Consider the following 250865-nt stretch of genomic DNA (forward strand, 5'->3'; position numbering starts at 1 on the left):
CATCCACAAACCCTCCCAGATGAGGTGGAAGTAACGGCGCAAACTCACGCCAGGACTCGCGCGCCTAGAGGGCTGAGGGCGTGGGTATAAATCCGCACTTCCGGTCCGGACGGGCTCGGGTTTTCGGCCTGCTCCAAGGTTTGGGCACTGCAGCCCGCTTTTCGAACCTGACGGGGGATTCCCGAAGCCGTACGAGCGCTCCGGTTCCGGTTTCGCTCCTCTCCTGACGACCGACGTTGTATGTCGGGCCACATTGCCATGGGGATGGGGTCCCGAGCAAACGTAGACACGGAATAACTCTTCGTCGCAGCGAGAGCAGGCACAGATCAGGGCGCTCAGGATACGACTCTTGCTCGCAAAAGGGAACAAGTAGTAACCAAAAACGAACTCGGGTGTTTTGAGTCAGAATCGAAGTTCTAACAGAATCTAGCTCACCTTGACTCTTCGCGAGCTGTAGAACGTTTGATGCGTTTTGAATTAAAACCCTATCAGGTCCTAAGTCTTCATATTTCTATCATACCTAAATCATCACACCACCCTTTTATGTATTTCTCTTCCATCGACTCCTAACGTGCAATACATATAAACACTGACTCGCGCAGTGTAGGGTCGGTTTCCTCATTTCAATTCCACCTTTAGAAAAAGTTTGGTTCCAACTTTACTCTTTTGGCTGACGCCTTAAAGTCTGCGTGTTTTGTTTATCTTCCCATTTTCGTAGTGAAAAATACATCGTAAGCATTTAAACAAACCTTGAATTCGTCAGGGTTGTCCCTACTTTGAGCATCTCGAAGACGGTGGTAGTTTTCTGCAGATTAAATCATGTAGTATTTTAATACCCACATTCACAACAACTTAAAAATATTGGCTCAAAAATGGGACATAATCTAACATCTGCCTTGATAGCTCACGAATAACTCGATTTAAAAATGTCTTATACTGTCATCTTCCTCAGACACGTAAGCAAACTAAATGAAATCGAAATTGAATTATCTTAATTGCAATAACATTAGTAAAAGGACACAAAACGTCACACTTTCGTGTTAAAATATAAAAGATTGGTTCACCAAACAAGTATAAAAGAGATCAGCATAAAAATAATACTAAAGAAGAGGAAAATTCACAGAATAGTTTAAGCATACTGGACATGGATTAGCAAAACTAAATGCACAGCACATTTCCAAATATAGTTGTATTAAGCGTTAGTTTTTAGCTGCATTATGCAATTTAAAGCAAAATAAAGAATATAATACATTAAGGATTGACAGAGAAAACAGGATAAGTTACTTATACCTAATTAAACCTTCAAATCAGGTAAGTTTTCCTCCCAATAGTTCAAGCTATTACTATTGTTGAAATAAAGTATTTCAATCAAGCAGACATCAGGGGGTAATATGCACCGACTACCGACTGTAAACGTTAGATAAACTCTTGTTCTCAATTTAAAAAGACTCTGATGTCTCTGATAGTTTGTCTGTAGAAGAGAGGGTAAAGAATCGATCTGTGAAGTATGTTATGGCCTCACCTTCTCCTAAATCCGGTCCGGAGCGTCCTGGTAACCATGAAAATAGATTAAACATCTTCCGCTGCCCCACTCCATAGTCGTATTTTGCAAGCACACCGAGATATAGGCTTGTCCCAAGGATTTCTCAACGTAAATACGGATACGGAAACCGGCAGAACAGAGAACGCAGGACGTTGATGATGTTGTTGCCGCTGGCTCGGGAGGTTTTTGTTTGAGCGCCACCCTACCATTGCGTCTCCATACCAATCTCCCACCACCAAGGATCGCTTCCGGCCGCTCCCAAAAAACAACAAAAAAAAAAACAACCACCCAACCCCCACTCCCACCTCCCCCTCACGGGGAGATAATGTTTATTTTTTCCACTCTTCCGTTTACGTAACGTCGCTGCGTGCCGCTCCCAAATGCAATCCTTCAGCCTTCGCCTGCGATTGCGTAGCCTCCCTTAGCTGTTTGCGTGTGTGTTGGTGCACGTGAAAACTGGGAAAGGGGGAGAACAAACGTGCCAGGACGACGTGCAGCTATAGGACGTTGAACCGTTTTTTTTCGTCGAACGGGGAGAAACCGAGAAGGACATTAAATGTGGAGACAGAGTAAACAGACCTCGCGTGTGCTCATGTGTGTGTGTGTGTCGGTTCTGGCAGATCCCAGGGCCACAAGGCTCGATCGAATCTTTCGATCTGTGCGGAAGGGTGTCTTCCTCCTGCCCCACACCCGCCTATCCTTCGTGATAGGCAGGATTCGTTTGAGAAGGGGTCCTGCTTCACCCAAAACATCCTGCCCGTTGAAGAGCGAGAGAGAGAGAGAGAGGGGAGGAGAGCGAAAGAGAAAAAAAGTGGGAGAGGGCGAGGGCCGAAGTGGACAGAAACAAATTATCCTCGGGGCGACGGATCCTGCCAGACGGACTCTTGCAGACGAGGAGCACCTGAGCAAATTGGTTCAGGTCAGGGGGGGGGGCCCTCCTCGCTCATGTGATAACCACCCCTGCTCGATACCGCCGAGGGACCGGGGGGGGGGGGGGTGCAGGTGAAGACGAGGGTGGTTACGGTTCGTTTCGATTTTACCGTTTCCAGGCCGACAAACCTTAGAGGCTACATGAAGGGTCCTCTGGCAACTGTAGTGTTCAGAATGAAAATAATTTATTTAAACTTTTCCATTACGAAGAGATTGTCGACGGACGGGGGGGAAGCACAGGGAAGGGACCCATCTTTTAGGGCTAGGTTTCTCTTCGAGTCCATTGATTTACGAAAATAAGAAAATGTTTCTTCAGATCGATTTGAATAAAATATACCTACGTACGTACTCAAATCTGTTACACTTACGCAACAATGGTACAAAAAAAAAGCTGCAACCACAAGCAACTTGTTAAACATTACAGTAATTCTCTACCTAATAATCAAACATTAACGTCCTTCAAATTAAACTACCCAGATAAAATAACAAACTCGAGTACTGTATTTTATTTCCTGTTTTATTTCTTTTCTTTATTAAAATTTTAAGAGTTAGTTTTTTTTCGTTACCTTAAAAAAAACTGAATGACACAAGCAAGTCACTGCAATCCATACGTAATGAAATAATGAAAGAATACAATATCTTTTAAACTGTGAAGAACGAAGGAACGAAGAACAAATCGGGACAAGCAGGTAAACATATGATGTAAGTCACTGTATTTTATGTTGCTTAGAATAATATCATACAATAAGTGGAACATGCAATAGAAAAATATGAGAAATGACTGATATATTCACAGATTTTCTCTAACAAAACAAAAATGTCACAGCTCTCTAACAGATATCCAATCAATGGTTTCTATAACATGAACAAAACGAATAGATCAATAAACTTGTACCGTTTATCTAACGGGATTGTGCCGACGTTGTAACGATGTTGAAAATGTAGCTAACAATTCCAATTTGAAATGTTTCGGGCGAACGATCGTTTTGCGTTTTAAAACAAATAGTTTCATGTTTAGACTAGTGTTATTATTCGGAACTCAATGCGGAGAAGAAAAATTAAACAATTTAGCTATTTTATATGTTGTACAAGAATTGTTGCGCAAAATTGGTATAACCTGCAAGCTTCACCAGGTCTTCCAGAAACCTTATTGATTATAGAATACAAAGCTCTAAACGACATTTAATTTGTTCGATAAAATATAATTATTCATGTTGAATTTATCTTAGAAAGATGACAATTTCCAAATGTTCAGTAAGGTTGAAGACATGGCCCAATTGACCAAAAGTTCATAAAACGAACATAAAGATGGCTGTCAAAAATTCTTCTCGGTGTCGTAACCACCAAACGAAATGCTCTACAAAACCCATCACCGTCCAAACATACAGTCAGTTTTACGATTCCGTTCACGCATCGCATCCTTCCCTTCGCCTTACCATTGTTCGGGCCCCGCCGGTGGTCATCGGATTGTCATCTGGCGAGTACGTTGGCCACGGGCACGTCTAACGGCTGCGAGATGATTCCTACCTGCAGACGACAACGGCGAAGACGGCGACGCCACCGTGTTGCATCACGCCGTTTTGCATTAAAAAAACGAACCCAACAGGAAGAGAAGACATGCACAGACAATAAAAATGACAGTTGCTGTTGGTCGTCACAGTTCACTGCTGTGCTCTTTGAAGACGTCGAGTACTGGAAGGTTAGAGACACTATGCACCTCCTAGGCGAAATATAAGAATACATTCTTGCCGACAAAGGAAGAAACAACAACAAATGTTGATAACATAATTCTGTTGATCCAATCATATTTGATAACTCCCGATTTTAAAGATTTATGTTGATTTTAGCTCTACTGTGGTTTATGGTATTAGTTATAAAACCCGAGTGCTTTACTATTCATTTTATGGTACCAAATTTTGAGACCCAAATTAATTGAAATGCTTTGTTGAGCTGTTTGATAGATATCATTTCTATTAGAACATGCTCATTGGATACGTTAAGTTCCTCAAAAATGTTACAAGATCTCTACCTCAACGGGCTTATTACTATATTCGTGAATTTAGGAATTCCATGTCGCTATTTTGGATTGATTTCGAAATTCGCTTGTTGTTCGTTTGATCCTGACAGACTTTTCGTGCAATCTGATTTGCAAACACGGGAGGTCAAAGTGAGGAACATGGAATGGAAAACTTCACATGTTGAATACATTTTGACAAAGTAATATTCTTCGCTGTTACGATGTAATTTGTTTTGTTTTTTTTTTGTGTTAATGTTTGTGAATGATTCAAACGAAGAAGAAATTAGTGAATAAATCGGATGAGAGAGAGAGACTAGCCGTTCCAGAGCTGACTTTCGGCCAGTCGATCTTTCAGGCCGGGTGTTGTTATGTGTGGGTGTGTGTGTGTGTGTGTGTGTGTGTTTGTCGACTGCGAATGACACGAACTCCAATGTCGCACGCTGCGCACGTCCACATATTTTATGAATGCGATTAGCGCAAATGTTTTCATTCATGCGGAGCCAAAGGCAGGGGGGGGGGGGGGGGGGGGGGGGAGAAATTACGCGGATCGTTACACGATCGTCTGAGGGGGTGGCGGGCCCCCCGGCGGGGGGGGGATTAAACGGGACGAAGGAGGATGATGGGGTTCGACTTGATTCGGTGATCTGTTTGCTGCAAGCTCGTACTCCTTCTCTCTTAACATCCGGTATTTACCCTTTCACCATCATTCCCCCTTATTTCTGCCAAACACTTCCTGCCCTCTTCCCTGCTGAAGAGTCCCACATGACACAACCACGACCAACGGCTCATTCCACATTGATGCGTCAGTTGGCTACCGTTGGCTCTGTTTTCTTCCGGCCTACGTCCGATCGAGGTGACAGCTCTACTCAACCAATTACAAGATTATTGGTAACCGCGGGATCATACTAGCACGCGGCTCTTAAGACATCGGGAATTTGACGTGACGACATATTCAGCAAGGTCCACCTGAAGATTACAAATCTCTGCTATACACATCTCCCGTAATCGTTGGCGTAATACCTGACCTGGTTTTGGACATCGTCCCTAACCTCACACGCTTGCAGATTCCCTCCACGTCCAGAACAGTAGGCGACAACGACCTGAGGTCGAAGGGGTTTCGCAGCCTCGAGGTTTCTGACGAGGGGGGGAAACGCAACATCCATTAGTTTGTGCCAACTGGAAGGGTTCTAGCGGCGGGAAACAACGGGGGATGCGCATACAGGCAACACACAGACACACTCTCCCTCGTATAGTTGGTTCCACAACTAACACCTGCTGCAGTTCTGATGTTGCACCGGCTGCGGCGAACTGCTGCTAACGACAACGATCGACACAACACACGAGAACGAGAAGTAACCCGCGGTGAAAATAAAATGAAAAAAAAAGCAATCCCGAATCGAACGGAAGAACTTATAATTCCGTCATGAACCGCTGCGAAGTGTCTATCCTCTGAAGCGCGCAGTTGTGCTCACCTGCCCCGAAGCCGGGAGATCGAAACACCGGCACGCGCGCTCGCATGTGTGTGTGTGTGTGTGTTTGTGTCGAGAAGGAGCATCCTTAACCGCGAGGCTGCGCTGCTTCCCTGCGTTCGAACACTTGATTACATTTTACCACATTGCTGGAAGATCTTCCATGTGTGCTCTTCCTCTTTACGGATCGGTTTATTAGTCTTTACTTTGGTACAGCCTTAATTCGTTCGGCAAGCCCCATTCCCAGCTTCAGAGGTTGTCAACCTTAATCGACAAATTAAAAGCTATACTAGAGTTTTGTACACATGAATGTTTCATCTGATATTCATTCAAATTGATGCATGAATCTTTGTGATTCACCTAATATTCTAGAACCTCGAGGTGTGTATGAACTAGGTTCAGATCTCCATGGGACCGAAACAAAAATTGGAGAACCTTAAAAGATTAATCAATACAATAAATGGTAAACAGATAAATACAATGGTCGAAACAGTACAACAATGGATTGAAACAAATTATTGCCCCAAACAAGGACTGTCATGAAAACATCTGCGGTAAATTACAGAACCCTTTTTTTCCTCCTTTGTGCTAGCTTTGCACTTGTGCTCATTATACAGTGTGCCAATCTGTAGAAGTGCATTTGAACAAGATAGGAAGAGTACCTTTCAACATAATGCCAAAATCATCGTCCATATAAGGTTTTGAAAGGTAAAGGCGTTGTTTGAGGGTTCTGCGGGTATGTTTGGAACCTTCTAAATACTTTCATTGTTTTATTAAATTCTTAGACATCTCTAATAGAGCAAGCATTCAGTTGGGGTTTTAGTGAATCTCACATCATCGTCCTTTAAGTTTATGGTAAGATGATCTATTTCATGTTATATTTTTGAATATGGTCATTTTTATCGATTGTTGGTGTACCGCAAAACAGTAACTTTGGTTAAATTGTTAAAACCAGATAACCTTCGGCATTTTTATCGATTTATGTGATAAAAAAGATAACATTTCATTCCTTTCAGTGGTGTAACATATTTCAAGCTCAAAGTGTAAATAATTTATCAAAACTCAAACTTTTGTGTACATATAACAATGGTTAAGTATATCATAGGTCATCAGAAAATGGTTTTACGTGCCTAAGCTAGCTTCCACCACACTTAAGCCGCAGAAATTCTTAGGAATCCTAATGTGTCCAACTTTACGTTTGGCTGGTAAAATGATTACTTTTTGCACTTTTTCGATCATTGCGTTGCTTGGTGACCAATTTTTACGCTCTCTTTTTGCACATGCTTCGTAGAAAGATAGACAAAGAAGATGTGATGAGCGAAATTCATTGCTACCAATTCGAAGTACCTTAAAATTGATCGCAACGTCAGACAAGTGTTCTTTTTACGACCGTCCCACTTACCGATTGGCACACTGTATGTCGATCAAACAACAGTTAATTGCCTGGTTGTGTATATAATTTAACATCTGATTGTTTACTTAAAAAGATTCAAAACAGAAGTTCATCCAGCCTATAACGAAAAGTTAAGAAGCCCTGGCATTGACGAAATCCTTTTCCAGCCGTTCGAAACCATCTCTTTCTGTCCACCAGACGCCAGAGGTCAAGAGCACAAATGAACAGACAGCGAGCAAACAGGGAAACGCGAGAAAGGCAACCGTCAAAACTGGACGAAAGTGTGTGCGCGCGCACCCCCAGATCATCACAATTCATTTATAATTCAATAAACACCTGTACCCGTGCGCCAGCTGATCGTCATTAGGACGGGTATAAGGCTGGCGCGACCCGGGGGATCAGCGTGTATAACGACCGCACCGTCATCCGAATGCGCGTTGTGTCGAGACGGCGAGAAGAAAAACATCAACAACGCAGACGCAGCGCGCTGTCAGTGGAGATGAACAGCAGCCGGCAGAGCGAGCAAGCGAGAGAGCGAGCGAGTGGTGCACGGCCCGCATCCCGGTCCAGCGGAGCCTAATGGAATAGTGGCGCCCAACTCTGGTGCCCAGTGTCAGATGAGGCTGTGACGCTTGGTGTACCCCGGTTAGTACTGTGCGTGGGATCGGTCGAACCTTGGCAATGTATGGGATGCAGAGTGTCGCCTCCAGAGGATAATGACCTGGCTGCGTCGGGACGGGACATGGCATCGTCGTTCATCAAAAACGTGGTACCAGCGTCGTTTGCACCACAATGTGTGTGTTCGATGTATAGCTTAAAAGGGGGAAACTCACCGGTGGATGGAAAACACCCGCGAGAAAAAGCTACACTGAAGCTACACAAATTGAATGGAGTGAGAGAGAGAAGGAAGCCCCCATCAGCGAAACATCCATGAATCAGCTGACCGTGAAGGGGAACAGATGAACGATCAGCATCAGCAGATCGTTCAGCAGAGGCGAGCCGGCGCGTGCGCACCGGATTCAGCTGCAGGCTTTACGACGGGCTTTTCGACCCGAACGCGAACGAGATCGAGCAGATGAGGATGGTAGCAGGTGCAGACGCGCCAAGATAAAATAAGCGAGCAACAGAGGCGAGAGCCATTCGCTGGAGAGTGCAGAGCCGAGGCCGAAAGGAGTGAAAGATGGACAGGCGGGTCAAAGGAGCGATGTTTTTTTCCCCCGTTTGTTGTTTGGGTTTCCTTGGAAGAACACAAAGAAACAGGCAATTGATCGAGAGATCGAGCACGTGCCCGGCGCCGGTTGTTTGATTGCGTCGTGTTACATCCTCATCTTCGCGGTCCGCGTCATCTTTACGTCAGGTTTTGTTTTTTCAGACTGGATCGGCATCCTGACGGCCTTTATTACTAGCTAGACCAGTTGTGACCTTCAGCATATCGCTCTTCTTGCACCTTCACCCAACCTGAACTTTTTCCGAAATAAAACTAAGGTGGAGAACTTCATAAACCAGCTCCATGATCGTTTGAAAATCTCCATGCATGCAAGTATTAAGTATTTTGAGCAAGCGGATCACTCTTCCTTCACTCACCTGCTTCAGATTACGGTCTTACTCAGCAGGTTTCTATCCCTTCATCTTCCGTTACCATCTTGCTATCATCCAGAACCTCGCTCTAGCCGACGAAACTGGACCCACACAACACGAAGTCGTATAAAGTTGTATGAATTGAATCTCATATTAGTATATTTCGAATCGGAATCGCATTATGCATAGACAATGTACGAGCAATGTATATTCTTTGTTGCATATGATGCCGATTAAGAATGTAATACGATTTTCTTTATGCATACGTATAGATATACGAACAATGTACGGCTGATGAATATCGTAAGTCGTATATGATGCCGACTTAGAAAATATACGACTAAACATATACATTTTGAACAATGTACGGTTAGCGCCTCCACTTTTGTATGTATAGGCATTATTTTAGCATCATTTACGATTCAATCATATTGCATAGAAGTACGATTATTTCAAGTTGATATTCCTTAGTTGATTTACATTTCCCTTAGTTGATTTACATACATATGTGTTGTGTGGGGAACCACTTTGGCTCACTCTGTAACCTGGGAAAACTGTACTTCATTTTCGTTCTGCCGGCCTGCAACACTACCTTTGCCATCAGGTTGATTATCCTGGACCTTGGGATTTAATAAAGACGTAACATCGCTTATTTGGGACACTTCTACATAGCAACCTGGTGTCGCATTGGCTAAACCGAAAAGTACCTAGACACTTTTCAACTGCTCCAGCTATAGTTTGTGAGTTTCACTGCATCTCAGAGTAATTCAAAGCTAGTTGGAGAATCCCTTCCTAACGCCAGCTTTCAATTAGGCTCAGAGCAGACAGCCCGATAGTAGCGATAAGCCAAAACGGGATCTTCAATGAACAGCTCAGTGAGTTTTGAGTCTTTGCTCATGTTAGAACCAGTGTTGGCTCATGTGCAACTGTGCTACCCAACACACACAGCACAGTGGAGCAGTGTCAACACACACACTGACTTTGTGTTATGAGTATGTTTTGTGAGGACCTTAATGAATCTTCATGAATCTTTCATGGATCTTTCACAAATCTCCGTGATTCTTTCGTTGGCGCAGATCATTCGACCAAAACAAAAAACAAGGGGTCCCTATACCCAATTTTTGCTCATCAGTTTTCGTTTAATTGTTTAATCTTTGGGATTCACGATTTAAAAGATTCATGAACCTCTAAAACCCAAACAATCACTCAGATTCATCAAATCGAAAGATGTTACTGAACAAATAGTGACGTTGTATGACAGTTTACTTGGCTACCACAAAAGTACAATAAACTATGTCTGGTACTACAGTACGATACATCAAAAACTGTTACTTAACTCAACACTAGTTAGAATGAGCTCTAACAACTAGTCTAGCATTTTTTAGGATAAAGACATTATTCTGGAGAGATCTGTTCTCATGTTTGGTTGGGAATCTCAGATATCATGCTTCTAAATAATCCAAGGTTTTGTTTATTTTAGTTTTCTGAAGAGATGCCAATCATTGGTTTGCGGTCGTTCCTGTACGGAAGCGGTGATGGTATCCTGAGACCAGTGTAGCCAACCTTGATCCATGTCTTACTAGAGTTTTTGACCGTCTACTCCAACATTGCCTGACAGATCGATGTCAAACACGGCGCTTTCGGGACGATTTAGTCTTAATCCTCGCCCGACTTTCTAAAAGCTTCTCGCGTATCACCCAACTACTACTACCCGAGCTTGGGTGAAGGAAGAGGAACAAGGGAGGGGCGTGGAGTTGACCTACAACACCTCAGCATCACGCACCGTCGCGATTTCTCTCTTTCGAAATCGGAATTCTGGCCACTTTGGTTTAGCTTCGATTTTGGGGTTTCGTTTATTACAGGCGTCCCTCCCTCCACGTACCTCCTTGGTATTTTAAATGGATGGAGGCGGGTGGGGGAGAGAGAGAGAGAGGGGAAGGAAAAAAGGGTAAAACACACCAAGCCAACAATGTCGGATGTTGGATGTCCGCTTGGAGAGCACTATAGTGCCGTATCGTTTTAATTACCGTTACCGACCGATACTGCCGTGTCCTCTGCTGGTTTGGTCTCCATCGACAACCACCACCATCTCTACCACCTCCACCACCACCACCACCAGTGGACGAGGGAGAAAATTGAAGCATAAAGCAAAAGGCAAACAATAATCGTCTCCCTCATTACTCATTCATCATCGGATCAATCAGTTTTCACTCCCGTTCGGCCCGTCCCCGAGTGCGTGACCGGCAACCCCATGGGAGGCCAACCATACCCCCCACCCCCCCCCCCTCCCAATTGCTCCTGAAGAGCGGCAAAGATGAATGGTCCACGTCCAAGCCTCCTCCCCCTTGTCCGCTTCGGGAGTCGTTGCGTCGTTTTTCCGTCGTCGTAAAAGGGCCTGAGGATGGAACCACCGGGCCCGGACCCGGGTTTGCCAGGGGGGGGCTCGTATCTGTACATATTTTCTCCCTTAAAAACGCCCGTCTAGGTGGCGTCCCCATTTCCCCGGGAAAGGTAATCAGTGCTACGGGACACACCGACCCAGCCAGCGGGGGGACGGAGGCACAGGTGGCACGATGACGACGACGACGACGACGACAACATAGACGGCATCCAACTCCTCGTGCGGTGGCCATTCCCTCGCTTCCCTCGCTTCCCATTTCTGAGCCGAGCAAGGGAAGGGCGGATAGAGAGTGATGGCGAGCGGGACGGCCTGCGGCTTTGGCCAGATTCCGGAGAAATAATAAATAAACCTATTAAACCACGGGGCCTGGCGTTGGCGTACGTGGACCATAATACTAATGAGCGGTAGTCATCCCTACGCGGCTTCCCAAATCGGACACCGCTTACCGTCCGGAGCATAGCCGATTCGGAACATTCAGAGGCCACGGCAGAGAGCGGGTACCCCGGGCGGGGGGGTGTTTTGGGGCTACTTATGAAGGTTATGCTGAGCAACGTCGTCGTTGTTGGGGCGCAAACAAGCTTTCTCCTCACGCCGGGGGCTGCTGAAGATTCATCACAGACATCAGCATGCCACGCCCAGTGCGCAGGGATGCGAGCCATGATTGGAGCGGTCTCTCACGAGATCTCATTGGGATGCTGCGCCGGGCTCGGATGCTGATTGGCTGAGTTCCCCTCCCAGTGTTCTCCCAGTGCACGCAAGCGCAGGGCCTGCCAACCCTCTACCCTCGCTTGATACCTACGACCGTATATCCGGTCTAGATTTTTTGTAAATTTAAATAGTTCATATACAGTGTCGCATCGAAATTAAAATAACATAGCATATTAAAATAACAATATTCTGAACGTGATACAAGAGAAATTTTACGTGATACACTAGGAATTTTTAAATTGACCAATAGTGTAAATACAATTGAAAAAGTCCAAAAAAGTATATGAGGAAGTCGCCGGGTAGTGATCAAATCGTTAAACAATGTAGATTTAAAAAAACAAGTGTAATATTGTGAACAAAGTTGGACCTGTTGGTTTTTATCTCAAGTTGCACACTCACCATTCAATTTTATATTTTAAAATTTATTAAATGTCAATTAAGACTAAACCACGCATATTTTAATTAATAAGGAATCAAATGTAAGTGTAGTAAGGAATCGAATGGAATATAACATGGAATCAAATGTAGAGGAATAGGGAACAAATGTAGAATCAAAAGTAGATAAAACTACAAATTTCGTTAATGTTATCGCTAATTTTACTAACAAAAAGTCATTTTTTCAAAACCATATTTCATGCGAAACCATTTCCTTTACGAATTTTCCAAGAGAATAATTTTCCTCGAATAATTTAATAACTTTTCAACTTTAAAATTTTCGAAAAAGAAAAAATTGTCCTTGCCCAGTATCACCAAACTATGCTGAGAATTTTCCTCTACTTTAAAATTATCTTTTTATTATCTCTTTTATATTTGTTAGTGCAACAATCTTTTATATTTTAAAATGTGAAGTTTTGTGTCGTTTTCATATTCTAAATGCAATTAAGATAATTTAGTTGCAGCAATGGCACATTTTTATATTTTTATATTGCACGCCGATACTAAAGGTTTAAAACTTTCCATGTATTGTTTCAACGGGGTCGCGGGCCGCATCCAATGTTTCAGTTCAATGGAAAGATGCTAACCTTTTTTTTTTTGCATAAGAAGGCTTTGAAATTTGTTTATTTCTCACATATATCTCACGTATTTCTCACATTCCTAGGTTGATTAAGGTAAACGAAAGCAAGGCAGGGTGGTGCTTCCAAAAAGTTTTAGTAAAGTGCACCATTAAATTTGTTTGTAAAATCAAATATTTTAAATTTTTCGCTTCTACGAAAAGAATTAGAGCTTTACCATACAAAAAAAGTACCGTCCGGAAATATTTTCACTTAACGAAACATTTCATTTTCGTCAAAAAAAACAGTGGCGCCCTCTGTGGGAAGAAACAAATGAAAAAATCTTTCAAGTTCTCCCGGGAGAGTGCGCGATGCTTACTTTTCGATAAATTTCTATTGTGTTCAAAAACAACGTGAACGCAACGAGAAACGAGTGTTTAATTTGGTTGCCTTTATTTAAACGATTAATAAAAAGCTGGAATTATACATGCTTACAAGGAGTCATACAGCGGGAAGCTAACAAAAAACAAATGGAACTCGGTACGCTTCGACCGTGAAGAGTGACAAAGTAGTCTCCGGACCGTTCCAATAGCGTCACAATGCGGAAAGAGATTTAAAGATTGAAACAGTAATTATACACCTTACAGTATGTACATTGGTGGCCCAAAGCCAAGCACAATATTGTTTTGCTGTCCTGACGTCTTTAAATCATAGTTGAAACAATTTTTAAGACTTATCATATAATAACATATTGAAACACTGCTTAATATGATATACTCCCACTATCATATATCATCCCACTAGATAACATCCTTAATAGGAGATAATATTTAAATAGAGATATACCAGTACAGGTATTACTACATTTTTTTCGTTATGAGTACGTGTGTAGGATATTCTCTTTTATTAAAGACGTTTGATACTTTTTCGTAGCATTGAAAAAAAATGACCATAGCAAAACAAATGTGGTGCTCGACTTTGGGCCAGCACTGCAGTTTGCTAGCGCCTGTTCCAGCTGATACATAGTAACGAATTAGGAGATATGATTGCTAGCTAAATTGGGAAGGATTGTGGTGTGGCCCTTTCGGCGACTGTTTGCTTAGTCCCATTCACTGTTCGCCTGCTGCCAGTTTTCGACGAACGGTTTGTCGAGCGCGTTGATCATCAGCTCACCACAGTAGAGACACTCGGAGGAGATGATGGCATCGATTTCGCTCTTCAGCTTTTCCTTGTGCGAAACGGTGCCAGGGGCGACGAACTCGGCCGTGCCGGAACCGTTCGGGTCCGTGGCCGTTTGCGTCGTGGCGAGGGTATGCTTCAGCTGCGCTAACCGCTCCGCCGTGTCGGGACCTGGGGCGGGCAAGGAGAGAGAGTAGAGAAGCGCTGAGCAGAGGTTTTTTTTTTGCGTGACTCGAAGGGAAACGATACTTACGTAACGATGGTACGACGGCGGCTTCGAGACAATCGGCATGGAACTTGTGGCCACAGTGAAATATGAAGAAGGGTTTGAGCAGCAGATAGACGGCGCACAGCAGACACTGCTCCTGGGCCCCGATCGTCACCGACCGGTTGCGGAACGTCTCCAGCTCCTGGCGTACGCGCGCCGCCGATTTGGCCGACTCCTCCATGTCGCGCCGTTGCTCCTGGATCTTGACATTGTACTCCTTCAGCGAGCGGCAGATCGCCTCCTTGAAGTGGTCGATCTTCTGGAAGTCGGAGAAGTACGGCAGCAGGTCCTCGATGCGCAGCAGGTCGCACTCCTGCAGGATGCGCAGCGCCCGCTGGACCTCCTCGTCGCGGGTTCCGCGAATTTCGTGCTCGGCGATCAGCAGCCAGAGCCGCTTGCGGAGGTTCCGATCGGCCGGTTGGGCCGCCGTTTGGCGCGCCAACGTGCGCCCCGCCTCCGCGTCTTCGAAGGTGAGCGCCAGCCGGACCGCCGGTACCCACATCTCGAGCAGGCAGTGGAGAAACACGCTCGCCGGCTGGATGCCGTGGCGGAGGCTGATACGCAGCGCGTAGTGCGGATCGTAGTGCACCATCGTGGTGTCGCGGCCCTGCGTCTCGAGGAAGGTTAGCAGCTGGTCCGGTGCGTACGTGCCGTACAGCTGGATCACGTAGTTGTGTATCGCGGGTTCCGCGCAGCCGCGCGAGTGAATACAGAACTCCAGATAGCGCACCGTTTGCTGCGCGTGCAGAGGCGACTCGAGGCACAGCAGCGTCGACATCAGCCGCATCGGGTCGAGCCGGTGGCCCTGAGCGATCAACATGTCGACCGTGCTGGTCGGCAGCATCTCCATCACGATCGGCGCGTACTGATAGACGAGCTCTGGCCGGTTTTGCGCGCTCAGCACTGCCAGTGCGTCCTCGTACCGACTCTGGTTGATGTACTGATTGATTACTGACTCGTAGTCCTGGTTGATGGTGGTAAGCGCGGTCAGGTTGTGCGTGTCGCCGTACGCCGCCATCAGGTCGTAGATGGCGGCCCGGTACTTGCGCACGCACCCCATCACCGCCCGACTTGCCATGAAGCTCTCGAACTGCTTCTGCAGCTCACGGCGCGACTCGTCGCCCGCACCACCCGGCCGCTGGTGCGCCAGCTCGATCAGATAAAGCTGTACGATCCACACGGTCAGCATGGTGATCTGCGTTTTCTCGTGCGGCTTCAGCTGCGCCAACCGGTTGCGCAGGTACAGCAGCAGCGCCTGGTTGCAGTTTTTCTGCAAAAACTTCAGGCACACCTCCTCGAAGCTGAGCTGCGTCTCGGAGAAGATGGCAGCCGCCTGCAGGAAGTCGCCGGCGAAGAAGTGGGACTGCGCTTGCTTTACCAGCACGATGTCACGATGGGCCGGGTTTTTGTTGCAGTACTGTAGCGCAAGCTCGAACTTTTGCCGGTCGGCGTACAGTCTCCATGCGTTCCGCTGCTCGTTGACGATCTACGAAATGAATACAGTTTTGGCAAAACACATAAGACAATCTATTCAGTTTTTGATGAAAATATTAGGAAAATATACCCAGAACATTTTTTATATTCTTCACAAAAATTCAAATTGAAAATGTACAGTGATACAAGAAACTATCAGTAGCCATTAAGTTTAACCGTAAGATTTATTTCCGTCGAAGGTTGAAATATATGACCTATGACAAACATTTAAACGGCATGGTGTAGATAAACTTCTATTCTATCCAAGGTGTACTTAAAATTTCGACAAAGTTACTGGAAGGTAGTAACTTTATTTTGAAGAAAACGACAATTAAAACCGATGAACATTATTGTCATATCATGCATGATTTTTTTGTGTATCGTGGTAAGTATTGTGGTATTTATTGGGCAAATATGTTGCACTTAATGCTTGATGTGGTCTCTGCACGGGTAATCCTTACCTTGTAGCGAAAGATGAGTTTGTTGCTGTAAACCAGCGTTACGTTGGAGCGAATGTCCTTCACGATGTTCAACAGCCGGCCGTACTGCTCGACGAAGTACTCCTCGTACACGACCTGATAGTCGAGCAGCGAGATGGCGGTCACGTGATCGGGAAAGAGTAGCAGCGCATGAAAGTCGGTCAGAACGAAGGACAGCGGGCAGCTCGACTTCGGTGCCACCTTGTGCGAGCTGCTAGCGGGAGCCGGCACAAAGCGGGGCTCCGGATAGGTGATGAGCTCTTTCTGCACGACGAACTGTGGCCGGTTGATGGAGGGATCGATCTCTTGATAGTTGATGCCGTTCTCCGTCAGGCAACCGAAGCTCTTTGGAAAGTCTTCCTCGTAGTTGAAAACTAGCTTGGGCCAGGACGCGTTCGGGCCCACCATACCACCACCGGGCGCGCCCGCCTTGCCCATACCCGATGAAACCGTCAGCTCTTCGAAGTCTTTCAGCTGCTCGGGAATGTTTTGGTACGAGGCGAACACCTTCTGCAGATAGCCGCTAGTTTTGATTTCCTGCGCAGCAACCGTCGTGGCTCCCGTGCCGGCCGACCGGATCGTATTGTGGAACTTGTACAGCCGGTCCACGGTCAGCACCAGCACGATGCAGTGCACGTTCTTGCCTTCCGTCTTGAGATAGAACTCTAGGCCGGTAATGGGCCGCGGCTCGCCCTTGCTAACGTCGAAAGCATGCCGCACGTTGTACTGCACCAGCTTATCGCCGCTCTCGAGGCCCACCTCTGCCTCCCAGATGACGCCGTGCGCCGTGCCGAACAGGATAGGGCCGGTGTTCGTCTCCGAGTCGTTCGCGTGATTGAACCCGACGGCCGTAATCTCCTGGTCCTTCAGCTTCGTGACGAACTTGGGCTTGAAGCTGTTGCGCTGCAGATACAGCACCTCTGGCGTGAAGCCGGGCGATTTGGGTAGAAAGGTGAGAAACATGTGCGCCCCGAGCGGATCGACGTAGATGTTCGACGGTCGCAAACCACCGATGGTCTTGTCGATCGGTACTTCGGTGAACTTGTCCGGCTGCTTCAGGTTCATGCGCAGCACGGTCAGGTTGGTCATCAGCATCATCAGCCAGTCGTTCTGTACCGACATATGCATGATGCCGGACGGCAGGTTGAGGTTCATCTTTTGCTTGGTGAAAATAGGCACCTCCTTGCGCGTCCGCACACTCACGTAGCCGGAAGTTTTCGGTCCCGCATTTGCATCGGCATCGGACGTCGAGTTTTCCCTTATCAGGGCGCTCGAGTATTGGTCGAACATGGAAGCCATAACGGGGCGGATACGGACAACTCCTCGATCCTCCTATACTGGATGGTTCACACGCGAGCACGCTCGTACACCTTCCTTACAGCCTCAGTGTCTGGATGGTGCAGCATAAAATCGAACGGAAAGTACAATCCAACAGACCATGAATCACCATTGCAGTCGATAACTTTGGCTGCGAAAAACAACACTCGATGGTGGCTTGTCATCAACACCAACAAACCAAAGTAGGGGGTAGTGTTCACGCACCGTCAAGCATCTGTCAAAATGAAAATCAAAGCAACTTTGAGATAACCGTTACCTACTCCACTCAATCGTAAATAATAAATAATTTTGAAAACTCCTGCAATAAAGGTGTTTTTATCGGATTTATAATCAGCATAAAATTTATAATTTTCTATGTGAAAACATGGTGATACTTTCCTATCTCGTTCAGCTGGTCGACATCCTTGCAACTGTTGATTGGGACGAGCGTATGGCAGTAACTCGAGCGACCCTTTTGATGACCTGCTGCGTCAGGATGGAACCAACCGGAGTGCAGTCCTGAGTTGAGTCCTGCATCAGCTGCCGTGCAGCCGAATATTTTATTCTGTTTGAACTTGTCTTCATGTAACGGGATTTCCTTGTTACGCATATAGTAAGTATATGAAGAATCAAATTTTACATTAGGAGAGTTACAAACAATTCAGAAGAGTGTCTAATAAAAAAAAAAGAAAAAAAATGAGCCAAAAGCTCGATGAAACTGAAGTACGTTTTGTATTCGAAATATACTTGCATCTCAAGGTGTATAAATTAGAAGGTGAAGTCGTCCAGTGTAAAATGACATTTCATGACTTGACATAACACTTCTGGGGTATTCATATGGATTTTGAGGGGGGGTATCGGAAAAGGATTAGGCTTTTGACATAGCACTTCTCAAATATGGCACCCCTTCCAAAGCGACATAAAGTCACCTTCTATATTTATACACCTTGCTTGCATCTAACTTACAGGGAATGCCGTTCGTTTGACATTCGTGAACACCACTTTAACGTTTTCGCTCAGATAGATTTGATAGCCAACAACGACTTGTAAGCATCGGTCAACGTAATGGCGTGTCGGTGCGGATAGATCTCGTTCTGACATACGACTTGCAGGCCATTATCGCTTTATTGCAAGTACAGTGGTTCAGTGCATTTTGCGCGATGGGATCACAAACATTTATATTCATGTTTTACAATATACGATACAGCTATATAACGAAGTTGATTATGAAAATTCAAATTTGACTTTTCCTGGTATCAGCTTAGAGACGGCGCCAAGAGACGCCTATTGGAAGGCATCGTTCTTTTCAGCTCATTGGGTTGAAGCTCTTGGCGTGCAGCGTCAATTCCTCAAATTCTTTTGCGGGCGCCTTCGGGCGCACCTGGAGACCACCCGAAGAATGCGTCTAACGTGATCTCGGTTCCTGGAAGTACCTTGTTTCTTCTTCTTCTCTTTCTGCTTTCCCATCGTGAGATACTACAGATGCGCGATCATGATCGACATGCTGTTCGCAGGCGGGATATATACGGCAGGGCAAGAGTGTGAGTGAAGCAGCAGCATGCGCATCTGAGATCAGCTACGCGGCTGCTGCGTCGTTGTTTGCCCGTCTCGTTGTCCGTGTGATTGAAAGCGGTTAGCGCTCCCTGTACCGACGATCAGTGCACCTCGATCTACCAAAGTCGCTGGAACGATCGATGAGCTTAGGTTAGAGAGCGGTGGTGATCTCAGTGGGCTTACGTGTGTGGAGTACAAACAGCAGTGTTATTGGATCTTGTGTTTGTTGTTTTTCTCATACCCACTTTCAGGGGCAGAGGCGAAGATTCATCGAACGAGCGGGCAAAAGCGCTAGCAGGTAATCGAGGGGTAAAGGTAACAGAGCACGATCGCCACTTCCTATGGCCCGTTTATAATATCTGAAGCAGCAGTAGGGAAAGGGAAGCAGAATGTGCCAGCGGCAGCACGGCAGGGTGCTCTCGTACCGAAACAATTCTGGCTCTCAGATATAAACCAGATCCCTCGTAGGCCACCAGTCACGCACACTCGCCCATCTCGGATGCTTTTTTGACGTGTTTCAACTACGGGCGAAAGTAATTGATACCTAGGCCGAGCGAGTTTTGTTCGATTCGGTAAGAAATAGCATCCGTCGGAAAGGAGTGAAACTGGTGACCCAGGGCTGGTGGTCCGTTCCGTCTTCGAGCAGCAGCAGCCTCCCGGTGCTCAAGGTTGTCTGATCGCGTGCCTCGTGCATTCCAGGACATAATCCACCGTCCTCAACCACCGATCAACAACCTGTCCAGTGTCAAGCAACGATCAAACGCAGCTACGCATCGTGATGAGATTGTTGCGTACGCACGTGCGCTGGCAAGGAAAGGATTAGTTAAGGCGGGGGCAGGAAATTGCCACGAAATCTTGTTCCATCCCCGAAACTCGGCGTGTTAAACGCTGTCCAGCAAAGGCAGGTATTCGCACAATTCTGCGTTCGGGTGTGTTTGTGTGGTTTTGACGATTGCGCCCAAATCACTCACGCGGGCACTGGAAGATCGCGATCGCCAGCACGAGTGGTGAGTGACGAGCGTGTTGAGAGCATTTTGTTTACATATTCATTAAAGGCTTTCCGGGCCGCCAGTACCGAGCGCGACCCGCACCTGCCCTGCCCGGGGGAATGTTGTTTGACTAAACAACGGGTTTTACGAGCAATTCTATCGGGGATGTTGCTATTTCTGTAGTACCGCCCGATTTGCTGTGCGAATGCCGAGATGATAACATCGTCGGCGAAATTATTATTGAACGCAAGGGGTAAACAAGAAACCGACCGACAACAGAAGGGAAAACTATTCATTGCCGGGAAGTGGCGAACGCAAGGCACAATTAAATTCCCGACCGTCCAGCGCGTGGGCAAACAAGTCGTAAATTGAGCCGGAGAAACAGCAGTGTAAACTATCCAGGTCGGCGTGGTGAGGTGGCTTGAGGCAGGGCCAACTTTGATGGGCCGCCCGATCAAAGGGGAAATCAACGAGGAAAACAAGGACATTTCAGTGCACCGAACAGCAAGCCGAACTCGTCGCCGTATCTCATGTTATTGGTTTTAGAAACTGCACTCCCTGTCGGACAAGCACAACAATGGGTACTTATGGCATTGTCGTTTGCGTCCACTTTCCAGAATCCTCCAACGGGGCACCCAGAGTAGACAGCATGGAGCACACCAAACGCACGCGAACGGTCAGCAAAACGTTCACCTTCCTGCTCGGCACCATCGGGACACTGCTCGCCTGCGCCCAACTTGCGACTGGCTGCAACGAGATGGTGTGCGCCAGCATCGTCTCCAAGTGCATGCTGACGCAGAGCTGCAAGTGCGACATGAAGAGTTGCACTTGCTGCAAGGAGTGCGCAGAATGTCTCAGTTATCTTTACACCGAGTGCTGCAGCTGCCTGGAGATGTGCCCGAAGCCGAACGAGACCTCCAACGAGTTGTCGAAGCAGTCGCACATCGAGGACCTGGAGGGCTTCCCGAACCTGTACGACGTGATCACGTCCGAGCAGGACGCGCAGGGTCGCTGGAAGGTGATCTCGTTTCCGATCGACATCGATGCGGCCCTGTACGGGCCCAAGGCAGACGGCGGTACGAAGTATATTGTCCGTAAGTGTTGTGACCGCAGCTTGAGGGCGCATATGTTTCCACCTCCTATACCACCTTCTAATGCTCGTCATCTATTTCCCCGCAGACTCAACTGATATGGATCTAAAGCAGAAGTACGACGATCCCAACAAGGTCACGGTGAACTGCACCGTTGCGTACCAGGCACAGTGCATGTCCTGGAACAAGTGCAAGGAGAGCTGTCGAACGATGGGGGCCAGCAGCTATCGGTAAGAGCCCCTACCCCTAAACCCTCCACCCTCACCATCAAGCGAGGCGTATTACTAACGGTCGATTCTCGCCGATTCCAGCTGGTTCCACGATGGTTGCTGCGAGTGCATCGGCCAGAACTGCCTTAACTATGGCATCAACGAGTCACGGTGCCGCGACTGCCCCGAAAACAAGGAGCACGATCTGGACGATTTTGCCGGCGAGGACGAGCTGGACTACGGCGACAGCATGGGCCCGCTCGACAATGCGGCGATCGAGTCGACCAATATATGAATCGTACTCGGTTCGCTGGCGCTCTTCTTCCTCTGCCGGTACAACACGTTGGCCGCGCTGTGGGTCGTTTAAATATGTATGATTAGACGCCATTCACTGATGGGTGGCTGTTACTCTCTCTCTCTCTCTCTCTCTCTCTCTCTATCTCTCTATATCTCTATCTATGTCTAATATTTCCATCGCCTTAGCCGGGCGTGCTGCGGACATTACGTTTCGCAGAACGTAAATTCAGCTTTGGTACAGCACCTTCGGTACACATATCGCACGACGTGATAGCTAAAACACAAACAAGCATGTAAACGAACAAACTAACTCCCTTAATGGTTGGTAGGACTTAAAACACTCACTTTTTAACTACTCGGCTTCTTTAAAGCATGGAAGAGCTTTTCCATAGGTAATTTTATACAAAAAGGATTATTTTTTATACTTTCTTCAATGTAAATTAACTAAGTAGTACTGGCAGAAGCGATAGCAAAAGGTTTTGTTTGATTAGATTGATTTTCCGTCGCTAACGAACTGCATAGCCAGCAATCGTCGCAGATTGGCAGGTTCGAATAGGCTTTATCACATCGTACGTACCCTTATCTTCGTGGTATTAGAAGGAATGGAAAACTAAATCTGATTTCCTTTGGGCCGTTTTGAAAAGCAACACTTTATCTAGATCTTTTGTAACGAAAGTATATTAACTCTGGGACTGATTGGAAACGAAATCCTCGATCGCTTCACCTGTCACAAGGACGCCTGAAACAAGAAAAAGGGGAGGAACATGGGCGAACGGTACAGACTCTGTAGTGGGTTTATTTTAAAATAATGGCTAGGCTTAAGGAAACCGTTTTATGTTGACATGAGCGATCAAGTCTCGGTGTAACAAATGGCAACTAAAACTCGCAATATGGTCAACAAAGGAGAAAACAATGTAATGTAATGTATAACGAAGCAGCTATGTGTCAATAAAATCGGTGTAAAGAAATCCAAACCGTACGGTAGTTGTGTGTTTCGATCGACGAGCTTGTTATTCTTAGCGAAACCCAATGCGCTTCCTTACGTCGACTAACTCGTGAGATAAAAAGGTGGAAACGATTGCTTCAGAAAGGGCCACGACAAACGAACATATTGTTACATGTTCATGATAAGAGCAACTGAGGCTATGTTCTACTTCATTGACGGAACCTTGTTTCAGAATCGAAACCGGGCAGCTTAATGACAATACTACCGTGATCCTGTGTGCTAAAACAAATCTATCGAACCACTTGCTTACCAGATAGTACATACTTTATTATAATTTTCGTATTTTCTCGTGTATAGAATCATTTGAATTCTTTTGGAACGCATCGCTAATAAGTGTTGTTTGACATTATTCTGTTTGGAGATTGCTTTCAGTCATTTATCTCATTACCATTTTCATCGTCATTCATTAACAGCCATATTTAGTTCATTTAGAAATTGTAAAACCTAGCTTAGTTCCAATGAGGTCTTATACTATGGAATGAAGAAATTGTACAATCCTTAAAATTGTTTCAACCCTTTTTGTGCCTCGTTAGAACTGGAAAGGATAAGGAATTCCACACGAAAACATAAGTTGCCCCCCTTACTTTTGGAAGCAATAGTCCCTTTCATTGTTTTCTGTACAAAAAGTTGGTAAACCAGCCATAGTTTTCCCATTACGGAGCCCACGAATGGAAAAGCGTTGTACAGGCAAAACTATAAACATAAGAAGTTACCAAGAATTAAGATTTTTCGCTTATCGACCTCAAACGGTTTCGATATAATAAGAGCTACAGTTGGCTGTGTGTTTAGGTGAACAAAACATATTGAAACAAAACTGGTCGGCGAGTGGAAATCATGCTAGATGCATGTCTCAACAATAACAATTTAAATGAATTAATAGCTTTCGCGCATGTCTGCTACCCGCCACGCACACACTCCATAATTACTTCACCACATTTTATCGCGCAAGCTAGGTTTAGTAAGTACATCAGCAGCTAAAACATGCCGTTAATTACTTTCCCAGCCAGCTAGGATCGCGTCCCAAATCTGCTTCCTCTCCGGAAGCGCGCAGCTAAGCCCGGTTTGGAAGTCGCACCATGGTCATAAGCGAGGGATAAGATCGCGCTGATTCCAGGAATCGCGCGCTCTTTAAGCCTGAACGGTTACATGCATATATGCTCGCAAGGTTCTCTCGTTCGCTCTCACTCTCTGCGTGACGGACATCCTGCTCATCTGCATGTACGATCCAGCCGTGCACCCGGCTAAGGCGATCTTAGTCGGCTAGTCTGACTGTAGCGATCGTGCGGATCGGACGTATCTTTCAACCGTGCACTAGAGAGTGGTTAGCTCCCCGGGAGTACTCCTGGAACAGTGTCAGTGAGGACTGCAAGGGTTGGTCCAACAATTGATAGTTATCCAAGACGGTGCAGTATCAACTAAAGCCACGAAGAAAGTAAGTACCGAGAACTCAACCTGTCTATGGCGCATTAGTCCAGGCTGTGGTTGTCCCTGGTCGGTGTAGTTTGCAAATCGCACCAGAAGCACTCCTCGTGGAGCAATCCTTAAATCGTGTCCGGTGCGAAATGGTGCGCAGCTGACCCGAATCCGTCTCAAAAGCGATGGCGACACATTTTGCAGCGACGATCGTCGCCAGTTTCTTCTTATCAAACCACGCAACCAGAAAGGAAGTCACAGCCACCGCAGCGCTTCTCTTATCGCACACACTGTTCGGTTCTGCGTGAGTTAGAGTGCGTTGGGGGGAGGGGAGGGGAAGGAAAGGAATCCAAAGACGAATGGTGCCCGTCTTAGCTCAAACCGGGCACAGGGAAGCCTTGAAAACCGACGGAAGAGAGTAAAAAAGCGCTCCACTTCCATCGTGTTACCATTCAATGTGTTGCCTGAGCCGAGTCGACGATCAACTGATAACCTCCTCATCCCGAGGGGCAACACAGACCGCTACATTGTGTAGTGCGCCGCATGTTACCTCACTTCCGGAAGCCAATCCGATCCGTGGAGACCGACAGCGTGTGCAGTTTTTGGTTCGAGAACATCTCTTGTCCATACCATTTTCTCGAATTGAAGCCAACCGCCTCTGCAGGACGTATGACTATGGGTATTTTCGACCGCCAAGCAACCAACCATCATCAACACCATATCCGTTACAAGACACAACACCAGTAGCATCCCTAAACCGCCCGTCCGTCTCCCACTGCGATCCAAGGGCAGATTGTTTACAGCTGCCTACACGCCTGCGTTTATAAATAGTCGCAAGAAGCAACGACTCCAGCGGCAAACACTCGATTCGGGAAAAAAGTGCGATTGCATCGTGATTGCACCATACGGGAAGTTGTCGGAAAAGACGGGTTAACGATGGTAGATTTGGAAGTAACAGCGGACTCAAACCAATCCATCTTCCCGCATTCTTTCGTCACCTTCTACAACTTTTCGGTGAGCTCTGAGTTATGTTTTTGGTCGGAAGATATTCCTCGTAAGGGAAGTTTTGTTATGTTTAAAAAACACGCCAACGGTTGCGTTCCTTGTGGTTTGAGATAAATTGAACCCTTACAATTTTCCAAGTACACCTCATAGTATGAGTATAGAGGAAGCGCATTCCGGCATTAGTTGGCAAGACGAGTTCTTTACTCGGAGTCCATGAAGCTCTTGATGTCTCACCAGAGTTTTAAATCGATACTTTACTCGGAATCACCGGAGTCTTACAACCATCGGATAAAGATTGTTCTAAATATCATTATGCGAACCTTGCAACGTAATCTTCTGCGGGTCAAGCGAATTCTAGTTGGTCCAACTAAGTAACAAAAAAAAAATCCATCCCGCCTACACCATACATGTGCGGCGCAGATGACGAGATGACATCAGCTCGAGTCGGTTTCCGCTTGGTTGTTTCCATACTTCCTTTCTCTCTCGCCTGCCTACTCTGCTGTATCTCAAACCGTAACGGATTTTGCATATGGTCTCTGGGTCGTAAAAACAAGTGTTCGAAACGTACGATCGCTGGCCGGAAGAAAACATCTGCGCAAGGCAGCAATCCGCCACTGCATAAGCGGTGCATGCGATTCGCCAGCACAAACAACTAAACGCATGACCCATTTTCAATCGAACATTTCGCCATCATTCCGGCTGAGTCGGTTCAGAAAAGACCGTTGGAAAAGCAGTCCACATACCAAAAACGATCCGAACGAAAGTACTGCACCGGTCAAATGTTCGCAAGCATACACAGTAACCTCTAGCACACATAATGTCCAGAGTTGCCGCCATGAGATCAGATTCACGATGCTATGACTGCTTGCGATGCGAATCGCTGCCAACCAACCAGTCGTTGCACTTCTGTGTGCAACGTCGGCTTATTTGCTGACGCCTCATAGTGTCAGCTGTCTGTCGGAACTCATCTCCACGCATCCGCACTACGTCGAGAGGTGGCACATCGTTTACGATCTTAACAGATTTTAATTGAAATTGAAACTCGTCAGTTAGCATATCTCGGCTGTGCGGTACTCGCTTTAAATGGTGCGCACATACGGATGCAAAAATGTAATCGCTGCACGGTAGCTAGGGCTGGCACAATTAAGGTTGCCGTCTGTGCCACACGACTCCAATATCACCCAGAGGTCAGCTTTTACTACGGTCGCTGCAAAATCTGGGATCCCCGCTTGTCGGCAGCGCTTTATGTTTTCCTTCAAATTAAAAAAGGTACGCTGTATCTGTTGTGTCTAGAATGTTGGACTCTCTGGCATCAGTTGACAGCATGGAGAGTTCTTAAACAATATGGGTACTTCTGGTATGAATTTACTCAGCATTCCTTTGTACAGAACCATATCCCAGTACCAGTCACCCTGCCATTCGAGATTCATTGGTCCGATCCTTTGGCAAGGCGAGTTCACCGATACAAATATGTTGTAAAAGATTTGGAAACTGTGTTGGAACTTGCGTGGTATCGAGCCCTTTCTACCGTTGCCCCCAGACCTGCCTGCCAGAACTCCAGTGAACTAACCTCCAGCCTACGCCGTCGCTGCTGGCAAACTCCAATCGCATCTGAAAGTAAAGGTGGATTGGGTATACCTTTTGTTCTGGAAAAGCTTCAGATATCCGTTTGATTGTCAAATTGACTCTATCACTTGTTCTTGCTTGTTATTTAGTTCTAATCGACATAGTTGGCTGTTTCGTCTTAGCCATCCTTTTAGCTTAGTATCCGCATACGCATCCATTTCTCTTGGGAAAAAAGGAATAGGACATGCGCAGCCTGGCGGAGTATATACATAGAGTGTTGTTCGTCGCACTCGAACAAGACTTGAGCGAAGGCGATATCTCGGAACTGGTACTACTGATGTGGTTACTGAAGAGTGGTTACTGAACCTACCAAAATATATACCTATGGGTTTCTTTAGTTTTGCTTTCTCTGTTTCTTTGTCTCTTTATCGATCCGTTATACATCCTAAAAAGAAGGTTCTGCTAACCAGAGGACAGGAGTGCGGAATTTTCGGCAAGGGGTGCTAGGATGGCCTCAAAGATGACGCTAAAGCTCACAGTGGCGTGCGTTGCACTTGTGGCGCTGCTGGCGACGCCGGCCCGGTTCGTCCAGGCCGACGAGATGGAGCTGGACGATCTCGAGTTCGACGACGACGACGAGGCAATGCTGCGGAACATCGAGGCCAAGCACGTGAGCCAAGACTACGAACGCGAGGACCGTATGGCGAAGGAGCTGGCGAGCCGGATCGTGGCGGAGCACCAAGCGCAGGCTAGCTACGGTGGTTACCCAGTGGAGGAGGACCAGGAAACCTACGACGCCGAGAGCGCGGTCGGACCAGACGGCCAGCGGCGCCCGCCACGTCTGATGGACCCCTGCAAGGGCGTACGGTGCGGCGCGGGACGCGTCTGCTCGGCCAACACCGCGACCCAGCACGCCGAGTGCATCTGCATCCCGGAGTGTCCGTACGAGAGTGATCCACGCCGCCGGGTGTGCACGAACCAGAACGAAACGTGGGACTCTGCCTGCGAGGTGCATCGGCAGCGCTGCCTGTGCAACACCAACGATCCGGCGTGCCGGGGCGAACAGGTACGCCACGTGCACATCGACTACTACGGCACGTGCCGCGACATGCCGGAGTGCTCCGACAACGACCTGGCCGACTTCCCGCGGCGCATGCGTGACTGGCTGTTCAACGTGATGCGGGACCTGGCGTCGCGCAACGAGCTGCCCGAGCCGTACATGGAGCTGGAGCACGAGGCGGAGACCAACATGACCAAGCGCTGGACGAACGCGGCCATCTGGAAGTGGTGCGACCTGGACGGCCACCCGCACGACAACACCGTCTCCCGCCACGAGCTCTTCCCCATCCGGGCGCCGCTCGTCGCCCTCGAGCACTGCATCGCGCCGTTCCTGGAGAGCTGCGATCCGAACCGGGACCATCGCATCTCGCTGCAGGAGTGGGGCAAGTGTCTGCAGCTCGACGAGGACGATCTGACGGCGCGCTGTGCCGAGATTACCAAGGACGACGAGTTCGAGAAGAACGACATCGAGGCGGGTGCCTAAGCGCCTCTGCACCTGTTAGTTCCGAATCTTTTTTCTTTTATCAATCTTAAGACGGCCGTACGCCAGCCATATTCTATCCGTTATAAAACGGCCGGATCTGCCCTACAACACCAACCACTAACGCTAACCCAAAGAATTCCTGCTGTTCGCCATGATTCCCCTTGGCACTCGCAGTTTGCAACCGAACTTCCTGGCTGAATGCATGGTAGCGATCCATTGGTGTAAAACAAATGTGTGTGTTTTTCTTTTTTGTTTGTCGCTCCCTCCACATTCAATAACAATAAACGCCGTCCGCCGAACGACGACGGTCAATTCGCTAATAATCGAACTCAAACAAAATGTATCTATCGTAAAGGTAGGGTTGTTCCGGCGGAAACAGCGGCTACACATGGTGCTGCCCCCGATCGACACCACCCACATGAAAACTTAATAAAAGAATTACGGAAAATTGTGAAAATGTGTGTTAAATGCCATTTGAATGCTACAGTAACGAAACGGGTAAGTTAGCTATCGCCTACTTTTATCGTAGACAAAAACCGTTGCTTGTGTTCCAAGTAGAACATTGGCTTCCTGATGAACCACAAACAAAGCGACAAAATATCCCAACGACCTCTGGCGTGGTGTATCCTCGCAATCAACCTAGGGGTGCGGTATTTCATAAAAATATAACAAACTCCCTTGTTCGGTACAGTTAGCGCGCCGCCGTTTCAAATTTTTTTTTTTAATACTCATGAAACTAAACTCATTGGTTCTTACTGTCCGTCCTGTGTAGTATAATTTACAAGGGTAATTAATATGTAAAAGTATATTACCCTGCATTCAACATAAACTTAAACACGTTAACGGTTTAGCTTAAACCGTTACGTACTTTTAAGCGACCTGTTAGCATTCAAATATTCGAAAAGAATGCATGCGTTGTGTTTTGCATAGCTTCAGGCGCAAATGTGAACCAACAGGAATAGGAGTATCTAGGCCGGGGCCTCATTTACCCTTATACCTTTCTTGGCGTAATGACCGTCGTTGGCCATGCCTTCGGATGGGATTCAAACCACGCCTTGATAGGCCATGTACATCTGCCCTTACAAAGAGTTAAAGCCTAGCGCCACATATTAGAATGGGTGATTCTGCCACATCTCGAAATTAGATCGACACCTGGTTTGGTACCAGATACATTCTAGCGTATATATCTCAAGCATATGAAATGTCAAAACTGTACGTTCGCCCGCTAGGCAGCTCGAAATATCGTTTTAAAAATGTCCTACGCGCGAACAAACGTATTACTTTTTTGTAAGGGGATGAAATAAATGCAGCACGTTTTCGAGCAGTCGTTCTTCTTCATCCTACTCACCATTCAAGACTGCTCGATGTTTGTTTCACGTAGGACGGTTTTTAGGACGATTTGCTCGAAATTTACGATTTGCGGGCGTTCGCTAGTTTAAGCTCACATCCCAAACCTAACATCTATGTAAAACAAGAGTTCGTTACAACTCTTTTTCAAATATTCAAGCAGTTTCGCTTGGTCCGCTTGGTACCGACTTGCCCATCACCAGCCGTAACGGCGAAGAATGTAACACTTCGCCCGCCACACGCTGTTAACACACACAGCAGCCCACAATGCGTCAAGCGCCACGAACACAGACGCCGTTGGAGGTGGCGTGACGTGTGAACATTTGCCCGCGCGCGGGAAATCCGCAGGTGGTGTGCGTGCCATATCGCACCCTTTCGGAGCAGCTGCCGATGGGAGCACTGCAGAAAGATGGCGGCTGTAGGATGGTTTGCCTGTGTGTGCGTGTATTCGTTGAAACACTGTATGGATATACGTGTGTAGACACAAGGCTCCTCGAACTGCTAGCTAGATCGTAGGGCAGCACGGCGAACCATTTTCGCTAGAGCGTCCGGTGTGAACACTTCGACATTCGGTAACTTCGCTGTAAAAGCTCGTGTAAGTGGAATATTTGCGTTGCAATAGTTAAAAGCGATATTAATAAAGTACAGGAGCTAGGTCATAAGTGTTATTTCGCGGATCGGATGTAAAGAATATATTTTCCGGGAGTTCCTTTTTTTTATTGTTGCGAATGTTGAGAGTGCAAGCGATAGCGTATGTGACACTGACAGAACGCGCGATTAAGTTATTACAAGGAGACGACGCGAGAACGAAATTGTAACGGTCGCGGTGGCAGTGGTTCTTAGCGGTCTGATAGCACAAACACACCACTTTCGGCGAATAGAAGCCATTACGTGTACCTCGAACCGTCGGTCGCCGCTGTAGCTTTCTGTTAGGCTTTTTATTTCTTATCGATTATGGTGCAACATGCAATGAACAGGCTCGATTAACTCAGCGTTTCTTGCGTTACTCTAATTCTTCAATTTACTGTTTTCTCTTTTTCCGGTGTGCGTCAAAATAGCAATCTCTAGTGCAAACGTCGACTAACCGCTACTACAACAAATTTAGCAATGGTAAGTACAGCTAACATAGCCTTCTTTTGCTCGTAGCAATTATCCACCATATTTCGTCCATCAAATTTGGCAACTGTACGCCGGACACGACGTCAATGACGCGCACGGCATCTCTGTTTCAAGCGAGCCGCTGCGTCTGAATCAATCAACAATTCAATAAAAATGCTCCCAATTCATGGCAGCATTACGGCCGCGTTAGATAGTGTAAAATCGATATTAAATTTGTTGCGAAGCTCTCCTGCACGGTAAAACACGGAGAGCATCATCGGTGCCTTCAATGTTAATGTGTGTGTTTGTGCGAGAGTATGTGATATAACCTCAATTTCCAGCTTGTGCGCGTCTATCGGAAGCCACCGGAAATTTGAATTTCGTTTCCATTCTACTGTTCCGTTAATCTAGAACCCACTAAATCCTAACCCTAAAATTAATTGATTATTTCTCATTTCGCCTAGGCCGGTGGAAAGGCAGGAAAGGACTCCGGGAAAGCAAAAGCAAAGGCAGTATCGCGCTCCGCTCGTGCCGGATTGCAGGTTAGTATTTTTGGCGGGAGTTTTGGCCGTCCCCTTCTGGCGCAAGATCCCACTCGCCCTGCTTGTGTCTTCTCACTCCTGCTCGCATCAGCATGGCGGTGTGTGAAGCGCACGGCGTGGTTAGCGAGCGAGCGTAAGAAAGAAAACAAAATGGTGACTCCGTAGCCCTAGCCTATGCATTTGGCGGCGTTTCGAGGCGTACCTTACCTGTCAAGCGGAAGCGACGCCAAGCATCGGTGCGGCACAGCGCCTCTTTTCCTCTGATTTGTTATGCTTAAAGTGAACACAATTTTCATGCTGTGCATTTTATTGTTCTATCCGTGTTTTCGTCTTCATGCCAACCATCCAGTTCCCCGTCGGCCGTATTCATCGCCACCTTAAGAACAGAACCACTAGCCATGGACGCGTCGGCGCAACAGCTGCCGTATATTCGGCGGCTATTTTGGAATATCTCACGGCAGAGGCGAGTATAAACGCAAACATAATGTCACAGCGATAATGCATAAGATTCCATCGTTCGAACTCCCTAATAACGTCTCTTTCCACAGGTACTCGAGCTGGCCGGCAACGCTTCGAAAGATCTCAAGGTGAAGCGTATCACTCCCCGTCACCTGCAGCTCGCCATCCGCGGAGACGAGGAGCTGGACAGCCTTATTAAGGCTACCATCGCTGGTGGCGGCGTCATTCCGCACATCCATAAATCGCTCATTGGTAAGAAGGGTGGTCCAGAGTAATCTGATAACGCTCCAATGGGTTACGAGAGATATGTTGTGCATTCCTCGGGAACGCGCACGCCGATTTCTTATTCAGAATGAAGAAAGAAACCAATTATTCAGCCCCTTTCTGCCCCCTTACCCCATTTTATTAGCAATGTAATTTTGCACTGATTAGGTTTTTTTTTCATAAGATTAACATTTATACGTTTATTATTGTACAAAGACATAATTGCTTATTTTTAAACACTACACATGTGTAGCGCACACCGGAGAGATGTAAGCACCTTCACATTTTCTAGGCTGTGCCAGGTGGATGTACGACCTCTCTATGAACTCCCTGTTACACGCAGAAATCTGCTAACTCATTTGAAAACACGCATCCACGCGGCGAACACGCGTTCAGATCTATAGAAAATGTCAGGCTTTTTGCATTATTTCGATGGGGTTGGAGGCAACCCAAATAATCAATTTTAATAATGAACGTTTATGAGGAATCCAAACACAATGGTGGTCGAATTATACATACAAGTATATATATATATTTTAAAGTAATATATATATATTTTAAAATAATGAGCGCCTTTCCTCCACGAGCAGCATACATTGCCGTTTTGATGGGGATTAATCGGATAATATATATTTTTTCCTTTATTGCATTCTTACATAACATGGTGATTCAACAGCAACACCAGATTTTCTTTTCTTTATTAAAATCTCGTTCGTAGTTGCAGATTATTATGATGATTAATTTCAATACTTACAAATAGTTGTTTTGCTCTACGGTAAAAAGTAACGTAATTGAGGCAAAGTGTAGTGAAATCACCACAAATCGTACCGGGTGACGAATGTAACGTAAGAGATTAATCCTTTTGGCAAAGCATAAAAAATCGGAGGTTTTTCTTCAGCCTCACCATATACATACGGTTCATGTACAAAGCATGTTGAGGAAAGAGAATAGAGTGTTTGTCTTAGCCGCCGATTGTAGTGTGTTAATTCTTGTCGCCACCCCATATTGCCGAAAGAAAAGATCCATTTCGTATCCGCTAGTACATTGAGCGAATTTAGAATAGTGCCACCATAGTTTTCATACAAATTTTTCTTTAAGCTTAACATTGATTTCTGTTTATAATGTTATTGCAATCAGTTTCAAAATATTCAACATTCATATTACTTTGAACCATTAATAACTGTTAATGCGAAATAATTCGTAACAATTTGAGCTAAATGAAAATAGTATCCTTCTAACTATTGATTAATTGCGTTTACAAAAATATTTTGCCATGATTTTGGTATGAGTGTACAAGTAATTTTTTCGAATCAATCTAATAGGCCGTGATCAATTCTACCATTTCTATGAAATTCGGAAACAGCATGCTTTAGGCTACACTCTAAGAGTGGCACATGGTGGTGTTATTCTAACTTCGTTATTGTAATAGTGTTGTATTTCGTACTTGTTATTAAAATAATTAGCTTAGCTACATTTTGCAAACGAAAACGAAAGCTTTTCTTCCGCTGCGCGTCTAGCCATGTTTGGTTTGAGATAAATGGGACTTCTGCCAGCATCGGCGGTTTTGTCGTCTTTCAATCATTTTCCGTATCCTCATGTTCGTCCTTATCCTTCTGTGTTCGTCCCGGTGAAATTTTCGTATAAATTACTCCGAAGGATAGTAACAAATTCATCCAATTAATAATATAATAATAATAATTGATTTTGTCTTAACGCATGATGACATCACATCAGTGCCGGTGATTCGTCGTGGTAGTCAACCCGCTCAGCCAGTTCTCCGATTAGCTCGTCTTGGTCATCAACGTAACTGAACTAGTGTTGTACCTTATGAGTCTTTAGGCGACATTCATTCCGATTGACTGATTCATGAATCTTTGATTTCGAATCTTGCAACAACTATGAATCTTTGGAAATTTTAATGAATTTTCAATAATCTTTCATGAATCTTTATGATTCTTTCATTGACTTGGAACAAGCGACAAAAAAGGGGTCATTGATGTTAAAAGATTTTCTGATTCTGAAAGTGATATCAATGAATCTCATTAATTAGATTCATGAATCTCAAAAACGAAGCAAATCGTCATTCAGATTCATATCACAAGTCTCGGTTGACAAAAATTTTGCAGCTGTTATGTAGTTACAGCAAGTTTTTCCAGTGGCAGATTGTTGGGACTCTTGCTGGAACTACATGATAGCAGCAGAAATTTAAATTTCTGTCAACCGGGGTTTAAAATAAACCAAGCTTAGGACCAAGGTTGGTCCTAGGAGAGGTGAGCTCGTAGGATCGTCGTGGCAGCCATATTTTAACCTTGAGGTCTACGACCAAAAATACCTACGTTAACGTACGACCGCCTACCCGGGTAGGCAATACGTTTTGTATGGGAGTTTGCATTTTGCTGTGCTTCAAAGCTAATATCTTTTGTTCTAGATGTGTTGTTTATACATCTTAAATTTCTGGTGTAGTAACTTCTTGGTGCCTTCCCACATTTTCGCTTATAAATTGAAATTTCAAAGATTTAGAAGTATTTTTCTATTAAATTTTACGTTTTGGAAATGTTCATGTTCCTCAGTAAATTCAGTGGCATATCTGGAGCAAATTCTTCATTATACATTGTTACATCTGATATTTAAATCTTAACATTTTAAAACTTAGCTCATTTACATAAATTCGATTGTTTTGTTTCAAACGATAACAGTTTCCTTTGTGTTTAATTCAACCCGTTGCATCATGGTTTTCTTGCAATTTGTAAATTATTATTTTGTGTAGCAAATGATGAAAGTTCGCCTAGTATGCTTTCGATTCCGCCATGTGCTCCAAAATGTCTCATGATTTGCATATTTGTAGATTGTCTTCAAATTTATCTCATTACTAATTGTTCGAGAAGTTGTTGCAAAACAGTCTTTTATAGTGTGTCTTAAATAAATTCGGATTGTTTTAAATATAAATTTTGAACGCTGCTACAAAACGTATGACTTACCCGGGTAGGCGGTTGTAGATTTAAGGGGTACAAGTCGGAAAATGGTGTAAAAAAATACTTAGAATAAAAATAAAAAAATCGGTTTTCGGCAAAACCATAGCAAACAATGTCGCTTTTGAGGCATTCCAGGAATTTCGAATCGATACAACTGTTCAATTCGAAGTAATTGCAAAATAAAAGAGCAAAACTTACCCAGGTATGCGGTTGTAGATCTGAGGGTTAAAACAATTGGTCCGCTTTTTTATGAACAAAATTACTGCAATTTTGAAACGGGTACCCTAAGAACATTCCACATTGTCCTCTACCCGCTAACTAACTAATAATCCTGAACCAAATCCAAGACCGATTCTTAAAAAATCGTTTATTTTTGTGAATGAATCAATGATTTGTTCCGGATTATCTCACATCCCTTAGAACCACCCCTTTCTAAGCACCCCTTATGTGCGCAAGGTTCATAGAACCACCCATTACAAAATGGAAGCCCAAACCCGCTACAAAAAATTGTAATTTATCGCACTCAATAGACACCCTTAATTTTTACGAGTTCTTCACATATTTTTTAGTGATGCGTAAACCAAAATTTTTAAAAGAATTGCTCATAATAATCACTATTAAGATTAAAACGAGCATGGTACGCAATGCTATTCGAGCTAGTACGCCCAATTGCGAGTGGTTGAACAAACTTTAAGCCATCTTTGCTAGTTAACTTCATTCAATGTATGCCAAATTGAACTATTTAGATCATTACATTGATTGAAAAAGATTATTTTAGATAGGCTTTGTTCTACTATCAATTTCTATATTTGTTGAATGCACTTTGACTGTCAAGCGTTTTTAGCAAGCAAACTAACAAAGTGAGTACAATCTTTTTGGATAAAATTGGTTTATAATATTCATCAAACCAACGATTTTCAAAAGCTAAGCAAAGACTTAGCTTCCCAAAGAGTTAGGTTTTAATATTACCATAATTTTAATGTTTCATTTTTGTTAATTTATGGGTCAACAACTTTTTAGAACTAATGACAGCTGGCTATCAAAAGTGATAGCCATGACAGTCAGCGTGTTAAAGAAATATGCAGATTTGTGCCAAAAAATTATCGAGAGCGAACTTATTTACCAAAATACATTCAGTGAAAATCGTGAAAATCAAGGTGGTCTTATAGCTTATACTGGACACAGTGTGATCTGTGCCGTACGCGCCCATCGACTTGGATTGACACTCTTTCATCTTTTACCCCAATGTGATGGTGAAAATTGGTCCCAAAGGTGACGCAGAATGCACCGCCGTAAACGCGGGGCAATACGGCCCAAAACAAACCGAAGAGCGGCCAAGGTTGCTAGACTACTTTCTTTACCAAACGTTTGTTCCTGCAACGTCACAAGTCCCCGAGGTGCCACACGCAGCTAGCAAACGAACGCGTACAACATATGTTTTACGGTGTATAACATATTTATAGCGGTGGGTCTGTTTTTTTTACCCGTACTTGGAAGGGGAACCATGCCCAAAAAAAGTGCCCGATTTTTGGTTATAATCACTCTATTTTGCATGAGAGCGTTGAATCATTCTCTTAAAATTCTAGCATAACTTTTGCAATCTCAACAACCCCACATTACGGTTCTACCTCTTCTCTTTATCTTTGCAGTTGAAGAACCAAAACCGGAAAAAAAACAAACGCGAGCCAAAAAACAATCTCGTCGTCACTCCCATTTTTGTTAAAGCGTGAGTATTATAATAAATGGAATTAGAAAATAAATAAAGCTGCTGGAGGACGGATGCATCACGGTTCCACCTTTCTAATTTATCTTTTTAGAAGGAGCTAAAACAAACGCCCTGCGGACATCATCATCGGTCATTGTTCTTCGCGAGGAATTGAAAGCGTGAGTATTATAATAAATCGAATTAGAAAATAAATAAAGCTGCTGGAAGACGGATGCATCACGGTTCTACCTCTTCTAATGTATCTTTGTAGACGGAGCTAAAAAACACCCCCTGCGGACATCGTCATCAGTCATTATCCTTCGCGAGGAATTGAAAGCGTGAGTATTATAATAAATCGAATTAGAAAATAAATAAAGCTGCTGGAAGACGGATGCATCACGGTTCTACCTCTTCTAATTTATCTTTGTAGAAGGAGCTAAAAAAAACCCCTTGCGGACATCGTCATCAGTCATTATCCTTCGCGAGGAATTGAAAGCGTGAGTATTATAATAAATGGAATTTGAAAATAGATAAAGCTGCTGGAAGACGGATGCATCACGGTTCTACCTCTTCTAATTTATCTTTGTAGAAGGAGCTAAAACAAACACCCTGCGGACATCATCATCAGTCATTATCCTTCGCGAGGAACTGAAAGCGTGAGTATTATAATAAATGGAATTAGAAAATAAATAAAGCTGCTGGAAGACGGATGCAATCTTGTAATGCAACCCGCCTGGCGATTTCGAGCAATTGTCCTAAAAACGTCGAAGCGTGTTACACGACGTCCGGACTACAACGCGACGTCGCCTGACAGGCGCTGAACTCCATACCAAAAAAAAAAACCTTGCGCGATGTCGCACAAATTGCTCGAAAAAGTAGGACGAATGCTCGAAAACGTCTTTTATTTGCTTCACCTTCATTCAAAAAATTAGGACGTTGGTTCCGCGCGTAGGACGCTTTTAGGACGGTATTTCGAGCTGCCTAGCGGGATTGCATTGAAAAATTACATCCACCTTCTATGCTAAATCCATCCATCCCTTTTTCCCTCTTACCCGTCCCATAATCATCCATTTTATCAATTTTTGAGTTGGTAGGCATAAAAAGAAAAACATTGTTTTAAACCAAATTTTATCCAACCAAAATTATTCGTGTTTTCTTCTTTTTATTTTCAGACCATCTTAAATTGACCAGATTAAAAAGAAATTAATTAGAAAACTTTTGTCTTTTAGTCTTTTTTCAAATTCTATTGGTTGCCTTGCACTTTTTCTTGTCGCATTGTTTTCCAATTGCGTTGATGTTTTTGTAGGTGGCATAAATGCCGCAAAATGTATTTAGCGTAGTGTGAAAAACGTAGTATTCATTGATTTAGTGAAAAGTATTCTTGTTGTGTAGGTCATGTGTAGTTGTTTATGTAATTCATACCGTAGCATATTGTATTTATAACATTAATTTTGAAAAGCATGTTAGTAGTTTCGTTTTGGCTTTGTTAGCATAACCCCCTACTCGGGATGTTTTTGTTTGTTTTAAAGATATTTCGCCTTTATTTTTTTATTTATTGTCGCCAAACACGTGATATTTATAAAAGATTTTTGAGTAACTTTCAAATTTCAAATTGATCCATTATCTAGTAAAGTATCGTAGTTTAGTAGTGCAAGAAAAGTAAAGTAGTTTAGTAGTGCAAGAAAAAGATCGTCAAGGCAACCTCCATTGAACCAAATCGGCCCTGTTTTCCTTTCGACAACATGCCATTCAGCTAGGAATCGTCCACAGGCGAACACAGTTGGTAATCCAACTCATGTTTTAGCGGCTTACAGTCTGCTATCGCTGTTGGGAAAGGCAACTAGATAAGCAAAGTGGATTGAAATGGGGGGATTCATTGAATTCCCGATTCATTAATCTTCTGCGATTCACTAGAGTTTAGGCATCAGCTCACATGGCTGGCGATTTGTCTACTATTTCTGCCTCATAGGAGAGTCTTCTATGAATAATTTCAATCACATTAGCGTATTTCAGGTTCTGAATTGCCTTATAGCATTTTGAAGTTGATCTTTCTGTAGGAACTGCATCAGTCGCTCTTGTGCAATCACGTGGCAGGCGCCTCGAATTCATCCATTGTTGATTTTTTCGACGCGACCAACTGTCTCACGGATAAGGTTTGCTTAATTTGCCAATCCTGGAAAGTGGTAACTCCCCTCCATATGTTGGACAAGGGAGATACCGGCTTCACGAACAGGAGAGAGCATTTTTTGGCCGTGAACTCCGGAGAGCTGGTTCCCCGATTTCTATCTTTTGGAAGTTGTGCTAACCGCTGTACGCAAGGAAAAGAGAGCCGACTGAAGGGTTTCGTGAAGAGTCACTTTTATCCCACCTCTTCGTGATTTGCTTTGAAGTTTGTAACAAATACCTTAAGATAACTCCGCCATTCTTAAACCTGTGTTGGGGTAAGAGGTGGGACTCATCATCAATATATAGCAGATGTTCCCTCGAAATTCTCACCTCCGAGTATGTAGGGCACGCATAGCCAAGACTTGATGACTGAAGTCGATGCTCGAAAGACGCCGACTTTGGTACCTATGATGGTTACGAGTGGATTCCGCTCGAAATGCATGTCGCCAGGAACATGTCATCATAGCTCAAGTCTTCTGTTCTAGCGTGAAATAGAATAAACAGGATTTAAAAAAAGACTCCAGTTTGTAGCGCAAACGTTTAGAGATCGAAGTACATAGTTGTATCGTAGGATGAGGAAAAACAAAAACAATTATGCGAAAATACGAAAATAGATAAACCACCAAGCTTTAAATGGAAACGATCTGTGATAAAAGAAATGTACTGTGATACTAAAGAAGTAATAAGTAATAAATGAATGTAAAACTGTTAACAACTGTTGTTTTTTTTTCTTCAATTTTGTTTGCTAGTACTGCTTTATTACACCAATAGATATTTAAGTACAATTTAACATATGCTCGTTACCCTGAATTGTGTCGACACTGGACCACGATGATGATGATGAAGAGATACCAACAGTTGGGATACGCATGTACCGAAGAAAGGGACTACCATGTGCTTATGTGGCGTTTCATCAGCGTTGTTAAGCCCCCCAGCTCCGGACTTGGTTCAGCGGGCATTACACTTACCGCTTCACCGTCCAAGTCGAGTGGTTGAAGCCATCGTTCATAGGTCCAGGTTCTAGGCGACCGCCGGGACGGCCGGACTGGAGTTCCGTCGCTGCTCGAGCGCCTTCATGTACTGGATGATGTACTCGAGCTGGTTGATCAGCTCGCGGTAGATGGTCCAGTCGCGCAGCTTGCGCTCGCTCTCGTCCAGGTACGAGTCGTTGATGTCGATCGCGTGGTCCTCCTGGAGCGTCTGGAACAGGAACTTCTTGTCGATCACCACCAGCACCTCGAAGATCTCGCACAGCACCTGCTGCAGGCTCTGGCGGACCTCCTCGCGCACCTGGTTCAGCAGCTCGATCTCGTAGCGCTTGTACTTGGCCTTGTTGTGCTCGTTCTCGAGGTCCTCCTTCATCTGCTCGATGCCCTTGGCCAGCCGGATGTAGCGCCGGTACGAGTCCTTCAGCAGCCGGTAGAAATCGCGCGTCGCCTCCTGGATCGACATGTACGAGATGCGCATGAAGATCGTGTCGACGATGTCGTTGCGGAACTTCTTCGGTATGCGCAGCCCGTCCTTGTAGATCCACGGCTCGTCCCGCCCCTCCCAGGTCGTATGGTGCCGGTCCATCGGAACGCCGAAGATGGTTTTCGTCTGCGCGCGTGGCGAGAGATACGGAAGCGTGGTGTGGTCGGTAAATAGCCCTACAATACTCGGCCGGGGGACAAAACACTTACGTAGTTCCGAATCGACACCTCCACCGTACCGAGCGAGGAGTTGACCTGGTCGCGCATCTTGGAGAGGTCCACGTTCTGGATCGGGGTGTTGACCTCGATCTCGTACGGTGACGGATAGCCGCAAGGGTTCAACCACATGCGCTGCTCGGGTGAGAAGCCACCGTAGGCATGCTGCTGCTGCTGGTACTGCTGCTGCTTGCCGTCGATTGACTTCGTGTCCACCGTAAGCACCGCCATGCTGAGAAAAACCGCCAGAAGAATATCGTGCACCGCTGCGGAGAAAGTGAATGAACGGCGTATTTTTCGCCCCCTTTAATAACGACGGAGCACTGCGCGTTGGAAATGGATAGTCCTGTTGGGGAGACCGGGAGTCGCCGACTGCGAAATGGACAAATTGGACCCGCAACAGCAGTAATGATGGATGGCAAATTGACACGTCGTTCACGCCCGGATCATGGTGCGAAAGAGCGCCAATTAAGCAGGCTGGTATGTCGCTCCGCTACATTCCGGCGAGCTGGGCGAGGAATTCAAGGCATTATAAACGTAGCTCGCCGGCGCCACCGCCGCACTGACCTTTCGGACCACGGACAGGATCATCGCACACGACGTGGTGGGATTGCAAACGCGGAGATTCAACCCTCCTCGGGTTGTGGATTTGTGGTGGGCACTATTTTTGGCCTACAACGCTCTTCCACACGATAAGCACGGTGGTTTGGGGAATGTTTGACTACAAGAACGACGACACCGTGGATCATACCCTTCTCTCCTTGCACCTTATAAGACTAACAATGTATTTTCTTATAGACTTTTTCTCAGGCTGGGAAATAATATTTAAGAGGAGAGTTATGTTTTGCAAACACCCATCACCAAATAGCAAAAGCATGAAATGTAGTCATTTCCATCTATCAGCAGAAGGCTGATAGAAACATTTCAAGTTCGTTTGCCGTGAATTGGTACAACACTTAAAAAAATAACTGTAACAGTTTGTTATAAGTTTGGCTAGGCTTTCCGCTTCGAATATCCTCAGTATTGCTGTACGTCATTTGATGCTCCATTAATTCCACTGGGTGAAATCAAGTGTCCTTGAAAGTCTACATCGATCTCTTTTTGCTGGAATCCGATTAATGTACTGTTGGCGTCCAGAAGAAGTTGAAGGTTGATTCGCCATATGGGATATTCCTCAAGAGTTGCCTAGACAACAGCCATTGGAATCCCGACTTCATGTTGAACTGAACAACAGGGAGTCGCTTGTTCTGTCTACCACTTGACTTACTTAAAATGGCGTTCAGTTTCAGCGCCTCTCACGGGGGAGATAAGCAAATAGGCTAGAGTAGGCTAAAAGTTGGTCGAGAATCCACCGGAATTTGGCGGGCTTTGGTCTCTACCCTTGTACCGAACGTTGTGGCGGCCTGTATTGGCAAGCTTGTGCTTGTTGGCACCCGGGAACCACATTGACGGAGCACCATTTCGGAGCCGAAAAACGGCAGAAAGAAAGGGGGTGTACTTACTCGTTGCACCGCCGCCCAGTGGCGGCCGGCAGCAATCCTTCCGAGGCGGCCGGGTACACTTACTGCCACCTCCAGCGTGGTTACGGAGTGTATGCAAATGTACATTTATATTGTCGTCTCGATGACGCACGTGCAGCACGACCAGTCGTATTCGCTCCGGTGCGACATCCGGTGCGGCAGCGGCGTCGGCAGAGGACCCGGAGGACGCCTCCACGAGGACGGGCGTGCTGGCGGTTTTGGTGATGGCGGCGGTGGCGGCGAACGGTGTGGGAGTGTTGCAAAAATCGAACCGCATCGTGTCGCCGTTTGGCGGCGTTGCAAATTGTTGGAGAGGGGGGAGGGTGGTGTGCGAGTTGGAATCGATTTTTCCGCGGCTTCCGGTCGGTCGGTCGGTCGGTTTCTCTAGCGGCTGGTCGCTGCTGATCGTCGCTTGCTGATCGTTGCTCTTCCTTCTTCCGGCCCGATCGCCGCTTCAGACGTGCGTGCTGCGATCACGCGTCCCGCCATGATGCCGACTCATGTCGCGTGTGTTGTGTTTGTTGTGTTTGTTTTTTTTTTTTTGTTTGGCCGTTCGTCCGTTCTTTCCCCTTTGGATTTTCTCCCTCGTTTCTTTTGCGGCTCACTTTAGCGCGAAAAGTTCGCGAGCCCACACCGGACGAACCTTTTTTTACCACCACTTGTATTTTTTTTTGTTTTAAAAAGCACACGTGCGAAATATTGAACCGGATCCCGACGGTTTTGCCAACTTCCACGAACACTCGGTGGATCACTCTAGGGATCTTGGGGATCTGTGGGTCAAATTCAAGTCCAAAATACTGGACACTGTTCTCGTAGACGCACTGGCACGTGGTGTCCCGCTAGTGCACTATCACACACGGAGCGCGACACAGCTCCAGCAGCACGTGGTCAGCAATCGGTACTACCGTGGCGATGTCACCGGTGTCAGATACAAATCATAACTAAGGAAGTTCCGTCCGCTGTCGATCGCATAAAATACTCGGACCGCCGGCTCCCCCTTGGCCCGGTCTGCCTAGGTGCTTCGGCATGCCTGGCACGACCCCCGTACCCTTCCGTTTACCCCCTCCTTCCACAGCTCCTTACAATCTTCACCCGGTTCGTTGCCTGGTGCACCGACACAGCGGCGAGTGAGAGGAAGTCTTCCATTCTTTATTCCATTTCTTTCCCCATCCGCGGAGGTGTCGGCCGGTGAAATGTCACCGGAGGGACACGGGGGTGGGGGGTACATACATGCAGCAAACAAGGCGCGAACACATTACGCACGGACGACGTCGCGAATGCGCTATTGGCTACTCTGATTCCTCTGCGTACGCTGTTGCCGCCCTGATGTCGTTCCACGTTACCGACACATGTTTTGCCGGCCCATATATCGGGTTTTCGAGCGCTTCTGCGTGGAGCGGTCCGACGAACCAACGCCGAAAGAAAAACTAACGCACGAACCGAGCCCCGTGCCATCGCGCACCTTAGGTTCAGGAGTTCCCCATCGCCTACGCTCGAACTGAGGAGTTGCACTAATTAGCGAGATACCCGACATCTTCTGTCATCCACGCTGGGGAGAGGGTCATGGGTCACTGCTCGTAAATAATCACTCGCCTCGGTGTCGATAGATTAGCGCTACTCCTGGAACTTGTATCCTGATTTATCCTGCATTCTGTCTCTTCAAAACAGCGCACAGTGTGTGGGAGGTATGTTATTTTCTGGGAAATCTAGTGCCGATACGCTAGGAATCATCCACGAACAACATGTTCAGTGAACCTCCGGAGAAGGACGGTAAACGGGACACAAGATGTATCCTGTCGGTAAAATAGAATTAAAAAAACATTGAATACTAATAGTAACACAATCACAGCGGTAATTGGGCTAAGACATGCCGAACTAATTGCTACCGGGACTGCCCATTTAATCCCCGGCACGGTGTGTGCTCGTTCAGGTGTAGAAAATAATTGTTGTGATGAGTCAGTTGCGGCGCAATGGCGCTGGTCTTACCCTTAGCAGCTTGTCCATTGGGAGAAATAATGCCAGGCGGATAATTTTATCACACCGTCACACGCCGGAATGTAACCGCCCCAAGCCCACCAACCACCTCGCCCGCCGGGGCATACATTTGTTATCACTAATTGCGAGCCGTCAGCAGGGAGAATTCGCCACAGACATTCTTATCGCTACTTCGCATCCACTAACGATCTGCTTTCCCGCGATCCTCCATCATTACATCCAAATCGCGCTCTTCCACGACCCCCACCGGATTTTCTGTTGCTGTTTAACCTCGCTTTTTGTGACGAGGGATTTTAATTACGGGCTAACATCTTATTAATCTCTCGCTGGATGGATGCTTCAAGGAAGTCACAGCCAAATGGAACTGAAAGAAGAAATCCTTTACCGTAGATATATTTAAGTTACTGCCATTTAACGTCACGAATCGTAGGCGTTCGCAGGCAGCCTTAAATGAAAAAAAAACACAAACAAGCATTAACGATATCTAATGAAACTTCTTAACCGATCAATATACCTGGGACTAGAGAAAAAGCCGCTAAAGAAAGTACCCGTAGTGTCGAAGGATGAAAACCTATTTCTCCAATAACGTACGAGCAAATTTAAAATAAACAATTTCGAAACATGTCGTGACGAAACTTTATATGCCGAAAAACTTTATATGACGAAAGCCAAATCTCTCTACAATATGAATGCAAATTAAAAATAATCCGAAAACCGAGAAGGAAAGATTTGCTTCACACGAAACATAACGCTTTGAAAGAGGGTAATGGCGTTTCTGGTATCAATGAATGCGTGTAATTCATTAACCTCTGCTTGTCAAAGCCATGGTGTGGCAATAATCGCAATTCGGAATATTTTCTTTTGCCGATAGAGTGGTAACTTGTGCAAAGTATCTATTAAAATTACCTTAGAACTAAACGCTCTAACTACCGGATGCTTTGACCAGCTTTTCCCACAAGCCCACAAATGGAGCAATTTACAGAAAAGAAAGGACACACTTTTTCCAACGGGAACCGTTTCACCAAATTTATTCATTACGCACATCGACTCCTGCATACACTGGTTACATGAGGAGCTTCAACCATCGCAATGTATTTGTGTGTTTTGTTTTATTTAATTAAAAATTCTATGGAGGGTCTATTCAGTCGCTCAGTTTGTTTGTCGTTAGCTACCATCGGTTTCAATCCTAGTTTCTAATGTGTTTTGCATCTAGAGCCCTTCGTTACGTCACTGGGAATGGTGGTTGTGTTGAAGTACGAGACGGAATCCCTTAGCCGAGGGGTCAGCCGAAAGACATTACCATCCGGATGCACTGCCACAACCATTCAATTTGTCGCGTCTGCCGGGACGTCTAATACTGAAACGGGGCACCATTGAACGAGCGTCTTCAATCCTACCGTTTTTTTCTTCTACTTCTCCTTAAAAATTCTTTCTATCCCCATGAGCCAAAAAAAACCGTTTGTCTAGGAAAATATAAAAATTACCCGATGTAAAAATGAACTATATCAAATAATTGGTAAAGTAAGGCACGAATGGCGGCGAAGCATTTGGAAGCATATGAAACTCCAACTCCTGTGGTGCGTGTGTTTCGGCTACGGCACCACGGCTGCTTTGTTGATTTCTTTCCACCCTCCCCTCCGTTTTTCTCTTTGACTACCCGACGCCCTTTTTTAAATCTATCATATTGGATAGTGCGTTAACATAAACATTTAAATTACATAAAACTACGCATAGACCAACGCTAAAGTACATATCGTAAAAGTTCGCATTCCCTTACAGCATTAATTGATAGGATTGGCATCTTCCCAAGGGCCATGTCCCTCTGATGATATTAACACCAAGTTCATTGATTAATGCTGCTCGGGGCGATTTTCAAACGCAATGGGCTAAACGTAACCTAGCCTAAATAGGACAAAATCCAGATTGTGGAGGCAATGTAAGGGGCAATGGAATATTTCTTTTGACGCTAACCGATTCGATCCACACGTCGATCATCATTCGTACGGTTTGGTTTTCGTTTCGAAAAGGCCGACCGGTTACTGGTTATTGGTTTCACTTTTGATTGGATTCGAGTTTGACTGACTTAAATGCTACACGGTTCTAAGACTAAGTACGATAGTTAATTGGGCACACGTTGCATGTTTTTTTCGGGTTGCGAATGTGGTATTGCGTTAAGTAACGGTGGCGCTGGCGGATGGTGGCAGGATTTGTTTGCTTGCTGGGTAAGAAAAATGGCACAATTGGTGTCCGCCGCGCGGATGTCCCTGTTCTAGTTCCTCCTCCCCCCCTCGTGGACCGTGACTCAGGTGCGCCGTCCAATGAACGGCTTCCGCTCCGCAGTGCTGCTGTTTCCGCCATTGGATTCGCTGAGCGCGTCGTACGCATCGCCACCGTTGCCGGAACCGCCGCCGCCCGGTCCGCGGCGTCGCTCGAGGTTGCCGCTGAGCGTCGGGTCTTCGCCGGTGTGCCGCTTGCGACGGAAAAAGCCGCATCGCGACAGCAGGTAGGTAACGCCTCCCAGCACGAGGATGCCGGCGGCGATCGCGACCACGATGATCCACCAGGGCACGTCCTTCGCCACGATGGGCGGACCCATCTCGGGGAACGCCTCGGTGCGCACGGTGAGCGTCGGTGGCGCCGCCGACGGGTCCTCGTCGCCCGCGTCCAAACCCTCGACGGTGAAGTGGGCGCTCGAGCCGATGCGCACCACGTCCACGAGCGAGTAGTCACCTACCAGCGTCGCGTTCCAAAGCCGCGCCGTGATCGTGACGAGTGCCTGGGCCTTGGGACCGAGGTCGTGGATGTCGCACACGATCCGGACGCACTTGGCCGTCTGGCTCGGGCAGTCCATCTGCACCGTGCCGTCGACGGGTGACGGGCGAAGCACCATCGCTCGATCGCGCCGCACGCGCATCGTACGAGCACCTTGCTGCTGAGTGCCGTTGAACGACGATCGGAGAAAGCCGGCGGTGGCCACACGGTTACTGCCAGCAACACCACCACCTTTCTCCCGCAGCTGGAGCGGATTCACCGGGGACGCTTCGGGTTCCCCGTTGACGCCGATCACGACCGCCCCTCCGGCGCTGGTACTTTTCCTCTGCACCTCGCAGTAGCTGGCCGGGCCAGGAGCGCCCGTGATCCCGTTCGACGACATCTCCAACATTGGCAGGGCATCCAGGTAGAGCAGCCATTTGCCCTGCGGTTTATTGTTTGCCACCTGCAGCGGCCAGTCAATCATCAACTTCACAAACGGTGCCCGCCACGGTCCATCGTTGTAAATCTGTCAAATGGAAGGAAGCGATTAGGAGAAGATAAATAGGAGACGCATAGGTGTATGCAACCCTCTCGAATCGTTTTCACATTACATTTTCTACACCCAATTTGCACCCCGAAGCTCATATTTTATAATTTACTTCCTGCTCACAGACAAAACAATTTAGGAGTATGCTTATATAAAGAGAAGATAGTTTCTTCTTCTTTCGATATGCGAGTCGGGGTATATCCTCCTACGCTAAGTCGAACAATTTGTTCCCTTACACGTAATCAGAGGCGTACCAACTCTGTCCGAACTCCTATGAAGGGGCTCGTCCTTTAGGACCGGCTATAATAGCCATATGTCCACCCGCCGTCCACGGGAGGGATAATTCCTTCCGTTGTCAGGACACAAGAACTCGTGGTCCGCTTGATTGTCTCAAACGGCACGAGATGTGCGGCAGCTAGGATTTGTCTGACCTGAGCTCCAGCTCGGCGTCACCACGCGGTCGTGCCGTAACCTTACTTTTCCGCTAACCCTTTCAGGAAACTTATGCATTGCTAACATCCGCTCTGATGCACTACCGAACTGGAACTGGGAGAAGATAGTTAACAATAAAAACAAATCGACTTTCGAAATGTAAAAGCCAATCAATAACAATATTTTGGATTTAAGATAACATCTCTATTGTGAGAATAGTCAAACTCCGGTATAGTAGGTTGTTTTTTTTTGTGTTTCTTTATAGCTTTGGGTTCAGCTAGTGTTCATAATCATTGATTTAAATGTTTTCAATTGGTAAAAAATACAAAAATGTATTAAAAATAAACAGTAATGGTTTGTAAAATGATCGGTCTGAATGTTCATAGGTGTTAGAGCTAAAAAGTTGTTCTCTAACGATGAGGGTTTGACTCGGCAATTACCGTTAGTCACCCACAAGAAAACAATTCCAGCACTTTCCAGAGAGAACTCCTTAGCAAAAGTACTTTACTAAATCGGACATTGAAATAGTTGATAATTGAATTGATAAATTCTAAAATAAAAATTGATGCTCAAGCAAAGCTCAAATTTGTTACCATCATTAACTTTCAATGTCCAAAAGGTTGAGGGCTCGTTAGGTGACGTGAGATAAATAGGCATGTTTTTAAAGCAACAAGAGCAATCTGCTAGATTGAATGCCAAAAGTGGATATATTGCTCTTCGAGATATTGTTAATTTGTTGCAGTTGATTCTATCGCAATAAAGTATTCTTCCATGCACTAAAAAACGGGTGTAATGTAAGCTTGTGGCGCGAAATTGCTGACAGAGGGCGATGAACATCGGTCGAGTAATTAATCCTTATTAGAACCATCTTCGAATGCGACCAAGCGAACGAATTACCTGGTAAACGTGCCGCACTGGCATGCCGATTTCGTCCAGCGTCTGGATAGCACTCTCGCCCAGGATCGCCGAACCGCCGCCACCGTAGAACACCTGTTCCGGGTGCGCCACCCCGCTGATACTCAGCTTCGCCATCCGGCGGATGCGCATGCTCAGCGTGGCATTCGTTTTCGTGCCCGAATCGCGTGACGTGGTGTTGACGAAAACGGCCAGCGAGAGCACCTGCGACGAGTCGGCGACCGCGCTGCGACTGTAGCCGTACTCCTCCAGCGAGCGAGCGTCGAAGCGGAGCGCTAGCTGCACCTCTCCTTGGCGCTTGACCGGGTTACCGATACTGCAGTCGACCACGGTCAGGTTGTGTGCGCCGCACACAGACGAACCCTGGCGGGTGAGGGGAATTAGAGAAAACGTGAGGTTAGAGCGGTTGTTTAGAAGTACTGACCGGCCACATCGTGTACCCTAACCTACCTTCGAGCCGGCGTAGGTGAGCGACGCGTCATGTTGGACGTACAGGTGCGTCTCGTAGGCGGAATCGGCCAGGTTCTGCACGGTCAGCGACAGTGTAAGCGTACGGTCACGACCAAGCACGAGCAGGTACTCGCCGGCACGCCCCTTACTCATCAGCCCGGTTAGCTGCGCACTTTGGATCGCCAGCGCCGACTGGCAGATACCGTCCGAGCCGCAATCCTTCTGGAACGGCACGGAGAAGGTGCGCTCGGCCGCGGTACGGTTCAGTATCGGCTCCAACCGGGGCAGGACCGCACTGTCGCGTCGTCCCGCTGTCCGACCACGTCTCGGTGCACCATCCTTATCGCTTTCCTTGCCCTCGTCCAGTGTGTAACTGATTCGGAACTGGATCGGATTTTGAATGTCACGCGTACCCTCTTTCAGATAGGCCGTCACCGGATGACAGTACGGCTTCCCATTGACCGGCAGCCGGAAGCGACGCTGAAATACGTTGGTACGGGGCACGTTCGAGGCCGGTGGCACCGCTTCCGAGCTTCCCGCCGCCGTTGGAGAGCCAAAGTAGACGCGCGAAAACTTGCGGTCGTTCAAGAACGTCTCGGCATTGATGGAGAGGCGAAGCTGCAGCGATGTGTCCGCCAGCGGATCACCCTCGTTCAGGGCAAGCGACGCGTCGTCGACGGCACTACAGGCGCGGAAGGTAAAACTAGAAACGAAAATGGAACGAGCAAGATAAACAAAAACACGTCACTAATGGCACTATTATAATGAAAATTCAAATGAGATATTTTGAACGGTGCAGATAAAGTGCAAATGTTGCAAACCCCGTTTCATAAGATACGAAGCAAACGACATATGAGCCACACGAAGGACCACCAAAACCATCAGACAGAGTTGTGCAATATCTAAGCTTAACTTAGCTATGATTAACAGGCAGAAATATGTGAGTACGACTACGAGATCGTATACTGATAGATGTTGTTGTGGCTACGTAATGAAAGTTTCTGTAAATGAAGCAAAACACGTACCAGGTCGCGTTGGTGGTCGTGTCGGCCGAACATCCAAACTTGGTCGGATCGATGGAGCCTAGCCCACCCTGCTGCTGCTGGTCCAGGCTCAGCTCCTCATACGTGCGAATGTTGATGATGGGGCGTGCAAGCAGTGCCGTTACCCGGTCGCTTGCGTACGAGCCGATGATCAGATCCGGGTACGAGTTACCGTCCAGATCGTGCCCGCCAGCAAGCGAGCTGCCAAAGGTGCGGAATTTGCCGGGCCGCTGGGGAAACAGTTCCACCGGATCAAGCACCTGCACTGGCTCCGGCGACAGGGCGCCACCCTGCGTGCCGAAGTACACGTACACACGTCCACTGCCGTCCGACTCGTACGGTGCACCGATGGCAATATCGTCCAGTCCGTCGTGGTTCAGATCGCCACAGTTGGCGATGGCGGTGCCGAAGCGGGACTCCAGCCGTCCGGTAAGCCGTTGGTCGTACTTCGCGTTGAAGCTTGCGCCGCGGTTCAGGTACACGTACACGGCGCCTCCGTCGGTCCGGTTGAAAAAGTTCGGTGCACCAACTAGCAGATCCAGGTGACTGTACGAAGCAACGAAGTGGGTATATTGAACGAACAAATCGAATCAAACCGACTAACCCGGATTCAAACCTACTCACCCATCGCCATTTACGTCGGCTGTAACGAGGGCGCTCCCGAAACCGGATCCAAACTGTTCGCCCCGCAACGAGATGATGTGATCGAAAGGATTCTTTCGACCACGCTGCGAGAAGATCACCACCTCGCCGTTGCCCTCAGCGGATCGCGGGGCACCCCCGGCGTACGACATGTACTCGCCGAAGTATCTACCACCCGTTACGGACATTCCTGCCAACGAGAAGCGACACGAATGTTACGTTACCTCCGTAATTCCGCCGTCCGAAAACATCCGTAGAGACACCGAGAAATACGCGGCTTTTTTTAAACGAATATGGTAAAAAGGAAAGGACAGTTTGAACAAGTATACTTTTTGCGAATGTGTGCACAGTGCGTAAATGGATTATTTTAAATTGCATGTGCCGTGCTTGCAAAACAAAAACATAAACCAAGGGAATCGAAGCTTGTGTCCCTTGGAGTTCAATTATATGTAACCAATATAGAGTGCCTTAAAGTGAAACTAGAATGAATTCCGAATGTTGACAAAAAATCCATTGCAATGATGTTTCATTTCGGACGAATACTACAAACTAATCGCAACCAAGAAATTAAAAGTCAACTGAGAAAAATGATAATAGCAAACCCGCTTTCGCACTCCGAAAGAATACTTACACACGGGGAGCATGCGGTACCCGATTGCTTTTGCAATCGAGCCCTTATTTTCAAACGTTCAAACGTTGTTAAACGTGGAAGAAAAGTCGCACACATGTTGTGAGATATTACTGAACCGATCATGCTGTCCCATTTCTCGGCATTCTCGGCTGGAAAAACCATGTCTCTAATTGGAATACTCTTTTTCGTCACGCTGCGTGAACTCTCGCGATGGTTCGTTTTGTACATCCCTTACCTAAATAGCTATAGTTCGGCACGGGCGAGTGAACGTTATCGTGCGGTGCAAAATACTGATACTTATCCCGCGAAAGGAAGTCGCCTTCGATAGCCACGTTGAATAACGTGCCCTTCCACGTCATGGCGCCGGGCGTGCCGATGAGCGCCGTTCCGTCCGGGAGCACCGCTCCCGACGTGCCCGACTGGCAGAACGCGTACTGCTGGTGTTCACGGTCGATCGATCGGCCCCTGCACACCTCCACCGCGAAGCTGAACGAAAAGTCCTCGTTCAGCACGTAACAAATGCCCTGGCCGAGGTAAAGGCCAGGCGAAGCGTCGGCGGACGCATTCGTTTGCGGCTTGGTGATCTTGATGTACCGATGGGCGCACACAAAGATCTACAAAGTAGAAAACAAACAACGATTAGTCCCGTGGCGGGCCATAGATGGGTTGGTGCTGCCACTCTCTCATACCTTGTTCTGTTGGCCGCCTGTTTCCACCGTCACCCCGAGCCACTGGTTGCTCTTGATTTCATCCGCTCCTGGTGGTTCTAGTCGCTGATGTAGCTCCTGGGGACTGTCCAGCTCGTTCAGGTCGCCGTCGTCGTCGACGTCGTCCGCTGCGAGCAGGCAAATTAAGTGTCACTTATTTTAGTACGACTCGGCGCAACGGCCTCGACCTCGGTTAGTAGATGCAAAATCAGATTGTCAATCCAAGCGATTACAAATATTACTTCTAACGCTTTGCAGCACAACATTCCTGGAGCGCAATGAAAATGACAACGAAGGATGCTGTTCAATTGCCCTTGCGCATTATGGATAAGCGATAAACTTACGCTATATGCTTCGAATAAAAATCCGACGAACGATGCGTTAGATGCGATTTGGAGCGTATGCGCAACCTAAACTATCAAGCATTTTTTAAGCGGAAAATATATACATATTCACTTACATTCTTCTATCAGGCAGTGAGCAATCACATGCACGCAATAACGGGTCGAATAAAAAACGTTAGTAAAACCAAATTCAAAACGAAAAAACAAAATCAAAGATTAAAAAAAATTAAAAGAAATTAAACACCTACCCACTCATTCAACGTGGCGTCTAATATGTGAACTTTAACATCAATCGGGTTCAACAATATAAAAGAAACAAACGATCTAAGATTTCATATCATAGACGCACAGTTTTTCTCTATCTGCCATGCGAAAAGCAAACACTGCGATGTCTAGTGGTAAGTTGGATTTTAGATGTTGTTGATTGTCTGTATGCAGGGTTTAGTGTGGCTATGTGTAGTTTGTTTTGTGTGAATGTGTATTTGTGTGTGTGTTTACCGTATGTATCATCCAAAGAAACTATAAACCCAACTTACGATCACCTAGTCTGCCGCGCAAAGGGAACTTTTCATAATTTCCAGTCGGTGCTTTTAAAGTGAAAATAATAACGTAGAAAAAGAGTATATAATATAATACTTAGTACATGAGCCAAACAAAACAAAAAACCTTCATAAAACACACAAGGGCAGAAGAGATAAGTTGTGAACAAAACAATAACATAATTCCCGCGCAGTAACGGAAATATGAACGAATGTTATACATTTCAAAGGGGTCTATACGATTGTGCAAACAGCATATAATAATCATTTTATTTCAATGCTTTTAATTTTTTAATAATAAGAAATCCGTGGTCTTCCGTCATCGGCTCTTTTTTGATAAGGAAAAGTTCCTATTTGCACTTACGATATGTATACAGTGCTGAGCAAATACTTGAATCCCCGGCGGAATGGGCAAGCCGCTATGTAACGCAAGAAATTACCATTCTTTCGGATATACATCCCTCCGACCAAAGGGTATACTGCAAAACGATAATACGCGATAACGGTGGCTGAGAATCGTGAGTATGATACAAAAACAGAAATAACGAAAGAAGTTAACCATCGAAAAGTAAAATTGTTATAACAAACAACCAAATGCACGTTTCCTTCCTATTCTGTTTAGAGTATAAACCAAGGCTTAGTTAATTATATCGAAGGTCGTTAAATTTAACCGCATATACAGCTGAGCATACGGCATGAAACATGATACATAATGTTTACCAACAATATGTTTATTCAGTGTATGGTTTCATTTTCTGACCCAATTCGCCACGATACTACCAAGAGTTGAGACCGTAACGTCTTGCGATAAAATGATAAAAATAAAACGTTCTTAATCGAACCAATAAAATATGCGCCAGGGCTGCACAGCTGTCCGAAGATTATTCATAACCCCCGACAGACGTGAAATGAAGTCTCAAACGCTCGGATCTGGTAAACATCTGGATCGCGTCGAACGCTTCTGCCGATGCTTAACGTGACATGAGATCATTTCGTTCAAGTGGCGCTCCGAGGGTCGGCACTTTTCGACGGAAACGTTTGGCTTGCATTGCTGATTAATGACAGTGATCTTGGATGTCTCGCCGCAAAACGTGTAGACCGCTACTGTCTTCCGGTTTAGTAGTTTTGCGAAAAACAAACATCTAGCGTACCGTGAGTCATAGAAAATTACTCTTTCTCACATCGTTATAGCTGTATACAAATATGCTGAAGCGAGTGGAAGATTGTTTTAAACCTTACGAATCAGTGAATCTATTTATCATTTCTACTGAATCCCATATCAACAACCAGTACGATTGTGTTGGACGCGGGCAAAACTAGCAGCAATAGAAAAAGAAAGAAATTTGCGGTAGTTAGTTTTTTTCCATTTTAGAACCCTTGCAAATGGGGTCACATTTCCTGCACCCGGCTCAGAAGCAAGCTTTGCTGACTTCCCCCTTTATACGAATTCCTAAGTGGTATCGCTATTGCCTTATTGAGTAGTCTAAATATAAACCGTTGCTTCCATCCAGTTAGGGTTAGAGCTTAAAAGTGTTGCTACCCCAGCTCCATTTTAAACTCACCAATTCTACAGTCCTCAAATACCCTACCGGCACCACAAGATATCAAGGATTGAGCTCGGCTGCCGGTGGCGGCCAATTAAAGTAATTCGAAAGAAACTTACTCCGAAGGCCGTCGGTCACGACCTGTGTACAGTCGTCTTGCCCGATAGTAATAGGACAGCGGAACAGGGCACCGGAAAAGTTGGATGCTGGCTGCAGATTTTGGCCTAACGGTGCGCCCACCAGGATCCTGTAGGATGAAAACGATAAGTAACGAGTACTTTAAGGCGGACTAGTCCTCGTCGGGGCCAGGGTCGATTCCCGTCACGCTTACCAGCTTGTTACATTTCCTCCGCCTTTCGATATTCGCTGACTGTGGCCGGCTACCGAGTAACCGAAATACGATCCCGGAATGCCATGTTTATCTAACAGGTGACTCGTTTCAAGATTAAAAGAGCAAACACTGCCCACTACTACAAGAATTACGCCCAGGCACAGCATAGTCCCACCGACGGTAGCCACCGTCATAAAAAGGCAAGCGCGTGATATTAAAACTAGCGACCGTTCAGTAAAAGTGATGGCTAACGGCACTACACAAAACCATTGCTAGCTAACAACTAAGCAATAAACTAACGATCAACTTTTCTGAAGCACCATACTATGTTGTTTTCTTTCTGAGTTCAAAACACGATCTACCGTCGACAATTTAATGAAGTTCGCTGCTTCTCGACCAGCCCAAACGTTTGTACTGTGTATATTTGACAGCCCACAGTGGCTGCGTTTGGTTTGCATGTCACAATGATGGGTATAGACCCAAGACACATTCGTGTATACAACGCCAACAAATTTCACAATATCGTGGGGTGAATGTAAATTACCCTTTGTGTTGTTGAAATTTCACGATAATAGTTGCATTTTCCTTATTTATTTTAGGCTTACGCTTTAAGAAATAAATCATCTTGATATTGAATTTAAACGGAAATATAGTTCGCGCCGATATAGACGTCGCGTTACGCGACGGATTGTCGCGCTGCAGTGTAGAGCTCTTGTTAGGGTAACCTTTTCAAAATAGAAGTAGCAATATTATAATTTTATCAATAAAAAACTCGGACCGATGGTCAAAGTGCATTGCAAAATGGCTCCCACAACGGTCCTATGAGCTCACCTTTCGTAAAACCCACCTTACTCGGGGTCCACACTACAGCGCGACGTCACCTGACAGGAGCTGAACTACATATAAAAAAAACCTTGCGCGATGTAGCGCGAATCGCGCTAGGTTTTTTTTGCATGGAGTTCAGCGCCTGGCAGGCGACGTCGCGTTACGCGACGGTGCAGTCTGGAAAGCGTGTTACGTCCAACCTTGTCAAGTTGACATCTTTCGTGCAGGGTTGCTTTGAGATCACAAAATGGGAAAGATTTACTGGGTGCAGGTGACTAATGTGAGTTTGAGTCCCTCAAATAACACAGGGCTATCAAAAAATAAAAACTTTGAATGGTACGGATTTGAATTTAATTTCTCACACTTTTCAAACGTAGTTAATGGATCTTTTTAATTACCCTGAGTATAATTACAAATATATCTCTATAGCAAGCTGAATGCTAAAAATGTCATATTAGGCCGAAGTGGAAATAATCATTTTTATTGTTTCCACATATTTACATAATGTATTAATCTTCGTTGATATTCACTTTATTATTGTTGGATTTAATTTGTTTAATCGCTGGAACTAAGTCCCCCTATCGGAATCGAGTCGGATTAACTCATTAGTTCCTGCTCCCGACTTGCATCCCTACTTTTAACCAAGCAACCCGTGCGTGTGCGACAACACATTTTCCGTGCCGCATTAGTTTGGCTAATTTTTGTCGGTTAGTTCTGCAGCTAGGCCGTTTAAAACGGAAATTTAGCTTAGAGTACGCTTGTTGTTAGATATTTATCTGTTCACAAGCATTGGCAGCGGCCAGTGAGAAGAAAACTGTCCAAGGCGGTCTACTCGCACCTCAACAACACGCGCCGGAAGAACCGGAAGAAGGCAATAGTTGATCAAAGCATCCTAAGTTCGTTGATAGTTTAAGTTACGATAAAACAGTTGAACGTAGGAGTCGTTCGTAAAATAGTTGATCAACGACCCTTGAGTTAATACAGATCGAAATCTACGTAAACCGTAAAAAAGGAAACTAGCTAGAGATCCCCAGCCGGTCTGCCCATCGGTAAAAAAAACCACAATCAACTATCCAACCAAGCAAAACACGCTACAATGAGCGAAAGCGTGCCAGCGGGAACGTCGTCTACAGCGTCAGCCAACGTATCCTCCAATGCAGAAGAAAATGCACGAAAGGTGCAAAGCTATAAGGACAATCTTATCAACCGTGCCGAAGTACTAATCACAAAAGAGTTCCCTGAACGCATACTGCGCCTGAACGCTTTACTAGATACGCCCAAGTTTTCCGAACGTAGTTTCACTGATGTTCACCAGGTAAGTGGCTGGGCACCAGATTACCTTTTCCAGCTCGCTTGCTAATGTATGTTTTTCACTCCCGCACCCGCAGGATCTGAACATTCCAGTACCGGAGCCAATTCTGCTCGACGGCGACAGCACTGCTGAAGATGATCTTCCTGCTAAGCGCGCTCGGATGAACTCGAACAATGTTGCTGAATCCGGCGGTGGCACCAAGGTTCATGCCCTACCAATGGGGCGCGTCGAGTGCAACAAAGAGATCAGCGAGCTTGTCTTCATAGTGAAGCCGATCATACGATCCCTAGTGGAGGACTCCAATCTGCTTAAAATGTGGATCTCTTTTATGATACCGAAGATCGAAGATGGCAATAATTTCGGGGTTTCCATCCAGGAGGACACGCTGGCGGAAATACAGTCGGTAGAAACGGAGGCGGCGGCCTTCTTCGACCAGATATCGCGGTATTTTGTGTCGCGTGCCAAGGTCGTCTCGAAGGTGGCCAAGTATCCGCACATTGAGGACTACCGTCGGGCGGTGGCGGAATTGGACGAGAAAGAGTTCCTGAGCCTCTGGCTGGTGCTGAGTGAGGTCCGAAATCGCTATTGCTCGCTGCACGACATTGTCATAAAAAATATGGAAAAGCTTAAAAAGCCGCGCTCGTCGAACGCAGAGAGTTTGTACTGAGCCCACGCGAACATTGTTCTTGTACTCTCAAATTTACTTTATTTCTCTCAAATTAATTTTTCCAACGTTTGCCTCCGTACACATACACTTTTCCCAATTGAGGACCATACCTTACTACCAGCTCAAAGTTCTGTGAACGCGCCGAGAAAAACCGGGTCATCCATGCAGAGCATGCTTCTACGCAGACTATTGACTATCTAAGTAATGATAAATATACTACTAATGAATTTCATGTAATGCCAGTTCGGCAATTACTTTAACCAACCAATCGAACAATCGAGGAGGAAGCTAAGGATAGGGCAAACAGTGTTCCAACCTGGTTCACAAAATTTGTACAATTTCCGTTACGCCAACCATCATCAGTCAGATGAGTCCCCTGGTCAGACTTTTTAGGCACCCACCACGGTTATGGTTAGTTGTGTGTTGGCAAAATAAATATGGTGTAGCGCGCTGGTACCCGAAAAATGTCATCGATAGGCGATCTTTGACGTACGATGTGTTAGAAGTCTTCTATCCTTTCCATATTTCGGTTTTCATTTTAATTTTCCGCGCTGTTCACTTCGTAAGAATTCACTGATACAATAAAATATGAAGAAAGACAAAAGATACTCGCCCATATATGTATATTATTATTATCATGTGGCACGACATGCCCTAGTGGAACAAGGCTTTTCTCTGAAGAGTTTCTGTGACCGAAAGATGGAATTATAATAGATCGGTGGTGATACCATATATGTAAACTTTAATGAAAAAACCTATCATGGATGATTTGTTGATTAAAAAACAACAAAGTTTTTTTCTCAATTAAGTTGCATCGAACATGTTCCCCAGTGTAATAGTATAAATAATTTAGCTTTGTTCGATAATCTACTATTACAGAGCATTCACAGATCGATTTCAAAATAATAGATACTCTGGGACGTATACTAGGGTTAACCTGATCAACACTGAGCCGGTGCAGCTCGAATCGAGCCAGATGCAGGAATGATTTGCACGACACGCGGTGGTTATAGTTGGTGAGTATTTTTGTATTTGTATAACAGGTATATGTAAATAAGTATAGCATCGGATTAGTTTTCATTTCACTGACATTACCGCTAAAAAATAGTATTATGCACTATTACTAAAATTGCAAAACGAGCGCGCACATTTCCTTCTGTCGGGAAAATAACGAGTTCCTATACTTTTTCCTTCTTGAAAACGTTTCAGAAGCTTGGAACGAAAACACTTACAATATGTATTTGTATATGGTTCTGTGTATAGAAAAAACAAAATTTATATTTATATATATCTCACAAGTATCCTACGGCAGTGGAATGGAATGGTTGTTTGTTGAATGGACGGAAGATGAAGAGTCTTAAAAACGTGCAAAAAATGCTATCACATCAGGACGCTTCGGCCAGGGCCCCTTTGTGCATCCTCGCCGCGGGTTGCGGCCGGGTGGCCACCATCGGGTTTTGCTGGTCGTCCTCGTACACCAGTGGAATGAAACGAGTGTAGTGCTGGCGGCCGCTGCCCACCAAACTTTCTGCCGAGCGCACGAGCGGTCGAAACGTTGGTAGCGCAATCCGGATCTCGGTGCTGCTGCTCGGTGGCGGCTCGGTGCTCGGTGACGTACCTGCTTCGCTCGTCAAAGCAGCCAAGCTTCCGGTGCTTTTACGTGCTACCGCCACAGGAGAAAGGAGTTCCAGGACGGACGTTGTTGTGGTACTCGTGACGGAGGTGGCGGTGGTGGTAGTGGTGGTGCTCGTGGGTCCATCTACGAGCTCGCTGGTCAGCGTGGACGAGTCGGAGAACGGAGTGACGGTGACGTTGCTGTTGAAAAGAGCGTCCCAAGTGCGGCGTGCGTACCGTTCGGCGCGCTCGAAAAATGAAACCAACCTGGAGGGAAACAGCTGCACGGTTTGTGTACCTCCGCCGGCCGGGCCCGTCGTTGCCGGAGCTGTGCCATCGAGCGGCAGATTCACTGCAGCGTCACGTGCCTGCGACAGCTGGCCATTCATCAGTGGAGACTGGGCGGCCAATTGATCCTCTGGGCGTAGGGAAGATTCTGAGAAGGAGCGCTTTTCGTTTATGTGCGGTTGCTGCTGCTGCTGTAGGTGCGAACGGTCAGCGTGCGGTTGCCGTGGAATGCTGATAGCAACCGGCGTCCAGGAGAAGTGATCATGGCGCCCCGGTTGAACCAACTCATCGATGGAGCTTTTGCCACTGCCGCTAACAACACTGCCCTCCGATATCTCCTGCGGTTCCACCTTCTTGCCCACTGGTATCGGAGGTCTCCTCGCTTCCGGCTCGATTCTCCTACAGTCGCCCACCTCATCGTCGTCGTCGTCGTCATCAGCCCCGTCGGCGCCTCGTTTGTCACGAGCGTCCTTGGGGGTTAACTGAACTTGGGCCAGCTCGATGCGTATCGGAACGTCCGCCTGGAGCGTGAGCGTATCACAGGAGCCGTACGTCTTCTGGTCGTCCGCCGTCAGCAGAATCGGCCCAATGCGCCACAGCTGCTTGCCAACGCTCGAGCGTTGCCACCAGCCACCCCGGTACGGCCGGTAGGTGATGGTGAGGGCACGCGGTCGATGCCCAAGCGCCGGATGTGGCACCAGGATCGTCGTCAGCCACTGGCCCGCATGAAACTCCCGATCTTCGCGTGCCTCGTCCAAGTGGAACGTTTCGTTGAAGGTGATCAACGCAGCACTCGATCGCTCGTCTCCCGAGGCCACGCCGTCGCCAATCCCGTTGCCCGTGTCGCCCCCCTCGAGCGTCAGCTCAAACCGGCCGACGGTGCGCAGCGGCAACTCGTCCGGCGCGTTACGCAACCGCAACCGGAACTGGTTCGCACAGTACGGTTCCTCATCGCGCGTGCGCAGGTACAGCTGCCCGTATCCACCCACCTCCCGGCTGGTGGCGTAATAGCCCATATGGCCGCAGGCGGACGCACTCGTCCCATTGCGGCGCCCTCCGGGTCCGCACTCGAAGCACTCTCCAGTCGCGAATTTGTCGTAGCTTTCGCACGGGAACGCCGGGAAGTGACAGCGCGGGGCGACCGAGTCTATAAAGAATTTGTACGCCCGCCGGTGGTTGCAGAGCGAGCGTCCTTCGACTGTTGTCGGTGGTGCTGGAAGAAAGCGATACAAATAAAGATAGCTCTGTTGATGATCTTTTGGGAAACACGCTGGTGTGGGTATAAGAAAGGGGATCTTCTCAAATTTAATATCTGTTTCCAATCCAACCTTGCTCTATCCGACCAATGATGACACTGATTGGGCGATTTGTATCAATTATCTTCGATTGTTGAAATAATAGGTGAACTTTTTTGTGAGATTCTTAGCAATCCTATGTCAATTCTTTAGCTTGAAGATTTCATAACATTCATTACTAACCATTTGACCACAACCGTAAATACTCATCAAAGGGATTTTAGTCACTTGTAAACCGATGCGGAACCATTTCCTTCCACCGATACTTCCATCTCAGGCCATTAATTTTGCATTACAAAATACTTTTAATAGGTAGATATAATTTCCTAAAATAAGTAAGTTCGACCCTCAGATAGGTTAACAAAAAAATCGCTTTAGGATGTTAGAATGCAGTTGAATGGATTCCTGGAACAGATTTAGTATCCAACGAGCACAAGGGAAGTTTTGAACACCTACCCCAGATAATATCGGTTACGGCACCGACGAACAGGTTGGTGCACCCGTGCTGGACGCGGCCTCCATTGGGATAGTAGTCGACGGTACCCATCGGCTGCCAGGAGCCGAGCCCGCCGAGGATAAGGTTTTCGCCGTTCGAATGAATCACGTCCACATACCGAGCGTCACTGGCATCCAGGCGAACCTCGGGCGGCTGTGCCTCGAACAGTGGACCGGCTGGATCGAGGCCGGTGATGCGCCACAAACCAGCGGATTTCACTGGTGCCTGGTTGGGTTGCGAGTCGTTCACACCGTCATCGTCGACGTCGTCGTCGTTCGCTGCTTCATGATCTTCCGGTCGTACGGTAGCACCGGTGGAAAACTCGGCCCCTGCAAACCCAGCCACGTGCGAACCCAGGCTAAAGCCGATCAGGTGGACGCGCGACAGCCGCAGGTCGTTGTGCGTGCGTAGCAGTCGCAACAAGAGCGCTAATTGACGCCCGACCAGGCGCGTGTTGGCGGCGGCGCGCACGTAATTGGGCAGCTTCGCCCCGTTTTCCCAGTCGACACAGATAACGGTGCAGTTTTCCTGTGAAAGTACCAGAAAGAAAAATTATCGCTAACCATCTTCGCTATGTCGTAATCGGGGTTTAGGTTTACTAAACTGTTTTGCAACGAGGAAGTGACAACGAACGCACGGCATGGCCCACGACATGTGCCCTTTTCTATCACTTACCACGGCCATTAGGGCAGTTCTCATTTCGTAGATCCACACCAACCCGCAGTTTGCGCCGAAACCGTGGACGATAACGCGTACCGTACGATCGCTAAGGTCGCCAAACGTTTTCAGCAGCGACGAGGACATGCCACCCGACATGGGAATGGACACGGTGTCGTTGGTTCCGTTGCTCCAGTACGCTGCTCCAAAGCCGGCGACCACTAACTCCTCGTAGGAAAATTCTATCAGCGGTTTTTCACTCCTACAAAAGATCGGAGAATGAAGTGTTACATGGATCGCTTATTCGTGTACCGTAGAGACGCAAAGCATACCTGTGCGTCGTGGTGTATACCAAAAAGCGGGTATTCACTTCCGCCGGCGAGGACGGTAGCATTTCTGGCAGATGGTCCGTCTCGTGGAAGCAACCCAGCGGGCCGTAGCAGACGACCGACGCCTCCACATCGTCCACATCATCCGGATCAGTCCCGGGTTCGTGTGGTGCCGTGCCATTTTTACCCTCACTTTTCCCGGACACCGCCGGTGCGGGATCCTTGCCGTAGATATCGTTGTGCTCGGCGCGCTTTTTTCTTCGCCGATGGGTCCTCAACTGGTCACTCAACTTCTCCTGCTGGTCCCCGTCGGGCTGCGTGCGACCGTGCTTGCGCAAACTTTCGCGCCAATCGGCGATGGATGTTTTCACCGCCAGAATTTGCTCGCGCTCCCGGGCCAGCTCGAGCTCGTCGCGTATTTGTGCAGCCGAAACGACCGGTCGCAGCATTTTGTTCAACGGCCTGAATGGGCCAAGGACGCTTTCCTGCGTTAACGTCGCCTCCAGGCTCCACACAATGCTAAGCAATACCACAGCGCAAAGCACCGTCATCCTTAGTACAATCGCTAGTACCATTCTTTTTCGATAGCGAATCAGAATCCACCTATCGCAATCGAGCCTCCACAATAATCCGTGTAGTTTTATCTTAAGTCTATTTGCTGATGGACATTTGGTAATAAAGATAAAATGGTAGCGAAATGCACCTGCCCTTGCAGAAAAGCGTGTTGTAATGGACTGCGAAATTCAATTGCAACTAACTCGTACTATACTTTTGAAACGGCTGCCTTAAGTAAGTGAAATGCAAATCAGGAGAAGCTTGAAGATTCTTGTTGGTTCTGATGCTAGAATATCTCTGTACTGTACAATATTTTTAACATTTTTTTTATCGTTATAAAATCAACCAATACGGGTCTTGCAATATAAAGATGAATATATTCGGCTGTTGCTTTTTTCCTAATCTATTGTTACATTCGCTTGAGCTGCCTGTTTAATTGGAATGCTGTTCGTAGATAGATCTACTATCGAGGTTGGCAATGTTGTCTTGTGTACTTTGTAAATTTCAGGTCATGTTGAACTAATTCGTCATGGTTTGTATCACTTCAACAAGCAACAGATTGTAATACTGTGGGTAACAGAAGTTCATGAACAATTGTCTAACCTATATAAAATAGCTTAAATTCTATAACGCAACAGCTTTCTGCCTAACGCAAAGTAGCCAACAGCAATAACAACATCACAGCAGTTTCAAAACTCGTCCAGATTCAATAGACCACGTTGAGATTGCACCGTACGATCAGATTTCTCGATGTTTTTGTTTCTCTGCAGCTCTCTGCCAACAAGCCAACCCTATTGTGTTACCGTTATAATATCAATTTAGCCAACACGGGCGCCGACGACCAACGCACCGAGGACTTCCAAATAACAGGACGGAACAATCGATCGAGTGTTGCAGCAATCGATCATACTGGACACACCAAATACCGAAGGACATTCACACTGCAACGTTCCGCCACCCCCGGGGTGAAAGATGGGTTTTCAGTTTAGCGCTTACGAGAGAGCTTTCACTTAACACAACGATTTGATTGAAGTGGCATGACCATACTAAATCAGTCGGTTTGAAGTAACAACACAACGGTATATTCCACACCGCACGGTTCCCACTCTTTCTCTTTCTGCTCTCTCCACCGACGACTCTTAAACGGTTACACACCTGTGGTTGTATATCCGGGCCTACCTATGCACAGCAATATGCTGTGGTAAATAAGAGACGGCATCTGAGGATAGGAGCGAACGGCGAACCTTTTGCGCGAGCTCGTGTGAAACCTCCGGATGGGCAGCTCCACGAATTCTCTACATCGTAGTGTAACTTCCCGTCACGATTCAAACGTGTTCAAATTTTAGACTGAAAACTTCGGTTCAAATAGTAAACCGCCTGTACCAAATAGACATTATGTAAAATTGGAACTCCAGCACGCAGCAAAATCTGGGAAGGCCACACAACGACGGCTTGTGGTCTCTTCCATTATTGGTGGGTCAGCCAATGAAAGCACAGCCGTGGGGCAACAAGTGGGGAAACAACCATTGTAGCGGCCCTGGATGTATATAGCCAAGGGTTCGGGAGTGCACCGAGAATCACAGTTGCATCAGCCAGGGTTCGCCAATTTCCTTTCGTAGCGTTGCACCGATGGAGACCCTTGCAACTATAGTACCCACGTCGATCATGACGAAGCATCCCACGTAATAGAAAATAACAGGTTGTAAAACAAACAAAGTTTCCCGTTTGGTTTTTCATTTAGGCCGTTTTCTCAACGGAATATCCGCGCTGGTTTGTGTGTAGGATTGAACAACCCTGGCGAAAGGCGAAAGGATTGTTTTTATAGCAATGTGACATACGCAGGTTTCAAAATAAATAGGAATTATAGCAAGACAACGAAATGAAAATGTGTAGAAAAAATCAACTGAGATATGGGCTAAATGATAGCCGGATTATCTTTGTCATACGTGTAGGATGCTTTCGTTCGACAGCTTCCTCGTGTTTCGCTTTTATTGTTGAAAAAAAGGTTGGTGGCTTTTTTAATTTCGATTGGGGCCACTATAAACCCTATACAGTCACATATATGCTACTGGCCACCCGTTGTCGTGTGCTGCAGTTGCTATATAGCGATCACTTCGCTAGCACCCGCATCTCTTGACAGTGACAGATCAGCGGAGACCTTCGCTTGCTGTGATGACAGTTTGGAGACTGTCGCAATTTCATCAATAAAGCTCGAAAGGTTTTGGCTGCCTGCATACAGGTTCCCTAGATGCAATATGAACGCCCGGAAAGGAAAGCCGAATTTAAAAGTGAAGCTGGAGCCGTCGAGTTCCGGAAGTGGAAGCAGTGTACCGGATAGTGCCGAGAACGCGACCCCCCGGAACCTGGACAAACGAGCAACACTGACCGTGGGCGAGCGATCATTTCTCGTCGAAGCAGATCACCTTCGGAAGCTGGCTGACTTGGGTCGCGGAGCATATGGCATTGTGGAGAAAATGTTGCACCAACCGTCGGGCACGGTAATGGCGGTGAAGCGTATTACGGTCACGAGCGGCATGGGAGCGGCGGGCGGTGCCGGTGGTGGCATACAGTCGCAGGAGCAAAAGCGATTACTGATGGACTTGGACGTGTCGATGCGAGCCAGCGATTGTCGGCATACGGTTCAGTTCTACGGCGCATTGTTTCGCGAGGGCGATGTCTGGATCTGCATGGAGGTGATGGACACGAGCATTGATAAATTCTACCCCGTAGTGTATAAGCGGCAGGGGCGTACCATTCCGGAGCACATCCTCGCCAGCATTGCGCGGGCTATCGTGCGTGCCCTGCACTACTTGCACATGAAGCTGAGCGTCATCCATCGGGATGTGAAACCATCGAACGTACTGATGAACCGCCGCGGGGAAGTTAAAATGTGCGATTTCGGAATTTCCGGTAAGCAACAGCGCGCTCTCTTGTCTTTTTGTGTGCGAGGGAGTTTACTAAGGTCTAGGATTGTTTTTTAAATGTTTCTTCCTCTTGCAGGGTACCTGGTGGACTCGGTTGCCAAAACGATTGATGCCGGCTGCAAACCGTACATGGCACCGGAGCGGATCGATCCGACGCGCAGCAAAGCGCAAGGCTATGATATTAAGTCGGACGTGTGGTCGCTCGGCATCACGATGGTCGAGATAGCAACCGGGAAATTCCCGTACGCCACCTGGCGGACGCCCTTCGAGCAGCTGAAGCAGGTCGTCACGGACGAGCCGCCGAGGCTGCCGCAGCGAGCCGCGCCGGGCTCGGACGAGTTTAGCGCCGAGTTTCATGCCTTCATCAACAGCTGCCTGCAAAAGGACTACCAGCAACGTGCCAACTATGAGCAGCTTCTTGCGATGGACTTCATGAAGCGCCCCGACGATGGCGACGAAATAAGTGATATGGCGCAGTACGTATGCGCGATACTGGACGAGCGAGATGGACCGCTCGGGGACGGTGGAAGCAGTAGTAACGGCGAGTAATGTAAATAACAACTTTTTCAGGATACAAATAAACATAGGGAAGTGTAAAAACCAATTGCATGCTAAAATAAGGAACTGATTTGTTCTATTTTGTTTGTTTCGAGACATGAAAAGCCCTATTTCGAAGAGGAAAGCTGTAGGAAGAAATCAATGTCAACACGTATTTGCAGACGATTCTGCAAGGTTTCAATGCTACATATATTATAACGCGTTCAGTTGTTACAAATAATCAAGAGAATTGTAAGATTATGCATTACTTTAATGTGTTTTTGTCATATTGGAAACATCCGTTCGAGTCAGTTTTATTTATTTCATTTATCATGATCGTACACCGATCAACAGTATTCCCCCCACCCGCCTGCTGGAAGGAGAAAGTAATCTTTGATGCTCGAATTTACATTTACGTTAATTTCAGCCTCCCCCTAGCGTAATATTGCCCGTTGTAGCATATATACCATAGCACTTCGATAGAAGCTAGAACTTGCCGCTTCTTGTGATAAAATGCCAGTGCTTGTATTCTGTTTCCCCCTCGTTCAAATATGATAAGCCGAAATCCATACTCCCGTCTCCTGTTCTAGTGTGATTGGCATAATTTGAAACCGAAAATGGAATGCCACCGCATCCGCGACGCTATTGTTGGACTAGGTTTCTGGTGTGAGTGTGTGCAAATAGAGAAACCTGTGGAATCGAGCTCGAGAGCGTGCTTTCAGCTGCAAATAGCTCCATCCCATCGGCTCCATGATACAAGCTTGCCTTGCCCCGCCTATGTAATGCCTATCGCTGTTGAACAATCACGCTAAGGGGATGATGATCGTGGTGATGGTGGTAGTGGTGGTGCTACCCCAAGAGGTAGCAGCCACAATTGTGCGATGAAAGTGAACCGTGGCCTGGCGGGCCTTTCTCGTCGCGTTCACTTTCAATCGACTCGCTAACGGCGAGGATCACGGACGTGGCTAACTGCTTGCAATCAACCAACAACTGGACTGTCCGCGGCTGTGCTGTTCCGTGACCGTGCGTGTGTGTGTGTGTGAGAGATAAAACAATTGTTGTTTTGGAAAGTGCAACCGCAACCGATCGGCGATCGCGCGTGTCACAATGGTGGAGAAGAACTTCGTGAACGTTTTTATCCTGGGCGGCGGGTTTATGCTGATCTTTACCTCCTTTCAAACGCTGGGCAATATTGAGGTAGGTTGGAAGAATGAGAAATCATATGAAAACTTCACTGGTAGCTTTTAAATGCTCCGGTGATTTAAATGCGTACAACATGTAAACAAGCTAATGTCAGATGACAGGATGTACGAGGGTAATCTCGGCACTTGATATGATTATCATATGGTTAACAACTTCCTATGTTCAATTTTGTACCAAAAGTACCTTAACACCTTTGCTTAACATGGATTGAATACAAAATTACGAAACAATGGTTTCACTATTACACAACGTTAAAGTATTGTAAATTCAAGTCACAATCGATTATTTGACCACTTCTCTTATCTGCCCTTGGACCTACTTAAAATTCCTTGTCGGAGTCAACCAACCTAATCTGCGTATAATGGAGCGTTAATACGATGACCGATTATAGTGCCATCCATAAAACTATCGAATTCAGGCTGTACCTAGTCGACGATAAGCGCCGCCTGTGTCATAACGGCCGCGGGTAGATGATAACACGTTCTCGATTGCATTTGAAGCATCCTGCATCAAATGATGTTGTTGTGATGTTTTCTGAACGGTACTCAGCAGAATAAAAAGCCAGAAGGATACAAGCAGGATCAACGTGTACTTTTATCCGATGGTTCATCGATCATTTCAATTCGGGTTGGTCGTACGGGGTTCGATAAATTGGTAACGGAATCTGAATCCCCTTCACGAGACGCAATTAAATGGCAGCCAACAGGTTTTCGAGAAAAGGAACTCTGAAATAAAATTATGCGCAGAAAAATGTTTAAACCCACGTACCAAGGATAACCGGGTTGCCGGCGACACGCCAAGGCGTGCCTCGTTCCGCTTTATCCCTCACTAGCGAGCCAATTTTGATACACGTGGAATCTTTGATGCGTTTCAAAATATAATTTAAAAACTAATTTAGCAATTTAAAACAAGGTAGCTGTTGCCCCCCATCGCTCGGTTTTATTTATTGGACTTTTTCAGCGATACGCTAAGAAACATTTTGATGAACTTCTTTTTTTTATTCTTGCCAATAAACCATGCGGGATATGTCACTGGTCGACCGGTTTCAACGTGGCTCGGGTTCTCGCCCACACTCCGAGGCCACCCCGTTGCTGAAACAAGACTCGATATCGATCAACAGTTTTTAACTGGCGTAATTTTAGGTCATGGTTGAGCAGATCGACACCAAGTCGCGTCGGCGGCGAATGATAGGATTAAGGCTCATCAATATGCAAAAAGATACCTCTTAAGTCGGTTAAATGTTGTTTGTTGGTTCAAGTCCAACTTCGTTTGCGCGCGGGGGATGGACTACCTTCACCAAGGCCAAAGTCGCTTCGTTTCGTCTCGCTGACTCGAGTGGTCTTTCTTGGGCGCGTTTGTGTTTGGCTTGATGTAATTGCCATGAAAAATATCCTGACCATTCCCGTTCCGCTCTGACAGCAAACCATCATCGACAGCATCAAGAAGGATCTACCCTCCTTCACCGGCGACGGATATACCAGCTTGGCCATTATCTATGCTGCCCTCTCTTTATCAAACTGGGTCACGCCGTCGGTGCTGTCCGCCATCGGGCCGCGCCTGGCGATGACCATCGGAGCTATCACCTACTGGTAAGTACGGTGCACACTGCTGCGTGTGCTTGAACCGATCCCATACCGACAATCAATCTCTTCCAATCGACAATCAAAACGCGAGGACACCAAGACGAATTCCAAACAAGTGCAACCAATATTCTAAAGCTTTCGAAATCTCGCGTCAATATTTACATCCTAGAAGCATCTAACGGACGATGGACTCTGTGACGCATGCAGTCGTTAGTCTTATTTTTCTCAAATATTATCAATAAATATCAAAATTATCTACAGTATCAAAAAATACAGCAAGAGTAATGGTTTACCGTTTCTTGAATAATGATCCTTTCAATTATAGTCAAAAGTCTTGACTCCTACAGATACACAGAGAGGAGCTTCTGAAGTTAATAAAAAACAATATAACTAGACAGAGGAATCGTGTAAGTTTTCCCGACTTATCATTTGTTACATAAACCTGCACTGTTTTTAATCTGATGTACAAATTGAGCCAGTATAATGGTGACATGATGATCATGATGGTTCTGAATAACTCTAATACAAAAAATGTAACAACAAAATATGATGGTGGCAAAATATTGTTATTTTTTTCACACAAGTGGCGATGCAACTGGTGGATACAGTGTATGCCACAAAAAGTCGTATTTAAAAGCCAGTGTAGAAATATTATATTTGTTTTAGTTTTCAAGCAGAAAATAGATAACTTAGAGGTTGATCACCAATTTGAAGACTCGATTTTGTAAACATAGCTGTAATCAATGTTAGTATTGATCAAAGAGGAAAAGACTATGTTTATGCATTAATATTTTCAGCGGGAAGCCACTGATGCTAGTAGCATGAGAAAACCTTTCAACGTAAATGATCGCCCACGTGTTTGATATTTAATGTGAAAAATAATATCGAAGGAGAACAATTTCTATAATAAGCAAACGGCCGCTAGCTAAATATTATTCCAAACGCCACGTGACTTTCATTCCTTCTCCTTGCGTAGCCTGTTCATGGCCAGCTTCTTCCTGCCGCACGTGGCACTGCTGTATGGATGTAGCATTGTACTCGGAGCCGGCGCTGCCCTCATTTGGACCGGCCAGGGCATGTACTTGTCCCAGTGCAGTAACTCCCAGACGATATCACGCAATTCGGGCGTGTTCTGGGCGATGCTCCAGCTGAGGTAAGCGCTTCAAGAACGAGACGGCCGGTTTTATTTGCTTGCCACCCCCAAGGAAACTAACCGCCCAAGGCACACACACACACACAACCAGCATGTTTTTTGGAAATCTGCTGGTGTTCTTTACGTTTCAGGGCAAAACGCACATCGACGAGCAAACACGGAACGTCGTATTTTCGGCGCTGATTGCCGTCGGGATCATCGGTCTGGTGATGCTCGCCTGCCTGCGTCATCCAGCAACGGATCGTGATGCCCCGGTTGAGGTAACTTCACCGGTACGCCCCAAGGAAGCGTTCCTCAACGCCGTTCGGTTGTTCCGAACGAAGCGCATGCTGTTGCTGTGCATCACTTTCGTGTACACCGGTACGTACAGCAACAGGAGATACCTCCCTCATGCGACTGCTCCATAATAGCGTTTCGCGGATATTCTTTCAGGGCTCTCGCTGTCATTCTTTAGCGGTGTGTACGGATCCAGCATCGGTTTCACAAACGCAATCGGCACCTCGGCGAAGCAGTTCGTCGGCCTGAACGGCGTTTTCATCGGCGTGGGCGAAGTGTTGGGTGGGGTGGCGTTCGGCCTGCTTGGCACAAAATTAACCGGGCGTTGTGGCCGCGATCCGGTCGTGATCGTCGGTGGCGTACTGCACCTCGCGTCCTACTTCCTGATTTACCTCAATCTCCCCAATGCGGCCCCGTTCGGCAATACGGATGCCGTCTCGTACATCCAACCGCCGAGTGCGGTCGCGGCCATGGCCTGCTCGTTCCTTCTCGGTCTCGGCGACGCTTGCTTCAACACCCAGTGCTACTCGATGCTCGGTGGCGTCTTCAAGAACGAGCCCGCAGAGGCGTTTTCGATATTCAAATTTACCCAGGTGCGTTACAGCTTCTTTCCTGGTGCCGGTTGGAAACTCGTACGGCAAATGGCAAATGTCATCGATTTCCAATCCTCCGAAACCCTTCGAGACCATGATATTGTTTCGTTCGTTTTATTCGTCATTTCAACTGCACCAACTGATCACTGCTTCACTTTTCCCCTTCCCATCAGTCCGTGGCCGCTGCCGCCAGTTTTGTCTACTCGTCGTACTGTGGCCTGCACGCTCAGCTGATCATACTTGTCGTACTCGGCATCCTCGGAACCATCTCCTTCTGTCTGGTCGAGTTCGCTGTCAAGAAAGAGCGGCCCGCGTTGGAGCGAGAGTATGAGAAATAGTTAGTTCCGGATGCTTGCCCTAAAAATAAAAACCAATGGGCACCGCTTCCTCTTACCCTGCTCACGCCGGTTGAAGTCCGCGACAGGAAAGTGCTGAATTTGCTTCCCGAACCGTCCATTAGCGGCAACGATGCCTCCAAAATACACGGGACTGTCTTCTAGGATAGAATACCAATGAAGGAGACAAAACAAGCTTTATATTTACGTACATAAATGTTTTAAATCGATTGAACAAATTATTTTACTTTACAACATTGTTATATTGTCCTGTGTTATCAAACTGATTTTAAATTGGCATATCCTAGAGCAGAATTCGATTAAGATAGGTACTCACCTGCCGCAAGCGGGATACGTGCAGCCTCAGAATGAGCCAAAAGGGCAAAAAGGGTCACCACCAGTACTACGAAGACGATGATGATGTTGCGCGCTGCGAACGGCTACCGGTGAGGAGTTGTTTAAATAAAAATAAATAAAATTATATATATATTGTAAGAAACACAAATAAATAAAGCAGCATCATCCACTGCCTCGTTCCATCGACAGGATAACAATGCATACGAATTGACTAACGGTAGGGAGGGGGTAGCGAACAATATATTCGTTAGTGTCTGCCACCCCTCTCCAGGGGGTCACATGTATCCGGTTGACCTTACCGGTTGTGAGAAGCCTGTGTAAAGCTAGATGACTAATCGTTGGGCCACACTGTATCCGCACGGACGAAGAAAGAAACCAGTTGAAAGCGAACGTTGAATCACGCGCCTTACCGTTTCCATAGAGCGCGACATGATTCATGCGAGTGTAATGCACACGGAAGGGGGCGGTACCGACTAGCTGTTAGCGTTTACGGTTCTAGACGAACAAAACGTATCTACATTTGTTTCATACACACAATATTTGCTAATAAAACAAAATTCTTATATCTATTGATGTAGGAATTGCTATCTCAAGCAATCCATAGAAGCCAAACACGGATACACTTAACAAGTTCGGAAAATTGCTGGGAACTGAAGCCACAACGGATTTAAACGATCATGCTTTTCTGCATCCGGTTTTCGCTAGCACGAATTCCGACAAAATTCGCAACAAACTAGTACACTATTTCATGCACCTTCTATTATATAGAGATAAAGGAGTCCACGTGCGCTCGTGGAAGCACATTTACACCTGCTACAATGCTCACCATTCGTTCGTGCGTGCGCTCGGGGTGCATTTTTCGACCAAATTTTTGCACGTTGAAATAGAAACGACGACTAGCGCACGGTGGGTGTGCGGAAGGGCAGGTGAGTATGAGTACGCGAAAAAACTAAATCAAATCTGACGATGCCACAGCATCGGCTTCTGCAACGGTTCGTGAACGTGTGAGGTACATGTTAAAAGGCCAATCCGTGCATACCTCAAGGTGTGCTGATCGTCGATGCTCGTGTCAAAACTTCTTACCCTCCTCAAACCACCGCGAAGGTCATCATGTTACTGCCGCAACACACATTTTTTTTCCAAACGTGATCTCCACGATCTCCCACCGGGTCGGCAGCCTCGTACGCCCGTTAGGCATTGGGTCATATGCATATGTTTGCGTTGAAACTACTATGTGTAAATATATTTCTTGCTTGTAAATATTGTTCCTGCATATCATTTGTCATTTTGTTTCCGACGGAGTCATGGGTCCAATCGAACTACGCTGATCTTATGCTCGCTGCAAAATCAGACACAGACCATCATCTGCTGCTGTCCGTGTTTGTGTTTGCTTTCATTTATCTCGACCTAAGATTTGCACCGTTCCCTAACTGTAAATTGGATTAACAAACTGCTAATTTGAATTATTTCTGCCAACAAAACCTACCAAAACGCGCCCTGCACGGGTACACTGTGATTGGTGGTAAATTCGATTCTAAAATTCTGTCGCGCGCACTTTGATTGCACATTAATTGGAGGTATTTTCGTGGCAATAATATTTGCTGTTTCAAGAGCTATTTCATGCTGTACCGGTGGTGGCTCGCTGGTGCATTCGGTAGCATTTATTGCAGGTTTTATCCCGGCGCCAACATTCGGCATGGTAGCACGTGCCGCACTGTTCGCATTTGAAGACCTTCGGCTGCCAGGGGAACAGTACGTGCTTCCCGTGCACCACCTTCTGCCCGATGCACTTCTCACACACGAAACCACGTGCCCGGCAAAGCTGCAACATGAAGTATATATTTATATATTAATCACGATTCACCCTTTTCCCTTACACATCGCGCTTAGCATGCAAACGAATACGAACCTCACAGCTAAGGATGTGCTTTTCGCAGCGCGCTACAATCGATTCGAGTATTCGCGCGAGTGTTCCGTTTTTCACGGCCAGAAAATCGGCCATCGACCACATGTCGAAATCGGAAGTGAAGTATTCAGGCACCTCTTGCAAAACGCTGCGTAGGCTTAACGGGGAAGAAATAGTTTCGTTAAGAGACGTCAGTCGGAAAACAGGGAGAGTTTGGCACCTTTACTCACCTTTCCGAGTGCCGGCAGTTCATGATGAAATCTTTGACGTATTTCATATTCACCCGGGCCTGACGTACGTTTCGCAGCATTTTCACGTTGCCATACAGCTCCGGGAAGAGATGGTTTACACGGTACAGCGGCGTGCTCCAGATGTCGCCAAGCACGCGGTAGGCGAACACGCTCACGGGCAGAGCGGCAAAGTCCCAGCTGAAAAGGAAGCAAAACAATTTAATGAGAGCTGAAGTCATATGAAAATAGTATTCCTCAATGATAAACAAAATGTGTTTATATTTAGCTACTCAACCCTTACGAAAATGTATGATGAATATACTTTGAAGAATACGTTTCCTAAATGGGTCCAGAAATTTTTCTATCTTACCGATGAATCACTCGGGCTGGGATGATGGCCATTTGATTCTTGTGGCACCCGGAACAGTTAAATTTGCCAGTGTAGTGGCAGTATCGGTAGCGACTCATGTACGTTTTGTTGACCTTAATGCCACACCCTTCGCATCGATTTCCTTGCTTTTTCATGTGCTCGCGACGTCTGTATTGAAGATGAGTTAATTTAATTGCTTGAAACTCTGCTGCCACTAAAACTTCAACTTCACTTACTCCAATGGCTGCGGCTTATAGGTGAAGATGACTTGCGCCCGAGGGGGAGCCCATTCCTGTGTGCCTCGGATCAGCGTACTCGTGTCGTACACCGGATGCACGTCGTCCGGATCGATCACCGCACCGCTGGGCATGGGCAGAATTTTTTGTGGCGCATCCTGCTCGGACACGAGCCAAAGAAAATCGCCCGCGGACGGAAGCTGCTTGTCCTGAAACTTATTGAGCAAGCTGATAGCAATCTCCTCTGCCGAATACGTTTTCAGGTCGCAGGTCGTTTCCTTCGCTTCGATCGCTTCGCAGCTTTCGTCCGAATTAGTGCTCGGATCGCGAAAGGAAACTGCTGACGTAGGACTGGGTTCGTTCGCCGAGTCCCAGTCCAGATTGCTGAGAAGTTGGCTTGACGAACGGCTTAGACAGCTCTTCCATTTCAACAACTCGAATGTCGATATCAATGCTTCCGCTAGCTTGAAGTGAGCGTTCTCCTTGTCCAGATCATTGTTGTTGCGCGTAAAGTAGACCGCCTTCAGTATGGGAATGCAACCCTGCTCCGGATGTATACGCTCGAGCGGAGAGTCTGGCCAGTAGCGGCACTGGCCCTCGAAGGGATCCAGCTCGGCGCAGTGCTTTCGGAGCCTGCGCCCCTTCTGTGGCACGAAGTCGTCCAGGAAGCTGATTGAGCCTCGCACTTTGATCGATGAAGGGGTGGCTTGGTACTCGCCGTACTCTACCACCGGGGACATCGTGGGGCACGTTGGAGGAGTTGATGATGACGTTGGTGGATTGTTGCAGTCATGATAGTTGAACTGCGGGATGTGGTAGCTGCTACCATAGCGATGTATCACAAAGGCCACTTCTGACTCATGGTCCACTAAATCGGGGGCACTGTTGGAGTTTTGTCTTGAGAATGCAGTGCGCGTAACGGTTAGGCATTCGGCGCTGCTGCACCTTTTCCCTAGCCGTCCCCTGCATTCGTAGCTCTGCATGCTGATAATACTTTTCCCTGCCACAGGCTTACCTTACTGGTATGCGATACTCATGGTATGCGATTAGAAAGGCCGTAATCTATCAATTGCCAGGGACCAGCACTAGGAACAACTATTATGTTTATGTTCCGCCGCCCCGAAAGTTGTTTGTCAACATGAGTACGGGAGACTTGTATATAAACCGTGAACATAAAGGCCAAACTGTCAAATTGCAGTGCAAGTTCCAATTTATATCTGCGATTTAATTCATGTGTTAATAACATAAAATTACAACCAATGTAACATGCTAAAATCACTGACGGTCTGCTCTAAATCAACCAAAAGAGATGCTATAACTTTAAGGTTTATTTGAAAATTAAAATCTAAAAAGCTAGGATGGACTAGGAAGTTAAGAGTTAAGAAAAAATATCAGACGCACGCAAAAGCGACGGTCGAGCTCAAATCTCATAGAAAAAGCCGCTTTGAGCCAAATACTGTTGTATTTATTCATAACTTGTACTTATCTATTGCCGTGCGCACCACAGCCAGCACTTATAAACGCGTCAGCAATCGGAAGACGTTCTATAAGACCCCCAACGTCAAGGGTTAAATGTTTGTAGCAACCTACGCTCTATGAGCATTGTAATTCCTTCTGTCATCGTGAGCGCAACGCATAATTTTTGTCTGAGGTTTATTTGTGTACTCTTGTGATACGTGTTTTACAGACGCAGGATAACAAGTGGTTCGCTGGTTTATCTTTCCAGCCGACAATCGATCCCAATACCATCGATCTAGGATGTCTCTATCGGCGGATATTGGTGAGCTCGATAAAGAATGGAGCGAACTTTCGGACGAATACCGGAGCCTGGAGGTAAAGGATAGGGCTGCTCGCGAATCATTTCCTGCTCTATATGCCTCACTTCAATCGATACTTTTTATTTGCAGTCGGCTAATCAATCCTACCTTGATCTGCACGAGCAGCTGGAGGCAATGCAGGAGAAATGCACAAAACAAATCCAACACCAGCGGTATCGCATGCAGCAAATTTCCAAAAACCTCAAACCGTAAGTGCTTAGACTAAAAAAAAGTTCAACCACTGCACCTTCTGAGCGTGCCCCTTCAAATTGGTCGCAATGGTATGCACAAAACAACAGGTGGGCGATAAGATAAACTTTGGACTCTAATCAAGGTGGAATTTGTTCCTTGTTCACCGCGTACGTGTATCGATGAAATTGTTTCTGCTTATCGCCGTTCTGCATTATTGAGTTGGATTGCAAAATGCGATGGAAAAGATTTTCGACACGATAGGCTTTACATCCCACCATTATCTTTGATCCCAGCCTATGACCTCGTCTAATCAAGCCGAATAGTAATTAGCCGCTAAACGCTTCTGCTGAAACGGACGGTTGTTTAATTATGTTTTATAAAAAAAGGCCATCGAACCGGTTTGCATTACTAGCACTAGCAGCCAACCGAATAGAATCAATTTTAATGTGGCTGGTTCGACCGTTTCTGTAGACATGAGAAAATCATACGCATACACAAAAACACACACATGGCTTGTTCTTCAGAAGTACACAAATAGTTTTACAATTTTACTTATCGCTAAGCTTGATTATTGAGAAAAAAAAATTAATAAAAGTTTTCTTTTATTGAAGGTATTTGCGAAAGGAAGCTTTGACGCCCGAGGAAAAGGAAAAGGCAGCACTGTTGGAGAAAAACATTATGAAACGAAGGGCGCAAATTCACGAGATCGAGCAAGGACTTCCTCAACAAAACAGTCGTTATTTGAAAATTATTCTAGGTGACGTGAACGTGTCGATACTGAACCGTAATGATAAGGTCCGGTACAAGGATGAGTACGAAAAATTCAAGTTAATACTAAACGTGATCGGATTACTCCTTTCGTTTTTGAACATACTATTTAATTTGCGGTAAGTTGGACTGAAGGCTAATTCAAAGCGAAGTGGTGATTTATATTATATTGCAATTCACCTTTTTTATTGCTATCTTTCACAGGGCTTTGGAGCTAGTCTTTCTTTTTCTACTTGTTTGGTACTATTGTACCCTTACGATAAGAGAATCTATTTTGAAGGTTTGTTGATTTTAGCTTTGATAAACTGACAACTATTGTAGGTGATTCAAATGCTAATTCTCTGTGTTTGTAGGTAAACGGTTCACGGATAAAAGGCTGGTGGCGCCTACATCACTTCATTTCAACCGTATGCGCCGGAGTGCTCCTCGTTTGGCCCCAGGGCGAGCCGTGGCAGTTGTTCCGCAGTCAATTTATGTTTTTCAACGTATACATCAGCTTGGTGCAATACATGCAATTCCGCTATCAAAAAGGCGTGCTATATCGCTTGAAGGCGCTGGGAGAGCGCCACAACATGGATATAACGATCGAAGGTTTTCATTCGTGGATGTGGCGTGGCCTCAGTTTTCTCATTCCATTCTTGTTTGCCGGGTACCTGTTCCAGTGCTACAATGCCTGGACTCTCTATCAACTGACCAAACACCCAGATGCTACCTGGCAGGTACAGTTCGGAGCTCCAGTCCACCTTTACAACTACATCGTCCTTTTCGCGATCGACTCAGCAATTCGATTTTTTGACTCTTTTCTTGGCAGATACCCGTTTTAAGCATTTTGTTCCTGATCTTATTCGTTGGCAACACAACCACCACGTTGCTCGTCATTCCGCAGAAACTAAGCGAACATACAGAGAACAGATATCGTCTGATGAATTTAATTGCCTCCAAAAAACAAACTAATGCAAGGGTGAGTTATTTGTGAACCATTCAACTAATCAATCTAAACTAAACTTGTTTTCAAATATTTTTGTTTTCTATCTGCAGCCACAGGCGACTTCAACCAATTCACCTAATGCAAGCGGAACTGTTGATTCAGACAAATCTAAGTAAATTCACATAGTACCAAACCACAACTTATGGGTTGTGGTTTGAAGCATTTTCATTTGGAACAGAAGCCCTAAACTATCCAGTCGCCGAAAACCGATTACATATTGTTCGATGTTTATTTTTTTATATTCCTAAATTATCCAGTAACCGATTATATAGTTTTCCATGGTTAGTTTTGATAGTTTCACGCTTCAACTATGTATTTTCCTTTTGGGTTTAATATTTCTAAATTATATTGTCACCGATGTCGAAATTCTATGAATATAATTTGTTAAGTTACCACACGATCTACTACCCAAAAACTGTAACACGTTGCTGTAGAAGTGTAATGAGCAGCAGCACCAGCATGTAAATCCACAAATAAAATTGTATGTCGAATGGGACATGTTATCGCAGCGGAGTGTTACTGGTACTTAATATTTTCCTTATATAATGAAAACACGTTGAGTCAATTGAGTATCACAAATCAATATATTATTGTCTTGCGGGGTAGCCTTGCTATAAAGTTTGTCAATTATCTGACTGCACAATCATGATTTGGTAAAACTGCGGCAACGTTTGTTTTTAAATATATTTTAGGAACTTCGCGCACGACACAAGTCACACGAACATTTAGCTGTCAGTCGCGCCCACGACACGAACACGAACGGATCTCTGTGCGATCAAAATAGTTAACAAACAAACTGCTTCACTGCACGCTGCTACGTTCAATGTTTCCTAAGCGAAAAATCATCCCCAAATTGCTCCAATTAACCTATCAACAGTCAACAAATATTTCTACAAACAATGTGCCGTTCCTTAAAATACCAGGCCCGAGAAGAATTCCCCTGATCGGCATGCTCAACGAAGTCATGCACCTCGGAAAACCAGCTGAGTAAGAACACTATCTCGCGATGGACAAACAATCGCGTCCACCCTAAGCCGTGCAGATAAACATAAAAATTCCACTTGCGCTAGGTTGCATTTGCGCATCTCCAAGTATCACGATACGTACGGGGACATTTTCCGGTTGCAGATCGGACAACAGCATACCGTTTTCGTGCGTGATCCGGGTTTTATGCGAAAAACGTTCCAACTAGAGGGCCCATTTCCAAGACATCCGCTGCCCGAGTCATGGACATACTTTAACAAGAAGTTTAACTTTCAGCGCGGCCTGTTTTTCATGTAAGTATTTCCTCTTTATATCTCGTTCTTAGTTTTCTTTCAAATGCAAGATTTATCTGGCCATTTTAGGGACGGACAAGAGTGGGTACAGGCTAGGCAAATTTTCAACAAGCCATTGCTGAAAGACTTCACCTGGATGGAACCGTCGATCCAGGCTGTATGCGAATCGAAAGTGAACGAAATTAAGAGTACCTGTGATAAAGACGCTGCATTTGAAAATATTGAATCGTTCCTTTATCGATGGTCTGTAGAAGGTAAGAAAACTGGCTAGAAAAAGGCAGAAAAGTATGTATTTATTAAATCAATTCGTCTTTGTTTTGTCCCCGTACAGTGGTTTTAAGCGTGATGCTGGGTAAATCTTTCCAAATGTGCCAAACGTCGGTCGTGTTTCAGGAGTTGATTCAACAGTTCTCCCATGTGGTGTATGAAATCTTCCAGCACACTTCGGAGCTGATGAATATTCCTCCGGCGATAGCGGACAAACTGAACGTACAAGCTTGGCAACAGTTTGAAAAAGTGGTGCCTGAAACTATTCGTTTGGGTAGGTTAGCACAAGAACCATATATACCATCGAGGAACCTTTGTGTTATAAATGCATCCCATTTCAGCAACTGAAATAATTGAATTTGGTATTCAGTACAAAAACACAAATAGCGGCCTGCTAGATATAATGTCAGAGAAGTTAGAGAAATCCTTGATGATGCGAATATTTATCGACTTTATTGTTGCTGCTGGAGACACGGTAAATATAATCTGCGAATAGAAAATCAATCAAAATGCCAGCAAGGATGTGACCATAGCAAATATAACTATTGTTGTTCATTTGCCAAACAGACTGCTTTTGCCACCGTGTGGGCGCTTCATCTGCTGGCGAGCAATCGTGACGTCCAACAGCAAGTTAGACGGGACGTGCAGGATTCAAATAGTTTGGAGTGTACTGCTATCAAAGGGGTTGTTCGCGAAACACTTCGCCTCTTCCCGGTTGCTCCATTCATTGGACGATTTATTGAAAATGATGCCGTGTTCGGCGAGTACAATGTGCCGAAAGATGTAAGTACTGCTCTGTCAGGTAAATATGATTGCTGTGTTACCTTTTGCTTTCTTGAATCTTTTGCAGACTCTTGTGTTACTGTCGCTGTACAGCTCAGGAAGGGATGGACGGTTTTTCAGCGACCCAGAACGATTCAACCCGTATCGTTGGGATCGTACTAACGCTCAAAACTCGCCCAACAGTACCACGGCTTCCGCTTCGTTACCATTCGCTATCGGCGCACGGTCATGCATTGGGCAGAAAATAGCACAGCTACAAATGCACTACCTCCTGTCGATGGTAAGTCCTAAAATAATAGACCAAATGTGAGTGGTGCATTTACATATGATACACGGTTTTCTTTCCATTCTTTTAACATAGATACTCAAGAAATTTGATTTGCTGATTCCCGAACAGCACCAGCACCAGCAAATTAAGCCCATATTGAAGATGATTACGGTACCAAATATGTCTGTCAAAGTTGCATTTAATTCTATCTAGGCCCTTGGCTGCTAGCTGCTAAGCAACACAGATTTAATCTTGTTCAACTCAGTAACGCAACACGTTACATCGAAAAAACGTCTTCCAACTGATTTTATTATAATTTAGCCATCAGCTGCTGATCGCACTCATTTTGCAGCATAGCGATGACATGCAGTAAACATATTCAGGCATTATTTACATACAGTAAGATATCTTGTTCAGATAAGATAATCCTGCGAAAGTCTAAACTTCAGAAACCTCAGTTGAAGGTTTCTTTTTAGAATTTAAATGATTACAACTACAGTTACCGTTTGCCGTATTTTGCACTGCGAACCATATACAATACCTGTTGCTAGGCCGGTGTAAAGTGCAAGAGAATAATGTAATATTTGATTAACCAATAAATTCTGTATTTCATTAGCAAAACAAAAACGACATACGCCACATACAGTGGTAAAGGTCAATAACAGGGACCATCCTCAAAGTTCGTGATTCGTAATTGTGCCATCAACGTCATGCCGGAAATGTTTCATCTCACGCTTAAAGTCCTGCAAACAATGAGCAAACGGAGATAAAGACGATAAAGAAGGAGCTGCGTGTCTATAGCAGTATAAATTGTACCTTTGTCAAGGAGGAATACTTTTTCCGGCACGCTTCAAGCTCATTTATGGTTTGCTGCAAATCCTGCTCGGCCTGCTCGAGTTTTCTAGTTTTGTCCGCAATGTGTTTCGCCATCAGCAGCCGCTCTTCGGCGCGCTGCTGCCGTTCATGAGCCAACGAGTTCGCCAAACTCACGATTTGCGCATCGTACTCTTGGCACATCTTGACGAACTTGCCATACTCCAGTGTGATGGCGATCGTTTTCGCCTCCTGTTTGGTGATCTCCTGCTGCAACAAGCAGTTCACCTCGCTGAGATCTTTATTCAACGCCAGCAGCTCTAGCTCCCGCGTCTTGACAGATTCGATGTCCCTTTTGTGCTCGTCCAGGGCAAGCGTAAGCTGTTCCAGCTCTTTGCCTTGGGTAGCCAGAAGACTTTCCATACTGAAATGCATACCATATGCTATAAAGAAGGAACGATGAACTGTTGCCTACCGGGCCTAGAACACTTACTACGATAACTGTTGTGCGGCAATAGTTGCAGCATCGAATTTATTTTTCAGTTCGTTTATATGTTTCTCCTGACGCTCGAGAGTATCCTGCAGCTGGATTATCTCCTGCCCTAGTTGTTCCTTTTTGGCTTCGCTTTCCTTGAGCTGTAAGAATAAATAGATCAACTATCTCGTACTGAGTAGTATGCATATTCCCAATACATACCAAATTTATCGTGTTGTTGTAGGCCTTCTGTTGCTTCTCCAGACTGTCTCGTTGCTCCGCGTTGAGCTTTTGCAACGCAGCGACCCGTGATCCCTGCTCGTCATTCGCATGCTTCAGCATGATCTCTCGCGCCTGCAGCTCCATCACCTTTCGCTCCATCTCCGCCATCTGTTCAGCCGACTGGTGTGTCTCCTCTGCAATCGTGTGCTGTAATAACTGTTGACGCATATTTAGCACTTCTGTCTCCAGTTTCTTGGAATAAATAGTAATTCGAGAGAGTTATAAAGATCGCCGAGATACGTTATGCCGAATGGAGGAAGTACCATTCGCTCTTCAGCTTCCCTGCGTAGACGAACGATGTTGTATTTATACTTCACTTCGATCTGCGATGAACAATGGCGACTGCTCTCTATTTCTCTAGCAAGATTCTCATGCTCACGTGTCTATTGTAAAATTAAGAAAATCCCCGTTTTGTAAAAAATTATAAAAATAAAATGTATGTTATACGCCGACTAGCGCAAAAGATACCAAACGCGGGAAACTACGCTAGCAATGTACCAGGCTGAAAGTCTTTTAATTCGGCCTGGATTAATTAAAGCACATTTGAAAAATGCTTCGTTGTGGTTAGTCTTAAACAGCTGGATACTGATACGCCCGGAAAAAAAACGGTAGTAACAAACAAACTAAAGCAACTTAAAGTTACCTTTGATTCGATATTTTTCTGCAACTTCTGTTTATCCACTTTGAGCGTGCCTATTTGTTTCTGCAGTCCGGCAATCTCATGATCGTATCGCTTTATCCTGCCATCCTTCTCCTCGACCAGGGCTTTCAGGTCGATCACCTTCTTTTCGACGAACGCATATTTAATCACCAGATTTTCGTTATCCTTAATGTACCCGTCAAGTTTTTTCTGCAGCTGGAAAGGCCAACATATAAGCGTAATGCATGTGGCTTTGTTGACATCACACAAACTGAATAAAAACTTACATTTTCGTTGATTTGCTCTAACGCGGTCAGTTGCGCTCGAGTTTCCTTAGTTTTAGTGGAGCACCCACAATGCTCCACCATCGATGCTGGTTCATTAGCTTGGGTGTCTGCCATTTCCACGGTCGGCTGCTAGTAACTTTGATGAAATGCTATCGCTATCGGTCGGGAAACTTCACTGTTTCCCCTCGAAATATCGATTATTTTCACCGTCACACGCTGCCATTTTGCAACTGTCACTTTTGCCATAAGTTATAATTCGATTCGATTCGCAGTGGTTTTCACGCTTTACCACTCTGGTCCAACACAGAAATGGTGCAGGGAAATTCCCTAAAGCACAATATGATGTAGTTCAATTAAAATTGCATTGGCATTCGAATATTTCTCGTGTTGAGGTTAACTGTCTAGCGAGGACACTTTATAACATTTGAATTAGTTCCTTGCTATAATATGGCAATGTGAACAGAATATATAACCGTTAACGGATTTGCAGGTTTTATGGCGCACATGAATTTAATCGATCATATTTTGTTAGATAACTTTTCAATCTCTGTACAGTATTCTTAAAACAGTATTTTTAATGTACTAGTTATATACATCCAAGTAATGGAAAATGCATCTTAGAAATTCTTGAATGCCACATACTTGATTAAACTGTTTTATTGGAATAGTTTCATCGTGGTTTGGATAACTAAAGGAATTCAAATTTGTTAAACACATGGCAGATGCTGGGTAATCAGTTCATAGGAAAAACAATTCCATCGCCTTGGAATGGGGACCGTTGAAGCACTTTTGCATTAAGTCGTATAAGAATACATGTATGAAAAGATGGAAAGATACCCAACATTGCATGTATAAAGCAAACGAAATAGATTAATTAAACGATTGAAAAGTACTTGTAATTTGCAGTGTATTAGCTATGTGTTTTACTTGAAACTTTTTGTTTTTCTAACCATTTATCTTTATTAAAACTGAGTTTTACCGAAGATTAAGACGCATGTCATGATAATGAAAATAAGCTTGTACGTACGAATGTACAAACATATAATATTTGCACTTACGAGATTCATCAATAGTCCTACGCCATTCCGTTATCGCAAACTATACGGTACTAACGATGCTTTCAATGCGTATTATTTACATTTTCCGTACATCGAGCAGTAACAATCGACAGAAAAACATGCAGAGATGTAATCACTCAGCGTTTTAATGCCCTACCTCCCTTCTCACTCCGGTACGTTCGATGCCGTCCGTCTGGTGCCCTTGTTTGGAATATTTTCGTTTAAACATGAAGCCTCTTTTCATTCTAAAGTATATTGAATTATTTCGCACACATAACAAATAATTCAATTTTTCCTGAATTTATGATTACTTCACTTTTATTAAATTATGTATCTGCGGATAATGCACGTCGCTGTACATAGCAGATCGAGCGATATTATGTTACAAGGATGATCAACAGTGTATGTTGGAGTCAACGATGTGCCTCGGTAAGAGCATGCAAACAAGCGCCTCGGATTCTTTTCGAACGGTTGCGAGTGTGTGCGCATGACAACCGACAGCAGTTGTGTGAGTGGATAACGCTGCGTGAGTGTGTGTCAGTTTATTACCGTATGTACCTAGCACTAACACTGCTACGAGTTGTTTGTAGTAACAGCACGATTGCGTGTAACGACAAGAAATGTATTTGCTATACTGTATACAACAATCGTGTTCGCTGGTGTTAGTTACACAGTAAACACAGTGAGAGCACAATAGTGGATTGAGATTACCAGAAGCGATTCACAGAAGAAGAAGCGAGAGAGAGAAATAGTAAAAGAAAGAGAGAAAAAAGAGCAAATAGAAATAAGCTAGTATGAATAAGATGGCAATAGAACATTATCTCTGAAAAGTGTCAGAGTTTTAAGGCAAGCAGAGAAATAAAATGATGGATAAAAAGAGAAAGACAAAGAGAAAGAGAGAGCGAAAGACAGAGAGAGAGAGAGAGAAAGAGATACTGATCGAAATTACGACGTGGTAGTCGGGGCAGGCGGAAAAGAAGGGCTGACATAAATTCTTGAAAACAAAGATACATAAAACAGGAAAACAGAGCATTAAAAATAACATAAATCTCAAGAGGCTTTTGAGGACAGAGAAGAAATTGAGAGACAGGAGGGATTGTGAGACCGTCAAGGTAAGGACAAGGAAGGGTAGAAAATTGTCGTTGAAATGATTTGATACGTTGAATTTCACAAGAATTGATAGGAAACGAGTTTATCATTTACGTTACATACGATGTAGTTTGGTTTGGTTTTCTTGTTGTCCGGGTGTGTGTGTCTGTCTGCATATTTTTCCAATTAAGAATGATTGGTAAAATAATGTATTTGGTTTGAAATTATATGCGTTAGTCAGTTCTTTTTTATGTGGGTTGTTAAATTCACAATATTTTACAATTAATCAAATTCCATTCAATTTGGCTTATAACAACCTATGTCGGTAGCGGGAACAAGGGTAGCGGTATGAGCATGTCTAGGATCGAACCAGCTGTGATTGAAGTAACGAAATATAGAACTAAAGGGTAGCCGCTCTACCAACTAAGCCACAACTCTTAACGTTTGAATTTGTACTAATGTGTTAAATGGGGCATCTAAATGACAAGGCATCTAAATATACTTTGAAATGGAATACGTTGCTCCAAATTACTAGCAGGTTCAACCTCATAGCTCGATCAATTGATGAATATGCTAGTACGGTTTACAAATGTATCTTATATCAGTTGCGCACAATCTCTGGTATGTAGTTTCTACAGTGTAACTTATTTGAAATCATCGTACCGTCGTTCATCTTAAAACAGCTATTTGGCCTTAAATATGCCTATCTTACGGTACTTTTCTCCGTGGAAAATGTATTCGGATGAAAACTCAATTGACTATAAATCCGGTGTTCACCTTGTTCAGTCGATGTGAGGCAACACTCTTGTTTCTCTCCACTTATATTCCCCCCCCCCCTCTCTCTGCACATTCCCCTGCTCTAGCTTAAATCATCCACCACCTTCACCTTACCCGATCCGTTGCCTCCGCTCAGCCGACTAACCTTTAGATTTCCATCTCCCCGGGCATATTGAAATAATCCGTTCATTACGTATTGTGTTATCTTTTCCCGTTTTTCAAGTTGATTATTTGATATTTCACTTTCAGTTTGAGTTAGTTGCCTCAGCTCTTTCTCCTCACCTCCACAGTGCAGTAGAGCTTTGGTCCACCTCCTTTTATTGCCTTTACTCCTCTTTGATATCACATACCTCGTGTGTCCTGGTTGGCAAAGCAGATGAGGGGGAGGGGGTCTCATGTAGCATTGCTGAAGAGAATGAAGAATGAAGGAGCCTGGTTGGTCGGGGTTGGAAGTGGCAGGACCGGGAGAAAGAAGCGATGGAATAGAGGGACAGAGACGGGAAGATTGTTTGTGTTTCGCGTTCCGTACATGAATTAATTTATTTCGTTACTAAGTGAGTTGCGCGTACACACGTACGCAAAGCATACATCCATACATACACACATACACACACACACACACACACACACACACACATATGCATATGGTGGCGACAAACACATGCACAGGTAGCATGTTGGTACAAGGCTCTCGTACGTCTAGAGGGGTGTACCGCTGTTACCGCTGCTCCCTTCTGCTTCCCACCTATTGGCCTGCTCGGTTTCGCATCCTCGTTTCCGAGGCAGTTAATCCACTTTCTAAAACAGCTTGTGTGCTACGATACAGCACAAGAATAAAAATGATTACACGTGGGAGGAGCTCAATTTGTTTCATTAAACTTTTAATAAGAAATATGAACAAACGAGGCTCGCTCAAATGGAATGAAGACGCAGAAGAGGATGTGTAAGCGAGCTTTTTGACATGCGGTGTCAATAGTAGAACAGTGCTGGTAGAACGGTGTTCGTAGCGTTGTTTTGCTTGATGTACTAAATGACATCGCATTTATGAACAGGTAGAGGAGGGGAGGAGGGGGTAAGTGCGAGAGATAAAGAATAATAAAAAGAAAAGATAATTGAAGACTGAAGGGGTTAAAAAATGCAAATAATGGAAAAGCGAGAAAGCGAAGATTGTAAAATGGGACAGAGAAAGCGAGATAAGGGAGGGATAGGGAGAGAGAGAGAGAGATAAGGGATGAGTTAGATAGAGAGACACATTAAAGGAGAGAGATATATACAATACGTAACAGTTTATTGAGATATGGCATTCAGGAAATCTTTAAAGTGAAGCAATATCAGTAACTTTAAAAAAGGATGATAGAAACGTTATAAAAGCATCCATGGGAAAGCTGCTCGGTAGGAAACCTAGAAGGGAGAGGGGCAAGACGTTGGGGATGTGTTTTGAAAAACTCCCCTCTTCCCCATGATGCCCCTGTCCTACCGATCAAACTTCCCTCTCCGCTCCCTGGTTCTATGGCCTTTGGAACATTTATACGCATAACCTCGGTGTGTGTATTCTTCTGACAGTCATGTTGGTGGTGTGTTTCGATAGCGATGCGATCTCTTCGCTCGTCGGAATGGAGTATTATTATAGATGAAAATAGACAGATGTGCAGAGCAAAGAGGGACACATTCTATGTACACCGCCCGGTCGGGCCAAGCCGGAGCCCCCGATGGCCAGAAAGGGATGGTTGGACGTGGTTTAGATTAGGTGGTACATTTCTCGTTTTCCTTAAACAACCACCACCAATCTAAGCGTCTCATCCATATAAACATTCCACCGTAATTGAGAAAAAATAATTCAATTCTGAGTTTTCTCTTCTCTGTAATAAAAAGAAGGGCATCGTTTGTAGTTGAATGTTGGCATAATAATAAATGACTAGGTTCGCTTTGTGTTGGCTTTCTCTTTGGCAGCAGAAGGAAAAAGAAAACAACGACCAACCCATGTGTCGGTGGTGAGCGATTTTAAACCATCACTTCAGATTATTAAAAATGTTCGTTGAGGTTCACTGTTTGTCTCCTGCCACTACAATATACTGACGAATTGTTAAACACCCCGTGCCCGCTCTGCTTACACCGGTTCCGATAAGTGCGATTTTGTATTTGGCAATCACGTCGAAGAAGTACAACACCACTAAGCAAACAATAACAACGAGCGGTTCTTTGTGAGTTGAAACTACCCAAGGAGAACAAATTTCGAACCATTTTAGCAGCTTTTTAGGTTATGTTACGATTTTCTACGTTTCCTTGATTCTGTGTTGTCTTGGCCTCAAATTAAAGCGTTCCCACCCGGTAAAGCAACGCCGTGCATACGTCTTTGCGGTGCTGTATTGGTGCTCTGTATTGGAGTGTGCAACTCACACGTGGATATCGAATCTCGGTAGCTTCTTATGTACATAGCGTGGCTTCAGTCACATAACCTCCACTTGAGAGTTTGGTTCCCACACATGGCTCTTATTTATTTGGTTCGGCTCGCCTGTGTGCGTGCATGTGTGTGGCTGTGTGTGTGTGTGTGTGTTTGCGTGAATATGTGTGCTTGATAATTGTCTTATGTTTGCATAATCACGTGTGCTTTCTATTTTACTTAAGCTATACATCCCTCTTCAAATCGAATCGAGCTGTATGTTTTGCTCGATCGCACGTGTGTTACGTTTCCGATCGCGCAAGTATGCGTTCACTACCCCTAGTGTATCAATATGTAAGGGATGAAAACGTCTTCTGGCCTTCTTTACCCCTGGTAGAAATCCTTCGAAATTCAGAGTAGAAAGAAATCTGTATGATCATCATCATGAGCGTTTCCAAGCAATGTGCTTTGTGAAGACCGGTTTGGCCGATTTTTATTAAACAAATGGGTTTTTGCTTGCTCTATAGGATAAGAAACAACATTCGAGACAAGGAGTTGAATCTCGTCCCCTAGGTGACTATTGTACAAGAGCAAACATAGCTCTAACTGGACTTTAATGTTATGACGGAATTTATAGTTCCACACAATAACTTTAGGTCTTTTAAACACAAGGAAACATCATTTTACATCCATAAACAAAACCATCGCACAGTGAGAAAACATCTCTTTTATATCAATATAAATGTCTTCCTGTGTCATCGTATCAACTATCGTCGTAACCCGATGCAGATATGCGAGCAAAAAAGTTGGATTGTCAAGTTTGGTAGGGATTTGAACCCATATCTTCACCAGCCACGGCTAGTGTTCGTACCGGGGATTGTGCAAAGCTAGTTTGTGCAAATTTGAAAAAAATAAAATAAATATATAAAATATTTTGGGGCTTGTGCAAAGCTAGCCCGGCTGCCTGGTAGGTAGTTTTGTGCCAATAATTGGAAAAAAGTAATAACAATATTTTAAAAATAAAATAAACACGATTACAAGCCCCATTCTACTATTGCCACGAATGGCGACCGTAAGAACGGTACGCGAGACGTTTGTTCGCATACAAGCACGAGGAATTCGTCGCGTCAAGTGTATGCGAATGAATGTATCATTCGGGCCGTGCACACATTCATAAGCACGGGTTGTACAACGGTATGGGGGTTTTGGGGTGTGCAGAAGTGGCGCTGCCATACGTAGTAGATTTCGTGGTATAGAAAAAAGCAATGTGACGTTGTTGAAGAGGAATCAGAGTAGCGCGCAATCGTTGGGCAGCTGATGCTGGCAACTGCCTGGTGGTAGTGGTGCCGGGCAAAGAAACAAATCAAACAGTGTTTTAGAAACGGAGCGAAAGAGTAAAAGAGAGATAGAGAGAGAGCGCTAGTTGTGCGACAGGGACGCCCCAAGTTGAGCAAGAAAAGCAAGAGCGAAAAGGCAAACCGGGCATATGGACGGGGTGGACGATACAGCTCGGTTTTTCGAAGGTTAAGAGAGAGACAATTTGCTTCGTAGCACATTTCTCAAACACACTGGCACACCGCGCGCCAGCCAGCCAGCTTCCTAGAGAGTACACCGCAACTGCTAAGGGCACCTAGCAGAGTGTGTGCGTTTTTCGCCGTTCGTACACACGCTCGCTCGCTCGCTCGCACACACCGCCGTTCGCCGTGCCGCGAGACCTGCGAGACTGCCAAAGGCTCGCGCGAAGAAATCGAAACTTTTTGCTTCCTTCTTTCATTCGGTCAGCGACCGTGGGAGCATTCGGCCGTCTACTACAACCCGGTGCGTGTTTACTAAAAGAGTGTCGAACAGCGAGCCGAGCAGGAAGGAAAAGGGGAACAGGTGGAGATCGCCAGGCAAACGACGAAATCTGGCGTATTTCCGTCCGACGCCAGCCGTTCCAAAGAGAGGAGGCGTACCGGAAGAATTTTGTGTCCTAACCCAATACTTTGCGACGATCGTGCATTCAACTAAATCAAAAACACAGTGAGTTCTACTTGATTATACTACCGGATTGGAGATCGCCTGAACCGAGATCGGCTCGCCCTGTGTGTCCTGCTGAGCCCAAGAGACATACGTACGACGCAGGTGCTAAAGGCTTCCGAAACCCCGCGCGCAACGGCGCACTGCCCAAAACGGTGCAATCTCGATAGCGATGCGCGCTTTGAAGCCTGGTGAAGCGGAAAATGAATTCAAACAAAAAAACGAAAACGCCAAAAGAAAACAACAGACACATCCTCCCGTCCGGAGGAAGTACGCAAAAGTAACCTGGTAAACATTGGTAAGCGTGTGATAACGTGTGGCCTGAGGGCACGCAGGGTTAAGGCATTCAAACAAGCCACAGCACAAGCTCTTCCAAAGCCAGAGTTACGAGTTCCGCATACTTCGTTGACGAGTAGTTCACGTTTTGCCCTTACACCGTTAGATGTGACATAACCGTGCGAAGCAAGAGAGACAGATAAGCAGCAAGTGAGTGCTTGAGATAGCTAGATACCGAGAAGGAAAAGACAGGGATGGAGAGAGGAACGGCTGTTTTGTCTTATTTTTTGTTTTAAATTAAATTAACAGTGTGTGACAGAGCCGTATCCCCACATCGCAACAGTGCGCAAAGGGATACCGCGTGTGTTTATGTGTCATTGTCAACATTGTTTTGCCGTCCGTGGAAAGAGGAAGGCAATAGGAGGGACTTCGGGACGAGTGGTGATAAACCCGTTTCGAAGGTGCGCAGGATATGCGCGCCGATCGCACCGTGATCCGTGCATCCATTTCACCAAGAAACGGGATTCATTTTGCCCACCTATCACCGCTAACGATCACGTTCACCAGGTGACATCCTTAAATCAGTTGTCAAATCAATTGTTCGCAGATGAACGTGATCCTGCGGCACGCGGCAATGAGTGAGTGAATCCTATCGATTCTACCAAGTGCAGACGATCGTACGTAAAAACAAAAACCAGCTACAGCAATCAAACCTTCCACACCCGTTGATGTGCAGAGTCCTACCAGTTCTCCCTCCCGGCAAGTCGTGCAGCAATTCCCGCCTCCATTTGGGCTCCCAGGTATTGGTGCAGGTATTGTCGATCGCGTCTTCCGAACATTGATTTGGCCTTCCTCACTTATTTGATGCGGCCATCGTCCAAACTTCGTTCCTATCAAGCCCTGACGGTACTATCGTGACGTATGGTTCGTCGTTGGACTTCCGTTCTGGTTCTCAAAGCATTGCTCGGCTTGCGATCACGCACGGGAGGGAGACCGGGGGTAGGCCGAAATTTCCATCGAACTGAACACAATCAACCACAATCAAAATCGCACGCACAACGTGCGCAACTCCAGCAACAGCAGCAACAGCCACCGGCCGCGAACAACAATGTCGTATCGTGTGAAGACACACACGCGGAAGAGCCCTTTACGCAAACGATATGGGAAAATTGGTACGAGCATGAAAATGCAACCCCTTTCGAACCGTTAACCCTGGTGTGGCGGGGGTAAGGAAAACGGGAGTGTGTTTGTGTGAAAAGGAAGGAGAGGGTGGGTGGGGTGATTTGTTGTAAAGCTGTGCGGCCATTCTGGGGGTCAAAGCATACCTATCTGAAAGCACATCTCGCATGTCAATCGTAACACTGTTTGGATGCATCTTAGGATGTAAAGAAGGAAAAAAAATGAAATTGTGCCATTTTCCAAACCTCTTAAAAATAAATATAAAGAGCATTGCAGGGAAACCATACAACATGAGCAACGGTGGAAAGCATCGGGGGGAAAACAAAAATGAATAATAATCACACTATCATGATTGTTCTTACAGCAAGTTTGTTTTCGCACGTGTATAGCTCTGGTGAAGTAACGCGTGCTACAGAGAGAGAAGGAGAGAGAAAGAGCGAGAGTTAAAGACGACAAGCTGCGAAGGAAAACAATCGAAGCGAAACAAAACAGCGGATATCGAGCTATCTGTTTATTCATCTTCCGGTGTTGTATCTCGGCTCAGTCGACGCGAGTTTCCAGTTGTGTGTGCACGTGTGTTTGTGTCTAGATTTGTTTCTCGCAGTGTAGCTGTGTGTGTGTCCCGCTTGCCTCCTGTGCGTGTGTACGCAAGTGTGTTGCGTGTCTCCCAGAAAGTAGAAGCAGATCGAGATCGAGAGAGAAAGAGAGTGCCGGAGAAGGTGGTGGTGGAGCGGAAGTGAGCGCGGAAAGGAAGGGAGGAAATCTCCCGTTTTTCCACCCGCAACACCGGAACGGGACGAAGAGGAAAATCATGGAAACCAGCTACAACACGGCACCGATCGGTGCTGGTAGCAGTGAATTCGATATCAACATGTTCGACCAGTACGTGTATAAGGTGAGTATCTTGGAACATCTTACCACAAATCCCAAACCGTCCCCCATCCGCCCCCTCTCGCCCGTCCCGATTTGTCGTTATCCTGTTTCCTGCGCCATCCTTCTCTGCTTGTCTGTCTGCCTGAAGCGTGTGTGTCTGTGTGTGTGTGTGTGTGTGTGTGTATCTGTCGCGGGTTAACTTTACTTAACTTTTCAGGTCTCGACCTCAATTAAAGCGTCGCTTGATTGGGAAGCACTCTTTTTCAACTGTTCCGTTTTAATTGGAAACATTATGCGGCCGCACTATCGAATAACCCGCCCGGCGCTTCGGCCAAATGAGATTCCAACGATGTACCTATTTTTGCTGGCACGCAATGCCGTGAGAGGAGGGGGGGAGGGAAGCGGGGAGGAGGGCAGTCGACACTCCAAAGAACTGTTGTTGGATGTAATCGTAATCACAATAATTGCTTATCTCAAAAACATAACTAGCGCTTGATTATTTATGCATTTGCCCTCCCCCTCCCTCCCCCCACTCTCCACCATCATCCGTTATCAAAACGTAAAAAAAGAAAAGCTACAGTTTCTTATCACAACGGGCGGGAAGTAAAGTATCGGCGCTGGTATTTAAGATCGGTCAATTGCTGTTGGCTCTGGCGTTGCTTATCGATCGTTGTTTAAACACTGTGTTGTGGCCTTCGAGCTTGGAACAGGAAGCTCGCTCGCTCGCTGTTTGCGCCGTGGAAGCTCTAAGCCAAGTAAACGAGCGCGTTGCACAGTTCTATTCGAATGGAACAAAATAGAAAACAACGATATTGTTTGAATGACGTCTTTAATATGATTTACGAGATCAGGATCTCGCCAAACTGATGCCTGAGGTTTCAAGAATCTCTCTAGTTCTCTAAATCATCTAAATAATGCGTTAGTTATAAAATTTATAAAATAAATTAATCATCTAAATTATCCGTTCGGTGCATCGGTTCTTATCCATGAATTTGTGTTCATTTCGATGAACCAATCTGATCGAAATCTATATCCCTGAAGTTCTAGGATTGGAACGGATCAACTCAAATGATCTATTGATAAATCTGGCCTGGCAGATTCACGAAGAATCTTGGAAGAACAACCAAACGCTTCGAAACTTCGCATCAAATGCTTGATAATAACCTAGTGCTACTTGAATCTAGTTCATGATTTATTTCGGTTGATATTTGAAAGAGAACTTTGCATTTCAGTCAGAGTTGCGAAGCATTACAATCAATACACAATACAATACAAACTTTATAAGTCTTGCAAAAGAATAGAAAAAATGGCGTATCCAATATATTTTGTATGTAACATTTTTACTCATTACTCAAAATGAAAATAACATCTATCTTTGTTGACCATTCGCAGACTACTGTGTGATTTACGCAGTCGCGATTTGTTTGTTTGTTCGTTTTGACAGTTCGCGAAACGATTTCATATTTCACGATACATTTAATCGGGTTTCGATCGAGGACGATTTAAACCCGCGAAACAAAGGGAAGGTTCCTGCCGTTCCCGTTCGTAGTTCTTTCTCCTCTCGAGTTCGATCTGGGGGTTCGGGGCCGATCGATGTCACTATAGAAACAATTACAAACAAGCGGTACACATGCGGTGTAATTTAGAGCGATTTTCTGAAATGTATGCCATATATGGAGGCGTAGAGAATTTCCCTCGTGCGAATGGCAAATGAAGCAGCAAGGGTTTAAAGAGAAAAGGCAAACGGTTGTGTTTGGCTGCGAACACGAAAACGAGAGACAAATCAGGCCAAGAAGTAGAGCGCGAGCGGATGATTGTTGGCTGTTGTGTTTAATGGTGTACGGATTTCGGGAAAAACCTTTGCCGCACCTGCCTTCCTTGCTTATTTACTTCGAAACGGTACCGTTCCGCTAAGATGAAAACCCAGATGATCCGGTTTCCGTACAGCTGCACTTGTTCGTTTCCTCCTTTCCGGAGCGTGAACGTGAAATTCCCGGTTGCTTGCCGGAGGTAGGGATTTTGGGCATGCTCGTCGATCGCTTGCTCCTGCGCAAGGATAACGCACGCGATTCCCTCCTGGGACGTTGTTGCTGCAGGCAGCCCACTATCCAACGTGCTTCATCAACTTCAAAAGGTCAGCACGTTTTAATAGACACCGATTGCAAAAGTTAGAGCACAGCAAAAACGCACATTGGAACGTTTCGACGAACTTCCGATGCGACGTTAGGTGCATGTCGTTAAATGTCAAACCCGTGCTTCAAAAGAACACAGCTACTACCAGTTACTTTTGCCTTACGCTAACTTCTATTGTTGTTCGCGTTCGGTGACGAAAGTTGCACAAACGTGGTGGTCACGTGGAGGGAAACAACTTCACTAAAAACGTGCAGCTTCGGTCTTCTTAAGGTCACCAAATGCCCGCAGGTGCGCAAGTTGTGGCGGGAAGCGGGTTGCAGCATCCTCTTTGAAGTTACTTCCGTTTTTCCAATCCCACGTGGACACACGTGTGAGTTTCCTTTCGCCCTTCTCTCGTGCGTAAACAAAACCTGCAGTTTTCCTGGCCGGGTGGGGCAAACTAGTTGATGGAGTCGTCTCACAGCTCGCAGATGACTTTCTTCCAGGCCCCCGGGGGGGTACTCTGGGCGGGATGTGGGGGGTGTGGACGAGAATGCTAAACATAGACCGATCACGAGTTTCTCCCGGCGCACGTGTAGAGCCTTCGGTTGCGCACAACCGGCGGGGAGGAGGTAGGGCGGGCGTCCAGGTTTTTCCTATACCTTCGTCCGAAAAAAAACGAGTGCAAGCACATGCTGACGGGAAATCGCAAACACGTGAATCTTTTACAACTTTCTTGCGGCGTGCTATTTTTAGTTATGACGATTGAACTTTTTAAGCGTACACAATTGCTCTGCAAATGTATTAAAATTTGAAGAAAATAATGTATGTACCATTGCATAAAATATCATTTATTTTTGAAGCACAGAGAGAGTCATACTTACACCAAGGAAAACATAAATATTCGCCCGTTCGATCTGAGGAAATTGCAATTTTTTTAGTTTTTAAATATCTCTTAACGGTTTGATGCGGTTCGGGATTTGTTTCTGGGGTATCCGTCATTTTTTTATTATTTCTTTCATTTTTGCTTTGAGAAAATGCTTCACTCCGACTTTGATCATTAAATTTGTCGACGAGGTGGAAAGAACGAAACCATCAAATGAAAAATTCATTCGTAATGAATGAACTTACCGTTTGATGCGCAATTTGACCAAGTTCCTTAAAACAGTGTGCTTTAGTTCCCTTTATCTCATGTCATCTGTCATTCTCGTGCTGACACTAATACAGTTTCTCTTTGTCAATGCATGATGTTGTGTCGTAAAATAAGTGGCACATTTGCCGAAATTGAACACGTTAAGCGCTACGTCGGTCCCGTGGGACCGACAGCATTCTTTCCCGTATGCTGTATTCCCCCTGCGTCGGTCTGTTTTGTTCCTACACTGAAAACATTGCATACTGCTAGTCGTCGATCTGTTTCGTCAACCAAATACACAAGGTCGCGGTTCACGGTGTTGTTTCGTGTTTTTCAATGAAAACTGCGAACGAATACATACGATGTAAAAGTGTAACCTTAAACCAATGGAAGAAATCCCCCTACACTATGCTCTCTGCCTCCATAGCGTCTTGTTCAGCTTGGAAGAAGTTGTGCTGCATCGCCAGTGTTCCGATAAGCCAGGCAAGCAAACCTCATCGCCGATCACCGATCTGATCCCGATATGGCGTACTGGATTGGATGGAAGCAAAGGTTACTGGGATGCCGTGTCGTTGACACAGGGGCCCTCCGTGAGATAAGAGACGACGAAATCGAGGTGCCACTATCAACGGAGGGCTGACGAGAAAGAGGGGCGCGCAGATAAGGAAGACAATCCCTTTTTGCCTACCATCCGAAAGGAAAAGCTGGACCGCGATCCGCTGTTATTGATCGAATTTGCGAAACAGAGGGAAAATTGCAGAACTTCCTAGAATTGCAACTGCATCCGACCTGGTTGCATTCTTTTGCGTAGGCTATGTTAGTATAGTTGTTTTTTTTTTCATTTCCTTTCAACATTGTTTTTTGTTTCTTCCTTCCTCGAAACGATGGACGATGTTCCAATGTGTACCACAACAATGGTCACCGTTTCTGTGGCGCGCGAAAACAAATTGTTATGCTATGGGGTGCCTTCCCCCCTCTTCACCCTCATCTTACCACCCTTCCATCCTTTCTGCTTGTTTTTTCTTTCATCCATCGCATTGTTTTTATGCTCGCTTAGGTTCATATCGTTTGCTTTTTGTCTCGTTCCCTTCTGTGTGCTCATTTATTTTTATTTGTTGCTTTCTGTTTTGTTTGGTACCCGTGTTGCTCCAAATGTGTTGCGATTTTGTTTTGAGTTGAAACTTTTCCGCCTCCCGTTCCCAAAACCCCACCGTCTTCCTCCGGCATCTGCGTTGCTCTCGTTAGGCGCGTTGTTGTTTTTATGTGTGCTTTTTTCTTCCTATTTTTTTGTTTTTGACTTTGTAAGGAAAGAAAAGAAGGAAGAAAAAGAGCAAAGGAGGAGGAATGTAACAGAGCGAGGAGGTTGTGTTATGCGATGAGAAAGAGGAAGGGGGGGGGGGGGGGGAGAGAAAAACGAAGCAGCAAAGGTGGATTGTAGGCCAAAAGAGAGGAGAAAATGTTGTTAAACAGGTTATGTATATGCATGTCGGATGGAGCACAAGGGAAAGAGTGAAAGAGAAAGCACGTTATCGGAGGGGTGCATGTGAGAAGTGGAGGAGGGTAGGTGGGAGATAGGGCGATAGATAAAGATAGGTAACGATGAATTAAAAGAAAGCGGAGAAGGATAGCTGCTAGGGTTTCGTAACAGGAGAGAGTACGCGCGAAGGAAAAACAAAGAGAAAGAGAGAGAGTGAGAGAGTGAGAGAGGTAGTGTGTGTGGGAAAGGGGGAAGAAAAGGGTCCCGCGAGGGGGAAGGTTTACAATCAAATGTCTGTTTGGAATTGCATTTTTTCCCCTCGAACCACTTCGTCCTTCGTCTTCCGTTTGCCGCTGAGAGAGGATTTGTCTTTTCTTTTCTTTTCCTTTCACCGTTTTCTGTTTTTCCACCCCGCACCACACCCCCGTCCCCCTCTTACCCCTTGTGTGGGGTGCTTCGGTTGCCCTTTCTTTCCCGTTTCCCAGCGAACCGAAACCGTCGTCCTCGTTTGAAAACGCGTATTTTCTTCCATTTCGCATTAAGTATTTTGTTACTAAGCGATTGCTTTCCATTGTTTGTGCGCGGTGGTGTTGGTTTGTTTCGTTTACTCTCGTTTCCTTTTGATTTCCCCCTTCCCCCCCCCCTCGTTCCTCTCTCACTCGCTTGGAAGTGTGCCACACAACGTACGCAATACGATACACATTTGTGTGTGTGTAGGAGAATGTGTGTGCCGTGTTGTCTTCCGTCCCTATCCTTGTGCTGCGGGTGTGGGTGTGTTTGTGTGTATGTGTTGTTCTCTTCTCTTTCGTATCGCTTCCACCCACAACCCCCCCCCCCCCCCCCCCCCCCTCCCCGTCCCTTTAGCTGCTGCCGTTCGACAAAACCTTCCGAAAACCTCATCTCAGTCAGCCGCAGCATCAATTTATTTCATTCGTTTCATTTATGCTCCTCCAGGTCCTCCAGGTCTCTCCCCTCCTCCTCCTCCTCCTACTCCTCCATCCGCTCCCTTCCCCGCCCGCACATTTGCCATGGTTAGCCTTGGTCCGCGTGCACATCAGATCACATACATAATGTAACGTTTCGGAAAACAAATACCAACCCTTCGCCAGCTCCCCCCTCCCCCGCCATCTCCTCTTCCACGTTGTTCCCTTTTGCGTTCCATCAGCCCCTTGCGGAGCCCCGCGAAGATTTAAAATGGGGTGCTTGTGATACAAACTGGAACAGAAGAGAAACAAGCCAACGTTGAAAAGATACTCAATTGAAGATGTTTGAAGGGAGTGGGTGAGGGAGGGAAAAATGCAGTAGAACTGGTAACGACGAGCTTAGGCATAGGGAAGAGCAGGCGGTGGACGTTAAGAGCCCATCAACAGTTTAGTTTTACAAATCAAAAATATCTTCGCAGGTGACTCACCGAAGATACGGTTTATTCGTCCGTTATTCCTTCGTTTCGTGTGTTTGAAAGGCAAAGCTCTCGATGCTTGGGGGGGAACCTGATCGTGAACACTCGACCGCAAGCGCAACAGCACTTTCCTGCCGTAAAGTGTATCGAATGTTTAGTTCAAATTTAAACTTCCTTGCGCGTGCAATTTTCGAAATTTCAACCAATCTTCTCTCCATCGTGAAGTGCCAAACATGCAAGAAACACGATCCAAATGAACAACGCTCTAAAGATTCAATCGATTTTAGCGTGGTAAGTTGTTGGCAAGACATTTTATTTCTTCGAAGTAGGGAAGGTCGGCGAACAGTTTTGCCTAACTGTGCATTTTCATTATTACATCCCGCTTCGGTCGAAACACGGGCATCGAGCAACGCTTGAACTAGAGCTGGGCACAACGGCTCTGAGGTCTGAAGCAGATTGAACAATCATCCCGACGCTTTAAATCTTTTAATTACTCCTTTGTGATTTGAAATAGGCAAATTGAGTTGTCTATCGGTCCAGCGATTTGCATTCGATTAACCAGAAATACGACTTCCAAAAGCGTTACAGAGATTTGACCCCGCCACTTGGGGAAAAGAGTAACTGATTAATTTAGAAAAAAACGAACGAAAGTGTACACACTTGCTTTCCAGCTTATCTTTTACTTGTTCATTCATTCTAATCTTTTCTTTTTCATTCAAACGTCTGTCGTTGCCACCTATAATAATATAAATAACAAGCAGAACAAATGACGTTTAGTAGCTATTGAAAAATACCTTATATCCTTGAATTCACTGCTTTAATGCGAATGTCAAAATGAGCAAACAAAAATGCACTCTTAATATCGGTAAAAAATGCATGGTTTTTGGTAGTTTTAAAGCATAAATCAATAAATGTATTGTTACAGTGCAATCGCTTAGGAAACCACAACTATCTAGGAAAACCACAATTACCAAACCCCAATGCAATGAAATAAAATTTGACATTTCTACCTAAAATGACAGTCATTGCAATATTGCTATGTGTATTTCATTGCAATATTGCAAAGATCCAAACGGGGTGGTTAAGCATCGAAATATTGCATCCGTCTATTCGCAGCTTTTAGACACTAGCTAGGTTCGAGATAAAGTTTAATGGCAACGGCTGTTACTCTTTTAGTTACTCAATTCACTTTTGGGAGTGTAATCTTCGTGGTGACTGGTAACACTTTTAATTGCTCATTTGCTGTTTTAGACGTCAAATCGCTTTTTGCATTAAATCTTTCTAGCGACTAGAATTATTTTTGCGGGCTTTAAATCACAAAAGAGATTCAAAAGTTGTCGGTAATGATTCAGATCAATCAAATCCGTTAGCAAGAATCTACTCACTTGCTCATCCGTACTCATTACACATTTATTACAAGCGCGAACATTCCAATACCACATTGAACCGTGGACGTACGAGACCGTCGGTTGTAAATTCTTCGTTGACGGTTTGAAACTAGTTTTATGATTTGTATTTCCCAACTATGTACACTCGATCCCGGGGGTAAAATCTTTAATTGGGTTAGATAAGGAGCTCGCCAAGGAGTGGAAAAATAAAACAACGACCCGTAAGCGCGGAAGTGATATCGCACTTATCATGTTGCACACTACAATCTCCTCTCCCCTTCGCCCACCCGCCCTGTCATCACTAGTGTTATCACATTGCATCGTTACCGAAACGGTGTTATCAATGGCGTTACCTCGACCGAATGTGTGTTACCGTGAAAAAATTGTTGTTTTGTTGAGGTAAGGTTGTTACCGCACAGTTAACACTCAATACACCGAGGAGTGAGTTTGTCGCGCAACGTTGGTCGTTGTTTTTTTTTTTAAATCTCCGACACGCAATGATGTGTTTAAAAGGCCAACATTGGGATATTAAAATATACATATATTCCAATATTTTAATAAAATCCCATTTTTGTTTGTTTAAACTTTCAAAAAAAGATGACAATTATACGACTTATTTTTAGTCTTTATTTGTCCTGCGACAATTTATTTCCGAAGCAATCTTTAAAAATAAGGTACGCTTTAATCACGCACTTTCATAAGTGCTAGAGTTTGCGATCTTTTTGTGACAAATGCATAGCAATTGAAAGTACATATTAGTATTTATTGAAATGAAACAAGTCAACGTTCAATCGATCTCGATTTTGATTCATTTTGATGTTAAATGTAACGTATGCGTAACGTCAAACTACCATTTTGAAAAAAAAAACCGTTTGACAGGGGCACGAAACACTGGGGTCAATCGACTTTGACGGTAACAGTATCAGGTACAATACTCGCATCGTCGTGCGTTTAGTGTTAATGGATCGAGGAATGTTTGTGTGCAAATTTTTTTCCTCCTATTTCTAGATTGTTTTGAAAGGAACGAGAGTGTAAGGCTTAGAATGCACATTTCGGGCGAACGGTAGTTACGATTTTAGACTGCTCGTAAAACTCTGCTGGCAGAAGGTGGAAAATAAAATCATTCCTTGAGCGGAGTGAAGCGATGGGGTTCGTGCGGGGGAGGGGGTTGGTTAAGTACGCTCCCCGTGGAGTGATGAGAATAAATTTCGCCACATCAGGCAAAATAATTATTATTAGCTGCGCCCCGCAGCACTCGCAGTTTCTTTCGGTTCTCGTATTGCTGCGAGCTCGTAACCGCGTTGATGGTTTTATTACAACCCTACAACCCAATATCCAGACCAAAACGTGAAAACAGTAGATTGAATCGGGTCGGGTCGGGCATGATTAAATGTGTCAAATGTTGTGAAAAAGGAGGTAAAATATGTCAAGCCATCTATTTTGAATTTTCTATTTTCAATACTTGCGTAGGAAATTTTGTCATAAGCAAAACAAGCCTTTGTTTACCGTACTTTTATACTGTAGTAATTACGCCCACCAAGTAGCTGCCGTAAAGTAAAAACCACAGAATGTACCCGTGATAAAATGAAAATGCTTCGCTCTGATCGTAGGTGAAGACGGGGTAACCATGCACTGCTGAAGCTAAGCAAGCAAATGCAATTATTTCTATGAGTAAAATTGTTTAAAAAAAAACACTAAAAATGTAAAAAAATACACTCGCAGTGTTTTGCTAAAATACATAAAAAATACCGTTTTCCACACCTGGTTGACAATTTAAATGATAAAATGGCTTTTTCGCTATGTTTTACAATTCGTGCTTTTTACAATTACTTTCGAACCGGTGTTTTTAGGACCAAATAAGCAGAAGCTCCCTTGCACTTGTGGAAATGGACCAGATGATGAAAAAGAACCAGGAACCTTTGAAACAATTTACTTTGCCATTCGATTCTGGGCGAGATTTACCAAACTGTGAAGTTTTAGAAATTTTAGATAGTAAAAATGTGATCAAAACAGTCTATTAAAAGTTCGTTCGACAGCTTTTACGTACATTTTATGAAAAAAGTGTGCCATCGAGAACAAATCAAACCAGAATTGATTTTGTTTGTATAATTTTTGGCTAGCCGGATGTGCCGACCCCTGCTTTAAATAACGACCAAGCTGGGTGGTGTAATACCGGGTAGTTTTTCACAGTTTATTAGCATTAGTTCTGAATTGGAAGGGTTAAATAATTATCGATGTCGATTGTTGATAATAAATCCATGTCTAATTGCAATTAGATGCTAATCCCCAAGAAATGTAATACAGCTACAAATTGAAACAATATCATATCGTTTTCACAAAACACATACATACGCTATCGATGGAGCATGCGAGTTGTGCTTCAATACAGTTCGCTGTATGTTTTTACCCTAATTGCACAGTTACATTCGAAGTTATTTTGTGCTACACCGGGGTGTATATTGCCCCAGTTTCCCTCCGTGCAAGTGGTTTTCTTTTGCTTTGATTTATTTTTGCAAACAACTTACAAGATTAGCTGATGGTGCAATTTTTTTGTTGGCCACGATTCTTTTACACTTGTCTAGTTTAGTTATAGAGCTTCCATAAGATACGCCAAAGGCGATACGCGTGCACAACAAACTCACCCACACACACACACACACACACGTAACAGTAGTACTACTTCGGGCCCGTTGTGTGGACCCTTCCAAACCGGGACTTGTTGCCGCCCGGAAAAGCTCTCGCCCGCGCAAGCGATGCACACACACACGCACACACACACACGTACGATAGAATGATCTCAAAAGGAGCTGAAGGTCAATGTGATTAGCATGAGCAAAACTTTATGAGCATCAATTGAGAGAGAAAGAGAGGCAGGGAGGACAACGGAGGGGTTGGATGGTCACCGTCATCTAGTAGGGATGGGGGGGGGGCTTTCACCCTCCCACCCTCTCTGGCTGAACCGAGTAGGAGGAGAAGGAGGAATCATTTATTATAACTATTGGTCATTGTCACCACACATCCCGCAACGTTGTTGAGGTTATGATGTTGTTTTTAAGCCCGGGAAGAAAAACAGTCCAGCTTCTTCCGGTAAACATTAACGCGTTGCGTTGTCGATGTCCTTTTCCCACACAAGCACGCACACGCACACGCACCCGCATAAACAGCACCTTCATATTTCATTCTGTTCGCAGTAAAATCCCCTATTTTTCATATGGTTTTCGACAATTCCAGTGAGGGAGATGCAACCGATATGATAACGAATTGCATTTGGCGCATTTGGGTCGGAGAAAACATGCGTGTGTGTGTGTGTGTTTTCGGTGAATCCGCTAGGATCACTTACATAGGCTGAAAGCGTTCCGTTTTGTGGAAGGAAAGGAAAACCCATCCAATTCAAATCAGCATATCTGTCGGAAAAAAAGCATGCACATACACCGACGAAGCGCAACAGCAGGATGGTGAGGGCTTTCCCGATGCAGCTTTCGTGTGGAAAATGTGTGCATGAAACAGTAAACCAAAGTAGTCCACCACCAAGTCCGGGAATTTTCGATTCTGGCCGCGATTATGACGCGAGTGATGGAAAAGAAGCTTAAATTTAATTGTAAAACCCTTTCAGAGAACAAGCACAAGCGTTTGCAAACAACTTTAATTTCGATTATGATGAACTTTTGAAGATTACAGTAAAGCACGCACTCATTTGTTTACGTTTAACCCTTCTTGGGTCGAGAGAAGCTTTGTGCTTCTGCTTAAAACATTGCCAACTCCTTTATCTAACTAGTTTTCCCTCATCTGTAAAATATAAACTCAACCTCAACTTTAAAATATAAAAATCACACGACGCAAAGACGGTTTCAGTTAAATATTACTCATACATCTCTAGAGGCTCCGGAATTTCAACATTTTTGATTCCAATTGAAGCATTCCGGTTGATGAATCGAATTAATGTTCGCACAACACAGCACAAACGCATGTAATACAACCATATAATAGCCATATAATAGATCCTTCTTAATGAAAACAACCAAAACAACAATCGGCACGGTGTTGGAAAACTAACCTAACGGTTTTTCCTAACGCGGAACAATAAGACGTAGTGCATAATTCTGTCCCCTCGATGGTAAAGGAATGGAGTTTTTGGCGGGATGGAAGGTGGAGTGGGGTAGGGTAGGGAGTTCGTTTGTTTGTGTTGCGTTCTATTGCGCCACCGCACGCACCTAAAGCAACAACAAACAACCAGCGGGGCGGGGGAGGGAACTCGATTGTTGGATTACGTTTGTGGTTTGTTGTGAGCAGAGGGAGGCAGAGGGTGGTAAGGGAGGGGCCGGGGAAGTTTTAAAAATGACCAAGTGTGGGGAAGGTTATGAGATGGAAGTTGCATGTGTGTGTGTGTGCGCTTTCGGTTGGGGGCTCGCGTACGTTTCCGGATCATTGTCTTTGCCGCTGAGTTACAGGAAAAAAACGGCATTAAAAAAAACACACACACACAACAAAGAAAAAAGAAAGGTAGATTACGCGGAAAAGAAGAAAAGAAAAACGCAAATTGCAGCCTGGACTGGGGGAAAAGTTATGCTCCATGCAGCACACAAGAGTCGTGGGCACGTGATGATATAATTCGGTTATGATATTAGGCAAAAGTGCCAAAGCAAAAGCACGGGGGAAGGGCGTGCGAGGGCGGGGGGGGGGGAGCTGCAATCTGTTCTACCAGCATCAACTCCATCGCTGTAAGTGCATAGCATTCCCATCAAGCAGATGGAAAACGCGCCGCAGCGTGAACCTGGGAGGATGTTTGAATTATTTTAATTGACTCAATCGATTCCTCCTGTCTATATGCAACTTCAACCGCTGACCGGGACACGCCTGGGAGGGAGGGATGCAACGGGGGAGGGGGCCGATAAACGATAACTCAAATCAAACGCTTGGTGCTTCGTACTCCAAAACATTTCGCCAAATAGAACGAGATATACATTTCAGAACCAGGCTTTGGTGTGGGAGGTGGACGACAGATGATAGAGCTAAGACCGAGCTCCAAATTATGAGCACTGCGTTGCTTTGGTGTGGTACTGCACTAAAACTCAGAAGTATTCACTATGAGCGCCCATACTTCCAACTTGCTTCTTCTAGTACGTAAACTAGAGCTCCTGCAATATTAGCAATGCTGAATCTACAAGGCCTCAGCCCTATGCGCCTAAGCTTTAGAGAACCTGGAGTTCATAGTTTCCCATAGTAATCCCCAAATTACCTTTTTAATACTGCAAACGAATCCCTGAAACGAATTCTCGTCCGATGTTGCTACCTCAACTCATCAGGGTAATTGGATACATCCGATCCGTTCGTTCGACGAAATAAGCTAATTTCGCTCAACCTCGGATAGTGCGAATGTGATGTAAAAACTCAATCCATGTTAATTTCCAATCGATACTAAATGTGAACAACATTTCTCATACGGCACTCTATAGTAGTCTCAAGTTTGCAACGCTGACGCAATCACATTGACTATTAGAATAGTATGGCAGCTATCAGAATCAGCATCTCTAAAGAGTATAACATACATAGAACATTCATTTCCGTATATATCTCGGTGGTAGAAGGTCCTTGGAAGCATGTGCGCTCGATAAAAACAGGTTCCATGCACTACGCTGTAAAAGAATTGAACACAAATGGAATTTTTATTTATTTTAGACTTTTAAGTGCACCTGCCAGTCATAGTTTTACAGCGCACCAGTGTGGTTAGCAGTTTCCTGAAATAGGTTAGCGAGAAGTAGAGGGTTAACCTGGCCGCATGGTCGCAGTCAAACTGTGACTCACACAGAAAATCAGAATAATCACAGAAAACCAGGACATATCCTTAACTCAATAGTGGTCTATGTCTCCAGGTTAGCTTGCGAAGACACAGGAAGCCGGATTCAAAAGCCGTACTGGAGTAAATCCTTGCCGAATAAGAAGAAGAAGAAGAAGGGAGCCCTCACTGGAATAACGAAAGCGTCTATTAAAAATGTGTTTATTTTTTTATTCGTATCTTTTTTTATTATCCTCGTCTTAGCCGCGTTCCGTTCACTCGGTCGCTCGCTTTGCATACTGCATAATCAATCGTTTGGCCTGGCTGGATTGGAAAGCCTGCTAATCGAATCCCGATTGCTCGCTTTAACACTCCGGAAAGGTAATAATGACAACTGTCAACAAATGTCCCCGAGCACTGGATGGGGGAGAGTAGCAGGCGTTTGCCTAGAGACACCCATACCACATTAATCATCACCACATCATCATCATCCACATCCTCCGCACATGTGCAGCTACATTCTGGGTTGTTGTGGAAATGAAATGAGGCGCGAAAAAGTAGTGAAACCGATCTTCCCACCTTCGCTTGTTTTCTTTCTCGTTTTGCTTGTTTGCTAGTTTTGCATCGGGTTGGCGTTTGTATGCAGAACCATTTAACACCGATCCCCGGGGGGACGGCTTGCAGTCGGTTTTTGCAGTGCAGCTCCCCTCCGCTGCCGGTTTGACGCAGTTTTCTCTCGGGCGAGATGGCGTTTACTACCCCATTTGATTCTTTATTACCACTGTTTGCATTAAAGGCAGCAGATTCTGTTGTCGCCAGCTCTCGAGTACTTTAATGCGTCATAAAAAAAAGGCGTATCTACAGTAGTACGCTTCTGGTTGTAAAATACTAATGCGATTGAATATTAACCAACCCGCTCACGCCCCCCCAGGTATGTGTCCAAAGGGATTTTCAAAATGAAAACTTGAGAGGTGGGAGGAAGGGGGTTTGATGCACTATTGTCATTGGAACACTAACCCTATCTTTCATCTGTTTTATGATTTGCATACGTATAACCAAGAGGGAATCTCTTTTAAGGCTCCTATTGCTTGACTCTGAACCTCCACCTGTCAATGCTCGTAGGAGACGTAAAGGAAAGCGCGAACTGGGACCCCGGTCCATAAGGTGATGATGCGTTGTCCGATTCCAACATTTACCATGCCGTACTCTAGAGGAAGCGAATTATGAACTCACGACCAAGAGAAAGGAAGTGCAGCTTCGATTCTCGCTATAATGGGCGATATCTTATCTTTTGGGGCCGGCGAAACATTGGAAGATAAAACCGGCGGGTAACAATAACACACCCCTTCCGGAGTGTGCTTTAGAATGAGCCGGTAGCACCTAAGTGTGTTCTGTATCAAGTGCGCATCAGTTTTTTTTTGTGTTTCTTAAACCTGTACCACACAGTCTGGAGAAACCTCATAATGTATCCTAGGCATAAAATGGCGATGAATGGATGGAGCGCTGGATTTTTGACTTATCGAGCAACGGTTTACAATAACTTGTTGATGATCTAGAATCACTTTCAGTATATAAGGGTATATTCAGCAAAGCTCCTCTGATTTTTCTCAGGAGTTAGTGAAATTCTGGGCAAAGTCGGAAGTTCTAAGTACCCCAAAAATGTATGATGAGCTTCCTGAGCCGGAGAAACTCTAATTCGAATCCCTCTGTCCCGGTCGATACGCTATGTTGTTGCTCCTATGAACTCCTCCGCTGTGTTTTACCTCCTCTGCTATTCCAGGGTTACGCCAGAATAAAGAACTAATAGCTCCACTTCCTCCGTGTGTCCAAAGACACAGCCGGGACTCGGAGCAGCGGCCTTCAAGATGGCATCAGCTATGATTGCGTGCACTGTGCGTGCACGTGGGGTGCAGGCACACATCTATTTACACTTCTTCTGACATCTATTTCCATGTGGCCGGGTAACCTCGGAAGGTTGCCAGCGCGCGATAAGAAGAGCCAGGCGAAAGGCGAACCGAACGCGCCTTTGGACCAGATTCAGCCTAATAATTACGCCGTCTGCCCGGGTTGGGCTGCTGTGAGATGGAACCCGCTCACCCGGAAGGTGTGACAGTTGTCCCCCCCCCCCCCCTGGTGTGAGGAGGGGAAAACCTGCCGCTACTGCGCGGTCAGCGTTTTCCCTTTTATCTTATCTTCGGGAACTTCTTTCGGCCTTCCAGTTGCTGGTTGTCGCAAGAGCGCATTGTTTGTTGTGTAATCGCCTGACCATATCGATGTGTAGGTTGTTTAGCCCCGGTAGTAGTTCCTCCTTTGTGTTTGTTTTCATTCCAACGGTGCTGCACTCGGAAAACACGATCGACCTCCGATTGATCTTTTAGCCGGCGAAGGATGAGAATCTGTACATACAGTAACTCCCAAAAGAGGTCGAACAATGCATGGAACAACAATGGATTTCCTGCTTTGAAGCGGAATGGATTTGGGAATTATTTTAGAAGAGGCACTTAAAACATACGAAAATGAACCTAAACCCGTGTTTTGTGGGAATAACTTTGAATTAAGAAGGTAAAAAGCTACTCTCACACATTTAGTTTAAGAGTGAAACATAGCCAAAGACTGTACCAAAGGGTGATTTTGCACTAGAACTCAGAACTTTGCATTAGAACTCGGTTTGAAATCACGGAGTAATCTATTTCAGGGAAAAATTTAACTAGAATTACAATATATTTGGGTACTTACGTAAGTTCCAATGTTTTCTTTTATGGATTCACGCTTTTCATGTCAAGTTATTGCAAAAGTAGCATTAAAGGCAAAGAGATCGAGAGGGTATAAACGTAGAATATCCTCTTTGTACGATAACTGTTAGGAGTCGCTGTATAGATATGCCAGAAGTACATATATTTATTAGTCTGGCCTGTACTTCCTTCTTTGTTTCGCAAGTCAATTATATCGTGAGTCTATTGCTATGTTGCGCACACACACAGGCTCAACAGTCGTGGGAGATAAGGTTGGTTGTGGAACAGCTCAAGACAGTGTTTCGCAATGGGGCGGCCGCCTATAGTCTATTGTTTGTGAGACCTCCACTGGCTTTCTGCCAGAACAACAACATGTGATCTGTACTCCTACAACTAACTACCCCACCTTCTCGTGCCCACCCTCCTCATCCTCGTAGGGAAATTTACAGTGGGATTGTTTTTGTTTCTCATTTTGTTTGGCGTACGTTTTCTGCAACTCTGTGAAGCAGTGTACGGTTTAAAGCCGAATTCAAGGACTGGAGGAATGAACCTCCCATTAAGGTTTTCCAATCTGCGACACTTGCAGGGGGGAAAACAGTGAAAAGCCGGAAATGTAATGCAAACGTGTCCTTTCCTTCGGTTTTACGACAGCGCGCTAGAATCCACTCCGTTTTTTTCCCCATTTCCGAAAGTACGATATTAGTTTTGAACTCGTTTTTTCCCTTTATGTGTTTGTGTGTTTGTTTGTCAATAAGTGGGAAGATGGCAGTAAACATTCCCGGCTCTGATGCTGGTGTGTGCTGTAAATACGACCGCTGCTATAGTAGCTGCCTAAAGCAGGTCTGTTTCTTCCCACCATTGAGTTTAACATCCCTTCCCTCGTAAAGTTGTGGGTACATGTGTGTGTGTAAATTTGCTGTTGTGTGAGGAAAAACGCAAATGTTGCTAATTGAAACAAGTGTTCCTTGTTTTTTTGTACGTTTCTCAATTTTCTTCGAATTCTTCAACCCCGTCCCCCGGCTAAACACTCATCTACAGTCCAACCTTCACCCCCCCCCCCCCCCCTCTCCTTCCCCACCCTTCGTTGGAACACACGGAACAAACCTACCGTACCACCTCCCTTCGCCCTCGTTTCCAACGCAACAACAACAACAACCTAACTGTGGCAAGCCATTTACGCGCTGTGACCTACTTGGGACGGATTGTTTGATCGTGTGGGTAGCCCTGCAGAGTCGGTTCCGTTTCGCCTGCCCTTCGCAATGTGCCTCCCTTCTCCTCACCACCACCACCACCCCCTCCCCCCCAGGCACTGTGTCCCGGTTTGAGCCGCGATTTATATTGGAAAAACGTAAGTTGGGGTTGTTGTTTCCCAAGGAAGCGAATTATCAGATATTATTATTCCCGTGCCAACCCGTTTGATTTCCATTGCTTGACGAATGGTGACGGGTTGGTGGGTTGGGCGGGGGATGATTAGAGGGGAGTGGTGGGGGGGAGCGGATCTATTCTTGGCCGAGTTCCAAAAACTTACCGCAGCTTTACGGCGTACGATCCGCCATTGGCAAGACGATTGAATCATTTCGATTTGGAGCTAACACTATTACAACCGGAGCGAAACGGGTTCCACCCGAGACGAAACCTTACACTAGCGTGCACTTCGAGAGATGAAACCTTGCAACGCATTGGACTGGGAAGCTTTGCTTAGGGCAAAGTGGGGTAAAACAGGCACGGGACTGTGTTTTTCTTCAGTACCCTTACGTTGTATCTATCGAAGCACTTCTTCGTCGATAGGGGAAAGTCGGACAACATGTACTGGTGGAGTAAACATTTATTTTAGAAATAATATATTACAAAAAAAAATATTAGGAGATGTTCGAAAATGCTTGCTAAATCGTAAAACTTCAATTTCATAATTTATTTATGTCCGATTGTTTTATAGCAGTATTTTTTTGTTTAAAGAAGAATAAACCGCCAATCGGAGAATTTCCTATCCAAGCTGTGCTTGAATATCATAGATATCGCTTCGTTTTCTTGTTGTTTATGTTCATTTTCAGATGATGATGATGACGATGATGGTAATGATAGCTAGCGAAGCGATGTTTGATCAGGTTTTTTTCCATTTTTCGACGGAGACAACATTGTTTTTTAAATGTGACATTTTCAGAACCGAATAACGAAAACAAAATCAGCCCGAGCCGGCAATTGTGTGATATATCGCAGCATTCATAAAAATACGGCATGAATTTAAATATTGCATCGACTATGGGGCATAAAGATGGTTGGAGACATTCATGCCCTGCCACGTCTTGAACTATGTGGTGGAAGCAGGATTGTGACGTTCTTCAAACCGTTGATCTGTAACTTTTTTAAAACCAATAAACGATCTTCAACAATGTGAAACGTCAAAGGCCTTTGTCACAATAAAGCGATCGATGCAAAGGTTTATTTACGCAGCGCATTCATTTGAAATTCATTAGAGAGGATTTAAACGATTGCAGTATTCACTTAACAGCAACTGTCAAACACTCATTTCATTCATGTGAAACCCAACTTAACTTGTTTAAACTCGAAATAAACAAACAATTTTGCCCAACTAAAATGTCACTTAACGTAGCCAGGCTAGAAATTTTTTTCACAGCTATGAAATTTGTTTGATACTATAACAGTATAAAAACATTTAAAATGATCGTTAAACAAAATAAACAAAGTTGTTTCATGCGATTTAAGTTCACTCGCAGGATTCACAACGGTAAATGAGTATTATTATTAATTTTAGAGATGGAATAATAAAAAAGCTCATTTACAGTTCTGCATAGTTTGTTTACCCACTCATAATTGCCGGTTGACAGTTAGCGTTAATTTGTTGTGAATCGAGTAAACGCGTGATGAGTTCAGACACTTTCAGTTCACTGAAATGAAGACGAATGACACTTTCTGTCGAATGAAAGTTGCTGTCATCTATCTGCACCTTTGGGCCTGTGATTATTTGATTTTGGTACAAACGGATAGTGATAATATTGCTTTATGTTTTTTTCATTGATAAACAATTGACAGACTGTTGAATGGAGTGAGAATGTTACTTTAGCCACAGGGAGAGGTTTATATTGGCTCATCTTCCCCTACGCTTCATCTCAGTTGTTGGGATTTGCAAGGCAAGTACAGCAAATAAGGCGTACTAATATATCCTTCGAGATGATTAATGGAAACGGACAAAAACAAGTCTTTTCGTTTTTCGCCAAATTCGCACACCAATACAAATACATTCGCAAAGGACAATCAATAACAAACAAACGGTATTGCATGCGAAAATCCGAGCGGTGAAACATTCTCGCGCTAAGGAGGAAGGGTCGATGAGGTTTATCTGCGTTGTTGAAAATGTTTTTAGTATCGGAAGCTCTCTAAAACACACACACACACACGTACATAAATACACTGGTGCGCTACGGCACGTGAAGTTAAGACGCGCAGTTCAAGGTTGGAACTAGATAGCAAGGAAAAAAAAAACCAAAATAAAACAGCACTTTTCTCCCAAACCCCACCCTTCCATTCGCCTACATTCCGCTTTCCCTCACCTTCCTCCTGACCAGGCCACCAGGGTTACCAGTGACAGCATCTTTCTGGCTGGCGAAATGCATTTTTATTTTACTGCCAAAGGATTCTGCTGTTGTGAAGGTCACCCGATTGAAATTGATGGTACACAACGAGGCGATGGAAAATTTATGGAAAACTCGGCGATCTGGGTGCAACGGCAGTCTATCTAGCTTCCGTCCCCGCCCGTTCCGGCCACCACCCGCGCAGGAATGCTCTTCAGCAGAGAGCGCCCAATGCCAACAGTGGTGGCACGGCTGGAGTCGATTCGAGTCGTAAAAACTTCGCCAGCTATAGAAGGTGCTATATTTCGCTCGGCAAAAACATCCCGGTCGTGCCAACAACATGCCGACATCTTCGCGCTTTAATGATGCGATCGCTGGAATGCGCTTGGAATATATCCTCCCTCGTGAGCGCTCGGGATATAAAGTGTATCATTAAAACTATCGTGGCCTTGTTTTCTTTTTATTACTATTATCCGCTTAGTCGCTCTCCGGTGCAAAGTCATCCTGCGGCGCCGATTCGGAGGCGACAATACACATTTTTATTTTCCGAACTTCGATCGGCGCGACGAACGCTTTCTTTCATCCTTGAAGCGCGCGTAATGGGTTGAAGCTTTTCACTTCCAATCAATTTGCAAGTCAAGTCGCCACCAACGCGCGCGGGGAGACCCAGTCCAAATGGAGTGGAGCTGCGGATGCCTTCGGACGATTAAAATTAGTACCGGATTAAAAATGCACGAACACCGGAGACCGCGCGGCGGAGGGTGTTAAAATGGGTGCTTCTCTTAAGGTTTTGCTCGCGTCGTGCGCCAAGGGATTTGCATAAGACACGAAAGGTGCCTTGTGCTAGATATCGACCACCTTTTTTTTTTTTTGCTGTACTAATTTTTTTATGCTTGCAGAACACTCAGCGTTGCATTCCGCAAACGGTTATTACCATAAAACGCGCGAAACCGGGCACATAAACGGATGTGCATGTGTAGTACGCTTGGAAGCTGTCGAACATGACGAGTCTTATATGTCCAGTTTGATGTCATTGTTGGTCTTTTTTTTCCTACAGAAATCCTTCCTAATCCCTTGCCTTGCCTTGTGACACCTTCTAGACAGGTTGAGAATATAAGAGCTGATGCATTAAAACGGTGATTCTATCTCTCTTCGCAGACGTTTCACACGCCTTCGTTCGGGGACGACGAGTTCGATATACAGTCGATGAACAACCACCTGCAGCAACCGCACCAGCAGCACCAGCAACACCAGCAGCAGCAGCAGCAACAACACCATCACCAGCAGCACCAGCAGCACCAGCAGAGCCAGCAGCAAGCGCAGTACCAGATGCACAGTAGCTCCCAGCAACAACCGAGCCATATGGTGGGAATGCTGCAGGATCAGCAGCAGCAGAGCTACGGCCAATGGCACCAGGATATGAACCACCACAGGTACCACAGACGAAACCAGAATGAGATCATTCCATCTGACTTTGGCGTATCGTAATCGCTGCAACCCCAATCGGTTCTCTATAACTAAGCAACCATTGGCTATGACAGTTTCGTCATTCTTGGACACTACGAGCTGTAGTTGTTGACCATTCTTCACCGCTTGTCAAATCCGCTTAGTGACCTTCTGGAACTTTGGCCAGCTTGCTTGCAATTAAATTAATATCATCAGCGTGTACCAGAATCTCTGAATTTCCACCTTCGCGAGCTATCTCCAGTTCAGGTTCAAATTCTTGAATAGCACACATTGACTTGCAAATGGGATCCAGAACGTATCCGGATTTGATCCTCATGAGATTCAGAGTCGGGGGATTCCGGCTTGGATCAAGCTGGGACTGGATTTTCGCACCATCACCAATTGCGGTGGAACTAAACTAAAGTACTAAACTAAACTACATCCAACGTGATGAAACCATATATCTGCGGGGTTGTTCCATTCGTAGAACATAATCGACTGGTCAACCGCGGAATCCCGACAAATTGCGTGACTTAAAGACCAACATTTAGGGACAAGGATCCTACTGCATAGGGCTTGGTAGACTTACTAATACACATGCTGTAGTATTCTGTATCCTTAGTCCGAATGTTCCACATGGTTTTGCGATTCTGCTGTCGGTGGGCAATGTCCTGATTATCTGAGTTTAAAACCTAAGATTCCTCTACTAAAGGTTCCAATTCGCGGATGGGAACATTTGTGGTTTGTAGCGAATGTAGAACCAGAACCTAAGTGATTCGTTTGCAGTTTCTTTTCAACGAATAGTTGAAATGTTGAAAATATGTTAACTAGTCTCAATCAACTTATTATAAATGAAATGTAATCTCACTGATCTGTATAACTCGTTTCGATGTGACGAAAAGAGGCTAAGAAAATCAATGCGAATAGCAGCAGCGGTTGGTCCAACGTAACAAGTAGGCAGGGTGGGCTCTCGACAACTCGACAACTGTTCGCGGGTTAATAACGTGCTTCTTTTTCCTCTTTCGCTTTTCCCCACGCAGCCCGTACACGCTACAGTCCCCCAATCAGCCGACGTACCATCAGCTGAACGCTAGTCCGAACAACAATCCCACGCTGCACGTCATGCAGCCGCCGCAGCAGTCGCCTTCGATGGTTCCCCCAGCCCAGCAGCAGCAACAATTGTCCCCGCAGCAGCAACAGCAGCAGCAGCAGCATCTCGTGGCCGGAAATGCGCTCAACTACATCGGCCGCTCGCCGCCACAGAACGGCGGCGGCCAGGGGACGGAAAACGGAACCACCAGCGATGACAGCGACGACACGATTCCGGTAAGGACCAGGCCTCACACCCCTCATTGACGGTTGATAATTCCAATTTGTGCCGCTCCTTCCTTCCTTTCGCTTGCAGGCGAACGCCCTGAAGCGTCCTTCGTCGGAGCCGTCGTACGGGGAGGACGCGCTGGCGGGTGCCGGCAACATGAAGGCGTCTGCCGCCGCCGCCAAGAAGCCGAAGGTGACGAAGAAGAAGAAAAAGCGGGATCCCAACGAACCACAGAAGTATGTCACGCGCGGGTTAAGGATGTGTCCCTTTAAGGATAACACGACAACACGCATTGTTTGAATCATATTTTTCGACCCTCCCTTATCGAATATCTCCTATATTTGATTCCATTAATGTTATTACTGTTGATTAAGTGCGCGGGAGTGAATTATAATATGTTCTAGCTTGCAACATTGCGCTCACACGCTTCTTCGTTCTTCTTCTCCCAGACCCGTCTCGGCCTATGCATTGTTTTTCCGCGACACACAGGCAGCTATTAAAGGCCAAAACCCGAACGCGTCGTTCGGAGAAGTTTCCAAAATCGTGGCCTCCATGTGGGACGTGCTGGCATCGGAGCATAAAAATGTAAGTAGTAAATTAGTAGTAGCCGTAGCTCTCTGCCTGTGGCCAAATAATGGTGGTGGTGGTGGTGGTGGTGAGGAAGGCCCGACCGGTGGTCGGTTGCTGTGGTGAAAGTATCCTCCTCTCCTAGCGCCGCGTCTCGCTGCCTCCGGGCCGGGCGAAATTAACCCGCCACCCGACGCCAGCTTTCGAGTTTCTAATCATAGGACAGCTTCCTCAAGTCGGGCGCCGGTCGGGTTAAATGTCGACACTATTGTTCAATTCGAGCGCACATTCGGGAAGGCAGGGGACTCGTTTTAAACTACGTTAATTCGTTAACACATGGATAACGCATGACTACAACAAAATAAGATAGCAATACCCTTTTTCGTCGAAGCGTCGAAAGGATTTTTTCCGGTTTGTTGCAATAAGATCGTTTAACGCGTGGTTTACCATGGAGCTGCGTAACTGGCACAAACGCATACATTGTGTGCAAGCACAACACAAATTACCGTAATTCGTGTGAGTGTCCCATCAAATTTTCAATAGCTCGGTGCTATACTCGCAAGCTTCGTTTTGCTTTACAAAATAATCAACTGTCGCCTCTGGCAACAGATATAATCCGTGTGATTTTATTTAATGTCGCTGTAATGAGTGGTTTTCTGATATTTAACCCTTATGTCTACGACCGCTTTCTCCGGGTTAATGTGACAAAATTAATTTTCCAAAATGATCTTATTACTTTGGTTTGCTATTTGGACGAAAGTATGTATTTGTAAACAGGTTTTTCTTTTCTTTTCATAGACCAAATCAAATTAAGTTTCCTTATTGACGGTGATTGAGCTTTAAATAATTACGTGCCAGCTTGAGATAAAAGCATATTAGAAAGAATTATAAACTGGAAACAGTGCAATGGTGATTGTTTGACATTTCTATCCAATCAGTAAGGGTGTATTGAATATATGGCCTTTAGAAGCCTGTCCGTAATGTCCAAAGACGTCTTCATCGCCAGATTGGCTAAAAGAAGAAGAAGCATTATTATTTCAGATAGATTTGTCAGATATGCAGACATATACACTATAAAACATATCAGGATCATAGAATGATTAGGGAAGAAATTGGATAGTACTTCTTGAAGTTCTGGAAAATGTGTGGGTCTTCACTTCGAAATTACTGTTTACGCTAACTAAAAAATTGTTTTAACTATGTTCAACATCATCTTCTGTGAAAAGTGTTTCAACCATGGGCGTAAGGGTTAATGTTCCTTCTCTAATAAAAACTCACCGGTATGTCGTTTGGCGTACGCTGGTTTTTTGAGAGCATCGAGCATTTAAACATCTTCGTTAGCCCCCGGGTACGGTGCGTATTGTCCCGCTTTCCCCCTTTGCGCTGCATCGCGTTGATTTGGTTCCGTTGTTGAATTGGTTGTTCGTTGGCGCTACTTCACACTACCGAACCATTATTCCGTCTTTGGGTTTCTGCACGGTCGGTGCAGGCGGGCTGAAAAGTTTCGTGTAAACCCAAACTAGAGAGCTGGAGGAGAAAGGTGGAGTAAGGCAATCATAGTCGCTAACCAGGATCCATAAACCTGATTTCGGTGCGTTTTCTTTTTCGTTTCTATGGAGCGCTTTGCCTTTTGTTCGCTCGAGCTGTGGTGCGATAAAACAATGACGTTGATTTGGTCGTTCGAGGTAGTGATGCAATGATCTGGTTGATTGCGGAGGGGAAGATTGTTGAAAACACAAAAAAAAAACGGAAGACAAATTGCTTAGCAACCGCGATTTCCATCCCATTCCAAACCCTCACCTGCCCAGGCCACTCCAAAATGAGTAGATTGACAGAACTCGTTCACTATGCTTGGTTGTGAGGGTTAGATGTTGTTGTGCAGATCGGTCAAATGCGCAAACAAATATTGATCAACTTCTCGTTCGGCCAAAAGCAGGATGTATCATCTGCCCGATTCACGCCAGGGGCGGGGCGGGGGTGGGGGTTATCCTTTTATCGGAGTGGTTTTTGTTTTGTTCTCCACCATGGCGGCGGTGCACAACAACGACTTTCCCTGGAATTGGAATGCCTTTTCCCTCGGAAAATCCAATTCCAATGGAAGCTGCAATAAACTGCTTTTACACGGAGCTTTCTCATTAACGAGCTCTAACACACCAGCACTTGTGGAGGGATCGGGCAATGTATACACACACACACACAGAAACACACACTCGCACACATATATGTATATAGACAGCGAGAGATATAGAGATAGCGACAAAGGGAAGGGATCTCCCTTCACGCAGCATGTCCTCTTGATGCTCGTTTCAATAGTTTCAAGTACCCCGTTCTTAAAGATTTTCCCGAAAGACCACCGAACAGCAACGAAATCCAAGACCAAAGTAGTATTTTCTTTCCACATTTCTTCGAAACTTCGATAGGAGGCGACAGTATTGGAGTTCGTGAGTTGGTCTGTAATCAGAACAAGCAGCATTCCCGCATTTCCTATCGCGCTGGGAAACGGGTTCGATTATCTTCAGAATTCCCACTCCCCCGCCCCACTCCGTGCAACCCAACCCAACCCCCCCGCCCACTGTGTGGAGGAGTCCTGCAAAGTTCCGTGAGGAAAACCGCGTGCCGGGGATGGGAACCCACTTCTCGGAGTTGCATTTCGGCGTGGTAGAGAAGGGCTTGGTGGGCGGTGGTAGGTGGTGCATTTTCCCGCGTCTGCACCTCCCCCCTCCCCATCCCTACCAACCTGATATTGGACCCGTTTCGCTATATAAATCTCGCATTTCGGTGAACCTCGTCTCTCGTTCGCTACTCGAAGCTTCTCGCTCTCCGTTCTCGGGGAGTTTGGGGAACGAAACACAACTGTCTGTTTCCCGTTTTTCCCGTGAAACCTCCCGGCCCGGGAGAGGATGGGCTGCTGCTGCTGCTGCTTGCGGTCTTTATGATGAGCTTTATATTGTGAAATTTTCGTTTAAACAACCGGCTATTCCGGCGAAAAAGTCTTACATCATGTTCGGAGGTTCGGAGCCAAACGGTTCGGTCTCGGTTCCGGAGTTTGTTTGGTTGGAGTACGGAGCGAACAGACCAGGGCATGCGCGACTTGCCCACTGGTAGTTACACATGTCGCTTCGGTTTCGGTTGTTTGTGTTGAACCGCCTGACTGATTGGGAGGGGGGAGGAGGAGGAGGAGGATGGAGCGGGTGTTCTTATCCTTGCCGAGGACACGATACACACGGGGGGCACACGGTACAATCCGGTTGTGTCACCAGCGAAGCTACTACTCTCTCTCCGCCGTTGTATTCCATTTCACCTAGCTGCACCACCCCACCCCCCTCCCCCCACTCTTTACTTTCTTTCTCCTCCCTTCTCGCACCCCCATCTTCTCAATCACTTCTTAGCGCTCTTTCAACATCTTCTCCTCTCGGATCCAGCCCCCTCTTCTGTGTTTGACTACTTTTCTTGTCTTCCATTCCTCGCAGTTGCATACATAATGCTGCTTTTGCCCGAGAAACGGGAAGACCAGGAAAATCAGTCGAAAAGAAGAAAAAGAAAACACACACACACAACTCAAAAGTAAAATAAGAGCAGTGGCTGTGGAAATAATGATCATCGGAGTGTGGGGTGTTTGGGGGGTGGGGGGGGGGGGGGGGTCTGGCGGAATACTGGAGTTGACTGAAACATTTGCGAAGTTTTTCAATTTAATTTTCAAGATGAGAATCACTCTTCACTTCCTCATCGCTGCTCTCTGCGAGCCCCCCCCCGTAGTATTGGGTTGCTCTGGTGGTGGTGGTGTTTTTATTCCCGCTTTAATGATGTTTTACATTTCTGGCTCCCCCTCCCCCCCTCCCAACCCCCCACCCCCTGCCGTTTCTTCTGTAAGAGGAGTGTGGGGGTGTAATAATATTGTGTCCGCGCTGGGGCTTGCCTCGACTTCAATCTTCCGGCTCCGGAAGATGGTCCTAAACCCCCCTCCCCTCCCCCGAGCCTTTGGTGGCTCTATATGTAGTTTGCCCTACTTGTGTTGCAATTTGGGAAATGTTAAAAGGCTATAAAAAAAAGCACTGCGAACAAAAACTGTCACGTATTGATGCGTCCTCGAATCAAGCGTTTGTTTTTGATGTTTGGTTCCCAGCCAAACGAATGTAATATTACACTCTAACGCAATGTCCTCTCGTTCGTATCTCTTTTCCTACCAGGTATATAAGAAGAAGACGGAGGCAGCTAAGAAGGACTACTTGAAAGCGCTGGCCGCCTACCGGGCGAGTTTAGTGTCAAAGGTACTTGGAGCAAATTGACACACATTTAACGGATGTTTGAAATTGCAGTTACCACTCGGATCCGAAGTCCCCATTATTGACCCATTGCTACTCTTTTTTTTGCTATCTCGCACAACCGTTCGCGCACAACAGGGCACCGAGGGCGAACAGCAGCAACAATCACCGCAACAATCAATTTATTCTCCGCCACCACAACCAACGATCCAGCAGCAGCAAACTCAGCAGCAGCAGCAGCAGCAGCAGCAGCAGAATCAGCAGCAGCACCATCACCACACAGCATCGCCGTCGCAGCAGCAGCAGCAGCAGCAGCAGCATCAGCTCCAGCAGCAACAGCAGCATCAACATCCGCAGCATCAGCATCACCAGCAGCAGCAGCCGCAACAGAACAATCATCTGGTGAATCACGCCAAGCACTCACCCCAGAACGGACCATCCGTGGGGCAGGCCACCGGTAGCCACCTGCAGCAACTGCAAGGACATCAGCAGCAGCAACACTCGAGCTATGCCGCGTCGTACGCCTCGTCGTACAAATCACCCCCGCAGGTTGGTGGCGTTACTGTTACATTTTACTTTTCATTTTTCGGCGCTATGTTATGCAAGCAGAGGTAGAAGCATTTCTATGATAGGAAATGTTTTTTTTTTGCTATACAACATTTAGAGACAACCGAACATCATCACCCCAACAAAGGGATGCGTCCGCCAGCATATTACTGGATTCGTTGTTATATTCCATATCTTCAGCTCGATGACTGAGTTTTCAGCTCGACTCGGAATGATTTTCCACATCCACATGCCATCTGCGGTAGCTTACATTTTCATTGGGAAGGTGAAACTCCCTTTTTTAGAATGATGCAAAACTACGTGCCAATGTTGTTTAAATGGAAATTTAATCGATTTGAAGGTTAAATCACATGCACTACTTTCTATCGAATTGAACTATTAGCATAAAATATCGCTAAAACCTGGGGAAAAATTAACCTTGCTTGTTACATATTCTTCAGTTGCATCATTTCGTATTGGAATGGCGCATAATGTTGTAGAAGTTCTTTACAAATTTACAACATGGGGCTTGTTTTATGTTTTTCAATTCTTTTAAATAGCTATCACATCGATTCAGAATGTATCGACTCGTGATTTTGTGATCTAATCTGCTTCAAGCTTCGAATGCAAACTTTAATTTCATTTAGGAGTTTGTTTAATTTCATGCGGATTTCATTATATCTGATGAACTGGAATCCGAAGCGATCGCACACCCTTCTGGATGGAAGTTTTCCTGAAATGTTTGTTTCATTGTTTCGTTCAAAATATGACCAGACAACACGCACTCATTACATCGGAGTTTTGAAGTGTTGTGCTGAAGAAGCAATGGGAAAGAACTCATAAACATGATGATCCAGCCGTAGCAAGCGATCAGGCTTCGGGCTATTCTGTGCACAAAACACACCGTGCGTCCGTCCTCCAACATGGAGCATCAACGCCAGCTGCTTCTACATTGCTAACCATCCTTGGCAGCGTGGCTAGTAACAAACACTGTCCATACGGCGTTACGTAGTGTGTTGCTGGTGTTACGTGCCGCGCTCCGTTACCGTGTTACTGTTCTGAACCAAAACAGTTAATAAAGTTGCACAATTTTTAACAAAACAACCAAAAAAACAACAACAATATACCCACAGCATCTCTCACGTGCCCTTCAGCACACGCATTCCGCCAATGCGTTCGTTCATTTAAGTTTGCCTAACCTTTTTTTTATGTTTTCCTTTCCCAATCTAAATCAACAATAAAACTCCGCTGGCTGAGTCAGACCCGTTTGCTACTTTCATCCTTTTCCCTCCCAAAATCTACGCACATACACACATACCCACCCTCGAACGCGCACCACATGCCATCAAAGACGTAATATTTTATGAATTACGAAATGAATTCAAATAGTAATAAAACAGCAGATTAAATAAATCAAAATACATTCTTTTGATACTGAAGAGTCGGGCATAGTGACATTATATCGCTATAGCGATGTGTGTATGTGCGCTTATGGTTGAGTAGGAAGGGAGGGGGGGTGAGAGAAGAAGAAAAAGGGAGGAAAGAGTGCCAGCTGCTTGCCCAAGGTTGGCGAACGGTATCACGGCACTTTGTTTTCTGTGTCCGTACGTGTGCTTGCGCGTGTGTGCATGACAGAGAAAGCACGCGTGCTGGGAGAAGGGAACCGAGAAGGGCACGAGAGTGGGACGGGGAGCGAAATTGAAAATGCTGTTTGTGATGCTTCAGACTCGTATCGTATGTATTACTTCTGCTGTGTGCCTTCTTTAAATGGATAGCATTTAATTTGAGGGCACATGATATAAAATAGCGAGTTCTATATAAAAGGCTTCAGTCGTACCAACACACTCATGCAGAGAGAGAGAGAGCGAGAGTGAGAGAGAGACAGAGGCACGCGCTATTGACAGGGCCGCATGTTTCGCCATTGTGTGCGTTATCTTGTCTCATCTTTCTCCTCTCTTCCCCTTGCTCTGGTACAACATTCAAGCTATCGATGTGTGCATGTGTATTAATGTATGTGTAGGTGTGTGTTGATGATGTAAGTTCACTAGCACTCATGCAGCCGTACCCCGCGAGCTGGTGTACGTGAGGAGGCGATTTTTGAGCGATATTCCTACCCGGCAGAAGTGTCGTGGCCGTCACTAAGAACGAGTGTTGAAAGTAATTCTGTCGGCCTTTGCATCCGGGGGCGAACGAAAAGTAATCAATTACAATTGCTGTACATATTTCCCACAAAGTGTTCAATGTTTGCAAATAGCGTTAGATTGTCATTAAGGTTAGGAGCAGCAATAGTACGCGTTCAAACGAGGGAAAGCTTAGCAAGAGGAAGTGTTTTAGGGATGGTACAAGCCTAGATTAGAGTTTTGGTTTTCACTGCGTTGATGTCGATAAGTTTCTCTCGATATTACATCAAGAAGTGCAATAACTCCCGCCACACGTGATGACCGTAGAAAACATCGAGTTTTTTCTTTGGTAAATCTCGCATCGTCAAAAACAAACCGAACCGGCGCGTCCGCGGAGCTGTTGAACCTCGCATGACAGTTCCGGGTTCGTGACGAGTAACAAAGCAAGCGGACGCGTTACGGAGGCGTCGGCTTCATCGGTAGGAAGAGCAGATTTTAACTTACAAATGCCAGGACAAAGGAGTCGTTGAAAGCAAACTTACAAAGAGGAGAGCACAGCGTTGAAAACGAACCCTCGTATTACAGCATTACACCTTGTTTGTGAACTGTTTTTAACATCAACATTTCGCAAGCCAGCGACCTACTGAAAATATTGTTCTAGGGTGTAAGAAGCGAAATTTCAATCCCTTTCTGCTTGTCAACAACTTTCGCCTTATTTCCGCCATTTCAGGGTATAATGCAAATGTCGCATCAGCATCAAAATATACATCCCGGACAAGCCACATCGCAACAGCAACACCAACATCAGTCAACTGCTCCACACCTTCATGGCCAACTATTACCAATAAACACGCAGCAGCACATGATGAACCACCAGCAACAGCAGCAGCAGCAGCATCAGCAGCAGCAATCGCATATGAGCATGTCCCAGCAGCATGCACTGAGCTCATCGCACAATGCGAACATCGCACACCAGTCGATGATGAACTTGCCGATGGCTCAGCAGCCGCATTACATGAATCAGCAGGTTAGTTTCTAATTTCCGTTGTGTCTAACAACGTTCCGTTTCTTTCTTCGTTGAATCTGTTTGATTTAAACAACCCGCACGCCACCACCTCGCTTCCGAGCGGACGCGGTCGCAGACAGACACGCTGGTTGTGTACTATGGTTGGTGTGGTTTCGGTTGTTGCTTTTTTTTTTGGTTTTTACTCGTATATTTTATGTTATTCGAGCAGGCGCAACGCCACTCGCTTGCATTCATCATTACCCGAAATCCGGTTGGAATCGTACCGGCAGAGCCTCTTCCTCCTTGGTTAGCAAACCTTGTTTTCACGCCCGCCTGCTGTATGGCGGCTGCCTTGTGCTTTATACTTTCATTCTCCACCCGACGAGTTTATTCCGTTTATTTTGCCAACCTTTTTTCAATGGCTTATGAAATTTGCGTTTTTGTTTGGTTTTGTTTGTCTTCCGAGACACAATCTTCGTCTATTCTCAATTTTTTCGTTTCTTGCCAACTAGACAATAACACAACCAGTATTCTTTTGCTTACCATTGCAGCACTTTCCATTAAGCTTCAACATATTTTAGGGGCATAATATCTGGTACAGAAGCCCATAGGTTCTAATCGTAGACGAACAGCGTCCCATAGAGTTGCATATAGCGACATAAGGTCCCGTTTGGCTTTGTGTGTGCGCAAAATGGTGGGGATATGGAAAAGGAAGGATAGCAGATAACGAGATAAAGTTAAGAAACAAAAACAAAAAAGAAATGAAAACATAGACTCGCACGCACGCACGCAAAAGCAAAACCGACACACTTTTAGGGTTTATCGTAATGATCGTATCGTCAGTTAATAGCTACACTAGACGTACTGTAATCAGTGTAAATGAAAATTATCGTATAGTTTATAACTTTTTATATTGGGCAACGGATAGCCAGATGCCTTCCCCAGGGCCAGGAGGGTTTGGATTGAAGGTTGCCTTTCTAGGCAGTCCTAGTTAAATACCAGTTTTCTTAAGATATCTTTCTATGTGGTTGGTACCAACGATCACCCACGGTTTGGGTGAAGGGAGGGCATTTTGGGGGTAACTACTAGTATAAGAAAGAGGCTTTTCCATGTGCCCTTTGACATCCGGAAGCGGTGATGTCGTTTTTTTTTTAAGCAGAGCAGTTCCATCAGTAGACTAGGGTCGTTAGAGTCAACTTCAAATTTGCGTCAATGCTTCAAAACAGCAGGTACCGAAGGTAACGTTCATGAACAACGCAGATTTCGTAATACCGAACGGGCATATGGGAGCCGAGAAACAGAGAGAAAGAGTATGTTTACCTCGTTGTCCGTTTCGATAAACTGTACATAGGATCAGGGGAAACAATAATCTTAAAAGACCCTATTATTGATAGAAAACAGATTGAATCCCGCACGGTGTGCGTGGTGGTACGATTGTCTTGTAAAAAGGAAACGAGTTTGTGTGAGGCTCATTAAATTTAACGGTTTAGAATATTCCATCTTGCATCAATAATCCGTCAAAGTAATGGACGGAAAAAATACATGTCGTGGGCAACTCTATGGCTCGCTGTACGCTCTTGTATAACAAATCCAGTACGCTAAACAAAAAAAACTAATAGATCGACACGCTAAGCTATGGTGTATGTAGGAAAAAAAAGAAACGAACCCGAAACAGAATGTTCAAACAAGTTAATGAAAATGAAAAGAAAGGAAAAGAATGTAGTTTCATGTAATGATGAATAAACAAAAAAAAAACTATATACTGTAATCAATTGCTACCGTAATTAAGACTTTGTAAAAGGCATATTGTAAACAAATATGGTAGACACTAGCTATCGATTAAAAATACGCAAAACGAAACAAAAATGTACATGTATATATTTACAAAAAAAAACCCTCTTACTATGTTAATGTTCGGTTCGGAGCCAGTGCATGCGAAGAGCAGACCATTAGAAAGACACACCCACACACACACACACACACATACACACAAACATAGATACACTAGCATACATTTTGAATAAATATATCTATGATAAGAAAAACAAAAACAGTAAAGCAAAAAACACGACATACTCACACACCCACCCACACCCACACATACACAGGCTAAGCAAACAAAACCAAACCCACAAACTCCGTGTCATTGTTTTTTGTTTAACTTCTTTCCGGAAAAGTGATGCTAGATATGCTGTTAATTTTTAAAAGTGCACAAGAACGAAGTAACGACAAAAAAATAGAGAGAGATAGAGAGAGAGGATGTTGGCGTATCGTTGGCTACGTTCGATTAGGATGATAGAAAAGGCGAGGGAGAAAGGGGCAGGGGCGGAGAAAAGCAAATTTCCGGATGAAAAGAATCTATTTACATTTACTTATTACGGTACGATCCTAGTTTGTTTTCTAGTGACATTCAGTGCAAAATTTTATATCTGTTCATGATTAATGTTGAGAAATACATAGTGTACAAACAACGACGATTGTTATATTCAATAGTAGAGTAGATGTTTTCCTAGTTTTCGCAGCACGATGGAGGCTCTGTTAGAAGCTGGTACGCGCTAGCTAACAACCGGCCAAAAATCCCTGGTCTCTGCATCATCATCATCATCATCATCATCGTCGGGCATCGGCATCATCTTCATCATTAATATCTTCATTCTCATTGTGTGCGGCTTTCCTGTTCTTCGCATTAACCGGACGATAGGTTGTTTAGCTATGCGGGTTCGAACTGTGCGAGCTGCGTCGTGTTTTGTTGTCGCGTGGCAAAACACTGCCAAGAAAAATCCGAAGTGGGACGGGGAAGGCAAACCAGGCGTGCAAAGTTGTGTTGTTGTCTCTGCCCCATGTCTTTTAAATGCCCTTTTTTTGAGAAAAGGCGTGGCGCTTCTGGGCCTGCTACGCGCGGTCTTGCTCACAATTGACGTTTTACGTGAAAACTTTGCGATGTTCCGTTCCAGATGAATCACATACAGCTCCAGCAACATCAGCAGCACCAGCAGCACCAACAGCAGCAACTCCATCACCAGCAGCAGCAGCAGCAACAGCAGCGTCAGATGCAGATGCAGGGCGGTGGCATGCACGCCCAACCGATGGGCATTCCTAGCGACCACATGGGCAACCAACAGCAGCAGCAGTCAGTCCAGCAGCATCAACAGCAGCAAATGGCACCGCCAATGCAGCAACAACAGCCGCAGCACAGCCAGCAACAGCTCCAGCACAACAATCCTGGCATGGCAACCAGCACGGCCTCAATATCGGACGAAAGCCCGGCGGCGGAACAGCAGGGGATACAACCGGTGCAGTGCATACGACAGGGCTGCACCAATCTGGCCATCATCAACACTGACTGGGAGGATGAGTATTGCAGCAACGAGTGCGTCGTCTCACACTGTCGGTAAGCGAAAAGTGTCCTTCGACCTTCGTCGATGCCATTCCCGGTCAAATATCTCATATTCGCACGTGCATTGCAGGGACGTGTTTGGAAGCTTCCAGAAGGACAGCACCCAGAACAACAACGCACAGCAACAATCGCAGTCGTTTTCGGCGGTGAAATAAGTCCTTCTCGTCTCAGCGAATTGACTTGACGGCGAAGACAAATAAAGGGCGGGGGTCGTCGCGCCTACCAAAGGCAAGAAGGTCACACACTTCTACCGCAATCAAACGCCACGAAGACGGTCATCCGAGCTACCGTAAACCGCTAAGAGAGTGTACTAAACCATAGATTACTAGCTAGCAAGCCCAATATTGACGTACGGAACACACAACGCGCAACCGAAAAAAAGACAGGGGCGTCGCATCGAACGACCACACATAGTATCATAGGCGAAGGCAATAAGCTAGAGAGGGGAGGGGGGGGAGGGGGGGACACGAACAAGCTTACAAGTATTCTACTTCCTTGCGCGAGACCTCACTCCGGCAGCCACCCCAGGCTGAACGAAAAATTATTGGATGCAGTGATGTACCAAAGTTGGTTTCGAAACTGTTTATTTATAATAATTCTGGGAAAGATCTTTCGTACCATTTTTTACGGCTCTTTCCTCACGTAACGTACGCATGACGGTATGCGTTCGAATACAAATAGTTTTTATTCACAATAAGGCGCAGTTTGTTTCCTGCGCACCCGTGGAAGGTAATTACGTCTTTGCTTGTCCCCAACGGTGTACGTCACTGACCTCCCGAGTACATGATGCTAATAGTCGTCTCCAGTGTGCGTGCTCCACAAACGCTACATTTGCTAGGGCATAAATATTCGTTTATCGTTGATTATTACGACAAAAGCGGACGAATCGCAACGGGAGCACTTACGGGGAGGGGGAGGGGAGTGTTACGGTCCATAAGTTCATCCCGAGTGATCCTGTGCAATATTCCACTTCAAACTTCATGCGGTATTGAATTGAATGTATAAGCAATCAGATAGTTTTTACAACAACAAACAAAAAATTATACGAAAATTTCCCATACCTCGACGGGAGGTTGAAATCGAACGTTACAAAGGTGATTTAGGCGATGAACGAGAATGTAAGTTCCTTTACTGTTGAGGGGGGTAGGGCGTAACATATACGGGGCTCCCATGTTTAGCAGTTGTGCACTCGTTTCTAACTGTATAATAATGAAAATGGCGATGATGCGTGCAGCGAATCACTTTTAGCCAATATAGATATATACCTACACTAAATTTCAAGTCCCGTTTAGATTGCGTTCTTTACTGTTCTCTTATTTCGTTGCTAACGGTTATTGTGTTATGTAAAAATGAGTTGACGATTGCGTACGTTTGCAAAATTGCAGTATCCGGCTATGAATTAAACAACGTCTAAGTTTTCGTGGAACCCAACTAAGTTAGTGAATTTCGAACAGGAAAAAAACTCCCCTCTTAAAGACACCACTCCTTATCGCTAAATTAGTTTAACGATTCGGTATTTAAAAATTAAAGAGGCACTCAACGTGTGCAACGTTAGGCTTTTTTCGTGTTAATGTTCTCTGAATTCATTTTGCAGGTTGCAAAATCGCAACCAGTTTGTTGTAATAGCCAAAGGGGCTATTCTTTTTCGTCTTTTCTGACCCGAAGTGCATAGTGCCAGTTGGGATTCGAATCAACTACGAATCGAAAGAAGTTAAATATATTATTTCCGTAACATTTTAACTCGTTCGCAGTTAAAAACCAGCCATAGTTTCTGCAAGCAAAGGGACTTTTGTTTTGTTTTCCGGGTGCTTTATTCATGGCCGGTACTGTACAAGAGCAAGAGGGTCCCGATAACTTTGCCATTCTTGTTGATAGCAGCAGGGTAGTGGAGGAAAATTAAACGAAAAAGGCACACATACACATACACATTATGTTAATTAATGTACTCCATCAACGTTTTACTTATTTTCTACCAATTTGGAATATATATATATTTTTTTTGTACCAAGTTCGTTCGTTAGAATAACGTACCTATTTAAGTAACAATAGTAATTTTAGTTAGCAATGAGACAAAACATTCTACCAAGTAATATATGTACTGTTGCTCAGCAGAAAAAAAGCAAGTGTCCGTTGTTTTGTTCCGTTTTTTCGACGTTGTTCAATTGCCTGAAAGGTTCTTGCTGATCAGCTTGGACGAAGAGGAGATATAGGCATATAAATAATGAAGAGCAAACAGGTAATTGATCGTTCAGGATAGTATGGTACAGGAGCTTCGTGTAACGGTCGTTTCAAACGAGATTAAAACCTTTTTTTTTGCAAAAGCACCGTTAGATAGACGTTTACGAATAAGCTGACGAGCCGTGATGGTGTGTGAATTGAGGCTCTTGATAGAAAATAACTAACGAAGCGCAATGGATCATTCCCTACTCAATTTCCTGCGCCCAATGTGCATCGTTTCGTCTCAGCTTGATGAGGATAATTTGCTGCGTTGTCGTACGAAACAAAAACGAGCTGTTCCAAACCACGTTGGCGAGTTGGAGGAGCCGGTCACATATTTAATGCATTGCTAAGAGTACACATTGTAATGGAAAAGCATGCGAAAATCGAGATGGCACGCGTTGTTTAAACCGTTTACAAAATATTCTAGCTTCGCCAAATCTGCGCGAAGGGATGATACCGTAGGTAATGTACAACAATAAAAGAACTTAAGAACTTAGAAACCAGGAGTTACAGCAGCGTCACGATTTTCGGCAAATCGGACCGTTATCTGGTGCGTGACACGGCGTTTCTCTAAGCAGCTAACGTGGAAGCACCACGCTGGTATCAGGCTTGCATGACGGGTAAGGTAAGCAAAACTCTGACGCGAAAATTCGCTGCTTTCCGAGGATTTTGGCGTTTAGCGTGTAGCGACCAGGGTCCAATGTCTTGCGGCAGGTCGTTAAGAGATGCCAGTTCGAACTAGTCTGCCGTATTTTTTCGACCTCAATTATACCGAAAAGGTTAGCCGATTGGAAGTACGAGCCGAAAACGATGTATTGTAACAGGGTCGCAGGACGCCATTGAAGGATTGTTAGTGAAGATCTAACATCAGCGGAGAACACCGTGGGTTGTCGAAAATGTACAGTCTCTCCCACGACAGCGTTCGCTCTACCAAAATACTTTGTATACAATCTAGGTAAGTCTAGGTAAGTGATAGAATTTAAAAGATGGTAATTGAAATTTTACTCGCTATCCGTGGGTTGTATAAACTGATACTTATCCAGTTAAAGTCTAGATTAAAATAGGCTTATAGGGGATTATTCTAATAACCCATATCGGATGCTGCAAAAGCGTGATAACAACTGGAACATTGTGAAAGACGGAGAAAGGTCTATAAACGATCGTTTGGCAATCTCGCTTACACAAGACTGATAAGGCTGATCACCTCCTAGTGATGCTTATCCCCTAGTACGGAGCAGTGAAAATGTACGTAGATTTTACACAACCGAACTGACGTCCGATTCATTCTTTTCTCATTCCAAATTCGGGATTTATAAATCCCCACTGCACGGAAACGGTTTCTATTTTACTTATTTAAGACACTTTAATCAAAGATCGAATGGAAACTTTTCGGTTGCCTTGGAATTGTGGGGAAAATGAAAGAAAATGTAAACTTATGGATTTTACCAATTTAAAACCATGCTACTGTAACGGTTTGATGAAAAAAGAAAGAGCTCTGCTACTGCTTTTGAAATTTATAAAACCATCCATTTCTGAGTATCGGAAAAGTTATACCTTATTCTTAGCTCTTTGCAACGGTTTATCTAATGAAGCAAAGCGTTTGCAATGTTCAACCGAACCGAAGTAATATGAAATAACAACCTTTTCCAATTCCCAAGCAGTTTCCATACCTTACTATGGTTTAAAACTGGTTTCTAGCGTCTTTACACTTTACTTTTCTACTTCAATGGTGTCGGGTCACTTGTATATCTTTTAAATGCTTTAAGACTATTGTATAATAAAAGTCGTTCGTACAACGCTTTCTTGTCGAGGACATAACACCACACTTATTAGCATTGACAGACGTTCAGTGCTGAGTTAAAACTGTCATGGAAACACATTTAAGAAACAGTAGTCAGTGGTGATTCCAAATTTTGTGCTAGTAGAACGTTATCGGAGTCTAAAAAGCAGAAGCAAGAGGCATATAACTCTGACAATATTATCTGTGCCACATTTCGCATGTAGTTTGCTTAGTTTGTTGTTAAATTTAATCGCTAGTCATAGAGGAAATTATGTTTAAAAAAGTTATTTGTATTATTTAGTATATTTTTTCTTTTGTCTGTATTACTTTTTTGACTGGGTGTAAAGAAAATGATTGTATGAAGAAAATTATACCATCACTATCCTGTATTAACTATGTAGCACGGTTGGTTTCTAAATAGTGGTGTCGTTTCGAGGTTCTATGGATACGTAACTGATTCTTTTTTCTAGAATAAAGGGTGCATCTATCACACCTTTCAGTTATTGATATACAATACATCTTTTGCCATCTTTTAGCGCGATGTCCGCAGCTGCCCAACCTGTTAATACTATCGCCGGACCTGTTAAGATAACGCGAGCGTCGTTTAGTGACTTCGTTCAAATCATTAAGAGTATGGCCGACCCTTTTAAGGCAATGTTGGCACGCTTAGCGCGATAGCCGCACCTTTTTGGGACATAAGCCGTTCCTTTTAGCAGCAGTCACTTTTTTAAGCCTTTTATGAGCGTGTTTGTTCAAAGAGATGGTTTCGAATACTTTTTTGTTTAGCTGAAGTGTTCTAAAATAACAAAGTTATAACGACACTAACGTGTTGTAGTGTTTTATGAGAGGTGATAAACATAAGTGTGTGTGTGTTTTTTTTCCCTTCCTAGCCCTCCTTTCCTTCTTTCCTCCCTACAAAAGGATTTCAAACGGTGCTTGCTTCAAAGTGCAACTGCACCGGTCGATGGATATAATTGAATTATTAATCGTCGTAATGGTGTGTGCCATAGCGCAGCTCGTTAGCAGGTCGTAGCCCAACCACACCCACGTACACACACTCACACACACTTAACGGCGATGTCCCGAGCCGTGGAGGATGCCTTCGTACGGGGCAAGCGCCGTCGACACTCGGCAGTCGGGCTCGGGTTGCATAACCGAAGGACAATCCTCTATACACACGGTAGTAGTAGGCTGGTGGAAAACAAAAACAGCCCTGGTGGTGCCAGTAGCATCGGGGTTTTTGAACGAACCGAAACCTTCTGACGTCGAACTCTTTGTAGCTGGGTAGCACTTTGTTTGGTGGTTGCTGCTCATCCGGAGTGGAGTGTTTCGTATCGAGGTAGCAGCGAGGTAGCGAGAAGTCCGTTAGTATATAGGAGTGTCTCAAGGTACGCCACAGGTAGGTGTTGGAGCTGGTGTTAAAGAGGACAACCGCATCCTCATTGCTGCAATCAAGCCAGATTCAATCAATCTAGATACCCAACACACATGTTGTGGAGTGAAGTATATCTTGCCATACTCATAAATATTGTGTTACAACTAAGGAAGCTGCATGGCACACATCCGGCCGATTGCTTTTTCCATCATCGACCCCAGGACAGCCTATGTTTTCAACGTTCCAAGGCTCCATCCTAGCGCACGCGCCTTCCATCGGGCAGCTCTAGGTGCAGAAGTTGCTAGTTGTTATATTTAGCATTGCCTGTGAGATTGCATTCGATAATTGGTGGGAATTAGTTTCCCGAAAGATCTTGTTGCCCACGATTTGGATGCGAATTTGTCTTCGCCAGCAATTTCGCGGTTGATCGCCACCTCTTGCCTGACGGGACACAGGAGTTGTTGGGACGTGCCGTGCCCGGAACGTTCGTGGAGAAAATCGATAACCCGAGGAGGAGTGGCTGAATTTCACACTTCGTTCGGGAAGTTTGTACGGAGACAAAAAAAAATAGAAGCTGTTTAAGAAGGCTGCTCGCACTAGACGTACTCATTTCTGGTATCAAAACTGAAGGGTAAGGGCTCGTTTTGCGTTGTTGACTTCCATTTCAGCGGCCTTGGTAACACTATGGCCTGCCCGTTCGCGAAGCATGTCTCGGCGGAGCACTTCCAACGGCAGCCGTCGATTGCGGAGGCGCACAGCTGGAATCTGGACGAGGACCTGAGCGAGCTGCCGAGCGACGCGCTAACGCTCACCCATCTGAACGCAGCGATTCAGCTGCTGACGGCTCCGTCGGTAGGTTCCACTGTGCGGAGCGTTTTTTTGCTCCGAGTTCTGTCCAACAAATAACAACACCAAGCGGTCCATTCGTTTGTCTGTCCTTCCCATTCCCTCCCCTCCCCCGCTTCGTCTAGATCGAAAACGTTCACGAGGCGCTGATGTCATTGATCGGGAAGTATAGCAACAGGTGGCCGGGGCTGTCAAAGCTGTAAGTACGCCGTAGTGGCAACAATGACCTGTGGGAACAACAAGGTGAATGTTTCGTTTGTTTGGTTTTCAACGCTCGGCAGCAAAACGGAGCGTAGCGCGCTGTCGATCTATCCGCACTACGACTATCTGGCGGACATCCAGGACAATCTCACCCAGATCGATGGTATGTTATAATTCGAGAACCAGAGTGCGTCGTCGTCGTCGTCGGAATGGCTCGCTTATGTGTGTGGTTTACCCCTCTCTCTCTCTCTATCGCTTCAGAGTCGGCCGTGTCGGAGATACTGGTGTTGCTTGGCGAGGAGCTCATACAGACGAGCTGCGTGGGCGTGATCGAGCGAGCGTTCAAGTGTCTCGGGTCGGACCTGCAGGAGTTCCTCGGCTCGCTGGACGGCGTGTACGACGTGCTGAAGCTGCAGGAGGAGGACATCTCCGACACGGGCTTCGTGTGCGCCGGCGAGGGCGAGCTGATCTTCACGTCCGACCGGTCGGTGCTGGCCTGGCTGCTGCTCGGCTGCCTGAAGGCGCTCGCCCGGCTGCTGTTCAACCAGGAGCCGGAAATCGAGCTGGAGCCGCTGCCCGGCGACACGCTGCGCTACCGCTATCTGCTGAAGATGGACGAACCGACGGAGGACGGGGCCCGGGCGGCGTGGGAGGAGACGGCGGGCGGGGCGGCGGGGGTGCGCGAGAGTGTGTCGGCGGACGCGCGCGACCTCAAGGTGAGCAACCAGTTCTTCTGCAACGCCTTCCCGTGGCACTTCATCATGGACGAGCAGCTGAACCTGGTGCAGATGGGGCAGGCGTTCAGCCGGCTGTTCAAGAGCTACCCGGCGATGGCCGGCGGTGGCGCCCTGGCCGCCGGCACCGTGTTCCGCTTCAAGCGGCCGCGCGGTCTGCAGCTGAACTTCCGCGAGATCGTACGGCGCACCAACACGCCGTTCATGATCTCGCTCCGGGCGCCGCCCGGCCGGCCCGACTTCTTCGCCAAGGGGCTCGAGATCAAGGGCCAGATGGTGTTCTGCCCCGAGTCGAATTCGCTGCTGTTCGTCGGCTCGCCGTTCCTCGACGGGCTGGAGGGGCTCACCTGCAACGGTCTGTTCATCTCCGACATCCCGCTGCACGATGCGACACGCGAGGTGATCCTGGTGGGCGAGCAGGCGCGCGCCCAGGACGGGCTGCGGCGGCGCATGGACAAGCTGAAGAGCTCGATCGAGGAGGCGAACGCGGCCGTCATCAAGGAGCGCAAGAAGAACGTCAGCCTGCTGCAGCTGATCTTCCCCGCCGAGATCGCCGAGCGGCTCTGGCTGGGCGCGCAGATCGACGCGAAGACGTACCCCGAGGTGACGATGCTGTTCAGCGACATCGTCGGCTTCACCAGCATCTGCTCGCGCGCCACCCCGTTCATGGTGATCAACATGCTCGAGAACCTGTACAAGCACTTCGACGAGCTGTGCGGCTTCTTCGACGTCTACAAGGTGGAGACCATCGGGGACGCCTACTGCGTCGCCAGCGGGCTACACCGGGCCAGCATCTACGATGCGCACAAGGTCGCCTGGATGGCACTGCGTATGATCGAGACCTGCACCCTCTACAACACGCATGACGGTCAGCACATTAAGGTAGGTCCCGGCTCAAGATACCCGCACGCCCCATTCACCCATCTTCACCTCCTGCACGTTCGCAGATGCGCATCGGTATCCACACCGGTACGGTGCTCGCCGGTGTCGTTGGCCGCAAGATGCCCCGGTACTGCCTGTTCGGGCACAACGTGACCATCGCCAACAAGTTCGAGTCCGGCAGCGAGGCGTGCAAGATCAACATCAGCCCGACGACGCGCGAATGGCTGGTGAAGCATCCCGACTACTGCTTCCAGCTGGCCGCCCGCGATGCCTCCTGCATGCCGAAGGAGTTCACCGAGTCCCGGGGGATGACTTGCTACTTCCTCGACGGCTACAAGCATCCGACGGTCAGCAACGAGTGTCCGCTCAAGGAGCACATCGAGGAGGCGATGAAGCAGACGTTGCTGGACACGAATGAGGGTGCTACCGTCGAGGTTAACCAGTAGACCAGTATTTGTATGTGTGTGTGTGTGTGGGCGTGTGCATGTCTGAATGTGTGAGAGAGCGAGTGGATGCGTGTGTGACCTCCATACTACGAATCACGTATTAGAGATGACCATGTTAGAGCAGCGCGTGGGGCACTAGCCGTCCCCGTGCGCACTATTTATCGATGTTAGTAGATGTATAACCGGAGGCCCTGCCATCAGCATTGGTCTTTCGATGAAGCTATAATGTGCTGTTTCCATAACCATTTGCTACATTTAACCCCATCCACGGAGAACCGGGTGAGACGCGAGCATATACCACCATAGACCAGCCACCATTCCTCGGACGCAGGACGACGAACTGACCCGGGAGGCCACGACATTTTAATGGCTAATGTCGACAACGGTTTGACGTGGCCTTCGACCACTCTCTGCCACCGTGGGAGTACTTATTCGTTTATTGTTTTCTCAAAGAGATTACGACCCCGCGCCGTATGTACTTCTCTAGTTGTTGCCATCGACGAAAGTCCTTACGAGGAAGTGTGTGTGTGTGTGTGTATGTGTGTTGTATGGCTGTTCTGCAAACGGGGCAGAAGGTAGTTTTCTATCGAAACATTTAGTGCTTTTTCTTAAATAAAATCTAGTCCCAAAATAGGTAAGACTCCCGGGGGGAAGGTGCTCTATTACGAACACATCCGAAACTAAAGAACGGCGATGAGCGGAGGGCAATCACCGGCAATGGCAATGGCGGATCCGCTCGCACAATGGGATGGATTCTGGCTTACCATCGGCCAGCCGGGGAGCGTCGCGGATCGTGGATGTGGAAGATCCAATTACAATCCATATCACCACACTGACCTGCCGGTTTGACCTTCAGCGCCGTTGTCATACGATGTGGGACGCTGCCCCTTATCACACCCCAAACCCGGGATCGGGATCACTGTCGAGTGGAACGAGACGCGCTTGGCAGCTACAGGCTGCCTAAAGGGCAAAGTGATAAAGCGCATATGGTATCGCTCCGGGTATGCGATCAATTCTCAAATGTGAAAGTGAAATGGATGACGCGAGCGGGGGAAGACGATAAGAGAGACAGTGGGGGAAAGCGAGTGAGCTGATGGCTTTGAAGTAATGTTTTCAAACAATACTTGTTTTATTTTTTAAATCCCAACGATTTGACTGTCACGATTACTAAGTGAAAAACAACAACACTCTATCCACTTGTCATGACAATGCATTAACTCCATGGGATTTGTTTTACTTTTGGGAAACGACTGGTGAACAACGATAGACTGATGGACCAAGTAAGAAGCTTATTCGTTTTGACAAATAAAACAAAAGCAAAACAAATAACTTTCAACCGGAACTTGATCGTAACAGCTATACGTCGATGTGTCTATATAATTGGATGACGGGGGTACGGATAAGTGTATTACTCAAATCGAAGAGTCATCGTACCCACCGACGGCAAGTCGGAAACGATCGTATTTATCCAGCAGGCGATCGCCATCGCTCCACGAGTACATTAGCTTGGACTGCTGCAGACCTTGAGCTCATTTGACGGCTCTATAATCGTAACATTCATTTCGCCGCGTCGGGTAGATCCTGGCCACGGAGGGAGATATAAAGCGAAGGTGGTCGCTTCCTGTTTATGAGAAAGTGTTTGGATAGCCAAGCCTAACCACAGTAGTGTAGCGGCCAGCGGGAGTAGCGTAGCGTAGCGTAGTACACTCGGTAAAGGAGACAACGATAGGAAGGATACCATGAAGACACTGCTGGTTTCTGCGTCCTTGTTCGCACTGGTTAGTATTCGCCAGACCCGAGAAGTCCCCGAGTAGGATCGAAACGTCATTCGTGCTCTCTATTCCCGGTGTAGACACACGGTGTGTACGTGATGCGGACGTTCGCCGATGCCGCCACGTACAAGGATGAGTGCGTCGAGCAGTATCACGCCAAGGGAAACTCGCTGATCGACTACATGCGGCAGGTGTACCGCGATAACGACGCCGATGATGACAGCCACTGGTGTGTGATACGGTGCATTCTGCTGAAGTCGGGCCTGCTGCTGCTGGACGGTGCGGTCGACGCGTTCCAGGTGGACAACATCCACGAGCAGATGCAGCAGAGCAACGCCATCGTGGAGGACCCGGAAGACATTCGCAGCGAAACGGACCGCTGCCTGCGGGAGTCGGACCGCGTGTGGGATACGTGTCTACGGGCGTATACCTTCTTTTCGTGCATTCAGAGCACCGAGTATGATCTGTTCTGACCCTCCTGCCATCCTCTACCTCGTGGTGGGGAACTTGTAGACGTTTGACCGAGCGGAGATCATAGATTGTTGTATAAATATATGAATAGTCAATTATCATTTCTGGTTTGTTTTGTGTGGACACACATCGGATAAGGGCTAGGTGGTCCAACGATCAATTTCCATTGCAGCAAAAGCAAACCTGTCCAGCGAGTAGCATAGATCAGCTGACCAGCCAGGTCGCTATGGTGCAGACCTTATCGCCTAACAGCGGCGTCGCTTCCTTGTTCGCTCTCCGGACGCAAGCGAACACATTGCAGAGCACAATGGCAACGACCACAACCGCGGCGCGACCCAATCAATTTGCCCCGTAATCAAATAAGTGGAAATGTTCCAAATCTTTCCGCGAGCACAATGCAAACACCTCGGTGCGGGTAGACAGGCCGTCCGGGCCGTGGTTCCACCTTCGCCTCGTCGAGCAGAGCGTCGCGGTGACGATCCTCGCGCGGGAGTTCAGCGTCGGTGATGGCAGTGGCTCTATCAAGTAAATAAGTGGAGCACATCAGAACCCTAGGGAGGGATGGGGAGCGCTGGTCGGGAGACCCGAACTGATTGGCTGATCCTCGTAGGTTGGACTTGGGTGTTTGCCGATCTATAAAAGCCACCGGACGGCAACGGTCGAGCATCAGTTCCTGTGCTGACAGCCGCGCTGAAGAGATCGCAATCCCCATCAACTCCCGAAGTACGACAGTGCAGACACACTAGAGCAAGATGATGAAATTCGTTGTGGCGATGCTGGCCCTTGGCGCTGTGGTGAGTAACTGCTTTCGACGACGACTCGGTTGAGATCCCGGGATGTGCTGTGTGCCAGCATCTCTGTTACTCCGCTTTACTCTACAACCAGGTAAGCGCCGAGTTCGTCGTGCAGACAACCGATGACCTGCAGAACTATCGTACGGAGTGCGTGAAGTCGCTCGGTGTGTCGGACGAGCTGGTCGAGAAGTACAAGGCGTGGAACTTCCCGGAGGACGACACGACCCAGTGCTACATCAAGTGCGTCTTCAACAAGATGCAGCTGTTCGACGACACCAACGGGCCGGTCGTGGACAACCTGGTGGTGCAGCTGGCCCACGGCCGGGACGCCGAGGAGGTCCGCGCCGAGATCGTGAAGTGCGTCGGTACCAACACCGACGGCAACGTGTGCCACTGGGCGTTCAGCGGCTTCAAGTGCTTCCAGAAGAACAACCTGTCGCTCGTCAAGGCCAGCTTGAAGAAGGACTAGGAGGGTACGCACGCAGCTGAGCAGACGGATCGGAGTGTTTGAAGGCATGACGTGAGGATACGAATAAAGTGGCTTTGACAAATGCAGCAACCGTATAGTCCTTCTGTTTCTGGCAGCGAAAGCCCTCTACGTCTCAACCATACGCATCGCATTCATCCATCAACTACCAAAGCCTGGCCTCAATCCAGTAGCCTCAAATGGGTAGCCTGCTATACATGTCTGCAGTCATGTTCTGCACAGTTATCAAAGACCCATATGGTCCTCGTAGAACGTAGCCTGCATACATGTACTAGCCGACACGCGCACATTATCTGACTGCATCCGAAAAATCAATCGTCGAGCCTCACATATCCCATATAAACGCACACCTATGGGAGGGGTTCGCTCACGTCCAACTGGCACGGTTTCCATGGCATCGTCGGTAAACAACTACCAGAGACCGAGCCGCGAAGGGAAGGAGCGAAAAAAAATCAATCACCATCTGCGCGGACCAGTGCCAGAGTTGCAAGTCATATCAGGCCAAAAAAAGGGCACCCTGACGGCGATCCTGAAGTTTGCAAAGTTCTGGTGCTCCGTGGTTCGTGTTATCGGGCCCGACAAGCAAGTGAAACGAAAGCCCCCAAGCTCCCTCCGTCCACCACACGGCTCTGAGGGCTCAGGGCCTCTCGAGTTGACTCCAGTTTCGTGCGTCTGTGTGTGTCTGTGTGTGTGTGTGTGTCTCTGTGTTTGTGTTTGCCTTTGCAACGGAGAAATGTGTCGAAATTTCCCAAACGTTGCGCCATTTTCGCAAAACTAAAACCGTCCGATGTCGAAGGTGACGGCCCCACGGCAATTATGATGTAGACGCAAGAGGGCCGAGACTTGGCCGTGGCGCGAGGTCAGGAGAACCTGTCGGCCGCCGTTCCTTAGCGTTCTCAAGGTTTGGAGGTCTACGGAACTACTGTGTGAACTCGAACCCGTTTCGGTACGTCCAAGGCTTGGTGGTATGCAAATTAACTCGAATGACTAATTCCGCCAGCAAGGTTCTTCTAAGCAAGGCAGACAACGCATCAGGCAAGCAGTGAAAAAGGGGGGGAAAAACGGAAGAAGGTAAGGTTTTCCGAGCGCAAAACATGAACGGAAAAGAGTTCTACTCCGATATGCAGATTTGTTTTGAAGGTTTGTTTGGCCGAGGGCTGTTTATCACTTTTCTGTTTCTTTGCGAACATAGTGCGGTAGTGGTGGGCATCTGGTGTGCAGATAGTAGTCCTATGATAAGCAAACCCAAGGCATTCCAGTACTGCCCCACCACACAATGTTCGTGCCGTTGGAAAAGTTCACCAACGTCTCCCTATTATACCGTACCGCTTTAGGAGCGCTATTTACACCAGAGACCCCAGGACGCTACCGTTTGTTTCCTCGCCGAGCACCAGGTTAGTGGGCATGGTTGTCCTGCCCATATCGGGTATGAAGAAACGGCAGGGGTTCGCGCTGAATGTTGATTGACACCGAAGAATTCGTGTTGTTTGCCCAGGTTCGTGTGCCAGCAATTATAATTCGGTGTCAGACAACGGTCGCACGCCAGGCTCACCTTTCCTCGATCACTGCAAACAACATGCATGAGAACACAAACTATTATAACATCCCCAAACGAGTCCGTGCTTTGAGGTAGAATACCAGATCCACTTTGAGCCTACTGGAACCACTTCCAAATAACGTACATTTGTCCTTTTCCGAGACTTATTCTATGGACAAAGGCTGGGTCCAGACTCTAGAGTTTGGTAATTCAGAGTTTGTTCAATGTGAACGACACTGTGAAGTAAAGTTTGTTTTTTGGACGTTAGACTTCTAGTGATACAAATCTCCAAAGATGCATTAATTGATCCCACTTCCCACTTGCTAAACTATCTGATAGCGCTATTCTTCAAAGCTCCTGGTGCAAAGATAGGTCCTACCTTTAAGAGTTGGTAATGTTTTCCTCGATTGGTTGTAGTGGAGACGGATAAGGAGTGTTAGCAATGATTATATTTGACCGGTTCAACTCCTCCGATGATCTTTGGGCATGATTAACTGTAGCCAGGTTTATCCAAACCTCTGAATCGTACTATTTATGATATTCTCTGATAAAGTTGCTTAATTCCGGAAGACACTGCACACTATACACTTCTCCATACGCTGGAAGTCCTGACAGAAAGCGTCTTGGCGCTCTATCAGAGTGTGGGGACCCCAAAATATTTTAACATACTCCAAAATAAACATAAGGTACCAGGTTCCTTACCACTTGTCGCTATCTAGCTTCAAATAAGCTACAACATCCATGATGGTCACGATCCAAACACATGTTTCGTTGGAGTTTCGAGCCGTTTTGTTTGAGTAACTGGCCTCGATCGACGCATCTGTATAACAATGCCCATCTTTCCTCAAATGTTTCTTAACTATAAAGCCAATTGAAGCGACCTTCTGGCCCAAAGAACAGGATGGTTAGCGGACCAAGGCTTCCAAATGATTTTTTAACCATTCTCCATAGTTGACCAAATAGTCAAAAATCCAAATCAGCTGAGTTCCGTTGGACAGTAAATGTCTCACAAAATCAGACAAGTTCGTACCGTGATAAAGCTGCAAGTTCCAGCATATAGTTTATAAGTTCCTGATATTTGTAAATTAATTTGAAGCTGCTTTGAATTCGTCGTGGTAAAGAAAATAAGGTATGAATAAATGAATATATAAATAAACAAATGTGAAATAGATATAAGTCTAATGATTGTGAAAGTAAGTGTAATACAAGGTGTGTACCCACACAACACATATGCATGTAAATCGAGTATCAACTTGAAATAATCGTACTTCTATGCAATATGATTGAATCGTAAATGATGCTAAAATAATGCCTATACGGACAAAAGTGGAGGCGCTAACCGTACATTGTTCAAAATGTATATGTTTAGTCGTATATTTTCTAAGTCGGCATCATATACGACTTACGATGTACATTAGCCGTACATTGTTCGTCTATACGTATGCATAAAGAAAATCGTATTCCATTCTTAATCGGCATCATATGCAACACAGAATATACATTTTCTCGTACATTGTCCATGCATAATGCGATTCCGATTCGAAATATACTACTGTGTCCAAAAAGTAAGGTGACTTTGGTGCTCGAACTGAGCGCGTCAAAGGTATTGGTGGATTGTTATTTGTTTATTGTTGCTATATGTGTTTTTGATTTTTACAGTAAATTTCATGTAAAAATATTCATCAGGATAGGAGATATGATTTTTTTTGTGGCCTACTACACGTATGACCCTCGTTCGGCTAGTTTTTTGGTCCTGGCTTATTCCTGGCACGGTATTTATTCGATTGATTGATTGTTTTACAGTCTGGAGCATAGTTACAAGTCTCGTCTACAGTAATAATGCACTTTGTCTTGTCAATTTAGTCGGATAGCGCTGTTTCACCCACTTCAACGCAACACCTTTTTTCAAAAAAATTCAACGATTTTGGTACCAGTCGAGTTCCAGGCCCAAAACCACCTCTAAAATTATATTTACTGATACTTTCGATAATTTAATATTATCGGTGAAGTCTCTAATCATCAATCGACAATAATTTAACATTGATTCCCTAATATTTTGAACGTGCGCTTTGTCGAATGACGAATCGTTGAGGATGATGTGTCCCATGACGCCATTTTGGCCATTGTGGCCATGGCGGCCATTTTGGAATTCACTAAACCCCTCGTAAACATTTTTTTTCGACATTACTGCATCGCCAAAAGCTATTTCAACGAATCCGCAGCTAAAAATTAGTTACGCATACAAAATTTTAAGCAAATTCTTTGCTCCCCAAATGTGCCCAGGGTCGGGTCAACGAGGGTCATACGTGTAGTAGGCCACAAAAAAAATCATATCTCCTATCCTGATGAATATTTTTACATGAAATTTGCTGAAGAAGTCAAAAACACATATTTCAACAATTAAAAAATAACAATCCGCCAATACCTTGGACGCGCACAGTTTGCGTACCAAAGTCACCTTACTTTTTGGACACAGTAGTACTTATAAGAGATTCAATTCATACAACTTTATACGACTTCGTGTTGTGTGGGTAATATGCGAGAATGTGGAATTTTACCAAAGGACTTGTAGTTGTTATAGATATTCTTTATAATGACCGCTTCGTATTGCAACCCGAACAGCATTAGGAATTCAACAGAGTGCTGCTGCCACACCACACCAACGGCCCAATAACCGTCGTCGCCGGGGTAAACAATAAAAGAAAAAAAAAAAAGGCACACCATACTGGCAAGTGACGAACGTCCTTAGCTGCGTCCTCAACCTGCCCGACCCCTCCTCCCCCCCGCAACCCAACGCAACGAAAAGTAAACACCCGCGCACCCGACGGCGCGTTGCTAACGGTGCCGAATATTGCCGAACAGCGCGTGGCCGACTGGTGGGGTGGCGGGGACGGGGAACGACCCCCGAAAAAAAAACGGCCCGAAAACGGACAGGAGAACGCTGGGAGTTGCCGCGGCGAACGGGAAACCCCGGGACGAGGAAGCACGATGAGCAGGAAGGCGGCGAGGGACCGGGAGGGCGGCGGTGGCGGTGGCCAGGGGAAGCTCCTTTCGGCGACGCTCGCCGGCGGCAACCCGAAGGGCGGGGCAATGATAATGAAAAGCGTTTCCATCTTTCTGGCCAGTGGCAGAAGAGCCTCGGCGCAGTCGAGAGATCCGGCCGGGCGCGGACCGAACGGCAGCAACAGCCACAGCAGCGCTCTGCCGCGAGCGACGGTGGATCCGCAGTCGAGGGAGCGCACCGGTGCATCCCGGACGGGCACGAGCAGCAGCAGCGCGATATCGCGCGACAACCGGAAGATCCTGGCCAGGATGGACGAGCTCAACGGCAAGCTGAACCCCAAGATGCTGGAGATGTACAAGCGGCGGACGCACTTTTCCAAGTAAGTAAGAGACTCCACGCGAGCCTTCCCCACATCACCGTGGTAATTGTTCTGAACAGGTCGGGGTGTAAGGTGCCTCAATTACACACACCGTGGTTGTTGCGTGGAACATTTATGTCGCCGAATGATTTATCGCGAGGGTGTTGTACATGAGCCTGCTCGTTTCGTGTACTAGTGTCGATGGCGGTGTTAGGATGGGGGGGGCCTGCACAAACAGCTCGCACTCGTGGCGAAGAACACGACGGAGAGGCACGCGCCTCCAGGTGCATAAATTTCGCTGTTATTGATTTGTTTACCATTTATGATTCGATATACTACAACATGGATGGCCGTTTTTTATCGTTTGTTCGGAGCGATGTTCGGCTGTCATGGCGCGTCGTCGCAGGTTAGTGTGTCGCTCATCCCCCCTCCCCCCCACTCCGTTTGCCGGTTGCCGTTCCAGGGTGGAGGTGGAGGCGTTGTGCAAAATCTACCGCAAGCTGGTCGCGAACGCGAGCCTCAACTCGAAGGCGCTCGCCGCCAGCAACCCGGGCGTGATTGCAAAGGCCGGCTCGTCGATGGACGGCATCGACCGGTCGGTGTTCCGCGAGCTGCTGCACAGCACGTTCGACATCGTGACGGAGGAGACGCTGATGGAGCGCATCTTCTGCGCGTGGGAGAAGGGCTACGAGGGGCTGCCGATACGGCTCGAGGGCTGGCTGATGGGGCTGTCCACCTTCCTGAAGGGCTCGCAGGCGGAGAAGACGGCCTTCTGCTTCCGCGTGTACGACCTCAACAGTGACGGCTTCATCACCAAGGACGAGATGTTCGCGCTGCTGCGCAACTGCCTCATCAAGCAGCCGCAGGACGAGGACCCGGACGAGGGCGTCAAGGACCTGGTGGAGATCGCCCTCCGCAAGCTGGACATGGATAAGGACGGCAAGGTAGGCACTCTGAGGCACCCGCTCCAACTAGTGTTGAGTGAGTGAGTCTATCACCTAAGATTCATTCAGATGGATTCATGAATCTTTCGGGATTTGAATCTTCAAACCTTAATGAATCTTCCGAACCCTTAATGAATCTTTAATCGATCTTTCACGAATCTTCATGATTCTTCCATTGGCGTGGATTATGATTTTGTTCATCACTTTTCATCAGTTGATGCATCTTTGGGATTCATGAATCTCAAAAACGCAAAGAATCGTTCAGATTCCATGAATCTAAATCGGAATTGCACAACTCAAGTTCCAACCCGTTCCACTCGTCGCTCAGATTTCCTTCCAGGACTACCAGGAAGCGATCGCCGAGGAGCCGCTGCTGCTGGAGGCCTTCGGCCAGTGTCTACCGTCGGACCGTGCCACGATGTCCTTCCTCTCCACGTTGCAAGCGTAAATGTCTCGTTCATATTTCACAGCATCCCACACTCGATCCCACTCTCTTACTCTCGCGCTAGCAAGCTTCATTCGTTGGATGGATGAATGAATGACCCCAAACACACAACAGCTGTCATTTTTATCGCCACCTAGCGAGTGGCTTCTCTAAGGGCGGCTCGTTGCCACGCCAAGCCTGAGGTAAAGCATACTCCCCCCGTTATATTCCGCTAGCTGTAAATGTGTTAGCCTCCGGCATCTATCTCTTACTAAGAGACTACAACCGCTATTAACCGTCTCCTGGTTTTCTCACTCACAGCATGTACAAAGTACAACTCTTGGCTTGGATGTTTCGGGCTTTGTTCATATCGCATGTATAAATGTTCTTCCGACCGGCGGCCGGGCAGTCGTCTCTTTGCTTTGCTTCCGTTTCCGCTGCTCGCACACACCTAAACCAATGGGGGGGCAGCAACCTTTAACGGTTGCCTTTGTGGTTGACGGCTTGTGCCTTCGCCGAGAGCACGTGTGCGACCTGTTGCATACATGCGGGGGCTTTCGCGATTCCCACGATTCCTTCATGTTTTCGTCGCGTGGGCGCATCTCCAGTTCCATTTTCATACCTACAACAAATGCATACTCGTTCAAAAACAACGATCCCTTGTATATATACAACTCCCCAGTCTGTTTCGAGGCAATTGAGTGCAAATCTTTAACTGCGACCTGTATAAACCGCTTACTCTACGCTTGTCATCAGCGGCGCAGCAGTTAGGCACCACCTGGCTGGCTTACCTTATGTCGAGAAAATGGTAGAAAACAACAAAAAAACACGACCAACATCGTTTTCTCGACCTTGAGGTATTCCGAGAGCAGGTTTTGCTCGAAGGGCGATGCCAATCGAAAAGCGTGATACTGCACACACCCTGTCCGCCCCGCGAATGCGAATGGAAAACACCCTCCCCCAACGTATCCGGAGGTTTTTTCCGACCCCCCCCTCACCACCCTCACCTACCTCCCTCACCGCTCACTGCCGGCTCTTGCTTTTTGGCTCTCTCCATTGGCTCGATGTTGCAAATGTGTTGCTCTACTTTCGACGCACTACTGGCTGTTGGTGTCGTCCAATCCCCCACCACCATCCCTCGCACATAGCTCACACCCTCCCACACCATAACACCGGATCCGGTCTCTGTGTCTAATTGTGTTCTGTATGTTCTGGTTCGCTTCGATGATGCTATCGTTCGGGTGGAAAAAAACAACAACAGCCAGGAGGATTCGAACTGAGAGGACAACTGCATGCCGCCCGAGGGGGTCAAGGTACGCAACAGGAAGCCGCCCAGGAAAGCGATGGACCAGGCTTGTGCGGAGTTGCAGTTTGCAAAAAAAAAAAAAAACGGTAGGTTCCACTGCCACCCTACCATCTACACTACACCGTGCCCACATATTCAAACATCACATTAGTTTTAGCACTTTAGTCGGATTTGACTAAACGTATTTTCTTTTCCCAATTGAATGTCATAACATGCGTTTTAAAAGAACGTCCACCGCCATTTTGTTTACCGTCTTCAAAAACACCTCAAATCTTTGCAAGCAGCAACGCATATGGCTTTTATCTTCATCTCCCAAATTTGAAGCCATTTACCATTGACCTGGACATATGCATGGCTCACTACCTTCACGTCCAGCTGCTTCTGCATCACTGTACAACCGTAAGTAAACATTTGATGTCCAACTAAAATGCTGTTGCATATCTGTGCAAGGTCCAAACTTTATCGCAACGAAACATTTGATACCTCCAAGGTGATACGTTCGCATGATGCAAGTCTAACTTCGTTTTGTTGTTTTCATTTGCAAAGACCATTAGAATAAAAATAGACATAATTTTTCATACAGGCACATTACAATTTTATGATAAACTGCAAACTGCGTGAAAAAAATTCTCGATCTTCGTTGGAAGTCGTCGTTGTAAGTTTTTATGGATTTCGGGACGGAATTTCTTCAATATTGTCGTCTGTCATGTTCGTAAATAACTCACCTGAAAGATTAAAAAGCTCTTTGTGCTTTTTATTTACATTAAGATAAAAGCGATAAAATGACAAGAAACGAATTCGGGCAATATAAATGTGCATTGACACATTCGGTGTTAAATGTTTAGTTGCAGTTGTTGGATGTTAAATGTTTAGTTACGGTTGTACAGTGATACACAAGCAGCTGAACAAAGCTTACCTGGGCTCGAAAACGGTGTATATTTTTTTCTCGAATTCGTTCCCCAACTGCCTTGCATAATTAATATTTATTGGAAGTCCTCCCGTACTTTCTTATGGTTCGACACAGAAAAAAAAAATCATACACAGACACTCAAAATTCTTGTAAAAAACGGGATGCTCTTCTTCTAAAAAGCTTGTTTTCAACTCATTCTGAAATTCTTTCGCCACTGAAAGATAAAAACCAAACCGTACTATCGATTATTTTTGTAACAACTGTATTACAAAAAAGAAAAAGAAAATGCATTGGTTGTATACCTCACCGAGAGAGTGGAAGAGCACAATTAAACGGTTGCGTTATACGTTTTTCCACAGGGGCTCCCTGGCACACCTATTAGGATACTTTGGCACGATTCTCATAATGGAAAAGAAACATACGTGCCAGCCGACGCTTGTTTGCTACCGGAGATTCGCTGTTGCTTTGGAACGTGGTGTGTGTGTGTCTGTGTTTTTTTTTTTCTTTTCGTTCCGGAAGCCGTCTCCGTCGGATGTGTCACCCTTGGCCACCCGTCCTCGAGCACCTTGACCTTGGCCGGTGGTCCAACCAACAGCTGCTGCAAACTTCCACGACCGACAAACGGAATGGAAAAAACGCTTCCGGCAACGAAAAGCACAGAAGCTGATCAAACCTCGGAAGCGCCTACTAAATAAGAAATAATTTAATAGGATCGGTCAAGTGTAGAAAGAAAAACCGACAAGGGAAGGAAGCACCGTACGCCAAACGACAGCGATACATAATTATTAAATAGTCAATTTATTCTAGTTCCGTCGTAGGGGGTTAGGAAGATTATTACGTTTGTAAAGGCGTTTAACACAGTTTGCAAGTTTAATGCAGCGAGAAAGTTAGCCAATGCTTCGCGCACTAGATGCACCCACACATGTTTTGTACAAAACCGTTGAATACATCTGAAAACAGTACAAATCGAAACCTTGCACGGCTTTCAAGTGAGTTTGCGGAGGAAGATGAAAGAAATGTCCTAGCGGGTTTCAAACGTGCATGAACAATATTCAAAAGTACGGCAGCAGAGAGTCAACAAGAAAGGTAAAATTACCCTGTAAATTTATAAACTATCGAAATGTGACGTGCCGCATATGCTCGGGCCCGAGTCCAACGTAACGACGATAATACCAAGTCGCAAGCAAAGCTGTGTTTCCAAAACGTGCACTATTGTTAAACGAGAGGCCGGGTCTCTACTCACACACCTCTATACACCACCGCAAGTGCCCATTGCTCTCTTAACCTTTAACCCTTGATGTCGACAACCGTCTTACCGGGTTTGTTTAGTATTTTCAAATTTAATTTTAACAGAGATCGCCTATATGATTTTAAAAGCAAAGCCTAGCAAAAACCTGTACCACGGTATATAGAATCCCTTTATAGGGATGACAGGCCATCCAGTCTAGTCTTCTTCTTCTTCTTCTTCTTGACGTAACGACCTTGTTGTTGGTCATGCCTGCCCGTTAAGGACTTACGAGACTTTTTGTTTACCCTATGTGTATGTGGATAGTCGGCCCTCCTCTCCCGTACAGGAGATCCGGGTCACGGTTGGGATTCGAACCCACGCCGTCGAGGTGGTGAGAGCCGATTTTCTAACCTGCGCTACCGCACGGCTGTCGCGGACCCCCGATGAAATGGAGCCAAACATGCTAAAACTATATACAGTTAATTTGGTCCAACGGTAGTTTTCAACTGCTTGGTGATAACAACTACCGAAGGAGTTAATTGGGCGCCCTCAGGCATGCCGATGAGTGGCGCTGGCGCACTTTGCGGTAGGTGATGAAAAAAGAAAAGAAAAAATCAATCGCCACCAGGATGTGTTGACCCCAGTGGCACCTATCGTTACTGTAGAGACAAGGATAGAAAGGGGTGGGAAAGGGGTAAGGTAGAAATGAACTGAAGCAATTTACACCATAATACACGGATTTCGTGCAAAGTCTGTGCGGTCGAGAATTTGGATGCGGGCAAACGAGAAACCACCCTCCACGTGGTGGCTGCATATTTTGGAATACACTTCCCCCCCCCCCCCACCTTCCCACCCCACCACACGAGAGACCCCGCCCGGTTGCAAAGTGGCCTCGCCGGGATGGTGAACGTTGGTCATGCGATCGGCAGGTGCAGCGGGTTTGGGTTTGTAAACGCGCGCGTACTTGTGTTCATGTTCCCCTCCGGTGGGGGGGAAGGGAAAGGAACCTGTCGGACGCACGCGGTCGCGTCACAAAACAGTGACATTGTGCCGCCAACTGTAGCACCACACCACATACCGCACACCGACGTCGGAGGGTAGGAGTGGACAACGAAGAGAGTGAGAGCGTATGAGCTCGAGTAGAGGGAGAGAGACAGATGAGTGCGGGATGCAGGGTAGGGGGGGGCGCGGTGGGTCGTCGTCGATTCTATGGGTACATTTGTTTGGACAAATTGCTCTCGTTCGATAGATAGACGAACGACGACCCTCTTGGCCACCCGTCGCCGGGGGCTGGGGGGTAGGAGTTGGGGTAGTTGTTTGAAGGGACAATCGCGGGGCGCCGGGCCGGGGTGGGGCGGCGTCATTCGCGGCCTGCTCTTCCAGTGGCGCTCGACATTCGGCCTGCAGTTAGTCGCATTCTAGACGCCGCCGGGTGTGGACAAGCAATAAAACACCAGGAGTTTTTGTATCGTTCGAAGTCGTTGCCGCCGTTCCGTTGATCCACAGCCCCACAACAGTGTGTCTCCCGGAACACCCAGCGGGGTCGGTCACCACAGGTGTCTCGGGTAAACACGCACTTAGGCACGTCGCGAAAAGATCCGGTCCGGTCTGGCGCAGCATCTTCCAGAAGTGGGCGCTTGTTTACGTTCTAGAGTCCGTCCTCGCGTCCAGGATAGCGACCTCCTGGCAGTGTTTTTGTGTTTTGTTTCGGTGTGTTGCATGTGCATCTCAATACCACCAGCGTCAATCAACGCTCATCGCTAAGAACTAAAAAGGAAGCAAACCCCGAATCAAAGTACCGAAGCGGATGCGCCAAAGCCAAAGAAAAGCCCAACAAGTTGTCTGCAATTAACCGCCCAAATACACGCCTACAGTACGCACACGCCAAACACTCCTAGACAAGATCCCGGGTGAAGATGAACATTCTCCAGGAGGATAACATCGATAACGCACTATCTGTGTTCCGAAGCGACAGGTAAGTGTAGCCCGCGAAACAGGAATCTAGAAAAGAAAGCTTCAAAAGAGAGCGTTACAGCGACACCTTGCGTAACTTGCATTTGTTCTCAACGCTTGGATGACCGGTACCGGTAGGGTTGGGTAGAACTTCCGCCGCTTTAAGTGTATCCATTGCTTCATCGAGCTGCGATAAACAACACGAACTCGAGTCGCCACGAGCCTCTCACGTTACCAGTTGTGCGGGAATCGGTAAGCGACCACACACAGGAGGTATCGATGTCGATGGAGTTGCAGGATGATTGAGCACCGTGCAACTGGCCCTCAGAATGGCCCCTAACCGAGGTGGTGAAATCGGTCCGAGGCGCACGCAACCACCACACAACCTCTGCCTGAGCGCGAGAGTAATAGGAGCACTTTTGGTTTTTAGAACATTTGTCAATGAGTCAAAAAGCGTTAAATAAAACCGTACACAGGCAAGCGCGACGACGCACAGCTCAGGGTCAGCGCTCATTAGCCCGGGCACACGACGCTCGGACCATAATTAACGAACGCATCGAGGTACTGCGGCCTCACGCTACCTAGCTACCTGAAGACTTCCGCCGCACAGCTGACTTGGCCGAGGCACGGCCGACGTGCTTCATGTGGTTGTGTGTGGCCAAGGCCACGGTTGGTTTCCACGCCCGAAGAGTGGCTACCCTCGAAATTCCAGCAGGTAACTGGGGGGGGGGGGGGGGGGGGGGGACCGCTCGGAAGTGGCGATTATTTTGACCACCATGTGCGTGCGCATTGGCTTGGCGTACGGCAACCAGCTGAAGATGTGTTTTTGGTTGCACCTAATTGACATCTCAAGGGTAGCATGGTGTCTGACTTCGGTCCAACGGACCGTTCTTGATACCGCACGGGAAGAAGACTTCAATCCAAAAAAAAAACAAAATCAATTATAATCTGTTCAACTGAAGGCGGACTACATCAGAAATCAATTCGCCGGACGGCGTCGAGAACCAATTAACGATCCTAGCACTACTGTATGGCGTGACAACAACTAAAGCACGCTTTTTTCGCTTTTCGACATTCGCTCCTCCGCAGGCAGTTCATCGATAACTCTAATTCCGACATTCCACCGCGTCCTCAGAGGCGCACCGTGACCGAAGAAGTTGGCAGCAGCACCGGCACCTCCATTGAACGGTAAGTAAACACGCCGCGTGACCGGAGACCGATACTACCAAATTTCCTCCCCGGTAAGGTAAACACAAAGTCCGTGCTCGTACACTCGGAGCCATAAGGTGATCACGATGTACACGATCGCGAGGTACTCTGCTGGACAGCATTCCGCATGCATTTTGTCAACTCATTCGGGGTCCGCGTTCGTTGTTCGTAGGTTGCTGCTCGCTTCGGCCGTTAGTTGTTTACCGTTGTTGCTCTACCACGCGCTCGTCGTCATAGTCGCCATTGTCACCGCTATTGTCATTGACATTTTCCCACCCTCCTCCGGTGGGGGTCAGCAAAAAAAAAAAAAAAACTGGTGCTAATTGGTCGCCACACGTTGAAGGCGAGCTGCTGCCCCCTGGGGATCACTGGTTCGCTGTCGCCTAACTAATCACACTCTGTGTGCCGCGCTCTTAGCGGTCTACACACACACGAAAGGTCAGCAACGGGCAGAACAGTACCTTCCAGAACCGGACCGAACCGGCACGAGACCGGTGTGTGAAGTTCGCCGCGTTCGTGGCGTGGTCCCCGGTACTCCAATTAATCGTTCGTTCTCTTCTGCACTCCACCCAACATTGTGGGGTGTGTGTGTGTAGTTGCCCTCCTAGGAAAGTTCACAACCGTCACCCTCGTGTGGCCAATTATTTGATCGTTGCACCCTTCGTGTACCAAGCCCCTGCATATATCTCTCGATTGTTCTCGAGCGCGTGGTCAGTTGGAACTGGATTGTTCTGTAACCGATTCGTTGTATCATGGTGCTGGATATCTGTTACCATCGCGACCGATTATGTCACGCTCTTACGGTCAGGATCCTGACGCTACGCACGCCACTGTCAACGAGTAGTCTTATTAACGCATTCCCAAAGCGCTAAGAAAGGCCTAAAGCGGCAGCATCCGTTCAGCCCGATTTTTGTCCCCGAAGGTGATCTGTGAAGGATGTGCGGATTTGAAGGTTGGCGTGTCGTCGAACCGGTTTGACTAGCAAACTAGGCAAGCCAAATTGTTTACTGGTTTTTGGTGGGTAGGTGAAGAGATAAAGCACATTCGCATTCGACGCAAATGCCCTAGGTCAATATCAAGTACAGCTCGTGGGCCAGACGAGGCTGAATGGTTCGGTGCCTCAGCGGGACGTTCTTCTTGTCGTTTGCTGGTATCTTCACCGCGCCACAGAATCGAGACGCGCTTTGTGCGTACGAGCCCCCGTAGACGGCAGGGCACGGTAGGCGGTATTTACTACAAGCAACCTTCTAAGGCCAAGAGCTGCATGCACATGTGGAAAGTGAGGTAAGCATCCGGTGCGCTGGCATTGGCTGGGAGCTTGTACTGGGGGTAGTAGGCTGTGAATTCCTTTGCGCAAAGGATATGTAAAAGGGGAGGCACACCGGTGCACTGCTTTAAACTACTGGACCATGCGCATGGACCGGCGGCTCAAGCAGTCGGTGGAGCTCGAGGCGTCTCGAGTCCGATTTCAATGTTGTTGACCTGCAACTGCAAGGCGGATTGCTACGTCGTTGGACGCCCCCATGACCTTCGAAGTCCTTTAGCCGAGCAACGATGTAGCTTTGTTGTTAAGGTCAGCCAGCTGTAGGCGGAGTAGGGAGGTGGAAGACACAGCAAACGGCTACCTTAACTCATGCAATCTCACTCACTCTCCCTCTTCACGTGCGTTCTCCTTTACTGCTCCTTCGCCTACCAACTCCGGTTTGCCTTGAAGAAGTAGATTTTTGTGATTTCGCGGAGCTAGGCGGTGGTGAGCGCGTTTTTTTTATCACATCTGCGATGCTGAATATTGAACCAGTCAGGTTCGCTATGTGTGTATGTGCGTCTACTTCGACTGCCAGTGACGCGAACTCCCGGTTATCGTTTAGCTACAGTACCAGAACATCTAAACAACTCGCCAAGGGGGTCAGGATCGTTGGGAAGATAAAATGAACGGCTGCTCATCCACCTACCCTGCATGCTGCTCCTGGCTTTTGGTGGTGTAAACATTGTTTTTGTCCGCTTCCACTTTTGAATGTGCTGAGTTTCATGTGTGAACTGTGATTTTTTTCCCTTTTGGACCCGTCTAATGGATCGGTTGGAACCCGCGGATGGCCAGGGAGCTGATGATGAGGGGGTTTCAAGATGGCGATGATAATTGCAATTCTTCCTTTTTCGTAAATCATGCCCCGGGTACTTCTCTTCCTCAATTCACTCTGTACTAGAGGAAGAAAAACGAATAATTGGAAGTTGTTGAAAGAAGGGCGAACATAGGCAGCAGAGGTTGAGGGGAGGTGGTAAGGTTGTCCGGATCGGTGCGTACCGGGCATTCTGAAAATAGTCTTCACGTGTACGCGAGAGTCTTGCGCGAACTTCTTGTCAGTTGCGGCATTTAACCTCTGCCTGGACATTTCTCCTCCCTGGCTCGGTCGGGAGGTTCCACTCTCGAACGGTCGTCCGGGCAGAGAACAGCAGATCCAGCCACCAAGTGGAGGCAACAGAAACAGCGACAGCAGCAACAACAACAACAACAACAAACCTGCGCATAACAGCACCCCCCAGGTGCCACCAGATTTGCGGATTGTGGCCATTTAAAACACAATCGTCGCGCCCGGACGAGCTTCAGTGTAGAACGAGCAGCGCTACGGTCCAGGCAGCAACGTGCGCGCACGCGCGGCAACTCCACGGTTTTTCGGTTTGTTTTTTTAACCCAAAGGCTCTCCTAGTCGGCTCTTACTCAGGCGCCGCTATCCTACTAAGGGTCCAGCAAAGATCTTGCCGCAGGTTGTTTTGTTTTCGGTGAGCTTGGAAAAACCCCCCAAACTGCCTTGATCAATATAAGGGCGTGGACACCAATCTTGTTTGACCGGGTTCTGGTCTTTTATCCCTGTTGCCCTGTTGCGCTGTTGGTAGAACGGGGTAAAAACGAAGAGGTGGAACCGCAGCTGGCGAGCGCACGAACGGCGTGTCGTAGCTGTCAAAAATATTTGAATTGTTTGGTTTGCTCTCGATCGCGAACAGCTTCCTGCTTCTTGGTATCGCACGTGTTTTTTGAAAGAAGCAGCTCGGTTCGTTGCACGTTCGACCTTTACACCGGGCTGGAAGTCGCAGTAGCGGTGATCAAGTGTCACGTCTACATGCCCGAGGGTTTCTAAACCCGCGTTTAAAGCAGGGTGCTCTACCATAAAACGGTAAACCGGTGCAACGCCACTTTTGATAACTGCGCGGATCTACCCGAAGACGTGCTGATAAGAAGACGCCGCGTGTGCCTCAAGTGTATACCGATACCCACCATCTAATCGAAAACGGCTGAGTCAACCAGTGTGTGGCGTGCGTTTGTGTGTTAGTGGTACGCGGGTACAGTGATAGGGTCGCACGATAATCGAAGAACCTAACCGACCATAGAAGGGACCTCTCCGTCAATAAACGCTGGCGTGCTAAGTTCGCTAAGGCTCAGTAGTGCTCTGTACCAGTTCCGATACGGTGGTTGTTCTGCGGAGTGTCCCGTCATCAATCCACAAGAGCGTTCACCATCAACCAGTTGCTGGACCACACCGGAGTAGTCTTAGCTTGGTTTCGCTGACAGGAAACTTCTCCCCATATACCCTAGAAATGCCTCAACAGGAGTAAGTTCTACCAGAATCACAGTGTAATGATCTGTCTGTCTATCTGTACGTGTTTGTTTGCCTGTCTATCTGTACATTTGTGCCCGTCTGTCTGTACTCTGTACTTGTTAGTGCGCGGTTTTCATCGGCTGTCAATCATCCATCTCTCCCCCACCCCTCACCCGTCCGCCGTGCTGTGTAATCCGAGTTAGAATTTGTCAATGTACAATAGTGGCTGGTCGTTCCTAATCTACGCCGATCGTACTCATCTGTCCGTGGAATGGTAGTGATTCATCCTGTATGTAAATGTTCCATTTTCCTGCTAGGTTCAAGCCGCATACATACACCGCCCTAATCTAGCGTGCTTTTCGACTCTCGAAACCATTAACGGTCGACCACGGTTAGTAACAACGGTTTATCACTTCCAAATCCCATTGCATGATGTGCCAGCCCATCCCCACCCCTATCCCCCCCTGGGGGTTCATTTCGTTGTTCAAAATTTAATAACACAGCATTTATGCGTGGTCATAATTAAACGACATTCTGTGCCTTCGAACCGATTGATCGGATTTATCTAACCGGTGCGCCGGCCCTAAGCCGAGTATACCTGTACCTTGGACCAAGTGGCAGGGGGGGGAGGGCTGTTGTTTTCAAATGTCATGATCTGCTATACCCGCTTCGAGATTACCCGTATCTCGTGTTGGTGGTTTGGGTTGCTTAAGCCCCACCTTGCCCTCTTCCACTCGACGCGTGTCCGTTGCGGCAAAGTTCAAGAGCACGGATGGGTGGGGAAGGGGAAATACCTTTTTTTTTGTTATCGATAATGTTGCGGACCTTGACTTGTGTTATCTTCTTGTTAGATATATATGCATTGGAAAGCGAGCAGAGGGGTATCTCTCCACCACGTCACGCTTTCGTACATTCAATTCCGTCGAAGTTACATTTGAATTGGAATTAACTTAGCAGCACTCGTTACGATGAGTGAGCTCTACTATTCACTTTAGACATTAGGATAATGTCCTTAACACAAAAAGACGACTTATTTAACACTTCTCGTTTAATCCAACATAGTTCTTTGCTTCAAACTTATGTTTTCGCGGTTAGAAAAGGCTTCAAGTAATTTCAATCCAATTCACTTTTTCCATTAAAAGGATACGGTTTTTTTTCTGTCCCTCATTTACAATACTGTGCATGAAAGCCACTGGTTCGATAGGTAACAAATCAATCGGAATTATGGCGGGATTGTGGTTAACCTAGCGTTCGAAGAGTGCCACGAATGTTTGCCGGGGAAATTGAGGAATCCCTGCTGACGAAAAGTACAAACAACAGCCTCTTGGCGCTATCTTTCTATTTGCATCCCAGGTGTGATGATGATTGTTTGCATCAATGGAAAAAAAAATTGTTCACCTCACCTGTTCAGCATGATCTAAAGCTAATACGCGATTTGTGAGTGTGTCTGAAGTGCTGTAGGCTCAGCGCTAACCGTGTGCTTGCGTACTTTTTCAAGTGTTGCCTCGTGGCGATTAGCGTCGGTTGTGCTCGATATGTTCGTTCTTGTCCGTGTTGTGTTGTCCATTTGTTTCGCTGGTGTCCCCCACGTACGGAGGAGAATGGCGGCCACGGAGTGTGGCGGGAAAGGAAGTATGTATGGGCGAGGAGAGGAAGTATGCAGATACCAATCGACACATTTGTACTACTACTACCACCACCACCATCCCATCACCGGCCTACCGTAGGGAATCGTCGAACAACCCGGCCGTGATGGCGTACAACGCGGTGCTGATCCTCTTCGACGTGCTCGTGTTCCTGGTGAAGTCCGTCTACATCACGGTGAAGGGCATCGTGGAGATGGTGATGCTGCCGCCGGCCCGAGACGTCAGCGGGGACATCGTGCTGATCACGGGTGCCGGCCACGGCATGGGCAAAAACCTGGCACTACAGTACGCCACACTCGGCACCACCGTCGTGGCGGTGGACGTCAACGAGAAGACCAACCAGGAAACGGTGACCGCCATCAAGGCGAAGGGTGGCAAAGCGTTCGGTTTCACGTAAGCGTCGCACAAAAACCATTCACACCAACTGTCCGTACCGCACGACACAATGCACTGAACTGAATGGGCGCTGGTTTCCCCTTTTACTTTGCAGCTGCGACGTGACCAACCGCCAGCAGGTGCTGGACACCTGCAAAAAGGTGAAAGAGCAGGTCGGCATCGTCACCATCCTGATCAATAATGCCGGCATCATGCCGACACACTCGCTCCTGCAGCAGACGGAGAACGAAATTCGCAAAACGTTCGACATCAACGTGCTGGCACACTTCTGGGTATGGGGAATACGCCTAGCCCTGCTTGGCCTGGCCTGCCATTGACGCTCGTCGGCAGCGCTTTGCCTACTACCGTGTGCTCACACCCCCGCATCGATTCCTTTCTTGTTCACAGTTCATTCAGGCGCTGCTCCCGGACATGCTGAAACAGAACCGCGGTCACATCGTCGTACTGTCGTCGATTGCCGGTATGATCGGCTTCAAGTACCTGGTGCCGTACTGCGGTACCAAGTTTGCCGTGCGTGGCATCATGGAGGCGCTGTCGGAGGAGCTGCGGGCGGACCCGGCAAAGCCGAACATCAAGTTTACCACTATCTACCCGTACATGGTCGATACGGGCCTGTGCAAGCGGCCGTACACGCGCTTCCCGAACCTGCTCAAGATGGTCAAGCCGGACGATGCTGCCGCCGCCATCATCGATGCGCAGCGGCGCGGTCTCACCGAGGCCTCGATTCCGAAGTATCTGCTCTACCTGAACACCTGGTTCCGCAATCTGCCGCTGCGCGTCGGTCAGGAGTTTGGCGACCTGCTCGACACTGGCCTGCAGTCGGATCTGTAGATTTCGCCGAAACGACGAAGCAAGCAGCCATTCGTTTTCGATACATTTACCTTACTTTTTCGTTATGTCTACCTTTTGTTGAACCAATAAAAGCGTGGTAGATGGGGCTACTTAAGCTATGTCGTGTGGGTTGTGTTTTCATTGCAAAAGGTCTTATCGTTTCGATTGGATTGGTTCGCCCGCGTGTGTCGATTGCATGTTTTTCGGCATTGTTGTGACATGTTCTTTTGCCCATTGCAGCCAGAGTGCACCGAACGCGGGTGTCAAGATGTACAACCTGGTGATTCTCATCATCGACATCGTCGCGATGTTGGTACGATGGATCTTCTACACGCTCGAGTCGCTCTACCGGCTCGTCGTCCCACCGGCTGCGGACACCGTCCACAACGACATTGTGCTCATTACCGGCGCTGGCCACGGTATGGGCAAGTGCATGGCGCTGCAGTACGCGCAGCTGGGTGCGACCGTCATCTGTCTCGATATCAACGAGAAGCAGAACGCCGAAACGGTCGCGACGATCAAGCAGCAGCGCGGTAACGCCTTCGGCTACGTGTAAGCAATGCACTCTCCTGGTGCACTCTGCCCCGACTAGCCCCGAGTCATGTGCATCACTGATTTGTTTATAAATTATTCCACAGGTGTGATGTCACCGACCGCCAGCAGATCATCGAGACGGCCAAGCGAATCCAGCAGGAGGTGGGCACGGTCACGATCCTGGTCAACAATGCCGGTATCATGCCGACGCATCCGCTGCTCCAGCAAACCGAAATGGAAATTCGCAAAACGTTTGAGATCAACGTTATGGCACACTTCTGGGTAGCCCATTCCCCATCCCCTTATCCCACTTTTGTCCGTATCTTTATGCCATCTTTTCTTCCTTAGCTCCTGCAAAGCTATCTGCCCGGAATGCTCGAGAAGAACCGTGGGTTCATCGTGGCGCTCTCCTCCGTCGCCGGCCTGTGCGGGCTGAACAATCTGGTACCGTACTGCGGCAGCAAATTTGCCGTGCGCGGTATCATGGAGGCCCTCGCCGAGGAGCTGCGCCAGGACGCGCGGAAGCCGAATATCAAGTTCACCACCGTCTATCCGTACATGGTCGACACAGGCCTGTGCAAGCGGCCGCACATGCGCTTCCCGAACATGATGCGCCTGGTCAAGCCGGAAGAAGCGGCCGCCGCCATCATCGACGGCCAGCGGCGCGGCCTGGTCGACGTCTCCATCCCGAAGTATCTGCTCTACCTGAACACCGTCATTCGCGTGTTTCCGCTCAAGGTGGGCACGCTGCTGCGCGACTTCCTCGACAGCGGTGTTGAGTCCGACCTCTGAGTTGGCGTCGCATCGGGATTACAAATAACTACAGCTATAGAGAAGTGTCCAAATCTCAGAATGTGTTAGACGTAAGCAGAACCACACGAGGCAGAGTAGGGTAGGGGCAACGCAATCTCTCGCGTACGTAAACAAATATTGTTAATAGTTACTTCATGCCGGTTAGATGGCAGGATAGATTAGATATGTTACTGTTTACTCGACGCAGACATGTGTACGATCGGGGTAAGGACGTGCTAGTAATAAACGCAAACAAATGGTGAACTTTGATCCCGTTTTGCTATTGACTCACTTGCCTTTCGGATGCATTACCCGGTGCAATCGATCATCAGTGATCCCGCGGGTAGGGTGGACCCACTTCTCACACGACCTCGTTGAGCTTATCAGCACCTAGAGTACTACTGCCTATCAGCGATCTACGATCTAAGTGCACCAGTAAGGCTCGTTCAGTCTCGGTGAAACATTCCGCGGGTGAATGCAAAAGTACACGTTCGACCATGTCCCGATTTTGGCTGTCCGTTGTTACTGCACCGATCTTCATCACATTAATTCTGTCGCTTGCCGCTCTTCCCAGCGCGCACGGTGTGTTTTTATCGAACCTAAACGCCACCTGCTTCCGTTGCATCTGTGAAGCGTCAACGGGCTGCAGTGCGCAGGCAGATTGTCGACAGTCGGTTCGTGGCTGTAGTTAATGAGACACAACCATTCCTGGCACCGACGACGTCTGTTGTTTTCGTTCTCTTCCTCAGTACTGTGGTCCGTTTTCGATTTCCCGCGCCTACTGGATGGACGCGGGAAGGGTGGTGCTGCCGAACGACGATCCGTCCCGGTGGGGCTCGTTCGAGGACTGTGCGAACGACTACGAGTGTGCAACGAACATCGTCAACCAGTACATGGAGAAGTACGGCACCGACTGCAACAGCGATGGGCTGGTGGACTGCGTCGACTACACGATGCTGCACGTTAATGGCGGCCCGAGGTGTCAAGGTGCACTTGGTGGTGCGTTTGCTAGCAAATTCTTCCAGTGTCTTAGAACGAAGTAGGTTTGGTTTGGTAGTGAGCTGCTCTTGCTGAATGTTTCCCTCAAGGTGTGGAAGGGACATTCGGATAGCGACCAGGTAATAAACACCACAGTGCGATGTACCACTATTGCTCGTAGTATTCGTAACATGGAACTTCATATATGACAATATACCGAAACAAAACGAAAAAATTGAAAACATACATACAAAAGCGACAATATGTTAAGTTTAGCTAAGTGGACGCAGCCCGGCATCCCTAGCAGCTGTTGACGAATGTGTCCGCGCGTCACATCGTTTATATATATATATATATATGTATATATAAATCGTATAAATGTTAAGCAAGTATAAAGCTTTAGTTTGGCCGAATCACGATAAGCTGCCTGCGTTCCGAGAGCGTCTACAGCTCTCCGTAAATATACCCGAGGGCTTCCGATGCACTTACTTTCACGGACATGCAGTCGTCCTTCAGCAGTAGCGATATTTTATGACCGATTTGCTCCATGTGCTGACACTTGACGGTGGCGTTCTGACAGTGTAGCAAACCTTTTTTGTAAATAGGGGGGTGGAGAAGAGACGGGATAAAAGAATGGCTAGAGCTGGTGAACCGGCTGGTGTGGCATGGTTCAACTCACCTATAAGTATTGCAGCGTTCCCACGAATCTCTGGCCATTGGCTACGGAGCAGTGGCAAACACGCGTCTATGAAATCGTTGACGCAGTCTTGCAATTCTTCTCCCTGCGTTTGAGGGGGGAAAAGAAAAAGAGCATACGGTAACCCAACATGCAGCAACATTGCAGGTAACGCTATACTTACGATTAACTTGACGAAACTTTTCAAAAAGTTGCTATATTGCAGCTGCCCATGCTCGATGAGACAGGTTTGAGCCAGTGCGTTCATTTTCGGCGTGCCCAACACCGCGCAGATGTTCTTCAGCGTGATCTTACAAGCGCGCGCTATCATACTGCTCTGCTCGCAAAGATGTAGCAGCAACGAGCAGAAGTTGGCCTTCAGTTGCTCCATCAGCGACTCGGAGACAAGCGTGTCGCCCGCCTCACCGTTCGCACTGCTGCTGCCACTGGACCCGAGTGCCATTTGCTTTACCTTGAGCCCGCAAACGTCACCGAAGAGCAGTATGGCGGACTCGCGCAGTTCCGTGGAGTTTTTCTCGAAGAACGGCCGAATGCGGATGGCGGACGACACCTGAAACGGCTCGAACTTGGCCGGCTCGATCGTCTGCAGTATCTTGGACAGGCCGCGCATGCTGTCCAGCGGGATGTTGATGAAGCAGTTCTTGTTGTAGTCCTCGATACCCTTGAGCAGCGACGTGAGGCACATCGTGGCGTACTTGTCGATGTCGTGCTGCGTCAGGCTACACACGTACGCCATCCCCCGGATGCTCAGGCCGCGCACAAGCGGGTTCGGATCGTTCAGCGACGACTCGAGGCTGAGCATGATCACCGAGGCCGTCTCGCCACACGGCTGCAGTGGTACCAGGTGCGCGTAGAAGCCGGTGGATGCGATCCGCTGCGTGTCGTACGGGCTGCTCACGTACCGGCTCATGGTGGTGACGAGCTGACGCATCAGCGCGGAATTGATACCCACCTCGCTGGCGGTCGCCACGCCCAGCGGCGTCAGGATCTCGATGAAGCTGTTCAAATCGGTACTAGCCGCCAGATCCGGGCAGACGGACAGCACGATCGATATCTGTTGCATATCGAGCGTGTCGAGAAACGTCTGGAATGCGTCTAGTATCGTCTGGCACGGGTTGAGCTTCGCTATCGTCTCCTTGCCCGGACCTTGCGCCAGCTGACCCTTGGCACGCCGAGCACTCTTCGGGATCGTAACGTTGCCAGCCACGTTCGGCTGCGCCAGCACGCTGTACGGCGGCAGCAGCGTAATGTACGAGGCGAGCGTCGACAGCAGCATGCAGAAAATCTCTGCAAATCGTGCCCGCATTTCCGCCTTCAGCTCATCGCACTTGAACATTTCCTTCAACACGCACACGATGGCGAACGGATGCATGGTGGCGGTGCGCGTCGTATCGTCGGTCGTATCCGGTGTGTCCTGCTGCTGCTGCTGAGGCTGCTCGTACAGACAGGACGACGTGACGGAGACTATAAAGTTGTCCAAAATTGTACCACTCAGATCCGGATCCATGGTGAGCGTCTTCCAGTACTCCACAACGTGCCTTGTGGTTCATAGGATAAGCATTAGAGGAAGAAAAAGATCAATCAAAAATTTTCGATCGCTCAATATTATGATTCAAAACAATTTGAGGTGCTGTTTCAGAATTGTTTATATACATGACGTTTGCATTAAAAAAAACTGGACAAATTTTAACGATTTTTCGTGTTGTTTGCACTTGTATTTGTATTTGTTCGCACTTCCAGCTATATCGCGGAGTAAATATATTTGATGTTGTGAGACACTTGCGTCATTTTTTTATCGTCGATGGAAATTTGTCCATTTTTTAATGCAAACGTTACGTAATCAATTTTGAACTTGTTTGTAAATCAATTTTGAACAGTGGAAATCAATGTGTCGAACAGAATGAATGAATTAATCGAAAAATTAAAAATATGTCTACAGTTCCGTCGAGTTACAGGACATATCATTGTTGGTATATAATGACTTACTCTTCAAGCGGTAGGCACTGGGAGAGAATTTCATTGCACACCAGCTTAGGATGATGCTTGGTCAGCGCGAGAATGGACTTCAGTATGGTTGTTTTCGCCCTGGGAACTTCACAAATTTTAACGGCCTAAAATATTGAGGAGAATTGTGAAGGTGGAGTATGATGCAGGATTTCTGATTCGATGCTTTCGATTTGATGAGCGCTATCGCGGATTACTCACATACAAACACTCCTTTACCAGTTCCGGGATGGCGTGGAACATCTCTGAGCCCTTGACGTGCATGAAAAACTTGAGCACGTAGGAGGCACCGATCACTGAGCTCGGTTCCGGATCGGCCACACCGTATAACAGACATTTGCTGAACTGCACGTACTGGTAGCTGGACAGGCGCTGGGCGATGATCTGCGCAAGCTCGCTGGCGATCCGGTAGATGTCTTTGGCGTCGTCTGTCACGATCTCCTCGTGGATGCGATCGAGCTCGGCCACCCACTGTACGCTGCTGTCGGCCACGGTCAGCGTCTCGTATACGCACGCTATCTCGAGGATCTTCTTGAGCACCTCGACCGCCGTCTGGCGTACGGTTGCGTTCGAGTCGATGCAGCGTGGTATGATCTTTCCGAGCATTGAGCCGGTCTGGTTGAACTTCGACGGTGCCTCGCAGCCAATCTTCATCGACTTCATGTACACTTCAAGTGTGCTGTTGTACACGTGACAGGCGCAAATGCGCACCTCACTGTTCCGATCCTTGAGCCATTTCTCCAGTATGGAGTGCACATCGTCCAGGCACGCGGGCGACGCGTTCTGCTGGACCAGCAGCGTCCGGATAAACCGATTCACCTCCGGCAGCGAGAGATTGAGAAAGCGCGCGAGGTAGCTGTTGCGCGTGTCGTCCTCGGCCGAGTCGAAGCGCGACTTCAGATTCTGGGCCGTGGTGAAGAAGTAGAAGCAGATTGAGTTGAGCAGCCCGTTCACATCCAGACCCGGCTGCTCCTCGGCGTTCAACTGCACCAGCACGGTCGCGAGCTGGATGATCGAGGGAAACAGGGGTAGGTACTCGTTCGACTGATGGTCGGTTGTGGTGGCCATGCAAATGCGATGCAGATCGTTCTTGTTGCGCAAGCTGGTCATTCGCTCGTCGCCGTCCGAAGGCGAGAAGACGTCGGTCAGCGCGAGGAGTGTGCTCACCACCAGCTGCTTGATGAACAGCTCCTTGCTATCGAACTGCACGATCAGATAGCGCACGACTTGGTCGGTGTAGTACTGGGCCACCTTTTCCCTCGGGGCGCGGGAGATGATCACATGCAGTGCCTGTAGAGCCAGCACCTTCAGCCGGTACGCTTCCTGCTCCCGGGCGCTGTCCTTGATGAAATTGAGATTCGAGAAAAAGCTGCTCGACTTCTTTACCGCACCTTCGTCGATCACGAGCGCTGTTAGCTTGGCCATCACCTTGTCCAGGTGCTCGACGGACGCGTAGCCTAGTGCATCGGCGTAGTCCTGCATCAGCCGCTCGAACTCCTCGGGCGGGGCGTTCTTTTCGCACCGTTCGCCCTTCGCCATCGTGACGATGAGATCGATCTTATTCGCTATCAGATGCTCGTCGAGCGAGTGGCACAGGCACACACCGAACACCTTCACCACCATGCGCTTCTCTTGCTCGAGCGACGGTACCCGGAACTCGTGAGTCTGCGCGCCTGAAGAGGAGCCACCGCTGCCGACCGCACCCGGCGCTTGATAGAGTGGCAGCTGGTGGAACATCTCCGCGATTATGCTCTCAACGAACTTGTACTCGTCCACGTCCTTGATGGTGGCCTGTAGGAATTGGAACAGCAGCTCGTAGTAACGCCGCTCATCGATGCCACTTGCCAACTCCGTCTGCAGTGCGGTCGTATGCTCGAGCCACAGTGGCACCAGCTGGCGGTAGAGACACCCGGCGTAGCTACGCAGAAACGTTAGAAGATGCTGAATGCGCCCTTGCTCGCCATAGTTCCCGAGCAGTGCGAGCGTGCGCACGAAAACTGCCACCGGCCGAGGCGGCGGAGGCACTTCCTCCGCTGCTTGCACGTTCTCGTCAAACGGATTGTGCCGCTCGCACAGCGCCACCGTTAGCTCAGGGTCCTTGGTGAATAGGTTCGCCAGACACTTGCCGATGGTGCCGCAGATGTCGGTGTACTCGTAGCGCAGATACGCCTGCAGCAACTCCAGCTTTAGCATCGCATCTACCGTACCGACGGTCGACGAGAGGATGTGCATTGTGTCGTTGCAGGCGCGCTGAAATTCCTGATGCTCGTCTAGTGTACCGTGGTCGAGGTTCAGCTTCGCCGGCCGACAGCTGCTGCGTATCAGAAACGTGACAAACTCCCGATCCTGCACGAAGTTCTTCTGCATGAACGCCACCACCGTCTTCAGCAGTACTATCTTCACCTTTATCGGTTTCTCCGTCGCCAGCATGCCCTTGAGAATGCCGATAATTTCCGGTAGCTTATCGTGGACTACCTGCTCCGAGGTATTGGTTAGGTGCGTCACCACCAACAGTGACTTGATGCGCTCGCGCTCGTTGTTGTTGCGCAGGTGAATGATCAGTATTTCGATGATTTTCTCACCGTACTCGGGCGCCAGCAGGTCGAAGCAGCGCAGCACCTCAAAGTGCCCCTTTACCGTCTGCGGTTTGTCGTAGTCCGGATTAACGCACACTAGGTCGAACAGACACACTATCAGATTGTCGGACGTTGGGGCAAGCAGTTTGGAGTTGAGCTGCAGTACCGTTTTGATGATGGATGCTAGATATTGCGTGATGGCGCTACGATCCAGGCTCTTCCGATACAGCGCCATTACAAGCGACAGCGTTTTTGGTAGCTGGTCGCTTACCTTCTCCACCGGCAGCAGGGGGTACATGAAGGAGAATGCATTCAGCACCTCGCCGGTCACCTTGGGTTCACGCGACGACAACCACTGGGCGTGAAAGTGATCGTAAATGATGGATATCTCGTCGTGAATTTCATACCGGACGACCGTCGTCATCGGTATTTCATCGGTGTTGGGGTTCTGACGCTGGTACTCTTGGTACTCGGAGAACGCCTCGCAAAAGCGCCCGATGGCGTACGCGTACGCTTGCCGAAGAAAGTCCTGCTTGATGATCGCCAGCGTCGGCAGTATTAGGCCAAGGATCGCTTTAACGTACGGCACGGTGTCCCTCACATTCGCCGTGGCCAGCGCACCAATCGATTGCATGATCATGAAGTTTCCCAGCTGGTTTTCCTCCAAGTGTTTTACGAAAATCTCCATTATCTCCTTGCAGTAGCGGCGGCCGACAGCAACCAGAATTTCCCGACACGGGTTCTGAATAGCCGCGTTCTGATCGGTGCTTTTCGTTATTTCGGTCGTGCTGTACTGGATGCATTTCGATGCTGTGTTGGGATCGATTACATCGATGAGGTTGGATCCGATGTACGATATAACCCTAGAAGCAAACCGGTCTCATATTATTAAAAAAAAACGAGAATGGAAATCTGAATCGTCATGTATTTGCTACAGATTAGTTACTTTTTAGTACTAACTAAATAACCTTATCATCAAACGTGATTGTATAGTTCAATCTTTATCGTTTACGAAATGAATTGTTTTAGGGAGGCATATTTACCAGAAGCAGGTGCAGAAGTAGTAACTTCGTGTACTATTTTTCTTACCTTAGTATTATTAAAGTGTGCGTATCGCCCAGCTTCGGATGTTTCCTCCTGTACTCACACAACACTTCTACGATTTCATCATGTCGGCGCTTAGCGATCCGGATCAGGGAAGCTTCCGTCGTACTGCGCAGCAGCTCCTCTTTGTCGTTGAGGCTATCCAGCAGGCTGTTAACGATGGCTGCCGATATATGCATAGTGTTACTTTCGAAAATCTTTGAAGTGTGAAATTTCCTAATGTCTCCCAAATGGAGCAGCCTCGGGCAATCACTTTGAAGAAGATTGAAGCGAAAACACTTTACTGTCCGTGGAGCCAATTCTATCGTTAGTGAAAATTCAACGAGTCGTTCGCCGACCAAAGTTAGCTGAATAATAAACTCATTATAACATTAAACCAAAAATCTGTGCCAGACGCAATCGAGAATAGGGCGATTTTGGTTTTTTTTTTGGCTGCTCTCTACCAAATTTGGTCTGATAAGAGACAAAACATGAATCAAGCGGAAACAACACAGAAAAACAGAACATTATCCCAGCACAATTACTCACCGATTAGATTCTGGTCCTGTTTGATAACAGCCGATGCTGGCTTCTTGCCCTCTTCAGGCCTCTCGTCATGGTTCTCCATAACTTTTTGTTAACTTAATTACGATTAAAGCATAACCCGATTAGAGCGAGATCTCAGTCAAGCAGTTTGAGTAGCGATGAAAGTAAAGACACTGCACTACTAGCAGTGACTTTTAATTCCGAACAAAATAATCAGCGAGATACACCGAGCGTAGAGACAGGTTTAAGTTTCTAATCTCCTTGTCGTCTGACTGAACCATCGTTTTGTTTGGGTTGCTTATTCGTTTTGATTCAACCGAATGCAGTGGCTAGCCGTCAAACCAGCTGATACGTGACAGAACAACGTAAAAGAGAAACACACACATTCACGCGCGCGCGTACTATAATATATGACAACAATGGACATACAAACATTGCGTTCGTTTGAAAATAGGCTCAAAAACAGTTAATATGGTAAATTGCCACTTATGTAGCTGTAAGCACTTTATTCAATTGAAAAACCTTTTTGAGGGATCAACTTTACTCAAAAATCCGTTATGAAAGTCTCGCCCGGTCAAAATCTTCTTTCCTCCTATGGATAGCTTAATTATTTCCAGTAAACGACCATCGCTACAATGCACAAATAGGCTTTTCAATACTTTAGAGTACTCGATAAAACCAGACCTCTTCATTGTCGACCGTGCTGCAGGGTTTTGGTCATGGTTAAATGACATTTCAAAAATTTTTACTACCTCTCCTGCGAACGAAGTGTTCAACGGCCGGAAACCGTACAGCGAACGATACAGGTTGTATATGCCGATTGCATCGGTACCATTCCAACGTATTTCTGCAAATTTGGCATCAATTTTTGGTGCTGTTTAATAAAAAAAAAGACCGGTTAGTAATGAAAAGTTAATTATCTCGCGATCTTAAACAACATTCACTTCACCCACCGTAAGTAGCCATCGAATCATTCTGTTTGACTAGTTTTTCATAGTAACTTTCTATGTCTTCGATACACTGGATCAAGCATGTCGCTCCAGTTTGTGCCAACTGATCGTGCAACTGTGGCATCAATATATCGCGCGGAATATCCACACTTGATTGTAGTAAAATTTCTCCTACATCAAAGTGCTTCGGCTTGATACGCATGATGGTTATTCCGGTGTGCTGCTCCCCGTTTGCGATGGCGTGTACAATTGGAGCTGCCCCTCGTAGTTTTGGCAACAAACTAGCATGTACATTAAGCATGCCCCTAAATAAAATAAAAAATATTTATCCTCTCCGTTGTAATAAATCGCAGATCGTTAACATACCGATCAAAAGTATTGATGATTGCCTCCGGAATAAGATGTCCGAAAGACACAACCACACCTAAATCAAAAGAAATGTCGGCACTCTGTTTAAAGTCAACCCAATCGTGCACCGGAATTTTGTTCACTAAGCTGTACTGCTTTACTGGGTTTTTGGATGCTTTAAATGATGTCACCACCTCCAAGCTCTGCACTCGTCCATTATCTATTCTGGAAAAAAGATGTGGTTTCTTGTATCGCAGTTGTGCAAGGCGAACCTAAAGTACTTACACGTTTTTATGAATAATCCTTAGACTAGGAAGTGAGAAACTATCCGTACCGAAGAACAGCACTTTCAGCCGGGAAACATTAGAAAAGTAACGTTGGACGTGATTGACGCTTCTGCAGCATAAGTTGCTAACGTAACTGTGATTTGATAGAATATTCATGCCAATGTATATTCTCTGCAAGCGGCTATTCCCAGTATTTTTCTGTTTTCCAATCGATTATGTTAACACATCGCGGTGTTTGGAAGAAATCCGGCACAATTCAAGGCAAAAAATCAAAACAAACCTTTTCTGTCAAAATTAATCTAGATGAGGTCCACATTTGTTTACATATTTTTCGAATACATAATCCTACACCCCAACTACAAACTGCAAGCTAAAATTACAAATAGCCGAATTCTGCGAAGTTGAAATTCATTCGTTTCTTATTTATAAATATGTGAGCATCCTAGATCTGCCTTATTTGTTGACATGTATTTTAAATTCGATTCCGGCAAATCTCATAGTGTTTCATCTTCATTCAAACAACGTAGCTAAGCAGGTTAGTATTTGATTTTTTTATAAAATGATTTCTTAACGTAATGGGGCAAATACATAACGTTCGACAATTCAACACAGGTTCAAAATAACCAGACCATCGACGACGTCGCGATGGCAAATCCCCGGCAGTCAACACTGCTCATTTATCGGCAACAAGATAAAAAGCAAAAAGTTCAGGATCTGTTGTTCGAGGTAGCGATCAAGTACGTCTGGAAGGGCCATGTCATTTTCTTTACGCTGGAACGATTTGAAAGATTCACGGAAAGTGCCCTGGCGCAGTTCAGCGATATGTTTAAGAACATCATCTTTTACTACGTTCAATCGATTGATAAGCTGATGGAGAAACTAGTTGACTTGCAGCGTTGGGAAAACTGTCTTCCGGCTATGATAATAGTTGACTCGCTCGACTCGATGACCACCACTGGTGATTGTCCGGCATCTGAGCATGCTTTAGTAATGGCTTTTCTAGCCGATACCGCTAAGATTCTTGCGACCAAGCTGAAATCAGTTTGCAAATGTATTACTACAATAAGTGATGTCGCTTATACTGATTTCCCAGTCGAGATGTACGTTAAAGAATGCTATGTTCTAAATGAAGAGAAGTTATCTGGATTGTCGGATATAATGTCTGTCTTAGCGGAAATGACATATCAACAGTAAATAAATGATCTTATCTATTGGGATTGGACCTCACTAAAAGATGGTTAATTTTTAAATATTGTGTTATATAAAGAGCATTTATTCTGCTAGCGTTTCGCCTACATTTGTCCACCGCACCGGTATGAAGTTTCTTCTTCCGCTTCTTGGCGCAACGACCGTGTTGGTCATGCCTGCTCTTGAAGGGCCTACTAGACGTTTTCCCTTAGTGTACGTGGTTCTCGGTTAGGCTGTCAAGGTGGTATGCCCTGGCGCTCATGGGCCGATTTTCTAACCGACGCTACCGTTCAGCAGTCGCGGACCCCCAAACCCCGCGGTATGGCTTTACGAAGCCCAGTCAAGATTAGCGACCAATGCAATATGATCGGAGGGAAAAACTGGCGATGGAATCGCTCGGTACATGGAAAGTTCATCCTCGCTGGGCATTGGGATAACGTCATTTACGCGCAGCGCATCCTTCTGGTAGAAAATGTAATCAATGCATTCGGTAAACCCAACCGTATAGTTTGTAAATTTAGGACACCCACAAGCGGAGTCCATAGTAAATGGTTGTGCTAATGACACGTTCTTTACCGCTTCCTCCTTGTTGCTCTCCCAATCGATAAAATCGGGACCGACAAAACCTTCCGTCATCAGTTTGTAGATGCCGCACTCGGGCACGGAATTGAAGTCCCCACAAAAGAGCAGGGCCAAATCTGTGGTCGCCAGTGCATATTCACGCCTTAGTCGATCGTACTGCTCTTGTACATACAACATTCCGAAGCCAAATTGAAGCAATCGCACATGATCAGCGTCCGGATGGAAGTACAGATGTGTGTTGGCTACCAGTAGATGCTTTTTTGGGTTGTGCCTCGAGCGAAGAACCGTTAACTGCAAAGCTGTGGATCGGTTTGCTATCCGTTCTACTAGCGGCTGGTTGTATCGGATCTTTTCCCACAGTTCAGGGTAACGCTCCAATATTTCGCTGATTATAACTCCGTCGTTCTCGAGCAGTCTAAAATGGAGAGGGGAACCGATTAGCAACTGATGGCGAAACGGCAATGCACCTACTTACTCGAATTTGTCCACATCGTAAAAGGTTGCTAGGCCTTCCGCAACTTTGCCCTTAGACCGATAGTGGCCGGCATAGTTTTTTTGTTGAAAAATCGGTACTAGGTCCAGATCAAAAATTTTACCATCTACTTCCTGCAAGCATATGATGTCTCCCTTGTAGCCCAAGATTTCTTTAATAAAAAGCTGCTTCCTGTAGTCGATTTCCAGCGCGTACGGCAGACAGTAGCCAAACAGGATATTTCGACTATATTCGCTATCCGAGTACAAATCCGCCAGCAGATTGTACGAAACCACACGTAACTGACTGCCGGTTAGTTTGTCTCGAGTAAACATATGTCGTACTTCGAAGGGGCATTGTCCTGGTCCAGCCTGGACGGGGTTTAAAGAAATGATTTCCGCTACCGCGCCGCTGCTTCCCGATCCGTCTTTAGGTATACATTTGAACTTCAAATGATGGCCAATATCGTTCTTTTTCACCATGTAGGTCAATTCATTTCCCACTTCCTCCCACGCAATCTGCTGTGCGTTTTTCGATTCAGGCATCATGCCTCGGTACCAGCCAAACTCACTGTATTCCTTCATTGCAAAGTGCAACTCAAGTTTCGAGGGGTACACGTAAAAGTCGGCAAGTATAGATGAAGGCAGTGCCACCGTATGCACTTCGGGGCTGTTGAGCGCTATTTGAAACTCATTTTCGAGCACGGTAAGATGCACGTTTGGATCTTCGCTGATTCTCACCAGCAGTTCAGCTATGGTAATTTGCGTTAGCTTTTCATTAGACGTCCCGATGGTCACGGCAACCGGTTTGGGCTCCGGCTCCGGTTGCGCCAGTTGATCTTCCGAGGGTTGGTTCGGTTCCGTGGGCTTTTTAGTTTTGTTTTTCCGTTTAGTTTTCTTGCCGCATTCCTTCTCCACATTGGCCCGAATTCGCTCGATACTGCTGTCGATTTGTTCGGTCAAGTTCCGATTGAAGTTAAACACTTTATCCACTCGCAGCTGCTCGTTGACCAGGTGGAACGATATCTGGCACTGCTCGTCGTCGGGTAAATGTTTGAAATACGCAGTCCGCATGTCGTAACGATACTTAGCCAAGAAATTAGAACCGTACCGTAGTGGATGCCTGGAGAGCCGACAAAATAGATGCGGCACAAATCGAAACAATTTATTCGTCGAAGACAAGCTACGAGCTAGAGCCAACATTGAAACCGGATCAGGTGGTTGTCAAAGTTGTTGACAACCACCCCAACCTATACCACCCTGCTACACGAACCGTAAACTGAAACAATTTGCGGCGCAAAGAGGGAAAAAGCCGAAAAGATTACGTCAAAGTGTTTGGCAGCTAACCGCAAACTTAAATGCGCCACTAGAAGAAGAAATAAATGTAAACATAACAAATCTCAAAAACATAATAAACGGACATATGGTAATAAATTTACGTGTTTATTTTGCAGCTACGGTAATATTTTGTCATTGGCTAGCGGGGATCATGATTTGCGACAGCATTGGTACCGCAAAACGCGGCTTCACGAACCGCAAAGATTTTGACGTAAACTTATACGGTTTTTGAGTTTGCGGTTCGTGTAGCGGGGTTTTTATAAGTTGGAAAAACTTCATCCGAAAAAGTAAAATGTGTAGACGAATTCTGTGATAATTCCTTATTTATACGGAATGCGCTAATAATTAAGCGTTTTGTTGAAAATTACATATTTTATTGAAGCATGCGCTTTACCCTTTTTACAATCGTCTCTTTAATTTGTTAATTTAATAATTAATTTAAGCTAACCTACTGAGCAAACATTTGTTTTGCTTTTATGTTATTTATTTAAATTGGCAGTGCCGAAAACGGTTGGTACGCCAAAGGATAATTATATTTGTTGCAGGAACTTAAGGCTTAAACGGTTCTATGACGGCAACATGCCACGGTTCCGTTTGTAGCTTGCTCCTTGTTTGCGATTATGATTGCCAACTGAGGATTTGTTTTCATTTTTATTCTTTCTGTTCTGCAGCACCTTTGCATCCTGACCTTGACCCTTCGGTTTGCCGCGAACATCACCACCCTTGCTCTCGGGTGCCTTGCCCTGCGCGACCGTTCCATGACGGCGCAAATACTTACTGTGCAGCTTTTCCTCGTACCGCTTTCTGGATACTTCAGGATTTTCGCAAAACGCTAGCGTAGGATTGCGGTTCGCTTCCAGTTCCACGGGTTCATCTTCGTTTTCGCTCTCGCTTTCATCGTCCAACCCATTGTCAGCGAGCACGTTGTTTGCACCCTTCGCCACCCTTACATGTCGGGACTCGCTTTCGGCCATCGCCTCGAAAGAATCATCATACTCGTCATCGTCCGGGTCGATGTCGGCGATCATATCAAATCGCTGGTAAAAGTGACGCATTTGCCGAACGTGGCTTTTATCGTCCAGCAGTTCGTTCAAGCTTTTTGCGTCACCCGGCATTCCTTTTCCCCTTTTCATAACACCCTTCACCTTATCGTTGACCATCACGTCGAACTCATCTCCATCGTAAATGTTGAGCCGATCGATTCCAGTTTTCACGTAGAACTCGTCAAGTGGATCGTTCGGAATAATCACTTGGTTTTCCGCGTTCGGGTCGGTATGTTGATTTTCCTCCGAATGATTCTGCTCCAGTAGTACAGCGATTGCCTCCTCGACGTTGTCGTAGCGATCCACAACATTTTTCACATGCTCAATTTCCAGATGAGGAAGAAGGTCCATAATTGTTGCAAGGTTCAGTTGCTTTTGTTGCTCCAAATTGTTGTCGTTTGTTTCATCGGTGTAATCAGTGCTTTGCGGATATTCGCTATAAACTTCTGTCTCGAAATCCACGGTTTGCTGCTGTTCCTTCATTGTCGCCTCATCGTCCTCTTTCAGTGTGTAGGCTTTTTGTATGAAATCAAACTTAACCTTATCAACAGATTTGAATCCCATTTGTACAATCTGTAAATCGTCATCGGTTTCATAGCGCCGTTTGTAGTCGTTCACAAACACATTATTTGCAAGACACTCCGTGAGGATGCTTATAAATTTGTCAGCCGCCAACAAGCTATCCCCAGAGCCGGATAATATTTTATCCAACTGAACGGTGACTATAGAACGGAAGGCTTCCAGCAGTTCCACGCGTGTGCCGTTGAGAAGAGGAAGGTAGCTGGAGTTTTCGTTGTTTTCCTGAATTTTCTGGTAAATCATCAGCACCGCATTGTCGTAAAAATTGCTGATAGCAAATTCACAGTTCAAATCGGCACATATTTGCCGTAGTGTTGGAGAGATTTCTAGCATAACACTGAGAGTGTAGGCACAATCCTGGGCGTAAAGTGCCAAATCCTTTAGGGCAGCTTCAGAAACACCGCGCAAAAGCTCCATTTCGCACCTGTTTTGAATTACAGCTAATACCTATAGAGGGAATACACATAAAGTTTTCGAAACGAACTAGACGTGCGCAGAATAAAATCTCATGTAATACGTACACTCGTCAAATATTGTAACCCTTGTCGGAAGTCTTGCTGGTATTTGGGTTGAATATGTAAGATGAATTCAATTATGCGCGACACCTCTTCTTGATTGTCGCGCCCGTAAACCGTAATAACATCCAACATGAAGGGCACCGTTACGATGAAGTGTTTGTAGAGCAAGTTTGCAAGAAAATCAGATTCGATCCATGAACTCTTTTCCTCCTTGGCAGCTGTGAAGCGGCAAATTACTTTTAACACGTAAGAGCGAGCGTCCAAGTACAACGCGTACGATTGCTGTTTCTCATTGGAGTTTAGTTCCAGTTCCAGATAGGTTGGTAGAGCATTTTGTACGAACGATAGGATGCTTTCCAAAGCGGATGGATTGTACACAATTGTTGACCAAAATCTAATAACAAACAAAGTCGAATCAATCCCTATAAAAAGTAGTATTGGTTATCAAAACAGTATAGAAACTTACTTATGATATTGTAAACCCAGCAAGCATTTAATGTCCTTGATAAACCATGTCGTTTCGTCCATCCACTGGTCGCATTTTTCTAGTATCAGACTACCATCCAAATCCACTTTCAAAGAGCTGTACTTCGTAAAACAGCGGGACTCTTTCCAATTGGTGTGCTGGAACGAAATAGAAAATTGTATGGTAAATATGATCAGCCGGTTTATAATTTAAATGACTTACCAGGGCCGCTATGGGAATTTTTACACCATTTTCGTCCACTGTTATTTTTTGCTTATTCAAGGGTTGGTTTTCTTTCATCTATTGCAAAGAGAAATAAGTTTAGCAGGTTCCCTGAATTAGACACCACTTACATTAACTCTTAGCTACCTTCGTGGGTGGCTTATTGGCCATGTAGCTGCTTGTTTGTTCCTTATAACGACGTTCAAACTGTTTGTAAGGATGTTTATTTTCCTGTAAAATCTACGAACTGAAATATCCACCTTATTGGATTTACCAAAGCATTGGAAAGTAAGAGAGGTACACGCATACAGTGTAAGAACCATGTGACAGCTGTCTAGTATGGCAGTGGAAGTATGGTTGACAGTATCCTCTGATTATGTTTAAATTTCAATGTTTAATGCTTCCACCATGTAATTTGTCGAGTATAAGCACATTACCAAATCAGATACTTTTCTTTTTAAGCATAAGTTTATTTGGTAAAACGTACAGAAGAACGAGACTTATAGTTGATTTAATTTTTATTGCAACATATGCCTACAATGGATGGATACTCTGGTTTCCAACAAATATAATTTTGTGTGTAGCACATTTCAAGTTTTTTTTACAACAGAAAATAAACAAACGAATTAAAATTGTTGGCTCACAACCGTGGAGTTTTCTTTTTGAAACGCTTATTCGGTTCATGTAGTTAAGCATCAGTGTTCAGTTGTACGACATATTAGTCTACTCATATCATAACATATTGCAAATATGTTCTGACCTGCTGCAAACAAGCGGTATGAAAATCGTTTTTTGCGTTTTTAAAGCTCATTAGAAAAAATATAGAAAAATAGAAGATTGTTTTCTCATGTTGGCCTAACGAACAACAGTTAATTAAAAATCAAAGTACTATACAATGGTAATTTTATGTGCCTCAATTGGCGCGCTGATGCAGCAGGGAAATTAATCTCGCATCGTAACAAGTTGTTGGTACGTAGGCTATAAGGACCAGGATTCTGGCTGATTGATGGTGGATTTTTATCTGTAGACTAGAGTGAATAAAAATGAAATGAAATTAGCAGGACGATCGAACTACGCAGAATTTTGAGTACGCACTAAACAATTAAATGCTGGACAATCGGACTACGCAAGCTTCCGGGGCTTGGTAAGCACAACATAAAAAAGCTTTTGTTCTAACTTGTAGAACGAGAACATACAACCGCTCAACATCACTTCCAAATAACAGTCACGTTGGAGTCCATATCGATCTCTTGCTCTATGCGGCTGGGCGACAGGCCGGTTTTGCAACAGATTTCATCAAAACTGTTCAACCCGGTATACAGTTTGTGCTTCGGTGTCGGTATAGAGCCGGTGAAGATCGGGTACTTATTGATGCATCGGATGAGATTATGTTGCAGGCCGAAGGAGACGAGCTTGCGTTCGTCTATATTGTTATCACGCGGACATAGCCGCTGGCACAGCGAACGTAACGTAACGCCATGCGTCATCTGTGAGTACAGTTGCAGGATGTTGAATAAACTGGGCGGGCGTGTCGTATCCACCTTATCAGCATGCTGCAGCTGCACATACTTTCGACATTCGTCGGCAAAGTTCCGGTTACGGGTCAGCTTCTGAAGGGCGCGCGTGCACATGTAGACGTTACTGTACTTGAGCAATGGTAACATCTGCACCACACCGTAGTACACAAGATTCTGAATGCACGATTTGACAAGTTGATTCTCGACATCCGCCTCGACCGCAATGCGCGCCACATGATTGATGCCATTGATAAAGGGCAGCACCTGTTGCGTCGTAAGATCCCAGGCGTCCAGATCCGTGTCCTCAAAGCCACGGCACAGCAGCGGAACCTGATGGTCCTGTACCATTGGTGGGTCTGGTTTGTGACGGCCAATCTTCAGATAGATGGTGGTGTCACCCTCCACAATCGTAGCCACTTGACGCTCGTTTAGGTCACGCAAAATGCACGAGAGCAGGTTGCAGATGGTGCCATTCTTTTCCGGGTTTGATAGAAAGGACGTTTCTTCCTCCATCATGAGCAGGTATTCGGACATTTTCTTAACGACCGCCTCGTACTGAACGGTGCGGGACCACGAGTAACACACAAAACACAGATTAAAATAGAAAGCATTACGCTGGTAGCGGACGTGATTGATCAGAACCGGATATCCGATAACCTTGTATCCCAGGGTGTTGCTGAAAGTGCGAAAGGTATGTTATTCCGTCGTCTGTAGAAGTAATAAGTAATATTGTCGTATTTGATAGAACTAGACCTTACATTGTCAGAGTGCATCGCTGCAGTTGCGGTTTTGGAATGATGAAGGTACGAATGGAATCGAACACCTCTTTCGAGATAAAATTCTCTGGCACCTGGTAGCTGATCTTCGAGCCTGCTACGGCGTGAAACTCACTAAGCAATATACACCTGATCGGGCCATCCTTCATTCCGTTGCTTTTGGTCTGTAAACACAGAGCAGTTTGAGAGCAGACTGGCCTAATCACCCACTGGCCATTCGTCGATGGCTGCCACACTTACCTCTCGGGCTATTTTATCGCTATCCATTGCTACCCATATCCTACCTACTTATGCTCCGAGCATATTCGTACCAGCGAGATGCCTTCTTCTTCGGGACAGCGTTCGGGCTCAGCTGTTTCACGATGTTTACATAACTGATGCCAAACATCCCGTGTATGTTGGACAAATGACAGTTTCAGCCACATGACAGTTATTTTCATGTTGGTTGAAATAATCCACTACCCAACCCAAGGGGATTTTTGAAATATTTCCGGCGCCTGGTCCGACCCGTTTTCGCGTCGAAAACGGGTCGGTCCAGGGCACGATGCGCAGTAAATTTCGACCCGATTTGACAGCGATGTTGACGGGCTGTCAGATTCAAATTTGATGGTGGGTTCAAATTCAAAATAGTGGGTTCGAAAAAAATTATCAATCTAGGTTCAAAAATAATATCCTCTCTAGGTCTGTTTTCCCTCCTCATTCCGCTATCTTTCCTCTTCCCTCTCCTAGCCTCTACCTGTAATGCACACTTGATTCGATATTCTTTCATTTTTTTACTGTCGCGATCGTGGTTAACACAGTGGTAGTGATTACATTGGTGGTAGCTGTTGAAGAGAAATTTTTATTGTTTAGTTAGTGAGGATTGAACACTTATCGTTATACATACCATACGATGCGCAGACCGGTTGATCTATCGGCGATGTTGGAAAGTGTCTTGTTGATTGTCTGTTTTATTTTACGTAACGATGGATACATTTTCTCAAAATTGCACTCGCGCGAAATAAGGTGCGTAGTATAAAATCATGAAACTAGAGGTTGGAGTTGAAAAATTCGACGAAGTTTGTGCAGTTTAATAATGTGTTTGGTTTTTCTATTGTGCTTTTTTTTTAGATTTTAACACTCAATTGACGGTGACTGCAGCATGTTTTGGTCAGAAAGCACACGCCAATAAAGTGTTAAGTGTGGAAGTATTCATGCTACGACATCCACTGGGACAATCAATGTGAAACCCACCGAAACAACTGAAAACCGGCTCAGGACATTCCATCGTCACTGTGTACCTTTTCAAATTCCACCAGCATTGACATATCACGGTAATTATTGAAATCATGTTACAAAGATATAACTTTATATTTGTGCCATTTATAAGACGAATACTGTGTATCATTTATTTTTAGAAGGAGCTTTCAAACGCAACCTTCACAACCATTAATATCATACCAGCATCTAAGCCATCGATTTCAGGCAAGTGAATCAGAGAACAACTCTTCTTTCATTAGTTGCATGAGTTTTGTCGTCTGCAAGGCTTGCGGTATTACTTTACATTGACTTTGGTCCCATTTTCTCTTTCCCAGTTTTTCGTTTCGCCAGCCCACCAGCAGTCGCTTCATGATGCTAAGATCGATAAGATGCAAACGATCCGCTACCACGACATCCTAGGCTATGTAAAAAAATAAATCTTAAAGAGGTGTAATCGTTCTTTGGTGTCCTGGATAGGCGCCTTGCCTGAATCCTCCATCAGTTCGTTGTGTCCCAGAAAATACAATGGTGCGAGCAACGCTGCCGTAGTGACCTACGACAGTACATTTCTGGCAACTGCTATAATCAACATGTCCTACTACACCTGTGAAAATTAAATGAAAGAACAATTAAATACATGTGAAATTGTCTGCTGATAAGTTTTGTAGTCAACCTGTTATGAATGCTCTTGCTGGAGCGTCTGCAATAATAGCCCTTAGATTCCCGTTGATGTTTACTCCACATTCCATTAATAAATAGCGTTGAAACCCCATTTCATCCACATAAGCTCCATCTCGATCTTCAACTAGAATTTCTGCTTCCACGGGTATATTGTCAGCTACAGCTTCAATATTTGCTGTAGATTGCTGCGTTTTGAACATTTTTTGGACATTGTCGGATCGACGATAGAAAACAGCATTCTTTCGCAAATGTTTTAATTCGGTTTTAAGCACATTTTCAAGGGATTTCTTGTACAAAATAGACACCAAGTTTTTACAACATACTGGACGAGCGGTTATTTTAAAATGTAAACAATTCCTCAACGGGCTGTTGCTCACACACACACAAGTCTATGCTGTTGGCAAAATAACGCGAGAGAAAAGGACGGAACGATAGAGCAGACAGCATTTGGATTGTCATTAGGAAGTGAGGGGTATGTCAAATGGTGGCGGAGTGGTTGCGGGGTAGCTCTCCCGTCGTGGAGGGGTTTTTTTGTATGGAACTTTCACGGGTTCGGGTCGAAACGTCAATTTGGCGCTCCTTGGGATGGCGAGCCTTCCACTAATCATTTCCTAACGGTTTTGCTTAAAACTCCTCACTGCGAACAAAAATAATTCTCATTTTTGTACGGGCCAAGACTGGCTGTAACAAAATGGCACTTATGGGCGTTAAACATCAATAAAAAGGGTAAAACAAAGCACTAGATATATTTAGTGTGATCAAACAATTTTGTTCTAACGACGCGTAAAAGCTGGTCTTTCGTATCGTTGGTATTTTTTTCGTATTCGTCGGATGCATTTTTTGTACTTTTAAAACAAAGCGGTCATTTGCATTTGCAAAAAGCATTTTGGCAAGATTCCAAAGCAATATATTCTAGCGTTAAGCGATGATGCTGTTACGGTGTTGGATCGATGACAGTAAAACTTACTCATGCGCAGTTTTTTTTTTCAATAACACCCCGATAAAATAGGTCAGATATGTTGATGGCTGCAACGATACCATTTGTGGTTTGAAAATCATGAACGCTTTGCTAGTTGCTCGGATTAGGTTTCCGATTATTGCTGAGTGTGGAGTGTTTGTGCTAAACTACCACAGTCCATTCTCTAGACAGAAGCTAGTTCGCTTAGCATATTTAGTAACCCAGAACGTTAGCATGCTAATGAAGGTATGATTATTGGTACACGTTATCTTCCCCGTTTGTGCTCATCGTGCGGTGTACGAGAATTAGGAAGTCATGACGTGCGGCGCTGATGACACTGGAAAATGGGTCATACGACGCGAGTTGTACGGTGCGCTATGATCACGAAGTCACATACGTTTTTTTTCTTGGCTGCGCTTAGAGACAAGAAATACAGTAGCCTCCCGATTATCCGCGGTCGTTACAGCTTTAATTTTTAATTCGTTGACTGTCGGACGTTGTGACAAAAGCAGAGATTGTTGCAATATGCCAAAAATACTATGAAAAGTACTCAGTCTACCAATAAAACTTATTCGTTTTGTCAACTATGAAACTCAGTGCTTTTAGTTATACTTTTCGACAAGTGCTAAAAAGCACTGATTTGAGAGCATTTGAACATGGTTGTCGCGTGACCGTTTGATCGTGGACAAGCGGGAGTCTACTGTAAGCGGACGCTTCCAAGCAGTCAATCAATTCGTTCAACAAGGTCCCCAAATAGGTCAGCTGTGTGAGGTGAGTTCCGCGTAGGGCCGAATGCACCGTGCGGGACAAAATGCAGATGCAAAAGTGCGTAACCATCCGGCGTTATCGAACGACCGGCTAAGTGGCACCGTCGCGGCTTCCTCGGCTCTCCGCTACCACCAGGATGTTGACAACTGTCCAGGCAAAATCCCGCTGGCTTCAACGGTGCACGTTGACACCGGCTTCGCTACGCCATACGCCGTAACGACTGGTTCCCTGCAACGCCAAGCAACAGTAGCGCGGGAGGAGCTCGCCGAGCTGCTGCTCGGCGCATTTTAAGCGCAGCTATGGCAACTGATAATCGGTCCGGATCGGCCTGGCACCGATGCGTAACATTCGCGCATAATATCCAACGTTTGCCAATTAGTTCCGGCCCCGCGCCAAACCGGGCAGGAACGACAGTGCGCTGAGTGAGCTATTTCGTATAATGCTTGTTTTATGGAAGTCGGTCAGCTGAAACCACCTTTGCCAGATTCATATGCTGTGCTTGCACCATTATGGTGGGCAAGATACGGCAGGATCGGTACGCCGGCTGCCCCAAAGCCAGGCGGAATAAAGCTGGTGTGCTGACTCAGACACCCGGATGTGTTGCGTCACAAATTACTAGGTTGCTGTTGCTTTCTTACAGGATCTCAGGATACGATGGAGGAAGCATTAGTTTGCCATTGCGGAAAGCCAATCGCTGCAAGATCTGACTTCCAAACTGTAAATTGTTGAATCTACACTCTCGAAACTCTTTTCCATCATGAGCTAGTGGTCTTGGGCGTATGGTGTCACAAAATATGGCCAGTTATATTTTAAATAACGAGATACCTCTTATTCGAATCGAAAATTGGGTGACAAATCGATACACTCGGACAATCCCGCTCCAGTTGATCCACCATACGGTGGTTCAACAACCTCCAACGTGCTCGACCTTACCATGCGCTAGCGACGGTACGACTTTCTCTCACCATAACCTACAAATTCCACCACCGCGAAACGTTGCCCCTGCGTCTTCTGTCGCCTATCCCGGGCAGGTTACCGTTTAACTATCTGCTCCTTATTACGTATGCGAAGCAGTTGTCGACTTTATCCATTGGAATGGTCACGCACCGCACGCCTTCGCCAAAACGGTGATGCAGGAAGGGGTCTCTCAACTTTTTTGGGGTTCAGTTCCTTCCAATGTCAGCCAACTGGGCCGCCCATAAAGCTTTATCGGTAAGCTTGTAGGTGATCAAAAAAGGGATGCGATTATTCACCTCAACCTCGAGTTAAAAAAACGCCCGAAAAGTTCGCTTCTTTTCCATTTCGGATTTGAGAAATGTCTGTCTAAGCGGTTTGAGGTTACCCGCATTCCTGGCAATCGTCAGAAGAGACGAATCTAATCTGATATAACACTCAACAGCGATGCACTCGAAGGCACATTTCTCTCACACGGGAAACTCAACTCCACCGGTTGCCCAGGATCCGGCCAGTACCGCTGTTGTGCATTCTTTGCAATCGAAAGAAAAACCCCCAAAGAGGTTGGGAAAACAGGGCCGAATGAGCCGTTACGAGCGAGTGTGAGTGTTTATTTTTCCTGCTCAGAGCGTTTATTTTTCCTCGCTTTGTTACTTGTGAGTGCATCGAATGGATAGTCGATGTTATGGGGTCGAAAAGTCGGTGGTTTAGATTTGTTAGCACGTTTATGAGAAAGAAAGTGCGTGGAGGTCCAGTTTCTATATGGCTAACTTGATTTTCGGGAGTATTGATGAGCATATTTGACATACAGTTCGGTCTCATTAGGTTGTTGGTTAAAAACTAATCAATTTTCTGGTGCAAATGGTGAAATTTGTACTTTTTCATTATCTGTCAAAAATTATAGTTTTGAAACTATAAAAGCAAATGCAATGTAATACTTATATAGTTGTTACTAAACGAGAGGTAAAGTTTCCATAATTAAGTACTTCTAATAATCTATATATGGATTTCTATTCAATCTATATTTGGACGGCCAGGCCGAATTGTACTTGAAGTACCGAAAACATTACATTTTTCTTAACCTAATGCTTAAACTAATTGTAGCGTGGCATTTCCTCCAGCTACCCGTAGCTGTAACCTTATCCCGGGTTAACTCGGTTACTTCTAATAATCTAATAATCTATTAATAATCGAATCTGATTTAAAGTATACCAAATTGAGCTTAATATAACGCAAATAAGGTGACTTTTTTTCTTTCTTTTATAAAACTCTAAAAAGTATTGACAAAATGCCCATAAAATCATATAGTATGTGGGCTTATAGAAACTGATAGAAAAAAAGTGTGATTACTATATGTCAACGATGTAGAAAGTACTAAATTACTCCAATACATATGATCCACTAAATAAAATTTTAATTTACCTCAAATATGACCCAGTTTTCTTAAAATACCTTGCTCGATGCAGAAGTTGGTTCTGCAAACTAGAGTATTTCTACCCTTTCTTCCATTAAGGAAAACAAATCTAAATCACTTATCAGTCAATGCTTCAACCGAGCGTTACCGAATTCACACGTGGTTATTTATCCGCGATTTTCCTTCCGGCTTCCGGGCAACGAGCGGGGAGGGGGTGCGTGACTGCAGGCTCGCAAGGGTGTTCACAGGTTTTTCCTGCCGGGGCCGTCGAGGCCGATCGTGTTGAAGCCGCATTTCCTGCCCCACCATCAATAAAAACAGTAAAGCGATGAAGCGGGGAAAGGCGGATGGGCCGCGCGTTCAGTCCGGTTGCAGTGTGTGTGTTTTTAACTTCGGCTCGATGTATTCCAACTGCTGCAGTCGCAACTAGACCCGGCTTATTTGGATTAACACCTTGGCTGGCAAACGTTTTTAGAACATTTATTTAGTACAATCATTTTTGATAAAATTTGTTTATAAAACAAATGCTAATACTTGTTTTTAAACCAATAACAAACAGAAAAAGCTTTCATAAGGCTAATTTATAACAACTACTACGCCCTACCACCTGTATTAGTGCAATACTGAATGAGTCTTGGCAAAGTGGTTGGGAGTCAAAGTGTTAAAACAATTTTACGGAGTTTGCCAGCGACCATTTGTACCAAAAGGGCAACCAGGCAAGGGAATAAATAAAAATAAAAGCAAGTACAATTACCCGTCATCCTAACTTTGGAAGCAATAAATGGGAACAAAACAGGTGGAGTTGACAAATCAGGTGGAATTTTCTTTGACGTTGAAACATTTGATTTAGAGAAAATCTTTGCGAGGTATGTTTTTTTCTTTATGTATCGCCAAAAGGTTGACAACCCCTGAACGAGGCAAACCGTACCATGATGGCCACCCGGGAAAAGGAGAGGGATAAAACATTCTGCAACTATGTGCGATGGATGTTTTACGTGGAGTCAATATTCACCACCGATTGCGATAGGAATGCGGCTTGCGGCGTGTTTTGTAATGTATTTTTCGCTTGTGTCGATTAAGGATGCACTTAAATCGTTACCCTTTCGCCGTACGCCATACGGTGTGTCTTTAGCTTTCCCAAGGAAGGTGAAAGGGGTTCACCAAAGAAAAAAAACACCACCATCGTCTTCTAGATCGTGTTTGCGAACTTTCAAAAACAAAGAAAATAATGAAAGGCCATTTAGTTAACAGAGCAAAAACCCGATAAACCATATTAAACACACAGCTATTAAAACATCACCAAGCCGAGCTTCGGGGGGATGTTGATGTAAAGTACAGTGGCTAGCAGAAGAAACCGTGGCAGGGCATAGTTCTACATATTAATGTCTTTCTTGTACATTGAAACATCTTGTGTTTTTTTTTCTTCCCTCCCTCCCACCGTTCCGGTAAGTAGGGGAAACTGAAAATATAAAAACCTACCTGCAAGTGTGTTGTTTTATTTATGTTGTTTCGTTTTGTTTGGTTTTTTAGTTCCGTTTTTCGGGACGTTCCAGCAACGAGCACACATAGTTTTCCGTTTCCTTCCAATTCGTGTGCCGATGGTTTCGTTTGGGGGTTTTTTTTTCTTCTACCTTGCCTTCCATCTTTCAATTTGTATTTCTGGTGGCTGCATTTGTAGGTTAGTAAGTCGGACGGGGCTGTCAATTAAAAAGAAACGGAACAGCTCCCCCCCCCCCCCCCCCCCCCCATGGGCAGGCAAGGCGAACACACATAATTTAATAAATAAATAAATGGACAAGCGGTTCCGAATCCGATGCTGGGGGAGCTTTTCGGTAAATTAGTGGCTTAAAATGCTGCCCCGGCCCGCCGAAGGGTTTGCTGATTTCAAATCAAATTAATAACAAACCATCAAGCGGTATCGGGAAAAAGGCGGGCGGCGGATCGATTAGAAAACAATCCGAAGGGATAAGATGTAACTGCAAACGCATCCAATCGGCGTAATGCCGTTCTTTACGCGATAATTGGCCCAACGACCGGGAAAGTGTTAGAAGCGGCGTACCTTCCAATTGAAATTCCTTTGCCCTTTTGCAGCCCGAACCTGGCCCAAATTGATCGATCGGATGTCGGAGCGGGGGGGGAAGGGGCAGGGAGGGAGGGGGCGGGAAAGGAAGATATAAATTAAACAAATATGAATTCAGCGCTCGGCCAGCGCGGGTTCGTGTTATGGCCCGCACGGCGTTCCCGTTACGTGATTACGTGATCGGCACGCATAATCAGCCTGCCACGTTTGGGGCACTCGCGCACGCGTGCACTCACGCCGTTGACCTGGATGCGCCCGCCCGGGGAAAGCGAGGAAAATCTCGCACCGAAAATGCCGTGCCGAACGAGCGTTTAACCGCGTGGATGGCAGCGTGATTTGATTTCCGACTTCCGCCTACTTGCAGGTCGAATGTTAGCAATGATCCTTTTTACAGCACGTTTCAGCTTACACACTGTTCTGCCAGTTCCGGGACATCCGCCATTTTGACACAATTTGCAAATGGTTATACAGTTTTTCTTCATTACAAACAAATAAAATTGTCTAGATCAGGGGTCGGCATACATTTCCTAATGAACCCGAAATCGCGGGCCTGATACCTTAAACGATGATTTAATAAATTTTAAGTAACATGAACCCTTTTGGATTGGAGTAACAAATTTCTATGTATGAAGTTACATACAATTGTGGTATAAGGCCAAATATTTGAAATGTCAACGTTACACTTTTTTAAACATGTCGATACTTATTTTCGTTAAATTTTACTGGTAATTTATTTCTTTGATTATGTTTGCAATTAATCTTCAGCTCAAATTGTTTCTCAATTTTTTGGTTTTACTGGCGTACTTTCAGTAGCTAACAAAAATGACAAGCCAATTTATTTAGTAATGAGAAAACTGTATTGCTTCAACGAGGCTATTTGAGATGCAAAATAAACGATCTATTTCCACCGGATTTTGGATGAGATTCACGAGACTAGGAAATTTTCGAACGATCTATAATAAAAACAAAAATACGATGGAAAAAGCTTAACATAAAGTATACGTGATCACGGGATTATGAAATTTTGAAGCGATCTATAATATATGGTAAATACGATGGAAAAAGAAATTATACAATTTCTCGCGAAATAAAAACAAAACAAGAGCATAAGAGCTGATGTAATGTTGCTGACCACTCCGCTGAGGAATAAATAGTTTAATAATTGTTGTATTTATATATGGCATACAAAGTTCTGTAAATTAGAACCAGAGCTTCAAACTACACATAGAAATCTTGGTAAGTATGCAGATTTGCTCGTATTTGAATTAAAAACATGTTCAACTATGAACGGGGGTGTAATGCAACGCAATAAGTCGAACAATCATTGCAGGGACTATGTTTTAACGTAATATTTTGGCAGCCTAAGATATATTTTAAATGTCTATTTTTGTACATATAGGCAAATTCCAATGTGTTTACAAATGGAAAAGTGATTGAAAGTGAGCTAGTTTTCCAATCTATTCAATCAAGTTTATCGTTTGTGTAATTGATTTTGTGCATCAAGGCGGAACTACAATGTTTGGATTGTTTAAAAAAAATTTACTAACTTATTAAGTAGCTTCTTAGAAGCAAAATGTAGTGTATGTTACTTGGAAGTACTATTGCCAACTGTTTTGCTATCGTATTACCATTTTTCTGTTCATCATAATCTTACCTAATTTACAGTCTGATTATTTATATTGTTTGCACTTTATTTAACGTTTGTTATGAAATGATCCTTACAGGTTGACGGCAATAACACTTCTAACCGTTATGCTGTTAGCAAGGTTGATTACCAACCTAGTATTTTTCATCGAACATTTCAAATAATATAGAGATACTCTTTGTGATGCTGAAAATAATGTCATTATGTCACAGTTTCGTTGGGTATTGTATTATTTTTCCTTAAAATATTACCTGCTCCATCTTTTCTCTTTTTTTCTCAAGAAAAGATGCTCTAAATTGTGTTCATGAAGTCTAATTTTATGATGTGCATTCAGTGTCATAACTCTCATGGGTTTTTCACTACAAACTATATGGTATTTTTTATCTGGTAGTAATTTAGGTTGGTTATCTTTTACAATTGATTGCTCTTTCTAATTCCAAGTATTTATTTTATAACCTACCGTCATTAAGAGGCATAGTTTTAAGCATTAAAAATTAAAGTGTCCACTTGATCAGTTGCAAGATTCGCTGGTGTATTCTGACTATGTTCGATGAGTTTCACGACTTCTGAATGTGGTGTTTTATTTTTTACAAATAATCCTAAGCGATACAGAAAAGTTTAATAATAAACTTTATATTTAAAATTTCATTATGAAATTTGTTTTTTTATTTTTTCTTGCCTATCTATTATAGTTGAAGAATCAATAGAATCCATTAATTGCTCTTTGTAGAGAATGGTCAAATTGTTAAGCTTTTCTTCTCGAATTGTGCTTCGCAAATAATTTTTCACTCTTTTTTAAACTGAAAATGAGCGTACACCTGATGCGTTGGACAAAGGTACTGTTTAACAATATCTTAATCAATATTTCTACGTTTGGAAAAGTATATGACATATTCCTAGCTATTTTATGTATGTATGTCCATTATATTTACATTTTTGTTATTTGTTATTTGTTATTTCATTTTTATACATATTTTTAAAGTATTCTAATGCCTTGCTCTTGTCTTCCAAAGAAATGTGACGATCAAAAACCAATTCTATAAGGTTCTAAAGCTTCCTTGTATCTTTGCGCACGCGTGGATAGTTCTTGTCTTCATCACGAAATGTCTGTAAAAAATGATCTAACGATTTCAGTAACATCGAACCTTTAAATAATTCACATTCTACAGCTTGTAGCGGTTTACTAGTAGCATTGAATCGCTGCTAGAGAATATTCATTGGGATTGTTTCATATTTTTCCATTTTTGATATTAATGATTTTGCTTTTGAATTTAATAACATTGTTTTCGTCTTCTGAATTTACGATTACTTACATAATATGTGATATTTAGGCACAATCGCTGCATCGAGGCCCCCGCGGCCGCTTACTTTGCGTACCGCTTGATCCGCCCCTGAATGGCTCTGAAGCAAGACAGAGTGGAGAACAAAATCCCCATGTTTGGCATGTTTTAAACCGCTCTTCAGTACGCTGAAGTAATTTTCCGTCCGATTATGAGAGTTGACCAAGAAAAAAAAAATGGGTGAACAGTAGAGATTGATGCTGTACCTGCACATTTGAGAGTAACTGTACGTACAATTCTCCGGTGCGCGCGGGTGGATCATTCAGAGAGGTGGGAGGGGGCTTAAGTGGACACACATCGGTTGCAACAGCGATCCAATTGCGCACGAGGCTTTGGGGGGATGGTGCAGGGTGGTTTCGCAAGCGACCGGCGGAAAACGCACCCTCCCATTAGCGGGCGGGAAATAGTTTCGAAATTCGGGCGAAAGCACGGCACGCCGTTTGTTGTCGACGTTTGCTGGAGAAGAGGCTGGCGCTGCCGTTGGGGACACGCGAGCCCAACGCTTCGGTGGGTGGCTTCATCTTCGCCAAGGTACGAACAGAAGAATGGAAGACGGTCGACGGTGGAGCCGGGGCGATTGCACCACCGCACGGCAAGCTGTTAATGATTGTTTTGCTTTGCTATTTATGCTGTCCTTACGACTCTCCTTCCCCACACCTACGCACCCACCCACACACACACACACACACACACACATCCAGCCAGCTAAAAAGGCGAGCCGGGCGAGACCAATCCTCCGCACGGCGTTCAAACATTCAAACCGTCGACAGATTGCGGCGCGAGCGTTTTTTCTTCTTATGGGAAAATGTTGCAATCGCACGGTTTCACTCGCTTCCGAAAATTCGGCAAATAAAGTGGTGTGCGCTCAGTGCTAAATACCCGCACGGTATTGGGGCAATATGACTCTTTCTCCAGGCATCATCAGCGTTTCGCAACGCCCGACGAATCGCTCGGAGCTCCGAAATGGCTTGGCAAGGACCACAGTATACCGCAATAAAAACAAACCGTTGCGTACTTGCGGCTTTGCCCGTTGTTTCGTACGGAAGGATTATTCGAACCTGGACAATAAAATACCGATTCGCATTTCCTTAACACGTTGACTGCCATGGCTATCATTTCTGATAACCAGCTGTCATTAGTTCTAAAAAGTTTTCGTCCCATAAATAAATGAAAGTGCAACATTAAAATTAGAGTAATATTTAATATCAACTCTTTGGGAAGCTAAGTTTTTGCTTTGCCTTTCAAATGGTTGTTGGTTTAATGAATGTTATAAAAGAATTTGATTAAAAAAGATTGTACTAAAAAGTGTACGCTACTAAAAACGCTCGGAAGTCAACGTGATAAATGAAAATGCAACATTTAAATTATAGTAATCTTAAAATCTAATACTTTCTACTCTAATAAATCTTTACTTAGCCTTCGAAACCCGTTGGGTTACATACAAATTTTATCAAAAAAGATTGTACAAAAAAAAGTGTACTAAAAACGCTTGGCAGTCAACGTGTTAAAGAAACTAAGCAAACTGAGGAGATAATAATTATGTTGCAAGCTTACAAAAACTAACATTAACATAAACATAAAAATAAAATAATAACATAACATAAAATAAAAACTGAGTGATAACCATTTTTTTTATATGGTGATACTATGTTACATGCAATAGGATAAAAATGCAATAAATATTATCATTCCTTTTGCGTACTTCATAGCGTATGCAAACTTCCTCCTTGAGGGGAAAATCAGATGGTCGCCTAAAACTAATTAGTTCATACATTTATCTATTTAACCGATTTTATTGAGTTACGCTGGAAAAGATGATGAATATTTACCTCAATTATGTTTTCGATTGCAAAGAGATGCTTCGAGCCCAAGTTTGTGTTTGTTTAATCCGTCTCTTACCTCATATACTTTTCCTTGCGTTTATAGATGTATTTTTAACGAGTTAGGGAAGTATTTCTGCATATACTAGTAAAAGGAAGTTTTGTAATACATATCGGGCTTTCTTCCCGAGTTTTTTTTTTAAATTAACAGTACTGAAGATAAACTAAACGGTGGTTGTGAGGAAAACCGAAACTAAGGAAATGATACCCTTAAATAATTAAAACTCAAACGTTTCATTCTAGGTAAAGAAATGGCGAATAATTTTTCTTGCATGCCTTATTGAAGCCAAATTAGGTTTGTTGGACTGATGAAGATTATCATACGTCACATTTGCTGCGCTTAATAGTTTCAGATTGTGATCCGGCGAGTTTTGTCCGCAAATTTGACAAATTTAATGTTGTTTTCCTGCCTTGGAAAGCTAGTAACCACTTATTTGCATCAAATACAATCGAAAACTGTGTGACAAATCTGGACTGAACAGACTGGTTCCCCGGCTCGAAGCCCCCGTGCCCCGAGGGGAGTGACAACTTGCTGGCTTTTCACCTAAAAAGACATCTTTCCTTCGTTTCGGCTGTTTTTGGTTTGGGACAATTCGAAACCCCAAAATCGTGAGGATGCTGCGTTGTCGAGTATTTTTTTTTTCTCCTGTCGTTGACAGTTTGTTTGCTCTTTCTCTTCGCTCGTGTTGAGAAAAATAGAAAGTACGGTAGCGCGTTGGAAAAAAACAGCGCGAATGAACACCGCCTCCGAAGCGCGCAGCGACAACAAAAGACTTCAATGCCACACGCGCGCGCGAGCGCACTCTCGCTAATTAAGCGACGAACCCGACCGGCCGTACGGTTTCCCACGCAATTCGCGCGGTGAAATTTGATCCCCTACCCTCTCTCTCTCTCTCTCTTTGTCAGCAGGGAGACGGGTGGATGCGTAAAGTGAATTGTCTCATCGGCCTGGGGTCGGCAAGAGACAATGTATTGACGGGAGAAAAAAGGCCGGGGTTAAAAGCTGTAAGTGCGCACCGTGATTAGACCCTCCGCACTTTCCGCCTGTCGTCGTCTTCGTCTGACAACCGGCGTGTCGCCCATCGAAAGTCCCCTGGGATGCTGGCCAGGCTCCAGGCGGGCGGGGAAATGAAAGTGGAAGTGAAGTTGAGCCGATTTTCGTAGGAAAAACATTATGAGCTACGCTTTTTAACAAGCGCCAAGCGGGGCCTTTTACCAGGGGTGAATCAAGTCGGTGAGTGTGTGTGTGTGTGTCTGTGTGTATGTGGGGTGTCTGTGGGTGATGAGTCATTCGGTCATCTACGAAATGGAAAGTAAAATAAAAAACCCGGACCGTGCCGTGGGTTTCGGCTGACATCCGGAGATCCGGGGTTTCGGGAGAAAACCAGGGAAACTCCTCCGTCCAGCAAGCCATGTGCATGATCTAACCGAAGCCGGCGGTGTCCGGGCGACGACTTTTGACCATGAGTCAGCGCCATTTTCAGCGGTAAGCGCGTATGGGAAGCGGTTTTTCCCATGCGGGTGCGCTTTCCGAAATTTCCTTGCCCTCGCCAAAAAGGGGCAAAAAACTCCAAACACTGCTGTTTGTTGCTTTTCCTTACCGCCCTCTCGTCACACATACACCCACGCACGTTGAATAATCGTGAAACCGTGCGTTACATCGCTTTTCGCCTGCAATTACATTCGGAAGCTCGGACTGATAAGTGGCGGCGATCGGGCGGAGCATTGGTTTTTCCGCAACCGAGGAAAACGGTATCGTTCGCGGCCATTAGCCGCACGGACGCGCTGTTTGTTTCTGATTATGTTTTTTTCGGTTTTGGTTCAGCGTTTTTTTTCTCTTGTCTTCTTATTTTTGCTTCGTTTACAAAACACACACGATGTAGGAAAAGAAAAGGCCCGGACCCGGTAGCAGCTGGCGGTAAGGAAAACTTTTCTCCTGCCCAGAGGAAACAACGATATGTAAAAGTAACATGAATCACGGAAAACCGGGATCGTACATGAAGGCTCCCTTACTACGAATGCAACGTAAAGAAATAAATAGAAAATATAAACGAGCGGGACAAAATAATAAAATCATATTTTATTTGTTATGAGGTATTCTGAAAATATTGAAAATAATAGCTTTTCATGGTGTAAAACTGTGTTTATAAAATTTTTGACCACCGTAAACCTTAGATAATCAAAACAGTTCACAAAAACCTCAAAGTATTATGTACAAAAGGAAAAAACTCAAAACCGAAGCGTTTAAACACTTTGTGTTTTAACTTACGTTGAGACTTGTTCGTTTTAGGGATAATTTGTTGATAGAAACGAGATGCTAATCAATCAAATATTTGATTTGTTTTATTAGGCCTTTCGTTTTGTTTCGATTCTGTAGTCCTGTGCTGGAAACTTTTTTCTAAAATGCAAACACTGAAGCGAAGATTAAACGACACTCAAGAGGACAATTGTAATGTGTGATTCCCACAAACCACAAAGTCGAAAAAACAAAGTGAAAAATTCTTTGCGAACAGGTTGTTGGCCGATGTGTAGAAAATTTCAGCATTATTAAGCAATTTGTTCTCAATTGTCTTCGATCGCTCCACTTTGCCGCTGCAAAATTGATCAGTTTTGTAACTAAAATATCGTAGAAAAACGACTAATCACTTGAATTGACGGTGGTTGTTGTAAATGCGTTTTTCACTTCTTTGTTTCACCATACTTTATTATTTCATGCAAAATCATCAATAACTTTCAACATCAATCATTTTCTATGAAGAAAATTTATTGTTGTTACTCTTTAATCAACTAACTTTTCAGTTCGTTTTAACACAATAAAGGATCTTTTTCGTGAAATGTTGAAAATGGAAAAGGAAAAGTGAATACAACTTTAACCATTATTTCTATGTTTTGAAATGTGCAGGACTATACTTTTGCTGTGCAGCACTATTCTCTACTTATATCCATTATGCTTAAACTGTTCGATATTTTTCCTCCTTTCTACAAACAAACCTTTAAATATGTATTATTATCTGATATATAAAAGTCACTATATTATAAACCTTTTAATATATCTTTAAATTGATCACTTTATTATACGTTTGTGCATCAATCTTGTTTTTTTGTACTCTAAAAACAAATGACAAACAACAAACTTTTGGTGACTTTTATTTATTTACCTTTCACATTTTGTTTTATTGTTTTATTCACTTTCATTCGGAAGTAAATCCACAAACTCGTCAAGCATTTTATAAGACATGCAAGTTTTTCAACTTTAAAATGTGAACACTCATCGGGAAAAAATCAGAGCTGCTGCTTAGCTTGATTACCCTACGATTCGCCTCTGGTTACTAGTTTTCGTATTTCTGCTTTCGCGCTTCATCTAAACCCCACTTTACACTTTACTTCAGCTCGGCCGGTGTTAGGTTACTCTGCGCTCTACTCGGCTGTTTCGGCACAGTTGACTCACTCGCCAGACATTCCCGGACGTTTACCCGATGACGGATCGGGTTTACGTGTTTCGCTCTTTGGCACGCGCCACGTGCGACGCGAAACTTTCTCCGCGCCTCAGCGCCAAAGTGTGTCATCCTCCGTCGGCCGGCGTTTGACCTTCGGTTTGTCGGTCCCCTCCCGGCTCCCAGCGCCTGGGGACACGAAACCGGAACCGGCATTAACCCCGGTAACGCTGCGTTAACGTATTCTCCGGAACTTCCCAACCACGTGTGCGACAATGTGTGAGTTTAGTATTCCGCACCGTGTCGCTTCTCAGCTCGTTGCCGAAAGGGTTCGTTTGCAAAACGCACGGCCTCAATTTGTGCACGAACGCATGAACTCAATAGAATCCAGCCTTATAAGAAGGACAACGGCCGGAATCCGGACCTTCGGTTCGCTTTCACTGGCCCGGCCGTTGTGCATTGTTGTGCGCGGGTTTTTGGTCCGCACCCCGGTTAGATTGTTTGCCCACCCACCCTTGAAAGGATGTCACATGAAGTCATCTGCTGTTTCTTTTTTTTTTGAGGCTTTGCTTGACTTCCATTCTTTCTCCCCTTTGCGACGCGGAATGAATTTCTTCCGCAGCGTCGCTTTCGTTCGTGGGTGAAAGCCGTTGAAGGTGAGGGAGAGACGTTTGTAAGTATGTCTTCCCTCGTACGGGAGTGTTTTCGAGCATTCAAAATTCCTCTAAGTGTGTATCCTTTTAAAGAATTTGAATTTGTCCCCCAAGCAGCTCAAAAAGGGCCTTCAACCTATAAACATACATTACATTTACCATCCGTTTTAAAATTTATCAAATTTCAATTAAGAGCAATCAAATTTGGGTTTAACTTGGATTTAACTCAAATCCAAAATATTTTTTATTTGGCTTATGTTATCCGAAACCATCAGTAGCTTTCCAAGAAAACCTATTCTATGACGATCATTGTGATATAAATATATTTTTCTTTATTAATCAAATAAGTTTTCAGTCATTCTAAAACGGATAAAGCTTTTTGTTTTGTGAAATGTTTGAAGAAGGAAAGTTCAAACATTTTTTATTTGAACAAAAAAAAAACAACAACAGAAGACAGCATTAGGCAATGAAGATGAAAAGTATGACATTTATCCAATAAAATTATTTAAAAGAGTAGTTTCAAATTGGTCCGAATTGGTTAAGGATTTCAAGGCTATAATGAATAGAAAGAAGGGAAGCTTGTAAGCTAAAGTATCACAAAATCCTACAAATAGTGAAAAACATTATGAATTTATAAAAATGATTAGAAATCGAATGGGAGTAAAACACAATCGGAAATACGATTGGAAATTATGGAAAAAATCAAATGACAGCATTATTTTATACATATATATTTTTTAATTTTTTAAATATATTTTTATATTATTTATTATTTTACATTCTTCTCCTGATATTTCTATATTTTTTAAGATAGAGTTATGTAGTTAGGAAAAATAACGAGTGCTTTATAGAATTCATTCCTATAGTTAAAAATGAAAATGTTATGTAAATGTAGCAAACATGTATGAAAGATTACAATCCCGTATAAAGAAAAAAAATCTAAGTTTGGCTTTTATTAAAGAAACATTTAGGGCTCAGTCCGCTTAACACGTTCCGTACCGCGTCACCCAAATACGGGTGACAGCAGTTTTAGTACAAATAAGTTTTTGACCCATAAATAAATGAAAATGCAACATAAAAATTATTGTAATATTTTATATAAATTTTTGGGAAGCTAAGTTTTTGCTTGGCCTTCGAAAACAATCGGTTTAACAAATATTATGAAAAAATTGTAATTTGAAAAATTGTACTAAAAATTGTGCTAAAACGCTTGGTACGGAACGTGTTAAAGGTAGATCCGCCTAGGCTTCGGTGAGATCATGTAAGAATACTTTTTCTAGGCGATGATACAGGTAATGAGGCGCTTCCAGCTTTAAATGATCTTCAAATAGATCATTTAGTAATTCATCGAAGTAGAGGACCTCTGGCTCTGGTCACTTACCAATTCCTGCATTCGGTAAACATATCGTTTGCGAACTCCCTTGCTAAATATGGCTGTTGCTTGTGTGACGACGGAGCTATATGTGATTCGGGTGAATGTGAACATCAGCTGTTTAGATGTTCACAGCTGAAACCGTTTCTCCAGTAGGCCCGTTACGTCGCTCTGATATGTAAGGTCGCATGTTAGAGCTGCTGGAATGGTCATTCTGCTTTGACGTACGTGGGTAGCCAATTCGCGGGTCAGGGACCCGCCGAGTGAGGCTCGTAGGACCACGTTCTAACGCGCCCTTATCAATCGGGTAGAAATCCTGGGCGAACTGATGAGCGTGGTTGTTTCGGTTGAGGAAAACTCTGGAGCCCCAACGCGAGACGGTTTCGTGCTGCTCGCTAATACAGCTAACCGCAGCGTTATAACAGTACGAGAGGAGCAAAGGCAACCGGTGACTCGTTATCACGATGAAGGATGGTGTGTTGTTTGTTTCGTTTCCTTTTTCGGACGAGCTTCGTTGAATCATTTGCGCTTACGGTGTTTGATTGATGATGCACGCCGCCACGATCGATACCGCTACCGGGAGAAGGTGCGCCGAACATCGCCAAACCAACCATGAACAACGTGAGTGCGGCCAGTCCGAGCCGTCGCTGCCCATTTTCCCCCCTGGAGTTACAGTTACCGGCAACGTCGTTCGCGTGGCGTAACAATTACACCTGCGCCGGAAGGCGGAAGGGAGTCTCGGTGCGTCCTGCGAGATGCCAGCAGCCTACGGGAGCCATTCGTACGGCCCGACACCCAGGTCGGCTTCCCGTCCCGGTTCCGCGAGGCCCTACTTAGCTCCCGCCTTATCATGACGGCTCGCGCGTCGCGTGCGCTCTTCGCTCCAGAGATCTCCAGCGGTAGTTTTTCGGTACGTTTTCGGGCTGCCAGTCTTCCTCATCTGCAGCGAGCGAACGCATCAAACTGGGACAGCAGATAGCGCCGGCGGTGTACGCAATTGGCTGGATATTAAAAACCTCTCGGAACATGGACGTTTTCCAGCGCTTCCGAGTGAATCAATCATTCTGTCGGAAAAGAGCTGGAAAATAGTAGAATTTCGAGAATTTTGACGATCTACATGTATCCGGGATAACAACAGAGGAGTTCGTAAATTTGATCACAAATAAAGTTACTTCATTGATGGTTGGAATGGTTCCACGATTTAGACCTCGTAGAAGACCGGAATGGCCATCAGCAGAACTACAACTAAACTAAACTATAACCATGAAAAAAGCAATGGGAAGACAATATCGAAAGAATCGGAGCACCAATAATACGAGAGAGAGGGAGAGAGAGCAAAAGGGCAACCAATTGATACCAGTACAAAAACGATATGAAGAGGAAAGGGTTAAGAAATGTAACGAATTAAGAAAAAACCTGTGTGAGAATCAGACATTTATTTGTTAAATGTATTTATGAGGGACAAGGACAATTAAAATAATAATAATAATAACAATAATATGATTGTTTGCTTTCTTGTTCGACTGAGTCCTACCCAAAGATGGATTTGAATTGGAAAGCATAGCTTCTAAATAGATATTGCAGAACTCAAGGAAGAAAAAATTGATTTACCTGCAAATGATTATATTTTTGAAAAGAATAGCAAAAACAATATAAAATCTAGTAGAAAAATAATGATTGAACCTCTCGACTAGTTTCTCAATCTTTGATTTATAATCTTTTTCGGGAACTAAGAGGTTTTTGTCTGGAAAGATTTTCCTATGAATACCACAAGTGTTGCTTCCCATTTGCTTAAGATCGTTTGCTTCTTTCTCGAGAAATGATTTAACATACTTCTGCCCACTGAGTAAATCGTTTACCAATGTTGAAGCTGTTTTTTTGCAATTTATACCAATTATTTTTATCTTTATCAGCTTAAAAGCATTACTGAGCCTTATTGCAGGGCTTTAAAGAAAAATATTGCTCCTTGTTCGATGCACTCTTTAATATACATAATGTATTTTCTTGTTTCACCAACACTTGGCAATGTGTTCCTGAAAAGTTAACTGTTTTGAGTGTACAGTTTTGAATTTGAGTGTACAATTTGAAAGGGCAAAAATGGTTACCGGCATCTCCACTGAACAAGAAAATGTAGCTTTGTTGACAAGAAAGTTAAATACCTTAACTCACTAGCTTACTTTATCTAGTTTCCCAAACCAACTTATGCAATAGAAAAATTGCTTTTGCTTGTTGAATATTTGTTTTATGTTTTCCCATGTTGTTGTTGCAAGGACAAAAGGTCAAGTTTAATTGACATACCAATCGTTTGGCTTTCTATTTCGATAACTATACAAGAACTGATTGCATTTCATTCGCGTCTTTTCTACAGAACAGGCATATTTGCAATTTAAATTGCGAAGGTTTTGCAATTGAAAGCCAAGATTTTAGCATTTGCGTTCCACAAACAATGATTTTCAAATCAACAAACAAATTTTTTTGTTCTATAACAAAAACCTCGTTTGTTTGTTGATAAAATATGGTGGGAAAATATAGGTGCAAAAAAACAGGATAATGCACCGCGGTTCGGGGCTCAACGGTAAATTGTTGGTACGCGGATAAAAATATCGGATGGGTTGATGGGACAACAAAAAAAAACCAAAAAAAAAGGGAGAGAAAGTACCGGATCGAGGGAGAAAGGGTGAAAAGGAACGAAGAAGCCGTCATCGGATCCGGCGGTGGCGGGGGTCCGAATTGCAGTCGGCAGCAGTGTGGTTCGTATGTACGCTGCTCGTGTGCGAAGCCGAGTGGAAGCCGACGTTCCACCTGTGCTGCCCATCTGCGGTTCTTCCACGCAGGCTCCGCTGGATCCGTACACTTTCTTTTCCCTCGTTCGCTCCGGAAAAGGCTTCTTCGCGGTCGACCGAAGAATGAGCGAAAGCCAGGGCGTGCGCGCGCGCGCGCCGTGGCGACAGAGAAAAAGCTAAGAAACAACAAAAAAAAAACCGGAATGCGCTGGGAAGGGAAGGAAATGAAGCGCGAGGAGATGAAAAGAAACCTAACGAAGGAGGAGCGCAAGAGAAAGAGGAGGAGAGAGAAAAAAGGAGAGAACGAGAAGGAGCAATGGAGGATGGAAAGAGAGAAGGGAAAACAGCGAACGAAGGGAGAGACATCAACGGCGAACGGCTGTTTGAGAAGAAGCGCGGACTGAGCTTGAGACTTGGTGAGTAACGGTCGGATCGCGTTACTGCTTGCCGGGAAAGAAAACCACATTGATGCGTCGGAAGGGGAAGTAGGCGATGGGGACGGGGATGGGGGAGGGTAAGGGGCCGAACGGGAAAGTCAACGGCGGGGAACGACAGGTACGTCGTGCGCCCGGCCAGCTGCCAGCCGTCAGTACGAGCACAACAGCGGCCCCAACAGGACGCCCTCGCATCGGATTGCTTGGATCCCAGTTTGCGAACGAAAATAAAAAAAACAATCAAAAGACTGCATCCACTGCCAGGCGACGAACCTTCGCTCGGTCTTTCCAAACGGTTCCTGGCCGAAGTCCTGGACTCGAAACCAGCCAGTTTGAAACAAGTTTTCTCGTGAGTCTCGATCGGAGTTCGGGGGATCCTGGGTGAAAGCGGTCGACGCCAGCTCGTCCGCGGGAGAAAGTCACGCGGGCGTCCCGTGTGCGCGCACGCGTGTTGGTGTGCCCTGCCCGTCAGGCAGTGTGTTGGTGGTTTTTTTGCCAGAGTGCACTCGTTTCGTGTGCGGAAAAGGGGCTCGAAGGGGGAAGTGCGATCAGTGAAGTGTTAAGGTGTGAAGAGTGGAGGGGTACGGCAGAGCGCATCGGAAAAGGACGATGCCCTACGACTGCATCCGCGCAACGTGACTGATCCAGCGCTTGTCGAAGGATCCTCTTGAGGGCACCGTTAGGAACCCAGGACGTGTGGTTTTTGTCGTTTCCAGTGAGATCCAGTGGTCCTTCACCATCACGGTGACACGGTTGGGGCGTTCTCCAATCAAACCCGCATATGCCCGCAGGCACATAGAACAGCGTCGCGCGTCCGTGGTCCGAACGAGAGGAAGGGAAAGTGATACGGAAAGGAACGGAAGTTGATTTCGGTGTGTTTATTTGTGCAAGCGACCGATTGAGTGTCAGTAGAGTGTCGGGACGAAGGACACCTGGTTTGGCGACTTTCTTCAAGCAACACACAGAACCGAACCACCCAGCAAGCAACTCTTTTACCAACCAAATCAAGCCGTCTGTCGCACGCGGAGCCGTCGTGTTCCTTTGGGCGCACCAAAGGACCATCGAGCTCTAAGGAGACCGCTGCTGGAGCGAAGACCGAATAACCAACAGCAAGCATCCGCCCACGACGGGAACGACCAATCGTCATGCGTTCACACAAAACATCCGGGGCTAGGAGCCAACGGCTTCTGCTGGTCCTGCTCAGCCTGTTCAGTCTAGCTCGCGCAACGACCAGTGAAGGTAAGTGCCGGCAGAAGTACTGCCCACAACTGGAAAGCTGACGTGTGGAATAGGAATTCTGGAACCAAGAATAGCTCCCTGTGACGTTAAAACCCTTCTGGACTGCGAATCGCGTGCAATTGATGACTGCGTATGCGTCTATGTTAAGAAGTTCGCCCTGGACCGACACTCACATCCCGATCAACCTTTTAAACAGCCACCGGAGTAGAGCCTACTTCCAGGCCCTTCTCAAAAAACACTCGGCATGTGCGTTTGGATGGCTTCCCTGTGGTTTCGCACAGGTGCGCGTCCCTGACTGCGTGTTTGCGTGTGGGTTTGTGCAACGCACACTTCGGCTGGCATCGGAGCTGGTTTGTTTTCAGCGTCCGCTTTCGACTCCTTTTCCGCCTCCGAGGAGGGTCGACGATAGAATCTAGCACAGCAGCATACTTGGACGACTGTTCCGGTTTTACCATTGCACGCTGGACGTGCAATTTCCCCTCCCCCCCCCCTATCTGCGTGGAGACTAAGGCCTTGACCTAAATACCGCAAGGGTGGTGCGTTCCGCGAACAGTGTCTCTGAGGCTCCGGACATCCCGCTGGGATTCGCCACTCGGGTAGTACGATCCTATGGGACGTAGGAGAGTCGTCGCGCCTCTGCACTCGTCACCTGGCTGGTCACCGTTAGCTTCGGAACGTTTTTCGAAAGGAATCAAACCGGGTCCGCTCCGTGGGCTTCCGCTAGGGGAGTTTGGTTTGTTTTTTTTTTCTATTTCTGTTCTACGTCGTTAAAACTGCTCGCTTCAGCATCCAAGCGCCAGGAATGTAGTCGTACGAACGAAAACAAATGAGGCCAGAGTCCGGGTGCGGTGATAAAGAGCTATAAAATGAATCGAAATCAAAACGAGAACCCGTTCTTTATGGCACAGCTCCGCCATCGGTTGTCTTTTTCGGTGACAACGCGGTGCGGCGTATGTGTCGTTATCCATTATCATTTCCCATCGAAACTTTCCCCTCGCGCGGTCGGCGCTCGTGTCGATGCCGATTTCACCCCAAGCCCGGGAAGGCTTTCCCCCAGGCGACCCTGCACACGAGCTCAAGCTACGATGCACATCGCTAGCCAACGCGTCGGCTGAAACGTGGATGGGATGGCGGAGATGATAATCGTCCATTTGTCAACTAACAACCGGGTAACCTACAGGGACGGGGAGGGAGGGGGACCATCTGTTCCACGTGGAATGAGCCAGAGAAACCGGTGCTCAGAATATAGGACTATGGATGGAAATGGAGCGGCGGAACTGAAGAAACCGCGGCGCGGAGATTAAGGTTTTAGATCCTTCCAGGGAACTCCAGAGTTGTTCCAGAATCACCTTCGCGACGTTTGAGAAAAAGCAATATCCCAATATCTTGCATGGGAGCATTGTAGACAACAAAGTCCTGCCCTAGTCCCACACACATACACGCACACACACACATTTCATTAATTGTGTGCACTCTCACGTAACCCAATTCCGGTTTCACCGAGCGCCGAGTCCGCGTTCAGAAACCGGTAAACTTCACGCCAGCGCCCAGACGCTCGCGCCGCCTCGGAAAACTAGGACACCACGGGCTCCCGATCCCGTCACGTACCGCTGACGCTTATGCACACACATACACACACACACACACACGTGCGCGCATGGTGCAAAATACAGCAATGGGGTTGCACGGCGTACTGTGCTCGATTGCTCGAATCGGGAGCAACGGGAATTACCGGGCCTAACGATAATGCTGTTTGCTCTAGCCAACCGCAATGCTGAACGCAACGCACTGCCTGGTGGCTTGGATGATGGCGATGATGATGATGATGATTAGCCGCAAAAGGGGTGTGCGGTTGCCACAGTTGTATGTAGTACTGCGATTCCGCGGGTGGGCCTGTGGCAGGTGAATGCGCAGGTGCGAAGGGGATCACCGCTGGATGATGGGACGTGGCACGTTCGCCGCATTGCCAAATCGAATGCAACGCCGAACAGTGCGAGGTCCTGGGTCCCAGGATATAGAGGTCAATCTCCGGAACTAACATCTGCCGTACTAAAGTCAACTCCAAACAAAATTCTATTGCTTAGGCTGGTGTCAGTGCTTGCCGTTAGGTCTCCAGGGTCCCCGAAATATAGAAGACAATCTCCGGAACCAACATTTACTATACTAAAGTCAACTCCAAACGAAAATCTCTTAGGCTGGTGTCAGTACTTGCAGTTGGGTATCCAGGGTCCCCCAGATTTAGAAGTTGATTTCCGGAACCAACATCTATGACTATAGTCAACTCCAAACAAAATTCTATCGGTTAGGCTGGTATCAGTGCGTGCACTTGGGTTTCCTGGGTCCCCGAGATATAGAGGTCAATCTCCAGAACCAACAACTGTCATACTAAAGTTAACTCCAAACAAAATTCCATCTCTTAGGCCGGTGTCAGTGCTTTGTAGCTCGGTATTTTATCGATTATCAGATTCGTCAGAATAGTTTTTGGTATTGATGAAATTCTGGGAAAGTTAAATTAATTTTACTACTTTTTTTTTTCTATTCTGGGTTTATAAAATCCGATTTTATTGACAACTAAAACAAATAAATCAAATGATTTTAATGTTATCGTACGACCAAAATCGCACGACCGATTCCAGCTGTCAAGTTCCATACACTATCGTTTGTCAAAATCTGACGCTGTTAAGAACTGACACCTTAGCCTTCTGGTTGGGTCCAGAGTTTTTAATTTCTCCAATCGGTATTTGGAGAGGCAGGAGAAAACGTTTGATGATTTGCAGGCAATGCCAGAGAACACTTGTTGCAAATATTTCCCCCAAATTGATTGGACGCCTTACACCCTTCCTCCACGCCTTACATCAAGGTCGCAAGGCTGCGTCTTCAGTTCCCGGTCGATCCTGCTCGCATCTCGCAACACAAATTCGTCCAGCCATTGCCCGAGTGGGATAATGAAATTACGCAATTAAGGAGTGGAACGAAGGAAAGACGGTTCCCTAAAGCGACGGCAGGTGTGCCAGCGCCGGTTCTGCTCTGTTTTCCACGTGGCTGAAGGCACCCCTTCCCTATCAGCGGTTAGCGGTTACGTCGGCTTCGCTAAGGTGCTTGCCGAAGACGGCGCCGAGTTCTGGACCGGGTTCGTTAATTAACAGTTCATTGCCTGTCTTTACCCCCGCCGCTTTGCATTGCTTCCAACGATGGACGCAAGGGGGAAGGTGGAGAGGGGGAGGAAGTGGAGTGCGAAAAGAGAAACTCCCGAAAGAACCGAGGAGAAACAAAGGAGGGCAGCACAGCATAAACTAATAAACCACGGGAACGGGTATAAAAACGCTGTTTTGCAACATTTGCGCCCGTCTTCCCACGGCGTCCACCCCTCGCCCTCCCCCCCTCTCGGCCTACCACCTCCTTGCCAGCATCCGCTAGAAAGGTTCCCCGCGAGAACGCGAACCCCAAGCCCCTAAAACCAGCGGTACATTTTCGATCGTTCACCTGCCGCATCGGCGCGTATTTTCTTTTGTTGTGTCTTCACATTTACTATCACCTCCCTCCTTCCTTCCTTCCCCCCGCCCTCCCTCGAACCCGGCTCCGTAATGCACAGTTATGTTGATGCGCGCGTGCTCGCGTAAGAGACGAACCGACGACGTCTTTGGCGCAGAAGGAACGATGCAGAGTAGAAAACTTTCACAGCGCGAATGACGAAGAGAGTTCCACTTTACGAATATTAATATACACACACACACACACACACACACACACGCGAGCGATACAGGTACACCGGAGGAATGTCTTTTGGACGATTTCTTTTCCGTTACTTTCACTCCGGCCGAGCGCGGCTTGGGGTTGTAGATTTCTTCATTGGTTGGTGTGGTTTTTATTTTTCTTTTCTTTTCGACATATAAGCCCTGTTGTCGACCCGCGCGAATTGTGCTGCCCCACCGCGAACTCACAAGGAATCCCACAGGATGTGTACACATTCCAAAGCGCGAGCTGTCAAGTGGAGAGACCGAAGGGAACGGGAAAGAGAACCAAAATTAGCAAACTTGAACACGGCAATTATTGGCATGAAAAGCAAAATATTAGACAGTATTGCGAATGGTATCGAACGCTTATTTGGGGAATAAATGTTTAAACGCTTTCGAAAGTCGTTTAAGGCGGTGGCTTAAGTCGTGGTTTTACGAACTGGTTGACCTATGAAGGAAAAACTCCCAGAAACAACGCCATACGCGATTAGTTCACTACAGTGATATTACTTTTTAAACCATATTTGTTGAAATCAGTACAATATTCGCATCGCACTGCACTTCTTGATGTCCTTGTTGTTTGTTCGACAACTTTCACGCATCGAATGGTTACTAACTATCTTAAAGAATGATACAAAAATAGCAAAAGTACGTTTACAGTACGTTTCAAACGCTCGCTCTGTAAATTTACTAAAAGCTACGCGAAAAAGCATGACCACTTTGCTCTAATTTTAACGTATCATAGTTTTATTGTATTCGATTGTCAAAAATCCACCCAGTTATCGTTTCATTTGTTTATAATTTTTCTTTTTTTTTTCAATTTTGTTGACTTGTTTTGCGAACTTCTTGTTTAAGTTTCCCTCTTCTAACCTCTAACCCGTTTTGAAAATGAAGTCACACTCAATAACACGTTTAAAAAAAGACGTACTCAAAATCGGTTACCGTCCTACTGGAAAATGAATAAATCAATCGTTCGTTGGGAAAAATGTAATACTCTTATAGTTTTGGATTTACTTGTTGATTGATATGTTCTGGTGCGTTACAAGGTGTTTGAAATTATGTTTGAAAATCGTTTGCGTTTGTTCTGTTTATTTTCTACTAGTCTGTTGTTTAGTATAATTTTTTTCCACTGGTTGATTTATTTTGTTTAAGTTCACTCAACAGATTGCTTGGTGGAAACGATTGAGAATTGCGTCAACCGTTGCAATTCCTTCTTCCTCCGTCTCTCTCTCTTTCTCTTATTCTCTTTTTGGCGAATCCCTAAGAACCAAACATTTTGCTCCGGTGCGGCCGGTTTTCTTTGCATCCGGTTCCATCCTTCGCCCCACGAACGGGAGACGTGCAGAAAGGGGCATGGTGGGGCAACCGGGAAGCGGGAAACGATCAACAATCTCAACCCCGGCCAAGTGCGCACTCCTTGCGGTGCTTTCCCTACTTTCTCGTGTGGTGTTTTATTCATGTTGCCGTTCCTCTCTTCTCGCTTCGTTGTTTCGCCAGTTTTGTTTTGTTTCGCGACCTCACCGCACGCAAGTTCTGTGCCCCATTCCCCAATGACCTATGGCAAAGGTAGGGGGAGGGAGGGGAGCCCACAAGGCCCCTCCCCATCCAATCTTCGAACTACCCTCGGTTTGCACTCTCGCTTTCGACCGTGTGACTTTTTGCCCTTTTGTTCCCCGCACGGTTGGAGGGTTCGGCGAGTGGGTGGTGGTTTCCTGGGGGCGTTTTAGTTTTCCTCCCTTCCCCCCCCCCACCGCCCACCAACAACAACATTCCATCTGCTGGCGACCGAAACGATACGAAACACTTTTCCTCCATTGTTCGCCGAGATCGTGGAAAGCAGAGGAAGAAGCAGAAATTGTGAAGACGAAGAAGTCGCAAGATTGTGTACTCTATGCCACCGTCACTCTCACTTCTGCTCACCGGCACTCCACATACACACTCCACCCTGCGCTTCTGGTGCTGTCTCGGAAGACCTTTCCTCTTCGACTCTCCGGGTCGTTTCGCCAACGGTTCGCGGTGTCTTCGTTTCTTCTTCCCTTTGTCGGGCGAGGAGGGGATGGGGGGGGGGCACAGGGGTTTGTTGGTAACTTTCACTCGCTTCACTCGCAATGACAAAACAACCACCGCGAGCCGGGGTTCGTCTGACGTTCAACAGTTGAAAAAAGGGGCGGACAAAACAGTGGGAAACGGAGAGGGAAACAACAAAAGCATTATTAGGGCGCGTTTGTGTGTGTGTGTGTGTGTGCATGAAGGAACATTCTTCTTGCATGAGACACGGAGGACAGCACGGCAAGATGGAGAGCGGCATGAGTCAGCACAAGTGTATGCTATTGTCGCAATATGTTGCGAGCTGCAGCGAACCACGAAGCTTGCACTCTTCGTTTCGCAAGCATTATGCTGCACCATAAGCATATGGGCCCGAACATATGCATCCGTTAGGTGGAGACACCCTTCTCTCGTCCAAACTATAAGTGGCATCGGATGTACACGACGCTTTTGTAAAACACCCTTTAACAACCTGACTTTTCCGGGACAACAACATCTAAAAGATGGGTGACAGTCTTCGACACACCGTATCCCAACCAACCGGGACCTTTCGGGCTTAAACTCGTCCCACAGCCGATCTCAAACTAGTCCGTGATAGTTGACACTTAAAGAAACCAAATGACGCTCGAATCCAAAACAATCTGACGCAATGAACGCTCTGACGTAATGAACTTTAACCCAACACTCATGAAATAAAAAACACGCTGTCAGATTGCACGAATGTCGATCAATAAGTACTGATCAATAAGAGGAGATTAGAGGTATCAAATCCTTCCGTTTAGCTGTAATCCGTGTTGCGATGTGATGATAGAGATTTGTCCAAGTAAGGAACGATGAATGTAAGTTGTTAAAACGTCAGTTTCAACAACATACAATCGGACACCAGAACCGGAAACCATCGAACGATCTAATTCAGTGCACTATCTGATCGGGCGGAGAAACTACTTTACGCTTCATGTTGTGCACGAGCTGTCAAACGCAATATTTTTTGCGGTGTTTACATGCGCGAGTTTTTTTGACAGCGGGCCGTAGAAATTTGTTTCGACAGCTTTGCCGCTGTAGAAATGGATGTTGGCACTTTACCTACCGATTATTGGGCATTGACCGGAGTCCAACCTTGTAGAGGAAAGGACGATATCCAGGAATTGACATCCACAAACACAATACAGTTTTGCTTGAAGGGTTACGCTCCACCATTTAAGGTCATTATCAAATAATTCCAATGAAATTGTAATTAATGAACACCCTTTATATGAGTGGATGCGCTTCAACGCCCCTTACACCATCTCTCCACCCCCCCCATCCCTTTTTTACCTCTCTGGAAGACGCGAAGGAATTAACCGTTGCCCACTTCTTTTTCAACTTTTGGAAGTGCGGTCTACTCACACGCACACATGCCGCTTAAATTGGGGTCAACAATACGCCGCTTCCTGATCCGCCGGTTTCTCCGTTACGCTCTCCTATTCTCTCCTCCTCTCCAATTCCTTCCGCCGTCCGTCCATGGACCGTTTACACAAACAGACGTTTATTATGTTTATTTACTCGTTATCGGGTTTAGATTTTCGGGGTGGAAACCCTTGCTGGTGGAAATTTCTTCGGCATGTCAAGTGCGCCGAGGGGGGGGGGGGGGGGGGGGGGGAGGGGAGGGGTCCATGAACCGATCGAGTGGTCATGAATCGCGTGTGATTAATTACCAAAGGACGCCCATTTGATGGCCATCATTCGATCGGAACGGAACGCTTGTGTAATGTGTGCTTTTTTATGTGTGTGTGTGTGTGTTAGTGGAAGGAAAAATTATTAAAACGACACCCGAAACCCCATAACCATCTGCTGCCTGGGTTCGGTCGCTTTCCCACGGCTCGGAGAAAAAGCTTTCCTCCTGTCCGTGTTTTTCCGCAAAACAAAACAAGAATGTTCTTCGATGCGATGTTCGGTGGGATGCGGTGGAGAAAGTGGGAGAAAAGTGGGGTAAAGTGTGCAACAGATGGTTAATGTTCAATCCTCCCTCCCACCACCTCTCCCTGAATGGGAGTTCCGTAAAAAATTCTGCACGAAGAGTGAGAAAAAGGCAATAAATACCAAACAACACGCTTCAGAATATAAAATGCAAAAAAAAGAAACACACACACGAACAAAACAGGCAGCTCCACTTCCAGCGCGATGATTATGGAGTAGTCCGCCATCGTTGGCTCGTCTTCGTCGGAACAGGTCTTCGGGGTTTATGTTTTCCACGTGTTTTTTTCCATCTCTTTTACCGAGCGTTCGATTGGAATTCCACCTGATTCGAAATATGGGAAAAAAAGTGTAAACAGGAGGATCGGAGAGGATGTATGTAGGTCATCGGTGAGCGCGCTCTCGATGTTCTTCCACCTCCACCCTTCCCCCACCCGGCAACGAAGGCGGTGGTGGTGACAACATACCAGCTTCCGGTAAAGCATTGCAGCTCAGTTTCTAAGTTCTTCCCCTTTTTTTTCCAAACAGATGAAAACCCGACCCCGGCCAGCCTGGTGGCGGCTCCCGGCACAACGTCGGTCGGCCGGCCATCCGCCGGCGGTTGCCAGTTCCCGGGCGCGCCGGCCCACGGCAGCGTCATCTTCAGCGACGACGCACTCTCCAACAACACCGTCTGCACGTACTACTGCGAGCGGGGCTTCGAGCTGCTCGGCCCCTCCCGGCGCGTCTGCATGGACGGCCAGTGGATCCCGGAGGGCATTCCTTTCTGCGGTGAGTACCCTCGACCTCTCAACCTTGAACACGTGACTTTTTAAACTCTTTTTGTCCTCCCCCGTACTCTTCAAAACATTCTTCGATTAATCAGACAGCCCTTTAAGAATTTATAAATAAGACAAATGCGAAGGATTTCTTCCAAGCACCTTCAATTAGGTTATAGTTACGCTAGCTAGCGTTGATATAAACAGAGAAAACAAAAAGAAATTTAAAATATATTTCTCTACGATACTTTTTCGAACTGCATTTTCGAAAAATGAAGTAAAAACTGAACACAAAAACACCCAGAATCACTGGTGTTTTTCATTTATGTTTTTATCGGTTTTTGATGTTTGCTTTATGAACCTCATGCTAACATTCAATTTTGCAACTCATAAAAGAAACTTTTATCGAATTCTCATTGATTTTGATTTGTTAAAAAAAACACGGCATAATACCGTACGGTAGTTCCTGTGTTAAATTAAAAAAAACTACTCTAGTGAAATAAAAATCCACGTTAAATTGGTAATTTCTACAGGAAACATGTTTATCAGAACAAAACAGAAACATTCTTGACATGAAGTTTGATGTTTATGGAATCGAGAGCATTGGAAATGTATTCGAATACGTGGGAGTGGTTAATTTGTCTGCTGCTGTTGACATATTTTGGCATTCTTTTGACTCTTTACTGTTTTGATACTTGGTTGTTTTACAAGTTGTAACATTTTTCAAACAAAAAACGAACATTTCTTTTTTCAAATAGAAAAGTTCTAGAAAGCAAATACGAACGTGCTCATAAGAAACACAAATCTAAGTTTACGTTTACCTGAGAACTGTGAATTAGATTTCCAGTGTTAGTTTTTTGTTGTTACAACGTATGTTTTTATTTTTGTCTTGTGTTTTTTTTCGAAACTCCTGCATTAGAAAATTTGGAAAACATTCTTTCTGAATTTTAATATTTTTTTCTCATTTCTTGTGTACTTGTTTCCTGATTAAGGTAATGTAGTTCCGTTTAACCATCTAGTAAGATGAAAATAAGTGCTCATTGGTAAAACTTATTGCTTTGACTCTGCCTCGAATCTAAAACGGACTTTTCGTTTCGCCAAAAAGTGTTTGCAAGTAGTTCACAAATGAATTAGAGTTGTTTTGAAAATTAATTTCATTATAATCATGTTGAAAGCTTCTCTTGGTGACCGAAAAAGGTAAACTTGTTTCTTCTAACGGACATTACAGCTACGTTAGTACAAATTGGGTGCTCAATATGCGCTCAATAGAATCGATAATGTAGCAAATGGGAGTTATCAGAGCAAGCAAAACACATTAACTCATCTTATTCGGCATCGTTTCGGCAAGTTGATGCGTCGGTAAAAGGTCGGTTGGTGAAAATTTGCTAGCTCACTATCAACGCGTAGGAAATGTCCAATCGTAAACGGGCGGGCACCGCTTCCACTTCGCAAGGGGAGCAAGCGACGAACCCGAGGGTGAATGGTAAAAAAGACGGCCACTTTCTCTATTCCGCTCTCGTTTCTCCCATTCGGTTCCCCTCGCGCACGCTGGGGTGTCTTGGGCTGATGAACTTCAACGCGATGCCAATAAGCTTTCAATCCCCCTCGGCGGCACCGGGGGGAAGCTGGCAACACGGACCGCGGGACCGGGCGAAGATGATGATCATCACGAATGGAATGTAGAGTCCGGAGAAAGCGTCAGGCAGAAATCGCTACGACGCACCGCACTCACACAGTAAGGTGCACGATAAGGTCCTGCCTTTTTTTCTTCTTTATCGTTCGTTTTTGTTTTGGTTTCTCGAAGGCGTCCAGGCTCGATGGAAAGTGTCACGCGGCTGAAAGGTGTGTGTGTGTGCGTTACAGCGCCACGCACAGATCGTGAACGTGCGATTAGCCGATTCATTCATACCCTTACCGTTTAGCGCAGAATTTCAATTGAGTGAAATCCGAGCGGCTTTATGATTCCTCCACCTTTGGCGACTCTAATTTATCTCTAACTCGCAATGTCTTTCGATGACAGTTATAGACATGCATCTTTCATCCACAATTGTTTCGAATGGATTTAAAAATCTTTGGCAGTGATGAATCTTAACATCTTTTAATGAATGATTATTGAATCAGAAAGCAGAACAAACGACTTTCGTTCAATCCTCTTCGTAAATGTTTCCATAGCATCCTCCTACAGGTGGGAGGCAAGCAATAAAAAAGGGCTGTACAAACACTTTCCATTTTTTCTCCACCAACTCTCCCAAAAAGTGACATCGGCGTTCACGTGTCAACAGCAAAAAAAAATCGGAATTGCTAAACTTTCCCCGAAAGACAACAAACCAACAAAAAAAAAAGAAGAAAAAAAGAACGCCAACCATAACCTATATCCCGTTACCCCCGGGTCGGTGCGTTTCGGCTGATGTGTGTGTGTGTGTTTGTGTGCATATCCCAAAAACCGGTCAAGTGCTTGAACCTCACTTCCAATTTGGGGTGAGCGATAAATATGCATCATCCCCCGTACGCACAGACGAGTGATGCAGGAGGGTTGTGGGGGAGGGGGGAGAAGAGGGAGGAGTGAAACAAATAACCACCGATCGGCGCGGGGGCCAACCTCAATTTTGGCGATGGTGTTAGACTGACTACAAGTGGATGGCGGGTGGCAGGGTAGGGAAGAAGAAAGCGGCACAGTGGCGGATTCACATTACAGTCTCGTTTTGCTTGTTTGCCACCAAAAAAAAACAAAAAAAAAATTGGCTCATATTTGTTCGCTGCGAAATGGGGAGGGTTCGTCGCTTTTTTTCTCGAAAGCGCCCAAGTCTTTCGTTTTGGCAACCGATCGGTATTGCACTGCCCGAAAGGCGCATTATTTCCGCGTATGTTTGTGTGGGTGTGTAGTGGGTGTGTAGCACGTATGGTGCAGTGGCGGCTTACGTCATTCGAGCAACGGGAAGGCGAATAAAACAATATACACTGCGAGCAATGCGGATGCATTAACAAACCTTCATTGTGTGTGCGCGCGCCCTCCCGGTGGCGGAAGCACTACGCAGGAACACGTGGAAGTGTTCGGTGCGGTGCGGGAAACCTGTAAACCTCGGCTAGGGAAGGAAAAATCGAACCACGGCCAGCAACGCAACGGCAATTAAATTAAAAATTAAATTTCATTTAGATCGAACTGTTTTTCCATCGCCTCGGCCGTGACGTAAAGCGTAATGTGCGAGAAAGAGACGGAGGGGGGAAAGGAAAAGCACTCTGGCTTCGATTCGATTTGCCCTGATTCGTGCACACACTTGCCCGGGTTCGTCGCTTAACGGGAATCATCGCGCTGCGCGGTGGAAAAACGGGAAGGCGCTCGCGCGGAACCGCACGCCCGACGTCATAAAGCGAGCGAAGCATAAAGTGCGCACCGTTCGCTAGATGCAACCCCCCCTCCTGTTCCCCCCTTCCCTCCCTCCTGGTGGTGGTGGTGGGTGAAAGTGCGCTGCGCTAATTAGTTCCTCCTAAACTGGAGCATTCGCGCGTCCGGCCGCGTAAGCCTGTGCGCGTCTCTCGGTGACGGTTGCCTTTTCCATTCCTTCCGCCTTCCGGTCGAGGGGGGGGGGGGGGGGAGAGGAGAGTGAGAGCTTTTCCTGCAGCCGGAATAATGATGACGAACCAGGAAAACTTGTCCGTGCGCATTTCAGACAGCCTAAGTTTCCTTCATTCCATATTCAATCGAACGTTTTCCATTTGAAGCATTCCAAAAAAAATAAAAACGAACTCAATCTCGATCGTCCGACAATTAACACGTTGACTGCCATGTCACCCAACAGTGGGTGACAGCAAAACTCAGTTCTAAAAAGTTTTTGACCCATTAATAAATGAAAATGCATTTAAAAAAAATTAGAGTAATATTTAAAATCAATTCTTTGGGAAGCTAAGCTTTTGCTTAGCCTTCAAAAATCGCTGGTTTAATAAATGTTATAAACAAATTATATTATAAAAGATTGTTCTAAAAAAGTGTGCTAAAAACGCTTGGCAGTCAACGTGTTAAAGGGGCTGGACAGATTTCGTACAAAATTTTGAAAATTGTAATATATTCGAGTTCTTATTTTAAAACGCTTACATTCGCCACCATTATTGCAGTTAGTTTGTCTGATAGTTTTCTAAAAAAGTTTTCACAGTAGAGCGCATCTGCATTAATAATTACGACAAAAAACTGCTCGCGTCCTACTAAACAAAATGGTAAATTGTAGATGTGATCCAATTAATCACCAAAAGCAATTTATAAAAAAGTATATTTATATCGAAGCCGTTGAAAACTATTGTTAAGCAAATGATATCCCATACACGCATGCAGTAGAAAGAAACTAGTAAGAAAAAAAAAAGACAACTGATTGCAAAGTCTCCCAATAACTACCACCGGCTTAAATTATGAAGCAGAACAAATTAATTAATCAATGTGTTGATTTATTTGAAATGTATACCAATAGTTAGCTCACAAGAATATTTATATATATATGTTTTAAAACAGTGTATTATTATATTGGAAAAATTAAGCAAAAAAAGTTTAGCTACATATTTCACGTAGCTTACGTAGTTCTGCATTACAACTCCCTTGGGATCTTTTTTTTTGTATGACAATAAATGTTTGCTTTCGAACCAAAGAAACTGCATGCATTACAAAATATTGCTGTGATATTGTCTAGCTCATTTAAAAGTTTGCAAAAGTGCAAGAACAGCAGAGAAGTTGGGAGGAGAACACTACTGGAGAACTAAGTACAATTGAGAGCTGATTAGTTGGAGATAATATTTTTTTGAAATGTTTATGGTTTTAACACGTTTAACATTTTTTGTTGGACTTCCACTAGAGAATTTCTTATAAATACGGTTTTTTCATCCAAAACAATATTGAGGAAGTGAAGAGAATCTAATCCGAATGTGATCAAGACGCCGGTCAACTAAAGCTTACCGTTGACTGCAAAACGTTTTTAGTACATTCTTTTAGTACAATTTTTTTAAATAAAATTTGTTTATAACATTTGTCAAACCTACGGTTTTCGAAGACCAAGCGAAGACTTAACTTCCTGAAGTATTTGTTTTTAATATTACTGTAGTTTTTATGTTGAATTTTCATTTATTTACGCGTCGAAAACTTTTTAGAACTTATTGCTGCTGTTACTCACTTTCGGGTGACATGGCAGTCAACTATTTTAGAGCAGGGATAGGAATACTAAGAGTGGGTTAGGTTTAGAGTACGTATTGTATTATGTAAAATTTACATAACTCCATCAACGTTGCACAACTCCACCTTGACGGATAGATTTATTTTCGTCGTACAGCGTTCGATATGGAGTTGTTTTGGTCGATTGAGCCAAGATTAGGCGTACCAGGGTTCGATTTCACGGACCCCATCGACCGGCCCGAAACACCGGAATGCCGTGACACTCGCCGGCCCCTCGGAGGGCCCTTTCCGAACGATGGCTCGGCCCGGGAACGCATCCGGCCGGGAAATACTCGACCGTTTTGGTTTCGGGCGTCATCGACTCTACGGTAATTTATCGCCAATTTCAAACCGGCGCGTCTGCCTTTCGGTACGTCGACAATGTGTCACTTGTGTTGCCGGGGAACTTACCTCCAAGCACCGTACATTTAATTAGCTTATCTCTGCCGGCCAGCATCGCTTCGATCCGGCCGCGGGAAACAATCAAACCGTCGAAAATAACTGAATTTTGCCCGCCTGATGCCCCGTTTAGAGGAGCGCCGTGGTGCCGGACTATATGGAGCGAATCCCCGTTAAAAAGATACGGACATCGAGGGAAACACACTTAGCCACACACACATACACACACATACACACACAGACCCACATGGGAGGCAAAGGCAGGAAAGTAAAGTACATGAAAACACAACAACAGAAAAACAGATATTGCCCGACCACGAACTGTTCATCATCCCGTTCATGTGCCGCGGGCTAGGTGTTGCCCGCTTCCGTTATGTTTCTCCCCCTCACCACACCACACCGGCCCCGCACGCTCCCGCCTTCCGGCATTCCACCGAAAGAAAGATTTATTCCGTTTGTGAGGTGTTTTTTAATAAATTATTATATTACTATCGTATGCTGATCACGGCCACGTCAGGGTGTTTTTTTTTCCTTCGTTCCGTTTTGTTTTTGTTTGTTGCATTTCCCGCACCGCAAAGGGTATGCCGCACGGTGGGATCAGTGGGTGGACATTTCATTCGGAAAATAGGAACTCAAAATAAATGTTCTTGTTGGTAGTTCAGTGGTCTTTTCGCAGAATCTAGCTTTCCGCTGGATTACGACTTGGAAAATACCCTTGATTTTCATTCTCAAAATGAATTGAGTATGAGTACTCAGATTTGTTTAGCTTTAAACATGTCCCAAGCCTCTTTTCGTGACTCTCTGCGTTTGCGTTTTTCCTAATTTTGTAATATACTTCATAAGTGTTCGTGTAGACAAACAATGTCCGATGGACCTAATAAACAATAAACAACGATTATAAAACAATTAACACGTTAACTGCCAAGCGTTTTTAGTACACTTTTTTAGTACAATCTTTTTTAATATAAGTTTTTTACAACATTTATTAAACCAACGATTTTTGACGGCTGAGCAAAAAGTTAGGTTCTCCAAGAATTGATATAAAATATTACTATAATTTATATGTTGCTTTTTCATTTATTTATGGATCAAAAACATCTTAGAACTGAATTTTGCTGTCACCCACTTTTGGGTGACATTTAGCTTCGTGTAAGTTAGAACAGAAAACTGAATGCCAATAGGAAACAGATTTTTCATATATAACTTTTAACACGTTGACTGCCAAGCGTTTTTTTTTAGCACACTTTTTAGAACAATCTTTTTTCATTTAATTTGCTCATAAAATTTTATTAAACCAACGATTTTTGACGGCTGAGCAAAAAGTTAGCTTCTCCAAGAAGTGATATAAAATATTACTATAATTTTTATGTTACATTTTCATTTATTTATGGATCAAACCCTTTTTAGAACTGAATTTTGCTGTCACCCACTTTTGGGTGACATTTTTGGGTGACATTTAGCTTCGTGTAAGTTAGAACAGAAAACGGAATGCCAATAGGAAACAGATTTTTCATATATCACTTTTAATGGCAAGTAGTTAAGCTGTAGACTAATACGTTGAATAAATAAACAGTTGTATTACTTTTATTAATTTACTTGTGCCTCAGTGAAGTGAATAAATACTTTTGCCGTTTGTTGTCCGCCCACTTCGTACCACTGTGCGCCACACTCTACTCAGCTCGCCCCTCGGGGCCAATTACGCCCGCGGGAGTGGCGGAAAGGGACGGGGTGGGTGGGGGAGGGGGGAATAACCACCGATATAAGTTAGAAATTAGCCAGCTCCAGCCAGAATCAGCCGGGATTGGAGAGAAATTGCCAAGTGGCACACGGTAATGACCGAAGCAGATGGTACGTGAGTGCAGATGCCGGCGCGGGGGGGGGGGGGGGGAAGGGATGGTGGCAGAGGGGAAAATTCTCGATAAAAGCCACACACAAAAACACAACATAACAGCTTACTCACCTTCTTCAACCCGCTTGTGGTCAATGAAGCAGAAAGAAAACGGGGGGGGGGGGGGGGGGGGGGAAGAAGCGCAAGGTAAAGAAAGCCGAAACAAGGTGTTCGGTTCGCTAATAGAGCATCGCACCTTCCGATCGCCGATCTTCGCAGGTTCGATTTTTCCCAAGTTTCCCCCCGGGCGTATCAACCACCGTTAGGTGGGAAAGGGAGGTGGGGGGAATGGATCTACCCCGTCGGTGGATCAAGTGGAAACATACCAAACACGGCACGAAACGAAATAAAAAACTAAAACCTCAAGAGTCCTCCTTTTGATAAGGTAACCACCCAGGGCTGGCTCTTATTTTGGGTAACGTTCATCACCGCGAGACATCGTGATAATGGGCGGGTTTCCGATGGAGGGATGATTAATGGAGCTCTGGCCACCGGACCTCTAGACACTCATCCGAGCAAAACCTTTCAACTTGTTGGAGGTTAGGTTTTCCGGAGAACCCCTTCAGCACTTCAGATGGACCACCACACCTGCACCAACCAAAAAAGGGGGAAACACCGCCATTAGTAGGCCACAACATACCACGGAGCCGTGGGATATAGACAGCGTGCGCGTAAACCGGTACCGACCCTCTCGAGGAGGCGGCGGCGGAATTGAATGGTCATCAAGCACCGTTCAATCAACGCGCGATTAGGAATTGACTTTGTTGTTGCTGCTGTGGATAGCAGCCATTATCCCCGCGGATCATATTTGTTATCCAGCGTAACGTATCTGTTACTCCGCGGGTCCGCTGCTGCTCGATGCTAGATGGCGTCCGCCTTATCCGACCTACTAACTATTGCGCTTCCGAGCGTGAGTTTCATGTTTGTTTTCGGGGCGAATGAAAGTGCGCCGAGAAGTGGATTAAGGAACGGATCTTTTTTTTGGAATGGCCGGGAAGCGGGTCAAAGGGAGTTTTTGGAGCAAAGGGCAAGAAAAAGAGAGAGGGAGGGCGTCCCGTTATCGTGGAGGGTTGCGGGCCCCAATCCTGTCCGGATGATAGTGGATAAGGGTTTGACCCCGATCGGTGGACAAAGTACTTAGCGATTGGTTACGGCCAGGAATGCCGTTATGGGTTGGCTACCAAGAGGATAATTGTGCCCTGAACACTCGCTAACGGACTTAACAGTACATACTGATTGCTCGGACGATTGAAGAGGTCACGGGTTTTCAGGGTGTCAATTCTGAAACATGCATGTCTCTGAATGTCTGAGGACTTTCGGGAATCAGAAGCTCTTGTCTCACGGACAGTAACAGTAAGAGTTCAGGGTTCGTCTGAGTCAATTCTGAAACATGCATGTCTCCGAATGTCTGAGGACTTTCGGGAATCAGAAGTTCTTGCCTCATGAACAGTAAGAGTTCAGGGGTCCTCCGCGTGTCAATTCTGAAACATGCAGTTGTAAATGTCGGAGAACTTGCTGGAATCACGAGTTCTTGCCTCATGGACAGTAACAGTAAGAGTTCAGGGGTCCTCCGCGTGTCAATTCTGACACATGCATGTCTCTGAATGTCTGAGGACTTGCTGGAATCACGAGTTCTTGCCTCACGGACAGTAACAGTAAGAGTTCAGGGCTCCTCCGCGTGTCAATTCTGAAACATGCAGTTGTAAATGTCTGAGGACTTCCTGGAATCACGAGTTCTTGCCTCACGGACAGTAACAGTAAGAGTTCCGGGCTCCTCCGCGTGTCAATTCTGAATCATGCATGTCGCTGAATGTCTGAGGACTTGCTGGAATCAGGAGTTCAACTAGTAATTTTCCAGTGACCTCTCTTCTAACGTTCGTGCTCTTTCTCCCGTTGCAGTGTTGAACGTTGCAGCCGGCAAGGCACCGATGCAGATCTCGACCGAAGGCTCGGGTATCCCGCAGAAGGCGATCGACGGCTCAACGTCGGCGTTCTTCTCCCCGGACACCTGCTCGCTGACCAAACCGGAGCGTGTGCCCTGGTGGTACGTGAACCTGCTCGAGCCCTACATGGTGCAGCTGGTGCGCCTGGACTTTGGCAAGTCCTGCTGTGGTAAGTGAACTCCTGGCAGTATCTCCGCACTCAGTGCCTGGGTAGACTTCAACATCTCGATCCGGTGTTCCCTGCAGGCAATGGAAAACCGGCGACCATAGTGGTGCGCGTGGGTAACAACAGGCCGGATCTGGGGACGAACCCGGTATGCAATCGGTTCACCGGCACACTCGAGGAGGGCCAGCCGCTCTTCCTGCCCTGCAACCCGCCGATGCCGGGTGCGTTCGTCTCGGTGCACCTGGAAACCAGCGCCCCGAGCCAGCTGTCCATCTGCGAGGCTTTCGTCTACACCGACCAGGCACTTCCGATTGAGCGATGCCCGGCCTTCCGCGACCAGCCGCCCGGTGCGTCCGCCTCATACAACGGCAAGTGCTACATCTTCTACAGCCGACAGCCGGCTACCCTGCCGAACGCACTCGCCTTCTGCCGAGCGCGCGGAGGCACCCTCATCAACGAGAGCAACCCGGCCCTGCAGGGCTTCATCAGCTGGGAGCTGTGGAGGCGCCACCGGAGCGACACCTCGTCGCAGTACTGGATGGGAGCGGTGCGGGACGCGCAGGACCGCAACACCTGGAAGTGGATCGGCGGCGAGGAGGTGTCGGTGTCGTTCTGGAACCTGCCCGGCGGCGACGAGGACTGCGCGCGCTACGACGGCTCCAAGGGATGGCTGTGGAGTGACACCAACTGCAACACGCCGCTCAACTTCATCTGCCAGCATCGTAAGTCGCCACTTGCCCATACTCACTGCTTCTGCACGATATACCATACCCTCTTCCGCGTCCGTCCTTCCATTTCCAGAGCCAAAGGCATGCGGACGACCGGAACAGCCACCCAACTCGACCATGGTGGCCCCGAAGGGCTTCGACGTGGGCGCTGTAGTCGTGTACAGCTGCGACGAGGGCCATCTGCTGGTGGGACCGCAGCAGCGCACCTGCCTAGAGACCGGCTTCTACAACGAGTTCCCACCGGTGTGCAAGTGTAAGTCCCATTTCTCCCATCTCAGTGCCGATATCAACAGGTTGGGTTAATCTCTCACGTTAAGGCTATTTTCAGCCTTTAAATAGTTTTCTAACAACGTTTTGTAGGTTTACTCCTAAAACTGTTTTATCACAGCATTTATTTTTACTTTTGAGGTGAGATTTAGCGATATAGCATTGAGATCATTGTTAGACCCACTTTATGTTACTTGGATGATTTCTCTGGACTACGAGACTACAATAGAGATCCTAAGGTGAAGTACTGGTATTTCAACAAAGTACTGAATTGCAAACTCACCTACTCAGACGACTTATGACATTTTATGTCTCAGATGACTCCGAATCTTTGGTGAAATGACTAAGCTACTGGATTTAGCAAGTCACATTAACGAACGTGTTTGGTGAGCCACTAACTTGTTGTAGGGAGGTGGTTCAGAACTCAACGAGATGAGCAGAAGGCAGGGACCGCTGCTATTGCGTATCAGCTCCCCGGACCGTTAGACCGTTGATGTCAACTCACTAGAGTTGAGTAATTCCGAATCAGGTTCATGAATCGCTTTGCTTCGTTTTTGAGATTCATGAATCTTTCAAAGAGAGATTCATGAGTACCAAAGATTAATACATACATGATTAATAGCCTCCTGGATTAGGGTTTCCAAAGATTCATCGACGCTTTTGAGATACGAATCCCTAAAGATTCATGAGATTCAATCAGAATAGATCGTCGATGAATGATTCTCGCCTGAAGATTCATACAGTACGACAGTACAACTAACTCTTGTGCACTTGTTCTCATTGACGCTGATAGACATCGAGTGTGGTTTGCCGGCATCGATCCCGCACGGGTACTACGATCTGATCAACGGAACCGTCGGCTATCTCAGCACGGTGATGTACCGGTGCGCCGAGGGCTACGAGATGGTGGGCCGCGCTGTGCTGACCTGCGACATCGACGAGCGCTGGAACGGTCCGCCGCCGCGCTGCGAGCTCATCGAGTGTGACCCACTGCCGACGCTGTTCGCCAACGGAGTCATCGTCGCGCCCAACCAGACGGTGTACGGCTCTCGGGCGGAGGTACTCTGCAACCGTGGCTTCGTGCCGGACGGCGAGCCGGAGCTACTGTGCACCGCGACCGGCCAGTGGAGCCACACGCTGCCCAAATGCATACCGGACCCGGCCGCGCCCGGCCCTGTCACCGTGCGTCCCACCCTCGCTCCCGCCAGCACGACGCTGGTCCCGCAGACCACGTCCGCCGCGTCACGACGACCCGCACCAACCGCTGGAGGGCGTCGTCCGGCGCCAGGTGTGACGGCAACGACCGCAACCACCGCCCGGCCCCCGACCACGGTGCGCCCTATCCTCAGCTTCAGCACGACCGGCAGCGGCCAGGCTCAGGTGCCCTCCGAGTCGCCCATCAGCAGCATCGAGATCGATGACGGTACGGACGGGGAGACGGGTTACTTCCGCCCGACGCGGATCGACGCCGACGACTTGTACTACCGCGAACATAACCTCTACGACGACGACGACGACGACGGGGACGAGAACGCCGCGACCGATCACCGCAACCCTAACCTCAACAACAACCACGACGACGACGATGACGCGAACGTTCCGACCTTTGACGAAGACTTTGACAGCCTCGAGGGCTACTTCATCGGCACTAACGAAGACTACTCTCTTCCACCTCCACCTCCAGAAGTGCGTCCCGGAAGTGTGCGCGAAGAGGCGGCCCGTCCGCCCTACCGCCCGCTGCAGCCCTCCGTCGTCGTCCTGCCGAACGGCGCCTCGGACGGCCAGCGGCCGAAGCTGCCGGCCTCCCCCAGCCCCACCACCACCAGCCCGGTGAGTGTCACGCCACCGTCCCCACTGCCCCCGCACACCTACCGTCCGACCGCAGGGCGCCGTCCCGCCGCCGGTACGCCGTCGACGACCACGACCACGACCTCCACCAGCAGCACCACTCTGCCGCCCGCGCCGTCGACGACGCGTGGCCGCACACCGCCCAAGCCGCACGACCCGCTGGACATCCACCCGCAGGACAACGAGATCGCCGGCAGCGTCAACATCCAGTACGATCAGGCGCCCAAGGTGAACGTACCGTTCGCCGTCGACCCGTCCGAAGGGGCGGCCGGAGTGACCGGCGCCGACGGGCTCGTGCCGGGTGGGGGCGGCGCCGCCGGTGCAGGCGGTGCCGGGGGAGCGGGGCTCGGGGGAGCCGCCGCCGGCGACCGAAAGGAGTCGAAGAACGCCAAGCTGAACCTCGGCGCCATTGTGGCGCTCGGTGCGTTCGGTGGGTTCGTGTTCCTGGCCGCCGTCATCACCACCATCGTGATCGTCGTCCGAAGGTGATTACCGACCTGCCTTGTCCTACATGCCTTGCCCCCCCTCTCTCTCTCTCTCTCTCTCTCTCTCTCTATGTTTGTTGTGCGTGGTTGTGTACTGGACACCCGTTGGGTCTCACCCGCTCTTCTTCACCAGACGTTGCATGCGCCCCATGGCTTGTCTATGTTGTTGCTCACACGTATACACCACACACACACACACACACACGCGCGCGCGCGCGATTTCTTTTCACGAACTCCAACAACTCCGGACTTAAAGTCCATCCTTTCTACCGACTCGCCGACATACAACTTCTTGCATGCTCCCCCTCACAATACCTACACATGCACAACCAGTCATACACGCACACACGCACACGCACACACACACACACGTACTCTAACAAAACGATTTGAGCCTTTTTCGTCACCTGTGTTAAACGAGAGAAAGGAACGGTTAGCTGGTGTTATTTCATGCCGCTTCATTAACCACACACACACACACATACACACACTCACTTGCCTGCTTCTACGCTCGTTGCTAGCTGGTTAAAAGCTGCTGAAGGAGATGGATTCGATAGAAGGACACAATATTGTGCATTACGGAATTTTAAGATAGGATTCTTCCCTAAAAAGCTTTAGTTAATTAGCTTTCCACCACGATATGCATGGATGAGTGATGAGTCCTCATTGTGACTAAGAAGTTCTTCTGGGATTCAAATCATTAGTAAGAGTTAGAGTTATAAATCATCAAGGAGTTCAAAAACTAATTGGAACATCATGATGCTTTTAAAATTGTTCAATCAGATTCAAAAATCCATTGAGAGGTTTAGTAATCAAAGTTTTGACAGATGGAATTCACGAGAGCTGGTTCTAATTCGGGGATATATGAGAGACGAAATTTTATATATGAGAGACTGTTTCATTCACTTTTTTAGTAGCGAATTGCGAGTTATGAACTCCTCATACAAAAACAAATAGCACTTCTGTTTTTTTTTACCAGTCGTTCCCAAGGAACGATGTGTTTCGCCAGTATCCTGAGTGTGACTAACGCTTCTACATCGTACCCCGAAAGGCGCTTTAAGGCAGCTTCTTGCTCTAGCATCCTCACAAATCACACTTCGCAGTGAGACGTCGTCAAACGACGCTGCAAATGTTGTACAAAACACTTACACACACACACACGCTCTCACACAAGCGCATAAAAACGCAGCTTGAGACTCCCATTCCTTCGCAGATATACTAAATGGCGACCGACACAGTAATAACCATCTTTTTTCCCAACGATTTTATTTCTCTTTCTCTTCTCGTCTTCAACGCAACACGACGCCGAACCGCTTCCCTGTCCGGAACGAAACATACATATTCACACGTACATACACAAACATACAAATACACACACAAACACACACACACATATCCACTCCTTTGGGGAATATATGCCCAACACGCAACTGAAAACAAACACTAAAACAATCCCAACAAAACGTACATCGATTAATTTGTCCAAACTCGGCGTAGGATGAATACCATCTACACTACGGCAAGAGCTCACAAGAAGAACACCTTTTCCTACTCGTAAGCCTTGCGTTAGGGTTCAGCGGAAAAAAACAGGCGAAAAGACTCAAAAACGAAAGAAAGAAAGAAAGGCAAAAGCAAACAGGCACGATTTTGTGTGTACTTAAGCTATTTATTTGAATTATTTAACTATTATTTAACTTTGCAAATGGGAGATGAAACCAGTATAGACATTAAGGCAACTCGCAGGAAGGAAATCCGGAACGTCCGCGAAATTGTCAACTGCTAGGACATGACGTATCATGCCGCACCCAATTAACAGCATTTTATAGAATACGTAGATAATGCATCAGACACGCCATCTAAATCCCCCTCTCGACGGTTACACAGCGACGGCAGAGAGATGGAGATGATCTGACAACCTTCCCCTTCTTCCGCACACAAGCTCTAACAGGACTTGAGCGGCGCAGGCTCAGAGATATCAGACTCCTGGCTTCTTCCTCTTTTACCTTGCCAAAACCCTTTGCAAATTCTCGATCGAGTGGAGGATCAAAGAGATAGAGGTTGTTGTTTTACTGCATATGCCAACCAGTGAAACGTCCCGCGAACAATGGCGAACAGTATGAAGCATTGGAGGAACGAGGAGTTCGTAGAGTTCACACTATATTGCCCCCCATATATCCCTCCCCTTCCTTTGACGAGTGACGAGGTTCTTTTCGAAGTCGGAGGGGGCGTCGCGGAGGAGGCGGAAGCGGAAAAGGAGGAAGCGAAAGGAGTAAAAGTGGCCGGTGATGGTGTGGTTGTGGTTGTGCTAGTGGTGCTCTTTCCCTTACAAAACCAAACAAAACAAAACACGAACGAAAAACATCCGACGAGCAAGATGTCAACCGTGTACTTAGCGAAGCGAACCACCACACAGACGCGGTGACGCGAAATGGAGGTAGTAGTAGTTGGACCAGGTGCCAGCACCAAAGCCACCTGATCTTCCACACACGCCTGCAAACGTAACGGGATCGGATGATCTGGAAGCTGTGAGCACCTCGGTTTGGTAGTGTGTTCGGTGACAACAGGGTGATGGAGTGAAGTAATATCGACGCATGACGACTACTACCAGTGGAAATGGCTCTAGCAACCGCTAGTACATCGGCTCGAGATGAAGGAAACATCAGCGTCAGCTATAACTACTGCTTCCACTCCTAATGCTTTACAACTACTACTCCTCCTCCTCTTACTACTACCACTACTACTACTACTACTACTATTACTACTACTTCTACCGTTGCTATCATTGCTATTACTCTTCCTACTACCACTATGATCGTACTACCAGCATCGCTCGTATTACCTTCATACTAGCTTCACTTGCTACTAAACCTCAACCAAGCTCAGCAAAAAGTGCCATAACCACAAGGCCAGTTGGTAACACACCTGCAGCGACAACAAAAGAGCATTAAAACAAACAGATCGAAACAAAACACCGCAAGCGATCGGCATTCCCGTGCCAAAGCGGCGCCTATACAACGATACGCGCATATTACAGTACATACATTACAATTACTAACGTACCATCCAACCATCCAACAAACCAACCAACCAAACAACCAACCAACCAACCAAAAACAAAAACGGCCCAACCAACAATACCATAACCGTTAAACAAGCAAACAAAAATGTAAGAGCCCATTTATTTGTCACCTGTTTGTGTTTCTTCTTTTTTTTTGTTCTTCTCTCGTTTCACTCGCTTCCCTCTATGGTGTACCACTTCTCTACCACTATTCCTTCCATCCTTTCTTTATGTTTGTTTTGTTTCCGTTTTGCCTCGCTTTCATTTCCTTTTGGTTTTGTTTTGTTTGTTTTCTTTTTTCCTTTACGTTTCCTTTCGAATACGTTTTGTTCTTTGGCCGCTTAAAGAAAACCCTATTCTACCAGCGTAGGTGGAAGGAAACCAAGGCTTAGAAAAGAAAACAAAAACTGGTTAGAAACACCAAACTGCATCTCGCTTCCATCCTGTTCCAGCGCACCACCATCATACCCACCGCTAGCAAGCAAACACAATAAAATAAAGTAAAAAAGCAAAAACCAAATCACTGCCGCCACCAACCACCAACCACCAACCAACCATCACCATTTCGCAAAACTTAAGAGCAACAAAGCTTTCCACTCTCCATACAGATTTCCATCCAGCTTCTCCTGCGAACTTTTTGTGATTTGCCTCCTGTCGCCTTGTGGATCGTTCGATCTAGTTCTTCTGTGGGTAGATTGTAGCTGTAAGACCTGATCTCACTTGCACCCGCGTTGGCTCTGCGCTTCTGGTTGCCTTTGTGTGCTTTGTCCTGTCTTGTTGGAGTCCTGAAAGGCTTTCTTCATATATATCTTCTAACCTCTCTCTCTCTCTGTCTTTCTCTCCCTCGCTTTGTCTACTGTCATCTGTTTGGATGGCCAGTTTTCCTAGACCTTCCCCCGAGTATGAAAAGAGCCGTCAAATTGTAGAGGATTTCTCCTAGAGCTTTGCTGTCCACTTATTTGGATTTCTCTCCTCTGCATCTGGAGGACCTCTAAAGACACTATTGCTGCGCTCGTAAAGCGGATAACCGGTCAATGACAGTGTGTGCGGGTGCTCTTCAGAGGCTATGCCACCTATTCTCTCCTCCTTGGGCTCCTTTTTGACAGTTCAATTCTCGCTTTCCCTGCTCTGGTGCAAGCTCATTCATGATCGCTATCTTGTCCACACTGTCAACGTGCTGCTGGGAGCACTCACTGTCGCACGATGTTCTGGGAGGGTTGGCGCGGGTGGTTAGTAGGCAGCTGGAACAGGATAGGAGACTGAGGCCGGTCTAAGGGACGGGGACTCAACCCCACACGCTCACGCCAGATAGTACACTACTCTCCTCTCGTGTTTGACTTTTGTAGAAAACAGAAAGCCACTCCCCACACTTTCCTCGCGAGCTCAACCGTACGTCTTTAACACCAGTCTTGATCGTCTTTTCTCTTCCGACTCGTGGCACGCGCAGGAATCGGAGCACAAACCAGCACTACCGTCACCGGGCGTCGCCGGACTGCAACACGGTCGCGTCCTTCTCCAGCTCGAGCTCGGAGTCGCGGAACGGGCTGAACCGCTACTACCGGCAGGCGTGGGAGAACCTGCACGAGTCGGCCTCCAAGAGCCACAGCCACAGCGGACACTCGGGCCTGAAGCGAAAGGAAACGATGGACGCGCCCTCGGTCAACCGGTCGCGGTCACGCGAGAACCTCGACCAAGCCGGCGGACGGCCACGCGACCTTGACAGGTAGGTTTGTTTTGGCGCTCCCACCCCGCTCGGCACTCGACGGCACTCAGCTGCTCAGGTTCTTTACCGACAGGTCACGCGAGAACCTGTCGTCGGCGCGCAGCCGGGACTACGGGCGGGACAGCATGGCCCTGCGGGACGGCTCCGAGATGGTCGTGTCGGACGTGTGCGTGAAGGGCGAGAAGAAGCGCCACCATCACCACCATCACAAGAGCAGCCACCGGAACGATTTCCGCGAGCCGAACATCCTCGGTAGCAACGGCAACGGACGGCGGGAGCATCGCCACTACTGACGCGCTCACCGTATGATCATCACCGTTCGCATCAACGAGGACAGGAGCTGGTAGTAGCTGGTAGAAGGCCCTGGACCGTCACTACCGTTACCTACCGTTACACACCGGAGGCGATCTTCAGCTGCCAAAAACCGCAAACACTCAGACAACGCCCTTCCTGCACCACCAAAACCCCACATGCAGCTAGAAACTTACCCTCTGCTGCATGTGTTCCTCTTGTTTCCCATGACACACACACACACACACACATACAAATATTTATTGCTCCATTTTTGCTTGCGCCACCGGAACGCAGTGTGCAGTCGAAATCATCTTGACCGCGTCTAAGGCGAACCTGGCGGCCCTCTCCTAGTTCTCCCTCTCAAGGATAGGACAGGAGCACCACCTGCTAGTGTTACACCCGCTAGAGCCGGTTGACATGCTTTCTACTACTTCGCACCGCTGGGACACTCACGGTGGCTGTGTGCTCTTCACTGTTATGACGCTGACGTTGACATTTTTTCTTTTTCCAAAAACAACCAAACCTTCTGTTTCCCTTAATCCTCACACTAACTCACATACACACACAATGCCCTCAAAGGGCATTTAAAACAACAAACGCAACAGGAGTCAACGGGTCTGACCTAACGTCACGTGATGTTGTCGTGTCGTGATCGACTTGAGGGTACGTCACGATCTGTCAACTAGACGAAATCTGACATGCACATAACGAACGCACACGGAGAAGCGGACGAGTTTGCTAACCAAAACCTCTTTAGGTGAGGAAGGGAAGGGGAGGAAGGGGGGGGGGGGGAGAAGGAAGATTAAACACGAGAGCAGGCAACGACGGCTTCGTCGTTCGTCGGCCGAAAACCGAAAGAGAAACAATTTAGTGGCAATATGATGTTCTAGTTTACCTATTATTTTTTTTTGTTTTAGTGTAAAGACAATCCCGGGCAAAGCGGAAATAGGGACGAAGGAAAAACTGAAAATCAGAAGAAAACAAAAAAAAAGAAAGACTAAAAAACCAGTGTGAGGTTCACAAATGTCTTGCGAATGGAAAAAGGGTATATACTACATGTTACTAGAGTTAGGCGCAAGAAGGCAACAGGGAAACGACAACTAAACAAAGCAAAACACCGGACACAACACGCAAGCAAGGAAAAGGGAAAAGCTACATACGTGCGATGGTTGTTGCGTTTCTGTTGTTTGTTACTTCGTTCCGTATGGCTGGACCTTTTTCTGCTGTTCTGCGCTCGAGAGTGTTGTAGGTTTTGTTAGGGATCAGCAGCGAAAGAATAATTAACTACTAATCCTACGATTACTACTATTATTAACATTATTTTTACTATAATTATTATTATTACTATTACTATAATAATTATTATTATTGCTATGTTTACACTTACGAACAACTCGTCATCGGGCTGATGATTATGGTTGGAATCGGAATTGGATCAGGGTGAATTTATGCATACACACCAGACACGCTACACTGATGGACGCAGGTCATTACTGTAAAAATAAAAACAAGTAAATTTACGGGATCAAGAATAACAACACACACACGCTCTAGTAGTAAACTGTAGCTGAGAAACGAAAGCAATAGAAGAACGTTTGAGATGTTGGGGAGCTTTGTACGGTGATGGCAACCCCTCAAACGATAGTAAAGAAACTATTTATACGTTAGAAAGGAGAAAGAGATAAAGAAAACAACAAGAGCAACACAGGGGGCTCGCAAAAACAAACAAACAAACAAAAAAAAAGACATTATAATCAGTTTGGGGGGGTGCGTGGGTGGGTGATAAGGAAAGGAAGGAAGAAAGGAAAAATAAAGTGAAGTAAAAGAATAATAAAATAAAACTATCATACCTCACACACTAGTCCACGCACGCACACCGCGGTGTGGAAGCAGTGAGGGAGAAAACCTTTACCAACGAAAGATCCGAGTTTTGATTTATGTAAAGATTTGAGAAACTCTCTTTGAGAAACTCTTTCCCCACTTTTTCCACATTTTTCACCACTTATGTCTGATAAAATACTTTCCACGTGTGAATCACATTCTTAAATCAATAAAAACTTTCAAAAATGAGACTAGCTCCGGATAAGTGCGAAAACATACAAAGTACTAGGCGTCTCCATTACACTGAAAATATACTAAGTACCAGGCGCCTCCATTACACTGAAAACATACGAAGTATCAGGCGTCTCCATCGTGTACTTGAGTCTTGTATTTTAATCTAGTGAGCAGGTTTCGGTTTCTGTATGTTGTTATTTCTTTAAAAATATTGTTGTACGAACAATTACAGATATTTTTACTGCGGATTCCACTTGGGTCGGTGCTTCATACGCCCTGTTCGCACGCCAGTTTGTTGCATAAGATACGCTTATGCTTTTACCCGCGCTTAGCGTTGTGTGCAATTCTAATTTATGCTTCATTGGCCTGCGTTTCGTTACATCGTAACGGTTCTTCCTTTATGCTCTATCGCCAGTTCTTACCGTCTTTCTGTCTTTATGTAAGTTCTGCAAGTTAGGTGTCCCTGTTTATGTTTATCTTCCGGTTTTCCAGACCTTTCGTTGTGTTATTTGTGATACGATGTTTGTTCATATAATGTGGACACTTCGTTTAAGCAAAAATGTTTCACGGTCCAGCTCTGATTAATCTGTTTAGCTCTATTATGTTGTTTTTTGCCTCCATTCGACTGGGCTGATCGGTTTCGCTGGTTCTGGACTGATGTCAGAGGTTCATCGTCTACTTGCTCTAGTGGAATATGTGTTAGAGGTCTACTGTGGATGATGAACTCCATCTCGCAAAATAACGTTTCATTCAAGGATAAGAGGTTTTTTACTTCTTTTACCAATCATTCCGATGCTCCTCCGAATCGTGCCATTCCGACCCGTTGGTGGTGCACTGCTCGACCAGCCTGTTTATGTGAATTGGATGTAAAAAAGAAAGGTAGGCGTAGGATTATAAAATCACCATAGGTGGTAGAAAGGTGTATAAAAGGAAATATCAGGGAAGTTGAGAGAGAGAGTTCGATTCAAAGAGTGATTGGACAAGGTTGGATAGTAAAGAATATAGCAAACTGTCCTAAACACTTTACATTTATTTGGTTGTAAGTGTTGCGGAGACACAGCTTCACATCCAGCGGAACAGAAGTAGAACGGCGAGGCGGAGGCTCTAAGGAGTGGTGATGACCGGGTGGAAGGGATGGCAGCAGGCTTCGCTACGGTATATAAGACCATTTAGATGTAAAATAAAGGCTTTTATTTTTACCTGGTTGTCCCGGAGTTAAGTTGCATCGATACGCATAGTGTTTTACTCGGAAGGTTTTATTAAACTGCATCCGAATGTTGACTACTTGAAAGAAAAATGTCATCAAACCGGATTTTTGTTGTCTATAGTTTACATAATTTTCGTTAGTTTAATCACACACACCGTCAACGGAGCGGATACCCTCGCGGTTTCCGGTGCGTTTAGATTTATTTGAACCTTTGAAATGAAAAACATCGCAAACTGCTGTTTGCTTGTAGTTATTTTGGATATAGGTTGTCCGCCTGTATGTGGGCCTGCTGTGTGTATGAGTGAGTGCTTTAACGTGATTAAATGTAGGACCGTTCGTTTGTCTAGGGCATGCCTCGCTGGCGTTAAGTGTTTCCCATTCCCAAAACCATCCTCAATTCAATTGGGGGGAGCGTAATTGCTTTGCGAGAAGCATGTCCGTTTCAAAATGCGGTTGAATGCGTGTTTCGAAAGGGTCCATCCCTAGGAGTACGTAAAGGTGTATGAGTATATTGAATTTTAATTGATCTGACTTGGAATTGGCAAATCCCTATCGTTGCTCCTCCTCGTTTCGCTAGCGATATCTGAAGGACAAAAATGGATACTGGATACAGGGGGGGGATATGTGAGACTACTGCAAATTGGAGCCATTAAATATATGTATATATAAACAGTACACATTACATTACTCTATCCAACTAGACCCGGTTTCATATCAGCGATCACTGATCCAGCAGTGCACAATGCAGGTTGTGCAGTCTCGTATGCATTCGCCTACCGTTTCAGTTCGCATTGTGTGTGGGTGTGTGTGCTTTTCGTTTTCGTGTGATTTTAAACCTACGAACTGGCCGACCCGGGCGAAGAGTGGGAGGGGGCTAAACATGGAAACTAAGGCGCCAATGTGCTTCGCTCGCCACATTGCCTGCAGCACAACACGAGTTGACAGTTCACCTTCACCGTGACTTTCACCGAGCCTCTCCTTGCCGCTCCGATCGTGCATCTTCGCCCCTAACCCGTCCCCCCCTAGTGTTGCATTGGTGAGTGGTGAGAGATAATTTGGCACAATTGGAATTTGGTTAGAAAACTAGGGACCGCTCCGGCCCCTTCTGCTGCGACTGCTATATAACGTTTGTTGGTTAATGTAAATTCGAATTCGTGTTTTCAACCTGTCGGCATAAAACATAACCTACTCGTCTACCCTACGATGCCATTCTACCGTTTGTTATTTATGTTTAAGTTTGATTTTGCACGAAACTCTGCGTCCACTCCACGTACTGCGATTGGAGGTGACGCAGTTTCGACAACAAAAAACAATCTGCCTTCCTCTATACCGATAGTTAAGATTCAGTTAAATTTGCTTGACATTTTACGTCCACCTATCTAGCAGCATGTGCACGGTTTCAAGTTAAAAAAGTAGAGTAACCTAATGTAATAATTTCCTCGGGCAAAAATGCAAACAGTGAGTACTGCTCTATTTGTTTGTTCCATTAGCAAATTGACGTAGGATAAAGATAGACTCCATCGGACTTTAGCCTTAGTATGCTATCGTAGAAGGGAAATAAATAATTGTAGACGCATTCGGTACGCGTGGGAGCGTGCGAAGGGTTAGAAAGCATTTACATTAAGGAAAATAAACACCCGAGGAGAAACTAACAAAACCCTACAGCCTTGCGTTAGTTCGTTCTAAAAATTTTCCGTTTCTCCGCGTAAAAACGTTGATAATGACACACGCTTAGTAAAAATGAGTTCAGAAGGAAGATAAACATTAACGAAACATCCGATAATAAAATTAACAAAAACAAAATAATAAAATAAACGAAACACAATAAAACTAAAGTAAGTAATGCACGCACAGCGTGCTACGCACGCATGTTGTTGCTGCCGGTAGGCCGGAAGGGGTGGTGGAATCTAGGATTGTGCCTTCCCGTAGGCTCCGGCCGGTGGGCGGTAGACGGAGGGCAGCGACAGGACTTGGGGCAGATTGAACGCGTACTTCCGCAGCCCGACGTTCTTCAGCGTGTTGTCCGAGCGGGTCCCTTCGCTAAAAGGAAAGCATAAACGTTTTGAATACAAGTTGGGTGTAAACACCGTCGCACACTACCTTCGCATCGTATCGAGCACGTTCTGTAGGTTGGCAGCGGACAGGTGGAACTCCTGCTGCAGCACGCGGCACTGCTCGAGCGTGACCGCCATCGACGTACGATCCTTGGCGCTCTTGCACGAGGTAAACCGGAGCCCCTGGAGGGCCCGCGTGATGTCCTCGCCCAACTGCAGCACGCGGTAGTTCTTGGTGGTGCTCGAGCGCAGCTCCGTCTCGAGGTCGGCCAGGAACTTGGCGACCGTCTGCTCCGGCACGAGCAGCTCCTTCTGCTGGGCCGTGTAGGCGCCCACCTTGGTCGGCGTGTCCTGGCTGGCGGAGCAGAGCGGATTGACGAAGTTGAACGGCACCTTGCGGTAGCGGCTGTGGTACTGCTTCAGCCGGTCGTAGTTGTCCCAGTTGGAGCGCTGCTGCTCGCGCGTGTAGCCGAGCGTCTCCGCCACCGTCGCCTTCTCGTTGATGCCGACGTTGAGAAAGACGGGTGTGACGCGGAAGCTGACCGCTTCCTTCGTCGGCAGATGGCAGAAGACGGACTCCGGGACGGGCAGGAGGACGCGGAGCGCCTGGCGGGAACCGGTGACGCGAGGCACCGGTACCGCCTTCGTGTCCCGGTGGAGGTTGCTGCGCACGAGCGTAAACCCGACCGTCGCCAGATCCTCGACGGCGACGCTCATGTCGCCCCACATGTCCGTCTCGTTGCCGTACAGCGACAGCAGGCCCTCGAAGCAGGCGAGCGGTCCGAGGTGCACCAGCAAGCTGATGAAGTTCTCCGTCACGTTCTGGCCCCACAGCTTTGCCATGAGGGCCGACACGAGCGCCGTCAACGCCTGCGAAAAGCATACGTCCCGCCGGTACATGATGGCCAGCGTGGCGCTCGTCTTGCGCATGTCCTGCTGCAGCCGCTGCACCGAGTGCATCAGCCGGGCCGTCTTCAGCAGGCCGTCCATCGCCTGACGCAGCTTCTTCATCGACGGGCGCAGCTCCAGCGCCCAGTCGGTAGTCGCGGACAGGTCCAGCCCATCGGTGAACTTGTTGCCCTTCTTCACCTTGCGCGTCACCTCACCGACGGCTTGCGTTAGCGCTAGGTTGAGCTCCTTGCTGCTGCACAACAACCCCTGCTGCTGCTGCGATTTAACGGTGGCCGTCGGTGGCAATGAGGGCTCCGCCGGTGCAACCGGTTCGTCGTGGGTGACAGCAACGGCGGTCTGATCCTCTACTTGTGCAAGTGAGCTACCAGCAGCGTATGGAAGCGACAGCGGTTGACTGGTAACCACGTCCGGTTGCTGCAGCTCGAAGGCACCGGCTGCCGCGGAACGCTGCGACGACCGCAAACCCATCGTGCCGGACGACGATTTCGGTTGGCGGAGGCGAACCGCGGGGCTGCCGCAGCGGCCGCAAAGAAATTTCACCTTCGACACGAGACACATGACGCTCGCCTCGATGTTCAGCTGCGTCAGGTCGAGCGGTTCCGGTTCCTCCGTCGGCCGGTAGTAGTTCGCCGACGGGCTCGAGCTCATCACCTGCGTGTCCAGAAACGCCCCGTTGTGCCCGAGCACGATGGCCGTGTTCTCGATCAGGTAGCCCTGCTCGTCGTACACGTGCGACAGCAGCTCGTTCTTGTTCTCCAACAGTTGATTCGCCGTCAACGGACCACTGCTGCTACTGCTCGGACCGCTGCCCTTTGCTACGGCGCTTTTCTCGCCCACCACCGACGGCGGAGGTGGTGCAACTGAAGCCATCGTCCGAGTTACGTCACCATTCACATCGAAGTGCGTCTCGCTGAAGGAGAGCGCTTCTCCACCGGCTCCTCTACCACTTCCCTTCGACGTCGATGGCTGCTCCGTGGGTAGGTAGCTCGTAGCGGGAAGCGAGTAGGACATCGCGTAGCCCGTCGCATCGTCGAGCAGATACGCGTCCGACTTTTCCTGCAGGTGCAGCTGATTGAACGTGCTCTGGATGGTGGCGATGGTGCTGATGTCCAGCGAGGAGGGTGACTTTGTGCGTAGCATGTTGCTGCCGCCGGCACCACCACCTCCCCCGCCGAGCGTGCCCGACTTGCTCGTGCGTACCTGCGGCCAGAGGTCCGGGGCGGGGCCCATGGGGGTCGAGAAGTCCTCCAGCTCGGGCGACTTCAGATCGAGTGCACCGAGCTGCTGGGTAATTTTCTTGAACGGCGACATCGGCGATAGGCCACCCAACGGAGCGCCCGGTGCTCCCCGCGCTCCCCCAGTGCACTCTCCCCCCGCGCCATCTGCCGCCGTGTCCTCGATGATGCGGTGGCGCTCGATGAACGCGAACGCCTCCTCCACCAGGCTCGGCTCCCAGATGCCGAGCAGCGTGCGCGTCTTGGTCATCATTTCGTTGCACAGCGGCAGCATACCCTTGGGGTTCTTGGACTTGGCCAGAAACAGCAGCTGCGACATGATCTCGACGATCTCCTTGCGCAACTGCTTGATCGCCTGCACCGCGTCGTTGGCCGCCGCCACCTTGTGCTGGGCATCACCGCGCGCCGGCGAGTCCTTGATTTGCTGCAGCAGCTTGATCAGCCCGCCCGTCTTCGCCTTACCCGAGTGGCGCGTGAACGCCCCGACCGTCACGACGTCGAGGATGCCCGCCCGCTTCAGCGTATCGTTGTGCGCCCACATGCGCTGCAGGTGCAGGTTGACCGGCGCGAACTCGATCGTCTCGTCCGACTTCCGGCAGCTCGGCTTGAACGCTTTGCCGCGCTGCTGCTGCTGGTGGAGGTACTGCTTCGCCTGCGAGTAGTCCTTCAGCAGCTTCAGGTGCTTGTCGAGCAGCTCCATCTGCCGCTGACGCCACTCGCCCCCGAGCTCGCCCATGCCCGAAATCTCCTGCAGCAGCTCTTTTTCACGCGCGATCCAAATCGACAGCAGCTGCTGCGGGATGACGTAGCACAGCTGGCTCTCAAGCATCACCTCCAGCACGCTTATGTCGCCACCGAGACCGGAGTGCAGCCGGTAGGTGTGAATCTGCAAACGTATGAATAACCGATGTGCAAGAGATTAAAAAGCATAATCACAACAGGCAAACAAATCCACACAGTCGAACACAGGATGCATACGAGACACTAGAATAGATTGCTTTCAGTTCAGTTTGATATCCCAATAACAATTTGTTCAAATTCACTGCAAAAATTCGTCACACACCCTGTGAATTGTTTGTGATGAACCTGCACCTGATCTGAACAAAAATATCGTTATTAACAGCTCTAGCTAAGTTATAAGTCTTGTCTTGTGCATTAATCTATCTATCTTTTAAACCACAATTGACATTACGTATGAAATGTGTCGGAAAGACAATGCAAGGTTCGTGCACCCTACAGCATCCCGGATCGACTGTCGATAGGTTAGCATTCTTTTGGATACGCACACTCGGGTTGGTAAAGACGAGCGATATCTTCGATGGAGGAGGAATGAACAGCTTAATGCCGAGCTTTGGGGGCAACGATTGAGACCGCCGGTGGCCCAGGCCCGTCCCGTGCTGCGCTTGCTGTTGTTCCGAACCAGCGCCGACCGCACCCATGGCTGCCCCTCCACCGCTGAGACCACCTGTCTTTATCGGCGACCGGGGATTGTTCCGCCGCTCCATGTCCGGCGTGCAGGTGGCAATCGTAAGGAAGCCCGCGTTCTCGCCGCACACCTGCGTCCGCAGGGGAATACGCAGGCGAGACGTGTCCGCGATCACGCCGAGCGCTATCTCGGCCCATCCAATCGGGACGGCCGTCTGGGTGACCTTCTCCCGCACATCGTACGCCGTGAAGCGTATCTGCGACGACGCGTGCAGTCCATCGCACGCGCGGAACGCGATCGTGCAAATGAACTGCGGGTTTGAGCAGCGCTCGATTACCTCGGTGCGGCCGTACTTGATCCAGCCGGACGCACGATTGTTCGACGTCACCTGCACCACCACCGATGGGTTCGGGTGCTTCCCATTGCCATCGCACAGCAGGTTGTCGCACGAAATCACCGACTCGCAGATCGGTATTTCGTTTAAGTCTGCAAAACGAAACCGGTCAAACATCCACTAACACCACTGGCAACATATAGGGAGAGGCAAAAGCTACGCCATTTTACCTATTTCTTTGCCCGTCTGGAGCCGTAGCATATCGATGTCCACATCGTGCACTGTACCCCGCTTGCGGTCGATTTGCTCGCGCAGGTACTTGAGCTGAGCCCGCTTGATGTCGTACCCCGCCAGCCCGATAGCCTGCATCCACTCGAGTCGTTCCTGTTGCGAGTTTGCCGCAAACCGCTGCCTCAAGCCGTCATCAAACTCTGCAATAACAAAATGGTAATTCCCGAACCGTGTTAGAAATGCGTGTAAGTTTTCGAATCCCTGACATTTCTTACCAAGATAGAACACGTAGCCGTCGTACTCCTGCTGCTCGTCACCGTGCTTGATGCATTTGTACTTTTCCAGCACAATGCAACCCTGTGGCTCCGAAAATGGATCGCTTGTTTTGAAGTAGAAAAGCAGATTCCCCCGGAGCCGGCACCACCGCTCGAGACTGACTACGGATGGGAGAAGGTACGTGTCATTTAAGAGTGGCCAATTATGAGGTGGTAAAAGAAGGAAGAAGTGTGTATTGCGTCTATTTCACTGCAAAGAATGTGAGTATCGCCTTAGCACGATGTGTTTAATCAAGCACAGCGACTGCTACTCTACGTAGTTGGGTCGTACGTCACAAGACACTATTCTGCTGATACGATTCCGTTCTGCGTTCCAGAGCTGATAAGCGACTGTTAAGCTACGGGTAAACGGTTTAGTTAGTATACGTACTTTGTTGTTAGAAATACCGCTAGAAAACCCACGGGCAGTGCAACAAACCGAATCGCGACGATACGCCACCATACGTGCTACTTAGGAAACGAACCTGCAGCAAACCAAAGTCTCCTTGTTAGGTTTGTGTTAAGAGTACTGCGAGATTCACGGTTAAACAAATAATACAATCAACGCCACGCGGAAACAAACGCCTCACACGAACAGTGACCATTGAACTAATTCATGGATTGTTAGGTTTGTCAGGTTATGTTTTTTTTTTCTATTAGTTCTATAACAACAAGGATAGGATTAATCTTTCCCACAATCAAAAATAAACCATAAAGGTTGAACAGTTGCGATGCACGCCAAACAAAACAGATTTGCACTGTGTGTTAGTAGGAAGGATTATGCAAACTAACGACTCAACACCTCGTGTAGCCCAAAGCTGAGCAGAACCGAGACGATGGATAAGTTTAACTAACTGGATAAACTACCGTAAGATGAGCGCGAAAAAATTAAACAGGGGCCAGAGGGAATTAACGAACCTTTGGCTGATGCCCCACCGATGCAGCTGAGCGATTTTTGGCGCTTCAGCAAACCCTTTCGAAACGCAGGCTCGCCAGTGGATGGCTGTGTCTCATCTACCCGCAAAACGTGATCGAAACGGAGTGATTCAACGAACAACATTTGCAGCAAACACACGAAACAAGTGCGACCAAACGGGGACAAACGGAAACAAAGGTGTGCAGAAAAAGTATACCATTGTTTTTTTTTCGTTTTTGTCAGTCGTGAGAAATTGGGCATACAAGTTGGGCAAAACCAGGACCAGGTGGTTGGATCGGGGTGTTGGTGGTGGTCGTCCGCAGCATCCGTCAATGCCGGTTTGGTAGGTCGTCGATAACGTTGAGATGGAACGCACGGAAATCGCATGAAGGGCAAAAGGAAAGTGAAGAAAACGGAAGAATTATGATAAAATAAAAGTAAACGTGGAACGGAGCTAAAACACATAATAATTACACAGCTCCCAGCTCCACATGAAATATGGCCGTCCCGAAACCCGGAAATGAAACTGCACAAAGATGAAATGGTGCCACTTACAATATTCGCACAACGTGAAGGGGATGGATTGAAAGGAATAGAAATGTTAGATATCGAGTGTTCGATGAGGACGACTTTACAGAGATGCTAAAAGTAATCGTCAAACAGATGTAGACAACACCAACGTCTCCAACACGCAACCGTTTTGTTTTGAGACCCCTTTGGTCGAGCCAACCATTCGCTGTCTTGAGCAATGGTGGCCCACTTACCTTCAGTCTTGCGGAAGAAACCCTCCTGTTTCTCCGTCACGTACAATGGACCCTCCTTCTCGAACTTGTTGCTAGGCTGCGTGGCTAGCGTGATCAGCTCCTGCTTGTTGAAACGCATCTTAGAGTGTTTGTTTTGGTTTTCTTCAAGCTCACAAGAACTCGTGGGAAGGGTCGACGAATATCGCACGCTCCTTTCAAACCATACTAGATTTTTATTTCCTACCGTCCCCCTAAAATGGCAAAGGATATCTATTAGTTACCGGCATACGATTTTTCCGCTAGCTCCAGCTAGCTTTGCGCAATCGATCTTATAACGTGTTAAACGCTTACCTTTTGTTTCGTATGTTTCAATATTCGTTTGATATTTGACTATCGCATATTAGAACAGCCGCCTAAGAGCTCGCACCTTCTTTTTTCCCACACCCATTTTTACATATGGAACACCAGGGCTGATGCTGTCTGCACTGAGGTATGTTTACTCGACCGATTCGGCACTGGCATGCCACTCTCTACGTTTGTGTAGCATAAATAAAACACACCAAAATTACACCGGAGCCCAGCCGCTAAACATGACCATTGCCGGCGGCAAGGGCCCAACCATTTACTCGATAAACTGCGCTTCCCGAACGATGCTGCGGGCAAAATATACAATCGACCATTAACTCTCGTTACCAGCTGTCCGGGGGCAAAAAAAAACAGACGACGGCCTACATTTTCCCAGGCGCTTCGCTGCGTTGGGATGTGTTTGCTCGCAGCCAACTGACAGCTGACAGTTGACAAGCAAAACACAGGGTGGGTCAGCCGTTTGTTACTGTCTATATCATTGACGGTTCGGGTTTAGCCGCACGTTAGATGCTGGTCGAATAGTTCGATTTGAAAAAGTCATAACCAGTCAAGGGAAGTTCTACCGGCGAAACTCTCTTACCTCTTAAAGAACACACGGAAATTCAACGTATCGGCCATTTGTTTAATACCAGCCGTAGGCCAATCGCTTTTATATTATCATACGTTCCTTTATTTAACGTTCAAAGACGAAGCGGCTGTTGATGTAACGATGCACATTTACTATTTGGTCTCTTCATGATATGTGGGAATTTCTTCACTAGTTTCTACTCGATCTAAAGAATTTGAATATGATAACAAGAAAAAAGTATTTATAAATGTAACTGCCTGTCAGATAAGCTACCGGATCGATAAGACTTGCTGACGGAAAATACGTGACGGCGAATCCGGGAAATCCCTACACCTCTTACAGATGATGTCGGTTAATCCCTAATGAACGTAAGTGCGCCTTCAACATTAACAATAGTAGTGACTAGGTTAAACTTGCTCTCTCCTTACATCATTCCCTACGTGTTTATCGTTCGACGATGCTTCTACCAAGCGTTCCAATTAAAGCTTCACAATACAACGTTCGATGCTAGCAAGCAGCACAAACTAAACGTAACATGTAATGCTCACTAATTGAATGTATTGAATCTGTAAATTTAACAACGCGCAACAGGTAACAGGTTCGATGCGACCGATATGGGGCTTTGACCGACGTATGGGTCGCCTCTTGTATGAAAAAACGTACAGGCGGGCCATCGTTAACTCCATGTCTTCCGCTAGTTTCGACTCTAAGCTACTACGGTTTATCGACTGGCCGGGGTTTAACGTCGCTTCCATCTTCTCTCCATCCATTGATCTGTTGTACCTTGTATACAGATGAGATAGAGATAAAGATCATGAATAGAGTTCGTTTCGATAGTGTGTTGGGTTTGGTTTTCGTTGACATCGGTATTCGCGGACAGCGGACCAACTTTGCTTTCACTTGCGCTCATCCGACAAGTGAAGAAAATTGTTCGTTTAGCACAGTTGCCATCAAGTCGGTTGGTTCACGAAGGGCGAGGAACGCGTGGTCGAGGTGCTTGGGTTCAGGGTTACGGGTTTTCCCCCCTTTAGACTGGAGGAAATGACACGCGACCTGTATTTTGTTTAAGTCGTCCATTTTGTTTCGGTTTGGGAAGTCGCAAGATGGCCACCGATGTACGATCGATGGCGTTGGGCCAGATCTCCAAGTGGTCCAGGGGTGCTCCTTCATTCGTGGCGTTCGTGATGTGGCAAGGCGTCGTCAGTGTTTGTGTCTCTCTCTCTCCCTCTCTCCCTTTCCCTGTCTTTGTGTCTCTTCTCCAAAGGGTTCCAGCGGTACAGTTTCTGCTTTAGCGGCGCGATTTGTAAAGCAGATTGTCCAGGTTGTGCTTGTTCTTGCTGGGCAGGGGCGCCCCGTGGCCCGGCCGGCCCCAGAAACTGCTCCACGTCTCGAAGTGCTGCCGGCTGGTCTCGAACTCCATCGCCCGCACCGTCTCGACCTTGCGCTGCTTCTGGTTCATCTGACTGCAGAGATCGGTAAGGTAGCGGTCGTCGGCCCGGCGCGCCAAACTGCTGCACACCCGGTGCACAACATTCGGTACAACATCAGTTGGATGTGTCGTGGAAGGGAAGGTAGAGGAGGGAGCGGGAAGGTGTGAAGGCACAAGGAGGCAAGAGAGAAAGAGAGAAGAAGTACAATGTTTGGCGTGAGGAATGCAAGATGTAGATCGCTGAGAATCGCTAGGTTTGGCGGGGGAGGGTATTGGGATTGTCGGGGGATTTTCATGAGGAGTCCTAGCCTAGGGAGAGGAGGCGGGGGGGAGGAGTCGGCTGTCTGACTACTGAGTGCCACTATTACCCGTTCGAGGTGTACTTATCGATCTTGGTGACGTCGGTCGTGCCGAGGCTGATGGGACGCGGCTGGGAGCGGCGCTTGGCGAGCAGCGGCACCAGCTCGACGCCTCCCGTGATCATGCAGTTGCGTGTCGGTGGCACCCGGCCATTCCGGCGTGCCGGCTGGGTTTGGCTGCTGTTCGTTGCTGGTTGCTGAGATGGCTGCTGCTGCTGTTGGCTGCCTTGCTGTCCTGGTTGGTTGCAGAGTCTCGGAACGCGCCGCTGCGAGTCGTGCAGAGCTGCCGGAGGCTCGTGGGACGACGACTGCGGGCCTGGTGCCGTCGCTGGGGGCGTCGTGTGGTACTTGGCCCGCTGGCTGGCCCCCGACATGCCCGCGCCGGCACTTCCGCCAGCGCCCGTCTGCGGTTCCAGGCTGTTGCTGACGCACTGACAAACACAACGCGAGCAGCAGTTGGAGAAGCGCTTCAGGAAGCGGTTCTCTTCCTCCAGCTGGCGCTGCATTCGACTGACCAGCTCCAGATCGAGATCCTGCAGCGTCTCCTTGTTCGTCCAGCCCATCGACTTCATGAAGTTGTGGCCGACGTTGCGCGGCGGCCGCCACGGCTTCCCACCCGGACCCGCCTTACCCCAGGGGCCGCCGCCATTCGTGCGGCTTCCGGCGCCCACCGCGCCCGCCCCCGCCCCCGCCACGCTCGTCTCCGCCAGCTCGGAGCTGCGCGTCTTGCGCGTCCGGTTCTCCTTCTCCGCCACGATCCGGTCCAGTTCCGCCCGGTAGTGCTGCTGCTGGGCCGGCGACGTCCGATAGCGCAGCTCGTTGTCCACATGGTACCGGTTGGCGTCGTTGAAGCTGATGATGGGATCGTCCGTCAGGCCGGTCACGATCTGGCCGGAGGCGCTGCGGATCGGCGCGCCACCCCCGCCCGCCCCCACCCCCCGTGTCCTGCCCAGCGTGACGGGATTCCGCAGGTCCTGCCAAAGGGGAGAGACAAAAGACAAGAAGGGAAACGCAAACAGAACGGAGGCGTCGAGCGCGACGACGACCACTTGAGCCTCGGCGAACCCGCGGCGCGATACTAACGTTCTTCGTCTCCGGATAGAGGCCCTCGGCCTGGATGTTGCGCATGCGGATCGTGTCGTTCGGTGCGCCGCCGCCCTTCCGGCCCCACGGCGAGTAGCGCTCCATCACTTCCCGGTACTGGAAGAGGGGAAACTTTTCGATGAATGCTTTAGTTGCAAGCTGACTCCGTTTCGCTGTCTTTCGCTGGCTCAAGCGAGAGCGACAACCAGGAAGGAACCCAGGAGGTCAACACAGGTGTCCATTCCGTGTTCCGCGCTTACTCCGACATCGGCTGCAGTGCCGTTAGCCTTCGCTATCGAAAGGGCGAACCCTTGATTTGGCCGTTCCAAGGCTGAAGGCGAAACCCTGAAGGATACACTCTGTCGCACGTTACGAGAGCACGAACCCTGATGGCGCGGGCAGAGGGTACATAGCAACGAAGCTCACGGCACCTCCGGGGTTTTGGAAATCCTTGAAACTTTCCCTCACCATCAGCCTTTAGAGGCCATGAAGCGCACGAAAACTGTGGCTAGCTGAAACCCAGCAAACAAAACAGTTGCACGAATTAAAAGCTGCAGTATGCTCTGGCGCGGTGTAACTTTCCAGGAGTTCAGATATCGAATAGAGATTGGGCTGTATGTTTAGAATGGTTAGGCTCGCTGAAGATGTCCGGCGCGATGCTCGAGCGCAGCGGATTGAAAGCCTACTGCTTATGTCACACAGGAACACCCAGTGGGATAGGACATGGTTCTGCAGGTGGAACTCCAGGCACTAAGCCATAACCCCCTCCGTGCTCCATTTCTCCCTCCCTCCCTGTAACCAGTAACAAACCACTCGTTTGAGAAACCCATAAAACCAGCAAACAACCGCAGCCGATGACAAAATAATGCCTGTCACGGCAAACGAGATCCTCCCATACCCGCGCCATACGAACGCCAAATGCGGCTCCAGCACGGAATGTGTGTCATCCGGCATTTATATTACTCCCGCGGCCGCGCATTCCTGTGCGCCCGTTAAACTTCAACCCAGTTCCTGCCAAGAACGCAACGGTTCCGTGTCCCCGGTCTCTGACTATCCAATTCTGGCAAGTAATTTGTTTGTTTACCTGTGCCCTGCTTTTGGGAAGCAACCAACAAGCGAACCCCGTCCCTGATCCCTTCTGCCGCGCGGTGAACTTGAAGCAACCGGGTGACAGTGCTGTCAGGCACAAGGTTTGAGGTTAGGTTACTGCCATGAACGCACCATAGGAAGAAAATTATGACCCTTTCCCCTTTTGCACCTATCAGGGGCTTCGGGGTTTCGATGTGTGTTCGTCGAGCGAAAGACAAAAACACAACTAAATAACTCGATGGGAGGGAGGTCGAAAACATTCGCCACGAGCCTCTGGCATCATCAATAAATACAGGATGGGGAACGAGGAAAACGGTTTTGCATAATTGCGGTCACGACAAATGTCCTGATTTTGTGTTCTTCGTTTTTGTTTGTGGTTCCAGTCGCAAACTTGACTGTTTCGATCAAACAAGCGTCTTTCCGATATTTGTCTCAACCCACGGTCTCAACCCGTCCTGACCTGGATAATCCCCAGCGCAGCAAGGGTTACAAGCTTGGAGAACCGTCAAGGAGAACCCCAACCACAAATTTTGACTGTAGATTGATCGTGGAGCTCGAGGTTGATGGAGAAGCGCCCGGAACCGGAGGGTCGGACTACCCAGAAGATGTGCAACACCTCGAAGCTTGAAAAAGGGGAAGCTGGGCTGGACTTTGGGGTTTAGTTTGGTTGGATTTAGGTCTACACGCACCCGAGTTCTGATCAGATCCCCGCGCTCACCGCGGTTCTACTACTTTTGCTCCTACTCAGTCGCAGCTTCCTCTTGTCCACGCCCGCGAGGGTGCTGGTGGTGGCGGTGGCTCGCTACTGGGTGCTCCTTACATGGGCCTGGTCCTTGGCGCGCGCCCGTCGCTCGATCAGCTTCCGGTTTCGCCAGTCGCGCAGGCTCTCATCGGCGATGCGCTTCCGCTCGAGACGTTTCAGATTGTCGCACCAGAAGATCGGATGATCGGCCGGATTGCAGGAGCTCATCCGAACCGGTTTGCTATGCTGTGTGTGTGCGTGCAGGCTCTCACCACGGGTCGTCCAGCACTTCTACGACGGACGTGGCGGACATCACAGAAAGTTCTGACGAGTTCTAGGGGTTGTGCGCTAGCTCGGAACACCTCCAACACAACACCTCTGTCTTTCCGAAGGCTTTTCGGTTTTGTCTCCCCACACAAACAAACACCCACAGACACACTCGAACTGACCTACACACCAACACTTTCCACTTCGCTCGGAGGCAGTGACACCGATGCACCAGTTTTTGAGTTGAAATGTTGACACCTTACCTCCGCTCGGTAGGTGCACCGGGGGCGGACAGCACCAGCCCGAGGGAGGCTACGAGCGTAGCGGAGTACCCGGGGCAACTCCTCCAAGCTCCAGGCGGTGCGGGGAGGTCGGAAAGTTTGCTCCAGTTCCGCGCGGTTATAAACGGAAGCCTTTCAGGCCTTTCACGCTTCAGGACCTGCGGCAACGGACCTAGTCGTCTGCGGGCTCCGATCGCTTCCAGCGTCGGTGAAAAACTGGCCGCACCGCTGGATCACGCCGCGAGAACATGGGAGCACGTTCCCCTTACATACGCCCTCCTCCCTCCCCCGCACCATCCAGTCCCGGCATGATATCTCGGGCGCTGTTTCGGCAGCGGTGCTGTTTGTTCCTTCGCCATTTTGCCTTTGGACGGTTGCCGCCCCTTCTGGCAGGCCCAAAAGCTGCAGCAGGCCGAAACAAAACACGTAATAATAAATTATAAACAACTCCAGCGATAAGTATAAAAATAAATGTATAAACAAACCACCCTGAAGGGAGACGCAAAGGGAACGGTGGGGGTTAGGGATGGCACCGTTTTTTTGCAGAGGACAGAGGGTAATATTTTTGTTCTTGGTTTGCATTCTTTTCTTTGTTTTTTGCAAACAACCAGCAATCAGCATAAGGTAAGGCTAGTCGGGGCCATATGCACTCCTTAAGAAAGAAAAAATCTCAGTTCATTCGAGAAAAAAAAAACTGCAAATTTTCACAGTTTGATTGTCTAACATAGTTTTTGTCCAAAGGCTTCTCAAGCTTACAGTGCTGAGAAGTTCAGTGCTCTGACGCGGCCGATATGGGATTTGACCGAGGAAATCAATTGTGCGATAAATTCTAAATAGTTTAAATTTATTGGATGGCCGTATGAGATTTAAGCTGTCAACCAAACTGGATTTAATAAACCCACACTTGATGCTTTTTTCTAAAAAAAAATATTTAAATTAATTTTACTAAGAATTTCATAAACAACAGAAATATTTGCTTTCGAATCGGACGTCCGATAAAATTTAGATAATTAATTAAAATAAACAAATTTCCCCCTGGATGAGGTTTTTTTCAGTTTTCGTTTTTACCACAAAAACGCTAGGAATATCCTTAACAACTGTCATACTTCGAAATATTATTTACACATTCAATTTGAATATCATTCACGACCTTTGAAACATATGGAAATATTGAATTACCAGTTCTTAGTTTGCATAGTTCTGCTAATAAAATGCAGGTTTTTAGTGAGTCAACTAGCCCCACTTTCCCCTACAGTAACGTTGGCGCACAGTGCACGCCACGCGCCAAAAAGTTCGATCCAACATCCTCGGGGAAGTTGAGCTTTCGCGCTTTACCCTTCTTTCCGCTCCAACCTTGCCACCGTTGGACGGGGACGTTACAAAATCACCTCGAGCGCTTCAAGGAACGATGGAGAGACTTAAAATGAAGAAAAAATAAACAACGGCAATACCAGCAACACACAAAACCATACCTGTGCGTCTATTTCCGAGACAAAACTTTTCTAGGTTAACGCAGACCCTATAGGAGCTAGGACGACCGTTCCGCACCAAAGATAGTAAGGATAACACACACATGCTTGCACACATACACACACACACACACACACACACATAGCAACAACGTGTAGTGGTAGGGTTTGTTTTTCATTAAATTGCATGCTTTCGCGATGCCATTTGTTTGCAAGCTTTACATATCAGGATTGGGATGAACGGAGGGAGAAAACGCGAGCTGTCAGTCATGGAAATGCCACTGTTTATTATCCCCCTCCTATTTCGAGCTAGCTAGGCCATCTCTGTCCCTTCTCCGATCGGTGAGCCTTTCCACAATAGTTAATAAAGGTTTATTTTTTGTTGTAGAGTTTTTTACAATATCGTATGACAATTTAATGAGTATTAATTAAAGTGTGGGAAACGATTTGTATTTAATGTTTCTATTTCCTATTTCTTAGCTGAGGTAGCATTGATAAGGTTTAACCCACCACATGATCGTGAGCTAAAATAACTGGTTTCAGATTTTGTTCAGTCTCTATGGTAAGCTCTCTTCTTCTTTCATGTAATGACCGCCCCCGCGATGTTTACCCATTATGAAATGATTAAAAAAACGTATTCATTAATCTCTTAAGGATTTCGTCCTCCTGCTGTTGGCTTTGAGAGATATTACTGATCATTACACTTCAGCAAAAACACACGGCGTTTGTCGGAAGACTTGTGCAATCGAAAAAAAAGAGTGCAATATTGGTGATACAAGCTGTCACTTTCACGATGGAGACGCCTGGTACCTCTGGAGCTGGCCTGAAGGTTTGGTAAAGTAATCTTTTCATGGTGTGCTAGAATTAATAAAATTTAATACTTTAAAGTTTTACATCTTTAGATAATCAATCGATTGTAGGACAACATTAACATCGATAAAATATTAAAAAGAATAAGCGATAGGAATAATAAAAACTTCATGCGTGTAACACGTGTGCGGATGCAAGAAATATGCGCAAATGAGGAACAACTTAAATGTACATAAATAGATATAAAACTATTTTAACAAATTATTTATTGAACGATACATTTTATTAATTGAACAGTAATAAACTGTGATAGTTGTACTGATGAAAACCGTAGGAAGATCTATTCTTGGAGTTTGCTATTGGTAGAAAACCAGCAAGGGTCCATCGGGAGCTAAATAATAAAAAAGCCCAACGTTAACATCAACTAAAAAAACTTTAATTTGAACAAAAGTATAAATGAAATAAAGTGGGTAGTGTACAGCTTTCTAGACATGAACGCTAAACAACTTACTTTTTATCGGCACCGGGAATTCTACTAAACCTGTTTTTATGGAATAAACATAAATCGGTTAAAGAGATGTTTAGAACGAAAACTAACTGTCCAGTTCACCAGTTGCGCTTTCCAGTGCTAAGCAATTGCTTGTATTCTTTCATCTATTGGTCCACTTCCAAAAGACCGCATCGTCCAATATAATCCTGTGCGTTCGTTCATGACTGTAAACTTTGACTTTATTGATCCATTGTATCGCATACTCATGTTAGTGGTACATGTGTATATTTGTTGTATGTATTGTAGATATGCTCATTAAACGGAAAAGATGCTCATTGACAGGATAGAAGAGGTTCTTTTTTTCGCTTTCTTTTGCCACCGGACCACCACTTCACTTTCCCAGGCGAAAGGAGGTTTGCGTCTGTGTGTTTTAGTTTACGTAAATATACATGGTGACGATCCGATGACGGTCAATGTTCTAATTTCTTCTTTCTGTCGGCTTCAAACCGTCTCGTTACCGTTTGCAAACTGCTCATCATCTCTTCATACGCTCCCTAATGCCTTCCACTAAAGATTACGATATTCCACCAAATTTTTTTGCGACTCCATATAAGGCAATTAATGAATTGTATGTGTGTATGCCTGCGTGTCTATGTCTTCGAGTGTGTGCTTTGCCCTGTTGCTGCGATCTACTTCAAACATTATTAGTTGCTATTAGAAATTTCTCACCCATCCCTATAGAGCAAAACAGAACGGGAATCGCTATACATCAGATAGAATTTGCATCTTAAAAAAAATCACCCCGGTTTTTGAACACGAAGAAAACAACAACTAAATTTTTATCCTTATCGTGTTATCCTCTGCAGGGCTAGCTTTTTCATTATTTCTACAGGTGTGAATGTTTCGCGCAACAAGTGTGTGTGTGTGTGTCTGGAAAAAGGGTAAGATTTTTCTCTCTCTATCTCTTCCTTCATTTTCTCTAAATCTCTTTGTAACAACAGGGAAAAAGAAGGACTGAAAATATTGGGACATTGGGTTGTTAGAAGGGTTAACCGAAGATGAGTAGCTTTAACATTAAATACTATGTACAACAGTTTTTTTTTTCATTAGTTTGTTTGTTTGTTTGTTTGTTTTCGAGTTTAGCAGAAATCTCTCTCTCTCTCTCTCACTCTTCTTCCGCCCACCCAGCGTTACACACGTTGGCCTTGCTCCGGGGGATTGTATAGGATTGGGTTGACCGATTCCATCGTACAACATTTTGTGTGTTGCGGTGTTTATTTTCATGTGTGATTGTGTGTATTTCTGTGTTCTACCATCCTCTCTTTGGCCCAACGTTCGACCTCGTACGCAGACTAACTTTACAAAAAAAAAAAAAAAAAAAACGATACTACGATGGAAAAGAGAAGGAAAACGTTTGGGAGGAGGGGGAAGGTGGGGGGGGATGAGGGATAACTATAACGTAATTGAGCAAGCTTGTTCACCTTTGTCCTAATTCGTTAAAGGGGCAAAATTAAATAGAAACTAATCGCAATCATCCATCCACAAATTCGTCAGCAGCATCCGCTATCGTACAACCACATCCACATATCTTCGATTCCGCCTCCCTTTCCCCCTTGCCTCCGCGCGCCGGGGATCCACTGCCTGCCCGATTGTGTTTTGCCAGTTGTTTTTTTTTGTTGTTGTTGTTGTTTGTTTTTCATTTAACCTACTACCACCACCCAGTACAAAACGCTAAAACTAATACCTCGGATCGTTCCCTCCTTGTTTTCTTCCTTCTTGTGTGTCATTTTTTTCATCGTATCTTCCTATATGTATACGTCCGCATCGCATCCCACAAACCCGCTTTAAACTTAAAGGCTCTAGGTGTTGCATTCTCCTACATCCCCAGCCTTTCCGGACTGGTACTGGTCCTGGCTTCAATGGTTGTGTTGCATTGTGTGTGTGTGTGTGTGTTTTAGTTTATAAGTATGTATGTGTGCGTGTGTTGTCTGGTGTTATGATTTCCGTTTGGGAGGGGTTGTTCGATTTGTGCTAACATTTGACCGCACGTTCAATTGTCTACAAATCTCGCGTCTCGCGAGCCCGCGCAACGTAACGCTACGCGTTCCTGACCAACTACCAGCCCCTCCCCCTCCCAGGGAAGGAGCACAGGAACGGAGGGAGCGTCGTGAAAGGGAAGCAATCCCGGAAGAGTTTTGGCCGATGCATCGAACTAATTACATCCATCCATCGTGTGTGACACCCTCGTGTGTGGAGGGAGGGTGAAGTGCAGACGAAATCGAGCCCGGCCAGGGTTCGCCCAACCGAATCTTGCCGGCGACGTTAGCGTGCGAGTTGAGAAGTGGTATATGTGAATAAATAGAGCTGTAAAGAACGGTCAAAGCGTACTGTTTTTGGTAATGTAAAAATAGGTAGACTTAAAGGTACTTTTCGCTACAGACGGGGAAGGGTTCGGTGATAAACACCAGCGCAAAAGTACGCAGTCTGCGTGCCTGGCTTCACTAACGATTACGCTAGCGAACCTGCGACTCTATGGTGGTATGTTTCAAGCGGAGGAAATCATTGCACGGTCCTGCTGTATTCTTCAGCTGCTTGTCAAGTGCGGTCGGTTCAAATTCAAACTGAAACTGACCTCTGCACACTCGGTATCCCACGTGAAATGAAACAGAAACAAACGCCAGTAACTAGGATAAGTAAGAAAACAAAACTACTCTACGCAAAA

At 46.4% G+C, this 250865-nt stretch overlaps 31 protein-coding genes across 31 annotated transcripts; 18 read left to right on the forward strand and 13 right to left on the reverse strand.

Moving 5' to 3' along the window:
* Nucleotides 1–14125: 14125 nt before the first annotated feature.
* Nucleotides 14126–17783, reverse strand: LOC131290520 (vacuolar protein sorting-associated protein 18 homolog). Its single transcript, XM_058319671.1, has 3 exons — nucleotides 16413–17783; nucleotides 14464–15964; nucleotides 14126–14381 (listed from the first exon to the last, which is right to left on the reverse strand). The coding sequence occupies exons 1-3, from the start codon at nucleotides 17727–17729 to the stop codon at nucleotides 14131–14133; spliced, it is 3069 nt and encodes a 1022-aa protein (XP_058175654.1). The 5' UTR covers nucleotides 17730–17783; the 3' UTR covers nucleotides 14126–14130.
* A 1658-nt stretch (nucleotides 17784–19441) lies between these two features.
* On the forward strand, nucleotides 19442–21933 carry LOC131290827 (protein twisted gastrulation-like). The gene is made up of 4 exons (XM_058320008.1): nucleotides 19442–19599; nucleotides 20908–21384; nucleotides 21470–21611; nucleotides 21693–21933. Exons 2-4 carry the CDS (start codon nucleotides 20940–20942, stop codon nucleotides 21883–21885), a joined length of 780 nt encoding a protein of 259 aa, XP_058175991.1. The 5' UTR covers nucleotides 19442–19599; nucleotides 20908–20939; the 3' UTR covers nucleotides 21886–21933.
* Nucleotides 21934–27397: 5464 nt separating this feature from the next.
* On the forward strand, nucleotides 27398–28420 carry LOC131290689 (SPARC). The gene has a single exon (XM_058319851.1). It carries the CDS (start codon nucleotides 27398–27400, stop codon nucleotides 28418–28420), a length of 1023 nt encoding a protein of 340 aa, XP_058175834.1.
* Nucleotides 28421–28876: 456 nt separating this feature from the next.
* On the forward strand, nucleotides 28877–33102 carry LOC131290690 (histone H2A.V). The gene is made up of 4 exons (XM_058319852.1): nucleotides 28877–28918; nucleotides 31330–31407; nucleotides 31757–31870; nucleotides 31956–33102. Exons 1-4 carry the CDS (start codon nucleotides 28877–28879, stop codon nucleotides 32139–32141), a joined length of 420 nt encoding a protein of 139 aa, XP_058175835.1. The 3' UTR covers nucleotides 32142–33102.
* A 6891-nt stretch (nucleotides 33103–39993) lies between these two features.
* On the reverse strand, nucleotides 39994–42458 carry LOC131290691 (uncharacterized). Its single transcript, XM_058319853.1, has 3 exons — nucleotides 42164–42458; nucleotides 40656–40927; nucleotides 39994–40572 (listed from the first exon to the last, which is right to left on the reverse strand). The coding sequence occupies exons 1-3, from the start codon at nucleotides 42456–42458 to the stop codon at nucleotides 39994–39996; spliced, it is 1146 nt and encodes a 381-aa protein (XP_058175836.1).
* A 3533-nt stretch (nucleotides 42459–45991) lies between these two features.
* On the reverse strand, nucleotides 45992–55353 carry LOC131290447 (integrin alpha-PS1). Its single transcript, XM_058319598.1, has 10 exons — nucleotides 55056–55353; nucleotides 54844–54971; nucleotides 53207–53228; nucleotides 52280–52382; nucleotides 51826–52204; nucleotides 50942–51149; nucleotides 50300–50863; nucleotides 49275–49977; nucleotides 48807–49187; nucleotides 45992–47456 (listed from the first exon to the last, which is right to left on the reverse strand). Exons 1-10 carry the CDS (start codon nucleotides 55247–55249, stop codon nucleotides 46479–46481), a joined length of 3660 nt encoding a protein of 1219 aa, XP_058175581.1. The 5' UTR covers nucleotides 55250–55353; the 3' UTR covers nucleotides 45992–46478.
* A 1182-nt stretch (nucleotides 55354–56535) lies between these two features.
* LOC131290723 (proteasome activator complex subunit 3) lies at nucleotides 56536–58078 on the forward strand. The gene is made up of 2 exons (XM_058319891.1): nucleotides 56536–57195; nucleotides 57269–58078. Exons 1-2 carry the CDS (start codon nucleotides 56977–56979, stop codon nucleotides 57857–57859), a joined length of 810 nt encoding a protein of 269 aa, XP_058175874.1. The 5' UTR covers nucleotides 56536–56976; the 3' UTR covers nucleotides 57860–58078.
* A 1078-nt stretch (nucleotides 58079–59156) lies between these two features.
* LOC131290361 (uncharacterized) lies at nucleotides 59157–62987 on the reverse strand. Its single transcript, XM_058319511.1, has 4 exons — nucleotides 62542–62987; nucleotides 62228–62471; nucleotides 61513–62080; nucleotides 59157–60974 (listed from the first exon to the last, which is right to left on the reverse strand). Exons 1-4 carry the CDS (start codon nucleotides 62985–62987, stop codon nucleotides 59245–59247), a joined length of 2988 nt encoding a protein of 995 aa, XP_058175494.1. The 3' UTR covers nucleotides 59157–59244.
* A 2218-nt stretch (nucleotides 62988–65205) lies between these two features.
* Nucleotides 65206–66812, forward strand: LOC131290370 (dual specificity mitogen-activated protein kinase kinase 6). The gene is made up of 2 exons (XM_058319521.1): nucleotides 65206–66003; nucleotides 66094–66812. Exons 1-2 carry the CDS (start codon nucleotides 65349–65351, stop codon nucleotides 66564–66566), a joined length of 1128 nt encoding a protein of 375 aa, XP_058175504.1. The 5' UTR covers nucleotides 65206–65348; the 3' UTR covers nucleotides 66567–66812.
* An 849-nt stretch (nucleotides 66813–67661) lies between these two features.
* Nucleotides 67662–72132, forward strand: LOC131290945 (UNC93-like protein MFSD11). Its single transcript, XM_058320135.1, has 6 exons — nucleotides 67662–67751; nucleotides 69177–69346; nucleotides 70317–70493; nucleotides 70585–70853; nucleotides 70926–71362; nucleotides 71536–72132. The coding sequence occupies exons 1-6, from the start codon at nucleotides 67662–67664 to the stop codon at nucleotides 71698–71700; spliced, it is 1308 nt and encodes a 435-aa protein (XP_058176118.1). The 3' UTR covers nucleotides 71701–72132.
* Nucleotides 72133–73280: 1148 nt separating this feature from the next.
* LOC131290853 (run domain Beclin-1-interacting and cysteine-rich domain-containing protein-like) lies at nucleotides 73281–75837 on the reverse strand. Its single transcript, XM_058320038.1, has 5 exons — nucleotides 74797–75837; nucleotides 74561–74728; nucleotides 74191–74388; nucleotides 73964–74117; nucleotides 73281–73876 (listed from the first exon to the last, which is right to left on the reverse strand). Exons 1-5 carry the CDS (start codon nucleotides 75777–75779, stop codon nucleotides 73673–73675), a joined length of 1707 nt encoding a protein of 568 aa, XP_058176021.1. The 5' UTR covers nucleotides 75780–75837; the 3' UTR covers nucleotides 73281–73672.
* A 586-nt stretch (nucleotides 75838–76423) lies between these two features.
* Nucleotides 76424–78677, forward strand: LOC131290692 (transmembrane protein 120 homolog). The gene is made up of 7 exons (XM_058319855.1): nucleotides 76424–76629; nucleotides 76704–76822; nucleotides 77417–77692; nucleotides 77778–77853; nucleotides 77927–78292; nucleotides 78385–78534; nucleotides 78612–78677. The coding sequence occupies exons 1-7, from the start codon at nucleotides 76555–76557 to the stop codon at nucleotides 78675–78677; spliced, it is 1128 nt and encodes a 375-aa protein (XP_058175838.1). The 5' UTR covers nucleotides 76424–76554.
* Nucleotides 78678–79371: 694 nt separating this feature from the next.
* LOC131290854 (cytochrome P450 315a1, mitochondrial) lies at nucleotides 79372–81657 on the forward strand. Its single transcript, XM_058320039.1, has 8 exons — nucleotides 79372–79548; nucleotides 79632–79838; nucleotides 79908–80092; nucleotides 80170–80379; nucleotides 80447–80580; nucleotides 80673–80888; nucleotides 80956–81168; nucleotides 81250–81657. Exons 1-8 carry the CDS (start codon nucleotides 79385–79387, stop codon nucleotides 81367–81369), a joined length of 1449 nt encoding a protein of 482 aa, XP_058176022.1. The 5' UTR covers nucleotides 79372–79384; the 3' UTR covers nucleotides 81370–81657.
* A 173-nt stretch (nucleotides 81658–81830) lies between these two features.
* On the reverse strand, nucleotides 81831–83767 carry LOC131290693 (myosin heavy chain, non-muscle-like). The gene is made up of 7 exons (XM_058319856.1): nucleotides 83654–83767; nucleotides 83370–83582; nucleotides 82990–83109; nucleotides 82667–82918; nucleotides 82463–82605; nucleotides 81973–82393; nucleotides 81831–81899 (listed from the first exon to the last, which is right to left on the reverse strand). Exons 1-7 carry the CDS (start codon nucleotides 83765–83767, stop codon nucleotides 81831–81833), a joined length of 1332 nt encoding a protein of 443 aa, XP_058175839.1.
* Nucleotides 83768–92904: 9137 nt separating this feature from the next.
* LOC131290471 (TOX high mobility group box family member 4-like) lies at nucleotides 92905–127741 on the forward strand. The gene is made up of 10 exons (XM_058319621.1): nucleotides 92905–93326; nucleotides 114066–114340; nucleotides 115394–115684; nucleotides 115755–115907; nucleotides 116121–116256; nucleotides 120426–120506; nucleotides 120639–121049; nucleotides 123897–124193; nucleotides 127127–127563; nucleotides 127640–127741. Exons 1-10 carry the CDS (start codon nucleotides 93243–93245, stop codon nucleotides 127722–127724), a joined length of 2250 nt encoding a protein of 749 aa, XP_058175604.1. The 5' UTR covers nucleotides 92905–93242; the 3' UTR covers nucleotides 127725–127741.
* Nucleotides 127742–133628: 5887 nt separating this feature from the next.
* On the forward strand, nucleotides 133629–136053 carry LOC131291356 (head-specific guanylate cyclase). Its single transcript, XM_058320557.1, has 5 exons — nucleotides 133629–133796; nucleotides 133916–133989; nucleotides 134072–134154; nucleotides 134253–135607; nucleotides 135673–136053. Exons 1-5 carry the CDS (start codon nucleotides 133629–133631, stop codon nucleotides 136051–136053), a joined length of 2061 nt encoding a protein of 686 aa, XP_058176540.1.
* A 1739-nt stretch (nucleotides 136054–137792) lies between these two features.
* LOC131291358 (uncharacterized) lies at nucleotides 137793–138298 on the forward strand. Its single transcript, XM_058320559.1, has 2 exons — nucleotides 137793–137831; nucleotides 137906–138298. Exons 1-2 carry the CDS (start codon nucleotides 137793–137795, stop codon nucleotides 138296–138298), a joined length of 432 nt encoding a protein of 143 aa, XP_058176542.1.
* A 736-nt stretch (nucleotides 138299–139034) lies between these two features.
* LOC131291357 (general odorant-binding protein 99a-like) lies at nucleotides 139035–139605 on the forward strand. The gene is made up of 2 exons (XM_058320558.1): nucleotides 139035–139090; nucleotides 139182–139605. Exons 1-2 carry the CDS (start codon nucleotides 139049–139051, stop codon nucleotides 139557–139559), a joined length of 420 nt encoding a protein of 139 aa, XP_058176541.1. The 5' UTR covers nucleotides 139035–139048; the 3' UTR covers nucleotides 139560–139605.
* A 4497-nt stretch (nucleotides 139606–144102) lies between these two features.
* LOC131291265 (calaxin-like) lies at nucleotides 144103–147124 on the forward strand. The gene is made up of 4 exons (XM_058320453.1): nucleotides 144103–144497; nucleotides 144940–145420; nucleotides 145749–145864; nucleotides 147106–147124. Exons 1-4 carry the CDS (start codon nucleotides 144103–144105, stop codon nucleotides 147122–147124), a joined length of 1011 nt encoding a protein of 336 aa, XP_058176436.1.
* Nucleotides 147125–151204: 4080 nt separating this feature from the next.
* Nucleotides 151205–158916, forward strand: LOC131291241 (17-beta-hydroxysteroid dehydrogenase 13-like). The gene is made up of 6 exons (XM_058320425.1): nucleotides 151205–151263; nucleotides 152331–152397; nucleotides 153657–153676; nucleotides 157771–158082; nucleotides 158180–158357; nucleotides 158473–158916. The coding sequence occupies exons 1-6, from the start codon at nucleotides 151205–151207 to the stop codon at nucleotides 158914–158916; spliced, it is 1080 nt and encodes a 359-aa protein (XP_058176408.1).
* A 118-nt stretch (nucleotides 158917–159034) lies between these two features.
* On the forward strand, nucleotides 159035–160242 carry LOC131290695 (short-chain dehydrogenase/reductase family 16C member 6-like). The gene is made up of 4 exons (XM_058319858.1): nucleotides 159035–159045; nucleotides 159157–159468; nucleotides 159555–159732; nucleotides 159799–160242. Exons 1-4 carry the CDS (start codon nucleotides 159035–159037, stop codon nucleotides 160240–160242), a joined length of 945 nt encoding a protein of 314 aa, XP_058175841.1.
* A 497-nt stretch (nucleotides 160243–160739) lies between these two features.
* LOC131290696 (lysozyme-like) lies at nucleotides 160740–161285 on the forward strand. The gene is made up of 2 exons (XM_058319860.1): nucleotides 160740–160916; nucleotides 160992–161285. The coding sequence occupies exons 1-2, from the start codon at nucleotides 160740–160742 to the stop codon at nucleotides 161283–161285; spliced, it is 471 nt and encodes a 156-aa protein (XP_058175843.1).
* A 291-nt stretch (nucleotides 161286–161576) lies between these two features.
* On the reverse strand, nucleotides 161577–168208 carry LOC131290908 (maestro heat-like repeat-containing protein family member 1). The gene is made up of 7 exons (XM_058320095.1): nucleotides 168130–168208; nucleotides 167587–167764; nucleotides 164123–167360; nucleotides 163904–164028; nucleotides 162081–163455; nucleotides 161900–162002; nucleotides 161577–161810 (listed from the first exon to the last, which is right to left on the reverse strand). The coding sequence occupies exons 1-7, from the start codon at nucleotides 168206–168208 to the stop codon at nucleotides 161665–161667; spliced, it is 5244 nt and encodes a 1747-aa protein (XP_058176078.1). The 3' UTR covers nucleotides 161577–161664.
* A 407-nt stretch (nucleotides 168209–168615) lies between these two features.
* LOC131290877 (methionyl-tRNA formyltransferase, mitochondrial) lies at nucleotides 168616–169934 on the reverse strand. Its single transcript, XM_058320062.1, has 4 exons — nucleotides 169710–169934; nucleotides 169443–169649; nucleotides 169080–169381; nucleotides 168616–169000 (listed from the first exon to the last, which is right to left on the reverse strand). The coding sequence occupies exons 1-4, from the start codon at nucleotides 169865–169867 to the stop codon at nucleotides 168636–168638; spliced, it is 1032 nt and encodes a 343-aa protein (XP_058176045.1). The 5' UTR covers nucleotides 169868–169934; the 3' UTR covers nucleotides 168616–168635.
* Nucleotides 169935–170326: 392 nt separating this feature from the next.
* LOC131291251 (uncharacterized) lies at nucleotides 170327–170928 on the forward strand. The gene has a single exon (XM_058320438.1). It carries the CDS (start codon nucleotides 170357–170359, stop codon nucleotides 170903–170905), a length of 549 nt encoding a protein of 182 aa, XP_058176421.1. The 5' UTR covers nucleotides 170327–170356; the 3' UTR covers nucleotides 170906–170928.
* A 273-nt stretch (nucleotides 170929–171201) lies between these two features.
* LOC131290697 (2',5'-phosphodiesterase 12) lies at nucleotides 171202–173753 on the reverse strand. The gene is made up of 3 exons (XM_058319861.1): nucleotides 173743–173753; nucleotides 171957–173075; nucleotides 171202–171896 (listed from the first exon to the last, which is right to left on the reverse strand). The coding sequence occupies exons 1-3, from the start codon at nucleotides 173751–173753 to the stop codon at nucleotides 171227–171229; spliced, it is 1800 nt and encodes a 599-aa protein (XP_058175844.1). The 3' UTR covers nucleotides 171202–171226.
* On the reverse strand, nucleotides 173750–176399 carry LOC131290713 (activating signal cointegrator 1 complex subunit 2). Its single transcript, XM_058319879.1, has 5 exons — nucleotides 176266–176399; nucleotides 176119–176196; nucleotides 175897–176054; nucleotides 175434–175824; nucleotides 173750–175359 (listed from the first exon to the last, which is right to left on the reverse strand). Exons 1-5 carry the CDS (start codon nucleotides 176287–176289, stop codon nucleotides 173857–173859), a joined length of 2154 nt encoding a protein of 717 aa, XP_058175862.1. The 5' UTR covers nucleotides 176290–176399; the 3' UTR covers nucleotides 173750–173856.
* Nucleotides 176400–177210: 811 nt separating this feature from the next.
* Nucleotides 177211–178764, reverse strand: LOC131290804 (GATOR complex protein NPRL2). Its single transcript, XM_058319982.1, has 3 exons — nucleotides 178652–178764; nucleotides 178394–178575; nucleotides 177211–178311 (listed from the first exon to the last, which is right to left on the reverse strand). Exons 1-3 carry the CDS (start codon nucleotides 178676–178678, stop codon nucleotides 177327–177329), a joined length of 1194 nt encoding a protein of 397 aa, XP_058175965.1. The 5' UTR covers nucleotides 178679–178764; the 3' UTR covers nucleotides 177211–177326.
* Nucleotides 178765–207313: 28549 nt separating this feature from the next.
* Nucleotides 207314–227762, forward strand: LOC131290698 (uncharacterized). The gene is made up of 8 exons (XM_058319862.1): nucleotides 207314–207341; nucleotides 209547–209789; nucleotides 219151–219363; nucleotides 219441–220082; nucleotides 220162–220341; nucleotides 221149–222688; nucleotides 227194–227469; nucleotides 227543–227762. The coding sequence occupies exons 1-8, from the start codon at nucleotides 207314–207316 to the stop codon at nucleotides 227760–227762; spliced, it is 3342 nt and encodes a 1113-aa protein (XP_058175845.1).
* A 5035-nt stretch (nucleotides 227763–232797) lies between these two features.
* On the reverse strand, nucleotides 232798–239434 carry LOC131290761 (inositol polyphosphate 4-phosphatase type II). Its single transcript, XM_058319937.1, has 7 exons — nucleotides 239212–239434; nucleotides 238450–238545; nucleotides 237493–237654; nucleotides 237217–237417; nucleotides 236513–237138; nucleotides 233126–236112; nucleotides 232798–233065 (listed from the first exon to the last, which is right to left on the reverse strand). The coding sequence occupies exons 1-7, from the start codon at nucleotides 239327–239329 to the stop codon at nucleotides 232933–232935; spliced, it is 4323 nt and encodes a 1440-aa protein (XP_058175920.1). The 5' UTR covers nucleotides 239330–239434; the 3' UTR covers nucleotides 232798–232932.
* Nucleotides 239435–241412: 1978 nt separating this feature from the next.
* Nucleotides 241413–245054, reverse strand: LOC131291290 (uncharacterized). Its single transcript, XM_058320483.1, has 4 exons — nucleotides 244905–245054; nucleotides 242996–243127; nucleotides 241922–242886; nucleotides 241413–241635 (listed from the first exon to the last, which is right to left on the reverse strand). The coding sequence occupies exons 1-4, from the start codon at nucleotides 245052–245054 to the stop codon at nucleotides 241413–241415; spliced, it is 1470 nt and encodes a 489-aa protein (XP_058176466.1).
* Nucleotides 245055–250865: the final 5811 nt, after the last annotated feature.

The sequence above is a fragment of the Anopheles ziemanni genome, chromosome X (assembly GCF_943734765.1).
Source record: "Anopheles ziemanni chromosome X, idAnoZiCoDA_A2_x.2, whole genome shotgun sequence".
Lineage (NCBI taxonomy): Eukaryota > Metazoa > Arthropoda > Insecta > Diptera > Culicidae > Anopheles > Anopheles ziemanni.

Bases quoted from the DNA above. Each gene is read 5' to 3' on its own strand.
- LOC131290693 (XM_058319856.1), bottom strand. From the start codon at position 83,767: ATGGCAGACACCCAAGCTAATGAACCAGCATCGATGGTGGAGCATTGT. The intron at 83,583-83,653 runs GTAAGTTTTTAT...TGGCCTTTCCAG, and splicing joins TAGAGCAAATCAACGAAAAT to CTGCAGAAAAAACTTGACGG. The intron at 81,900-81,972 runs GTACAATTTATA...CATTGTTTGCAG, and splicing joins AGTATTCCTCCTTGACAAAG to GACTTTAAGCGTGAGATGAA.
- LOC131290695 (XM_058319858.1), top strand. The intron at 159,469-159,554 runs GTAAGCAATGCA...ATTATTCCACAG, and splicing joins GGTAACGCCTTCGGCTACGT to GTGTGATGTCACCGACCGCC. The intron at 159,733-159,798 runs GTAGCCCATTCC...TTTCTTCCTTAG, and splicing joins ACGTTATGGCACACTTCTGG to CTCCTGCAAAGCTATCTGCC.
- LOC131290945 (XM_058320135.1), top strand. From the start codon at position 67,662: ATGGTGGAGAAGAACTTCGTGAACGTTTTTATCCTGGGCGGCGGGTTT. The intron at 69,347-70,316 runs GTAAGTACGGTG...CTCCTTGCGTAG, and splicing joins ATCGGAGCTATCACCTACTG to CCTGTTCATGGCCAGCTTCT. The intron at 71,363-71,535 runs GTGCGTTACAGC...CCTTCCCATCAG, and splicing joins CGATATTCAAATTTACCCAG to TCCGTGGCCGCTGCCGCCAG.
- LOC131290689 (XM_058319851.1), top strand. From the start codon at position 27,398: ATGACGCTAAAGCTCACAGTGGCGTGCGTTGCACTTGTGGCGCTGCTG.
- LOC131290520 (XM_058319671.1), bottom strand. From the start codon at position 17,729: ATGGCTTCCATGTTCGACCAATACTCGAGCGCCCTGATAAGGGAAAAC. The intron at 15,965-16,412 runs GTAAGGATTACC...TTCATTTCGTAG, and splicing joins AACTCATCTTTCGCTACAAG to ATCGTCAACGAGCAGCGGAA. The intron at 14,382-14,463 runs GTAAGTATCGTT...TGCCCGCCCCAG, and splicing joins CGCCGTCGTACCATCGTTAC to GTCCCGACACGGCGGAGCGG.
- LOC131290853 (XM_058320038.1), bottom strand. From the start codon at position 75,779: ATGCAGAGCTACGAATGCAGGGGACGGCTAGGGAAAAGGTGCAGCAGC. The intron at 74,389-74,560 runs GTAAGATAGAAA...CTTCCTTTTCAG, and splicing joins CCAGCCCGAGTGATTCATCG to CTGGGACTTTGCCGCTCTGC. The intron at 74,118-74,190 runs GTGAGTAAAGGT...TTCCCCGTTAAG, and splicing joins AACTGCCGGCACTCGGAAAG to CCTACGCAGCGTTTTGCAAG.
- LOC131291358 (XM_058320559.1), top strand. From the start codon at position 137,793: ATGAAGACACTGCTGGTTTCTGCGTCCTTGTTCGCACTG. The intron at 137,832-137,905 runs GTTAGTATTCGC...TTCCCGGTGTAG, and splicing joins CTGCGTCCTTGTTCGCACTG to ACACACGGTGTGTACGTGAT.
- LOC131290447 (XM_058319598.1), bottom strand. From the start codon at position 55,249: ATGACGGTGGCTACCGTCGGTGGGACTATGCTGTGCCTGGGCGTAATT. The intron at 54,972-55,055 runs GTAAGCGTGACG...TTCATCCTACAG, and splicing joins GGAGGAAATGTAACAAGCTG to GATCCTGGTGGGCGCACCGT. The intron at 51,150-51,825 runs GTAAGGGATGTA...TCTCGTTGGCAG, and splicing joins GCCGAACTATAGCTATTTAG to GAATGTCCGTAACGGGTGGT.
- LOC131291241 (XM_058320425.1), top strand. From the start codon at position 151,205: ATGAACATTCTCCAGGAGGATAACATCGATAACGCACTATCTGTGTTC. The intron at 151,264-152,330 runs GTAAGTGTAGCC...GCTCCTCCGCAG, and splicing joins TCTGTGTTCCGAAGCGACAG to GCAGTTCATCGATAACTCTA. The intron at 158,358-158,472 runs GTATGGGGAATA...TCTTGTTCACAG, and splicing joins ACGTGCTGGCACACTTCTGG to TTCATTCAGGCGCTGCTCCC.
- LOC131290692 (XM_058319855.1), top strand. From the start codon at position 76,555: ATGTCTCTATCGGCGGATATTGGTGAGCTCGATAAAGAATGGAGCGAA. The intron at 78,293-78,384 runs GTACAGTTCGGA...TTTTCTTGGCAG, and splicing joins ACCCAGATGCTACCTGGCAG to ATACCCGTTTTAAGCATTTT. The intron at 78,535-78,611 runs GTGAGTTATTTG...TTCTATCTGCAG, and splicing joins AAAAACAAACTAATGCAAGG to CCACAGGCGACTTCAACCAA.
- LOC131291265 (XM_058320453.1), top strand. From the start codon at position 144,103: ATGAGCAGGAAGGCGGCGAGGGACCGGGAGGGCGGCGGTGGCGGTGGC. The intron at 144,498-144,939 runs GTAAGTAAGAGA...TTGCCGTTCCAG, and splicing joins CGGCGGACGCACTTTTCCAA to GGTGGAGGTGGAGGCGTTGT. The intron at 145,421-145,748 runs GTAGGCACTCTG...CTCGTCGCTCAG, and splicing joins ACATGGATAAGGACGGCAAG to ATTTCCTTCCAGGACTACCA.
- LOC131290827 (XM_058320008.1), top strand. From the start codon at position 20,940: ATGGAGCACACCAAACGCACGCGAACGGTCAGCAAAACGTTCACCTTC. The intron at 21,385-21,469 runs GTAAGTGTTGTG...ATTTCCCCGCAG, and splicing joins CGGTACGAAGTATATTGTCC to ACTCAACTGATATGGATCTA. The intron at 21,612-21,692 runs GTAAGAGCCCCT...CGCCGATTCCAG, and splicing joins ATGGGGGCCAGCAGCTATCG to CTGGTTCCACGATGGTTGCT.
- LOC131290361 (XM_058319511.1), bottom strand. From the start codon at position 62,987: ATGCTGCGACCGGTCGTTTCGGCTGCACAAATACGCGACGAGCTCGAG. The intron at 62,472-62,541 runs GTATGCTTTGCG...GATCTTTTGTAG, and splicing joins GTATACACCACGACGCACAG to GAGTGAAAAACCGCTGATAG. The intron at 62,081-62,227 runs GTAAGTGATAGA...GTACTTTCACAG, and splicing joins GAACTGCCCTAATGGCCGTG to GAAAACTGCACCGTTATCTG.
- LOC131290761 (XM_058319937.1), bottom strand. From the start codon at position 239,329: ATGCGTTTCAACAAGCAGGAGCTGATCACGCTAGCCACGCAGCCTAGC. The intron at 237,418-237,492 runs GTAAGAAATGTC...TTGTTATTGCAG, and splicing joins CGGCTACGTGTTCTATCTTG to AGTTTGATGACGGCTTGAGG. The intron at 236,113-236,512 runs GTGCGTATCCAA...ATACGTTTGCAG, and splicing joins TCGTCTTTACCAACCCGAGT to ATTCACACCTACCGGCTGCA.
- LOC131291356 (XM_058320557.1), top strand. From the start codon at position 133,629: ATGGCCTGCCCGTTCGCGAAGCATGTCTCGGCGGAGCACTTCCAACGG. The intron at 133,990-134,071 runs GTAAGTACGCCG...AACGCTCGGCAG, and splicing joins TGGCCGGGGCTGTCAAAGCT to CAAAACGGAGCGTAGCGCGC. The intron at 135,608-135,672 runs GTAGGTCCCGGC...GCACGTTCGCAG, and splicing joins ATGACGGTCAGCACATTAAG to ATGCGCATCGGTATCCACAC.
- LOC131290854 (XM_058320039.1), top strand. From the start codon at position 79,385: ATGTTTCCTAAGCGAAAAATCATCCCCAAATTGCTCCAATTAACCTAT. The intron at 80,581-80,672 runs GTAAATATAATC...TTTGCCAAACAG, and splicing joins TTGTTGCTGCTGGAGACACG to ACTGCTTTTGCCACCGTGTG. The intron at 80,889-80,955 runs GTAAGTACTGCT...AATCTTTTGCAG, and splicing joins AGTACAATGTGCCGAAAGAT to ACTCTTGTGTTACTGTCGCT.
- LOC131290698 (XM_058319862.1), top strand. From the start codon at position 207,314: ATGGAGAGCGGCATGAGTCAGCACAAGT. The intron at 207,342-209,546 runs GTATGCTATTGT...TTTTCCAAACAG, and splicing joins CGGCATGAGTCAGCACAAGT to ATGAAAACCCGACCCCGGCC. The intron at 219,364-219,440 runs GTAAGTGAACTC...TGTTCCCTGCAG, and splicing joins CTTTGGCAAGTCCTGCTGTG to GCAATGGAAAACCGGCGACC.
- LOC131290697 (XM_058319861.1), bottom strand. The intron at 171,897-171,956 runs GTAAGTAGGTGC...TCTCCATTTTAG, and splicing joins TACGATGTGGACAAATTCGA to ACTGCTCGAGAACGACGGAG.
- LOC131290471 (XM_058319621.1), top strand. From the start codon at position 93,243: ATGGAAACCAGCTACAACACGGCACCGATCGGTGCTGGTAGCAGTGAA. The intron at 114,341-115,393 runs GTACCACAGACG...TTCCCCACGCAG, and splicing joins CAGGATATGAACCACCACAG to CCCGTACACGCTACAGTCCC. The intron at 116,257-120,425 runs GTAAGTAGTAAA...TTTTCCTACCAG, and splicing joins TGGCATCGGAGCATAAAAAT to GTATATAAGAAGAAGACGGA.
- LOC131290723 (XM_058319891.1), top strand. From the start codon at position 56,977: ATGAGCGAAAGCGTGCCAGCGGGAACGTCGTCTACAGCGTCAGCCAAC. The intron at 57,196-57,268 runs GTAAGTGGCTGG...CCGCACCCGCAG, and splicing joins GTTTCACTGATGTTCACCAG to GATCTGAACATTCCAGTACC.
- LOC131291251 (XM_058320438.1), top strand. From the start codon at position 170,357: ATGGCAAATCCCCGGCAGTCAACACTGCTCATTTATCGGCAACAAGAT.
- LOC131290696 (XM_058319860.1), top strand. From the start codon at position 160,740: ATGTCCCGATTTTGGCTGTCCGTTGTTACTGCACCGATCTTCATCACA. The intron at 160,917-160,991 runs GTTCGTGGCTGT...TCTCTTCCTCAG, and splicing joins AGGCAGATTGTCGACAGTCG to TACTGTGGTCCGTTTTCGAT.
- LOC131290804 (XM_058319982.1), bottom strand. From the start codon at position 178,678: ATGGATAGCGATAAAATAGCCCGAGAG. The intron at 178,576-178,651 runs GTAAGTGTGGCA...CTGTGTTTACAG, and splicing joins GCGATAAAATAGCCCGAGAG to ACCAAAAGCAACGGAATGAA. The intron at 178,312-178,393 runs GTAAGGTCTAGT...TCGCACTTTCAG, and splicing joins CAGCGATGCACTCTGACAAT to CAACACCCTGGGATACAAGG.
- LOC131290877 (XM_058320062.1), bottom strand. From the start codon at position 169,867: ATGAATATTCTATCAAATCACAGTTACGTTAGCAACTTATGCTGCAGA. The intron at 169,650-169,709 runs GTAAGTACTTTA...TCTTTTTTCCAG, and splicing joins AGGATTATTCATAAAAACGT to AATAGATAATGGACGAGTGC. The intron at 169,001-169,079 runs GTGGGTGAAGTG...TTTATTAAACAG, and splicing joins TGATTCGATGGCTACTTACG to CACCAAAAATTGATGCCAAA.
- LOC131290690 (XM_058319852.1), top strand. From the start codon at position 28,877: ATGTGTGTTAAATGCCATTTGAATGCTACAGTAACGAAACGG. The intron at 28,919-31,329 runs GTAAGTTAGCTA...CATTTCGCCTAG, and splicing joins ATGCTACAGTAACGAAACGG to GCCGGTGGAAAGGCAGGAAA. The intron at 31,408-31,756 runs GTTAGTATTTTT...CCAACCATCCAG, and splicing joins CCGCTCGTGCCGGATTGCAG to TTCCCCGTCGGCCGTATTCA.
- LOC131290713 (XM_058319879.1), bottom strand. From the start codon at position 176,289: ATGGCCAATAAGCCACCCACGAAG. The intron at 176,055-176,118 runs GTAAGTCATTTA...ATTTCGTTCCAG, and splicing joins AAATTCCCATAGCGGCCCTG to CACACCAATTGGAAAGAGTC. The intron at 175,360-175,433 runs GTACGTATTACA...TTCCCTCTATAG, and splicing joins GGTTACAATATTTGACGAGT to GTATTAGCTGTAATTCAAAA.
- LOC131290370 (XM_058319521.1), top strand. From the start codon at position 65,349: ATGAACGCCCGGAAAGGAAAGCCGAATTTAAAAGTGAAGCTGGAGCCG. The intron at 66,004-66,093 runs GTAAGCAACAGC...TTCCTCTTGCAG, and splicing joins GTGCGATTTCGGAATTTCCG to GGTACCTGGTGGACTCGGTT.
- LOC131291290 (XM_058320483.1), bottom strand. From the start codon at position 245,054: ATGAGCTCCTGCAATCCGGCCGATCATCCGATCTTCTGGTGCGACAAT. The intron at 242,887-242,995 runs GTTAGTATCGCG...CCCCTTTGGCAG, and splicing joins TCTATCCGGAGACGAAGAAC to GACCTGCGGAATCCCGTCAC. The intron at 241,636-241,921 runs GTAATAGTGGCA...CCGGGTGTGCAG, and splicing joins GATAAGTACACCTCGAACGG to CAGTTTGGCGCGCCGGGCCG.
- LOC131291357 (XM_058320558.1), top strand. From the start codon at position 139,049: ATGATGAAATTCGTTGTGGCGATGCTGGCCCTTGGCGCTGTG. The intron at 139,091-139,181 runs GTGAGTAACTGC...CTCTACAACCAG, and splicing joins TGCTGGCCCTTGGCGCTGTG to GTAAGCGCCGAGTTCGTCGT.
- LOC131290908 (XM_058320095.1), bottom strand. From the start codon at position 168,208: ATGGAGAACCATGACGAGAGGCCTGAAGAGGGCAAGAAGCCAGCATCG. The intron at 167,361-167,586 runs GTAAGAAAAATA...GTTTGCTTCTAG, and splicing joins CACACTTTAATAATACTAAG to GGTTATATCGTACATCGGAT. The intron at 161,811-161,899 runs GTGAGTTGAACC...TTTACAAAAAAG, and splicing joins GAACGCTGCAATACTTATAG to GTTTGCTACACTGTCAGAAC.
- LOC131290691 (XM_058319853.1), bottom strand. From the start codon at position 42,458: ATGCGGTTCGATTTTTGCAACACTCCCACACCGTTCGCCGCCACCGCC. The intron at 40,928-42,163 runs GTAAGTACACCC...CTTTCTCCGCAG, and splicing joins ACTGGGCGGCGGTGCAACGA to CGGTGCACGATATTCTTCTG. The intron at 40,573-40,655 runs GTAAGTGTTTTG...CCACGCGCGCAG, and splicing joins AGGTGTCGATTCGGAACTAC to ACGAAAACCATCTTCGGCGT.